This window comes from Motacilla alba, chromosome 2 (genome assembly GCF_015832195.1).
Source record: "Motacilla alba alba isolate MOTALB_02 chromosome 2, Motacilla_alba_V1.0_pri, whole genome shotgun sequence".
NCBI classification, from domain to species: Eukaryota; Metazoa; Chordata; class Aves; order Passeriformes; family Motacillidae; genus Motacilla; species Motacilla alba.
The window spans coordinates 21,212,195-21,464,488 of NC_052017.1; the positions used below are offsets into that span (position 1 = coordinate 21,212,195).

At 38.6% G+C, this 252,294-nt stretch overlaps 5 protein-coding genes across 26 annotated transcripts; 3 read left to right on the forward strand and 2 right to left on the reverse strand.

Annotated features, from left to right (window-relative positions):
* The first annotated feature begins 3,665 nt into the window (after window positions 1–3,665).
* Window positions 3,666–55,154, forward strand: RUNDC3B (RUN domain containing 3B). The gene is made up of 11 exons (XM_038127962.1): window positions 3,666–4,042; window positions 10,695–10,810; window positions 18,847–18,980; window positions 21,021–21,106; window positions 24,178–24,267; window positions 27,382–27,462; window positions 29,110–29,278; window positions 33,129–33,286; window positions 50,187–50,333; window positions 50,704–50,819; window positions 51,855–55,154. Exons 1-11 carry the CDS (start codon window positions 3,939–3,941, stop codon window positions 51,998–52,000), a joined length of 1,347 nt encoding a protein of 448 aa, XP_037983890.1. The 5' UTR covers window positions 3,666–3,938; the 3' UTR covers window positions 52,001–55,154.
* Window positions 55,155–55,299: 145 nt separating this feature from the next.
* On the reverse strand, window positions 55,300–71,213 carry SLC25A40 (solute carrier family 25 member 40). Of its 5 annotated transcripts, XM_038127963.1 has the most exons (12): window positions 71,090–71,213; window positions 70,029–70,147; window positions 69,194–69,253; window positions 67,927–68,033; window positions 66,072–66,139; window positions 64,344–64,468; window positions 62,927–63,100; window positions 59,525–59,634; window positions 59,125–59,206; window positions 57,462–57,542; window positions 55,663–55,889; window positions 55,403–55,542 (listed from the first exon to the last, which is right to left on the reverse strand). In XM_038127963.1, exons 2-11 carry the CDS (start codon window positions 70,120–70,122, stop codon window positions 55,774–55,776), a joined length of 1,017 nt encoding a protein of 338 aa, XP_037983891.1. In that variant the 5' UTR covers window positions 70,123–70,147; window positions 71,090–71,213; the 3' UTR covers window positions 55,403–55,542; window positions 55,663–55,773. The 5 variants fall into 5 exon arrangements, with proteins under 5 accessions (XP_037983896.1, XP_037983893.1, XP_037983894.1 ...); XM_038127968.1 differs by lacking the exon at window positions 55,663–55,889 and having other exon boundaries at window positions 55,300–55,542; XM_038127965.1 differs by lacking the exon at window positions 55,663–55,889 and having other exon boundaries at window positions 55,300–55,542; window positions 68,669–70,147; window positions 71,090–71,117.
* Window positions 71,214–71,310: 97 nt separating this feature from the next.
* On the forward strand, window positions 71,311–85,493 carry DBF4 (DBF4 zinc finger). 3 transcript variants are annotated; one of them, XM_038127959.1, is made up of 12 exons: window positions 71,311–71,449; window positions 72,562–72,740; window positions 74,139–74,333; window positions 75,427–75,477; window positions 76,239–76,308; window positions 76,451–76,527; window positions 77,986–78,016; window positions 78,290–78,335; window positions 79,982–80,110; window positions 82,540–82,654; window positions 82,962–83,089; window positions 84,269–85,493. In XM_038127959.1, exons 1-12 carry the CDS (start codon window positions 71,404–71,406, stop codon window positions 85,332–85,334), a joined length of 2,133 nt encoding a protein of 710 aa, XP_037983887.1. In that variant the 5' UTR covers window positions 71,311–71,403; the 3' UTR covers window positions 85,335–85,493. The 3 variants fall into 3 exon arrangements, with proteins under 3 accessions (XP_037983887.1, XP_037983888.1, XP_037983889.1); XM_038127960.1 differs by having other exon boundaries at window positions 78,293–78,335; XM_038127961.1 differs by having other exon boundaries at window positions 72,565–72,740.
* A 6,901-nt stretch (window positions 85,494–92,394) lies between these two features.
* ADAM22 (ADAM metallopeptidase domain 22) lies at window positions 92,395–220,319 on the forward strand. Of its 16 annotated transcripts, none has more exons than XM_038123214.1 (33): window positions 92,395–92,832; window positions 93,003–93,169; window positions 108,950–109,026; window positions 151,642–151,708; window positions 164,915–164,997; window positions 168,589–168,652; window positions 169,288–169,357; window positions 174,407–174,477; window positions 174,980–175,054; window positions 177,093–177,164; window positions 178,159–178,325; window positions 180,256–180,340; window positions 180,782–180,872; window positions 182,694–182,745; window positions 184,651–184,750; window positions 187,483–187,554; window positions 187,983–188,075; window positions 190,519–190,599; window positions 190,823–190,873; window positions 191,147–191,210; window positions 191,755–191,860; window positions 192,913–193,029; window positions 193,718–193,886; window positions 194,874–194,982; window positions 195,824–195,914; window positions 197,256–197,264; window positions 200,112–200,306; window positions 203,114–203,214; window positions 203,766–203,832; window positions 206,592–206,702; window positions 208,778–208,864; window positions 216,369–216,492; window positions 217,723–220,319. In XM_038123214.1, the coding sequence occupies exons 1-33, from the start codon at window positions 92,775–92,777 to the stop codon at window positions 217,741–217,743; spliced, it is 2,967 nt and encodes a 988-aa protein (XP_037979142.1). In that variant the 5' UTR covers window positions 92,395–92,774; the 3' UTR covers window positions 217,744–220,319. The 16 variants fall into 16 exon arrangements, with proteins under 16 accessions (XP_037979142.1, XP_037979133.1, XP_037979160.1 ...); XM_038123205.1 differs by having other exon boundaries at window positions 92,396–92,832; window positions 197,247–197,264; XM_038123232.1 differs by having other exon boundaries at window positions 92,397–92,832; window positions 200,112–200,219.
* Window positions 220,320–227,128: 6,809 nt separating this feature from the next.
* Window positions 227,129–235,704, reverse strand: SRI (sorcin). Its single transcript, XM_038123340.1, has 8 exons — window positions 235,521–235,704; window positions 234,755–234,838; window positions 231,622–231,691; window positions 230,893–230,936; window positions 229,718–229,865; window positions 229,450–229,563; window positions 228,956–229,014; window positions 227,129–228,253 (listed from the first exon to the last, which is right to left on the reverse strand). Exons 1-8 carry the CDS (start codon window positions 235,566–235,568, stop codon window positions 228,227–228,229), a joined length of 594 nt encoding a protein of 197 aa, XP_037979268.1. The 5' UTR covers window positions 235,569–235,704; the 3' UTR covers window positions 227,129–228,226.
* Window positions 235,705–252,294: the final 16,590 nt, after the last annotated feature.

Sequence of the window (252,294 nt, forward strand, 5' to 3'; positions counted from 1 at the left end):
CATGCCCTCAAACCTTTCTTTTAAAGGCTCCTGTACAGATTTTCTAAGACATAAGGATAAGCAATAATGTCAAAGTGCAAGATCTACAAATAACCCGAAAAATTGACTCATTCTGAGAATTCTCATAGGATAGAGCAATTTGGAAAAGTGCAACTACAACTTCAAATTATACCTATCACGTTTCGGTACAAAGATGTTGGTAAATCAAATATTTGTAGATACCCAGATATGCTGTCAACAACAACAACAAAAAAAAAGCCCAGCAAAGCTCAAAAAATAAGCCCAAACAATTTCAAGCCATTAAATTAAAAAGAGCAAGTGTGTATGCCTCCTACATATACAGAATCACAGAATTGGTAGGGTTCGAAAGGGCCTCTGGACATCATTTTTTCCAGACCCCTGCCAAGACAGGGTCACCTGGAGCAAGAGACCCAGGAACACGTCCTGGTGAGTTTTGAGTATTTCTGGAGAGGGACACTCCTTGACCTCCCTAGGCAACCTGTGGCAGTGCTCTCCTGCCCTCAGCTTAGAGAAGGCTCTTCCTTTATGTTGAGGTGAAATGTCTTGTGGTTTTGTTATGGTTCATGTACAAAGCCAGGCAGCTGACTGGAACCCATGAGATGTGTTCTGTACTACCAGTATACTCAAAATTACCCTCAAGTGCAGTAGTAAAATATATCACATCTCACAGCAATTTGTGTTTTGCTCCTAACTGAGAGAGTCTTATGTGATAGCTTGAGATCATTTTCTCCTACTATAAATGACAATACAGTGCCAGCTTGTGGACTAATCCTGGTCAGCAGCTAAGGCCCACACAGCCACATATGCACTTCTGCTCAGTGGGATGGGAGAGACAGAATTGCACTGGAAAAGGAGCAAAACTTGTGGGCTGAGTTAAAGACAGTTCAGTAAGTGAAGCAAAGCAGTATATGCAAGCAAAGCAAAATAAGGAATACATTTACTGCTTCCCATCCACAGGTAAATCTTTAGCCATTTCCAGGAAAGCAGGGAAAAGCTACTTGGGAAGACAAATGGTAACTCAAACTACTTCTTTCTCTCCCTGAATTTTTACCACTGGACACAATGACATATGGTATGGTTCCTTTTATCAGTTGTCCTGGATGTGCCCCCTAACAGCTTCTTGCACATCCACAGTGCTGAAACATCTTTGCATCAGGTATTTTTCCTAATATCTGTCTTTTGTTGCAGCTTTTGGCAATTGCCCCTTGTGCGTTTGCCCTGCACTCCTCAGAAAACCTCTTCCTCTATCCTTCCGTTGGTTAATTGAAGGCTGTAACATTTTCCCTTAGTCTATTTTTTCTTACAGAGAGGCTTTAAAAATTCAAGACTTACCACAGTATATTTCCTGATAAATTTATTGAGCTTTCCAAAGCAGCTGATGATATTCAAATTATTTTTTATTCTTTTGAAGTCTTCTAGAACCTTTTTACATTTTCTACTTTGATAAGACAGTAGTGGAAGATAAATTATACTCGAAAGAAAGCAACAACTTTTAAGGAAGTCCATTTACTTGAGGATTAAAACTTACTAATATTGAAACCTAAGGCTTGGTCCAGCAGATAAGTTTGATTTAATCTTAAATGTCTTTCAAGTATAAAAATAAAAACTTGCAGTTTCTGGGAAAAAGGTAGAGGAGAAGAATGAGAAGATACTTCTGTTTTTGATACATGTAGAAAAGTTCTGGGGTTTTTTTGTTAAATATTAGTAATTATCCAGTATGTTTATCATCATTTCAAGAACAACAAACCTGACAGCTGAAATTGCACATGTGCAGAGACGAAATTTACTTCAGCCTTAGCTTGGATTTAATTGAAAGTTTACTCAATCTGCACAAATCTCTTAACAGAAGCTACAGAAACAATGGGCCTTAAAAGAGCCTCTGAGAAGAGAAAGAAACCAGAAGACAGGCTTTTAATTTCTGAGAGACAACAAGTAACACATGCAGCATTTGCCCTAGATAGTTTGAAAGAAAAAATAAAGCTCGTTTCAATGTTGTACTAGTAAAGCCACCTAAAATTTATTTTAAAAGTATTATTTTTTATTTCAATGTAGAAAGGATATCATCCTTCAGATTTACCTGTGCCTCTACCTCTTTATGATGTTTCTGGAGCACAGAGGAAGAGAGGCAGAAACAAAATTATGAACTACCTTATAGTGAATTTGAATAGTAATATGCTTGGGGAAAAAAACCCCTCAAGCAATGAAGAAGCTTTAGAGAAGGCAGAACAGTTTACTTACCATTTTATATCAAGTTCAATGAAGATAAAGATTAGGTCAAATTTACTCAGGTACATGTTGAGTGAGATGAGAATACAGTATATCAAGTAATATATGATGATCTTGGAAGTTTTGGTAAGTGGTAATACTCGAATCAATTTATGAGATATCTTCTGATAAAAAAAGTTTCTATGCTATTACATTTGAAAAAATAGACATCTATATGGTAATCTACTTTTCAAACTTATGTCAACAAAATTCCTCTTCATGTAACAACTGTGCTGAACACAGTTCTAGTTTGACAGGAACTGTCATAAATATCTTCATATCTACAAGGGACATTCTCCAAAGAAACCAAAATCCAGTGGGGATTTGCATGTCAGTAAACAGAAATTTTTATGTTTCATTTATAGGAATGGGTAGGTTGGAATTTAACAGACACATTTAGGAGTATTATGTATGTAACACAGTAGAAGGAAGAGTTGTGTCAAAATTTATTTCGCCACTCACCCTCATTGCAAACAAATAAAGTTTGTAAATCAAACAAAATTATTTTCTTAGGCTGAAAGGCAACTTCCTCCCATAGAGGAAGCAAATCAAATTAATCCATACAGTTTCACACCTCCCCAAACCACACCTAACCAGGCAAATCTACTCCTTCACAGTCACAAACCACAATCGGTTTACTGCTAGGCTTTCTTCTGCAGTGCTTTGTCTTCCTGTCTTCCAGTGACATGAACGTCACGTAATTGTGCGTCTCGATGCCAAGGCAAAGCCCTGTAGCCAGAGCTCTTTCAAGCACGTCTTAGTTCAGAGCTGGCCCAGCTGTAGTTTGGTGGCAAAGTGTATTCCCACTTCATTCCTGTATTCCCACAAGCATGGCCTGTAAAGCTGATATAGTTCATAAAGCATTGTCCAGCACTGCAACAGCCTGCCCAGCGCGGTGATGGAGTCAGGTCCTGCAGGAGCTCAAGAACGGATGTGGCACTTAGTTGACATGGTGGTGTGCAGTCCAAGGTCGGACTCGACGATCTCAGAGGTTTTTTCCAACCTTGTGATTCTGTGATTTTAATTAACGACTGACAGCATTTCAAACTCTAAAAGCTACAACCAGGGAAGTTCTCACATTCTAGACGCCAACGGGCCAAGAAGGGAGAGAACTGATAACAATTAAAGGAAGACCACAATTTTACAGACGACTGGAGAGCTGCAGGGCTCCCTCGAAGCTCCGACCGAACAACGCCGCCGCCACCGCCCCTGCCGCCGCCCCTGCCGCCGCCGCCGCCGCCCCTGCCGCCACCGCCGCCTCAGGAGCGGCTCCCGGCGGGAGCGGCACGCGCCCCTGTGGAGAGCCCGCCGCCCCCGGGAGCGCCGCCAGGCGGCGCCAGCGCCGCGCCCCCCGCGCGCTGATTGGCTGGCGGCGGCGCGCTCTGCGGCGCTGTGGCCGCGCGGCTGCCGGCAGCGGGGGGGGCGAGCCGCCCCCGCCGGGGGACCCCGCGCATCCCCGCCCGACCCGCCGCTGCCTCGGCGCGCCGGGACCGGCCAGCGGGAGGAGGAGCGGGGAAAGCACGGGGGCCTCCTCATCCGCTTCCTTCTCGTCCGCGTGCGGCGACGCCAAGCGCAGCATCCTGGAGAGCGGGCGGCCGGGAACAAAGGCTCCGCGCCAGTATCGGCGGCTCCACCTGCCCTGCCCAGCGGAGATGGCGTCCCTCGGCTTAGGGGGGCTCAACGTCTCCGCCCGCAGGAAGAGCGTCCCGTCCCGCAACGCCGCGGTGGAGAGGCGGAACTTGATCACGGTGTGCAGGTGAGCTCCGGGCCGGGGCCCTGCCCCGCCCGAGGGGACCGTGCCCCCTCGCTGCCGCCGCAGCCCGCGGGGCCCGTCCCGCCTCCGCTCCGCACAGGTGGGTCGGGGGCAGAGCGGCCCCGCCGCAGCCCTGTCCGGGGCAGGGAGGCCGGTGCCGGCCCCCGGTGGTAGAGCAGCCTGCTCCATGCATCCTGACTCAGCTCCTAGGAGGGTGTCCGGGTGGCGGGCGAGGGGCAGGGGCTCACCGGGCAGTGCCTCTGCTGCGGGGCGTGGAACGGCCCCTTCTGAAGCGGGGGGCTGGCGGGTTTGTTCTCGGCACCGTGCTGGCGTTCTCGGGCAAAGGCGGTGCGGGAGCAAGGCAGGGCAGGATGAGCGCTCGGCAGCGCTGGACTCGTGCGGACACAGCTGCTGTAGCTGCCCTTCAGTTGCCGCGGTCCGGCCGCGGGTCGGGTTCGGAGTCAGTGTGGTGAGGTTTAGAGTTAATGGGATGTGTCCGGGGGGAAGAGGTTCAGGCCGCTCACCGTGTGCTCCTACGAGCGCGCCGGTGCCGCAGGACCATCCCGAAGAGGCTGCGCTCCGGGGTATTTTTATCTACGGAATCTAGATCAGGGAATCTGCAGTACTAGAGCTACTGTATTCAAATCAATTTCTTTCTTTCTTTCTTTCTTTCTGTTTTTAGTATCTTAGTGCTGAGCTTATGCAAGCTTAATAGCAGTTCTGTGACGTTCTATTTCAGCGTTTCCAGTGCTGTCACTGTGGCATTCATGCAGCATTTCCAGGTGTGCGGCAGTGACCTGTAACGTCATGGCAAACTTTTAAATACGTGGATATGCTGGTGGCAATGGCTCCGTTCGGTCGTTTGTTTCAATTGCTGAATTTTGACGTTACAAAAATAATTTGAGTATTATCTGGGAAAGGTTTTCAACAGATTCATGAGCGTTATGATATAATTTTAGTTCTCACAAATCTTACTAAAGTGACAGGACAACTATTAGATAATTTTGTGCCATCATCACTTAATGCTGACGCAGGATTTTTAAAACCCATACAACCTCATGTTTTCCACTCTCTTTTTTTTTAATTTTATTTTTACTTTTATAGTATATTGTTAGCAGGTTTTACAAAGTATGACTGTATCATTCATCTCATGAATTTGCTTCAGTATTCCTTATTCCTTCCAGTCACAGAATCGGTGTTTGAGTAGCATCAGTACTATTCTGTCTTTTCCTGGGCTTGTATGCTTATCTCTACTCCTACCTGTGAAAAAGGTACACAACAAAAAAAATTTAAATAAAGTTTTTTATCAAACCTGCTGAAGCAGCTTAAATAATAGAAATAGAAGTTTTCAGTTTCGCTGTTGTTACAGAGATGCAGATATTGCCAATCCGCGTGCTCAGGAAAACACTGGTTTTATCAAGTAATCACACAATTGTACAGGGTATAAACAGTTCTTTTTAAAGGAATATATTGTATTCTACAGAACTTTTTTTTTCCCTGCCTCCCACTTGAGAAGAACTCTTCTGAACTCTGTGCTGTTACATTGTTTTTTTTTGTTTATATGATGTCCTTGCGCTAAGTTGAAGTGGTGGTGTAATATATTATAAAATGCTTAGAAATAGGAGGAAATTCAATTAAACACATATAAAACAAAGAGCTACTGCAGAAACTGCTTGAGATTGGTGTATTTTTATTATTTTAGTAAAGTGACTTAATTTTGCTTTTCTTCACAAAATCTGAAGTTCTCAGTTTGTGAATACACATTAAAATTTGGAAAGAATGTTGAGGAGGGAGGATTTGCATTCTTATGATGTATGTACATTTATTTATATTTTTATTTTACCAGTGTAAGAGTAAGCATTTAAAATATCTCTGCGCTTTAATGTAGTTATTATACATTTTCTATTATCGAAAAGTGTTACTTGTTTGGAATAGCCAAGTTGGTATTGAAAAGAGTAAAATAATAGTCCTTTCCAATAAGAATTCTATGAAAATAAGAAATTGTTCTGGTAAAAAATAGCTCCAGTCTGTTGATTCAATCAAATTTGGATGGTATGGACTGTTCCCCAGTGAAGGGGAAAGATCACAAGGAAGATACTCTTCTGAGTTACCATCTGTTAACAGTCTCTGGCAATTTAATGAATTCTTTTTGTCAAAGCTTCAATTAAGCATATCTTTACTTAATAGTTATACCAGACTTTAAGGTTTTCGTATTTTCTTATAGTGATGATATCTAACTCCTTCTGAAGATCAGGATAGTTTCTTATATTTACAGTTTTGGAAGGAACAGTTTATTTCCACTGAAATGTTGAGTGTCACTGTAGCCATGGAAAGTGACATAGATACTTAAGTTCCATAAACCAATTGCATGTGACAATGCATGGCTGTGTTTTTGTAACTGCACAGCCATGATTTAAATTGGAATCATCCATTTTTGAGTACGTAATGCATGTTCTAAGCTTTTTCTCTGTCCTTACCTGTTTTCCCTTAAGTTTGACCCCTTTCATGTTCCAGTAAGTGGCACTGAGATTTTTTACTGGTTATAGATTGTTCAACTTGTTTTAATCTAGTCTTTGATAGGATTCATAGATCAAAGATCTATATAGATACAGAACAACTGAGATAGGCCTCGGAAGTGATATTCATAGCTTAAACTCAGAATGTTAACACAGAATTGAACAACTATTAGGAAATATGCTTTTAAAACAGTGATTGTGCTAATGCACATAAGACCTGTTGCAGTGACATTGACCCTTAGCTGAACTGTCTGGTTTCATGATTGCCATGTTTAGCATAAGGCATATTGTTTCATAATCTTAGGGATTATTCTATAGTAATAGTTTGCATTCTTTAAAATAGTATTTTAATGACACTTCCCAAATTGCAAACTAAATAATCATGACAAAATCTGCTGTTTTGGAAATAAGCCTATAGATGTTGGATGTATCCACAAATGTTTGGCTTTGGTTTGGTGTTATTCAAGAAACTTGGGAGACTTCTTGCGCGTCTTGCAAAGATGTCGTGGAACAGCATCTTGCAAAGTTGTAGTGGAAGAATGTACCCTAAAAAGATTGGTTTAAGTCTTTCTTATTCAAGAATGTCTCTATCTTACATAGTTCATAAGGTCTTTTTAAGGGTGGGAGAATGTTACTGTTTCTACATCTTCTTTTTGGCTCAAGCAAGAGTAGATTCGTGAAGAGGAAAATGTGCAATAATCCAAAAACATCGGAGTTCATAAAAGTCATTTAGAAACATTGATATTGGAATCTCTAATTGCAGTTACTGTATTTAAAAAACAAATAATAAAAGGGAGTAACAGTTGTTGCAGTAACACAATGAGAAATGTTGGATAAAATATTTTTTAAAAGTCTTGAAGCAGCAGGTATTATTGCAAAAGAAGCTACATTACTCATCTGCTCTTGCAATCCACTTAGAAGTTAACCTCTGATGTGTAAGCAGACTGCTGCTCTGGAGTGCAGCGCTGCTGTGGCAGCCCAGTGGAAAAAAGATGGAGTGAGGTGGTGCTTGGGCTCTTTTCCCAGGTAGCAAGTGACAGGACGAGAGGAAAAAGCCTCAAGTTGCACAAGGGAGGTTTAGATTGGTTATTCAGAAAAATTTCTTCATGGAAGGGGTGATCAGCCATTGGAACAGAATGCCCAAGGAAGTGGTAGGATCACCATTCCCAGAAGCATTCCAAAAAAGTGTGGATGTGACACCTGGGGACATGGTTTAGCAGTGGACTTGGCGCTGCTAACGGTTGGACTCCGTGATCATAAAGATCTTTTCCAACCTTAGAGATTCTGTGAAGATGGGAGCAATACAGGGAACCAAGGAAACAGCTCTAGCTGTTTGGACCTTTTTTCTTCATAGCTCTTGTGTACTTTAGACCTGACCTTTTGTTTCTTGACTTTCAGTCTCTTTCATGTGGCTCCACATAACTGTGCGAGAGCTTGGAATTTCTGGTCTGGGGCCCCATTCACTGGAAACCACTTAAATGACTGAGGAGAATTGCTTAGTTAGTGCTTACAGTGTAACCTTTTTTCAAAGGCATAACTTCTATATACTCTTAATCCTTTTTCCAATATACATGGTAAACATGGTGAAGTGTGAATATCTAATATGCAAAACGTGCTCCTGACTTTTAACTTGCACTTAAATGTGTGTTTGCCTCTTTGTAGCATTTGGAGAAAAAAAGATAACACACCAGTACTTGCGTAAGAGGTTTTTTTTAAATCTCAAAAAATGTTTCTAGTGAATCAAATTTTGCTTGGTAGTGCTGTTATCTTCTGGTTTACAGAAGTAAGTACATACTTGCACTCCCTTTAAGTTCTCCTAAAAGCCAATCTAACCCAACTTGACTATAAATGTTTAGGTTTTTGGTGAAAGGGTAGAGTAGACGGATGAAAATTAACATTTCTGATGTTATGGGAGTAATATGAGCTCTTAGACTGTTTTTTATAATCAGACCCTAGGTATATAAAAATTTTTTTTTTTTAAATACTAGGTATTTTTTTCTTCAGTTGAGTAGCAGAATGCTTTAAAATGAAAAAAAATAAAGTTTATCTATGATTTTTAAAGTATTTGTGAAATTGCTCTTAAGTGTTTCTTCTTGAGTATATCTCCATTTCTGAATAGGTACTCCATACAATATTAATTAGTGAACTTTCAAGTATGACATTGAATAGAGGAAAAGTAGACATAGCTTTATATTGTACTCTTCTTGACTTTACAGTTTATGGATGATCCTGTCTCTGAGTTTTATGATGATATTCCTGTATACAGGGCAGTACATCACTCTGCTAACTCACTGTCTGTCTTTTGTATGGATCTGGGAGTGATGTGCTGCACTGTATCTTTTTCAGACCTGCATGGTGTGGGAGGACTCATCTTGTTACAGTTGATATTAGCTTAGTCACGGCATTGCTATAGGCATTTGTTTTTCAAAATGAAGGCTTTTTTTTAATCAAAAATTTCTCAGCTCTGATACAGCTTTGAGGAAGCAATAAGTTCTGCCATTAGAAGAGTCAATAGCAGTTAACTGGGGGGCATGCATGTCTCTCACTTACTCAAAATTGCTTAAAAATATGGAGGAGTTCAAAACTGAGTCATAATCTGGCACTGCAGGAGAAGCTTCCTCCTCCACCCTAATTCACTCCTAATTCCTGTTCTGCAAAAAAATACTACAACAATAGAAGCCTGCAGGAAAGGTAAAATAGGGAGTCTTTATTCCGAAGTTTACTGAGTAAAACATAATTGAGTGGAAACTCTTGAGCTGTGTGCTGATTCAGTTTGAGCACATTAGTTTTGTGCATCAGAAGGCTGTGCTGACTTCACTAAGAAACAGTTACTTCTGTAGTGCAGAGCATTTCAAAGTTGTAGCGGTGTAAGGAGCTTCATTCCTGCCCATGCCTATAATGCTGTGCTTCTTCTGCAGCTGTGCCATAGGAGTGCTTGTGTTGAGATACTGTGAAGGATATTTTTTTGAATGTATCCATACTTAAGAGTCACTTATCCCCTCCTTTCCAGTACTGAAAATCTAGACCAGTTCATAGCGAGCACCATAAAGAGTAGAAGTGGCAAAACTGAGGAAGCCAGCACTCACTCAGGTGTAGGATCTGGGAGGAGCAGGCAGAGTGAGCACATCCTGAGTTGGTACTGTTGACGTTTGGGTGTTGTGAAAACTGTCTCCTCAGGCTGCAGAATGGCTCTATTAATACAAATAAAATTGTTGCAAAAAACCATGGTAAATGCTTCAGATTTAATACTTTGAAATTTGTGAAATTTGTCTTGAAACTGAAAACTGGGAGAACAAGCTGAAGAAAGGAAAATAAAAATGAATAATGGTAAAAATTATGAAGGCAAAAAAAATCATTTTTGCCACATTAGTTGAAGTTTAAACTATCCTCTGAATAAGAATAAAAGTTTGTATAAATGTAGGAGTAACTAAACACAGCAGGCTGGCCAGTTGACTAATTACATCTTGTCTGCATTTTACAATGACTTGATTCAGCCTTTCCAATTTTAGGTGTTGGATCATTGAAATGGAAAGCTTTTCTAGCATAATAATGAAGTAATATAGTGCTGAATAAGGATTACCCCCATTCACAGTGAAATCAGCCTAAGTGAATGCAGATTTAACTGCATAAAAATTAATTGTTTTATAATATGTCTAGATTATTTTTGCATTAGGATAAAATTATAGTGTTCTCATAATAGGATGAAATTTGTATTTCTGAATATTGGGCATGGATTTTTGAGAATAAAAGGAGCATTGACAAAATGTCAAGCAAAAAATGTTTATGTTTAGGATTACAAACAGAAACTGATGTTAGATGCTTTTGAGTGCTTGTTTTTCTCCAACTGCATTAAAATAGTTTGGGGAAGAGAAAAATAATTAACTCATGTCTGTGTGGAAATGGTGGGGATTTTTGTTTTCTTTCTGTTTTTAAGGCTTTATGCCTAAGACCAACAATGCCAATTGCACTTCCATGCTATATCTGAACATTTTGTGTGTTCCTGTTGCTGTGACTGAACTCGATACCATCAAGGTGGGCTCTGATTCCTTGTTCTTTTGGTTTATACAAACTACTGCCCTGTTATAGAGGACCACTAATTATTTGTATAATTTATGACTGTCCCATATTTTTTGCTCTAGGTTTTCAGTCAAGACTCTGATTGACCGTTCCTGTTTTGAAACTATTGATGATACTTCTCCTGAATTTAATAATTTTGCAGCCATTCTGGAACAGATTCTAAGTCACAGACTGAAAGGTATGCTAATTAACTTCCTTATTGGTGATGATTTTGCCATGAGAATTTGTTTATACAAAATGAATGTGCATCTGTACAAATTCCTTGATGCTGAATGAAGGCATTGGATTTTTGTGTGTCTGTCCTATTGCTGTTACCTTCCTGATTTTCTGTATTACTATGGAAAAGTGAAAGCAACTATTTCTGTGAAACATGTTTCCAATAATCTTGTTGGAAGCCTTCTGGGCTGGTAATTAAGCAAGTGAATGTTGCCATGGTACTGAGCTCTGTCTGCTTTTCTGCTTTATGATAAGGCTGTGTCCTAAGAGTCTAAAAGACAAATATATTATCTGCTTCAGTAGGAACTACAGAGTGTATCTGGTGCTGCTCCCATTTCTTCCTCCCTTCCTTGCTTTTGTTGCCTTTGTTTCCTGATACTGTTTTTAGGTCCTTTCATTCTATTGCCCTACCCCTTTAGTGAAGCTGTTTTTTCTGCTGGAGTGTCCTGAAAGAGATTGCTTTTTTAGAAAGGTCAGTTGTTGATTTTCTTCTTGTATCAAGCCTGATGTTCTAGTTCCAGATAATGTCTGTTTGCATTTTCCAGTTGTTCTAGAGGAAGCTGCTTTGCTCAGAGAACAGTGTGTTCTTTAGTAGTAGCAATCACTAGAAAAGGACCTTGGATGAGTCTTCTCTTTCCTCAGTTCTGTGTACAGTTTCTGTAATGATTTGAGGATTATGAAGAGCATCATAATCACCTAAATATAGATGTGTAATATGACAATCTACTCATTTTCATACTTTTTAATATTCATAACCAAGCTTTGTGAACAATACTGTGTGTAGGCTGACATTTGAATAGCACAATTACTACCTGCTGTGGTTCTGTCAGAGGAGGAAAAAAATGGTGCACAGTGTGGTAGAAACATGGGGTTTGTCACATCGTGACAAAGATTTTTGGAGTGGTTATGGGTACTTAGCAGCTTGACTCTGCAGGGAAATTGCTCTCTTTTTTCCTTCTCCTCCTCCAGCTTCAGCAATATTTGTGCAAAAGTAATTGTAATTTTTTTTTCCTTCAACATTCCTTTGCTTCACAGTCTTTTATTCAGGACAGGCAGTACAGAGAAGAAGCCTTTACAAGTTGGCAAATGGAATTTGCAAGTAAAAAATCATTTCAAGTAAGAAATAGAGTAATTCAAATAGCTAAATTTTTGTTTCAGTCTTCCCCTTGTAATTGCTAGTATAGTTTTCTATGTTTGCAGAGTTAAAATTACAGAAAAAGGTGGGAACTTGTGGATTGTGTTGCAAACGGAGAACGTTTTGGTAATAAGCTAGTTGACTGCTTGTAATTTTAAAAGATTTTAAAATAATAAGACAGAAATTGGGATAAGATATGTACTATGACACTTCAAATTTCAAGAGGGTATGTATTTTACAACTCGGGGCTTGAAAGAAATTGTATTTTATTGATGGAATTGACTAATATATTCTGAATGCATATTTTGTGTCAGTAGGAAGAGACTAAATGCAAACTGGTGATTGCAGTGAGTTATATAAAGGGTTTTGAAACTGGCAGAACATACTTGATCTGTTTGTCTATAGTAAGATAAATAGCTTCATTGTATCTAAGTTGTCAGGATAATCTCATGGCAGTGTAGTTAAATGGATGATCCAGATTTGAGAGTTTAAGTATATTACTTTAAGCCATGGCAAACAACAGTTCTTAATATTTAGCTTCCTTTGGAAGTACTGGGTGAGGAAGGAAAAATAAAAAACAAACAAACAACCACTTTTTGTTATAAAGTATGAAGTTTGCTTTATAAGAAAACTTTTACTGGTAACTCTTCTGTAGTTAAATTTAATGTATTTTTAAGGAGAAAAGTGTAGTCTTGATGGAATATAGTGACAGTTTCTGTTTATTGGTCTCATGCTTAATTAGGATCCAGACAAAAAAATCCAAACCCAAAATGGCAGGAAGAAGGATGGTTATTTTAAAGAGAAAAGAGTTCAGCTACAGGGATTAGAATTTTACACTTTTTCTAAAGCCATTGCATTTAAAAATTCTGTAATAGTAGTTGTCTGAGCCTTATCTTCCTAGGTGTTCTGGGAAAAATGGTTGTTGTAGAAACACAAGGACCATGTAAAATGGATTTTTGATAGGTACCTGATCTGATGCTCCTGGTAGCAAAAGGGTCATGAAATAGCATTGAATTCAAAAAGGGTCATGAATAGCAAAACCATGAGTGGTTTTGTTGATTTGTTTTTTTATATTCACTCTCATTGAATAATTAAGTTTTGGAAGGTTTTTAGAATGTCATCCAGTCCAACCTCTTGCTCCAAGTAGGGCTGTCACAGATTACTCATGACATTGTCCAGTTGTAGTGAAAATGTCCATAACATCTCTTAAACTCAGTGCAGTTTGCTACAGATTTTTATTTCCCCCCTTACTGCCCAACTTTGACTTTGCACTCGCCTTTCCTGGCTGTGGTCTTCACAGGGTCCTGTAGTGAGCCAGACCAAGAAGTTGCACAGGCAGAAAACTGATGACTTTCCCCATGAATGCACTTTTTTAGCCCAGTTGCTCATATTCTTAAGAATGTTTTGCATATGGGTATTTGCTTAATAGTAAAATGAGGTTGGCAGAAGCAAACCAGCTCACACAGCAGAGGTCGGTAAATGCTGCTTGAATAGATGTATCTGTTCATGTGATACAGAAGACTTGGCACATATGGCACCAGAATATTTTCAAAAAAGGTAACATAATAAGCTATGGCACTACCTTACAGCTACATGTACTGCCAATAAGTATCAGTTTGGAATATGCCAGTGTTGACAGTAAAAGCAGTCTGAACTGCCCTAAGGATGAGAGTTTGAGCAAGCTGTATTAACTGGTTTTTAAGAGACTGCCTTAAGCTCCAGAAAGTGGAGAGCTATTTCCCACACATGTGCAGTGTATCTGGTACTTCCTACAAGTGCTGGATGTATTGAGGACTTGGAGTCGACCAGAGATTGTAGTGAGGAGGTTATAAGGCATGTGCGCTTCTTGTCGTTGAAGTAAACTGTGCAGCATCCCTCCTGGCAAGATGTGATACTACTGGACAGGGCAGCTGAAAATCTTGAAAAGGGAGGAGAGAAGAAATAACAGAAAAAAAGATGAGTGACTTATTACTCTTTTATTTCTTTATAGGAATAAGCTTTTGCATGGTTTTACAATACAGCAGAGATTAAGTATTACCCTGGGGGCGATACAGGGACAATGTATTTGAAGGTCCAAGTAAGATCTGTAGTCTTGAAAGGGGTTTTACGAATTTGTGTACGAATGCACATGTGTTTGATAGCCTTTAAAGTATAGGTATGTTTCCTGTACAGGTATATTTCCTGTAAGTGTCTTTTTTATCAGATCAGCTAAGTATATACAGGTAGTGCAGAAATGGTAGGACATCAGAAGTGTTCAGCAACATTCCTTGGGATTTGATCTCAGATATATCCAAGCTAATTTAAAACCTGAAGTAATTTCAAAATGATGTGTATTTTGTCTTTACTATATAACTAGGATGTATTATTTTCTGCCTTTTCTTATCACTTTAAGTTAGTATTAAGTGAGTTACTACTGAAAAACATGAAAAACTATAGTAGATTTCCATGTCCATAATCTCAAACATATCTCATAAAACTACTCTCCTGGATGTATTTGCTGCCTTACTATGTTTTCAGTAATATCCTTTGTGCAGCAAAAATGTTTGATATCCAAACTGCTAGGCAGTATGTGTGTTTAGAAGTAGTGTCATGTGGCAGTGTGTAAATGTGTCTAGTGCATCCCGCTTGCGACTTGTGTAATTTTTGCATATCATGGTTACTGTTAGCACACTTGTCATCTGTATGCTTACCTACATTTACCATGGGGACACAAAAAATATGCTGGACTGTGCTATTGTGATGCTTTCACAACTGTGTGTGCCTATTTTCCTGTATATTTAGGAGGCAGTATAGACATGTCAAAAGCTTCTGCTAGGATTGTCCATGGAAGCTGACTTTATCTATCCAATCTTTGTAACTCCTAAATTTCAGTTCTTTGAGTCAGTAAAATGCAGCTTGTAATGCTCTTTGTTCTGAGAGAAACAAGTCTGCTGGATTAAATAATTAAGGTAATGGTGATATAATGGCAGTGAAAAAGGTAGGCTAAGGATATAAGAACTAAAGGCACTACTATCATGAAAAAGACAAAAGAAACATACAGCTGTGGTAGCCCTTTATTTGGTGCAATAATGTTGTTAACAGAATAGCTTTTATTACTAGATTTAGTATCTATACACACATACTGAGTTATTCTTTTTGACTAAGAAGAAACAGGAGAGCTCTTGTGTAATTTGTGGTTTAGTTCATTCTTCTTGTACGGAGAAAAATTGTAAATGAATTCATAATTGTATTGGAGGACTGAGTTTATTAACTGCTCTAAGTGTTTAATGAACAATTCTGTAGACTCAAAATAAGGGTAGGTATCTCAGAAATTCCTCAAAGATCACACCAGTTTGTTAGCAAGAAGTTGTACTAAAACTTATTTTTTATTGGATAGAAAAAATTGCTGTAAACTAAATAACGTAGGGAAATCTGGAGAAAACTTGTCTGTATGTTGGAACATCCTAGTCATTACTTCTTTGCAACTGTGGAACTTTGTAAATTAAATTGGACTGTAATTGAATGGGGATCAGACTGTTTAATCTTATTTGTAAAGAATCTATTGGGCATGAAAAGGATCTGTGATAGCTGTAGATATTTGTATCTAGTTGTCAGAACAGAAATGGGTTGATACAAGCAGGTGTACAGCAGTTTGCAAAAATGTGATGAAAGCAAAAAAAATTAAATCACAATTTGTTTCTATTTGCTTTGCAGTTCTGTAGACAGGAATGGAATTTATTTGAACAATATTTAATATTACACATGTTTAATATTTCACATGCAGTTTTCATGTTTACCTAAGAATTTTGTTTGGCTGACAAAACTAATATCATTTCTATTGGAATAGCTGTCAGCTTCTACATCTTCAGGTGACATATGAACTTCACAGCAAAGACCACATGCTCATTGTCCTGTGCACCTGCTGAGAAACTTCCTCTTTCCTTATGACGTACTTTAACAGAATACAAGTTCTGTACTAAAACTAGCTTTCAATTTTATTACAATATTTAAAAATTCAGATATTATTTTGAAATCACAGAACAACCCAAGTTTGGAAGGATTCTTGAAGAATCATCTGGCCCAATCACTTGGGGATGGGAGTGTAGATGAGAATATCTGGCACCCTGTCCAATCATATCTTGAAGAGGCCTAGTGATGAAAACTCTACCACATCACTGGGGATGTTGCTGCAGTGAATTTTTGTTCCTGTTGTAAAAGAAAGTCTTTCTTGGGGTGCAACCTCTCCCAGGTTGTATTTGTATGTGTATGTTGCAAATTGTATGTGTTGCCTTTTGTCTTCTGTGTGACTCCTTGTGTCGAGGGAGCCTTCACTCTCTTTAAGTACTGGAAAACTGTGATGAGTTCCCCCACTGAGCCTTCTCTTCCCTAGAGAGAGAAAACCTAATGCTTTCAGTATTTCCTCATGGGACAGGTTTAACAGCCCTTTGAACATCTTTGTGACCTTTGTTTGGACCTTCTCCAATCTGATCCTGCCCTTGAATGGTAGAGACCAGAACTGGACACAGTTCTGCAGGCAAAGCCTGACAGGTGCTCAGTAGTGGGAGCTATTTAATTTCTCATTCTTGAGACTTCTTGTGGATGTGTGCATTGAGTGCTTTAAGGGCTAAATAAAATTCACTTGCTAATAGCTTTTAAAATTTTAGTAAATCTATAGTTTAAAATCTTATTTGGTATTTCTTCAAATCCATTCTCACTAATCTCAGTGAGTCTTTTCCAGCATTCTTCTGTGTATAGATAGATTGAGAAAGTTTTTTCAGATTATAATTATTATGAGAATGTGGGCAAGATTTAAAGTTGTAGGAACAGAATAGTGAATATAGGAGACCTTGGTTCACAAAAGGTGCTGAGCTGGCTGTGAGTTTCAAGTGAAGAAAATTCCTGCTGAAGTCATTGCATCCTCTCACAGAGCTGGAATGAGATGAGAGCCCACTGTAATGTCAGAGTGTGTTTAATTATGGCCAGCTGGCTTTCTTGATCAGTGTAAGCCAAGTAAGTGCTGTGTGCTGGTATGGACTTCTGTTGTAAAGTTATTTCTTGTTTCAAATAACCATGTCTTTTTCAGGTATTCAATTGTAAAAGGAATGGCCATGAATTAGGAGCTTCAGAAAACTGGAGTGAAACTGTTTTTTGCTAAAAACATTCTGCCCTTAAGATAGTTTGGATAGTAACACAAAAGTTAATATATCATATGCTTGCCTTTATTAGTTAGAACTGGAACTGATGATATGAAGTCATCTTTACCCCATAGCTGCATTTGATTTTGCAGGTACAATTCCTAGGGCAGAAATGTTTTTGATTTGATGAAGAATGTGAAAAATATCTGTAGCTTTTTGTGTTGTTAAAATGCTGTTGAATTTTTGTTGCTGTCCACTAAACTTGGCATTTCAACAAAAATAGTAAGTTTGTAAAAGCACTTACCTTGTGGAATTTCTTTTATTTTAGTCCTTAGAGCTGAGCAGATCTAAAACTACAGTAACTATGGCAGCTTGGAATTCTATTTTTTGTTTGTCATATTGGATATTATATACGAATTCTTCCTGCTTGTGCCTTTTTTTTGTGTTTGTTAAAGTCTTTTATCATGCTTTGAATTTAATAAATATATCTTTGGTGAATGAAGCAGATGGACCACCAAGTCAAGTGACATGCACCCTCTAGGGGAAGAAGAACCTGCCACTTGAATTTCTTCAGCTCATAGGGGACAGACCCTTGACACTACTTTGGCTATGCTTGGAGCTAAATCTAGTCATATCAGATAAAAATGCATATTTTGAATTTTATTTTCAGTATGTATGATTTGCAGTATCACTGTAATGTACTCTTTCTTGAAATCTGAGCTTTTTACAGAAAAAGAGTAAGAAGTCTTCCTCATACATTAGTAAAGCTTCATAAGTGCAATTCCATACTTGAAATAAGATAAAATCAGCTTAAAAAGAACTCATTTTAGATGGAGACAAGGTTTTGCACAGACCATTGCTGGAAGTCACCAGAGGACAATATTAACCTTACTTGTTCCATACCTGTTTGCAGGTGTGTTCAAAGTGAGAACAGTGTGCTGTTCGCTCTGAAAAACAGGGTTGAGCTGTTGTGCTGCTGATGAAATTTATGTGGAGATGTTGCGAGTGCTATGTAGTTTTGCCTTTCATTTTCTAAGTGCAATACATTGCAAATTGGAAAAAAATGTGAAGGATTTTGGTTGTAGCTCCAGAAGGGGTAATGATCTGCTCAATTATTTTCTCTCAGCTTCTGAGGGAATGTTCTGTGAATACTCAAAAAGAAATTGTGATTGCAAAACTTTTTTGCTTATGCATCAGCTTCTCTTCAAATAAAAGTACCTTTTGAAAAAATAGAATCTGTTCCTAAACTAAAGACAACACTACCACAGCAAAGTGGTGTAATATATTTTTATTTATTTAATTTTAAGAACAAAAATCTCTCCACTTGACTGTATTAATGATATGTATATGCTGCCTATAGAAATAGCATAAATGCTTCTTGCCTCATATCTTTAAGTCATAAGATTGTGTTCTGTTGTGATTGAAGAGGATTGTGAAGGACTCTAGAGTATTATTTTAGCATAGTTAACAAGAAAAAGCCCAAGAAAAAGGCTTTCTTTTTTATACACATACATACACAATGCCTGCCCTAAACTTCTCTTTGTGCATCACTTTCAAACCAGGATGAACTGCACAATGACACCTTTTTTACATCTGTGGGTCAGTTTTCAGTAGGAATTCATTTTTACATTGTTTGTATAAAATCCTTTCAGTAAAGGCATCATATCGGGGAGAATTTAATTACATTTATCTCCAATAAGCAGAGAGGGAGTTCCATACATCTTTCTGTATCTTGTATTTTGATTTAAGGTCAGATCACCTGGTTCGGCTATGAAAGCCCTCGTAGTTTCTGGGACTACATTCGCGTCGCTTGCCGGAAAGTCTCTCACAATTGCATCTGCAGCATTGAGAACATGGAGAACGTCGGTTCGTCTAGAGCTAAGGTAGGCAAGAGAAAGGCTAAAGTGACTCTTATTACATTGCTATGACATTTCTGTACCTGTGGAAAAAAACATAGTACTTAGCTTGCTCTACACATTTTTTCATTGTTTGATTTTTTTTTAATGTGCCTAGTAAATACTTGCTTTTAAAAAGCCCCACTTTTAAATCTGAATGTGTTTCCTTTAAGATTTCTTATTCGGTAGAAAAAATTCTCTATTCAGTGATTGTATTATATTATAAAAGGATTGTCCTCAGATTTTTTACTTTACATAATTTTTTGAAAACACAGTTTTTAGAGGGAAATTAAGTTCTTGTGGACTTGCCTAAGAAATATAAAATTGTAGAAATTGGGTGATTTTTTCTTTTCCCTTCTAGTCATTTTACTTCATGTAGAATTTATGCACTGATAGAATAGGTGTGATCAGATCTTAAGATTTATTTTATAGGTCTTTCTGAATTCTGAGATTTTGATAGATAGGAATATATAAATTCAGTCGATAATAAGATGCAAGGCTATTTTCTGAAATATTCTTATAAATAAATAAAAGTTTTCTATTACTCTGTGGAATACTTCATGCCAAACAGTAGAGAGAGAACCTAATTTGTGCAGTGAGTGTGGAGAATGGTGTTCAGTTTTTTAGAGGAGTATTTTGAATGCCTGGATATGAAAAGACAGTGAGCATGTTGAGACAAATACCCATCATGTGCATCATTTTGACTGGTGGTCCAAATAAGTGTCCTCCTCAGCCTGGAAGCTGTCAGCAAGGGTTTGCCAGTGCTAGTTGGCTCTGCTTTCAGTGGAAGTGCATAGGCTTTAGTCCTTAGCTGAGCAGCATCATCAGTTTCATGCTTTCAGTCACGTTCTAAATAAAGGCAGCTATCCAGGTAAATATCCTTCTAATTTCAGTGGGATTTAATTTAGTTTCTATGTTAATTTTTTTTGCTGTGCTGTTGGTATTTGTGAAAGCAATTTTATTTAGCATTTTATAGAATCTTGGAATGATTTGGGTTGGAAGGGATCTTGAAGACCACCTAGTTCCAGTCCCCCTGCTGTGGACAGAGTCTTCTTCCTACTCTCTTTTAGCTTGAAGCTACTCCCCCTTGTCCTGTCACTACGTGCTCTTGTAAAAAGTCTCTCTCTCATCTTTCTTGCAGGCTCTCTAGAAGGCCACAGTTAGGTCACCCTGAAGTAGGATTGTAATTTACTGCTGGTTCTGGTAGAATGTCTGTAGTGATATTCAGCTAGATGCCAGTAAGCACCAAATATATTAAGCATAAAGACATCTTACTACTTACATAAGTGTTTGTAAATTTATATGGTTTACAAGAAAAGTTCCTAGTGTTCTCAGAAACACGGTGATAACTGTGGCAGCCATTGAAATGTCTTCCTCTTGTAAGCCACAATGCTGTGCACTAGACATACAAACACAGCACAATGTGCTTTCCTAAAGTTATTTTTTAAAGGTATTGCAGTTGTTTATGGAACTGTTTGAGTGATGGTTTGCTTTGGGACTCTAAAAGATTTAGGCCTCTTGGGTTTTATTTCATGTCTGTATTTTATGTGCACATTCTATAATAAGGTTGCTACTGAGGGAAAAATATTGCACAATGCATTTTTTAATGTAAATCCCTCAAATATTTGAATGTACACAGAGAATCACTTTGAGGACAAGTTACTGCCACTTTATTGTGGAAACAGCTGGATGCTTCCAATACCATTGATTTTAAAATGTAAAGCTTTCTGCCCTTATCTGCTGCCTCTCACATACATGAGCTTTTCAAAAGGCTGGAGCATATAATTAAAGAAAAAACCCTCCACCCTCTCCTTAAAATTTTGGATAACTGTATTTCACTATAAACTGTGTCCTTGTAAGAATGCATTTTTAATTTTTGTTACTGCTGTAATGAAGTACATCCTATCAACTGTTTCTGTTTAATGCTAGTTTTGTTAATCAGTCATTTACTCAGGTAAACCAATGGCAGTTTCTAAAACTGTTTCTTTCTGTAGTGCTTAAATATTTGATACCTGTTTTGTCTTGCAGGGTCGAGCATGGATAAGAGTAGCACTTATGGAAAAACATTTGTCTGAATACATTTCCACAGCTCTGAGAGACTTCAAAACAACCAGGTCTACAAGAACTTTATTTTTGCAATATTTTAGTAAATGTTGTTTTAAGTGAGGGACTTACATTTGGAAGTGAATGGTGCACTTGGTTTGTATAGTAAAGGATGTCATTAATGAGAGACCTGTAACCTAGTGAAATGTATCTAGAGCTGGTATGGGTTTGGTTTTAGCATGGATAAAACTGCAAAATTGAAAATCTTTTAATGATTAAAAAAATTTGGAAATAAGTCTGGAATTCCTTGAAAGTCAGAAGCAAAGAAAACCTCTCTGAAGGAGGAACAAAAGCTGAAATTGTGGTGTAGTAAGGATAGATGTGGTATTCCTTTCAAAATTGATAGAAAGCCTAAGGACTCAGTGAAAAATAATTTTTATAGAACTTCTTCTAAAGAAAAAAAGGAAGAGAATTCCAGGAACCTCTTGAGAACTGTAGAGCAGCAGAATTAGTGATTAGGCATAGATAGGATTCTTGATATAATGAGAAAAATGTGTAATAGATTTTTTTTAACTTCTAATTATAAAATCAGGGATAAGAATATGCTTTGTGATAGAGACTACTCTGGCAGTTTTGGACTGGTTTTAGATAATGTGATTATTAGATGGTATTTTATCTCATAACGAGTATGTCTTACAGATTTTTGATGAAGTCATCTGAATACAAGTGGATCTGTAACATGTACTTTGTGTTGAACTCTAAAAGTTTAGACATAACGAATGGGCTATTAAAACAAGAAGAATTTTCTCTGTAAGGACTTCCGTTCATTTGGTGTATTATTTCTTTTAATACTATTTGTCCACATAGTTTGCCAGTATTAAGCTGACTTCAAAACACAACTAGGTAAACATCCCATTTCATTGCAGTTTCAAAACCTGTTGTCTTATTTTACCCAGATTTGCTTGCATTTACAGTAGACAAGAAGCAAATAAAACAAAGAAAATCTGGAAAAGATTTACTAATGCTGCTTCAAACTGAAAAGTTACATGGGTTTCTGAGGAGGAGATGAGGAAGAGCAGGGTCACAAATTATGTAGTTAAGTAGTATATTCTTTGTTCCTGTTTCGGTAGTGTAGTTTGTTAGTGGATAGCAATGGTCTTATTTGATTAGCAGTTTCAAATTCATTAATTTGAACATGTTAATGTTTAATATATTTGAATGTTCTTTCAGTGGTATATCTTTTCAAAACAACTTCTCTTGTATTCCAAACATAGTAAATGAAAAGTTTCTTTCGAAGTAATGTTTTAAAATGCATCTAATGGAAATAAAAATTACATTTTCAGGTTTCAGTTGTATGGATTTCAAAGCCAGTAGCAACAATGGACATATTTTCTTTTCCCATGTGGGATTTCAGATACCTAATAACTGACCTGGTTTTTTGGGTGATGCTTTGCATCATTTATTTAGCATTTTAAATCATGTATTTTACTATATGCATATTTAATAATTATTTGTATAAACTATAAATTTCTTGTGTTACATGTGTATGTAGAATACAAGATTATCTGTCATGCTGATAGCTCTTTTTAAGCCTCTCTGTTGTGTTTAGGTGCCTAGAGGTAGTACTTGAATGAAGCAGCACATTCTTAGTGCTGGATGTGCATATTACACTTGGAAGAGGGGTTGGATTAAGCATGGGCACAGAATTATTTTTCTAACTAATTGGTCTGCTCTTAAATTGTAGCAGACTGTTGTGTTGTGAGGTGTATAGCACTGAATGAAGCTTTGTGGGTTTTCCAAGGGGACTGTTGGTTTGGCTGGATTGCTGGAGCTGTCTTTAACTCTGGCACTGCCAGGCTAACTTCTGCATCTCACCATTGAAGGTGTGCCTTGTCCTTTTTGTGGGATTTCTTCCTAGGCACTATTTTTCAATAACTCAGTGCAGATTGGTTCCTGGCAGTGGTTTTACAAATGCCAGTGGAATGGCTGGTAATCTGCATGTACTGGGGGCACTGCTCTTTGTTCACAAATAAGAGTCAGTGTGCTGAATCAGACTGCAGTCCCTCTAGCTCAGTGTTCTGGCTCAGCCAGCTTAGCCTCCTAGTGCCCTTCCTGAAGTCAGAGTGTACAGAGCTGAGTTTGTACTTCCTAGCCTCACTATCAGGACTATAACCTCTGTCTTCTGAGAGGAAGTCTTACAGATTATTCCTTCTACTGAGAACATCTGAGATCGTCTGACAACTCATCTCTGTATAGTGAATGGATGTTTGTTACAAAGCTGCAAAAGTGGGACTTCTCACAGCATGCATTATAACAGTTCAGTTTCTGGAGCTGTATCTCAGAATGTGTTTTCTGGATGTTCACCATGCAGCCAACTGGAGCTCCCTCTGAACTATCCAGAAGCTTTCATGCAATTCTTAAAACAGATGGAGTTTTGGTCAGGCAGTGTTGCTGGTATTTTTCTGGTATTTGTTTGGTTGTGGTCAATAATCTGGCACCTTCCTGCACTCATCCCCTGCTAGAACATAAAGGTGAACTGTGCATCTCAGTTCTTACTAAGTGACATTTCAGCCTTGGCTCTGGTACTGAGCACCTCTTGGTTTCCCTCCTACCACATGTAATTCTCAGGTGACTTCTGATGACCTTCCAGCATATATCTTCCCAGCATGCAATATTTTAAGAAAAGGTAAACTACCTGAAAAATAGCTGATTTGTGAAAATATTTTTTTAAAAACGATCAGCCCCTAGGAATGAAAATTGAATGTTGAACTTTAAAAGAACGCACAAGTACAATTGTGAGAGAACATCTTTTCATGTGATAGAATCATTATTTCTTAATGTACATGACTCAGATTCTTCCTTTTAGAGGTAAAGTGTAACATACCTTCATAATTTTTTTGCATTTTATCCGTCCTGTTCTACTAGTTCATAGAACTAATATGGAAAATTCTTTTTGCTTATGTCTAAATTCTTCTGTGTTTTAGGATTGTGGTGTTTTGTGCTATGTAGTCTATTAGTTTGCTTTATTTGAAATGAAATATGAATGCCTCTGGGGTTCATGAATTGTTTTAATTTAAACTGGATTTCTTCAGTTTTCTGCTAAATATGAAAAATAGCTGAATTTATTTCTTTTTTGTTGAAGGAGGTTTTATGAAGATGGAGCAATTGTTCTTGGTGAAGAAGCAAATATGCTTGCTGGTATGCTGTTGGGACTCAACGCAATTGATTTCAGGTACTGTATTAGTGTGCTTCATAACAAAATGCTCAGGAAAAGTACTTACAAATCAATGTATTATGGAAGACATTCTTAAATTCCCGTGGTAGTTTGAGGACAAAACTTAGGTTGAAGCAAAGAAGAGGGCAAGAGAGAGATCTGAATGGCTCTTCTAGATAAGAACCAAATTATGCTTTTATGTAACTGAATGATTATGGAGTAGTTTTTTCAGGTATCAAAATCCTAAAAGGAAAGAAGTATAATTGCAGAAGATATTTCAAACCTATTAAATGAAGCTTATAGACATGACATCTTTTGAAGTTATTTTTAAACTGTAAGGAAAACTGTGTGATTTAGTACTTGGTTATGTGCTGGTACTCAAGGATAGCACTGTTACTACTTATGTAGAAGGTAATCTTTAACTTTATCACTTCTAAATTTGAAAAATGTAACATACAAATGACCATTTAATATGAATTTATGTTAAAATTACCTGCAGCTGAACTGCTTACATTAACTGACCTTTGCAATTTCTAGCCAGGCTTTTGTGGGCTTTCCTATATGATTAATTCTGTGGTTTTGAGGTAACAAAGGTGCAAGCACACCCATAATAAACAAACCAACACGGCATGTCTATATATGTACATATATTAAAAAAACCATCAGCAATAAAGATTACAGTGCCTGTAAAAAGATAGAACCTGGCTGGTGCAAGACCTTGTTAATATGCCTGGTTGGGCCAATTTAGCCTCGGGCAGAGCCACTGGCAGAGAGTTTCATAATCCAGCACAAGGAAAAGGAGACTGATAATGCTGTTCTTCATTCTTCTGTCAGTTCACTGTTAGTAGTTACCTTGCAGTAGCATTAATGTTTGTCACAAACCAATATAGGAGGCAAACTGCCAGAAAACAGAATGGATGCTTTGAGTGATTGGTCATTGCCAAAAGGCCCTTCAGATATTTACTACTGTTTATGTACCTCTGTGCCAGGCTTGTTGGACCCTTCTATGAGCCAGCTAAATTGTTGAAGAATGAAAAACATCCCCAGTAAGAGGACTGGGTAGTTCTTTTTTTGTTGGCTAGTTTGGTTCACAGAAGCTTCTTAGTGGCAGAGATTATGGGAGAATAATGCTTAGAGAAGAAAAGGAACAAATAAGGAATGAGCAGTCTTTTTCCTCTTTGGTGGTAAAGAGCATTTAGTTCAGCTGGCTATGGAACTGCAGCTGGGTGAGGAAAGGAAAAAAAAAAGGAAACAACCTGAAAATGCAGGTCTTGATGGCTGCTGAACCATCCTGGAGTTAGATAAGTGCCAATAGAAGTGTAAGGAGGGGAATGTTATGTTTGCATTTAAAAAAAAAAATTGAAAAAAATAGGGAGGGAGAAGTTGAAAACACAGAATAGCTTCTTTTTCCAGCATTGTGTCATTAGATTGGCTTAACTACATCCTCAACATATGTTCTGGAAGAACAGAAGTGTGCTGCAGGATGATAAGAGTGCTAGCTGTGTACAGCAAAATTCAAATCTTACCAGATTTTATTAGTTTAAGCTTTACATAATCTGAAATTAAACTGCTTCTGTATTAGCCCTGTACTTGGAAGGACTACAGCTATACATGAATAAGCATTGCAAGATTAGGTCTGCATTATGTAAATCCTCTCATAAATAATCATCAGCTGACAGTGTTTGTCTCTCAAAAGCCTTGGTGGTACATGCTAGTGTATGAGAGCTTAGTTGTATGACTACTTGTTCTTTCTTTTTCCTCTGATTTCTAATATAAAGGAACCTGTTAATGTTATTCTGACTGCTGATTGGCTCTTGAAGTCATCTGCATTTTGTCAATGCAGCTTTTAAGAGTCTACGAATTTTCTGTGCAAAACGGGAGCTTAGTACTACAGGAGTGTTTTTATTGTGCCACATATCACAGAATGTTTCAGGTTGGGAGGGATCACAGTCTGATCCAACCTCTCTGCTCAGGCAAGGTTATCCTAGAGCACATGGCACAGGATTGTGTCCAGATGGCTCTTGAATATCTCTAGAGAGGGACTGCACGACCTCTCTGGACAATCTGTTCCAATGTGTGGTCAGCTGCACAGTAAAAATGTTCTTCCTCTTATTCAGGTGTAATTTTCTGTGCATCAGTTTCTGCCCCTTGACTCTTGTCCTCTTGCATCGAACCACTGAGTGGAGCCTTCAGTATTGTGATTAGAATGGCTGAGAAGCTGTATCCATTCTTTGCATGTTATATATGAGATTTTTTTTCAGTTCAGTGTCTCTTATAAATGTTGACTAGTTTATCTATTTGGAACTGTAAATATGAGTGTGAGCTGGAGATAAGCAAGCTTGTATGAGAACATAATCTGATTTTTTTGTTCTCCCCTCACAGCAATATGGAATTAGGTAATTGTGCTCTTGGAGGGCTGCTTTTTCACTTTCTTTGTTTTTCTTTTTATTTTGGTGAAAAAACCCAACAACCCTTTAGATGTACTTCCCAAATAGCACTTCAATTACTGCATTGTCAGAAATGGCATTTTGCAATTCAGTTAGCAAAAGCTGTGACTTACTAGAATCTGTTTATCAATAACAGAGATAGGAATGAGGAATATGAGCCTTGTGGAAGCATGATAATTTTGTCACTTCTGTGATAATTAAACATAGTTGAAATGCAAAAATTTATTTCCAGTAAAAAAAAAAAAAGTACAATGTAAATGAAAGCTTTATAGAGCTGCAGCCATTTAAGAACATTTTCCAAAAGTTAGGTTCATTTATGTTCCTCTTCTTTGTGCACCTCAGCACCTGTAAGTGTCTGAAAGGAGAAAGACCCTGAAATATTTTTGAGAAAATTGCTTTTTACTTAGTAGAATGGTTATATAAGCATTCGGCAAACCATTTAAATTATGTTAAATGTGGAAAATTCCAAGCTTGTCCATAATTCTTCTGTTTCTGCTACTTCAGTTAGCTTTCTGGTTATTCTCTTGCCATCTCTCTGTATTATTAATAATAAAAGTGAATGTTTAAAAGTTAGGGTTTATAGCACCAGAAAATTACAAAAAATGAAGTTTCAGGTTGGTAATATTCAACTGTCACTATAATGTAATTTTCCTGTAATAAACTTGTTGTTGCTCTGTTTTGTCAGTTTTTGTCTGAAGGGTGAGGGATTGGATGGAAGCTATCCAGCTGTCATAGATTATACACCGTACTTGAAGTTCACCCAAAGGTACTTCTTAGCTTTACTCTGCTTTTTAAAATTTTATTTCATTGGCAAGATTTTACTTTTTATTTGGCCTCTTATTTTTCATTTCATATGCAAAATGATATTTATCTCTCAGTACAAACCTGTACACTCAGCTACCTGGCTCTTTCAGACTGTTGGAATTGTTGCATGATTCATGAAATGTGAGTCATGTTAATTGTGTTTCCTTGATTCAGAATAACAGTTCAGTGGAAAATGAATGCTGCATCTCCTTTGATGATCACCATACCAAGCTGTCCTTTCTCTTAGGCCTTTTCTGTGTAGCCATAAAACTAAATAGTCATTTTGTAAATAAAAATAATATATATCCTGATAAATATAAGATATGACGTAGGCAATATAAGCCATTAGCACATCACAGGAAGTCGTGACCAGGCTATGTAAACTGACTTTTTTAGCTACATTTTGCTCCTCTGATCAGCCTTATGATTAATAATCAAAAGAATTCTCAGTATCTAATAACAAGTAGCAATTTGACATCACCAAAAAGCGTGGAAATTAATGATATGTTTTCTGTTATTAGGTTTACCAAAAAGAGAGAAGCAGTTAGGAATAGTCTTGAAGATGTACAACTGAACATGAAACATCCTAGTTACTCTCTTGAAGTTCTTATTGGCTTACATGTTAGTTGACAAATTGTGATTCAGTTTGTATCATGGGAGGATCACGGGGTTATGGAAATGACTACTTAAAAAACCTGGCAAATTCTGTTAGTGTAGGGGGAACTATAGTTGTAAGGGAAGATTTCCAAATGGGTACTGGGATAAATCGGAATCACAGAATTGTTTCTGTTGGAAGGCACCTTTGAAAATGACCCAGTCCAAGCCCCTACCAAGACAGGGTCACCTGTAGTGGGTGACACCTGGAGCAGAGAGGGACACTCCACAACTTCCCTGGGCGGTCTGTGCCAGTGCTCTGCCACCCTCCATATAGAGAAGTTCTGCTTCATGTTGAGCTGGAACTTCTTGTGTTTTAGTTTATTGCCATTGCTCTTCTTCCTGTCACTGGGCACCACTGAAAAGAGCTTGGCAGCATCCTCTTGACACCTTCATTTGAGGTATTTATATGCATTGATGACATCCCCTCTGTCTTCTCTAGACTAAAATAAATTCTTGTCTTTGAGACAGATGTCTGCATTCTCTAGCATGCATTGATTCTGGAAGATACGAGGATATTTAAACAATGAGTCTACTTACTATGTAGGGAGATACATTCTGTGAAGTAACAGGCACAGGATCTTTGCTATAAACATAGATATACATTCTGATTTAAGTTTATCTTGCTTTAATGTAATGACAACCACTTTTTTGGGTCTCTGCTTTTTTTTAAGAAACTATATTGTAATGCATTTACCCTTTGTACTAAGGAAAGTAGCCCACATACAGTTGTCTGACTTGGCAAAGATCACAAGCAAATTTTTGTCCACTTTTTAGGTGGCTATAGAAACAAAAGCTTGAGATACAAGTTGTGTTTAGTAATCCATCATATCCCAACGTTTCCATTTTTTTTTGTTTGCAGAGCTTTTTAAGAAATACAATGTTTCGGTTTCAACCAGAATTTGGATTTTTATAAGTGCAGCTTTTGAGTTGGCTAATAAATATGATTCTTCAGTTCTGACAGTATCAGCAGTGATGAAGAAGAGCTAAGAACGCTGGGCAGTAGTGGCAGTGAAGGCAGTACTCCAGAGAACATTGGTCCTCCTTTCATCACAGATGAAAACAGTTGGTACAACAAATGCAAAAGAGTAGAGCAGAAGTACCGGCTTGCCTTGGAACAGAAGGTAAAAGATTCGTTTTGTGTGGGGGCTCTGGAACCAAAGCTCATCACCAACTGGTGACATATCCATCTAAGTAAAGGCAGGAAAATATATTATTAGATGTTGTTTAGCTTCATATAAGTGGTCCTAAATTTTATTATCTTTATGGTATCCAAGTATCTTTGCTCACTGATTTGAGGGAAAAGAGGCTTGATAAGCTGGGGAAGAGAATAGCAATAATTCCGAGATCAGATTTCACAATCTAGTCTTGAAGCTTTGGCTTCTTTATCCAATCTTGGTGTTACAGATGCTGTATCTCTAATGCTGTTAGATTGAGCTTGAAGTTCACATGAGTTTTCTCTTCCTTAGAAGTCACAGATTTTTACTGTAGGTAGACTGACAGTTGAAGGTTTTTATGATGATAGTGATGTTAAACTTTAACACTTAGTCTTAAACTAAACAAAAAGGATCAGCAAAGTAATCCATTTAGATGGAAGGTAAAACTATCTTCTCAGTGATACTGGGATGGGTTTTTAGAAAATAGGTAGTTTTACAACTTGATTGGAGCAGAATGGGAAAGGAAAATGTGAAAGGATGTGTTTGTGTTAGATTTTAATTTAGGTGGCATATTGAATGTAATTACAGAAACCAAAGGTGGGTTTTCCATCTACCACCCAACAGACCTTAAGTTGAAGGTGAAGTGAAATATATGTCCAAACCTGTTAGTAATTTAGCATTTTCAAAGCAAAGTACTTGTCAGTTTTTCATAACAGCATTATTACATCCACAGTAATTACAATGCATATTAGCTAGTAGAGAGAGAAGAGGACAGACTCTTCATACACACCAAAGAAGTAGTGCACAAAGAAAAAAAAAGAGAGGTCAGGAAAAATTACAGGAAAAAAATTAAATACACCTGGTTAAATTTTAAAAAATCACTTCTATTAGTATTTTTATTGTTCTGTTTTCCTAGTGTAAGAATTGGATTTTTGTGAAACTCTGAACAGAGTCAACCATATGAAGGGCTGGAACCACACAAGGGTGCTTGGAGGAGTAATTATTTCCCTGAATATGGAATAAGTAGAATCAAAATTTTAATGCACTTGAAAGAACATAGCTCGAGTTTTTCTAAGTGACAGTGAAAGAGTCAGATTTCCTCTGGGATAATAGGTATTCAATTTTTTTTTAAATTATGCATACAATTATTGCTTTTGTGTTTTGTGTCTCTTAGACTTCATTTTTTAAATATGACCTGAACCGTTGCATCCAGGTTTCTGGTCCAGTCTTCTGAGCTGGTGTGGTATCACTTTCCATATGGAAAGAACTGGTGTTCCTGGGGTCCTCTCTGGTAACAGAGGGCCTTTTCCCTGCTTATGTAAAGCAAAGCATACTGTTCAAAAGGAATCTCTTCAAATATATAAATGAAAACCTTCTCTTGAACCTCCAGAAGGAATTCTCATCCTTGCCAGACAAAAACATAGGATCAGTTTGAGTGTACACTTTTCCCCACCATGGGGAGAGTGTTGTCAGTCTGGAGAAGCATTGAAGAGAACAATAGGTGGATGTTTATTTTTCTTGATATATCCAGGTTGCTCATTTCCAAGATACTCCATCAAAGTTGTGACATGCATGTGTAGAAACATGTAACCCACATCCACGGTCAGAATCTTTAGGAACCTTTGTCTGCATAAGCACAAAGGTTGTCAGTGGCTGTAACAAGAAATGGTGATTTTGGTTTATTCATGAGTTCAATATCTAGAACCATTCCCATTCCATGGAAGTTATTTCTGGTAACATTCTCTTAATGAATTGCTAACTTCTATAGGTAACTAATATAGGGGTGAATTTAATGCAGTTGTAGAATAAATCTTTGGAAATTTTGGTGCATTTAAACAATTTTTAAAATGGTAGCTCCTCTGACAGCTGTTGACACTTTCCTAGTTGTCCTCCTTTGGAATGCCTACTTGCAATTGCAGCAGCAAAATAACTTATTTTTCCTACAGTCAGAAAATTTTCTGTTCTCTAATTTTCATTTGGGATGTGCCTGCCAAGTTTTTATATGATTCACTTCAACTATACTGCATCTGTTCTATTACAGCTTGAACAAATGACCATTGAGATGGACTGTGTAATAGAGCTCCTTTCCCAAGTGTTTCTCTCCCTTCCCTTTTTTCCCTTTTTTGCAATAAGTTGCACCAATGACTGAGTTGCCCTCAGTGCAGTAGGTACCAGTTAATCAGAAACTTTTTATTTGAACAAAAGGGCTTTCTGACATGCTGTGTGTTGGAAAACTGGGTGTTTGCAACAAGACCAAGTTGAAAATAATGTCTTTAGTAGCTGATACAGTAGGTCTGATGAATACTTCTTTTGCTCTATTGTCATTCATTTTGCCCAAACAGTTATAAATTCCTTTTGTGCCTCCCAAGTAAGTATGTGTGCTGCAGCCATTAATAGCACCAGGTCACAGTGTGACATGCAATTGGATTGCAGCTAAGATAAAGGTCTCTCTTCTGAGCCATTTGAGTGGTAGGATATGGTCAGGTGTTACTTTAGCAAGCTAAGTCCTAGCATTGCTTTATTGGATCAGCTACACTCTGCTGGTTTAGACCAAGACTCCTTGGTTGTGCTACTGTCTCATCTTGTGTACTTGACCAAAGCAGATGTGGAGGGAAGAATAAACACAAAGCGCATTGTGTTTGTGCCCCACTTTTCTTCTAATGCACTCTTAGCCAGCGTATGTCAGCTGAGTGGCTGCCTGAAGCTAAAAGGTTTGTCTGTATAGTAACCTGTGGTAGATGTCTCTGCCAAATACTTGTCAAATATCCCCTTAAATCCATGTAAAATTTCATCATCCAAACTTTTTTTTTTTTTTGGCAAAGCATTCTGTGAATCTACCATCTGTTATGTGAAAAACTACCACCTATTCTGTCTTTTGAATCTGGCTCCTCAGTGCTTGATTTCATGGTGCCTAGCTCTTGCTTTTTAAAAAGTTAGGAACTGTCTCTTCCTTTCTGCCCTGCCCAGGGCACTCTGGGAATATGACAACCTTGTCTTTTCCAAGTTGTCTTCTGTCCGGATCAATGAGTCATACTTTACACATTTGTTATTTATGTGGAAGTTATCCCTTCCCTGTTCTGGAATGGTTTCAGCTGTTCACTTTTGAATAGTAAACTCCTGAATTATTTGTGTTCTGTTTATACTGGAAGTTTATATGCTTGTATTGGTGGGATGTGCATTTCCATATTCATTATAGATAGAGGTATTTACTGTACATAGGATTATGTTTCTGCTACTGGTGCTTCTGGTCTAAAATGTTTCTGTAAAATGGTTCGATTTTTAAAAAATTTTGTTTTGGGTTTTTTTATGTTTTTGAGAGGCAGGAAATGTGTTATGTTGTAATGCATCGTTTAGTACTTTTGAAGTGCTAACTTAAAACTCCAGGGAATATCTTAGGAGTAAAGATAACAGTAATATTTGATGAGGCAGAACTAGGCATACTGAAAAGCTCTCAAGATTACTTGGAACTTGTACTGAGACTAAAAAGTCCCTGTCAAATATAAATATACCCGATGGATAGAACTATACTTAACTATAGGATCACAGAATAGTTGTGGTCAGTTGTGGTTTTTTCATCTATTTTTCTACTCCTCTGCAAGAATATAAATAAAGATATGATTTTCCTGTTACCTATTAGGAAATCTCAAAATAATCTGAAGTCAATTTACTAGTCTGTTTAAAAATAAATAATTAAGAAACCTACAACAAACCCAAAATAAAATTGTATACATCATAAACCAACAAATATGATCATGCATAATTGAAAGTGGTTTTGATATTGTGCTCTTCAAAGTTTTCTAATAACTTACATTTTCAGGGTTATCTTGAAGAATTGGTACGACTCAGAGAAAACCAGCTGTCTGAATCTGTCTCACAGAATAAGCTGCTGTTACAAAGAATTGAAGATATGGATCTAGCCCATAAAATGGAGAAGGAGCAGCTGGAATATATCATTGTGGAACTGCAAGACCAGTTGTAAGTTAGCATAATGGAGAAGCATTGCTACAGCAGCATTACTTAAATTATTTAAGTTATATAACTATACAATATGTAGAGTTTCTAATCCTGTGGAAATGAGTCAACTTCTTAAAGAAATTTATGTATTTTAGCTTTTTTTTTTTTTTTTTTTTTTTTTTTTTTTGATCTGACTAGTCTTAGATTTGGGAATGGTTCCCTGGAAACTGTAGTAGTGTGAGACAGAATAATTCTGAGATTAAATATTTAAATTTTTTAAAATCTGAAATAGCTTACTGTAACTTGCCTAAATTTTTTACACGTTTTTATAAAATGTTCTTTATATTTTATTACTTCCAGTTTTAAGGCAACCCCTAAAAGTATTGAAACCAGCTACCTTTTGAAGACCATTTTTTAAAAAGTCAAGCAAGAGGGGTAAAAAATATTTATTTTCTTTGGGTTGATTTTAATTTATTTGTGATGGCTCAGACATGGTAGAAGTTCATCTGGTGGTCCTGAAACTATTCAAACTGGCAAACCAGTTCACTATCACCCTTTCTACAATGCAAGGCAAAATGCTAAAACAGTAGAAAGCTTATTTTTTATTGACAGCACATGTGATTTCTAGTATGAAACATATTGGAGTATCTTATGATCATTATACAGTTTGTCCTCTCAGCCCTGTCTGTTGGGTGGGGAGGTACTCTCCTTTTGCAGAGCCATTGCCACATTGGGTGGGTCTCTGAGCAGCCTGGAGTAGTGGAAAGTGTCCCTGCCCATGGCAGGGTGTTGCAGCAAGATGATCTATAAGGTCCCTCCCAACCCAAGCCATTCTGTAATTCTGTGTTTGAAGACTCAGGCAGAATGAAAACTCAGTGATAGGTTGCCATGGAACTGCCATTCAACTGCAGCAGCTGAATATTCTGTTCATAACAAATATAAAACAAGTTATTTTGCCTTAAATCTGAATTAATTTGTTAATGTCTGAGCCCAGGAGTAACATGGCAGCCATCTGAGATCTTTGAAACAATCCATGATAAAGAGATTATATGAAGACACCATCCAAAAGGGTCTTTACTACAAAGTAAAGTATTTCAAGCTTGTAAACAAAGCTTTGGGGTTTTTTTCTGCTGCTCTCTCTCTCATGATAGAGCATTTTATTGCCAGTGCTTGAAATGGATTTTAGGAAAATGTTCAGGAGTATGGAATTCGTGTTTTATTTAGGCCAAATGCAGAGTTGATTAAGAAAAAGGGTGTTTTTCCAAGTTTCTTTTTTTTCCCTCTGATTGACTGTAAGGTTTTGAGACATACCTGTTCTTGAATTCTTCTCCGAACTTGCTGATATGCCTAATGATTCATGTTATACCGCTTTGGCATCCCTGGTTATTTGGGGGATGCGGGGGAAGGTGTAAACTTATTTAAACCTACACCGATACTAGAAATCTTGAATGTTCATACCTGCTGTTAAATTTTAGCTGAGATGTATGCAGTCAGACTGTTTTTTCTGGCTTGATTTTGTTTTATGGCTTTATTGTGTAAAGGCTCAAATTGTGGAATAACCTCTGTTGTATCTTGACAGTGTTCTTGTATAACTGTATGTGAGACACTGCAGTCAGGAGTCTGAACTACTCTAGATATTTGGGGTATAATTTTACATTTTTATTGCTGTGAGTGTAGCATGCCTGTCAAGTGAGGGAGGGGAAGAAATATTCCTAGCAGGTTTCTAATGGTCAACATCAGTCATAATTAACTTATTTTAATCATATTTGATATTTTTGTTGGGTTTTTTATTCCAACCAAAGGTAACCTGGCAGCAGAATGTGTTTTATCAGTAATATACCTGTAATGAGGGATGAATTTTAGCCAATTGCTTTTTATGGTCCAGCCATCTTAGAATGATGTTAAAGTGATACCAGAACTTAGTGTTTTGCTCCCCTACCATTACTGGCATTTTGAAGCAGTGAATGTATGCTGTAATCTGAATTCCTCATCAGCAGATAAGAGCAAGTCTGGGACTGTAATTCTGCCCAAGGCATACTGCATTGCTGTTTGTAAAACACTTTGAGATCTGGTTCAGGATTGTTTGCTGTGTAATTGAAACCATTATAAATAAACATTCTATACTTTCTTTTTGATGATGCTCTTCTATTCTACTGGCTGCTGTTCTTAAGGTAGCAAGGTCTATGACTTCAGAATTTTGTTGAGTAAGGTTTTGTTGAGGTTTCCAAAATGGTATTTCACAGGCATGCAAAGCAAAATGTTTTATGTATCTTGTCAGTGGACTCGACAGAATCTGAGTCTATATCTATTTCTGCCTACCCCCACCAAAAAAAAAAAAAAAAAGGTGAGGAATAGAGGTCTGACTTTGTTGACAGGATAGGCTGGTTAACCTAGGATCAACAGATCAACAAGACCTTCAGGTTAAACATTAGATGTCCTAAAGAGAAGCTTTTCTGTATGCACGTTTACTAAGGGAGTTTGCTGCAAAGCATGAAATAAATATGGGGATAGAATGTCAGAAAAATTTGGAAGGAATTTTTCTTTTACAGCTGCTATGCTTCATGTTCTACAAAGTATACAATTTCAGTATTCTTAACTTTGTCTCACACACTTGAATATTCAACTACAATGAACAACATAGTTTCCAATGTAGTTAAAAGCCGTTTTAAAATCTCATTAATACCAGAATCTGGAAAATGGTGAAGCTGAAAATTTATCAATTAGTTGTTCACAAAAGAGTAACTTTTTTGTGTCTCTCAGCTTAATTGCATTTCTTACCAATATGCCTACCCATCTGGGGATTGGACCTCTTGCTTTGTTGGCAGGTGTCTGATAGCAAATCAAGTTGGAAAAGTGAATCTGCAGTAGACAACCTGATTATCAGTTCAGCACACTTTAGCTAATACACAGCTCATCGGGAAGAAGGTTCAGACTGGACATTGCCAAACATCTCTTTACCCAGAGGGAGGTCAAACACTGCAGTAGGCTTCCTGGAGGGATGATCAATGCCCACAGCCTGTCGGTGTTCAGGAGGCATTTCAACTGTGTGAATTGTAATAATGATGAGCCACTCGGGGCCTTCATTTTTTATTTCGGATGTCATCACTGTGATGTGTTTTTTTTCCTAGGACTTGAATTGAACACTACAGAGCAGTGCTTTTGGCTCCACTCTTCTCTAAGAATAGTGTATTTTTACAGCGAGGGTGAGGCAGTTCTAAAGGCCTTAAAGTATGTAAAATTAACAGCTCTGACGTGCTTGAAAATAACAGCTCATAGAAGGACAGCCAGGAGAAGCCTGTGATCCATGGCACCTTCTAGATGAAGAAAATAGTTCAAATTCTGTAACATTCAAATTACAGAATTGTCATTTGAAGGGATAGGGATCCCAAAGCATCAAGGAGCTGTATCCTGGAGTATTCTAAATGTACAGAGGCAGACATTCCTGCCTCCTCTGTGTTTCTGGAAAGAAATGTAGAATGTCTCTTGAAGCACAGAGACATTAGATTGCACACCCCATCAGTAAAATAATTCTAAGAATGCCCACAATATAGGTATAATTATTTATAAATTATAGAAATATTGCGACATTAACAAATATTTCTAAATATAGAAATATAATTAGCACTATTGTGCTAATATATTATTTGCATTCTTATACATAGAAAAATAGAAATTGAAGAGTGTAAGATAAAGATGAAATAAACAAAATGCTGCATTTAAAAAAATTTATTAGCAGTACAAGAAGGGTTTTTTCCAGTACCTCAAAGGATTATCTTCTGCATCCTGCTTTGAGACCACTGCCTTGCAGGATGAGCTAGCTCAGTCAAAGATGTGGCTGGGCAAAATTTGGAACCATTGGCCCACAATAACCTTGCATTTATACTCTTTAGCTCAGCTTAAACAGGCTTTTTTTCCCCTTAGGGTGATTCTTAGTCTGTCTTTTGGCTAGCACACTACCTGTGTTACGACAAACTCTGCTTTTGTTACTCTCAAGTTCAGATTCTGCATCTGAAATTGATATTTATATATGTTAAATATTGATGTATGATTACGAGAGAGATTCCGTCAATTTCCTGATTGGCTCATTTCCTGCATATTGACTCACTGATGTTATAAAAATTGATCTCACTGATGTTATAAAAGTTGATCACTTTAACATAGAACATCTTTTAAAACAAAGTGAAAGGAAAAAGGAAAGCACTGTATGCAAAGCAGAAAAATACTCAAAATACTTGAGAATTTTTTTCTTCAGCTTTGATTTTTGCTGAGATGAAAACAGTGATTTGTGTAATGTTTACCACCACAGGTTTCCTCCTAAAGAATTTTTTCAGGTTTTCAGGTTTGTGTGCCTGATGTAAGATGTTACGGCCCCTTTGTCCCCACTGGTGTAATTTTTTAAGCAATTTATCACATTTATGGGAAATTTATTTTTTACATTCAGTGACTATGCTATATTTTATAGTACTCTGGTTTTTATCTCCCTCTGCTGTTTCTTCCTATATCCCCATCTTGTTAATAGTGTTCTGTGAAGGGAAGAAAAGCTAGGGGGGAAAACGTCAGTCTTCCATGTTTGGAATCCTGTTACTGGTTAAAGCATAGATAAAGCATCAATAAAATTAAATTGAAGGGATACTTACATCTTACACTGAATTAAGCTTGACTGTATACTTAAGAATTTTTTTTCATGTGTTGTCAAATCTTAAAGATAGATTTCTTTCCCTGGCTGTTCCTTCAGAATTAGCCTTTTCAAGGTCCAAACTGAGCTTTTCCTCCATTCTTAATGCCTTAATATAGTTTAACATTTTATTTTATTAATAACACTTAATATTTTAATATCAAGCTATACTACATTTTCTATCTGAATAATACAGCTGTATTTGTAAAGAGAAGAAATTTGGACGTGATTAATTCCAGGCAAAATTAGCTCCTCTGTTTCAAACACACCATGACCTACCATGGACTATGTAAAGGAAGATGTACTATATTCTCTGTTAGCAAAGATGATTTCTTTTCACTGAAAGGTCATGCCCCATTTGGTTAAAAAACTTGCTTATGAAAATAGTATCTCTGCTTGTCCTCACTTTGTCAAGGTGCTGTTTGTAAACGCTCTGGAGTCTGCAGCGTGCTGCCACAAAAACAGGCAGGGCAGGGTCAGAGAGGGAGGCACGGGGCTGTAGAGGATGCAGGCTGTAGCTGGGCTGTGAAGCACAGGGCTGTGGATGCAGGCTGTAGCTGGGCTGTGGATGCAGGCTGTAGCTGGGCTGTGGATGCAGGCTGTAGCTGGGCTGTCAGGCACAGGGCTGTAGATGCAGGCTGTGGCTGGGCTGTGAAGCACAGGGCTGTGGATGCAGGCTGTAGCTGGGCTGTCAGGCACAGGGCTGTAGATGCAGGCTGTGGCTGGGCTGTCAGGGACAAAGCAGAGAAAATCTTCTCTGAGGAAATGGAAGCAGGAGGGTCTCAACAAAGGCTTTGAAATTTAGCTGTGTTTTGTGTCTCCTTCTGAGTAAAACTTTAATGTGGGTTGCCTGGCTTTGTAATCCTAGCTCAAAACCTAAATCATCTGGAGAAATAGGGAAGCTGGATCAATTTTTTTTTAGCCCTCTTGCCTTCATTTCAGATAGTCCCTCTTTTAAGACTTTTTTTCAAAGAAACTGAATTCTTCAACTGCTTAAGTACAGTAAATCCAATTTGTTGCAGCTGCTTTCTTTCCTCACTGAAAGGAAGTTGAAGATTAAAATTTAATCTTTGATCTTGGTAAGTTTCTTTCCTAGAACGTGAAAACTGAGAATGCTAATCCTTCCCTTTTAAAGCTTTAATGGATCCTGCTATCAAATCCTAATTCACATTAGCCATGCTTTTATTTGTAATGCTTCCTGTCTGTCCTTTGCTTCTCCCTCAAGTTTGAGCAGCAGTTTGAAATCCTTAGTATTGCAGTTTGGTTGATTTTCAAGTCTTTCTTTTTTCAACTTGTCCGTGTGTGGGTTTTGTTTTGTTTTGTTTTGTTTTACATCATAAAAAAAAATTACATATTCTTAGAGATGGTAAAACTTCTGTTTAGGCAGTGGTTTGAATTTTTTTTGGTGTAGTTTTTTTCTTTTCACGTTTGCTGCAATATTGTAATCCCATTCTGTTTTACAAGGGTATGAGTTGACAGCAAGAAGGGAAGTTCTGGTTTTAGTGAGGTTGAAACCCAAGAAGACATGGGTGTTTCCTTTTTTGCAAATATAAATAACTAGGAAAAGTTCAGCTGGGCATAGGACATAGAGACTCCTGCAATTCAGAGAGGAACATACAGGGCAAGGTACAGAACTATGCACAATTAAACAATTTGCAGTCAAGCCTCCAACATGATTATTCTGTTCTTAGAATCCACGTGGGTTTATTGTGCAAGTGGAAGTCAAAAGTTTCTGGGCTGATAGCAGCCTGAAGGAAAGGCCTTACTCTACAAGTTGCAGTAGATAGGGGAGGCATTTATTTTTAATATCTCATTCTGAACTATTAAAAAGGGGGGGTAAAAGGCTTATTTTAAAATAAACCTTAACATTCTAAAAAAAGTTTAAAGCTTTTGAAGCTATTGGTGTCTTCAAGCATGTGTTGGAATATTTACAGGAAAATGTTTTCTTACTCCAGAATGAAAAATACTTTTGTAAGGAGTCTGCCTTCTGCTCTCTTTTGCTCTTCACTCCCCTTGGTGGGTTAGAGACCCACAGGGACTTTTCTTCCCCCATTTTGCATGCTTAATGACATTAGCATGGCAGTGTGTCCCCTTCTAGGAGTGTAATGTGTAATAATAAAATCTGTTCTTACAGTGGCATCTTTTCTCACTTCTCCCATAGCTTCACTTCTATGGATGAAGGCATTGCATAGAAGTACCAAGTAAGAAAGCTTTAAATAGGTTACTTGGACCCTATGCATTCCAAATTCCAGAATATTTGTCCAGTGTAGAATTAAAAGATTGGTAATAGGGAAAAGTAAGGCCTTTCAGAATAATAATAATAATGACAAGCATTGAAGGCCTCAGTACAATGAGTTGTTGCAAATGATGTGCATTCGTGGTAGGAAAGCAGATTGTGTGGATTATGAGTTTTTCCTCTGTCAATATACCTGAACTGTGGCAGAGAAGAATACTTGCTTTGGCGTGGCAATACAGCAAACATCAGTGTCTTCCTCTTCTAATTCAACAAGAGAATTATCTCCTGTCTGGAACCTCAGGTGAACTTGAGGCTTTGTTGTCATAAAAGAGTTTGAATAACTTAATGTTACAAATGGAGGAATTAGAAAGAAATAGATAAAAATTATGGTAAGTTAATCATGGTGCATAATCGTTAACTGCTGGATTGCAGTCACAGAGCCTGAGTTTGATTTCTTTGTGCCTTATCTGTTTAAATAAATAACCTTGCATTACCATTTGCTTCTAAGAGTCACAGGGTTTTGTGCTTCATTTCTTAATCTTCATATTCATCTACTGTACATTTCCTTCTGCATTCCAGAAAATACTGATGGGGAAAACAAGTATTTCATATTGCTTATACATAAATGAGAGAAGTTGCGCAGAACTTAATTTTTTCTCATATTTTCAATGCAAGTTACATGAAGTTCAATATCAAACTGAATGAGGTTTAAATGACAAATAGTGAAAAAATCATCATTTTTTAAGGGTGGAAGAACAGTACCAGGTTAGAATGGGGAGGAGAGGCTAGTTCTGTATTTGCAGACATTACTTTATTGTTGATATACTGAAGGAGTATCTCTGCAATTTGTCAGACAAAAGAAATTGATATTTAAATTATCCTAACTTCAGATTTATTTTATTAGATTTATTGGTTTAAATAAATCAGATCAGAAATTAAGTTTCATCCAGTAGGAAAAGATTAGAAAATTCTTTTTTATACTTTCACAACAAAATTACAAGTTTTTCTAAACTACAAATAGTTTGTTCAAAAGAAAGGTGAGTTACAGGTCAGTGTGCATACATATGATTGCAAAAATGTTGGAGGTTTTTTAAATTATGGATGGTATTTGTAAATTTAGGTTACAACTTGTTTTTCCAGTTTTAACTTTGTGTCTTGTGTTTCTTCAATATTTTGTTAAAATAAAGCACAGCCTAAATGAGTTCTGGAAAGGCTTTAAATAGATACAGGGAAATGCCTGAAGTTATATCCAAGAAAATACAATCAGTGTGCTCCCTGATTCCTAAGCAAGAAGTTTAGATTAGCTGCTGTCCTGTTTTGGCTAGCAAGTGGTTGAGATACAGACAGGTGTTTTTTCTGTTGGCCATTGAGATGTTCTTATCCAAATTACAACTCAAATTACAACTGAAATTACATTGGCAAAGATTCTGTTTCTAGTGTTAATATCTGATTGTGGATTTTTGCTTGGGGTTTTTTTCACCTCTTTGCCCTTGGATCAGACTTTGCTCTCCTCGTTTTTTATTCTGCAATTTCTGAGATTTTGAAGTTCTGCCTTACTGTTTGCCTAGCTTGGCAACTCTATTAATTCACATTCAACTGCGAAGAAGGAATTACTCAAGGCTTGCTGCTAATAATTTAATTTTTTGTTTGTAATTAAAACCTTTGCAATTTGAAAGAGCTTATATATGCTAGTTTTGCACACATATATATATATATATATATATATATATATATATGCACTTGCCTATATATTGCCGCAAGGCAAATACTTGCCTATGTATGTAGATTAACCTTCCGATTACCCTGTTGGATATCTCTCATGAAACTCTTGCTTGCTTAATATGATAGTGGAATTTTAAAGAAAAAGTAGTCATTCAGTCAACCCAAACTTACTTAACCATTTTGCAGTTGTTTCTCCTGTTTTTACTGAATTCAAAGGAATCAAATTAAAATGATAAACAAGTTATTGAGAATACCAGTTTTCCTGATGTGTTAAGAAGAAAGGTCTTGATTCATTTTTTTTCCCACACCCTTTGCTGAAATGTTTTTTTAAAAGGAACTCAGCTATGAACAGATATCTTGTATTTATATCACTGACATAAGGGAAAAAGAATCCTTAAATGACAAACTGGGCTTGAGAGGATATTTACAGACAGCAAATTAGACAACCTGTCCAAAAAAAGCTTGTTTGCTAAGAGTCCTTCATTTCCCAGCAGAGATGAGAATCTGCTCTTTACTTTTTCGGTAGTTTGGTTGCTGATCAAGTTCATCATTCTTGTCTTCTGTCAAGACCTACTATTTGGGAAAACTGCTTGTGTTGTGCCCGTTATCCTCCTCCAGAGAATCAGGCCTGGTTTTGTCCATGGACATGAAGATTGTCAGTCACATGCTGCTTTGCTATTTTAGTGAGCGTATGCGAAGTTAACATATTATGGTAGGTTTTGATCCATTCTGGATGTTTGTGTTCAGAAACAAAGTTTCCACTGCGGTTAGACTAGAACTCAGGAGTCCAGCTGCTGGTACTTCTGACAGTATAAACTTCCTCGAGTCATCCAAAGGTCAAGAAAATCGAAGACTGTATAAAATTGATAACTAATTTTGTTAGGATATAGTTCAAGATCTCTCTAAGAGACAATAAGGGAGGATTAAAAAAATGCTGAAGAAGTTTCAAGGGTGTTTGTTCCATGGCCCAAGTAGTACCATGACTGTGACACCATGAAGATCTCTCTTAGTCAGAAGAAAATGTGTTGCAGTAGGACACTCCTGCTTTTCTTTTCACTTCAGCAACTGCCCTTAGAAAGTCTGCTGGCATCTAACTGCTCTGGCATCTGGTTTGGGGAATAGTGTGTCAGTGTACAGGGCACAAATCTGAGAGAGATGCTATATTGCAGCATCAAAATCTACTGGTAAGTAACTCGTTTTCATACCTGCTGATCTAATTTCTCAAAGTCCAATGACATACCAGTCCAGACAGCTCACTGCTGTGCTAGAGTACTGACAGCCTGGGAGTTCCCTTTTTATTTTGGAGTTGCTTTTGCAGATTTTAGTTATATTCATGTATGCTATCAATTTGAGTTTGCATTCCATATTACCTGTCCTAAATAAAGGTTTTTAAAGCTTGTTCTTATGCAAATGTTTTTATTTTTTTAAGCTTTTATTTTCACTTTTACTTTTCACTACTCAGGTAGTTCTTGAACTGGAACACTCATCTGATGTAATTCCCTTTCTTAGGGAATTAGTCTGTTTGGTTTATTTCCTGTCTTCATCTGCTGGTAGGAGGGCAAATTGCCAACTGGACTGGCATTTTCTGGATTTGGAGAAATTAAACTTGCAGGTAAGAAATTACTGGTTTTTTATAGGTATAATTGGAAACAGAACTGACTTTTGTTTTGTTGAACAAAAAAACCCCTATGTAAATGGCACTTTTGGAATAGGCTTCCAATGAATCTGCACTTGATGCAAGGGAAATTGGAAATCTAGTACAGCTGAAATAACCCCAGAAATTCTATGTGGTTATGCAGGAAAGGCTTTTCTATATTAGCTTGGGCTAAACTTGGGTTGAATTTTATTTAGTTATTTAAAGTTCCCAGAGGTAATAGAGTTACAGTACAGTAAATGACCAGCTATAATCACTTATATAATTTCTGTTGTGCATGCAGGAACCCAACATGCAGGTTGTCTTTTGTCCCTCTGTCTCACTATTAAGTCAGGTCACACTTTCAAGATGCAGACGTCTTAGATGTGTTGATTCAAAGCCGTAATTTCTCAATCTCTTGAAAGGCAGCTGAGTTGCCAAAAGCAATGCTAGTGCAAACAGGAGTGTTTGTGGGTTTATCTTAAGAATTAAATTTTAAAAACATGAACACAAACAAACAAAACAGGAAAAAAAACAAAAAACCTTAGTCAAAAAATTTAAAATAGCTATTTTTGATGCTTCATTTACCCAGCAGCACCTAATATGATTGTGCCAGAACTAAAAGGCAGCATGGATGGAAATGGGCAGTAATTTGTCAATTGCAATTTATTTTTTTTGTGTGTACTGCACAAAAATATATCCTGCATGTGCTTAATACTCTCAAAATGTTAAATCATTAAATAAACATCTCAAAATAATAGAAGTTGAGGAAATCTGCAAGTAAATATTCTGGAGAGTACCTGACAAACACAGGGCGAGTGGACAGTAGAGGAGAAGGATGTTTATTGGAAGACTTCACTACTTCTTAAATATACAATTAAAGAACTGAAAGTCAAGAGCATGCAGAGATATTTCTGGGAATAGCTGTGTAAACCTGATGAATGCTTTGGCTGCTTCTGTTATTCTTGAATAAATGTAAGTAAATTTACAGGCCTGGAGGGAGCATATGTATCTGCAGACACTTATTTCCACCCTGGGAGTATGTTAGTATTGATTAGTCTCATCAGTGATCTTTTGTAATAGGCAGGAATTCTTTAGCAAGTTTTTTTTACTGAACGTGTTTTTTTGTTTTTGAACAGGAGCCTAATTTTAATAGTAGTTCTTAGAGAACAAAAATACAAATGTAAGGTGAATATTTGTAAGTTTTTAATCATGTACTTTAGTCCTAAGACGTTCTCATCTCTTATGCTGATTGTTTTGCCAAGGAAATTATTACTTGCAGTAGTATTTTCAATTTGTGTAGAGTTTTTTCTTTTTTTCAGTTATAAAAAAACATCCCACCACAATTCAAGTGGCCTAAAGGTTATCCTGGGACAACATGGCCAGACTTTGTATATTATACTTCCTTTATATATATGCATTATCGAAAAAATATGCTGTGAAGTAGTACGAAGGCTATTTGGTCATTTTAAAGAATTGCCCTGGTTTCAGCTGGAATAGAGTTAATTTTCTTCCTAGTAGCTGATACAGTGCTGTTTTTTAGATTCAGTTCGAGATTATTGTTGGTAATAGGCTGATGTTTTGGTTGTTGTTGACTGTTCTTTCTCACCTATCTCTTCACTATTTCTTTATTTTATGACGTTTGCAGAATTTGAAACTCTGTATGAAGTTATCTTACACAAGTGTTGTTTGGAGTAAGGATTGCTAAGGGTACAACTGTTAACTTTCTGCAGATTATGGAACAGCTACGGCTACTTTTTTGCCAACATGATTGAAAAGAGGTGGAAATAATGGTAGACACAGAGGATACCAGTTAGTTGGACGAGAGAGGGGAAATTCACAGGCTCTCAGGCAATCAAGAATTTTTTCATGCCTAGATAAGAGAATGTACCATAAATGGGTTTAACCCTCCCTGCTCTTATAACAAGTTCTTACATAATCGTTCTACACAGCACAAAACCTCTGCACTCTGCAGTCCCACTGTGTTAGTCCCGGATACCTGTTCAGCCATCTCACACACCACACAGCCATACAATCTCTCACTCAGATCCATTGTATTCTCCATGTACCAACTGCCTTCCTGAGATTGCTGCTTTTAGCCACTGTTTTTATGTTCTTTTCCAGACTGAAGAAAAGGAGTTAACAGCTTGGTGTATATGCTTGTTTTGACATAGGTTTAATTGTATTTCCTTGTTTTTTCACTTCCTCCTTTAGTAAATCCTATTGTCTCTCTTACTTAACCTCTTTTCATTTTGAAGTGTCCTTGCTTTTACTCCTGTATTAAATGGCTTAACATACTGTCTACAAACCTTATCTTGCATCATCCTTAAATCCTCACAGCTACAAAACCAATAGAACCATATTTTATTGAACTTCATTGAAAAATAGAACTGCATACTCATTGCGGTCCTGGTGCAAGGAAAAGTCCTGCCTGAAACCCTGCAGCACCTCTGCACAGATCTGGCCAGCCTGGTTACAGTGTTTGCATTCTGGGGAACAAGACCACTACTGTAGAAATACAATATGCCTTGGACAGAAAATAAGTTGTTGTCCTTGGAGAGCTCTTAACCTCTAGAAAGTGTTTTTCTTGTCTGAACAAGAGCAGGACAGCACTAGATAATCTTGCACAGCTTCTTTTCACACAGAGTTTTGAAATTTGTATTTGCTTTTTTTCATTAAAACTTGATCATATTTTCTTACTTTTTAACTTTTTCTGTAGTAAATGCTTATGTATCCACCTCTTTTCCTGTTTCTGAATACTTGCAGCAAGATCATCTTTCCTCATGGTGATTAGGAGTGTGAGGATTCTGTATGCTGTGTTGACATGGAGCTTAGGGACGTGGTTTAGTGGTGGTCTTGGCAGTGATGGTGTAATGGTTGGACTCAATGATCTTAAAGGTCCTTTCCAACCTAAATGGTTCTATGTTTCTGTGCAGTTTAATACTTTGACTTTCAAATAAGTTTGGTTAAACAAAAGCAGTGCCAGTTTTTGCATATTAAGAGCATTGCTGTCGGCAAGCAATGCCTCTATAATGGCTATCTGCTGCAGTGGAAACTTATAATACTTGAAAAATGTCTGCAAAAGAGCTAGGAGCTAAATAATCTACCAAGCTGATAAAATAGATAGTAACTAATAGCATCTGGTGTGAATATTTTGGCTAACTTTTATTGTTTATGCTACTATTTTATATATATTTGATACTGTGCTTGGACTGATTTTATAATTTCAAATCTATTTTTACATATTTTTAAAGATTCAGAATAAAAGCTTTAAGAGGACAATATTTAGTTCTCAAATATTTAAGACAAGAATATTTAGTTCTCTTCAAGTTTATCCAACTTGATGCCTGTTTTTTTTCCTGAGCATGGTGGAGTGGTTTAAGAAGTGATTAACTGAAACTATCTTTAAATGTTATGTTAAAATTCCTGGAGAATTTTGGTGAGTCTTTGCTTCAGAATTTCTTTGTTCACACAGTAGGATGTAAAAATTTGTGGAATATAGAAATATTAGATATATTCAATATAGAAACCTATGTCAAATGCAAAATTTCCACTATTAGGAACTAGTCTGTAGGTGTGTGTCTGTGATAATGTGTCTGTGATAGCTTACAGGGGTTGTCCAAATGGAAATTTGCGTGTACATGTTACATGCGTGGATTTGTATTTAGGCACTGTGGGCATAATTGCTCATATAAACTGTGTCCTGTTTTGAAACTTCTGTGAAAACATTCCAGATGTCCTTCTGAATAAGGAGGTGATGTGATGTACCTGGCAAACCTCATAAAAACTTGCTATCTCCGTGTTTCAGTTTCCTCAAATCAACAAACTTGTGACAGCTCTGTGTCATGCTCGATGTTCCCCAGGGGATTAGGATTATTACATGGGGAGGTGAATACCATGCAAGATACTGGAAATTACTGAGAGCTTTGGGTTAGCAAAATGAATATTCCTGTAGACCTCTTAGGAGGCTGAGGGTGTGGATCCCTGGGTAGAAAGGTTGATTGTTTACCTGTATGAATGCTGAGGGAATTAGTCATCTTGAGAGAAGTTTCTTGAAACTAGTTTTAATCACGGTTGTGCTTCATCCGCTTTTGTGCAATAAAACTCTGAATCTGTCTCCTCTGTGAAATTCGGCTGCTAAAAGTTCCTTACTGAGCTTACTACTGTTTTACTTTGTTTTGTGGGAAATTTTGGCTCTTTGGGCACAGTTTTTTGCCCTTACAGAACTTCCTCTCTAAACTGTTCAAATACTACCAGAATAAAAACTGTATTGTAAAAATAGACCTGTTGACAATGTTATTGGAAAATTCAAGTAACTGTATGTGTGCCATGAATAGTTATTTAATTTGCTGTGTAGTTTGGCATTTTGGATAGCAACATGGCATTTGGCTTTGAACTTCTGAGTACATTTGGTATGGAGATGAGTGAATTAGCTTTTTGCTTCAGGCCAAAGATAGTCGAACTCCTTGTAGAGCAACATTTTACTTGCCTAGTATTTTGTGGATTGGAGGACTTAGAAAATCCAATTACAAAATGCTCTTGCTTTTAGTTCTAGTTATTCTACAGCAGTATAAGAGCAGATCAAAGGTTGCCTTGTGCTATTGGAAAAAGGCTGGTCTTGTCTTGGAGCCTGAAAAACTATGTACTTTCCTTATTTCAGTATGACTTTTGGCAGGTGATTTCCAATAGTGGCATATTAGCTTCTTCATTTCTAGAATTTTAGAAAACTGATTTGCTTCTTTGGGAATATGAGGCAAAACTAATTTGAGCATTTAAAGTATTCAGTTTACGCTTCCTAATATCAGTTATAGACATAGTTACTAGAAATTTTAAGGTGATAGAAAACAGAATAACTATGTATTATATTTTGCCTAAAGCATACAGTGGAATTAACATGTCTGGTTTTTAGTTCATTCTGGAAAAGTATTGAAGGGGGGATGCAAGGGTGTTCAAACTGCAAAAAAAAATTGGCATCAAGGGAAGCACATCACATTCCCATAGTGGGCTTGCAAAATAGCTGGCCTGGTAATTACCATTATGCTGGCAGAAAGAACCTTTTAAATGCAGTTGCCTTTCTTTATTGCTTTTGTAGAAGGATTCAAATGCCAACTTTGTTTTTTTGGTTCCTAACTATGTCTCAGTATGTTTTTAAGTTGTTTCCCTTAGGAAAAGCGAACCATTTAAGATGCTTTGTGAAAATTGCAGTCTGTTGTTCACTTGAAATAGAACATCTGGATGGTCACTAGTGGTGTTCCCCTAGGCTCAGGTTTGGGGTCAGCCCTGTTTAACATCTTTATTGATAATCTGGATGTGGAAATTGAGATCACTCTCAGTAAATATAGTAAGAGCAAGGTGACCCCTGATGTGCGGGAGAAATTATGTATCTGACTCCATGATATCAGAAGGCTAATTAATTACTTGATTATACTATATTATTCTATATTACACTACGTCTAAACTGAAACTGCACGAGCACTCAACTCCACTGAACAGAATCTTGTGACTGTCTGCTGACCAACAGTCTGCACACGCACTTGGCCCTGCTAGGCCAAGGAAACAACACCCCATCACTTTGGGTAAACAATCTTCATATTGCATTCTACTTTTGCACAAACACAGGCGCAGCAAATGAGATAAGAATTGTTTTCTCTTTCTCTGAGGCTCCTTGCTGTGATTCCCAGAAAATATCCTTGGGAAGTTGTGCCTTGCTTTTCTCTGTGAAGAGCAATGCGGCCACAAGTAAATTTGCAGATGACACTAGGCTGGGTGGGAGTGTTGATCTGCTGGAGGGTAGGAAGGCTCTGCAGAGAGATATGGACAGACTTGATCAATGGGCTGAAGACAACTGCATGAGGTTCAAGAAGGTGAAGTGCCAGGCTCTGCCCTTAGGTGACAACAACCCCCTGCAGTGCTACAGGCTGGGGAAGGAGAGGCTTGAGGGCTGTTTGGCAGAAAGTGGCTTGGGGGTGCTGGTTGGCAGGTGGCTAAACGTGAGCCAGCCCAGGTGGCCAGTGGCATCTTGGCCTGTATCAAGAATAGTGCTGACTGCCCTGTACTCGGTGCTGGTGAAGCTGCACCTCAAGTGCTGCATTCAGTTTTGGGCCCCTCGCTCCAAAAAGGACATTGAAATGCTGGAATGCGTCCAGAGAAGGGCAGCAAGGCTTGTGAAGGGTCTAGAAACAAAATCCTGTGAGCAACATCTGGAGGAGCTGTGGGTGTTTAGTCTGGTGGAAGCTCAGCAGGGACCTCATCACTCTCTACAGGTTCCTGAAAGGAGTTTGTAGTGAGTGGGGGTCGGTCTCTTCTGCTGTGGCTACAGTAGCAGGACCCAAAGGAATGGCTTTAAGATGAGACTTAAGAGGGGAGATTCAGATTAAATATTAGAATTTTTTTTTTTGCTGTTCAGGTGGTCACGCTGAAATAGGTTGCTCAGGGAGATGGTGGAGTCACCATTCCTGGAGGTCTTAAAGAGACATCTGGGTCTGGCACTGGGTGATGTGGTTTAGGAGCTACAGGGCAGTGCTGGGTGGTGGTTGGACTGGATGATCTTGAAGGTCTCTTCCAACCATGATTCTATGATCATCTATGTCCTGTTTTTCCTTTATCTTAAGGAATTGCATTTAATAGACTCTCTCTTTTTTTTTTATATTCACAGAACTGTGCTAAAGAATAATGACTTGAGATCAAGACAAGAATTAACTACTCACCTCACCAATCAGTGGCCTTCCCCAGGAGCTCTGGATGTCAATGCTGTTGCCTTGGACACTCTACTCTATAGAAAGCACAATCAACAATGGGATGAGTAGGTTTTATATTTATTTTTTATTCCCCCTTAGAGGAACAGGGAAAGTGAAAATTAAGTATTTCCCTCAGCATACTTTGGAACATGTGCTATTGGGGTCACTTGTTACAATGTACAAAGATCACTGGTAACTAAAATTGTTTCTCTTGCTTTCCATAAAAATTTTCTTCCTTTGGATTAATTTTTTTAAAAAGGCAGAAAAATAAATCATTGCTTTAGGAAAGAACTGGCTTTGGAAATAAATAAGAATAGTATTTAAGAGAAGAAAGATTAACTGCATAGGGTTATTTTAGAAAACTTTTTAAGGAGAGTTGAAGATACCTAGTTAGATCTTTAAATGTGTTGCTATCAAATATTACTTGCTTTGCAGGAAAAGTTTTCAAAGTCTGGACCAACTTTCAGCAGAAGTTAGTCTTTCTCAATCCTCTCTGGATCCAGGTCACTCACAGGATGGGAAGCAAGATGGAATTAACTTGTTAAATGAAGGTACAGAGCCAGTCTAATGTCCTCCTTTAATTTTGTTCTTCATAGCTCTGAACTTCAGTCCCTGTGGGACAAATTTTCAGTTTGAAAGAAAATACACATTGAAAAACATATTTTTAATTGTTATGCACAGTGATTCAGTTTCCCTAAGAACTCTGCTTCAAACAAGTTGGGGTTTATGAAGATACACACTCCACTCCTCTGTATTTAAAGCTAAGCTTCAAATGTCTTGCACATCTCTTCCTTTTCCATCTCCGAACCAGTCAGCTTCACTATGAGGAGGATCTGCTGACATCTTTCTGCTATAACAAACTTCTGTTTCCTTTTTTTGGTTTTAAAAGAATGATTAAATGCACTGGATTTGCAACTACCACTGTCATTCTTACATCTTGTACTTAACATTTATCTGGAGATGCAGCCTGACAGTGTTTCCATTAAAACAGAGAGAGGAACATGATATGAACTGTCTATATAAATGTAATATATACACACACCCCTTTCAAACCTGGACGCTTACCAAAGCTTAGCTGCTCCATCTTGTGGGCAGTTCTGAAAAAGCAGGAAAATGTTGGAAGAATTGTGAAATAGTAGTATTTTGGGTATAGAATATAAATTGATATAAAATAATCCTTTTTGTATCTCATCAATTCTCAGCTTTAAATAGATTTGCCAATACAAAACCTTAGTGTTACATAACCGCTAAACTTTATTTTTTTTAATAAATATCAAGGATTAAAAAAATTGAATTTTTTTGTTCTTTTAAATTGTAAGCAGTACTAAAATCTAATTTAATTCAAGACTGATTTCAGCCCAGCCCTGTAAGGCATGGGTAGGGATCTCTGTACCACCTGGATAGGGAAGGTGTGGTGTAAGTTGTCTTCCCAATCGTGTTTATGAAACATGCCTGTGCTGAAGCATACTACAGAATTCACAGTAGTGTAGATTAAACAGATTTTTCTGTTCTCTCTTTTTTTTTTTTGTGGTCAAATAATCTTATGCTGCAGAAGTTATTAGCCTAATTCTTACTTTTCTTCACAGGAAAGGAAGACACTCCATCATTGCTTGGTCTTTGTGGCTCTCTTACATCAGTAGCAAGCTACAAGTCTCTCACAAGTCTGAAGTCAAGTGAATACCTTGCAAGTCCCACAACAGAAATGACAAGTCCAGGCTTAACACCATCTTGAGATGCACACAAGAAGGAATAACTTTCTGTTGTATGCATTTGGTTTATGTTCCATAAGATGACTTGCCGTGAAGAACTGCTAGTTCTGAGTTAAAAAATAAGCTGCTTTATTTTTTTCTTTCATGGATACCTTTATAATTCACAAATTGGGTCAGTTTTCATTTATTTTTTCTTTCCCCCAGAGGACTTTTCAGATATTCTATTTTAGTCTGGAATTATTTCAATCTCTTGGTCAGGTACAGAATGTATAATATGATATTTATGACTGGTTTTTAAAATGAAACAGTTGGAAATCAGACCCATACTTAAATGCCATCAGCTTTGTTTCTCCTTGCACTAGCCTGGACCGGCTCTAGCCACTGTGCTCTGCAGTGCTTTAAATATTTATCAACTCCTGCAGAAGAGACAGGGAGTCCTGAACATCAATCTTTGTAGGCAAATAAATACCTAAAAATCCAGCTTTTCATCTGTGTATGTTGCGTAGGCCCTCAAATAGCATATTTAACCTATCAACAGCTTCTCTCAAGTTGACTCAGTGTTAGGTTTTGCATTCCTGTTAATATCATGGCACTTAGGAGATGTCCCAGTCACACTGAAACACAAACACTTGAAATTGCATGTGAATAACAAATGTAACTTGATCATGTAAATCAAGCGAACATAGAGATTTGTAAATGGTGAGCAAACTCACTAAATGCTTTTAAGTGGCCTGGGTTACAGATAAACTAACATTATACAAAAAGTTTGTTGCTGAAAAGATGGGGCCTGTTGATGATGGGGGTAAGCATCTGGCAAAGTCTGGATTATGTGTTTATTGTAAGATATATGTAAGATCCCAAGGAGAGTGAAAAAGGGGAAAGAATGTAATGACTGTATTTGTGTGTTAAAAGACTTTTCTCATCCCTGTAGTAGTGCAGTAGGTATTTTTCTTGCTTAGGTAATACAGCAGAAATTCTCTTAGGTCAGTTTTCTCAAATTATTTGCCATTGATTCAAATTACTGGTAGGAGAAAAAAAAAGGGAGACTTTTTTTAAAATATAACTAACTTTCCAGATTACCCTACAGTTTCACAGTTTGCAAAATAATTTTTGAATTGCAAACTGTATTCTTAATTCTTTGTAAGATACAATGGATCCTTTATCTAGGAATTTTGCTAATCAAGGTAATGCTTATCAGTATGATTAGTAACTTTTTAAACAAAAGTGAAATGCATGTAAGTATGTTGTATTTATAAGTGCTAGGGAAAATGCTTTTTTGTGCCAAAGAAATTTCATAAATTGTTTACATGAGTAGCTGCAATACAAGACAGATTTTTAATTATTGCTTACTCCTAGGTGTTTACAGTATGTCACTACACTCTGTACAGGTTTAGTTGATTTGCCTCTTGTGATGATACCTTGGCACTACTACTTCAAACTGATCATCATAGGGTGGGCTTGAAAGAAAGAAGAGTCATTCTTAGTTTAACTGAAATATTTAATCTTTTTAAGTAGGAGGCTATGCATTTCTGGAACTCATGGCAGTATTTGATTTAGCTAGAGGATAAGAATCCATCTCCTCAACCCTCTAGTCCACGCTGCTGGAGGACACTACATCCATGGCTGGGTACACAACCACTGATGCTATTTTAATGTAGAATTTTAAAGCAGTTTAACAAAACCACCAGGTCTTTCAAGCCCTTGTGTACCCACACAGGTAATTTCTCTGTAATAAACTCTGACCATTAAATCCTTTCATACACCTTCAGAATGCCATTACTTCATGGAACTTTTTTTGTTATTACATTAAGCACCTGTTTCTTGAGTAACATTATTAAATATAAATTTGTAAATTAGAGATACATTTTTACTACAAATAAAAGGAGGGAATCCAGATTCCACAAGTTAACATTCTGCATCAATGTACAGTGATTTAATTGGTCTTGTTTGCTGTTAAACACTTCTCATGCCACATCAGTGTTTTGGAGGGGGCAGTAATCATGATCTTCAGTCATGTTCACCGATGGCTCTTTTCTTAGAGCTAAATGTGTTGTTTAGCTGAAGTCTTTTATGTAGTCTTGACATGTGTTTCTGGGTGTCATTTTGTGCATGGGCAATCAGTTATGTGCATCTTTCTCAGTTCTAAACATTAACCATTTTTTAAAAAATAATTTTAAACCGCCAAAACTGTGTTTTGTTGCCTTGATGTTCCATGAATGTTGCATGTAAATTAAAAATTTTGTATCATCACTAGTTACAAGTTGTTGTCTCTGTTTTAATCACACAGGATAAAGTAAAACCATTCTGTAAATTACAGCATTTCTGAGTCCATAGCAAATACTTTTCTTGCACCAGTGGGAGACTGGTTTTCTTGCTCTCTGTCATTCAGTGTCATCCAATACCTGTTGCTACTATGTTCTCTTAGGCCTTATTTTGTAAATTTACATTCAAAAGCCACAGTGGAAGAACAGCGTTAAGCATCTCCTCTGGCAGCACTTCTTGCCTAATGAGGTACCTAATGTCTTTACAAGTAGAGCATTTTTCAGTGTGTGAGGAATTTTCACCATGGATTGAACTCCATTTCTTGGGTAAACCAAGCTCAACTGTCATTGTCTTAATGATCTGACTACTGAGGTACTGAGTATCAGCTCGTCCCTCATTAAAATACACCAAAAAATAGAATTCAACAACTGCATTGGAAATGCATGAAAAGAGGGAGGTAGTGAGGGTAGTTCAAAAATTACTTAAATCAAACAGAGGCAGCTCTGAATAGTAATTGGAGTGCCTACAGGCAAGTGCAGTGCTGCCGCTGTTCCTCCCAGGAGTGCAGCACACTGGGGCAGAGGGTGGCTGTGCCTATGGCAGCAACCTGAACATGCTCTTCCCTTCAGAGGGGTACAGGGCTGAGTCAAGCTGGCACCAAATCATCTCTCCTTATGCCAGCAACCTTGGCCTCCCAAGACAGGTGACCCCACACAAAGCGTGCATGGCCCAGTCCTGCCTTGGAGTAGTGTGACAGTGACAACTGGCACCTCCCAGAAACATGTTCAGGAGTGTTCCTGCAGAGCACCTGTCCAGGCCTTTGGCTTCAGTGCACGGGTGGGCTTTCATTTCATCGAGTATTACCTTAAATGAAAAGCCCCTGCTGCCCCTTCAGTGTATGCAGCAAGCTCCCTCAGTGTCTAATGAACATAAGTATTTTTCCAGTTTTACAGAATTTTTCATTTAAAATAAACCTGACAAGCTTTTATAACATGCACTTACACAAAACACAGAGCTGCAAATAACAAACATATACAGAATGAAACACATAACAAGCAGCAAGAATAAATAAGTATTTATTGAATTCACTCTGTACCAACCTCCTTACTGAGAAATAAATATATATTACAATTAGAAACCCAAAACATTTTTAAACATAATTTAAAAACCCAACTAAAATGTTTAATCATGACTGAAAATTTAACACAGTGGAAGTCATTATTCTCCATTGCTATGTCCAGCCTCAATTTTTCTTCTCTTCCTCCTTTCTTTTGTTCTTCCTTACTTTCTTTTTTCTCTCCAGCTGCAAGAGAAATCATAAAATCTTCAATGATAGTTTAAGGGTGATGTGCATTTTCTTATTCTTAATTATAAGAGTGAATTAATCCTTTGTGAAAGTTAAAATGAAGTTTTATTTATTTACCAAATGTAACAGTAGAAATTCACTGGGAATTCTAAAAAACATCTTCACAGATTTCAATTTGGCACAACTTCCATCATATACTTTGCCTTCATACATTTGGATGAAGAAGAATTATGGATGTTGATTCTTTTTTTCATTTAAATGAGAAAAGAAAGATTTTCCATATTCATACGTGCTGATCATTATGGCACAAGCAGGAGCAACTTTAAACAGCCGTGGAGTAATACCTGCCCAGAAGAGAAAGGGAAGTACTCACTATTATTTGTTTTCAGACCCAAGTGCTGCAGTACAATGTGCTGATCACAATGTATAGATACCATAGTATATCAGTCTGGAGCTGGGATTCTACCTGCTCACATGCCTCAAAATACTGACTCTACTGGCTGTAGGTATTACCAGTGTAATAACCTTATGCCCTCATCTCTGCCATCTTGTGTGGTCTGCCTGCCTCAAGTCCATTGTGTCTCTGCCCCTTCTGACTCCACACAACTGGAGCACCTGGACCTGCAGGGCTCCTGTGCTCCAGCACACAAGAGGTGGCCTCTACCAAAATGAAGAACCCTGGTCACATGAATAAATGATGGAATTCAAGTGTTAAATGTCTCCTATTATAGTCAACTGTGATCTTGCCCCAGCGGAGGTTAGAAAGTGATTCAGTTTAGAGGAAGGGAAATAAGGCTGAATCCCCTTGTCCACACAGAGCCAGTCCTCTGCTTCCACTTGAAATGCAAAGACATCTGCTGAGAGCCAGAGCAGATGACACACGACCTGTGGAGAACTTGTGTGACTTTGGAACAGCAGCAAGGAGCCAGGCAGGCTAACCCCAGTCATCTCAGCTATGTGTGGCCAACTGAACCGAACTGATGGCTGATCAAGAGTATCTCTAAACTCTGCTACCCATGTGTCAAGACTGAAATGTAAGTGTTTTAATCTATTAACTGAATTCAATATAAATATTATTGATACTTTGTGGTGTCTTGCATTCTGTTAGCATCCAGTGCTCTGAAAAATGCAAATCCTTTTACCCAGCTATGCCATCACTGTACACTGAGTAAAGCAGTTTAATTTCTTTTAGCAAACACAAGTCTTGCAAGGCTTAACCACCTGTGCAGCCATTCATACAAGGGCACCCAATGAGCTAGTGCAGTGTGGTGAAGTCTAGTAAGTATCCTGGATTTGGAATGTCTCTTGCTGATGGTCATTTCAGTATGAACTACAATAGGATTTTATCTCAATATTATTTCAATCTCAGTATCTTGCCATTTCTGCCTCAGGCTGCTGGAATCATGCAGCAGAGGGCCAATGTTTTCCCTCGTCTTCCTCTGGTCACCAACATACCTACAGAAGCTTTTCTTGTTGCCCTTGACATCCCTGGCCAGATTAATTTCCTAACCCAATCTCTGCCTACTTGGACCATTTCTCTGTGACAGGTTACCTGTCCTGGCTTCCTTATTGTGTCTGAGCTTGTCCAGGAGCTCCTTCTTCCTCCATACAGGCTGCCTGGAGATTTCACCTGACTTTTTCTTTGCTGGGATACATTGTTCCTGAGCCTGGAGGAGGTAATTCTTGAATATTAACCAGCTTTCTTGGGCCTGTCTTCCCTCCAGGACTGTATCCCATGGTATTCTACCAAGAAGACCTCAGGAGAGGCCAATGTCTGCATGTCTGTTGCTTTATATATGCAAACTATTGCATAACTGACAGTGTTCACAGAAATGGAAATATATAATTTATGCATGTTAACATCTATAATTAAGAACTCTCTAGCCTGAATTTTTTAGAGATAGGAAAAAATTTACCTGCAAATAATCCAGTAATCCCATTTCTAGCAGCAATTTTCCTCATAACTGCCCAGGTTGATTTACTGTCCCTCTGCGGAACTCAATATAGTACAAGACAACAGTGAATTAGGCAAGCAATGCAATGCCACGGAATGATTATTTTTAGAAATCAGAGACAGTCACAGATGTAATTGTTAGGTTTAACTCTTTTTTTTGTTAATTTTATCCATCTTATTTATACAGTATATTAAATAAATACAGTATGCAAATACACAAGTTGAAACAGCAAGACATGGAAAAGTCCTGTAGTAAAACCTAGAGTAAGATATATGAAGAGCTACTACAGTCTTTACTGGATTGCTGATACAGGTGAAAAAAGCCAAAGCAGTTTCACAGAACACATTCATCAGGAATATCCCACAGCCTTGGGAACCAAAAAACATTTTTGCAGTCACAGAGCCAAAATGTAGATGCATAGTCAGTGTCCAACTCTAACAGTAACTGGATTTGGGATTTGGAAAGAATTAAACTGGCACAAATTGAAGATTACCATAACAATTTTTAAAATATAAATTAATCTTATTAATATTAACCTAATAAATATATGGCAGACACATGTTTCAAAGTGGTGTTAGGGAGGAATTCTTACATTCATCAGCACAGGAAAATAATTAAAACCAGTAACTATGTATATTTAAAACTTTTTAAATACTTGTTCTGCAGTCAAATGATAATAATTTTCTTCAAGAATTACTCTAGGAAAAAAAAAAATTACCTGAGAGAATGAAACCTCATGCCAAAAAGTGAGCACTTATTTCCTAAGCAAAAACTATTTGGATACTCAGCCTTTTTAATGGTCTGTAATCTTAAAGGCATTATATAATGTTTATTTAAGTTAATCTAAGTCCTTCACTGGTTCACATCCCAAGCAATGGAAAAAAAAAGGTATAATATATGACTTCAACTTTTATAAAACAGAGCAGGGCTCTACTGACAAGAGCAAAACAGAAACTTCGTCTTTCATCCTTTAAAGATGTTGGGACATTCGTTAATATGCCCTCAAAAAAAATTTCTTGAAATCTCATGAAAAGAAGGCAAAAAATACACAACCTGAGAACAATACTTTCTACGCTCATACTTATCACAAGAATATTGCCATGTAGGAGAAAGTGGTAGAGAATGTTATTTTGAAGACTTCTTCAATAGATCACTGTTCACCTGAATGTTTGCTATGAAGTTAATTTTTTGCCTATTTAAATATAACTTACTTCAATCACAGAATACTTTGGGTTTAAAAGAACCAAAGAACCTTTACTGGTCATCTAGTCCAACATCCCTGCAATCAGCAGGGACATCTCAAATTTGCAATTGGTCTGCCTACATGACATAGCTTTGGATTCCTTCGTTTCAATTTTATTCCATCTTATTAAGCTAAATTTTACTGAACTCACACCTTTCCCCTCTTCTATGCCATTAATGAAATATGGCATTCTCCTAGGAGATAAAATGTATCTTATCTAGATACTACAATTTGGGAAAGAAAAAATGCCTGAGTGATAAAATGTTTACATATACTTTACAAGCGGCAAATATTTAAAATTCCTTCCACAAGCCATAACCAAACACTATGTTTTATTTTTTGAAACACTATAGGGTTTCTTTATTCTTACCAGCAACTTACTTTTTAAGGTCTCATTCTCCCAAAGTTGAGTCTGCCTATGTGTTTTCACTACATCAAATGGCTGAGTTACAACTGCTGCAATCTATCAGGAAATCAGTTTTAATGTTAGTGCACAAAAAATTAAAATTTAACCCTAATTTTTTTAAATTAAAGTGCACACACAATTTAAAACTAGATTTGATATTCCAAGTACATGATATTTTGAAGTCTTGTATGTCAGAACACTGTAGTTTATTCAGATTTATTTAGTCAGGTTGAATGCCACACCACATGTGTTTAAAGTACAAGTATCCAAAATATACAACATTTCTGAGAGAATAATCTAAAATCATGCATTTTTAAAATAGTTTATTATTGCTAATAATAAAGAATAGTACTAGAAATGAAATGACATACTTACAGAGCCAGATGCTGCTCCTGAAGTGAAAGAAACAAAAAATGTGGGCTCATTTGCACCAACTTCCTTGCACATCATCTTCTTGAAACGTTCATAATTATACCAATACATTGCTATAATTACAAAAAAAATAAATTGCATTACAACAGATTTGTATCTCAAGCACAAAAATTCTTATGTCAAGTCCAGATGTAAGAATTCTACTGTGGCAATAGAAGCAAACAGAAACAAGAGCTGAAAGCATAATAAGTGTCCTATGTGATAACCCATGGACAGATTGCTGTGTTCCCCTTGTTCTCCATATCCCAAATTTCTTCATAGGATACAAGTTAGCCTAATCATTTTGTCATTCCCTTAGGTAACACCTACCTTCACACAATCTAATCCAAGCACTATCACACTCAATTTAACATAAATTAAAATGTAGGCTTCTAATTGCTCGTTATGTTTTCAGGCATATTTAATGTTTCATACATTTCAGGAATTCTATAAAAACACATTTCATACAAAATGAAATGTTGCTCAGGACTGCGTCATACTTTGTTGAGGCACAGTATAAAATATAATAATTAATTATTAATCTAATAATTCAAAATATTATTTTGCTCCCTGGAATTTCTAATAGGGAAATGCCTCTGTGAGGAATATCAAAGGAAAGTCCAGCAAATGATTTTCAGGAATAACATCTGTTTCTGTGACCATCTGCTGAACTAAACTGCACTTTTTCTGCTTGTTAACTAAAACTTCAAATGATATACTACTGGGCTGAGTTAGAGAGTAATTCCTCATGGCAGTTGGTTGACTAAATACTGCAAATACTAAATGCAGCTCCATATCCTGAAAGGTAACAATGCCTCCCTCGTTCAGCACCGAGTTCTGGAGGTTGTGACAGCAGAAAAATTTCACAGCATCTTTTTGCCATGAAGACTACCAGCACATGTGCCTGGCCCCCAATATTTTACAAAAGTAAAAGTAGGCAGTATCTCCAAAGCCATTCTGGGGATTTGAGGATTTGTACTACTGAAATATACAAAACCCTAATTAATATAAAGTATCCAAATCTAGCATTTTCTTAAGCATCTAGAGGACGAATTTCCCTGAACACCATTTACATTTATATTGTCTGTGACACTGCTTAAAGAAAGACTCAAATATTATTATTAAACCAGTTTTTGTGTTTATAAGCATTCATAACTTAGGTTTTGTTCATCCTAGCTAGCATCCCAAGGAACATGCTTGAAACATGTAGTAAATGCTTAGGCTAGGAATAGAACAGAATTGTAATTATCCTGTGCTTCTAGAGTCATGCTGTGCTGTTTGACTGTTTTCAGTTGGACCTGCTTTCTCAACTCCGTGTCACAGTGATTTTAACTCTTGAGATAGCTGACCTGAACTCCCTGCAGCAAAGGTGCAAACTGAGAACACCAGAGATTCAGCTGCTGTTGGGACATCATTCAAACTGAAGAGCTTGGACTGAAGGTACAAAGGAAGGACACCACAGCAGATAGAGAGCAGTTATAAGGAAAAAAATTATCAGGATATGCAGCTGGAAAAGGCATTAAGCAGTATTAAACACCCTTATCTTTAAATAAGAAGAATTTTGTGGCATTTGGGTTTTTTTAAATACATTTTCCTTTACTCATGCTTCTACTTGCCTGCTGACTATTGGTTGAGTAGTTTGAACATGCAGCTACTGCCTTACTGCATGATGGTAGTGGTTAACTTGTGCCACTACCATCATGCCCACAAAGTACTGGGCACAGATGAGTGAGTGGCCACTGGCTGTCCAGGGAATGCCAGAGCAGTGTGGAAACTGACTAAAAAAAATCAACATCCCTGGCTTGGAGCAGTGGAGAAACAGCAGGCGTGGACACAAGAATCTAAAAAGGGCTGAGAAGAATGCACATCACCTTAGAGCACTCTTCCTTGTGCACTCCCTCTGATCTTCCCACTCTGTTAAAAGCAGCAGGGGGAAGGAAGCTCACTAGCTCCAGCCACAAGGCTACAGACAAAAATCAAGAAAAGAATAAGAGTTTCTACTTGAAGTCAGACAGCAGGAATCAGATGAAGAACTTGAGAAATCCCTTACAAATGTTAGAGAACAGCCTAAGAGAAAATTGCACTTGGCAGAGAAGAAAAAATAAGTAAATGAAAAATAAAAATTGAAGAGGAAACACTTCAGACAAAAGATTCAGATGAATTCTGGCAGTTGTCTTTAGCCTTAGTGAAACCATGTTTCCATAGGTTCAGAAGTCTTCCCTATCACAGAAGACTAAATTAAGTCCCATTGAGGAACTGGATCTTTAGGCAGGAAACACATTCCAATCACAATTTTCAAACACCTTCCAGTAGCTCAGCAGAAGAGAACAGAGCATTATAAATTCTGAAAAGCAGACAGCTGAAATAACTGGGTTCAGTTTACTCACTTAACTACCAACTGCAATTTTAAAGTCAATATCCTCATCACACTCCACTTACGTCTCAGTTTGGTTCATGGCCAGTTGAAAATTTACTCTGGGTACACATACCCTGTAAGAGCCCAAACCAATGACTGGCCCACCACGTTGATTGGAAACACAAATCAAATTAGATATCAGATCATTTAAAGAGTGAAGTAAGACAACAAAGACAGCAGGTCAAATACTTCAAAGGTTCTCTGACTCCAAAACCAGGTTTGAATAAGAATCTTTCCCAAAATAGGTTTGAAGAATTTTTCTGGGCCAACATAAAGTGTTTAAAGATGTTATTCCTGGTACTACCCCAATGACAGAAACTGCTTCAATGACAATTCATGTCTGATGATCCAAAAGTATTCCAACAAAAACAGGCCTTAAAGGGACAAGGGCTTTCTGGAGCTTTACCAGTCTCCCCTGTAACATCTGTCCCAATTACCTTAAGGAATAGCCCTAGGACTAGTTATGCTTTGAATCAGACTTTTCTTCTTCTAGGCTTTCAGCTTTTGAGTCTTGCTAAAGAGTTTTTTGGATCAGTTATACAAAGGAATTCATCTTCATTAAAGAAAAAAATCTTGAAGACACTACTGTGTCACTCTCTGTTTCCAAAATTATGTAACAGAACTTAGATACAGCATGTTTATCCAAAAATAGCCACTATTTCTATCACAGAGAAAATTTCCAGCTGAAACTCTTCAAAAGCAGTCATTGTGTAAGCTAAAGACGAGAAGAAAGAGTCTAAGTACAGAGAAAGGGAATGTAACAAAAAATCCTATCTGGAATCCACAAACAAAATGGGAGGAAAAAAATCACATCTTCAGAGAATTTATAAATAAAAACACTCAAAAGAGAAAAAGTAAATCTCAGTCATTCCTAAAGCCAACTACTTAAAAGCAGAGAAAAAAATAATATAAAAACATAAACAAAAACCAGCATGAAAAATAAACCTTACCTGAGAAAGGTACATCTCTCAGAATAGTTGAAGCCCAGCCCTGCCACAGGGAGAACCACCCATCTACAGCCACTTTGGTGCTGATACGCAGGTACAGCTGCTTGTAGGACGACCTGCGATACTGCATCTGAGTTCTGATCAGCTCCAGGGGACTCACCACAGTGGCAGAACCAACTGCAAAGGAAACATGGCTGTTTTAGAAAAATCAGTATTTAATAGTACAATTTCCTGAACATTCAAGTCATGTCTTACCTTACTTTATATATTTGATTCTTTTCAACTCTCCCATTTTCCTTGAACTAATTCCAAAATAAGTTTCCTTTCCAGATAAGAAAAATATGCCTATTTACAGTACCCACGTTTCCAGTTTAGGGTTTTGTTTTTTTTTTTTCAATGCTTGCATGTTGTAAACGATGTATCATGTTGAGAATCCTCATTTTTCAGATTTAACACATATATAGGCTGAAAATTTTGAGTACTTACACTCAATTACTTTCATTAGTTGCCATTTTAAACTGTAACTTGAAGAAAGCGATCTTGATGTTCAAGGCTTCTCTTTGTGTTAAGGACAGAATTGTGGTTACAGATTTAAGCTTTTATTGATTTCTAAGCATCTTTGCCACTCTTATTTTAAACTATCAAGAACAATTAGCAGGCAATCTGTATCTGATAAAGTAACTCCTGCATCTTGCACAATGGTCAGTGAGTCATCATTCAGTAACAAGCTACCATCACACATCTAACAGACATTAAAAATTTTACTAGATCCAAGAATTTTTCTTCTGTTGCTGAAATAAGATTTTACACATGAATTTAAAATCTGGAACAGCCTGATATGAAAAATGTGCTACACTACCACAAAATAGCAATTATTTTTCCACTAGTCTGCCAGTGTCCCCATGGTTGTCACAGGTACAACATGGAACTGCATCATCACACCCTTCTAAGAAAGCCCTGAAATATATTATCTGAGTTTCATAATTCTACAAAAATAGATGAGGAAAAGAAGAAACAAAAGTGAGAAAATATGTAAGTTCCATCCACATCATACAGCAGTAAAACCAGTAAAAGTCCAATTTTCATCTTTGCTATAATTACCTATGTACCTTCCATTATAGCAAATAATGATGTTTATTATTAGATTGATGGCAGAACAGACTTAAATTAAACTGTCCTTGGTAGAAATCTAGAAATATAAAATTTTGAACTAATTACAAATGTAGTGAAAGTGTTTCAGCAAAACCAAAACTCATTATTCCAGGATAGAGGGTTTTGTTGCCCAAGAAATACTGGGTAATGACAGTATTCCTTCCTATCCCTCATTTAAACCCACAGCATATTTACTTTAAATAAAAGTCATGAAAACAGCATAGAGGTATTATGTTCCAGTTTTCTCTTTAAACAGAAGACAACTTACATCTGCTTAAGGAACCTGCAATAACTGGAATGTGCTCATCATGCTTTCCTGGTCTATTTTTCAAAGCTTCACACAGCTGATCATAGCAGGTAAAATAGATTGCTGTGGTAGGAACTGCCATTATTCTAAAATATAAGAGAAGAAATTTAAATTAATACCAGGAAAGCAGGAGAATAAAATAAATTGTCTTGTATTGATATTTTACTTACATTTTTAAAAAAGTTAAATCTCCAGCTGTGTGTAATGGATTAATAAAAAAAATCAACATTAATCCCACAGCTTTGATTCACTGCTTCTAGTTCAGAGTTTCAAACCCACATATTTCCGTGGTTTTCATTTCATTAGGGAAACCATAAGTAAAATGATAGTAGATTATATCAGTCAAAATCTATTCCATACTAGCTACAGAACTATTTTGATAAAGAATGGGAAGTGAAAGATCTGAAAATGAAGAACCCAAACAAAATATTACACAAGTACTACTAACCTTAACTTTTATTTATGTAACAATTGGATATTATGCTCTTGATCAACAGCCACAATACTCACCACCTGAGAGACAATGTAGTATGCACAAATATAAGCTTTTTCCACACCAGCATAGTACAGACTGTAGTAGCAACAGGCAGACTCAATAATCATTCAGTGTAGGGGAAAAGCACCACATCTTACTATAATCTGGCAATTACACTTCTATGTTACATCTGTGCCAATACAGCATGTACCATCATTACCAAAAGCCATCATGCTTGGAAAACCAACATGGCTTAGTTTCTATCTTCTCTTCTACTTGTGTGACTCTCTCTAGTAAAGAAGTTAGTTCTCTGCTGGAGAACAGAACATGTGCTTTGTAAAAAAACTGTAGTGACTGGAGTAGTTCAGTCAGGTCCTAAGGTTTATATTTTGAAATTGCCACATACTGGAGGGTAAACAAGGCTGCACTCCACCATGCTTTGCTTTTTTTGTGCCTATACACTGAGCACTGTCTGCAAATCAAAATTGTACCAGTGCTTCCCACTGGGCACTTCACACTTTGTGCCTTACAAGATACAAGTTTAATACACATCTTAGATTCAAAAACTTTTTTGGAGAACATAATCATAGAGGTCTTAATTTCTATCTGTACTAGGTTAATATGAATAAAAAGATAAAACAGTTTGGGGCTGTTAAACCTAAAGAGAAGATCAGGAGGAGATCTGATTGCAGTGTTTAAATATGTAAATTGCTCTTGTAGAGAGATGAATTATCTGTTTATCCAGATAGAATAAAAGCCCAAAGTTCTTTGAAATAAAAGATGAATACAAAAATTAAGTGGGGGTAATGAGGTGGAATACCAGAGTGTCTGGAAACAGCTGTGCTGCTGATAGCAAGTCATTAAGTCACAAGATACAACAAGTATGTGTTGAAGACTGACCCTCTCAAGTGACCAGGTCTCATCCTGTGATTCAATTATGCTATCAAAGGAATGGTTAAAGTAGGAAAAAAAAAAGCAGAATGAGAAATCTATTGATCTGCTTAACTACAGGTAATGTATCAGGAAATTCTAAAATCTGGCAAAAATTATACTGTCCATAGACATTTCTGATTGAACTGATTAGTCTGACACTTCAGAACTGACCAAATTTTTAAAATAACTTAGAAATAAGCATAATAATTTTCAAAAATAATTAAGTAATTTTTTTAACAATAACTTACAGCATGTTACCAAAAAAAACCCATTCAACTTACAGTGTTGGGGGAAGCCCACTCCACAGCGACTTAATTCCCTCTATTCGAATAATTTTCACAAATGCATCCTAAAAATATAACCAGGCAAAGAGCAATAATTAGCTACAAACTTTTGTAGTTAGTAAAACATTTTAGCTGGCAGAACACAAAACTAATGTCTTTAGAAGTATGTTTCTAAAATGGCTTATCACTGTAAGATCCCAATTTTATAACTGCTTACACAAGCGATCACACTTAACCATGCAGGCAGCTCCACTAAGCTGAACAGAACAATTTATGTGACTGAAATTAAGAATTTCTTTCCATCTTTAAAAAGCCAAAGTACTAAGTGTTTATCAGTGACCGACAGCCCTGTGAATAACTATTTTCAGTACTAATATGGTATTGCAGCGATTTGTGAAAACTTCCCCCAAAAACCCACTAATTTTTTTTTTTTCAATATGTAGCAGAGTTTCTAGGCATGAAATAGCAACTAATTCTCAAAGATTCTTCAATACTTCCTCTGGCAGCGTGACCCCATACATGCAATGTGCGTACACTATACCATACACAAGCTGTCATTTACTATTACAGCTGTCCTGTATATTCCCAGGAGACTGACAGCAGAAGAACACTGAACCTTGAAGATCATTCAGCTGAAATCACAAGCAAAACTACAAACTTTGTAATGTCAGGATACCAATTTTCTTAAAACATCTGGGGAAAGAAGTTGGGATTCAATGGATTAGAATATGCCTAAAACCAGACATTATTACAGAGCCCCAAAAGATAAAGAGTCTGGCAGACCACAGAAAGGACTATAAAGAAGAAAAAAGCAAATAGCTTTAGAGGAGACAGCCTTGATGGACTAATCCTGTGAGGTAAAATTTGAATGGAAAAAACAAAGAAATTATTTATTACAACAAACCTGATTAGCTTTGAAAGGATGCCCAGAATCCCTAGAGATCCTAACACGGTTTAACAAAAAAGACACTTTTATACTAGCTGGTTAATATGTTTATAACACAGCTCTGACAAGTTTACAAAGCAGGAAGGTATAGATAAAAGATAAGATTCTTTTTTTTAAAAAAAAAGAAGATGAAGTTATATGATAGTCATTCTTCTTTAAGAATCACCTTTTTATGGCAAAACCAGGCATAAATTCATGTCTAATAGAAAATGAAGTAACTTTCTAAAATTACATAGTAAAGGTAATTGAAAAAAATCATACTTGTAAAGTTATTAATTAAAAAAAAACTTTTTAGACTACTGAAGACACCTTTTGCATTAACATCTCATTCTCAAGATTTTAATTCTGAAAAATCCTTGATCATAGGTTTAATTTCATGGCAGAGCCAAAAGAAAAATTGACTTAATGAATCAGCATGACAGCATCTGCCAGCAAGTCTTATTCAAGTGTTTAGGAAAATGCTAGTCCTGCAAGTCTAGATACTTGTCAGGATAGAGACTTTTCTGGATAGAGAACTTGACACGTGAACTTAACTTTAAACACTATCTGCACCATTAGTTCAGCTCAGAAGCATATTGTGAGATGTGTGGGCACAAGGGATGTAAGCAGGAAAGAGAAAATTATTACCTGCAGTCAGCAACTACTGCCAATATAGCTGAAGTGGGGAAAATGAAATCATAAAGCCAGTAATCTGTGAGGAGAGCTGTGCAGCTGCCTCCTTGTTCCTCTTAGGGAAGGAATATGTATTTTTTTGCAGACAGTAGAAGGTATCATCAATCAGCAGTGTAACCACATGAAGGCCCTCTCAAATGATAACAGATTCCACTAGAAGCCGAAAAAAACCCTGAAAACTCTAGAGTATGCTACTTAAAAATGCAGTTCTATATACATGTAAAATGTTCTTACCAATGTCCCTTTAAAATGCCCAGGTTTTTTATACCAGGCTTTGCTGTCCCCATTTTCACAAACATACACATGATCCATATGGCCATTGGAGTATACAAAACACTTTCCTAAAAAATGGTATATAAGAGTATAGTTAATGCTTGTAAGATTGCTTTTTATGCTGCAGCAATTTCAAACTGGATATAATGACAACACAGATTTATATCTCTGGTTAAACACAGAAGGGCAAAATAATTTTGGTAAGTTGGTAATGTAAAATTAGGTGAAAGGAAAGAGGGTACAAATGTACTACTCAGACTGCCCAACTAAATGGAACTGCCTTCACAAGGCTTCAAGAGACATGTTTAGGTTATATTAACATCTGCTGAAAGGTAAAACTAACACAAGACCTGAATGTCACTATTGTATGTAACTGTGAACATCTTTCAGACTTTTAAATCTTTTATTAAGTAGCCCCAGCATCCACTTCAAGTGGATGGTATTGTATCTTATCTCTACTATTATTATTATTATCTCTTATCTTGGTCTGTATTTATACTAGATCATCCCCTCCATTTGTTTTTCATTTCTCCTACATTATGTACTTTCAACCTGTTTGATAAAATATTATTGCCATTACAAAAACATACTTCAAGCTTCACATTTGCAGATTTCTGAAGGCTTTAGAACTTACTCAAAAACAGGATAGAAGGCACAAGTATTTTTCCTAATTTAATTTGCAAGTGTGACTGCAAATACTCACCTCCACATTCAACATGAAAAACCAGTCATCTTCTTTCCTTTTAAATCTCATATACTAAGTACAAGTAAACAGTAGGAACCATTAGCACATCTTTGAGAGCACAATATCTTCATCTATTTAGAACCCAAGTGGCAAGTGATGTGTTAAGACTTCTCCATTAAAAAAATCTCTGGATTCTGGAGGAGATGAACTTTGATCTAACATCCTGACCACATAAGCCCTCTGATGAAATATTTATTCATTTAGTAACAGCTTTTTATTGTTCGACTCAACTCAGTATTAGCTGTATGTTCTGCCATTATGAAAATACTAAGATAGGGGGGAAAAGCATGTTTAAAATTGTATTATTTCTTCTACTGTGTCTGTTTAGTACATACTGGTGTGTTGCTTTTCCCCCCCCCCACACACTGGAGAAACAAATTCAAACATTCTGCACCTCAGCACAGCATTATGACAACTATCAGCTAAACACAAGAGCAAAAAGCCAACTGTCTTCCCCATTACACTACACATTTGTTTGTTTACCGTCATGGAATGGATTTCTTTGGGCTTGCAGTCGAGTTTTGATAACATCAAGAGGAGTTACTAAAATGAAACAGAAGTAATTTAGAAACACCCTGGATGCCCTGAAAATGTAAAAGTTTACAGATGCCTTATAATGAACTTCTAGAACCCATTTTTGTTGTTTGTTTCCAAAGGTGGGGGGAACCCCCTAACAGATTTTACAATGTTATCAAGCTGAGAGAAAAGGGATGTTGCAAACAGAGACAATGCTATCAGAGACAAAGAAGAGCTACATACCCTATATGGTTTGCAAGATATCAAATCTATCTTTTCTAATTTACTAACAGTTGCATAGGCATGAAATATTAAAAATACCCAAAACACATAAAAAACCCACTGTATCATGTTGTCTGAAATTGCTTTTATAAATAGCATACCGCAAGGCATGCAAAATCAAATTTTGGCCTCCAACATATAAAATAGCACAGCATTCTTCATGTGTTTGTTCTTTTCCAATTAATTGACCATAACAAAACTTAAAAAACAAAGTTAAATTTGTTATGTACTTTTTTGCTGCATGTAGCCAACATGTAAAACATTGGGGTTCTTGAAAAGTAAGTGAAGATTTAGTGAACATTTCACTGCTTCCACTGCAGCCCTTACAACTATCACAGGCTGAGACATGCTGAGTGCTGCAGTGGCTGGGCAGCTGGACCATCTTCCTCTGATGTATTAGCTGAGGGCTCGATTCCACACATTAGTGGAAACATACATAAGCACACATCACGCTGAGTCAAAGTGAAGAGCAATCACTTTGTGAGATTCTCTCTGTGGCCAGCTTCATAGTTTGCCTTACCAAATAATGATGTAATTATAGCTCCACAACAAGAGGCTATTGCTTGCTGAACAATGGTTAGTTTTTGTACAGTGATATCACTCATTTCAGCCATGGCTTTATCCCCAGAGAAGAAAAATCTGTTAAGGAACAGAAAAACATATTGTAAGACTACCCTCAAAATTTGCAGAAAAAAAGTTAAGGGATAAATATTTTAAATTTTCATTACTAAGTTATGTAGAACCAGCAATATTAATTTTCTACTTACACAGAAGCATCTCAGCAATTTTTGAGATTATTTGAGCCATGTTTTGCAAGTAAGTTTTCTAAAGACAATAAATCTTCAAAATCCTTCCTTAATGAATTACAACATTTACATGTTCTTGCAAACCACATGAAATGTTTAACATTTCATTTTATTGCCTTTAACTGCAACAAAGTGTTTACAAATAATCCTCCATGCAAATAATCTGTATAAAGATAAACTCCCAGCCTGTGGCCCATAAACTGAAGCACTGCAGAATAATTGACCCAGCCCTTCTCTTGCTCCCATCTCTCCTGAGAGAAGCCAGAAAGGTCTCTCGGCTGACCCAACAGCCACAGCCTGCTGGGGATGACTGTGTGCCCTAGCATTCGCCTCGTGTAATAGGCAGGGGCTAACTATCAATAATGCTACCATCAAATGTTAATTCCTTGAACGAATCCTGCTCTGTGGCTCCATAGGCATGGTCATAGCAATTTAGGAATGCCTTCACAATATCTGCAACCAGCCAGGACAGGAGAAGATAATAAAAATACTTCAGAAAATAAAATTCCCAAATAGAGACGTGTCTTTAAAAATGCACCACTACGCTTAAGTGCAACCCTAACTTTGTTAGAAACATTGGTCTAAGCTTTTCATTGACTTTACAAGAATGTTTTGTTATTTTCACTACTCTTCAAGTTAGATTAAAAAGATTAAGTTGCACAAACCAACTCTGGCCTCTCAGGTGCTAACGACTGCAACGGTGGGTGGGGACATTGTTTATTTTTCACGTATCTTTAACTCCGAAGGGGACCGCTGCCCAGAACTGCGTACATACCCGTTTATCGGCGGTGCCCGCCGGGGGCAAAGGTCTCCGCGACTCAAGGACAGTCCAGGCAGCGGCGAGGAAAGCAGAGAAGAACGCTGCCACTCCCACCCCCCTCCGGAGCCGAGGCAGCCGAGCTCCGTCCCCACAGCCGCCTTCCCCTCCTTCCCTCGCCTTCCGCCCGCCCTCGGCGGGAGGGGCCGGGCCCGCGCGGGCGGTTGGTGAGGGCGCAGCGGCCGCTGTGGCGGAGGCGGGAAGGCGGCGTGGAGCCGCTCTGCCGATCGGGGGTGCCGGCGGAGCAGAGCACGATGTGACTCCGCGGGAAAATGAAGCCGAGCGCTGCCGAGGCCGCCGACAGAGGAGCGCGTCCCCGTAAGCGGCGGGGGGCTGTGGGCAGCGCGGGGGAGCTGCCGCCCTTCGGGCCTTTCTTAGCCGGTGCCGCCATCCCGGCCGGGGCTGTGAGGCGCCGCCGCCCGCCTCGTGCCGGGCTTGGGCCCCAGCCGCCCTCGGGCTGGCGCTGCCGGCGGGGCAGCTGGAGGGGCCCTGCGTGCCGCCGGGAGTTACAGCAAAAGCGTGACCCGGGTGTGTGGGAAATGGCCGCGCTGGGCGAGTTGCTCCCCCCGGGCTTCGCTGGTACTTGGATGGAGGGCTCCTTAGGCCCCGGGTGAGAGAACGCACCCCCTTAGCAAGAGAGACTCTTCATTGCTATTGCAGTCCTGGTAATGCGCTCCAAACTTTTGATTATCCCTGAGAGGTTTAATCTGGGTGCTCCAGTAGTAATTCCAGTGTTTAGAGTGTTAATTTTTAAACGGTCCTGGCTTGTGTGTGGTGAGTATAACACTGTATTTGATCCATGATCACCTACAGAATTTTCCTTGCACACTTGCTTATCATCCACCTTTTATGTTTAGATTCTGGATCAGTTACATCAACCTATGCCTCCTAGTTTTCTTATTTCTCTAGGTGTTTTTTTTCTTCCAGATCTCACAAAACTGACTGTTGTTCCTGTGTTATTTAGTGTGCTCCTAAGCCTTAGAGGATTTTGCAGCAGGAGTAGTGGTTCTGCTCCCTTTCCTATCTAGGACTGCTTCAGGGAGGGAAGGAATCTTTAACGGAGGGACTGTTTTGCATTGTTGCCTTTTTGTCTCCAGAAGAGGCCTCCTCACTTCCTGTAGTAGCTCTCATTGTATTGAGCTTCTCCAGAAGAGAATCAATTGGGAGTAAGTCAGTGAGGAAGAAAAACCGATGTGAAAACAATATGTGGAATTGTCCTTTGAGCAACGTGGTCTAGTGAAAGGTGTCCCTGTTTATGGCAGGGAGGTTGAAATTAGATGATCTCTAAGGTGCTTTCCAGCCCAAGCCTTTTTATGGAAGCTTGGTCTATCCATTTCCATAATTTAGGATTTTTCCCTTTCAAAAATAAAACCGAAGTCCAGTTCTGTTTAAATTGCCTGGGTGGTTTTTTTTTTTCCTTCTTTCCTCAGAAGATGGAGTACAAGGAAAACCAGAAAAGATAAAATCTTCCCTGAAGAATGTGAAGAAAGACACAGGAAAACCAGAGAAACTCAAATTTAAGCCTCTCACTGGGAAGGTGTTTTACCTCGATATCCCATCAAATGTGATCTCTGAAAAGTTAGGAAAGGACCTCAAAGAGCTGGGAGGGGTAAGTTAGTAATAAAGATTTATATGAACCTAGAAGGAAATGTGCACACGTGGAATGCCTTTTTTGTGTTCTTTGTAACTGCATTTTAATGTTATTTGTAGTTACCTGAGATGGTGTCTTATTTTTCTGTGTTCGTCTTAAGCTCATTATTTGGATTGAAGTTTATCAACAAATTATTCTGTTTCAAGAATGTTTCAAGAGAAGCTGTTTTCCTGATTGGAACAAAAGTTCTTATTAGGAAGTTTTGTTTTCAGTTGATTATTCACCTGGCTTAAAATTTTATCCAAATTCATTAGGTTTCACTGTTCGAGGTGATTTTTCTTCTGCTGCTTCCGACTATATTGACATGTTTACATTTTACAACTAACAGTGTTCAGCTGAACCTGAGAGAGACTAAAGGAAGAGTTTTGTATCTGTTTTCTGTAAGTCAGCAACTTCACTAACAATGTTTTGCACAGGGTACTGAGTGTCTTTGAATACTCTAACAGTAAGTTTTATAAGCATCTTACTAATTTTTTTACTAGTTCTCCTTTCGATATGGAAGGAGCTCTTTGATACAAGCAAGGATACTTGTGTGGAGAGGAGTTAGAAGTGCCTCTCTGTATCTCCTGTTTCTGTAAAAGATTCATAGAGCAGAATTGAAAGGCACAGTTTCAAACTGTGTGATTTGTGCTTTCCACACTGATTAGTGGAAAAGAGGAAAATACCTCAAACTATACAATCTGACATGAAATAACAAGTCAGATAGTTGTTGATCACACTGTAGTTGGCAATGAAAGAGACTGAAGGAGCAAAATGGAGGAGTCAACTCAGAATGACACTTTTATATTGCTGAATATGAGAATATGAACCTACTTAAGACTTTTTGGAGAAATGTTATGAAAACTGTAGGTGTGAAACATGGTAGCTATCCTGAAATTTTAGTTTTTCTGCTGGTTCTAAACTCAGTAAATTTATAGCTTCTTGCAGACTGTAAATCACATTTGCAAACACCTGTCTTTAAGTTTAGCTGAACATTTCTGTGTAACTTCTGTTACTTAAAATTAGAGAGAGTTGTTTTCCTCAAATTAATGTTATTCCTTAATGCACTGTTTGCATTCTTGTAATTGGAAAGTATTACAGGTAGGTAGTAAAAAATTGTAATAATCATAACAAACAAAGCTCTTTTAATAATTATTACAAAATTAATAAACTTAGATTTTGTGACTGGTAAGATGCTAGTACAACTTAATTGTCATTGTTATCCAGATATTTAGAAAATATTTTCTTGTTAACTGAGTGTTTTTGAACTTAATTGTTTTAGAAGTTTTATCACTTTCCTTCCAAATATTCAATGTAAAATTGAGTTACTGATCTATTGTCCTAAAATAATTACTTGTTTTATGTATTTATATTTAGAGAGTGGAGAGTTTTCTTAGTAAAGATATCAACTATCTGGTGACTAATAAAAAGGAGGCAAAATTTGCACCAACTCTTGGCCAGATTTCTCCCGTTCCTAGTCCAGAATCTGCACCTAATGGAGGAAATGGTTCCCCTCATCCTAGCAACCGAAAGGATCGACATGATGGCAGCTCATTTAAGATAGCAGATACAGTAAGTTTCTTAGTAATAGTAATGCAAATCAGGTGCAATCCATAGGATATACATGGGATAGTTGTTCTCCTGTTTTGTTTCCTAAAGGTGGCAGCAGTTCCTTGGGTGAATAAGGATTTTTCTTTCAAACATTCTTTTAAATTTATTCAGGCTAACTTGTTAAACTTAACTAACTCAAACTAATTCAGCAAATTTTTTGAAACTTATTTGAAAAAGATCCTTTTTTTGCAAATAAGAAGACTATACTAAAATATGTTTAATTTACTATGTCTGACTTACAACACTGATGTCGTGTTTGACAGCTGGATCAGGCACATGATGACATCCAGTGATTCCTGTCTCTTTAGCAACACAGCCTATTAAGATCTGGCTGATTTGATGTTGTTAATGCTGATATCTGCAGAATCACTCTCAGATAGTAGTAGGAATGAAATTGAGCATTATGAATATTAAGTTTTTCTGACCTCTTTCTTAGAGGACCACATTAATTGTAACAGTTTGTATCTGAATTTATGTAGGTTTATGTGAAGTTTTATACATGGCCAAGTCTTGTGTCCTTTCAAAATACAGTTGAAAATCATTAGCTGTACTATATATATGGTGCTTATTTGAAACATGACCAGGCTGCAGGTCTTTGTATTGCGTGGGTGAGGTCACCTCATTTTGCAAACAGCCTGGACAGGTAAAGGCAGCTCACTATGAATAAACAGCAAAAAGTAGAAAAAGGAAATGCAGTGGTGATGGAAAAGCAGGGCATAAGACAGAGGCTGTGATTATATTCGTTACTATAATTTTCACAAGCCTAGCTTTTGGTGTCTGTGTCACTGGCTGCTTATTCCCACCATCTGACTTGTTCCAGCACTAACATTGCAGTGGCCTTCTTTGGCTGAAAATTATTACTTGTTGAGGTTTTTTTTGGTTTTGGGGTTTTTTTCCCTTTTACTGTATCAACCGTAACCCTGTGAGAAAGATGCATGTTACTGAAAAATTTGCAGTGAATGAACAAAAGGAGACCCTTGTAGCTAATTTGTATTTGTTAAGAGCAATGTGAATTATCTCTCCTCACTACAAATGTGTTTCTGTTTTAATGTAGGTACGTATGAGCAGAGGAAAGTCCTTGGTTGAAAAAGCAATCAAAGAACAGGTAAGCCAAATAATCAACAAACTTGTGGTTCAGAATTTAGTGGTTTGTTTTTCTAGAAAACAAGCAGTAACATAAGTGGTCTTAGTGGTTCTAGAGAGAAATCAGTCATGGAATATGCAGACAGAAGTTGAGGGATTGTCTTAAGTGAAGTGTCAGGTATGTTTTCTGGGTACTTCTGAAGAATTGAAAGTCTGTGGAGTCTTAGGAGCAGTAGTAACATTTGTTAGGATTGCTAATATAACTGGCATTTGAGAGGTGCTCATGAAGTTAGTGTTTATATTCACAGTCTTTAGATCTTACTGTAAAATGTGATCAGAAAGAACAGCTTTGGTTTTCTGAAGGTTAAGTGTATTCTTTTGATGGTGAGGTGCTGTAATACAGAGAGAGACAGGAGAGGAGTCTGGGAGAGGGGTATTCTTTTGGCTAGAATAGATATAAGGAAAAAATTGAATATAAGAAAACATTTTTCACCGAAAGAATAATAAAATACTGGAATTGTCTTCCCAGAGAAGTGGTAGAATCACCATCTCTGGATGTGTTTAAAAAAAGACTGGACATGGCACTTGGTGCTATAGTCTAGTTGAGGTGTTAGGACGTAGGTTGGACTTGGTGATCTTAGAGGTCTCTTCCAACCTCATTATTCTGTGATTCTGTGAAAGCATCTGCATTTTAATCTCAACTTTCAGATTACATGTTATATTTTTAATTATTTTAAGTAATTACTATATATTGTTTAAGATTATTAATGTAATTTATTGCAGGACTTAATCCCCTCTGGTAGTATACTATCCAATGCTTTGAGTTGGGGAGTGAAGATACTTCATATTGATGGTAAGTATTTTTGTTAGATGAAGCCTGACTTCAACATGTAACATTCATTTAACGGCTCTTTTGTTGAATTTGAAATACTTTAAGTTATGTCACACATACAAAAATTGAGTCAACTGAGTATAATTCTCCCACTTTTTTCCAGATGTTAAGAATTGCATTGAACAAAAGAAAAGGGAGCTCTATCTAATCAAAAGAGCAGGCAGTTCTTCTAAAGATGTGGTAAGTGCCTCTCTGCCATTTATAAAAATGCCATTTGTTTCATTAGCTAAGAAAACACCAAGTACTAAAGTACTGAGGACTGCCTACTGTGAAGCTTGTAGATTTTATTTTAATGAAGGTATTGCTCATTTTCAGTTTTTCACAGACTAGTATGTCTTGTGAATTGATTTAAAAACCATCTTTGGTAATACAAAGCATTTGCTGTATATTTCAACATTATTTAAAAACAACTGTAATAGTAGCATTGATTCCATAGTGTGTAGAGTTATGCTCTTGCAAAGGATATCTAAGAGTCAGAAGTGCTGAACTGAAATTTCCATTCTGCCTGCCTCAAAAGTAATTAATAAAATGTATTGTTGTTTTAGTATGATGTAGATGGCGGCTATGTTGCCTTGTATAGTTTTCCCTGTAACACAGTGATTAGAAATTCTTTCATTTTGATGGGCCATTTTGAAAAATCATAGTTAGGTTTCCTGGAAAAGCTATCTCTATAAGGAATCTGCAACTCTTCCTTCATAGAGAACAAGCATAAAGCATTTTGAAGCCATTTCTCCAAGTATGTGGACTTGGTGTGTGAAAATCCCCTTTTCTCAGGTTTTTAGTCTATGATGTACTGAGACATGAAAGCTTGTAGCTCTTGTGTGCTCCACCTGCAGTTGCTCTGTAATTTGCACAATTGTCTAGTTTAGCCACTGGGCCTGAGAAATAAAAGGAACCAAACTACCCAGCGTGTTATGTTGTTTTGGAATGTAATATTGGCTAGTTCTTGAGGCCTCATAAAATCCTCTGCCAAATCATCACTGTGTTTGCGGATAACGGGTGAGGTTTTATTGCAAATAGTATAAAATGAGTTTGTACTTTTACCAGAATCAATTACATTTAACAGCTGATGCTTGAACGTAGACTTCACTTTTTTTCTGAAGACAAAATATTCTTCTAAATTTTAATCTTCATTGCTAAAAATAGTGAATGACGCAGCCTGTGTAAATCCATTCAAATGAAAAGAGTTGATTTAATTGGAAATACTTGCTGTTATACAGGTTTTGGTGGCATTTTGCAGCTTGCAGTTAATTAGGATTTACAAAGTGTTGTAAAAATGTTATGTGTATTAAAGACTGAACTTTCAGCCATGGCAAGGTATTTTCAGGGTGGAAGGAGTAAGTGTATAAATTTACCTTTCTGTGTTTCTTTGTCTTGATTTGCTTTTAGAAAAAATAAATTGAGGCATCTGAAGGAGAGCACTTCTTTTTTTCAGTGTAGCAAAAAATATTTCTTTGGGAAACATGTTGTCTTGTTTCAAAGTACTAATGAGATTAGTTTCCTTAAAAATTCATCATGAGTGTATGAAGACATGATTAACACAGTGAGACTCTCGTAACTTAAATTATCTACAGCTAAATCTTCAAGTACAGTGCAGAATAATACAGGGATTTTATACCATCTCTCTTTTTTCAACAGGGAAAACAGATTCCTGCTCAGAAGTCAAAAAGTAAGTACTTCAATAATTGTAGAGGTTTCTGGCTTGATTTATTTTCTGAATGCTTAGAAATGTGCTGCAGCTCTTCTGTGGTCAAATGTGATGCTGTACTCCAGTTTGTATGTCCAAGAGAAGCATATAGAGAAACTTTGTGGAAATCAAGAGCTTGTCAAAACCGACACATAATGTTCTAAAATAAAGTCTGATTATTTATTAAGTTACTGGAGCAACTTGATAAATGATGAGAAGTATTTCTCTGTTGATTTCCTTTTCTCCCCCTTTGAGCAGGTAGACTGAAAAGTCCATTTATCAGGGTGGAAGATAGGAGTCGGTAAGTGTTCTCTTCATGCATCTAGTAATGTGGTTCTCAAACTGAGTAATTCAGAATTGCTTGAGGAAGTGTGTCCTTAAATGTCAATTCCTTTCAACTTCCTGACTTCAGATGTCAAGTGTACTGCCCTCTTAAAATGACATACAAATGTCTTTAGCCACCAAATGAGATTGAGCAAGTAGTAGTATAGTCGGGAATATTTGCAGTAGGTGAGGGAAGTGGCAAGTCAACAGGTAACTCCAGTTTGTAGATCATGAGAGTGGGTTCTTTGGGTTACTTCCTGCCAAGGAATGAAAGGGAATCTTGAACCTTTATATCTTTCCTTAGATCCAAGTCCTGCAGCCCAGAATTTTGCATACTGAATTCCACTTCTGTAGTTCCAACTCAATTACATTTGTCTCCTGCTGAGACTCTTTAGATGTAAGGAAAGTGATGTTGATAGTTAAAATAATTAATTGAAACTAGGTTTAATTTCCTGTTCAGTAATTTCTTTTTAAAAGGAAAAATTACAAGCTATTAATCTGATTTCAATATCCACTGTAGCATGAGGTCTGATACTTTCAGCCTTGAAAAATTTCACATCTTTCTGGTCCTGCAATCAGTCAGTCTTTGTTGTGTACGAAAATGCCACTTAGCCAGAAGTTGAGAGAACAATGAATTGTAAAAAAAGTTTGGTTCTGCACAGCATAATTTGCACCTTTAAATTCCTAAGTAACTTCTGAGTTGTGGTGTTGTTTATAAGCACTAAATTCTTTGACCGGATTTCTCTGACACTCCCTGAATTGAAAAAAGACATCTAAACCTGGTTGTACACTGTGAGTTGGTGCAGTAGGTATGAGGGATATGGGGATAGTGGGGAGAACTGGACCAAAGAGTTGTGAGGATAAGAAATTAATACAAAAATATATGTGAATTTCACAATGTAGTAAAAACACTTGGAACACTTTTAAGTATTTGTGTAACCTCATGTTTTTTAATGTTTGTGCAACATAAGTTGCAGTTCAGAAGCAGAAGGTGATGCTTCACTGCTGTATTACGTTTTCCAGACTTGTTCTTGTAGTTTTGCCCGGGTAGCTTATAATAGTAATGTGGGGAAAAAAATCAGACTGAACTCTGCTATCAGCATTTCAGTCAACTGATTATTCAGTATGTGACATGCCCTTTTTGGAGGTTCTTGATCTGTTCAGAGCACTGGTATGGTTGCTTGTTCTGGTATCTCTGAAAGTACAGTGGTGTACAGGAATATTGTTTTTCTGAAAAATGAAAAAGTTTTTATATTTTGAATGATATTTTTTAAAGAAAATTATAAAATAAATTTTAAAAAAGCATTAGATGTTGGGAACTCAGAAGCACAAATGCACTGTTGTCCAAATTGTTCTTGGGCTTATTGGTTACCCAACTCACAACAACTGGTAGGCACACAAGTAATATCCCAAGGAATGTGTAAGACAGCTATGGAAACTGAAGTAAAATATCAAGGAAGAAATTAATTACTTATTCTAAGATATTTATCTGTTTAGCATTCTGTGTATGTCATATGTAAAAGAGAAACACTTGTTCAAGATTTTGGACCTGGAGTAATGTATGCAATGAAGCCCTTTTTCCATTTTTGATGGTTCTCATGCACTTGTTTTGTGTTAATACAGCCAGTACCGACCGTTTTATCTGCAGTTACTGAGTTTTCCATTTCTGAACTATTGTGTTCCAAAGCCGTATAGTCCATTTGAGGTGGATAAGAAGTATCCTGGTCAAAAGCAAACTCAGTCTAAGGAAAGGTTTGTTGAAAATTTTATTTTATTTTATTGAGGTATGGGTAGAGGAGAGAGTTGTTCTCTCCATGAATTATTCCTTGACTAATTGTGTTTTAAAATAATTTCTCAACTTCCTAATTTTCTGTGCTATTTAATACTATTAGACTATTAGTCATGTCTCATCAATGTATCTACTGCGCTGTTGGTATCTTTCTATCTGTACCCTCTTTATCCTGTCTTTAGTCCTTTTTTTGGGCATACAGATGCATACATCCAAAAATGTGGCCTTCTCCTTTCACTGTGGGTCAGCATAAGATATTTCTTTCCTTTCTCCCACTGGTTTCTTCTTTGTCCTCGTCTTGGATGCTGTTCAGTAAGTATTTCACAGGAAGTGGGTTTCTTAAGACTTCCTTTGTATTTGTCCTGAAATAAGTTTTGAAATAAGTAGTTGAATTTTTTAAAGCAGTGATATTCAATCACGGTGCCTACCCATTGTTGATAAAGAGTGTATATTGATAATTTATAGAAATTAGATAGACTGCTAATACTGCTTCAGCTCTTCAAAGATGAAAAGTGGATGCCAGCTGCCCAGTGGAATTGCAGCTGGCTTTGCAGCAGCTGTTTATGTAATACAGTTTGACATTCAGGCTCGATTTGAGCAGTACAGATGCAGTTAGAACTTCAGCAAATCAATTTTATGATTTGAAACTATTTAAGAGTCTTAATTAACTGTTTTTGTTAATCAGTGCGGTTTTAAAATTTTTTTCTACCTGCTTTTTTCATTGACTTCTAAAATTGATTCATGTGAGAGACTAACTATATTTAGGTGGAGGGTAGCTTTGCTATATGTATAACTTACTGTATGTAGTAAGTTCCGTAGTAAGCTTTTCTGTCCTTGGGGCTGCAGACTTCCTTAGCTGTGATACCTGTTTTCTTTATGAAGTGGCTTCTCCACAGTTCTGTCCAGTTTTGACCATAATACAGTGCTGGAGGTTTCAGCTGACATTGCTGTGATGCTTTTTTAAATTTTTTTTTAAATGCAAGGAAGGCAGCAGTATAAAAAGATAGAAAACATATATTGCAGAGGTTTCTGCTGTATATTAATAAGGCAGTTTCTGATTGTGTCTCTTCAGAGGATGTTGGAAAGGCCCATTCTTTTTAAAGCATTAAAAAACCAAAAAGGCAGTTTTTGTTTAGATGGACTAAGGAATATGATATATTAAAAATTTCAGGATTTATATTTGAATAAATAATCCTAATTAATATTTCACGTGGGCACATACCAAAGAGATGTTTAGGTGGTAGAAAGTTTCATACTCAGCAGGTGAATGTGACCAATGTCAGTTTTGGGAGAAAGAGAGAGGGGGGAATGTCTACTTGTTTTGTCTTTACCTGGGAGAAAAACTTGTTGAAACAAAGTTGTTAGTTCTACTTGCTTCTGCATTGGGCAAGACCTGCCAACTTACTCAGTCTTCAGGTAATCCACTTTATTGCTTCTGTCCTGCTTTACTGGTTCTCTGTGAGGTTTACTGTTTTCCAGAGGGAAGGTGTGAAGGCTGCTGTAACAGTTAAAGTGTACATTAGAGTTCCCTGGCCTGGGGAACCCAAGAAATGCTGGGGCAGGGTGTTAATGTTAAGCATTTGCTATGCTTTGTAAGCTATTTCTCAAGACAGATTTTTAGTTGTAAAGTCCTGAGCGTACTTCTATGCAGATACTTGGTAAAATCCACCAGTGATTTTTGGCTAAACAGGGAGATGGAACTATTCCTTCAAAGTCAAGAGGAAGTAGAGTTTGATGACGCTGCTTTACTGCTGGCATATCAACCGTAGGTGGTATAAAAGTGGATTGCAGCAAGCAGTAGCTCTTCCCAGATGAGGATTTGGAAGATCATGGAGCAGCTGTTGAAAATCTCTTGATATTTTAATGTCGAAAAACTTAAGGTTCATTTTTTTTTTTTTGCATTCCCACTTAGCCTTTACCTAGAAATACAGGACAAAATGGTATTTGGTCAGCATATTCAAAATTATGTACAACCAACAGTGGGCATTAAAATCTTTTTTTTTGCTGTTTCTAGTCTGAGTTTTATTGGCTGTGCACAGAGACTTCTAAAGGTCCTTTGATTTTTATTTGTTTAGCAATTTTGTATTATTCCTTCTGAGTCAATGATAGTGGTATGTCTATACTAACCTGGATGTTCTGTGCTTGCATATAATTCCACTGGGTCTGCCTCTCTTCGTGCAGTAAATGTTTCTGGGTTTTGTTTGTTTGATTTTAAATCTAACTAAAACTCTTCGAGTTTTCTAAGTGTTGACTAAAATACTGTAAATAGTTTAAGGGGAAATAAAGATTTGGCTTGGGAGGGTTTTTTTAAGTGAGTAAGAATGAACACACTGTGAGGAGCATGTTGAGCACTCAGTTCCATGTTTAAGACTCATTAATATTCTCTTAACAGAAACAAAATAAACAGTGACAAGGATTGTGGAATGCCTGCTCAGTTTCCTCAGAAGGACAAAAAAAAGAGAGGATATTGTGAATGTTGTGGGAAGAAATACGAAGATCTGCAAACAGTATGTGAAATGTCAATTATATGCTTTGATGCCATCATATCTCTTTAATGTGGTATCACCAGAGGTTTCTCTGTAATTTTTTATTTAAAATATTTTTCTGAATAACCAGCAAATTAATATTTTTTCCTTTGTTAGAAGCAGCGATTAAGAATTAAGACCTATCTCTGATAGCTGCAGGCACTAATAATTCATGTCTTAGAGATGCTGGTAGTAAACTAATGATATTTACTTGCTCCTTGTTGTGCTGTTGACTTGTTTATTGATATCTGTAATATTAGATTTATTTCATGTTTTTTCTTTATTGCAGCATCTTGAAAGTGAGCGGCACCGAAATTTTGCACAAAGCACACAGTATAAAGTTGTTGATGATATAATCTCAAAGTTAGTTTATGAGTTTGTTGCATACAAGGATGATGAGAAAGGAAAAATAAAAAGGTGAGTTACATATTGTAAATTCTGAAGACCTCTGTGAGTCAGGACATTGAACATAATGATAGTTTTGAAGTTCTTGATCTGAATAGAAGAGGATAAATTCATGTTTTCAAGGCTGACATAAATCATGGAACTTTTCGGTGAGGTTGTATGTTGCAAATCAATTCTGTAAAGCAGAACTTAATGAAAAAAAATCAAAGTGCAGATGACATCAGAGAAAGTTGAGACTGAAAGTTACCGGAAGTTGTTGTACTTATCTTCAGCTCCTGTAACACAAAATCTACTGTACTGAAATATTGCTAACAGAAAGACAGCAGTGTCTGGACATCTTGTTCTGAATGATTTGTCATACTTAGTAGTCTAAGGACAGCAGGTTAGTCAATCTGGTCTCCTTACCTGTGGAAAAACTTCCTACCTAACTTCCTTCCTAAAACTTCCTACTCTAAACCTCTTTGCTTCTGTGCGGCCTGTGCAGGACAGAGGAAGCAAATGTTCCTTTCTTTGTGCTCAAGAGCTTGAAAGGGCAAGAAAAACTTGTTTGGTGTCTTGGGCTGTAGGCACCAGGGTCTTTGTTATGTGATGCAGTAACACTATTCAAGGTTGCCCTGATTTTTTGGAAATGAGTCAGGAGATAAGGAATAACTTTCTTCTTTACTTATTAAAAAAAAGCAAGTAATGAAGAAATAAATATATTCTTAGTGAAATCAAAGGAAATGCAAATAGAATCAAACAACTGATAGACTAATGAAAGCAAGCCTTGATTTCTTTTGTGATTTCAAAATACTCAGACTTGTTAGACTTGAAATCCTGTCAAGAAAATCATGTTAATTTTGTGTGTAAATATCATAGAATATTTGTAAGTATTTATAGTCATTGCATTATATTAACTTATTTTGTTCTTAATGCTACTGTAAATTGAGATTTTTTTGAAATACTAGACTACATTGTATGCTTTTAAAACAATGTCATGAGCTGTAGAAATCAGTAAGAAAGCATCAAAACTATAAGGCACTCTGCTCCTGTAGAAATAGTCTGTTGCTACCATAAATATATCTTTCCTTGAGGAGTGAAAACAAAAGCTCCTTTGTCAGTTCAGTTACTTTTCTAGACTCAGTTGCATATGGAGTTATGTTGCATGGGGCTTTTTATGTTTGTTAACATTTTTAAACCATTTCATTATAGGACAAAATGTAGCACAGGATATTTTTCTCCTATTATTGGAAAGATAACCAGACCAGATGAGCTGAAAGAGCAACTGAAAAAGCAACGCATTGCTTTGAAAACTTACTCCTGGAAGGATACTGCAATGCAGGCTCTCAAATTGGATCGCCAGCCTACAGAAGTACAACCAAATTCTGTGCCAATACCTACCCCTGTTTCTGCATCTGTCTGTTCAGTTCTTTATTGTTATCCATCACAACCTTCAGAACTAAAAAGTAAATTCAGAATTAATAATGAAAATATTAAGACTGATTGCTTCTGTGCTGTGAAGTTACAAGAGACTGTTGTATCATCAAATTCCATACAACCACCCCTTCAAAAAACTGATGAAGTGTACACAGAGAACTTGTCTCGAGCTCCTGAGCTGTTCAGCAAGGAAATACTGGAACCAGTTGATAGTAAAAAGAATGTACTGTGTTTTCAGGAAGGAATGGATGCATTATATTCTCATACCCAAGTTACAGATTTTAGTGAAAAAGGCAAAAACTTACTGCAGCAAAAACGAAAATTAAATAATTCAGTAGTTCTACCAGCAAAGTGTTTGAAAAAAGCAGATGCCAATCCTACATTTGTCAAAAAACATAGCGATTCATGTGATAATCATCAACAAATGCAGCACAATGTCGTTCTGGAGGCTGAGGTATCTGATACTGCTGTGAACAAAGAACTTAAAGCATCAGCTGCCAGCACTGCCCACAGTTCACCGTCTGGAAAGCTGCATAGAAAAGTGAAGCTTAATTTGAGAAAGAATAAAAGAGAAACCCGGAAACAGAGTATGGAGTTATGTGTAAAGAATTCAGATGGACTGTCTGTTCCTGAAGAGAAGAGAAGCACTTGTACCTCATCACTGCAAACCCTATTGGAGTTATTTCAGACAAGTGAAAGAAACTCAGAATTTGGAGGTTTTTCAAATTACACTGAGAACAAATGTTCAATGAGCATAAATGATACATGCGAAGGGCAGAATGCAGATGTTTTGTGGTCATTATTTTCCTCTTCATCCTCATCCCCATTTTTTGGATTTTAATACTGGTTTATTTAATGTAATGATTTTTAAATTGACTTGAAAATTTAATATTCTATTCATGAAGACTTAAATTGCTGTATTATATGTACAGATTATTTGGTTTTCAAGTTTTTTAATGCAAAAGCTTCTGTATGTGTAAATAAGAAAAATAAAACTAAGTTTGGCTTTGGTTGTGTGTTTTGGGGTTTTTTTAAAGGTACTGCTTTATTGTGTCTGGTAAAAGGCTCTGACCCCACATTTGGATTAAATGAGTTGCTAGGCAAAGCATGATGCTGCTGCATTTAGAGTAATTTCCCAAAATCATTGACTATGACACATTCCAAGTAACCACATTAAAAATAACTGGATGTTCCACTGTAAGTAGTCTGTTACTCACAGATTACTGATCTTTTGCCAGTGTTTTGTTGCTTCCCTTTTCTGTTTTTTCTGCTGCTTCCATAGAGAACACATTAACAAAGATGTATTATATTCTTTGACTCTGATAGTTTTAATTTAATAATAATACATCTGTATTGTGTGTTTCAGCTAATAAGAAGGCAATTAGATGTATATATTTTTATTGGGAGAAAACAAACAAGAAACCAGCAGGACAGGTAGGTTTCTCATCAACTTGGGTTATTTGTTTGATTTTTCTTTCAGAGTAACCAGCCTGTCAGATTGGCTTTACTCAGAAGCTTAGTGAAAGACACAAGTGAGAGTTGGGAAGACTTTTTTAATAATGCAGATCTTTACCAGAGCTGATTTCATTCAGAATTTCCATATCTGTAAATCATGAGAGGGCACAAGTATGAAATTACAAGAGGCAAAGCTTTATTAATAAATGTAGAGTGCCTTAAGGTCATATAAGAGGTCTCAACCATAGAAATTACTTTCATTAATTTTTGTATAAATTACTTGTTTGCATTTTCATCTCTTGCCCATTTAATATTCTCAGATTTAGTGCTTTTACAGTTAAAGTGCTTTAATGTTGCAGGCTATTGTATGTCCTTTATAGGCTGTTTTCTGTGAGGGGTAGGTAAAGCTGCTTGGAGTGCAGAAATAGGTGAGGAAAATTCTATAAAATTATATTTCCTTTACAGGGGGTATGAATTGGAAGCTTAATGATGGAAGTAGCTGCTTAGGGTGTTACTGTCACCTTAAAAGGTGACATTCCTTATTCCTCTGTTAATGTAATTGCATATATAGTCTGGTGAGGATTGCTTTTGGCTTCTCCATCTTACTGGTCACTTCTGGCTTGATTTATAGTTAATTCTGATCCGGGTTCACATCCAGACAATATAGAAAACCATTACAGAAATGAGCAAAATTAACATTTTAAAGAGGAGTTGATCTTTAATGTGCATATCTGTATTTAGTTTTTGCCTGCAAATTACCAGTATATAGTACTCTAGGACCGGGACTTTAAAGTAGAATACTGAAGCAATTACTTTGCTCTTTATTTTGAATGACACTTTAGTGATTGCTTTCTGGTTCAGCGAGTTCAATATATTTTAGAAACAAGTGTTTTGACTATTTTTCTTCTATTGAGATAATTTTGTTTGGTTGGATGGTTGGAGGTTTTTTTGTTGGTTTTTTTTTTTGTGATGGGGGGGTTGGCTTTTTTTTTTTTTTGGTTAGGTTGGAGTTTCTCTGGGTGTGGGTTTTTTCTAGCTTTTGGTTCAGTCTTAAAAGTAAGAAAAATTCGCATTTCCCCCTAAAACATTGCAGCAATCTGCCAGTAAGTATCTCTTGCTTCTACCTCTGCTTCCATCCCTGGGGAACACATTCCTTAGCTGCCCTGGTGGCCTCCACCTGGGCATGGCTATTGATACACATAAGGATTGCTGCAATGATAAGGGTGAAAGGTGGAAGAAGTCACCCATTAGTAGATCTGCTCATCAGATAAACAGTGTGTATGTTTTATGAGTAAATGCAGTCCTAGAACATGTTAGCTCAACAGGCACTGCTAAGACAAGTTTTAAGCACATTAGAATAAGGTTTTAGAATCTAGAAGAAAAAAAAAAAATCAGGTTTATCATTAAAATATGAAGACTATTCATTGTAACCCAGAACGAGATTAGGAGAGTTGCTGCAACTGGTTGCAAAAAGCAGTTCTAGTCATAATGCAGGTTTTGTTTACTGGTCACTTCAGTGTGTGTTAGAGTCCCCTTTGTCGTATGCGCAGTTGGTATCACAAGCCACATTAAGCCTATTAACTATTTCCAAAACAGATTTGTTCAGCATATCTAATTATTTTAATGTATTTATTATCTTTTAAGCTTGTTTGAAAAAGGCCCCCACAGTTTTTACTGATGTTTGAATGCATTTATGTTACAATTTGAAAAAATAAATGCGGAAGGGTAGTTACTAGAACATCTGTCTCTCTCTGATTTCCTCATGGAGAAGAGAATTGAGTATTTTCAAAATACGTGGCAGTGATGGTGAGAAATGTCAAACATTTCAGACAAAGACTACCTCTTTGGTCATTAAAACTGCACTTCTAATGGCAAACCTTGATTCATCTGCATGTATTTGTGATAATTAGATATTATATAATTACAGTTTGAACTTTCTTCATAAGGATTTCTTATAATGCACCTAATTTTTGAATTGTCTTGCTTTCTGTGACTTTGAGCAGAAATGTGGTGTCCATTCAGGTAAGTTATAGTGTGGCTGAGAGGAAACAGTTCCCAATCCTTACGTGTGTGCACAGGGGGTGTGCATACCGATGCTTCTGTGGTGATTAGCAATGCCAATGCCACTCACACGTGGGGAGGTTCTGCAGGAGCTTCTGAGATGGATGCACTCAGGTAAGCCTCTGCTCTGCAGCAGCATCCCTGTGGGCAGCTATTGCCCAACCCCCAGCTGCAGAACACTTGACACAGCAGGAGGTGACTGTAGGGCTGGCTTTCCCGTTAGAGTTGCAGGGAAGTTAGTTACAACCTGTGGTTTTGGCTCCTTAGATGTACCTGTGAGGGTGTGTGCACCTTCATCCCACATCTGAAGAGCCTCAGCTCTGACCCACCCATCTAATGTAGCTGGTGATGGTGTCTGTGAAGTTCCTGTGGCAGCCTCTTGAGTGAATGAATGTTGAAAAAATGGTAGCTGCTCTTAACTCATGTAATTACAGTGGGGCATGTAGACACAGGACAAAAATATGAATCTCTCCATGTTCTCCAGCTGGAGAATCTTTGTCTATGTGGCCTCTGGACCATTGGCTGTTAATAAGCACCAGAGGCTGATAAAGACTGATCACACTGGGCTTTTTGATCATGTTGACAGTTGATACCACAGAAGCATCAAATAGCAGTCTACCTTGGTCTTGCACTGAGTACTCAAAGGTGGAAAGCACTTCCTTGCCCTAGTTTCATTCTCTAGATGCTTAGAATCTGGGAACTTTAAGACATGCAATTAGATTGTGTAAAGAATTATGGGAAATTCCTGAAATAGTGAAGTGTAAGATAAAACTACAATTAAATGCGATCAAGCATTCATATCCTTCTTGCATGACTGGTTTGGATGTTACTTGCATCACAGCAGGAAATGGTCTCCCCTTTATCCCTCTCATTTTTTCCATTATGCTGCATCTCATGTACATATTCTTCTGGAAAATAAGCTATTTTCTTTCAAGTGCTTGCTGCCACTCAGATTTAGCTGTAACCTCTATATGCATCTAATCACCACTCTTGAAGACAAATGAGGGGAAATTTTAGCAACCAATTGATCCAGAGCAATTTTACAACTTACTTACACAATATATGTAGGTGGACTAGAAAATGAATACCAAAATTTATTTCTTAGCATAGCTAGTCCTCTGGACCCTGTAAAGAGATTATTTATGCTTGCTCTTAATAGCAAAAACAAAAGTAAATCCTGTTGGTAATACCACGGAATCACCACTGATAATCTGAAGCAGGTGAATACAAATGTGAGTAAAGTCCATTAACCAGTTTACCATCTCTAAAGGTGACATGAGATGAATAATTTGGGATTTTTACCATGAATTGTGCAAATGTTGCTTTTTAGTCTAGCTTTAGATAGTGCAGTTATCAAAAATAAATGCAGAGCACCCCAGATATAGCACTATAAAAATATTTGGGATGGAAAGCAGGTGATTGGGTGTAGTCCAATTTGATTTGGTATAAAGAAGTTGTATATTCAGGTGGCTGTCTATAATATTTTTGTTTGTTTGGGGTTTGTTTTGGTTTTGGTGGGGGTTTTTGTTTGGTGGGTTTTTTGTGTTGTTTTTTTCATTGTTGTTTTGGGTTTATTTTTTTTTTGTTGAGTGGAGATCTCCCTTCAAGATTGAGCATTAAATATTTGTTGAGTATGTGCATGCCACAAACCCCAGACTTTCCCTGTGACCTCCAGTACTACAGGCAGTGGAGGGGGCTGGTCTCCTCTCTCTGGGAACTAGAGATAGGACACAAGGAAATGGGAGGAATCTGCAACTGGTAATGTTCAGACTGGACATCAGGACACGGTTCTTCACTGAGAGGGTGATCGGTCACCAGAATATGCTCCTCAGGGAAGCAGTCCCCAAGACAAGAGTTAAAGGATTGGATGACACCATTATATGGTGTATTTTTAGGTAGTTCCATGAAGAGAAGGGAGTTGGACTTTGAGTCTTATAGATCTCTCTTCCAATATGAGATATTCCATGAGTTGCTAGAAGAAGAAAAAATCTGTCCCCTGATGTGAAAGAGCTTGTTGCTCAGAGGTGGGTGGTCTGCCACAGTCCTCAGCAATGTAGAGGAACTCCCAGGAAAGTAAAACTAGGAGGTGAATCTCGATGTTCGCTGCCTGATTTCCCAAATGAGTGTGAAATCACCATCAATGAAATTGAAATATTTCTCTGAAGAATTAAGCCTGTCAAATCATTCATTTCTAATCAGTGTGTACAATTAGAAGGGACTTCAGACATACAGATCAGGATTTACTTCCTTGTGATTTAGATCCTTCAGCATAATTCAGAAATTTTCTGCAATTTATTTAAGTTTTCTCTTTAGAATTAGTCTTTAGTGTTTACCACAGAAGTGATAAAAAAATAAGCCAAAGAGTAGAAGATATAAATGAGAGAGGTTTGCAAGGAGAGGAATGTAAAACTTTTTTCAGCTGTGTTTTGGCAAATTGCTTCTAGCACACACACTTTTAAAATGTCTTTATCTTGGTATTAGTTGGCTGTATTAAAAAAAAAAAAAGACAGTTATAAATATTATTTAAATATTATTCTTAAGATTAGTGAAGGGTTTGACCAATACAGAGTTGGCACACTAAAAAAAAGGACTGCATTTATGAAACATATGTCTCATACCTCACCATATCCACTGAGGATACAGACTGGATAAAACTCTGCATTCACAGTTAGCTTAAAGCAGCCAAGCTTTGGCTGCTGCTGGGTTGGTGAACCTTGCATGTGTAACACCTACACTAAATCTGAACACTGGTGAGCAAGAGAAAAAAGAATTCTGTGATGTACTGATCTAGGAAATTAGTGTATAACTGTTCTGTGGATCTGCTGCTGAATGGTGTAATGTATATCCAATGTCATGAATTCTCACAGAAATACTGACAGAAGCAGCTGTGCAATAGTGTGCCAGTGGGGAAAGTTTGGTCTAACTGAAATAACTGAAGGGATTGGCTGCAGCCTGAAATGTAAGGATTTATGACTTTTGTAAGACGATTGAAGCATCATATTATAATATTGATTGGTTTTCTTTGCTATAAATAGCACTTTCTCATTTTCTGTACCCAACTCACCCATGGTCTTCTTGACACACCACCAAGAGTTTTTTAAGCTAATTTTGCACTGTTTCAGCAGCTGCTTGAGGGCTTAATGGATACTTTGAGGTAGTATTGCATCTTTCCTGTAGTACCTGACAGGAGTATCAGCAGGACAGTACAAAACTTACTCGCCACGTTCTCTTCAAAGTTACTATATATTTCTGCATGCAATACTCTTCTGTTATCTTCACCTTGTTGGACTGTCATTTTGGCTGTTTTCATATCACAGAAACAAACTCTGAGAAACTGAATTTCCTCCATCTGTCCTCTAATTGGTTCCTTTAATAAGATTATATATGTAAGTAAGATAAGCCCTACAGAGAAATCGGGCCAGGAGCGCCGGCATTCCCTGTCGGGTGGCTCCGGGGAGCCAAGCAGCCGCTGCAGAGCCGCTGCGCCCGGAGCACGGTCCTTCCCGCGGGGAGCCGTGGAAGGCAGAAGGCAGCCCGGCGGGTGGAAACGCTCCTAGCAGCAGAAATGGGGGTGCCAGGTGTCCTGGCTGTTGTCGGTGCAAGCAGTGCAATTAAAATTGATCTGCATCATGATTTGAAGACATTTTGTTTGTTTGTTTGCTCTTTTAATCTTTGAGACTACAGTGAACAGCAGCTTTCAGTGGCATTATCTGTGATGCCGCCTCCTCCTTTATTATGTGTTTACAACTGGTACAAGCCTTGTAGTGGGTTGTTAGACTTGGTATTCTCTTGCCTGGATCGGTAGCGAGCTGCATCTGCCGCTGCCCTGACCTCCCTCCTCCTCTCTCCGCTCACCTCAGCTGCGTGCCATGGCCGTCCGTGCTACCGGCCCTTCCGAAAGCGGCGGGCAAAGAGGTGCCTCAGGCGACCGCCACTTTCGTCCCTTTTTCATAAAGAAATGTAGTTAAGGGAGGTGAGATACACCGTGCTGAGAGGCAGCACTGCTGCTCTCGGCTTCCCGGTAGGTGGAAGTGTAGAATTGGGTTGCAGACGCAGCCAATCCCTCCGCTGAGGGAGAATTATTCTCGCGTTTCAGGGAACGGACATCGTGGGGACTCCTTGACACCTCGGCCTCTTCCTTAGTCCAGGAGAACATGTTGTAACGTGAAAGGAAAGATTCTGCGTTGTAATCCTCTCGTTGTTAAAAGAGCGAGGATAGAGTAGAAATTTAAGAAGGGAGCAAAAAATGTCGTAGAGAAGGAAATTAAGGTTTGCTCAGAAAATGAGCACGTAAAGGAGGGAGAGAGAGGCTGACGGCCGTATGGGCAGGGAGGGAGGGAAACCGCCCCGGCTGCCTCCCCGGAGAGCCCCCGCCCTCACCCGCAGCTGTCAGTGGAGGCAAGTTTTCGGCGGGGCTTCTCTCAGCCCCGGTGCGGTGCGGTACCGGGGCGGCCCTACGGGGCGGGGGCGACTGCGGAATCCCTGCGGCGCCGCCCGGGCTCCGGGGCTTCCCCTCCGGTCTCGCCCCGCTCCCTCACGCCTTGGCAAACGACTACATTTCCCAGCACTTCCCTCTTCCGAGCGGGCTCTGCGGGGAGCCTCGCCGGCTCTCGCCATCTCCTCCGCTGGCAGGGGGCTCGGCGCGGCGGCGGGGCGGAGCTCGGCAGCCCCGGCCCCGCGGCAGCCGCGGCCCCGCAGCCCCCCCCCGCCCGTGCAGGCGCGGAGCCGGCGGCGCTCGGCGGCGAGCGGGGCGGCGGGCAGCGCCATGCGGGCTGCCGCCTGCCTCCTCTGCCTGGCGCTCGGCGCCCTGACAGCGGCCCCAGGTGAGTCGCGGTGGCGGGGCAGCGCCGCCGCGCTTGGGGCGGGGGCGGCGGGGAGGGGGGGGACGCTGCGCCGAGGCTGCTGCGGAGCCCCATGGAAACGGAGCCCCCGCTCCAGCCTGCGCGCCGGGGGCGAGGGCGCAGCCGGGTGACAGTGCCTCTCCCCTGCGCAGGAGGCGCCGGGCCGGCCACGGCGGCAGCGGGGCGGCAGCGGGGCGAGAGCCCCTTCGCGGAGCGAGAGAGCATCAGGCCCCTGCGGCTGGTCTCCGGCGAGGGCGGCGGCGGGGCGCGGTGGCCGGCGCTGAGCACGCGGGTGCGGAGCGAGGCGGCGCGGGCACAGGTAAGGACAGGGGGGGACAGGGGCCCGGCGGTGCGGAGCCTCCCCGCGCCCTCCGCCGAGGGTGGGTGCTTGCCCCGCCGGAGGACAAGGCTCGGTGCAAAGCGATGCTCGGCCCGACGCGCGGCTCGGTTTCCCGCAGGAGCGCGGGGAATGCCAGTGCTGGGCAAGGGCGCTCGAATTAGTTAAGATGGTCCCCGTGCGTGTTAATGCCCTCCCCCGGGGGGCACAGCCCGCTGCCTGCGGCGGCCGGGGCACCCAAAATGAAAGTTGCGGTGCCTTTGCGACAGCGGGGCTTGGAACGCTGCGGCTTCATTTCGGCTTGTGGCTGAAGCGTGGGCAGGGTGGGTTTGTGTTCTGTGGACTCGGATGTGTTTTTAAAAATAGAAATTGTACATCGGAAGGGAATTGCTTTAAATGTAACATGTGAGCTAAGCACAGGATTTAACGTACATATTGCCTGCTATCCAACCCGGGGTATATTTTCAAATTCCACAGAATCATAGAATCACTGAGCTTGGGAGAGACCTCTAAGATGATCAAGTCCAACCATTAATCTGCCTCTATTTGTGTTAAAAAACATATTTTGATTATATGAAGCCAAATCCCTATAACTTTTAAAAACTTCATTTTGTATTAAAATACTGTGATTTTCATCTTGACCCCTTTTGTTTGAGGTGGTACATGGCTGTTACATCTGAAGGAAAGAAACATTTAGTCCATATTGTTATAGATGTAGAACATAAAATCTGAGCATTTGAAGTAACTGCTGACATACAAGATGAGTTGCAGGCCTCTGCTTCCTCCTTTTCTAATTGACTACCATGTGTTTAAGAAACAAAATAGGTGAAAAATTGTCTCATATTTCTTTTTTTATAATCCATGAAGTTTAAGAACTGACAACTTGCATTCTCTTTGTTTTGTTAAGTAATAAACAAGCTCTTCATAGCATACATATTTGCCTCTGAATGTAACTTACTCTATGTAAAGGTTTTTCAGATATGATCACCATATTTATGGTACAATAAAATACTATTCTCAAAGTTCATAATGCTTTGTTCAAAGAAGAAAAAAAAACCACCTCCTATAGGCATTTCAGGATTCTCTGAAGACCCCCAAAAATTCACGAGTTCAAACACTTTGTGACATGTCTGTTTTAAACTTAGTAATGGTTGCATTTAGCTTTAATGTTAGGCTTAAAATACTGGTCTTACAGAACAAACTGCTAATTAATGGGTTTTATTTTTCTGAATGTCTCAGCTTTCATTCACCAAATCTTATGCTCATAAAATTTTCAACTCATCCTGATCTAGTTAAGTTGTTAGTATGAATATTAGTCTAAGCAGAAAAAAAAGTAGTAACACGGATGGTTTGAAAAGGGTTAAATACATTTATTTCACAACAACTTCCACATGAAACTAATGTTAATGTGTAAAAGCTCTGATGTAAATGTGAAAGCTACTACAACTTTTCTTCCAGATCAAGAAGTTTCTCCGCCACTGCTTAAAATATTCCCGGCCTCTTCCATGGTATCTGATGGTTGTTACTCATGGAAGGATACAGTAGCTGACAGTGCTTAGGACAAAAAAAAATTGCCAAGCAGGCCTAACTGAGTGAAGCAGTACAGACTTTCTGTGATTCTGGCACAGAGCATGGTTACATCCTAATTGCAGGATATTGCATCCCCTGTCCAGGGATCTGAGTCAGCTCGCCGGTAATGGACCAGCAGCGTGGCTGACTTTGCTTAGCTGAAGTTGTGTAGGAGCTGCATTCAGGAAGGTGCTTATCAAAGTTACGGACTAACTTCACAGAGTGAACTTTTATGGTGCTTTTGGGTGTCTGGTGAATGTCACATGAAGTGTAAAGGTGCTGGATTCTTCTTGTGAATGAAGAGACACCCCATGCATGCCCTGAAGACTTAACAGTCAGTGGCATATAAAGAGTAGGGGAACAGAGGTGTCCTGTACATCAGTAACATTTCCATATGTATTTGATTGTTTTGTGGTTAATACACTCTTACTGTCTCCATGTTCTATCCACTGCTAATAGTCTTTGAATAGCTGTATTGGAGAGTTTAAAAAGCTGGTCTTGAATAGAGATTTCAAACCAAAGCTAACGGCCTTCTGGGTTAGTTAAGGGAGCATGCTTCTTTGGGGAGGTAAAAGCATTCAAGAAGAATCCCTGGTGAGTGGAGGACTAGCAACCATGTCTAGAAAAACAAAGATACCTGAATGGGAATGTGCATTCAAAGGACTAGCCAGCAAGGCTGTAGTTGAATTAATGTAAAACAATGTAGTTGTGTTTTGAATCGGATAAAGATAAAAGGGGTGGGGACATTGGGGGGGAGAGAGAGATAAGCTGGAGAGAAGGAAGTCGCATTAAATCGGATTGGATTCCTTTAATTCCTGGGTGAAAGCTTTAGCTGCAGAAAGGGCACAAGTTGAACAAGAAGGATGCAAGCCTGAGTTCAGAGCTGCACAAAGGCAAATGAAGATGATCATGCAGAGGAATGCAGAAGAAAAGCGTGGCCTTTGCAGATCAGGAGTTTTAGAACAGGATCATGATGGAGTTGAGCCAGTGGATAATATTAGAAAAGGGGGTGAGAGAAGATAATTAAAAGCAGAAGTGACTGGGATATGATGGACAGCAGATTTCTAAAAATTAATGGTTTGTTTTCAGTATTTATTGAGGTTTTTCTCTAGCAACTTCCTCTGTTTTGTTTGTTTTGGGGTTTTTGGGCCACTGTCATCAGAGTTGAGTGACTTCTCTACCTGCATGCTTTAGTATTAAATAGTGAAGGAAATAGTCTATATACTCATCTTAGAAACTCAGAATGTAATTGCTTAAAAAACATAATTAATGTGCTCACAATTGTAGTTGTCCAAGACTGCTGAACCTGAGAACACAGCACAAGGCAAATGTTGTAGGCTACTACATCTTCATGTCATTAATGTTTTAATGTACAATATATAGTGGACATCGGAGAATTCACGTGACTTTGGATTTTTGCTTTTAATTCCATTGCAGAATGCAGTCATTACTGGTATCTGTGACACTCCTGTATTTCAATTTCTCTATTGCTCAAAGGGCTCCTGTTAACAGCTGCACAGCACTCAGTGTATAGAATAATCAAGATATAGCTAAAAATACACTAATATTATCATTAATGAAATCCAGGATCTTAGCAATGGACACCTAATTTACTGTTGCACAAATAAGTGTATTAGAAGATGAGAGTCCTCTATTAGTCTTCAGTGAAAGCTAATCTAATATTTTTTGTGTTTAAAAGAATAAAAGTTCCCACCTTGGACATTTTTAAGGAACCTTTTAACTCCGTGCCTTAAGCCATATTTTGGTATTGTAAGAAGCACATGAGAAACCACAAATTTCATAATATTTTCCTTTAGTCTGTGCGGGCATGTTCTTTGTTAAAATGTGGGAATGTGTAAGCATGCCTCCCCACTGCCTGTATTATCATTGTCCATTTTTGATATGTCTAAGTGTCACATGGAAGTTTGTGAGATTGGCCAAGATTTTCAGTGGGAACAAGGTTCTGACCTGCTATGGACAGAGATTCACCCATCTCTGCTGGTTGTGCAGGACATCCATGGTCCACAATCTCTGTTTCTCAAGCTGTTTTTCACTTGCTCATTGCCCGTTGTCATTAAGATACATTGGATTCCTTCAAAGAGAGTAAAAGGGATGACCTGGTTGTAGGGAAAGCCTGAAGGGGCTCCAGGACTGAGCTGCATCTGGAGACAGAAGTGCACATTGTTTGTAGTCCAGGGTGAGTCAGTGGTTTTCAGTGAAGAACTTACTTGTCTTCCACAGCCTGCACTGTTTGTGACCAAATGATACAATTGCACACACCTATTTGGAATCATGGCTTGCAGATTTCTTAAATGATTTTTTCTTATTTCTAATAATGAGTTTCAGAGAAGCTTTGCTCTGTCATGCTGAGTTTGCATAGCTCTGCTTGCTCTTGGATTTGAGATCTTCATTAGTTATTCGAGTGCTGCCTAGTCTTTGCTATTGGATTCTCTGATTTATTGTCATCTCAGTCTAGTCTTCGAACAGGATATCCCACTTTGAAGGTTTTTCTGAAATTGCTGCCTCTTGCTTTCTGTTCTGATGCTGTCAATTTCTGTTGGTATTGTAAGTTACTGTGTTGGGTAGCTCCAACGAATAGTAATTTTTTTTCTTTAAAAAAAGAGCTCTGACTGTTGAGTGGCTTATAAAATATCTCTAGAGTTTGGGACTGATGGATGGTGACTGTTGGAAAAGAGAAGTGTCATGAGAAATTGCTTGATTTAAAAAATTCTTTTCTGCCCACTTAATCAAATGGCTTCTGTCTCTTGAAAAAACTTAGGCATAATTTTTGATCATCCTAACAGAAAACCAAAGAGAAGGAGGCTAAACTGGGAAAGGAGGTATAGTGAGTAATAACATGCATTTGATTTATTGCTGAGTTTGGTTTTCTTCCTGCCTTGTTGCCTTTTAAGGTTTGTAAGGCATTAGGCAAAATGTGTGTGATACTTCACTGTATGTTCAGTGTATGCAGTTCTGCAATAAGATACTTCACCAACATGGCAATATTTTATGAATATGTGAATGATGGTTAAAATATTCATACTCTTGATGCAGGTCTTGCCTTCCTGAAGAGGAAAAAACTGCTGAAAGCTAAACTTTGCTATAGATTGTGTGTTGAATGATGTAAGGGCATTGATGGAGTCGTTTGATTTCTAAGGTACACCTTTTGATAAAGTATTCAAAGTGTGTTTTGGTATTTTATAGGCAAAGAATATTTCAAATTCCTAATTTATCCTTCTTTTCAAGCTCATATCAGGAAAGGTCTTTCCCTGCTTGATAATGAGATTTGTTATGACAGTAAATGTATAAGTCAAAAATATAATCCAGCAAAAATTCTCTGGTAGCTGCTACTTCAGAGTTCATGTTGTTTTGTGTCATCTTCTCATGCTTGTGCCATAGCAGACTGGAAAAGAGAGATATTCCTAAAGCTATGGCTTAGCCTCATAAAACAGGCTTATATACAGCCAAAAAGGATCATAAAGGCTCATATGTAACAATTTGTATAGAAGGCATTTTCCCAACATTTCCTCGTTGCCATGATTAGTGTAGTGACTGCAAAGTCTGACAGAGGAGTGCTTTCCAGCTCTGGTGATGAATGTATCTGTATTCGCTCCTGGTCTGTGTTGGTGCCCCTAAATGCAGGATCACACTGAGTATTCTTTCTGCCACAGTTTCACTGTGGACCTGTTTTGGGACTCCTACAGGGGCTAATCAGTTGTATCAGCTGTAACATATGCATGGTGTAGAAGTGTGTTGTGTCCTGAGCAGTGTCTTGATAAACTTTGACGAGATTTCTCCATATTCTGGAGGAACTACCTGTGAAGCTAATATTCACTCTGAAATGTTTGCCACAAGAGCATTATGGACTTATATGTTAAAAGGTCATGGTAGATATATTATCCTTCTGGTAGTCCAGGTCCCTTTTGTAGTTTTCCCAATAATTGTACCATTCTTTAAGTGACTTAAAATGAACAACTTTTTTAGGGCTCTGCTTGTGAAAACATTATCACAGTTATCCTGTCAAACACTGCTTAAAGGTCAATCAAACTTTATAAAATCTTCAAAAGCCTGATAAGGTTCAGGTCTGTAAATTGTGGGTCCTTCTAGCTAGCACTGGCTCAGTGCTTTTCCCTTTCCAATTAGCTCTGCTGAGGTTTGTGGTCCTTCCACTTACTGCTGCCTTCCGCTGGGTTTCTCCACTGGAGAGGATGGAAGATGAGGATCCTTGTCTTCCACTCCCATGGCTTTGAGCCAAGGCTGCCTCTCCCAGGCAGACTGTTCTGCTTCATGGGAAGTAGCTTACATGTCAGATTATTTAGTTGGCAGCCCAGGCCCATGTGTATTCTCTCAGTCTGGATAACTGTGGATGTAGAGGGTGAAATCCAATACTGTCAGAGGATCAAGACTGGACACAGGATTTTGGTGTCTTCCTATGCAATGTATCTTTCTCCTTATCTACTGATATGGTTCAGTGTTTTCATCACTAGATAATATTTTTTCAGTATTGTTTTTTCTAGAAATAGTGTAATTGTTTCATGCATGTTAACCAAAACCGCTGTGTTCAGTGTCTCCAAAAATTATCGTGACTCCCATCCTGTCTTCCTTTTCTCTAGTTTTGACTTATGTAATTGATTTTAAACAATGCCAAATTTGTTATAATTTTCTGTGGAAAACTTTCAGACAAGGGAGCCTTCAATGCCCCTCTAGTTCCCTTCTTTCCTTTGGCTTGCCAGTGGTCTCCTAGATAGTGTATGGATACACTGTTCTGTGGACATGTCTTTTGGAGCACATACAGGATCGCAGAGATCTGTCGCATGAAATTTAGCTCTTCATAGGTGCAGATGCTCCCTCAGAGCACTCTTCTGGAGCCACTGCAATAGTTGCATTAATCTGCAGAGGAGAAATCATTGCTGCAGGGGTGAACTGTGCAGTGGCAGCTGCCCTGAGCCACAGCCAAGCGTGGATGTGGAACAACATCACTCTCCTCAGATGGAAGCATGTTCAGTGCAGATGAGAGCTTTGGACACTGAAGATTACATCTGTGCAAGCTTTTAATACTTTAGTGGGAGGACTGTGTGAAGGAAGACTTATGATTTTTTCCCAGAACCGTTATTGTTAAGCTGAACAGAAAGGTGACTAAAGTGCACGTACACATGGTCAGGCTGTGTTCTGCCAGGCTGTGGCATGCTCTGCCATGATGGGGCTTGGCCAGTTGGGTAAGTCCGAGTGGAAGAAGTGGAAAGTCAGAGTCAGCTGAAATTGAAGACCTATGAAGAAATCACAGAAAGTGGCAAATGGCATAGAACTGTTTTAACTGTTGAGTCACTAGGAGTCCAGCTTGAAAATTTGATTCAATTAAAGTAAGTTAAAAGCATGGCATGGCATTGTTGCTGTGCATTTGTCCCCAGACAATGAAATTTGGTGATTCATCTGGTAATTTGACCAGCTCAGGTTTGTCTACCTAGGCTAAATTCACTCTTAAGTCTCTCTTTCTTTCTTGTTTTTAAGTGAAATGGGTGTTACCAGACCAGAGAACTGTAGCAAGGGACATGCTTTCGAAAAAGCATACTCCAGAATATGGTATTAATACAAAGTTTAGAAAAATTTGTGCGGGTAAATGCCTTCTAATGAAAGTGTGATGTGGAGGAATGTGGAGGCTAGAGCCTTGACTTACAGCTCAAAAATTGCCCAGAAGAATAGAAGTATGTAGGAATACACTATGTTCCAGAAATGTCTCCTTAGAGTATTTCAACTCCCGCAATTCTGTGGGAATGAAAAAAATCCATCCATCAGTTGTTTCAGAAAATATATACAGTAAGAATGTTGTTTCATTTTGGTCTCCTTGACTGTATCAAGGGGAAAAGCAGTTTTGAAATTTGCTTTTCTTGCACTTTTCAACTTGAAGCAGGACTTTGATACTTGAATGTAGAGGGTGAGTCATATTTAAAAAGTATTATCTGTGGAATTGATTGAGCAATGTATTGGCATGCCTAAGAGTCTGCAAGTTTTGTCAGGCTTTTTGTTAGCCTCTAATACTGACAGGATATTGGTAAACTTTCTGTTGGTGCCCAGAGTCCATTCCTGGGAAAAATAAACCATATTGGTAGGCTTTAGGTGTCAAAGACTGCTTGTTACTTCCAGTGGGCAGAGCTAATCTTTTGGTGGTAAGCTTTCATTTGTATGTAAGCTAAATGGAAAACCAATTGAAAATTTTTGGAATATGTCACTGTGTAGCTGAAAAAAGGTTTGGTCACTGATACTGGTATAAAGGAGCAAAGTTAGTGTGGACTCCTTTTACTACATTTGAATGCTTTATTTGTAATGTAAAGGCAGCTTCATGTAGATTGTAGCTTACTTGTAGATTTCTCTCATAGTGGAACTCTATTTCTTCATTTCTGAAGACTACAAGAGATGCTGAAAAGGGGGCCTTTAAAATGTTATTGATTCCTTTCAGAGCTTGGAAAACATCTAGCTAAAAATGACCTCAAGGCACCATCTGCTTCAGCAAAGGAAATGCCTTCACTCCTCCTGACTGTTGGATCCGTTGAGTTTTCCTTCTTGCCTAAATGGTGTTCTTGGACAATAGTCCTTTCTCCAGAGAGATGACACAGAGATGCAGATGGGTTCATGCTCAAGGGCTGCCCACAGCACGTGTGCTGCTGCCCTTGTTTTGTCCTGTCCCCTGCAGATGGGTGATGTGCTGGTTGTTTGCCTCTCGCGCTGCAGCTGTGAACGAGCAGCGTCTCCTCGTTTGGGTACTACCCACTTGAAACTGCCAGGGAGAGGGGTATTTTACTGAGGATAGATTGTCCTTGTTGGAGTCCTTTCCCTCTGGTCTCATGTTTCTTCACAAAGTAGTTTCCCCCTCTGATTGCAGCCAGGTCCTGGGCTGCTGAGTGATACAGATGGAACACGTTGCACTACTGCTGCTGTAGTATTTTTTCTGACTCCTTGGCATGCTTACATTGCTTTTCCCGTTAGATGTGACTTTCTGAAAACTACAGCCACTGTGGGGAGCAATGGAAACTGGTGTTTCTGGGTCACAGGGTGAGTCTTTGTTTGCTCTGCTTGCTGGCTCATTTTAAGGAGTGTGATTTTCAATGGTCATCAAAGTTTTGTATGAATTATGGCAGGAAAAATTCTGAATTGTTCAAATTTTCATTCATGACTTTTCTTTGTTTTCTGTATGCAACTTTGTACTTGATTTATCACACTTATAACAACCTATTTGATCATATTTCCCCATGCCATTTGATCAAGAACCTTTCTGAGTGTGTTTTAAAAACATGAGATTGAGCAGTAACCAGTTTTCTGGTTTTGCACTCTGGCACTCTAGTTGGATGTAACCTTTTATACATGAATTCTTGCTGCTTTCCTTTCAGAAAAAGGGGAAAAAATTGACTTCCTGAAAGTTCTTGCAGTTCTTCCTTTCACAGTGATTTGAAGACTTGCAGTAATTAGTCTCATAGGAAATCAAAACTTATAAACAAAATTTCAGAATCAAATTAACATCATCCTCTACTCTTAAAAGCACAACGAGTGTGAGATCTGGTGCCACAGGGCTTTATTGGTGCTGGAAACAGGTGTTAGATTGCTTCTTGGGAAGTAGCATCTTGCCCATTCTGTTCCTCAGATTTGTCCTATTAGATGTGTGAGATCAAATGGTAGCTCGTGCTAAATTTGCTGGCAGTGACAGCCCAATAGTTTTCCTCTCTTCATTGTTCCACTTAACATTTAACCTTGGGTAAATTTTCGAGAAAGATGAAGTGGAGGTAAGGAAGGAGAGCAGGAAGGGAAGCTTTCAGAAGGATCCATGCTGCTACCCAGGCACTGACTCTGCAGCAGTGACACCTGTGTAACATCCTGCATCAGTTTGTGCTTGGGGCTTTTTTCCCTTGTGCTTTCCCCCGTGTATATTGAGTAAATTCAAACAGTGTCTGTGTTCAAACACACAAACAAAATAGGGGAGTTTGTTGTGACTTTTTTTCCTGCTGGGAAGACTAATTACTGGCATTTTAGAGGTACAAGTGGTTCTTGCTTCTGAGTTTGAGTTCATTGATACCATGATGTTTGTATGGAGAAAAGCTATTTTGGGTCATGTTTACGACCACAAGGAACTGGGCCTTGGCACTAGACTCTGGCTGATGGCGTTTAGCTCTCGCTGTGCTCCACCCTCACTTGGCATGGAGAACAGATGTGTGATCCAGGACTTAAAAATGAACATGCATCTATTAAAATAGATTCTTATTTCTAGCTTTTCTTCAGAATAAATAACTGATTTACTGAATGTGCCCCAAAGAGGTAGTTGTAAAAATGTTTTTATCAAACCATGATCCTATTCTGCAGTTTCTTCATTAAATAAACTCTGCCCCGCCAAATGCCCCAAAGATATTTAATTTATGCATTGGATAAAAAGAGAGAGCTTGCATGAAGAATGTCAAATATTGACAATTAATGCAGTAAATGAGTGCCTATAAATATTATGAGAATGCTAGCAAAAATAAAAAAAAGAGATTTTGCAGTTGTTTAATATGCTATGATATGTGGATCCAGTACAGTGATCCTGAAATTTTGAATAAAGTAAAATATTTTCAAATGGCAGTAGAGAAGACCTGAGAAAATAATGTTGCAGTTATATTTTATTGTGTATTTTTGAAAGAAGATTCTTTGGCTTGGAATACATATTTTTAATATTAGACCTAAGCTTATTTCTGAAATTTGTCTCTTAGCAAAATTTTAATTTTTTTTTCTTCCCAGTACATGTGAAAAAGTAATTTTTAAAAGAGATTTCTTATTTTACATAAAGCAACAATATACTGCATAGCTCTGGATTCATTACAACAAAACTGAGGCTAAATATTTTTTTTTTAGAGTGTGTACATTTTGTGTGTCCTATTATAGAGTGCTAATTGGTGCTGTATTTCTCTACTCTAGCATAAATTTATTTGTAATGATTATTTTCAAAACAGCAAATTTAGGTAAATCTACATAAGATTTTTAGTGTATTTTTCATTTCATTTCATGAATATATTTATTTTGATTTCCCATTGGCTTATCTGTGTCCTTACTGAACTTAAGATAACTTACGTTACTTCATACACACTTAAGGGACTGTCAAAGAGCTGAGGTTTCTATTCTACGATGTGGGGGAGGGGAAATTAAATTAATATCTAAGGAATCTATTATTTTGTAAATGGGACTGACTCATGAAATGTCTGCTATAAAATCTCATTGTTCTTACAAGCTCTGAAGCACAGTTTTAAAGTTTTTTCTTCCTGTAACACCCTGTATTATTTTATCTCTTGATTCTCTTGATGCTTTTCTTTCAAGTCAACAAAATTAATCAGAATCTTTTAATTAGAAACTACAATGCTATATATAGTAGTAAATAGAATTTTTTTACATCAAAGGGCAAACATATAAATAGGATTTTCTCCTCAATTTTTTTATGATACTTTGTTCATTTTTGACAGAAATTTTTGTAATTTCTTCTAGCAAAACTTATTTAAAGGCATCTAAGTGCTTTATTAAGGATACTTCTCAAGGAAGAAACATGTTATGCGGAATTGCACATTGCATCACAACAAGTTTTTAATTATTTTTCCTTATTTTTTGAGGAAAAATATTAGTCATCATGTTACTGTGCTGCTTTCAATAATACTCAGCTAATTATACACAATGTGAGGAAAACATCTACATTTTTCCCTTTAAAATTCTTGTGAGTCTGATTATTCCAGAAAGTGCATATCTTGTAAATGTTTCACTGGTGGTTGATGTTTGCCCTATTTGAAATGAAAATCTTTGAAATACATTTGAGGTTACCTCCAGAGCAGTGCACTGATGTTGATCTGCAGTGATGTGTGTTGGTTGTAGTTGATGTATGTTTGTTCCCTTTGCAGATGCTCATTCTTTGGGGCCAGTTTCTGGAGAAATCTGATCCCCAGCAGGAGTACCGAAGGGACATCATTATTCTGTTTTTTCTTTGTAGTAATAAATAGTGATATTTGGTACTGATTATCCATCTCCTCCACTACTGCAGTGATCCCTGAGGCATGGAGCAGGTGATTTAAAATAATTGGAATCACATTGCTCTTGGCTTGGCAGGAAGGTTTGCATACCACTTTTGTTTTTGTAGAATTCAAGCTTTTAATCTTAGCTTTAGATAAAATATCTTTGTGCTTAGTGATTTGAAATAATCTTTTCCACTCCATTTACTCTTGATTCCTTTCAGACATTCACTGACATGCTTAAACTTCACAGTCTTTATCAGAAGATAGCTCTGCATAGTTGCACAAGGCGCATGAGGTGTTCAGTATTTTCTGTAGTGGGCCTTGCAGGTCAGTGCAATTTGTGCACCACTAAGTACTGCACCTGAAGCAGCTGATTTCAGAGCTGTTATTGGTATTTTTCTTCTTCAGTTGCATAACATAAAAATTTCAGAACCTTTTGATTGTGTCGGAGGCATTGCATTGCGCTCTTCCATTAAGTTGTTCAATTGTTCTTTCCTGGCTCTTGTTCATGTCCTGCACTGAGTGCATCTTCTGGTCTCCAGGAACTCCCCTTTCATGACTCAGTTGTCAGCCGCTGATGTGTCAGTCACTGATGGTTGTTGCCTCACATTTTCTGAGGGAGTTCCTGGGTTTCAGAATGGAATGACGTAGTTTATTGTCTTGCTTCAGTGGTTTAGAGAAGTCTTTGCGGGTGTTTTTCTTGTTACTTCTGCTTGACTGAGGTGGTGTAGAGGGAAAAGTACTTGTTTCCTCTCTTTGGGTTCTTTTATTGATGTATGTCCAAGAATGTAAGCTCCTTGCAGCTGGCCATTTTACCTATTCACTGAGCAGGCAGGTAGATGAGCTTAAAGATAATGTAGACCCAAGACTTTTTAAAATCCATTTCTTTATTTTGTGGTTCCTAACCAGATATTTAGAAGAACTGTTAACCTAAAAAATTATTGTCTGGAATTCTTAAAGTGCAGTTTTTTGTTATGGTAGATGAGATTTTTAGCTGAAAGGGATAATCTGTCTTCCTCTTCATTCTCTCTTGGGTGTCCCCTTGCATCTCCCTTGTGGTTTATTTAGATCAGTTTATTTTTCTGACAAAAACCAGACAAATATCCAAGTGGTGATTAATTTTCTGCTGCTGATCTGACTTGCTGGCTAGCCACATAAGCTGACAAGGGAGAGTTGGTGGGAGCACATTGCCAGGATGGGGCAGAACTGTTTGTTTTTGCCAGCAGGCCACAGTGTGCAGTGTGACGGTGCTTTACAAACACATATCAGGAAGGGATGCAGTTTCTGGAAAGGGATGAGTTTGTCAGGCTATCCAGAATGTCTTGGTATTGTGGTAGGCTTGAAATACCCTTGAGATATGCTTGATGGCACTTGAGCTTAAACTTAATGGTAAGTTTCTGGGTTGGCATCATGTATCTCGGGGAGTGGTTACATCTGTGTAATGTTTTTCATATTAATTTAGTCATACGAATTTTCTCACTTAAATCCACATTAACAGTTTCTGTCAGGGAACAACTGTGGTCCAGGGTCACCTTAGAATACATTAGCTTGTAGTTATTTATCTTAGAGATGTGTTCAAGAGAGGAAATCTCCCAGACCAAATCGATATGGTGCAATATATCCAGCATTTAAAAGCCAAACCAAACCGAAACAATAGAGTAATTTTTGCTCTGATGGGCTCTGAAGTGGATATATTTTTATGACGAATGTTACATTTAATATATGTGCATTTAGAAATCCAAGCTAGACTTTTTATATTCTTTCTTTCTCACTAATTCTCTTCTGGTACCAACATATGGTCATATAGAAGACTTGGTTATACTCTGTGTAGAAATCTAAATGATGGCATATGTAGCTATGTTGTTAACAACCAGGAATACTAAAATGCTGTACAATATTCTTTGCATTTAATAATGTAATGATGAGAATCAAAAGACTGGACTGTCCTTACTCCTTTGATCAGAAAACAGTTGCTGCAGTGCAGGTGGATGAATGAAGGTTAGCTAAGGTCAGCAAATGGGCTGCAGTGGAACGAGGGAATGACAGAACTGCCATTGGTCCCTTGCACCTTACTTGATTCTTGGCCTGTCACATCCTGTTTGTGAACAGCAGCCTGAAAATTCACATCTAGCCAGAGAAGATGAAATTTTAAAATCATTCAAAGCAGACTCTGCTGCCTGAGAGGTGGAAAAGAAACAACGATGGTAATGTGATAATTTGTTGATGGTTGTTTTTGCTGTATTTATGGTTGCACTAGCTGCTGCAGGCCAGAAGAAGCTAAGTGATGGTCCTGCATGTGGGTACCATATGTGCCGTGGGTGTCTGTACATTCTGTGGGTGTCATTGCAGATGTCAGCTGGATGTGTATTTTTTTGTTTGTTTATTTGCTTTTTAATTTCTTTTTTTTTTTTTGATAGAAAGTAGGCTTTTAATATTGATGGTAGTTAACCACCTATTATTTACCCACATAAGGTAAACTATATGTAATATATATATATTCATTTGGTCAAAAATGATAAATTTGTTCAAAAAAGAGGATAAATTATCCAGAAATTACAAGAACCACTTAGCAAAGAACTGATGGCCTGTGTTATAAAGAAGGTTAGATGTAGTGGGGATAGACAAAAGGATATCTGACACTGAGTTATATCTATTGAGGTACCTTCTAAGGAGCTTTCCAGTTTTACTGCATCCTTCTGAAGTGTTATGTAAATGTGTAGAGTTTCTTGTCATGCAATTTTGCGTTCATCTCCACAGTAGTGACACAGCCAGGCATTTCTATAGAGCGCCCTCAGCCTGAGCATCCTCTAATAAGAGAAACTGTCCTGACTTCTGGGTTTTTTAAAGGATTCATCTATTTGTGTGTATGTATTCATGGTTGTTGTCTTTTTTGTTTATTAATATTTGTGCTTATATATGTAGACAAGAAGATTTTGCTGTAGGGCAACTAAAAGATGTAATAAACAAAAATGTCATGATTCCCTCAACTTTCCTTTGTGTTGCTGCTGTTCTTTTCCAAGGAACATGGTATTCTCAGCTCTTCTGGATTTAATGCCTATTGAAAACCTGCCAGTAGTTTTAGAAAGAGTTAATTTGATGATTCACGTTGTCCCATCCTGTCCTATGTTTCCCAGAATTTTCAATAGATAATTTGTTACAGTTGTACTATTCTGTATTATTTTATTTGGAGAAGTGTAGTTTAGAGTCCTAAGTGGCTCTTCAGCGTTTCCTCTTAGGTCCTGCATCTACATGCTTCAAATCTTAATGTGCACATTTCAATGGAAACAAAATAGGAACAAAGTTGATACTGTTCCAAAATGTCTCTGAGTAGCTTTTCTAATTAATTAGTTAAATAACATGGCTGTTCCCTTTCTTGGGTGTTTTCAGGTCTAGAAACAAGTGTTGCATTTCTATTGGAGAGCTGAGTATTTTCTTCCACTACTACTAGAAAAAAACCTCTTGTTTTTGGCAGTAGGGAGTTATAAAGATTTCCCATGTTTGCCTGCTATAGGAATTAAAGGAACTAGTTTGGGGAGAATATATGGTAAAGAAAAGAAGAAAAGCAAGCAAGCAAGCGAGCTGTTTCTCTATCACCCATATTTCTTTGGTTTTAGTAGCTGCTCAAGGGTTTGAAGTTTTGGGAACCTTTTAGAGGGTTGTGAGTCAGAGCTTTACAGAAAATGCAGCTAATTATATTTTAGCCCATTGCTATCTCCTCACTGTATGAGAGTCTGTGTGAATGAACAGTTTCTTTCAGGCAGTGTTGGTGAGATTTGTGAGTACAGTTGTCTGACCAAGCTGGTAATGTCTCAGCTGTTCTCTCTGGTCTGTGTCCAGAGTCACTGTAAGGAACATGTGAGCCAGGGGAGGTCTCACTTCCCTTTGCTGGGTTTTGCCCAGGATGGGAATTTGAAGAGCCGTTTCCTACAGTGTAGATGGGTTAAGATGGGGGGCTGCTCTGAGCCACAGATTGTGTTGTTGGGAATTCTTGAATAAGTCTCATGGATTCAGAAAAGTGATCTTTTATTCATTATCATAGACTGCTTTGTCTGTTTCAATGCAATTTTATTTGGTTAATGGCATAATTTTTACTTACTGTATATATTTTGTTTTTGCTTTCTCAAACCAGTACAAAAGCTTTTTCCATGACTTAATAATAATTCCAGTCTTTTCCATATTGCAGTCTACCCACATTGCTCGAGCCAGCTTCCAGGTTGATGCTTTTGGATCATCTTTCATCTTAGATGTGACACTAAACCAGTAAGTAATGACTGTATCTTACACTGCATTTGTCCAAGACCTGGTGCCTGTGAAATGGAATTTTCAGGTGGAGTTTTTAGAGACTGTGTTATAGCGAGAATATGATTTCAGGTATTGAGTTAATTTCTAGTGGTATATTTTAGGCTCTTCTGTTACTTTCTTGAGTAGCATTGTAGGCTTTGATATTCCCATTGTTACTACCTGGTACCTATTCCAGTATAACTATCATTTTAGTAGCATAATTTCGCTTCACAGAATCAAAGAATGGTTCAGGTTGGAAGGGTTATCCTAGAGTGCATGGCACAGGATTGTGTCCAGATGGTTCTTGAATACCTCCAGTGAGAGACTCCAAAATCTCTCTGGACAATCTGTTGACCAGTGCTGCAATCTGTTGGTCAGCTGCACACTAAAGAAGTTCTTCCTCATATTCAGGTGGAACTTCCTGTGTATCAGTTTCTGCATGTTGCCTCTTGTCCTATTGCTTGGCAGCAACAAGAAGAGCCTGGTCCATCCTCTGGGCACTCTCCCTTCAGATACTTGAAGACACTGGTGAGGTCCCCTCTCAGTTGTCTCTTCTCAAGTCTGAACTGGCCCAGCTCTCTCAGCCTTTTCTCCTAAGAGAAATGCCCCTGTCCTTTAATCATCTTTGTTGCCTTCTGCTGGACTTGCATCAGGAGCTCTGTGTCTCTCTTGTTCTCAGGAGCCCAGAACTGGACACAGCCCTCCAGGTATGGTCTTGCTTCTGCCAGTTTACCATAAATTACAAACTTCACACGGAGCATCCCAGGATATTAAAAGGGGGATTTCCCAATAACTGGTAGCTCTGAGCATTTTAATAACCAAGCATAAAGTACGGAAGATACATCAATTGTACAACAGCTAATCCTCAAAAAACAATGAATACTTGGAAATTAAGTTTCTCCAGATGTGTTTACAGCCTTTTGGAACAGAGAAGCATTGTAAGGCAGTAGCACTGTGAACTTCAGTCCACGAAGAAAGATTGAATAATAGTAAACTTACAGTGAAATCTGGTGTGTGGCTTTCACTAATGAGTTTTTGAAGTAGTCTTTTAGCACAGCTGTTTTAACATAGGAGTTGCTTTGCTTTTCGGTCCTGAAGTGAAAAGAGAATAAATAATAGAGTAAATAGAAGTGTTTTGTTAAGTAATTCAGCTCCTAGTAATTGAACATAATGTTTTGTGGTTTGGTGTAAGAGTTTGCATGCAATTGCTGCAAGTTTTTCTGCTGTAAAGATGAACTGTTCAGGTTGCAATGACACCCACTCAAATTTCAGGTTCGTTTTTTCACTTGTAAATAAACTTGAAAGAGTGGCAATTTCTTTACATGCATTGACATTAGTTAAAAAGCACATGTGGATCCCTGCTGGTTACAGACAGTGGAGACTACTGCTGGAGAAGGCAGAGGCTGCTTTAGGAGTATGATTTTACAACAACTATATTTTAAAACAGTTATAGGGGAAGAATTTCCAAATCCTTGACACTGAAATGTTTCTTGGAAGTAGAAATTTTGTATACATGTTTATATCTTACTGAAGGTAGGCTGCACAAACCTGCTGTTTTAATTTGGCAGGTTAATGGTGTGGTCACAGATAGTTTCTAAAACGTCAGTATTGTCCTTACAGTATAAACTTCAGGTCATCTTAAAAAAGGTAAACACATTTACTAATGGTCTCTGAAGTTTAGGCTTTGATTTTATGAGCTGCAGCTTTGTATGTGTAAGGAAACTTGTAGGTAGAATTTTTGTTTATGCACATAGACACACAAACATATGTTTAACATTTCATCTGTTTTGAGCTGAGTGCCATTTTTATGTGATTCCTTTATTGTCTTGGATGATATTGCACAAGTATGTGTATGGTGAGACTGTCCAAATGCTTTCTTATTGTTCTTGAGAGTGCTGGAATCCAACTCAATGTTAACTTTTCTTGAAGAGCTTCACTTTTTATAATATGAAAGATGTTATATCAAAAATTGTGCAAAATGAAAGGAAGAAGGCTGCAAGGAAATCAAGATGTTTGGCTGCTATTATGATATCTAAATCAACTTTAAAACTACCTCTGCAATATCATTTGCAGGTCATCAAATAAAAAGAGGGCCAGGTATACTGCAGCAACATTTAAAATGTAATTTTAATTGTCATTCCTGTGAAAAAATCTTTCATTCAGAAGGTTGTAAATATTTTTTTTACTTTTGTGGTTCTTACTCTCCATATTATATTCTGTGTGTATATTTAGACCATAGTAGCTCTATAGTTGAAAAGTAGTTAAATTCTTGTAAATTCTTGTAAGCAGCAAGGTTCAACATTTTAGTTATCCTCTGGAAAAAGTATCAGTTTAGTATTCATAACTGAACCTCTGCTAATATCTAAAGCATGCTGAAACAGGCCCCTGAGGTAAAATTAGCTCTTATGTGTAATATACATTTGAGAAATGTTAAAGGAGGTATGGGAGACACAGGGGGAGAAATAATTAAAAATACTTAAGTTATCACAAACGAAGGCCACTCCTTGCCTTTGTCAGTCTCCTTTCTTGCAGTCTTCATGTTGTTTACAGCTTAGTGTACCTGAATACACCTGAGCATCATCTGTAGTTACAATATCAGTGGTGGTCAATCACAATGAAAGTGTTCATTCTCCTATATGGTTCCCCAATTTATGGAGGAAAAAAAGGTCAAAATTAAAATGAGAGTAGCAAACAGGGAGCTTAAAAAAAAAATCAGAAATCAGAAATTAAAATATGCTCCTGACTCCAGATGTTTTTTTGCAAGTATTTTTTCTTCTTTTGCTGCTTTCCATGTGGGTGTTATTTTCTCTTTCTTTTCAAATCCATATTTTTATCTGTCAGATTTTCTGTTCCCTCTGCTGCATTTGCCTGTGCTGTTTTATACATACTCCTGTTGTGTATTATTTATTTAATAAATTTATTTTAAATTCTGTTGTGTTTGTGTATTTTCCATCTCTGTTCTTATTCAGTTCTATAGAGTCACACATTTCTTTGTCATCTTTTTCCATCAGGAATAGCTGTCCACTTAGCCACCGCCATAGGTACTGCACACATTTCTTACATTTCTTTAGCTGTTTCCTTGTCAACTTTCTGTACACTCGCAGTTGAGGCTGGCAGAAAGGTTCACCGTGTCCTACTTTATCTCTTCCCCCATCGCCTGATTTTACCTCTTCCCTTCCCTTGCTGCTATTGATTTGGGGTGTTAGTTGAAGCAGCTTTCCCTTCTTCTGCCACCTCCCAGAGCAGTGGCCTGCAACCAAAGGCTCACTGATTTCTGCAGTGAAACAAGCAGCAAAGGTACAGGAGCTGGGCAGGAAAATAAAGAAGTGGGCCTTACTTCAACATTTCACACATCAGGAAAAACTGAGGCCCAGGACATGAGCATTCTGCAAGTCCTGGATGCAAGTGAGAGGAAGGAAATGAAAAAAATTCCAACTGGCATTAAAGTGTGGCAATTTTACACAGAAATCTTTTGTGTTCTTGCTTATTTTGAATCAACCAGTTGTGAAAGCACATTTGTTCACATTAAATGCAGATGTAAAATATCCTGAAGTATAACCTGTAATGATAATAGAAAGTAATAATAAACTGTTAAAATTACAGTGTAGTTTCCCTTTTTTAGTTTTCCTTAGTGATGGTGGTATTTTCTCCATATGCATCACCATTCTTTCTCCCTCCTTTTTTCCTGAGTTGCCATAGTGTTTCTACAATGAGCTTTTTTTCTAAGATACAGTGTTTCTTTTTAACTTTCCTTGCCTGTTCAACTGGCTGTAGCATTTACAAAGGAGCTTTCAGATCAAATCAGCTGTATTTTTAAGAGGTTCAATCCCTTAGGCAGAGGTTAGGGATGCATTAGTGGCTTCGGTGTGTTTATGAGTCCGTTGCCTCGGTATCCGTATGCGTTCAGGGCTGCATCTAATGGAGCTGTTTTCTCTGGCTATCCTGATTAGTGCTGCCTCCAGCAATGGCAGAGCCAGGGCTGGCCAGCAGCACAGCCAGGTGCTGCTCCAACCTTCCCACCCTCCACAGGTGTCCAGCTCCAGCCACTGACCCAGACCTGTGCAGGAGTCCCACAGCAATGAACTGTTCTTCCTCATTTCCTTATTTTAATTCCTTCCTCTGGGAGTTTTTAATGCTGTGGTGGCATCTGTGGCTCAGCAAATGGCTGTTTCTTTTTTCATGCAGAATATTTCTTCTTAAATGTAGTCACACAACCATTTACGCTCTCCTCTTGTGTTGGAACTACGTGATTAAGCAGCAGAGCTCATCAGGACATGGGATGTGTTTCTGAAAACCTCTTTGAATCCCTTTTGCTCATGTGTATCTGTCTTAGAGCACCTGAGCCAGGCCATGTTTGTTCATGGGTGAAGCAGCTGAGACCTGATGTCATGATGGCCCAAAGCAAGCTGTGGTCATGGGCTGGGTTTGGAAGGAGCATGCTGCTGGTTGGGTAGTCGGAAAAACTAGTTTTTGTGCCTGTCTGGAGGCTGGATGGGCTCTGACATGGGGGGACCACCCCAGGTTCACTTAGGGGAAACCACGATGGGCAGGAAAGACGATGCTGCAGCATCACCCTTCATATGAAGGCTGTGGTGTCTCCATCATGGAGACAAGCAGAGAGTGTTTCTTGAGTGTGAGTTTGAAATGTGGCCACTTCTGAGGTGCAGTGTGGACACTGAGGAGTTTCTTGGCCTTCAGAAAGCTCCCTGAAGCATCTGACCACCTGTGTGTGACTTGGCTTCTCATGTTATAACAAGAAGAGCCCTCCCTGATCGTGTCCTTTTCTTTGTGAGAGTGAACACATTGGTAGCCTGGGATCTTCAGGTTTGTGATGATGGGGAAGTGCTCTGAAGGGTCACAAGCATAAATGAGGATTTCAACGTTATATTCAATGCTTCTGGACTGTGCTGTCCTTCCTGGTGATAGTCACTAGGATGGAGCAAAACCACCAGCTGCTTTCTCTTCCTGCAACAGAAATTTAATTCCTTTGGTCCATGTTTTAGTGGAAGTTTAATCTAGTCAGAAGTAGTAGGCTGGGTGAGACATGATCAGGAACTCTGCCACTTCAGGAAGCACACACGTCATCTGTTCCAACTGGACACCTGCCCATGTCCTGAAGGAGGACCGGCACACTGTATGAATTGATGGTTGTCATGATCAACTATTCTCAGAAGGGTGAAAGATTACATATGAGGCAATTTTAAAAAACTATTCAATAATTATATTCTCTACGTGGAAAATAAATATACTTTTCTCTTAGTTTATTAAAAGGTAGGCAAAACAAAAAAAGCTTATTCAGAAAATATTGATAGATTTTTTGTCAATCTTAATTTAAATTACTTCTCATTAATGATACTGCAATATTCCTGGCACCCCAGAAATTGAATTGTTTTTCTTTCCCACTGAATGTGTTTTGCAGCTACTGCTGAGAAGGATACAGACATTCCTCCTGCCTTGTGGGAAATGTTTATTAGGAATGTCTTTTAAGTAGAGTTTTGCAAACCTTACAGGATCAGATTGTAAACTTCATCAAAGAATTCTGAAAAGAGAAGCAAAATAAAAGGCATCTTGACAGACAAGTGTCAGCTTTTTCATGAGACAAACTGCTGAAACTTTGCCTGTAATTTCTCTTGGCAAATGGTCTCCAACACTAATATCAATGTGTCATGTAAGCTGTAAATGAAAAACATATTCCTAAATTTGCTCTAAATTGTAAACATTTGGCTCTGTGGAATTCAAATGAATTAATTTCTCCAAGTGGTTTAAAAAATGCAGTTGCACTGTTTGTAACTACTGTGTTTTTGGTGGCTCGTTCTTCTGTGCTGCCCCTGTGAGTCTCACGCTTCTCCTGGTCACCCACAGGAGGAGAGTGAGAGAACCCACCTGCCTCTGCTCCTCTAAAAGTGCTCTGTGCTTTCTGGTCTCTGTCACTGTTGTAGTGATGCCTGGTAACTGTTTGGATAACTGTGTGTGGTGAGTGATGGTCAGATCAAACCTGAGGAGGAAGCTCAGGAGCTCTTGCTCTGAACCCTTTTGAGCTCCCTATGATCCAACTCAATCCTTTATTAGTTACTTTAGTGAATGTCTTGGCTGTACACAGTCTCAATTTTTCTCAGTAGTGGCTGCAGTTTACTGGGGTCAAAGGAATTCAAGCTATGTTCACTTTTCTTGTTCATGCTGTGTTCAGGCTATGGAACCCCACTTGGATATGATCACATTTTAGTAATTGACTCTTACTTAAAATAATGGCCTTTTCGCCATATGAGAGTGCTTTGAAACTTTAATTGTATTATTTGTTATCAACATATGTGTAGCACAATATAGACTGGGCTCAGGTCTTCTGAATGAGGTACTGAATTGTATTCTGCACTATCTTTGAATTACTTGTTAAGTAATGTTTATCATGTGCTCTGTGATCAGGACCCCAGCTGACCCAACAGGACTGTTCTTTCTCAGCCCTCTTTTGAAGTCATCCCCCATCCCACTCTGTGTTGGAAAAGCTACTGGGGTCATAAGTGCAAAGTTATGCAGACTTGAGAAACACTTTCTCACTGATACTGTTGCTTAATTTCAAATGTTGGTTTTGTTGTCTGGGAGGCAATTATTCTGTTTGTTGCTAACACATTTTCTACAAACTGTTTTGAATGACTTACGGGTTTTTTGTGCTTAATGAAAAATGTTGATTCTGCAGAGATTTCTGACAACTGATTCTGTTTGGGCTGAAAGACAAAGAAGGGTAAGGAAAAAAATTCAGAGTTTTAGTGATGTATCACTAAACATCCGGAGATTGGGGAAGTTGCTTGGGGTTATGCAGTTAGACCTGTTTGTAGCCTCATCACTTAAGGCTCCTGCCTTTTGTGTTTGTTTGCTTGTTTGTTTGTTTGTTTGTTTTTCATTTTTGTGTTTAAGAAGTGTGAGACTTAAGAATTTGTCAAACTATAAGTTGTTTTGATTGCTAATTAACCTAATTGATAAACATTTGATAAACCATAGTTTCAGTCTGAAAAAGTTCTGTAGCATGGCGTTCTCCTCCCACCTTGGTATATAGAGCAGATCAGTTCCTTTTGTTATATTCAAAGCTTGACCTCCTGGATCTCTAACAAAATGGCACCTTTTAAGACCTTGAATAATTTCTTTGCCTTTTTGATGACCTCCTCAGTGTGTCAGTATCCTTTGCTGAATTGTACATTCACTACTGCCTTTTGTCTGTGTCATGTATGAAGGTAGTTTAGCTTTCGCATTTCTTATTGAAATCCTTCTTTCCATTGTTCCCAAAATTTGCCCAGGACTTAAATGCTTTATTTTTTTAAACATCTTTTTTCTCACCGTAGAGTTGATTATTTAGTAAATATGAACAATGTTATTTAGTCTTATTGTATAATCACTATAACTTTCGAATTTGTACGTGAAAAAAAAAATCCCTGGCTATGTTGGACAAGAAGAATTTTCAATAAACCTATGTCAATTATCTGTAAGTTTATTACCCTCCTTCAGTTTGTTTTGTACACAGTTCTATTATGCTTAAAACATCTCTTGAAAGGGTAAATTGCTTTCAATAACTCAATTATATTTCTTATAGTTTAGCTTTAGGTTAAAAAATGTCTGTTACCCATTATTTCTGTATTATTGACAATAGATTTGTTGATTTGGTACAAAATGCTGGTAAACACCGTTGAAATCAGCACAGGTTTGCTGCTGACTTCAACTGAATATGAAAAGTTAAAGTGATGTCTGTGAAATTCTAGTGAGTGCTTTATTGGCATCCTGGTTAAAGTGAGAACAAAAGGTAATTTGTTTAAATTACCTATTATTTCCAAGTGTGTCACTGTGCATCCCCTCATAAGATACTTCCCTGACCCATTAACTAACATTTTTTCTGAAAGGCCATTTCTTTGTTTTCCCCTCAGTGGCTGTGATAAAGACTATTTTACTGTGTTTAGACAATTGCATTTACTGGAAGCAACGTTTGTTGGTTTAGAATGATTAAAACATATGGAATTATCAGCACTAAGTAAATTGCCTTTCCACAGTCTGAATTTTCCTGACACAAAAATAATTGTAGAGAATGTGTTAGTGTATATTTGTGAGTGTGTGTTTGTGTAGGGAGAAAAGAGATTAATTATCCTGAAGAGATATTATCATTCTATTAGCATAATGTTTTTCTTTCTTGATGATATACCTTAGATTACCAGGTCATTTAGGAGAAATATATTTTCACACACACATATACAGAGATACCTCAAACCTACAGATCAGTCATATATCAGTGCATCATTTAGCATGTTTTAAGTAAAATGGCTCAAACTAGGGAAAGAATCAAATAATGTTTCAGCACCTATGAATTTATCTTCTAAGTGTCAAGTATCTCCAAGTGATTGTAACTTCAACAGTCAAATAACCTTTAGCCATTTTGAAAGATTTTACAAGAAAAATTGTATTTTTGATTTAGCCTGTAAAAGGGGCTATGATAGTTAAAGTGTAATTTCTGGATTTACAGTTCCTCTGAAGTGGAATTATGTCTTTATATGCTAATATCAGTTTAAGCACCAGAGTTTTTACTTGAATGTTTGATTTGTATTTAGATTACTGCCAAATTCATAAATAATACAAATCAAACCCTTGACCTTTCCAACTAATTCTTTATTTGGTTATGATTTAACAGCCAGGATACAATTTATGTTTACAAAAGCAAGTGGCAGCCATAGCCAAGTTGGTCTAATAGGAGCAATTATTTCTTACTTGCTTCCTACCACTTAGATTCTCAGACCGCCATGGCTACGCCACTACTATGGCCCTGTGAATTGGTGCTCACAAATAGTAGGTAGAGTAGAACACAGGAGGAGGGTAGTAAGGAGGAAAATGCATGAAGTGGAATGTGAATAGCAGGTATTTTCTCTGCTATCATTTATAGGACATCTCTTCCCTGAGTCAGCAGCCTTCCTGCTGATAGAGTTTCCTTCATATGCCTCTTCTGGTGTTGTCCAGCCACTCTGCCCTGTTTTTTACTTTCTCCTTGAGAACTCCTTTGGCATCATGACCTTCTGTAAAAATAACACTTACAGAAGCAGAGGAAGTGCTGAAGGACCTTTAGCTCGGGGCTTAAATACTTTCCTCAGCTAAGCAGTGAAATAAATTGAAATTTACTTTTCTAGACAAGGAGTCAAGGGATGCACGGAACTAGGAATGAAGATATGAAGAATGAAAATAGTCAAAATGATTACACTTTCTGCTGGGAAATTGGAGGACCTAATGGATGTCTGGAAAAGTCATCAGCATACAAACTCTTGGTCTTTAATTCTGTAAGATTATATGAGGAATAGGTTATTCAGCCATTTTCTATTCAGGATAGTGGTTCTTCTTAAATGTGTTTTTAATCCAGAAACTGAATCAACAGGTGATATTAAAACAATGTGTTGTTAACATATGGAACATCTTAGCTAGCAAATAATAGTGCTCAGCTTGCACACACAAACTCTGCTGTACCTCAGCATTGGACTTGTTTGCTTTCTCTGCAATATCTGTCACAGATGAAAGGTGCCCACAGCTTTGAAGTTCTTTGAAGCCCACAGCTATTTCTTTCTCTGGTTGTGTGAAATTTATGTAGCATTTTTTAGTGTGTTTTGCTAGTAAGATGTGAGATGGGTGTGCCCATATTTCCTCTCTCAGTGGCTGGAACAGGCTTCTTCGTCTTCGTTTTGTGTGGTGTGGTCTTTAATGTAATTGTTTGCATTTGGCTGGGACCTGCTAGTGGGTAAAACTGCATTTGCAGACAATTGTGTCACCTTAGTGCAGAAAGAGTTTCCTTGAAGAAAACCACAAACAAATCAAATTCTGCACTTTGGTTTGAAAGGCTTCGCACACAGCGCTGCAATTTTCTCCCTGGCTGTATTAGCATGAGAAGCAGCAGTGTAATAACCCCAGCGTAATAACCCCTCTACATGGGTAGAGTTCTTTCCTCGTCCAAAACATGCACAAAAATCAGGTTTTCAAACCCCAATGCACCAATTATCAAATGCAAATCTGGCAGGAAATACTGATCCTGCTCATTGCCCTGTTTCCCAGGGGTGCTGGGGCCAAGGAAGCCAGAAGCTCCCCTCACCCACTGGGGCTGTGTCCTGTCCCACTGGTACTGCTGCTCCCAGCAGCTCGCTGGGCTGAGTCAGGGCCATGGCCTTTTGTCACAGCGTTTTCACCCTGGAGGATGCTTTGGAATTGTAGACTGGCTTGTGGTAGACAAATATTCTACTGGTAAATTTCTTAATTCTTCAGTATGACCCAAAGCTGCTCTGTTTATGGACTGTAGGTGAGGGTTTGCTTGATCACCTGATACTCTCACAATTCAAACCCCTGGAGTCCTGATACTTTGCAGGCCTCTCAACAGTTTGTGATTCATTGTTATTGTGATTCTTCCGTAAGGGCCCATCTATTTCTCTGTTTTTTCAATTATATTAAACTCAAATTTTCCTTTTAAATAATTTTCTGATTTGAACAGAATTCACTATGTCTCTAAAATTCTTCAAATATCTAATTTCTTCCTATTTGATTTTAGATCTTTATTGCCCAAGTTGTGTGATGAAATAGTAGTAGATGAATAAAGCAGTGAGAGATACCTTACTTGTACACCTTATCAAAAGAACTGCGTTTTAGCTTTTCTCTTCCTTTTCAAGTGTTTTAATGAAGGATTATGGAATCTGCTCATATTACTACGAAATAAAAATGAATTAATGTAAGCTGAAAACAATGCTTTTATCAATTGACTGAAGTACTGGTTATATAATAACAGCTCTATTTCTTAAAAAAATAAATGACAAAACAATGTTAAAAGAGTATTTATCTTTTGTCCTTTTTTTGTTCCATTTACTTTATTTCTAGCATCCCAAAGGAAATAAAATGCTGTCATCTAGTGTGATATACAGTGAGATGATGAAGAAGAATCATCTTGTATTTTTATTAAAGATGACCTACAAAGACATATTTCTTCTAAATTGGGCTTCTGCCCTTTTTTGAGATGGAAAAGGTCATTTGAAAAGAAAAATCCTTTTTTTCTCTTGATCTTCTTCACTTCTTTCTCCAGAGAAACAGGCCCACATAAAATCTAGCTTTTATAACAGCTGAATTTATTTTTACCCAGTGTTGTTTACCTCATATCAAATCTACTTGTTCTTTGTGAAGAATATGTTGGGGAGGGTATAAACATACAGGAAGAATTGCAAACATGTGGGCTGTGCCCATCTCCCAAAGTAAAACCCCTCCTGATGACATACTGAAGGTTGGCCTAAATATCAAAGATATTAAATTTGCTTCAAAAGAACGACATTAAAGCATTCATGTCCAAAGGGCATGACAGATTTTTGGCTCTTGGTTGCGTGTTATCAGATATACCGTAGTGAGAATTCTGAGACTAAATCATGGTAGAGAGAACTAAATAAAGTAGAGAGAATTAAAAATCTCATCCTAAAGATTTTCTCTCTACAAAGCAGTTCAGTTACAGCAAAACTGTGTTTTTTCTGACTGTAAATGTGGTAATTCTGTGTGGCAGCCATTCAGCCTTCCTTTCACAGGGACAGCCTTGGTGGCGACAGTAAAATTACACTTGCCTCACTGCTTATTATTGCTCTTGTAATGAATCACACTTTCCATTTGGCCTGTCTAATTTAGATAGTATTCAATGAAGTTTTGATGAGGGAAAGGAGAAAAAATGAGCTTGATGTAAGATTTCTATAATAGAATGATGCTTGTTTTCAGAGCAAAGAAGTAAGGAAATTCTGATGTAGCTCTGCTTCCTAAAGGGACAGCTATTTCTACATATCATTGAAGGGACAAAAAGCTTTTTGTTTTGTAGCCATATGTTTTAGCATCACCTCTGTTTTTGCTTAATTATAAAAGCGAGGGAATTCTGCAATGACTTGAGAGATGATAATCCATCCAAAGGCAACAGATTATCAATGCATTTCTGCCTATGTCAGGTGGCCAATTTGATTACAGAGGAAACTTCCTAGAAATTAACCAAGGAATAAATTTAGTATATTGTACTTCACTCCAGAAAGCTGCTCATCAGTAAGTGGCAATAACGAAATGTGAAGCTGTAGAGAAACAGTGAGATCAAGCTGAATATGATACTGTAACGAAGCTGCCAAGTCCAGCTAAAGAGATTAATATAAATGCATTTCCAGTGTTAATGAAAAATGATGGCTGGAACTTTTAATTTATATCTGCGCAGCCTTTGCTTTGGTACAGAGTTAGATGGTTTCTTTTGTCTTTTTCTTTTTTGGAAGAGTAGTTAAATCTTGCATTACAATGTATTTTCTGAGCTTGCTTGCTGATCTTTAGCCTCTACTTATCCATAATCATTCTTTGATCTTCATTTCTTTTTTGCTATAAGAGGATGTATTTCTCTTTGGTGATTTGCCAGAACATCGCTGCTAATGGATTTCTGGTGTGCTAGAATTTTTGCAATAGCCAGATAGAATTATATTCCAATGGCCTGTAAATATGTAATGCACTGCCACTTGAATTAGGCAGCTATGCTGTAATCATAATTTGCTTTCCCCTTTGCCTGTCTCTTAGCTAGACTATGAGAATTCAAGAGATGCAATTCATCACTTCTGGAATGTGTTTGTTTTCCACATTTTCTGGTATGAGTGATACAATTTTGCAGCTAGGAATGTCAAAGACTAGGAGCTGATACTTCTGAATTTCTGCCTTTCCCTTGGGGGCCGGGTTCTTGCATGTGCTTTTAGGGCTTTTTTGCTGTGAAGGTCATCTGAGTTCACCTCAGTCCTCATCCTGCTCTGTCTGGACAGCAGAAATGCAGCATTTTCCAAGCATACAGGTTTCCTGTCCAGTGCTGCTTCTGCCCTTTAATGCAGATTTCACTGACATCCTGTTGCATTTCTTCCCAAATGGCCTGTTAAATTTAAATTTTTTTTTTGGCAAACTTACTCTTATTCCTGGATGAACTCATTGTTGAAATATAGTAATAAGTGTTTGACAGTAAAATGTTTGAGAAGTTTATTTTCTTTTCCTCCTTCTGTAAAATCTCATATAAATATTCACTTAAACATGGTTTTCATGTAAGTACTAACAAGGGAGAAAACTTCACTGAATGTCGCCTTAAGCTGCTGTCTAAGTTAAATTTCAGGGATACAGAGCACTTGTTGCTTCTGTTGACTTCTTGGACTTTGTACAGAAAATTATTTTCAATCAAAGAGAAAAAAGCAAAATTTAAATAGTTTATATATATATATATATATATAAAAATAAATACACTATATATATATCTTGGAATTGTTGTGATAGCCTTCATGTTGGTACATGGTGTAATGCCCACGGATTGCGCCTGTACAGTTCCACTATTAGCTAATGGTATAATTCAGTTGGAATGGGTAGAAGCTGTCAGAAAGTCCAAAGAAGCATCTATTATTTGACAGTTCTTCACAAAGAGCACAGTGAATTGTATCACCACCTGTAGGAACTTCCTCTGTGCTTTTTTTTTAATAAATCTGCGTGCACACACACACATACACATATACAAGTACATATACACACGGATAAACACAGAGGGGTATTTCTGCCCTCCCTCCCCGCAGGTAGGAATGCATTTAAGACTTTAAGTAATTCATGCATGGCTCCTGTTCCTAATAGCAGCATAGAAAGGCTGATACTTACAATAGAATTGTCTAGACATTTTCTGAGTGTGCAGACAGTAGAGCAAGGTAGGTAATGCAAATTCTGGACTTGACTTCTCATATGGGAGATGAACACCTACCTCCTAGTGGGATTCTTTCAAATCTTCTGCTTTCCATTTCTGTCCCACTCCCCACCAGATTGAACAAGAGGTACTTTGGCACTTCAGGAGTAAGATCTTTACAAATTTTATTGCTTCTGCAAATGAATTCTAAGGGGAATTAAAAAAATTAAATAGTCTGCTTTTATTTTGGTTTCAGTTTTTGCACCTTGATAATCATGCAGACAATTCTTGAGAGCAACTCTCCTTTTTCACTAAATGAACATGAGAAAAACAAGGCTGATATTGCTTGGTCCTTACAAAACCTGTCACAAGAAAGGGTTTGCCCTTGCCTTTAAGTATGATAGTTTAGCACAATATGATTGAAAATTATTTTTAATTCTTTCTGCACCTCTTTCCATTATGGAGAAATTAAAGCAGCAACATGCTGACATCTTCCTGTTACGTCAAGAATAAGAAAAGTGTTCAAGCTGAAATTCAACAAGGCAAACATGTGGACATTTTCAATATTTTTCTTATATGGAAAGCAGCTTTAAACTGCTTTCAGAATTGTTTGCAGGTCAAAGTAAATCACTGAGGACATAATCCCTTCACCCCATGTTGCTGATAGCATAAACTCCTTCCTACACACACTGGGAGAAGGAAGACCATCATGGTGCTGTCTAATTGACAGTGTAGGTCTTAGGGGAATGGCTGGGGGATGAACCATGAGTTGTTCTCTGTACTGTTGGCCCGCTACTCCTTCTATATTTCTAATCTGTGTGTTATTCAAATAAAAATACACCCAAAGATGTTTTAATACTCTTGTTTCAGCTGTGTCATCCAGCAGAAAAAGAGAATGCCAGTGGAATTGCACAAGGGCTTTGGCAAACTGTCATGCTCCTGCACTCGAACAACTGCTGCATTTCAGTTTTGCTTTATCCAAATCTAGTTGCTGGTTTTCAGTTATGCATTTCATATTGTCTCTATTCAGAGTTGTGTGTAACATAAAAGAATATTATATGTCAAATTCTGCCCTTGGGTGAGCATTAATAGTTCTGGTTGACTTCAGCAGGAGCTGCAAGCAAACATCCTAATAAAAGAACTTTGCTTTAGACCTAAATCATCTTTTGATGCATTGCATATTCCAGGAATGTGCATCTCCCTGCTTTCAAAGTACAGAAGTTACAGGAATTATTAAAAAGTCTCTTTCACTTGACCTTGGAAAGCCAAACAGAAGGAGCTAGATACTGTATGGTAAGAGGTCAATGTTTGACCACCTTTGAGATCCCAGGCCCTGATATCCACTGCCACCTTACCAAAGCACTTAGGATTTTGTAAGTCTATGTGGACAATTAACACCCTAATTAGAGCACAGTGGTCTTAAACACCAGCTGTCTGTAGAAACTGCTATAGATATGCTTACAGGGACACTGTAAGTGCTTGAATAGTTTTTAAGCTGTATTTTTATTGTTATTGTATTGTAAGTGTGCAGTCAAGATTTCCCTGGTGTATCTGAACGTAGCTGACAACCTCTGCTGTGGCTTATTGTTGTTACTTAAGAGAAGAGGCAGAAGACCAATCTGTGGGAGGCACCTCACCACTGTCAGCAGTGAAGCTGGCAGAGGAGCCTTTTAGAAATCAAGAATCCTTTACCCTCCACTTAGACCATATGGCAACCATAATCTTCCAGTTCATTACAAAGGAGCCATAAGATAAAGGAACTTAAATTGCCTGCAAAAGACTGAGCCAGAGCTAGGAATAATCAATATACAGAGAAACCACCTGGAGAAGTTAAAAGGCTGAAGCTGTGTTAGGTATTTTGCAGCAGATTCTGATGGTATTTTTATGCAGTTTTAAATGGGTAAAGGGGGATTGCCTGCTTGCTTGTAAACTGAGGACACAGCTGTCAGTAAACTGAAGCTGGAGTAGGAAAAGTTTCTATGTTTCTACAAATTTCTTCATTAATGGGAAAGAGAATTCCCAGTGCTTGATGTGGAACTTGGACCAAGTTTGCCACCCTGACTGGGGGGCTGTTGGCTGCAGAATTTGCCTTTTGGGCACCATGGCTGTTGAGCATGTATAGAAATCAAAACCTTTTCAATTACCCAGTCTTTAGAGTGTCTACTTGGGATGTGAGAAACCAGATTTGAGTTTTTTTTCAGCAAATCAGCCCAAGTAGGGATTTTTAAAATAGGTCTGCTAGCTGTCTTGTTTCCTTAGGTGTCTGTTACTTTGTGAGAATTGACATTGGAGAGATGCTGACCTGAGATAGAGAAATGCTACAGGAATCTTTGGTAGCTGTTTAATGATTAGGCTGATGTTAGCATCAGTCTGAAGAACAACAAGAATTTGCTGACTAACAGAGGGTGTGAACAGATAAACTCCTGTTTATGTTTTTTCTTGCTTTGCTTTTCCTTACTGATACAACACCTATGCCTTGAAATAATTGTTTTTATTCAAAACGTGACCCTGTTTAGTAACATGCAAATAAATGGTCATATTCCCAGTTTGTGTAATAAATGAGTAATGAGATTATGTTAATATAATTCCAGGGCTGGCTTTAGTGGTGTGCATGAAGTTTAAGATTGAGTAGTCCTGTCTAGTTCCCTTTGTATAAAGGTAATTTTCTACCTTAGAACAAACGTAATGTCTTTGGGGTTATTGGAGTTTTTAACTGCAATGCATTTTAGAATTTTTTTTTTTACAATTAATTATTTTTTTAATTAAAAAGAAAGATTTTAAACATAAAATACATTAAAATAATACCAACACCCCCAAAGTCTCAAGCTGAATATCTGATAAGAAATTGGGAGAGGTGTAACAACTTTTGGAAAATGTCATCATGTGCCAAATATCAGTTTTTAATCTCTTTCAGCATCAGTGCACCTGTGCTAAGAGAAGGCAGCTGGTGCTGCCTTGTTGATACTGTCATCTGCCTTCTCACTCTGGTATTGCTAGATCTCAAAAAATTTAGAAAATGTTTGTCATGGTTTGACCCTGGCCCAATGCCAGTGCCCCCATGAAAACCTATTCTTCCCTGGTGTCTGCTGTGAGATGCGATCAGAGACAGAGCAAAGCAGGCCTCCACTTGTAAACAAGAAAAAACTTTATTATCATATAACTACAATAAAATTAACACACAGAGCAGAATGGAAAACCTTTTAAACATTTCTCCTCCCCCCACTCAATTTCCACAGAATGACACAAAACCTTAGATCTCTTCCCAGTCCATCACCCTTCAGATAATCAACACAGTCCATCTCCACCCTTCCGACAATCACCTCTCATTTCATCGAGGAGAGAAGAGCCCCTCTTGTGCTACCACAGGCAAATCCCCGTCACTCAGCAGCTACACGTCGTGACTTCTTCCTTCCACGTTCAGTGCTCTCACCACTGCACATGGACCAAAGCTGCTTTTAGGGTTTCCCCTTTCAAGGATGCCTTGCCCAGTTCCAGAAGAGAACGACAGTCTCTCACCTCTTTTCAGGACACCAGTCCCCCCCAATATTTCACCCCCTGGGGCCGAGGGGTCTCACCATCACTTCATCACCTGTCGTCTCTGCTCACATCACTCCTTTGGCATCGCCTCCCCCTAAAATGCAGTCTCTGTATTACAGGAAAGGTTCTGTCCATGGCTATACAAGAAAAGTCCAGCCAAAAGCCACTCCATCATCTCCTCCACCTAGGATTTTCTCAACATCTCTCAGTCCTTCTTCACTTGCACAGCTCTCATTACACTTGCACATTTCCTCTTATCCGTCTCTCTCCTCCTTCGACTCCCGGAGGATCAGCATTTGCCAGGTTTCCACCGTCCCACAGAAGGGTTAAAATCACAGTCTCTGCTCATTTCGAACTCCCACACCGCTCCGCACTCTTCCCTTGTCGGCCCCCCCTTCTCTTCCTCGGCCAGGCCGGTGCTTATCAAGTTTCAAGATAGCACTGGCACCTCTCTCCTTCTCTCTCTCTCCTGAGAAAGGGGGGCTGCCCTCCGCCTCTCTGAGTTCTTCCACCCTTCTGATTGCTTTTTCTGTCCTTGTTGTAATTTGGTGCAAGCATTAACTTGTCAGCATTATTGCATTTTCCATTGCATCCTTTCTATACCTGTGTTGCTCCCATTGATTGAACTCGTCATTTGGTATGATTTTATTTATTTTTTTTAGAGAGAGACAATGCATACATATTGCTGTCCTGGTATCACACTGAGTCTGGCTGTTTTTTGTTAACCCAGACACTGTTTTCTGCTTGTCAACAGTCAACACTTGGCGACACTTTGAACTGTACAGCTGGAAAAGCATTAATTTTCAGTGTCACTCTGGTGCATTCTTTGTGATAAATTTTTCTTCTACTCCATGATGCTGAATGTGAAGGGTCTGTGGAGTTGGACACTTTACAAGTGTCATGAGAATACTTGAAGCAGGAAAGTATACCCTTTATCAAGTGCCCCTTTGAACTCTTCCAGGGTGAGTGTTGCAGTTACTTGGCTTGACATCAAGAGCAGAATGACATTGCTCTTGTAGTCCCACAAGTGACTTTTTACAGCCGTCCCTCTCCTCCTCCTTCCCTTGGGACTTTGCCTGACTCTCTTCTCAGCTTGCATGCTGGATTGTCTCTTCTCACATATGGTTATTTTCTTCTAAGGACATTGGGTCCAGGACATTTTTGTCCCTTAACTTTATTCCACATTAATTTCAAATTGTGTTTGTACTTGGAAAGCATGAACTGTCTCCATACTGGAGACATAAGGATCTAGGTAATCAAAGGAGTTTTTCATCTTGTCCTCAATGCTTGCTTAAAGTTTTAATGTGATTCTCTTAATTTTTAAATTTTCAGGTACTGTGTGGAATCTGCTGAACTATGGGGCTACTGCGCTCTGTATGGATCTTAGTCCTGTACCAATTCTGCCAAAATACTGTAGAGCATATTTCTAGGTTCAAAAAGGAGATTTCAAGGTGACAATGCAGGCATATTTATACACAGACATTGTTTTTTCTGTTCTGTTTTGTCCTTAGCTACTGTTATGTTTAGAAGCCTCATGGTGTTTTCAGTGCATGCTCAGTACTTCTTCTATCCCTCATAATTTGGGGAGTTGCCTCCATAACAAGGGTTGACTTATGAAATAAATCACCTGTTGCTTCAAGGCAACAGTCTCCATGCTTGCAAATTTGTGTAAGGAAAGGACTCTCTAAGACTCTCCTCAGTGCATAAATATCAAGTCAGCAGCAGCCCCAGTGCTTTAATCCTCTCTGGATTCCTCCCAGTGCTTCCGCCTCTCTGGAATTGTCCCAAGATATGTGTCAGGAGCTTGGTGGTTATGATGGGGTTTTTTCCCTCAGAAGTCTTGGGTTCATTTGGGGTTATTTTTATATGGTTTTAAACTGTTAGAACACTCTTGTTATCCATGGGCTTTTTTATACAGTGATAGCTTTGTTTTCTTGTGCCTTTGTTGTGTAAGTCATTGCCCATACAGGTTTCCAGCTAATACTTAACAGAAGAAATATATATCACATGATGAAATTTGAGATATGTGGACAACCTGCTATGTTTAAACAAGGTAGTCCATCCTGCCTGCCCCCCTCCCTCTCCTTTTCTCCTTTTTGTCCTTTCTTTGGGAGTAAACGTTCACAAACACCATTTAATGTGGTGTATAAGATCAGTATGCAGCTAAACTCCAGAGAAATATTTTGGACTGAAATCAACATGTGTGTGTTTGTCTTGCAGTGTGGAACAGTCTTCTAGTTCTGACGTGTACATAGTTTTTATGAGGATTGCTCTTTTCCTGTTGTGGAGCTCAGTGCTGCTACTTTTATAAATAGAAGACTATTAAGTACTTCCAGGCCTGTATTATTCTGGAAGTGAAATAGAGAGTCAGGATCATTGTTGATTTTAGATTGGTCTCAGATACTTCTAATTGCTTCCTGATGCCCCAGAATGTTAATATTGTGGTCCCACTTACGTTTTTTGTCTTGGGTGTCTGAGGAAGGATTGGTGCTTGCCCCAGGTAGCAGTTTGCATTGTGTACAAGTGTGTGCAAGAACTTCTGTGTTTGAGCTGCCTTGGTAGCCCACCCATCCTGTGTGTCTAGTGCTTGTGTGCAGTTGCAGGGAGAGCAAGGGTGATCCAGTAGCCAGAAACACCCCTGGGGTGGGCAGTCCCCAGATCTACCATTGCTTCACCCACAGTTTTGGGAAATCACTTCATTCCACTGTAACTCATTCCATATCTGTCCAGCAGGGTAGCAGACAATCTGTAACTTGAGAGGGTGTTGTGGCATTAACATGTTAAAGAGTGTAAGCTGCTCACCTAACAGGTGGACTCAAAACATGGGGGTTGAATACACAACTTCCAAACACAAAGGCTTTAAGTGAAATTATCTATCATCTATCTATCTATCTATCTATCTATCTATCTATCTATCTATCTATCTATCTATCTATCAATCTATCTTTCTATATTTTCTATCTATCTCCATCCCAGCACCTAGTGTGGTAGTAATTTGCTGTCTGAGTGGTGCACAGAGACTTGTAATATGCCCCCTCAGGAATGAGCTATCCTCTGATACTTAGATGGTGAAAATGGGTGGGCATATGTCAAAGACAGCTACTAAATTGAAATGAAAATGGGAGAAAGCTGTGATGTCTTGCGTGCTGAAACAATCGGCGAGAGAAACACTGTGGCTTTCAGCTCACTGCTTTTCCCATTTTCCCTTGGCGGGTTAGAGCTATTTTTAAACTCTGTGTCTTTTAAATAATGCATAAGTTAACAATAGAGACTTATAGTACTGGAAAAAACCACACGAGCGAGCTTAAAAAACCCCAGAAAATCCTACCCAGACTGCTTCCAGAAGGGTCTCTGGGAGGAACAGAGCACACTTGTCTCTTCAATTTCCAGACGTCTCTTGCAAAATTCCTTTTTTAGAGCAAATCTCCTGTCTTTGAACTGAGATTTTTCATTTGCAAAGTGCCTTCCCAGTCAAAACAACTGAATAAACCCTCTGCTGAGAGAGGTAAATCACTTTGTGGGCCTTATATTTTGGCATAGCACAGCCCAATCTGACTATGAAAGTACCTTGGCATCTTGGTATGTCAGGGGGAATGCAGCAAAAACCTTTTCCTCTAGGAATAGTATGCTTGGATGGTTCAGCTGAGCTGTGCAACTGCAGCTACTCTTGTTTTTCCAAGTAGTACCAGATCTGTGGTCCATGTGCTCCATGGCTATCCCATGCAGAGGCAGCCAAACCAGCACAGCTGGTAGATCCATGAACCTGAGGCACTAAATGGCTGCCTGTGGAAAAGGAAAGCCTAGGAAAGGTGGCCAGCAGGGGTGGTTACGTCCACATGGCTTTTGCAGCCTGTTTCCAGTGGTCACACTTTGGTTTCTGTAGCTGGCACGCATCCACGGAGAAGGATCAAGGGAAAGTGGTGGCTGGGAACATTGTCACCATTAGACCAATTTATCTGGCCCTGACGGCTCTGAGAAAAAAGGGGTCGCGGGGCCTGAGCCGCTGGGCAGATGAATTATCCTGGCGGCTCGGAGATTTGTGACCTCTGCGGAAGCCGCGGAGGCTGCGCGAGCCCTGCCAGCAGCACAGACTGCACGCCTGCTTCTGGTCCCTCCTGCCCGCCACCCCCAAGAGTTGCTGGGGCTGAGCTGGGGGGTTGCAGCTGCTCTGCTCTGCCCAGCAGGGGCTCAGGCAGTGAAGTTAGAGATGGAGCAGGACTGTGAAATTAAGAGCATTCCCAGGGGATCTGGGTCTGCTGCATTTTTCATGTCATCCAGATCTAGTTTTGCTAATGAGACCTCTAACTGAGGGAAAGGGATAATGTCAGTTTCCAGTAATCCTTGTTTGCCTTTTTTTCCTAAAAAGTGAACTCTAATGATCTTAAGGGGAAAAGAGGGAGAAGTAGAGTATTTAGGGATCCAGTATCAATCGTGTAATTTTATTCCCTTTCACTTTTGTCAAATGCTTTTATATTATCTTGTAGACAGTAATAAATATTCATGTGGGTGGAAAGATAGCACTTCTTTTTTTTTTTTCCCAAGTACATTTGGAAATAATTTGCACTCTGGTTGTCTGAAAAATTACAGTTCTGTGCTGGTTTTCAAATACATTATTTTAATGCTTTGTGAGATATTTTGGGTGAAATGGTTAGTGATTTGGAACTCTTTCACTGTAAGAATTCTTTTTCATCTCCTTCCTTAATTTTTAAGAATCTGTATATAGAAGATTTTACCATTGATTGTGCTTGGTAAAGAAGGCTTACTAATAAATGTCTGGTTTTAAGACACTAACGAATTAATATTAAAGAAACAAAAGTAGTACCAGTATGTTAGTTATAGTTCAGTAATTGATGTAAAAGGTAAAAATAATCATCAACCTTATACCAGCACAGCAAATTCTTTTAAGAATATTTGTAATTCCTTTTTGTGTCACTGACAGGGGTGACAATTTGTGGTATCATTTAATTTAGAAAAATTACATGTACTACACCCACCAGCATAAAGTGGTGGGTGTAGTACATGTTTCAGGTTATTGCTCATGGTTTAGTGTCAAGAGGAGAACTTTTAAGTGTTTCAGGATGACTCTCGGTGGAGAGTTGGAGAGCATATTCTTTGATTTACGTAGTAACAGTGAGGAATGAAGGCTCTAGTTAAAAAACCATGTATCAAAATAGTGTTTTTGTAGCTTTGCATGTATGAATCCCTCTGAGTATTTACCCAGATGTACAACTGGGTGCTTCAAACAGCTGGCATAGCTGGGTTTTGCCTTTTGCAGTCTCACAGGCTGCATGTGTTCCTTGTCCTTCCTCACACTGAAGGCCTAGGACACAAAAGCTGGTGAGTGTTCCCCACTGTGCCTCTCATCCAGCTTTCGCTGTATTTTAGGATGCCCAGCTGGTCTGCAGCTGTTCCCAGAACCTCTACTTTTCCTCCCCCTTTTCCTGCCCCTTTTTGTCTCACGCTGGATTGTTTCAGAGAGTTGCCCTGTTGTTTTCCTCTCTCTTCAAGCTTGTTGCTGCAGGTGAAGTGACACACAGCAATCTTGTTTCATCTGCCCTGTGGCCTGTATAAAGAATTGACACTCCTCTTCAGCTTTTCTAGGTTGTCTGGTTTGAAGTGGAGCACTAAAAATTGTTCAGGTGAATTGTGTCTCCAGATTTTATGTTGTTTGTAGTATTTTAATAATTTTCAGACTGAGAAAGATGCTTTAGACCAAAGTCCAAGTTTACATTTAGGAGAAATCCTTTTCCTCAGTCTCTCATCCCAGGACTGTGCACAAAAGCTGAACATGAATGTTTGTCACTGAAGATGTTCCCAAGAAAAAAAGCTATCTACAGCATCCTTGGGAAGGCTATCTTCACTCTGTTCTCACTTCCTAGGCTTAAAATATTGCAGCCTCATGGCAGCAGAGTCTGTTTTCGGGAAGCTTCTCTCTCAGGGTATGATGCATGGAGCACCACCACAGGCCACGCGGTGGATGATCCTATGCCTGTGCCCCAGCTCTAGTTATTCTCCTAGGAGAGGCTTTGTGTGGCACCTCACACTCTGTGCTTCTGGCATCTTCAGTGCCACTGCCCTGCAATGACTGGGAGCTGGGGGGATTTCTCTCACACACTCTTTCTATATAAACATAGATGGTCACACATCACCATCTCTTTTTTATGACAGATGGATTGAAAAGTTCATTATTATTGTTTAGACTAAAATTAAACCCACTGCTATTATCTTTATTTTTTTTAAATGGAAAGCCTTCTGGTCCTTGAAGATCTGAGACGTACAAACCCACCTCCCAGTTCTGGCAATCTCTGAACTTGTCATGGTAGAAATCTTCCATCTGTAAGACAAATGTTTAAAAGTCTCAGCAATTTCAATTGAAATTCTGTCCAATCAGTTTTTGGAGTTGTGAGAACTCTGTTGTGAAATTCTACAGTAGACTTGCCAGTGTTAACCTGTTTTCTTATCTTAAATAAATAAAACTTAAATAAATAATTGCTGTAAAGAGAAGATGATTTTCTATTAGAAAATCAATGTACATGTTTGCCAAAATACCAAGCAATTTATCAGTTTTTCCAACAAAACCAACAACAATAATGGAACTTGGGCTTTTTTTGGGCAATAGTTTCTTTTTCTTCTTGATGGGTGAGCAACAGTGAGAGGAAAGGCAAACAAAAACATTCTTTAAAAATATTGCAAAAGCTTTTCAAGCCTTGACTTACATAAAAATACAATATTTTAGCACTTTCACAACTTTGACTTAACAAACTAGTTTACTATTGTGCTTATTATACTTTTGGTTGTATTCTATTTCTGTAAGCTTTCTGTTTTTTTCTTCCTGGAAGAAATACTGCATTCTGTGTTTCATTCACTGACTAGTATGTTGTTGTTACCCAGTCATTGACTTCTCTTTGGTTGTAGTGTTGGGTTCTGTGCTGTACAACTCTGAAAAACTTGAGTTTAAGACAAGAGTGTTATTGTGCTTTTGGAAATGATATTGGGCAAGTCTGGGATAGTAACTCATGATTTTTTTCCATGTCCTTTTATAAACCCATATCAATGGTACTGATAAAATATGTATTTGTATCCTGAATAAATTACTGGGGCTCAAGTGGCCAAGTAGCAAAGAATAATTGCTTATTTTGAATTGTTTTCCAATTCATTACAACAAGTTGCTCATTTAGAAAAGATGAATAAGATTCTATTTTGGTGTTTTTCTCTTATTTAAGTATCTTTGAAGATTGAAATAGGAATTGCTTGGGGGGGGAACTGATTTGGAAGAAAATGTTCATATGCTCTTTCTCATTATACAAAGGAGTCTGCTATTTGTGTGTTGAATTACCACTAGAGAACGGAAACTCCTGATTAAACTGATAAAAGTGTAAAGCTTGTGTGCCATTTATGGTCCATTTAGGACATGGCAAAGATGGTAACAAAGTGGAACTTTCTGAACTTTTACTGTATGGTACTTTCTGTCTTTTAAGATACACTGGGAAATGAAAGGAAAGGATTTTGGATACGAAATTATGATACTGCACAGAACTATATCAATATACTGTGGGCAAAGGCCTTTAAATACTTGGGCTGGGTTTATATAGTGAGGAGGGAGAATGCTGGTCAGATAGCTTAGGGGGCTTCCTTAAGCTTCAGGAATGTAGGGGCTTTGTTCTCTTGGGGGTCTTCCTTAGGCTTCAGGAAGTGGGACACTGAAGGGGTTTGTTCTCTGCTCCTGTCTTCTGCATTTTAGTTTATTTGCAGTTCTACGTGTCTCGTCACCTTTCTGAGGTGATGGTGTGTTAGTATAAATAATACTACTTTATTATAGTACAACTGGAGTATTAATAATATAATAATGAATATATAAACATGAATTAATATAGAGAATAGCTGTACCGTGTAAATAATCATTCTTTCACTGTCATTTCTGTTGAGTGTGAGGCTGGGGTTCTGCCCTGCTGGAAGCAGCAATTCCCGTGCTCTACTGCACACCAGTGCTTTTGAGGAGCAAGTCTAATTCTACATTTTCTAAGTAAGTGTCACCTTCTATTTCATTTTCTGTGAATGAAGCTAAAGCACATACATGGATTCAGGCAGGCATGCCCAAGCATGCCTGGCGTAGAGCCAATCACTGTGATCTGAAGTTAAGATGGCATGAGTGTTGCCTCATTTCAGAGGGCTTAGGTCTTTCAGGGCCTGAGTGTCCTTGACTCCCACTCATTTAAGTGGGAATTGGGCAGCTTCACCTTTTGCATGCTCAGATTAAATGGACTGGAATATGAACTTAATGTCTCAGAACAATATCATCATCCTGTGTATCAGAAAATTTCTCAAACAGCTTACAATACCTCGAATAGCACTACTTCATTTCCTGCTTCTCAGTTACCTCATTCCAAGATGAAAATGTTTTCTCTCTTCCCCTTGTCCTTAATGTGTGCTTCCTGCTGATATTATATATTAATTCTGCAAATGCATTATTGAACTTCAAGGAGCATTTTAAGCTGCAAACTGTTAAAAAATGAAATTGATGTTTAAAGGAGAACACATCTACTTTACTTTTAATTTGTTTAAATAGTGTTAATTTTGTACCATTTGTACATATGGCTTAAGACTTAGTAGATAATTGCATTTCAGGAGTTTGCTCATGTTAATTTGAGTTTTATTTGAGGAGATTTTAAACTCAAATTCAATACAGAAAACAAGCACATATATATTTGGATAGATTCTGTGTTATTTTTCATGTCTTCCACAATGAAAAATAGTAGGGTTTAATGTACCAAAATGAAATAAGCTGTGGAAACGGTGGAATTCTCCATGAGAAATTTGTCTATGCCCCAGTGACTGTGAGCCTCAATGAAGAGAAAGCCTGTTGTTTTTAGAAAAGAGTTCTACTCTAAGATTTGTCTCCCTTAAAAATATTACATAAGAAAGTGTAATGTCAGTAGAATTCAGTGATGACAGGCACTTCTTGTAATGCAGAAGGTGTAGCAGGTCTTTGCACTCTAACCAAAATACAAACTGTTGTGTAAAGTCTGAACTCAGTAAGGTGATGATACAGATGTTGGAAGAGCTGGAATCTGCCTGTTCTGCAGTGCATCGCCCATCTGCCACTGGTGAACTATGTTTTCCCACAAAATAACTTTCATTTAAACTTTGGTGTATCTTTAGGGTTCCCCTACACAACCATATTCTCATTTTGAGTGTTTTAACACTGACATATTCTTGGCCAGAAATATCAATCTGAAATGCATAATGCTTGTTCTGGATAATGAACTGATTTTCAAAAGTGCTGTGTTTTCAAAAGTACTTTGTTAGTGGATATAATGAATGCTTAGCAGCTCAAAATATCTCATGTGTAAGTTCTTGAGAGAAAATGTCAATTTGGGAACAAAGAGGGAAGAGAACTGACAGTAAGTCCAGGAGACTTAAAGCAAAGCCTGTTGTATCTCAGACATGCCAGCATTTTCCAGTTAGTCTTGTTTTTGCTTCCTTTGGTCCAATGAATCACTTGCATGGCACAGAGTAGAAATGATAGAGTTGATTACAATCCAAGTGATCCAAGTGTAGTCTGAAAAGCAATGATTAGGTTACACATCTTTTTAGAGATACTCCAGTTATACTCCTTGATCTGAATCAAGCAAATCAGGGCTTTGAACGTGAGTGTACAGAGTTGGTTCTTTGGCCGGAGGTACTTTCTGGGGGAAAAAAATTGTTTTAACTGTTACATTTTGGATTAACTATTCGCACTGAAGAAGTTGGAGGAACTTTTCTAGTGTAAAACCATTTGTTGGAAATTCCTGGCCAGCACTTTTTAAAAGATAAGTTTTCACAGCATCTGAGGTGTCTCAGACATTTTGCTATCTGTCCTTACACTCTAATTCTCTACCTGCTATACAGCATAGTTGATTCCACCTTAACACATTGCTGGTCTGTAAGGAAAATGAATGTAAAGGGAAAATGCATTTATTCCTCTGAAAGGTTTGCTTAAACTTAGTCACTTTACTTCTGAATTCTCTTTTCTGTAAGTTTCTGATTATGGTAATCAGTGTTTGAGATTACATCATCCCTCCCCAAACACTGATAGCTATATTCAGAGTCAATAAGTTTGGAAGAAATATTCATCCATGTCTAAGTCTTTGTGTTTTAAGAAACAGCTATATTTATTTTTGTGAATTGCCTTTTAATTCTGATCTCCAAATATTAAGATAGAGTGCTCAGATTTCAGTTGTACTAGCAGTGTTTCAGTACCAGATGTACTGAAAATATTCCCATGAAAAAGCATACAGAAATTATTAATTGGAAGTAGAATTGTAGATATATCTGGCTCTGGCTTTTTTTTTTGAGGGAGGAAAAAAGAAGTCTGGTTGTATAAAAATATGTATAACCCTGTATGTTTTCTAACTTAAAAACCATTAGAATTTGTGGAGGTTGGTTAGGGGTAATTTATATTTTAGCTCAGAATTAAATTCTACAGTATTATGTGGAGCTTTTGGAAGGTTTTTTTCTTGTTCTGCAAGCCACATTAGTGTCCTTGATGATTGCTTAATAAATTCATTGCACTCTAGAACTTGAGTCTTAAATCTAGCTTTTATTATAAGCAATACGTGACATGTTAGGAGAATTATTTTTAGAAACATAAATAATTTAAAGTACTGAGCAAGATTCTATAAATATGTAGTAAGGATGATAATAAGGATATCCTTATACATTTTTGTACTGAAAAGGAGAATACAGTCTTGAATGTGTGCTTGTCAGTGTGAGCTGTAGGTATAACTTGTGGTGCCCTTTATCTAAATTATTGTTGTCAAAACCACACATGATGTTCCCTAAGAACTGATGAGCACTGTTGTGAGAGGCTCTTGAACTCTCTGCTGAGGTGCTGGATTGTATTCCTAGAGTATTCCCCCTCCTGATTTTCAGAGGTGCCTAAATTAGGAAGCAAATCTCCCAGGATATTTGTAGCCAGCAGGGAGAGCATGGGCTCCTGCAGAGGGTGGTCAGGGCAGGAGGTTGATGCGAGGGTAATGTCTTGCCTTTGTGAACAACTTCTCTCTCTCTCTGTCTCTGCTGATTGTGGAGTAGGGCATCCCAGAGGGACCAGCCTCCCAGCTGGTTTCCCCATGGCTCAGCTGAGTGAAGAAAGGGGAGGATGACTTCCTTGTCTTTTTAGAAAAGTCCTTCTATATCTTTGTTCTGCTGCAGAGGTTCCTTTAGGACACTGGCTTACCTCAGGATGAGGACAAATGAGGAGCTGGAGCAGTTCTTTTGTTAGAACAGTGTGAGCACATCACTGAGATTGCCAAGCAAAGATGACAGGAGATTTGAAAGTAGGTTTATTGTAAAAATGCTTGGTCAAATTCAGACTCGTCATTCACTGAATTAAAATTTTAATTGGAGGCAGCTCTATGTTCAGAGGCAGATGACAGCTAGAGCCATCTGCACGTGACCATCCCCTTGCTGAGGGGATGGCTCTGCAGATGCCAGGTGTGCTCCCAGCCAGACCCCATTACCCAGCTGTGTTTCACGTCCCACATCTGGATTTGCGAGTGGACCCTTGGATGAAGAAAAGGACAGGACTGCAAAGAGGAATGGTGTCTTTCAGAAGTGACACTGAGGTCTCTATCCTCTGTCTCTTTGCTGAGGAGGCTGTTAGAGGCCTTGTGATGAGGTGCTGCATGGAAGGAGTCATTCAGGATTAGAGTCAAGGGATCTGAGGGGGAATAAATTCTTCTGTGTCTTTCAGGGCAGTTCTGTATTCTTCCAAGGCTTTCTAACACACTCCTATGTAGCATTTAAAAGGGTCTGCAGCTGTTCTGCACCTTTAGATTTTTTTTTTTTTTTTTTTTTTTTTACTGGACAAGCTGGCTATGCAGTTGCTTTGTGAAAATTAATTCTATCTAAACAGACTTAAGTTTTCATCTTGATTTTATTCAGCTGTTTGGAAAGACATTAACTTGGAGCCCTTTGAAGGAAAAAAAGACATATGCCAGAACCTTCTCGCTTCTGTATCTGCTGGAATTGATTGCACACTTCATCTGCTCCTGTAGGATGCACTTTAGCTCACTGTAGTTCACTGTAGTTCTTTGCTGTGCCACCTTCAAAATGTAACTGTTTGATGCCAGATAGTTGCCAGATTGCAAAGAATGCCCAGGTCTGAAAAGTCAGATGCACAGCCTGAACCACAGAAAAAAATTTCAAACCTGGAACAGAAAAAGGAATACATAAGTAACCTCTAAATGAAGAGGTTATTTCTTTGAAAAGTAGTGATTGGAATTGGCACACTCAAGTATGAAGATCCCTTTTCATCCTGAAGAGAATACTTCATGATAAAAATAGATAAGATTAATAGATAATAATAAATAAGTTATTTCTTAGAAATCTATTCTCATTATAAATGGGCATGTCATGTTTCTGTCTATAGTCATACCATAGCTGGAACATGAGAGGGTACAGGAAGAGACAAAATAGACATAAGGATTTGCGTGATCACAAAAAAGAAAATTGTGAGTCTCTGCTGGAATCATAAGCCTGCTTCATTGTGGCAAGTATTCTGGAGATGTAAGGAGGTGGTGATTCAGATTTAAAACTCAGTGGGAAGTATTCAATATACTTGGATCTGCTCTGACCTGCCAGTGTTTCTATCCTGGGATATGTATTCTGAAATTTAAACCATGGCTTAGGTGTCAGCATGAGAAGTCAGAGGTGGTTTATTTTTGAGCATGACTGAATAAATCATGTCAAATGCTGAAAATGTCTGTTAGCACATTAGGTGGTAGCTATGCAGGATAAACCAATTTGGTTTGTGTTTGAGTCAGGAAGGAGAACATGTGGTTCACTGTTTTCTAATAATTAGAATTTTGAGCTAGAATTCTCCCAACAGACAGTTCTGCAGGACTATGGACTGGTGCTGATTTAAGAGAAGATGACATGAAAGATGAGAATGAAGGGATAGGAAAAAGGTGTGGTGAAGGAGCAAGAGAAAACTAATAAGCAGATTGGATGTTTCATGCATAGTGCATTGTTGACAGATGCCTCCTAGGGATGTAAAATCTATCCTATATAAATTTATATGGATATATAGCATATAGACAACCTCTGTGTACGTATATGTACATATATATATATATATATCCAAATGCATGTGTGTGTAGAAGAAGTTGATGGTAGCAGCAGAGCATCAGTCAAATGAGAACTTGTACAAACGCTGTGTGACTGAACCAGCTACAAACTCTAGAATTTTATTTTTAACTTCTTTTACCAATCAATGCACCAATTTAGGTGGATATATGATCACCACTAGTAATACCAAGGTTTTAATCCTGTTCCCTTACTGCTTAGAAACCAGCCAAGTTATGCTACCTACTAGCATAAATGGTCTTTATACAGAGTTTTGTTGTCTTGAGGGGTGTGAATATGGGGAGTTTTGTATATAGAGGAATAAAGCTTGTCTTAGGGTATGAAGGATGTGAGACCTATGATAAGAAAAGGGAGAGATATTTGAACCTGCAGGAGTTTAGCTGTAGGATTGTCAGTATGAATTGAACCGTAGTCCCATCCATGAAGCAGCAGATGGAGAACTGTCATTGCTGCATTTACAGAAATGGATCTCCAGTTACAGATGTGGAGCAGTCTCTGCAATGGATGCAGCCAGCAGGGTGATGCTGGCCACTGTTGCTCTGTACACCTGTTGTAGGTTACATGATGTGCATATGAACCTTGCATTTAAAAGCAATCTTGTGCTAATAGGTGGAAAAATAATTTGCATTCTGTAAGCACAAATGTATTTTCTCTCAGTTTCATAAAATGAATTTGGATAGAAAAGTAAATTTAAAATACCAAATTACTGTGTTTATTTCACCCTAAGAAACAGTGACAGTGATTAAACACAAAAGGAATAAAACTGCATCATACCAATGGTCCATCTGTCCTGGCAGTGGAAATAGGAAATGCTGTAAAAGAGCACGTGCTGGGCCACATTCAGGTTCCATTCCACTCACCCCCATAACATCCATGACTGTTTGATTGGAGATGCCAGAAGGCACATCCCTGTGTGTGCCTTTTATAAAGCACCTGTTTATGGACTCGTTGTCATGATTTCAGTCCCTTTCAGAGATACCTTCTGACACTGTCAGCCTGTGCAGCCTCTGGTGGCAATGTGGTGCAGAGATTCACGACTTGTTGTGTGACATAGTGCTTTCTTTGATCTGTTTTAAATTGGTCTTCTAATTTCTTCAAGTGCTTCTCTATTTTACTAATGTGGAATTAGGAGAATAACAGCTTTGCATTAATTTATGGCTCACATGATATTGTAAACCTCTATCATATTCCCCCCCATCCTCACCCCATCCTCTCTTCAAATTGAAGAGCCTTTTGGGTTTAGAGAGGATGATTTACTGGTAGGTAACACACAGGGAGGCAAAGTAACCTGCTGGGTCATCAGCAATGCCAGAGCCATCTGGCAAGCCAGACAAATTTGACTTGGAACAGCATTAGGATATGGATTTTTTTGCTTCTCTGAAGCTAGCTGTACTCTTGTAGTTGTGTATCCTAAATGAAGATTGATGATTGTAAGTTTGAGGGAGCTGTGATAATTTCTTGGACTGGAGTTAAGTGATTGGTGTTGTCTTAGAATCTGGCTCCTGAGGATTCAGTGGTTAAGGGACTCTTGTCTTCCCACTCTTCATTCATTTTTAAATGTGCCATGAATTTTATTTCTCAAGCTTTTGTGTCATTTGTCATGTGTGAATATTTTGAGATATTTTCGCAGTAATGCAGCCTGCTTCTTCAAGAGACTTCTTTCCTTGTCTCTCTTAACTGTGCGATTGGATTTTTTTGCTTAGTTTCAGGCTAAAATCCTGGTTCACCCACAACTGAAGTGGGACACCTTTGACTTCTGATCCACACAATGACCCATGCTATTAAAACTGACCTTCTTTATCAAAACAGTGACATTATAGTGCTACAGGAGGTAGTTTCAGCTTCTTGCTCTTTAAATTGCCTGTCACTGAAGATGTTCTTCATGTCATGACTCATTTTTTCTTAGCCCCTCTACCAAGAAGAGGCTTTTTCAATATCATAGAATTTCAAGCCCATTTCTGTCTTTTTGAAATCCTATCATATTTTCTTCTTCAGAACAGTTTCTGGAAACTAATCTAGTTCCAAGATTTAAGGTTTGTAATGTTTTAAATTGAAACTATTTTTAGGAGTACCCTTTTCTATAGTTAACATCTTTTGTGAGCGAACATAAAAGTAGTGGTAACCTTTATTTCTGGTCTTTTTTCACTGAAACATCTCAGGTACTTCAACAGTTGATATGATCAACTAGATTAACAAAAACTCGAAACTTCTCTATAATTTTTCAATCCATTTATGTGAATACTCCATATATAAAAAACACACTGTTTAAAAGAAATTATTCTTGGTGAGTACTGCATAAAAGATTATTGGGGCATGCAACCTTTCAAATATTCAGGACAAAATGCAAAGTTCAAGCAGCAGGTAACCATGAGTGTTAGGGGGTGATCATCCTAAGTGCTTATAAAAGAAATGACGGCACAGTGGGGGAAAGCTTTGCTGTCATTAAGGGTGCACATTTTAAGATGGGTATGTTTAATGTTAGTGCCAAACTGTATCTCTCTTGAAGAGATACTGACTCCTTTTCTGGTCTTTCTTGGCATCATGCAGATATAGGAAGCGGTGGCATGGATGGGCTGGGGAGTAAAGGAGGTGTAGGAATGTGACCAGGTAGAGGGAGGTAGGTATGGTGAGGGGGAGTTTGGAAGAAGGTGATGAAAGGCAGAAGCTGAGGCAGAGCATAACTTGGCCCCTTTGTATTCCTATTTTCTGCATCTTAGTTTTTTAGATTTTATTACTGTAATCATGTTTGTTGTCAATGTAAGGAAGTCTGGGAGTGAAGCAAGGCTGTGCTGGCAATGAGGCAGTTTGCTGGACAGCCCCGGTCTGCCTGGTACTGGGTTGGAAAGTGGTGATGCCTGGTCACTTTGGCAGGAGTTTTCTGCGTGGCTCTGGACAGACATCCCCCAGACTGAAGCCTTCACCCTTTGCTGTCGTGACAGTTCCTTGTTCTTCACGTACCATGGGGAGGACACTTGGGATCAGCTCCGAAGAGCTTCAAGAGCTCCAGCATTGTCCAGACTGCAACACAGCAGTGTTGAGCAGTCTGAGCAGGACAGCTGAAATGTTTTAGGATGAAAAAGACACTGTATTTTTGCAATGTATGTGCTGTCAAGTTTCAGACTGGGCACCCTAACCGATCAGATGCTTTACAGCATTTTAGTAGTGAGGGAAGTGCTAACTCTCCTGAGGAGCAGTATGTGGAGGACTCAGTATGTGAGAATACTTTGAGAGAGCATAATGGAAATGGTCATGAGTGCAGGAATAATTTGTAAATTTGCTCCAGAGCAAGACCATGTATACAGTAACTGGAATGTGAGGGCAAATCTTGAAGTAAGCTACCAAATAAAAATATTTAATAAAGTAATTTCACTAAATCATAACAGGTGTCCTGTAGAAATGTGTACACTTGTTTTTAATAGCATGAAGTCATGCTGGGGACATGTATAATACTTACACATTCAATTTTTCAGTTTTTCTCTTTCAAGATAGCATTTATGGACAATACACAGAGAGATGGATTGAAATGTGGTTGAAATCACAAGTGAGTTTACTTGGGAAATTATATTCCATGTAGTATAAAACAGCTTGACTATATAAGAGACATATTAAAAACCAGGATTAGACCTCAGTAGTACCTTGGTGCAGGGAAATGTACAGCCTGTGCTTCTCATGTGCATTCCTCTTCCCTTTCTCAATGATTTACCATCCTCTCAAATACTAAAATTAACTGGTTTTATCCTGACTTTTAAGTAACAAGTGTATGGAGCAGAAAGGCATTGAGGAAACTGCTTTGTAGGAAGGGTGAACATGGTCTAAAAATACCTGCTCATTTTAATAGGATTTCTGAAATTTTTGTAAGAAAAAAAAGAATTAATTGCTTGAAGAAATACTGGTGTAAATTATTCATCAACAAAAAAAGAGTGAGGTTTTATTGACACTTGCATTGCCATCATTACTGTCAGGAAAGCTCCTGGATGAGTAGCAAGGTTAACCTTGCCCAGATAGCTTTCAACTCTGCCTGTGAAAACAGAAGTTTAGAGCTAGAAAAATTCCATTTCACCTTTCTGCCTGACAAGAATCTTGCAAGCACCAGCTGTCTGTTCTTTCTGCTGTTAAAGTCTCTTGTTTAGTGCTAGGGTATCTTGAGTAGCAGTGTCTTCCCATGCATGCTGGGAAGGCTCTGTGTGTGTGTGTGTGTGCGTGTGTGTGTGTGTGTGTTAGTACACTCCATTAAATCTCTCTGTTGTTTGAAAGAGAAGACTGTAATCACCATCCCTCCATCACCAGCAGCATGAGTTAATTGCCATGTTGAATTTGTGCCCTTTGCAGTGCTTGTGCCACATAATATTTTATGCCTTACTTAAAAAAACCCCTATTTTTTATATATCATATCAGATACTACTTGCCAATTTCTATATTCTAATATTAATGCAAGAAATAGAATTAAAATATTGTTAATTTAATTTCCATAAAAAACAGAACCTGAAATTATGATTTCAGAGCTACTGTAGTTATGTTTTGCCCTTAGTGTGGTGTAGTAGGGAGCTTTATTCAGATTTCCTTAAAACATAGTGGTAAGAAACTTGTGGTGATATGAGTAAATAGTTCGTTTGTAAGTATGTCTCTTCCTAGCTGCAGAAATTAAACACAAGCTTTTAAATCTTTTCCCCTGGAAAATGCAAGCAGTATGTGTTCATCATTACACTCTCACAAAATTGCCCATACAGTCATTTAGACAGAGGAGTTCAAACTGAATTGTGAACATTGTAAAGGACAGGCCAAAAAGTCCATGGTGTGGTAACTACAGATGGAGAATGGCACCATAGAATGGCGCTGGGTGTATTTCAGGCACAGTTCACGTGCACAAGGCATGTCCAGCAGGACACGCTCATACCAGCCTGAGCCTTCCAGCCACCGCTGTTGCTCACAGGTTTTCTTTGCAGCTATTGTTGTGTACTCTCTCCTTTTTTAGTGGTAGTAATGGGAGCCATATGTGCAATAGAAATCTGGTGAAACTAAGGAAGAATGTCTTCAACCCGCTTAAACCTTTTCCCATCAAGAAATGAAGCCAGTTCAGAAATGAAACAGATGCTGTGTGTAAGCCAGAACTGTGAGACTTCTTCTCTAAAGCCAGAGGTGGAGGCCCTGCTCAGGGCTGCAGAGCTGCTCTGCAGTTTGCTGTCTGTGCTAGGCTGCAGGGCAGTTACTGTCCTGTCCTGCAGGCAGAGTAGCTATTGAGGGAAAAAGAACTAAAGGCATTCTCAAGTCAGATGGCATTAGGGATCTAAGTGAGAAGCCCTGGAGAGGAAAAAAAATGAGTGAATGTTAGTATTTGGAAGAAATATCATCAGAGATTCAAGTTGTGTAATTTTGTGAAATTAAGCTCTAGGAAAGGACTTGGAGTGGGTACTATTCAGCATTTGTGTATAATCCTTTGAGAACTTCACCCGTTCTTAAGTCCCTAATTTCTTTTTGAAGAAAGCCTTTAATAGTTAAGTAGAAGTAGAAAAATGAAGACATTTCTTAGTCCGTTCTCCCTTTCATACTAGCTGCAACAAGGACAGAAAATTATGGTAAGAATACTTTAAAAAGGGGTGAAACTTCAATTTGTGTAGACAAGAAGTGGCTGTTTTTCTCAGTTGTTTTTTCCTTCCTCTGAGTAGACACTCTGAAAATTGCTGCCATATCTACGAGAGGCTATCTAATTCTAATTGATTAGTCCATTTGGCTAACTTAACAGATACAGTCATTAATTAAATTAACCGTCCACATAAATAGAAATTCAGCAATTCTTTTGATGGGAAGGAGGAGATGAAAGTTTCAGAGTTGTGGCTATTAAAGCAGATTGGTTCATAGAGTATGGAGATAGCTAATCCCCCTGAAGTGAAAAGATCATGTATGAGCAGAGAGGAGGTTTCTGGGTAGGCATGAGGATAAAGGAGAATTAAAGTGTCCCATGTAGTGAGATACAGAAATCTGCCAGCTAAGTGGCTCTTGTGAGTTTATCTTGCTGTATGTTTTAGTTAGCTCATGGCTGGTTCTGAAAATGTTCCAGGACTAGAGTGTATTGCAAGATAATACAAATTGTCCTTTGTGTCCTTACTGACTGGCAGATAGAAACATCCATTCTGTTCCCTCTCATCCAGTTTTCCACTTTCTTGCTCTTTGTTTTATGGCAATCAACCTGCCTTATCTTTCTTGGTGTGCAAGATTGGCTGTACTAAAAATGTCCTCTGATAGTCACTCCTTCCTTAGCTAATATTTCTGTTAATACTTGTTAGAAGATGTACACCACTGAGGGAAAACATTTCATTTTATGGGAAGCTTCCTCATCTTCATGTGCCTGGTACCCTTTCAGTGCCCATTCCTCTTACTGCAGCCCTCTCAAGCATGATGTTGTAGGAGGCTTCCTTCTCACAGCTGGCTCTGCCCCAGGGGCTAGCATTAATTGTGCAGTTGATATGGCATCTATCTCTTATCAGTGTCTCCATAATTTCCTTGAACCTGTTCTTTTCTCTTGAAGGTCTCCATATGTCTGTTGATAATTTCCTGCTGGCATTCGACCCACCCAGACTTTTCTGCTGATTTCAATGAAAACCTTGTCTTCCTTTTCAGTGATGCATCTTCCCTCAGATCTCTCACTTGATGTTCTTGTCTGGCATCATATTTAATCTGAAATTTCAGGTGTACATAATGAAGAGTTGTGGAGACAAGTGAGGGTGAATAAATGATAAAGAATTTCTACAGTGTTCAAGGAGACACAGCAATGATATCAGATAATCATGAAGCCAGTAATTTCTTTTATTTGTAACACTGATGCTGACAAAGATACATTATAGTACTATGTTTATGAACTCCCTTTATTTCTACCTTTCTTAACTTTTTAATTCTTCCTATGGCCTCTGAAGAGAACCCTATAATTTCTGCTTTTTTTCTTCTGTAACTGTTAGGCTTTTCAGTCTCTTAAATCTGGAGAGTTAATTTTTATTCAGAAGCTGGTGATAGGCATTTTCCTTCTCTATTTGAAAGTTTATATTAAATTTACAGGGATAACTCCCAGTTTTTTCTCCATTTAATATTCAAATGCAAACCTCTTCCTTTTAAAAAGATCTTTAATCACCTTTTTTATTCTTCTTTTGACTTGAAATACTTTGTAATCTCTTTTTTTCTTTCTGTTTCTTTAAACACTTGACCTGTTCTGTCCTCTTTTGTCTGGCCACCATGTTTTTTTAACTTTTTTTCTTCCTGGAGCAGCCTCTTTCTGCTGGGGAGCCCATCTATATCCAAAGCTGATCTGTTTTCATGGGTTTCCAATCCCAGCTTTGTTTTGGTAAACTGTTGACTCAAGGTAGAATTTAAGTGCATGTATTTGCATCATCTTGGATGAGGATAATTTCCTTAGTTGAGGGCCTATTCTGTAATTAAATTCACCCAGCCTATATCTCTTGTGTACTGTTGTGACTGGGAAGGTTGGAAGAGCAAAGAGGAGCTTGCTCCCTTTTTTTGTTCTGAGTTGGTGTGGGATAGGCTCATATGGACTTTAGATAATGCTTCAAAAATGCTGCTGCTGTTAACAAAATAACACTACTTAATTTGTGTACACTGAAACAACAAACCTCTGACAACAGAATTGCCATTATTAGTGTAGCAGTGTTTTTCCGTGTAAAAGCAACAGATCACATGTGCTTTTTTCTCTGTGAAATGTTTTATTTTTAGGTGTTAACATATGCCGTTTTTTCCCATGCCTTTTCAAAAATTTTGTACCAATGCCTCAGCAAATATTTCTGAAAATCTCATTCTGCAGTATTGTCAATTATAGTGTTGGTGTTTTTTCTTTTTAATTTTTTCATGCCTTGTGTTTCTAAGATTTTTTTCACAATCTGGGGCTTTTTTAAACATGCTAGTTGTATTTATAATTAATACTAAAACTACCACTTAAGCTGACAAAGATGGTTTCTAGGATAGATCGGCAGCCAAGCTAAATTATAGCATAGGAAAGTGTGTATTTATTTATGTTGAAATGCATATTATTTTAATGCTTATTGTCTTATCTTGCTTAAATAATTTTAATCATGTTTCACAAGTTTTTTAGTCTAGATTTTTTGTTTGTTGTAAAGGAAGGCCTTCTATCAAAATGATGCAGTTCTGGGCCTGTACTGTTACTGCAGACGAAACATGACTCCACCTAGGAGGTGATACCTTCTGGCCTGAGTTTTTAAGATTGTGTATAATGGTTAGTTTGTAGCTTAGTTTTTAATAGCTTTTTTTGCATTATTGGATCTGCAAGAGTGTTGTGGTTTTTATGATATTTTCAGTGCTGTGAATCATAATAATAAAAAAGCATATAATGACTTCATTTATAGGTTTTTCTACTGATAAAATATTCTCAGACATATCCTGACATGTTACTGAGGACAGGCTTTAAAAATGTCCCTGCATTTCAGATCTGTGGTCTCTTTGCAAGCTGTGGACTCAGTCCCCAGGGACTGTGCAGGCAGGTGACCTTGTGGTGTTTCCCTTCCAGACAGGCTCATTTTGGGAATCAAGGCACTTGTGACAGTCCTTGAGAGGGGTGGGAATGCCAGCAGCTCCCCAACTGTTTCCAGCCCGTTTGTCCTCCAAGTAAGGACTGAACAGGAGGAAAAAATGGATGGGCCTGTTAAGAAATTGATCTTTTGGCCTACTTTGGAAGTAAATACAACTTGAACAGCCTGGGTATGTCCATCACTGGGGTGGTGAGTGGGAGAAGAGCAGCTGACTGACCATCAGCAACCCTGGAGCTGGATGCCATGGGACGCTGTTACCCTGAGGAGAAGCAGGACCCTTCCAAGGTGCAGGCAGAGCAGCCCAGGCCAGGTCAGAGGGATGCTTGGCCAACTGCCTAGTCCCAGTATCCCAGGGCCAATGGTGAGGGAAAAGTGGAAGAGCTGAGCAAGCGTGTATGAGGCTTCTCTAGAGCTCTTTTCCAGGACTCCAACACTTTGAGTCAGGTACAGTGTCTGTGTGTTTGGCAGCTCCCAGTTATGTCCACTAGCTTGTACATTCCCAGCTTGAACCAGTACAAACCTCTAGCATTCATGCTTTCCTGCACTCTGTTGAACATTGTAATCAGCAGCTGTGCCAGAAAAGGTTCTTTTTGATTAGTTTTGAGCTCACTGACCTCTTTTGTTACCTTCTAATTCTTGTGTTGTACGAGGCAGAGAATGATCAATGCCCTTATTTTCTTATGCCAGACATAATTTCCAGATTTTTGAGAACATAACAGATGATCTTCCAGAACATTAAAACATTAACAGCAGTGTCTTTTAAAAAGCAGTAATTTTGTTAGACCCACATGAGAAGAACCTGTGTTTCTCCTTGTTATTCCCCCAAAAACAACTCTGACGTCAGAGTTAAGCCATTCTGTTTGATCTCAGTCTTTGTACTAAATACTTACTTTACTATATTGCATTTTATAATCTCTTGCATCTTTCTTGGCATGAAAACCTTTGTGTCCATCCGATAGGGAGGATGACATCGGTTTATGATGAGTCCCCCTGAAATAACAAAGAGTAAAGGTTGAGCCCTAAGCTATAAAGGAATCTTTATTAAAGTTATAGAAGCATAAACTTCTGCTGAAAGAGTGTAGTCAATGCTGGGAAGCTATATATCTAACTTCATCAAGCTAAACTGAATACATTCTAAGAGAACATCTGTCTAAATTACTAAATCTGGAAAATGCATACGAGACCTTATAGAAGTCTTTGAGCTTCCCTCAGGGCATGAGTATCCTAAATATTTAATATTTGCTTCTAAGAGGAATCAGCGTATTGTAATCAGTAACTCAACAGCATCTCTTTTAGGCGCTCCTCAGTAATGGGTCATCTGCAGGCAGCTGTGCCAGGCATCAATATAAATATTGGGGCTGGTTCTGCAGTGGCCAAGGGAGTCACTCACTCTTTCACCCTTATTGAGAGCTGCTCATTCCTTCCTTTCCATCAGCTCTAAGGCTGATTGTACCTCTTGTCAAGGGATTTCAGTTACCTAATGCAGCAAAACCATGGTTTTGTTGACCCCTCCCGAGTGTACCTTGATGAGTGCCAGTGCTGACACCAAGAGTATTTTGATGAGTGTTAGCTCTGGCACCGTGAGCGTTTTGATGAGTGTTTGTGCTGACACAAGGTTGGTTCAGTGCTTGCTCCTGGGGGTGCATTGAGACTTCCTCCTTTCAGCCGTGACCAGCTGTGAACTCACTGAGTCAGAGGAAAGCCCACCTCCATAGACAATTGTCCCATGGATGCTTGCATTCAGAAATTTGTTAGCATCCCTCATTTTGTTGACTCTGTCCCTTACACTAGATACACAGTATTTTTTTTAAACATCCAATTTCCATTGGCCCCTTGACAGACCTCATGCCTTTGAGATTCTGCCAGTATCTTCTATAGCCCAATTAGTTGCTCCTGTATTGTGGTGTGTAAATTGAGGTCCGTTCACATTCCTTCCCTCACAACTCCATTTTTTGCTAGACTTCAGGAGCCCCTCTGTGTTTCCAGGTAATGGAACTTTGTAAGCAAAGCTGTCCAGTACCTGCCTGCAGTATTTGAAAAGAGGTCTCCTTTGGGCAGTGATATTAATCATACCTCAGTTTGACTGGAAATACATCTTCTTTGATGTATTCTGGGATGACAGTTGTGTTTTCCAGGAAGACATTCTATTGATCTGCCGAATCATTTTGCCAGAAACAAGTGTAGTCATGTCTCTCTTCCTTATAAACCAGGCCTTCCAAAAAATGTAATAGAAATTCCCTCCAGCCCTTAAGTGCATAAATTTGCTGTTTGTACAATTGAATTTGATCCTATTTCTAATAACCAGTCCTGAAGATCATCCAGGTCTTTCCTATGGGAGTTTTTTCAACCTTTTTTATTTTCCATGCTTTCCAATTTGATGTTATCAGCATATTTCATTGGAATGCTCCTGGGTTTTGTGCCTAGGTAATTAATGCAAATATCAAGTTGGCAGTTTTTAGGGATGATATTGGAGGATCCATACTTCCAACTTGGTCCTGCTTGAGGCTCATTTAGAGCAGTCACTAATGTCTCTGTGAGCAAAAGTGTCCATGGTCCTGCTGCCTGTTTGGCCAGGAGGAAGGTCTGGAAAGCTGAGCAGCCGCTGCCCTGGGGCTGCTCTGCTGCTCCTGCCCTCCCTTATGAGGTCAGTTCATGCTCAGGTGTTTTGCTATTTGAAGGAGAAATACTAAATTTTTGCCTCTTCTGCTGAGCAGGTTTATGCTCACTGCCTCCTGCCCCAGTGGCCAACCAGCCAATTCTTTACCAATTAGTCATCTCTTCCAGCTTAATTGTCACTGATGTGGAGCAATAGCAAGACTTTATACTGATTTAATCTCAGTAAAATTTTGTAGTCTTTGAACCTGCTTAGTGAAATTTATGATGCAGATAATGTGGTCTCTTACAATCTTACCAATTCTGTGATTCTGTGGTTTGCCTGACTAGAAAATAACTATGAGGAACGTAATTTGACTGGTTTAGCATTTGAATGGTTTAGTAAATACAGCCTGCATTTAATTTATATATGATTGCCTCAAGTCTGATTGTTTTTTCTCCTTAGTGTTTGTTCCAAGTCCTTGTGTACTTGGAGGCTGGGATTGCTATTGCCCAGAGCCTTTTCCTCTGGCATTGCTAAAGCTGCAGGGCTCCCAGGGAGTGTGTACATCTGTGAGCCTGCCCAGGCTGCAGCTCCTGGGGCCCATGGCTTTGCCTGCCCGTGCAGCGTGAACCTGAGCCCACCATGTTGGTCTTAGAAGGTGATGTCATTGTTGTGCCATTGTGTCCTTTGAAACCTGCCAACACAGCTGCTGCTTTCCCTGAGATTCCAACTGGTGTCCTATCCTTCTATTTTTTTGCTTTTTTTGAAGTTCACATAACTTCTGTGCTGTTTGCTTTTAGCAACAAATAGAAGAGTCTCTTGAATTACAATCAGTGCCAGTGGTTGGTTTTGGACCTTCCATGAAGAAACTCCCCTCAGTTTTCCTTGTCCCACCTTCTGCTGTTAAAATCAGTATATCCCATGCACTGTGTAACTCCATTGGACAGGGTTGTTTCAATGATTTTTATGAACATTTTAGGAAAAGTATCCTGCGAGTTCTGCCCTTTTCAAATATAAATGCTTAATCAGTGCTTGCTGAGAAGGAGTACAAGAACACATGCACAAGGCTTACGGTTCTGTTTTTTGTCTTCTTGCAGTGACCTGCTGTCTTCTGAATATCTTGAGAGGCATATCGAGCAAGGTGGGAAGACAGTGGAAGTTAAAGTAAGAATTTCCTTTTTATGTTTCTATTTTTTAATTTCTTGGCTTTTGATGTTCATGAAAACTCACAATTTTTTGTGAAAGGAGAGATAACTAATTTTTCAAGTGATTTGTTTTACTATTCTGAGTCAAGCATGCTTCTTGTTTTCTAACTTTCAGCTTTAAACAAGGCAAATATACTCCATTGTCAAATTTAGTACATTAATGTTTATATCAAAATGGTAACCATGAAAAATATATTCATAGAAGTTCTTTTTCCTAATAAGTATACTTCACTTTTGATACTTATTGAAGAAAATATTTTTGTTTTGGTAGATAGCATTTTCTTGTTGTACCAAACCTCAAGTTTGGTATGTTATGAGCTTCTTTGTAAATTTGAGAATAGCAATATTTATTGTATAATATTTCCAAATATCTAGTCACAAGCTGTGTGTTTCTTTCTCTATGTGTTTTTTGGCATAGTAACTACAAGATGCTATTTGTTGCTGTTGTCTTGTATGAAATGTCTCACAGCCTTTGCAGAAGTGTTTTGTTCTTTGCATGCAACATGGTAGATTTTTCTTGAGGACCCTTTATTTGTAGGACTTATTTTGGAAATGTCAGCTATAATTTTTGCATCAATTACTGTAGATTACATAAAGTGTTCAGAAATGTATTATATATGGTACAAAATGGAAACTCTAAATTTGCCTATCAGGTAAATATTAGCTAAAATTTTGTTCAAAGTTTACATTTTATTAAAAGAAATCCCCCAAAATGTTTTACTAAATCTGAGATAATCTGAATACTTTGAAACTAATGCGTTAATCTCTGCAAGGTGAAAGTGGAAATGGAAATGGGCAAAGCACTCCTTTATCCACTGGACAGCTGAAGATGCAAGTTTCCTTTGGTTTATTCCCTCTGTCATTTGCAAATAGGAAGTCTGCTCTCCCACTATTATCAAGATAATAGTCTGCATACATTATCAGACTGAGGCAAACACATACTTGTTCCATTAAATTGTAAAGACTAATTTCTCAGTCAGCTCTGCTCTGCAGTCAAGAAGTCTTGTTTGACTGAGGTTCAGAATATGAGTCAAAGCAGAAATAAAGATAATAGCTGATATTAATAAGAGAAAAACAACCCATTTGTCTGCATTAAAATATGTATGCAAGTTAGTTAAGGTAATCCATCCTGTCACTGAATTGTTCCTGATGAGCAAGCCTTAATCAAGCAAGGAAATGTTTGAAATCAGCAGCTCTTCATATTTAATTACTGTTTAATTGAAGGGAAAGTGATAGGAGGATCAAGCCTTTCAGAGGAAGGGTCAGAAAATGTTCTGGGTAAAACAACTGTGAGCCTCAGGGGTCCCAGGGATTATTTCCCCTTAATTTAGATGCTGAGCCAGGGTCAGGGTATACCTTCAGCATGGCTATCACTGCCTTGCTCAGTATTCTCAAATCTGCCTGAAGTAGAGAACTATCATTGCTGCATTGAGCTTGATACTTGAGGTGAGCTGAATTGGGGGTTAAAGGGGCTGCAAAGACTGTACTGCAAAGGAGAGGGCTTGCTGCTCGAGCAGTGTTTCCCTCTCCATGCTGCCCTGTACCATGGACAGGGGTGCGGGGGTGGCTGGGCTGTACAGGTGGGCTCCTCTGCCCCTTCTATTCCACTGCTCCAGGAGTTCTGCAGGCAGCAGTCCTATGGAAGCATGCTAAGAAAGGGGATGTAAGGTTTTTGCTTGTTTTGTTGCATCTGAGTGTGTGGGATTGGCAGAGAGGGAAGCAGCTGCTGTGACAAAATGTCAGAAGAGCCTGGTGGCCACAGTCATGGGAACATTTTCATAAAAGTTCAGATACCAAAAGATTTTTGGAAAAGGGCATGCTACCGAGTACACTTTAATACCAGACACTGGAAGAGGCTGATTTCAGTACTCAATAGCTGTTTAAAAATAAATCTGGTTCCCTCTGACCAGTCAGTATTTTTCCAAGCACCTGTAAGTTCATTTTAGAGCTTTGTCTGTTGAACAATTTCTGAAAAGACTGGCAGTATTTGTTTGCTTTGGTTTTACATCAAATGTTTTGAAAATCTTCACAACTATAAGAAATTTCCATGATGGTGATTTATTACCTTTGATTACTGTGGGAATTGTTTACCATAACTAGTAACATAATTATTATACTGGATTTTAGGGATTGTGCAGATTGCTTAGAAAGTTATTTAAAAATGGCTAGTAAAAGGGTGCAACTTATGGATAAATAAAAAAATATGCACTCCACTATGCAGCATATTCCAAAGCAGAAGCTGAAGAGGTATTTCAGAAAGGAGACAGGTTTCAATAAGTTGCTTCAACATGCTGCTCTTCACCCATCTCAGTGCAGTTTATCTTGGGCTGTAGGCAGAGACAGAGGCGGCCTGGCAACGTCTCTCTTGCTGCTTTGGTGGGAGAAATGGTGACAGAAAGAAAAAGTCCATCTGCCATCCGCTGCCAGCTGCAGGCTTTGAGCAGGCCTGCTTGTACTGAGAAATGGCCTCCTTTGTTCTTGGCCTTCTTACCAGCGAGGTGTATTTTGAAATCCATAGATATTCCCCCTTGCATTTCTCTGTGCAAGAAGACTGCCCAGACACACAAATCATCAGTGCTGCTGTTGTGCCATCAGCAGTATGGGAGGCTTTGAGGAGCCTTGAGGAGCTTTGAGGCACGGTGTGAAGGCAGCTGTACGTACATGCAGCAGTTTGGGAATGTGTCTGGAAAGCGGATTCTGCCTTGGCTCATATGCAATGTGGAGTTGATAACTACTTTTGCCACTCCTCCCCCTCTCCTTCCCTCTCAGTAAAACTTCCTGTGCTGTAAAATACTTATGGATCTTCTGCCATTACTGAGGATGCTTCAAAGAGGAGAGGGGGGCAGGGGAAAGGAGGAATGTTTATACCATAAAAAAATACCACTTTTTAATAGCAAAGGGATTTTTACTGTGAGAAGAGTCCTCAGTTTAGGATACCTTTTTATCATAAGAAGACATTACATTACATTTGATTTCTGCATAATTATTAATACATTAGACCATTGTGAAGGTGAAAGATATTACAAATGTTTTTGCAGGGTGCCAGCATTTAGCTGCTGCAGAGGAGAGGCTTCTTGTTAATTTGGCACAGTTAGGCAGCAGCTAAGACATTCTTATTAAACCAGTAGCAGTGTGCAATGCCTAAGAAAAAACAGAAGGAGCTAGATGTTAGAATTATTTCAGTGTTTCCCCCCACACCCTCCTTTACTGTACATCACGTCTCTACTAGGAAAGCAGGAGTGTTGGCCTAAATTTCTCCCTGGTAGCAAAGAGAATAATCAATTAATAAGAAAGAGAAAAACCCTTCTTGGCATTGCCTTTTCCTGATTGTGTCATTCCAGACCATCCTATGCTCGTAGCACATCAATACTCAACCTGCGTATACCTAATGTTGTTACAATATATCTGTGTGTTCTTTTATCTCTCTTTCTCCCTCTTTTTTGGTTGTCATTCTGTCACTGATGCTGTCAGTAGGATGAAAGGCAAAAAACAGCTATAGTGCTGAGTAATTCACATTGCTGGATTTTTCACCCTCAGAACAAACGACTGATATCTATTCAGTGATATTTTCTCAATAAAATGTTTCAGTTTTCCTCTTCCGAGTGTGTAGAAATAAATGTTTCTGCTTGTATTCCCCCAAAACAATGGACACTTCTACAAGTTCTTAGGAAATTGCTTTCTGTAAAAGATTAGGCCGTGAAAATAATGCAGTCAGTAAACTTGCACAGGTAGAGATGTGGTAGATAAATACCAGAAAATTTTGATGGCATGTTTAAATATGACTGTAGAAGGAACTATGTTTCATAGGTAGTCCCTCAAGTCTGAAATTCTTTAGCGTGGTGGTGTAAACACAGCATGTGCATTATGGGCACAAAATTACAGTGAGAGTGCTTACAGCATAAACTGCTACTTTTTTGCTTCAGCCTCGCAGCATGTTCATATGATAGCATTGAGCAACATGAATGGAGACATAAATGCTAGGTACTGCTTTTCTCTGTTGTAGCATTAACAGAGGAGCTTTGGCCAGGCTTGTCCTTTGTGTTAGGACTGCCATGTGGCTGTGTGTCCCAAGCTGTGCTGAGCCCTTCTGCTGGGCCCTGCCGAGCTCAGACCGTGCCCACTGGGCTTTCTTCAAAGCACCCACAGCTGGTCTGTCCAGCTGGGGGGCCCCAGCACGGCCTCCTGCTCTGTGGGGGTCCCAGCAGAGGGGCCACCATTGTAGTTTGGCCAATGGAGGGTTTGGGGCAAATGCATTTTAAAGCTGCACAGCAAAGCAGAGCTGTTAGCTTGCAAAATAGTCATTATGTTGTGTGCATTGTTTGACTAGTAGCATGTGCAAGGTGACTGTTATTGTAGCTTACAGCAATTTTAATGCTTCTGCACAAGGGGGAAAGTTACTGTTCTTCATTGTCTCGCTGTGCTTAAAGCCTTGGCTAGTGTGTGCCATGATGTGTATTTGAAGGGCTCTTTAAATACCCTTTTTAAGGAAAAATGATGCATAAGGGAGAAAAATATTAAAATCTTGAAAGACCAGAGGAGTCTGGGTACCCTTGATATGGTGGACTTTGCTTTTTCTGTTAAACTTTCTCCTTCAAGTCTGGTCTGCTCGAGCAGTTGTCAAGGTACAGTCCCTTGACTGAGGGCAGTGTATGTCTGTGCACACCTGTGCCTGTGTTTGATGAGACCTTATCCAAGTAGCATTCCAACATTTCATTGTAATCTCCACAGGTACAAACTGATCATAAATCTACAATAATTTGTGGTGCAGCCAGAGGAAACACTTTACCAGTGAGCAGGTCATTTTAATAATTGACTGCCATGTTTCCAGTCTTATAGCAAGGTGCTTCTAACCATCATCTTCCAGTTAGGGCACTCACTGTCTGAAAAGAATTTCTTGTTATTCTTCAGGTTTTGGTAACTCACTATTTTGTAACCAAAGAGGAAGGTGTTTCAGTTGCCAGGGAAGCCTGTATGCTAAACAGGCTTTCCTGTAAGGGATTACATTTTCTCCTGATAGTGGAGTGCCAGCTGGGCTGGCAGGATGGGAATGGGAAGGGATTGGAAGGGAGTGCAGGAAGACTCAGCCCTGGGGGACTGGAGCCTGGGGCTGGTGGGGAGCTCTGCGTGCATCTACCTGAAACAACCTGCTGATGAAAACTGAAAAGGAGCAAATCATAAATAATGCAGGAATTATATATGCCTGTTTCTGGCAGAGCTTCTTTGGCTGTGTCCAGAGACTAGAGAAGCTGTTATTATCAGAAAAATCACTCTTAATCTTGTTTGAGTGAAGACTTTGAATAAGAGTTCCTGTAATGTTGTGAGATCTCCTCTCTCTTGCGCCCTCAACAGAGCTCTCTTGGCTTCATGGCAAATTACTAACAAATCTAGGCCATAATCTACTTTTTAGTGATAGCAGTAAACTAACTGAAGAAGAGCTGACGGGGAGTCTGTGAGTCTGACACAGTTTAGCAGGGGGTTCCTGCAAGGTTGATCTTCTGAGTGCTCTCATCAAATATTTTCATTAATGACTTACGTAAAATATGTATATGTATAATAATGAAATTTGCCGGCAGTGCAAAACTGAGAAGCATTACAGTGCAGAGAAGGATTAGCTGGAAAACTGACTATCTTTTGACCAATGGAGTAAATAAAAAAACAAATAGAACAAATGGCAACTTCTTACACTCAGAGACTAATTCTAGGTGTTTGTACTGTACAATAAAAGTTCATAAATTGAAAGTTCTACAAGAAGGGGAAGATTAGAGTGTAGTAATGGAATGGAATGGCAGGATGGAAGCAAACTGATCCCAGAGTATACTGGTCAAATTGCTTCCTCCAGGTTTTGACTGGAATTAATGTCTCTTGATGGAGAGTTGACAAAAGTTTTTAATTTCTATGTGTTTTCAGTTACTCTGGACATCTTTTTTTTTATCCAGTAGTGTCATGCTGTCTCACTAAGTCAATAGGCATTGAGAAATATCTCACTTTCCTGTTGTAGCATTGTTTGAATTCTGGAAGCAACCCTTTGAGGTTTAGAAAACGTAGTGTCCTCTATAGGATACCAGGGCAAGACAATCAGCCCTCATACATAGTGCATTTGCCTGACCTAGTGATCCTGCAGGCTGGCACTTTTAATGTACATTTGCAGTAGATTTTTTAAATATCTGATTATCTCCCTGTTATTACTAGCTTACTTTTTACATACATTCTGCTACCAAGGAGAAGAAAATTAAAAGTAACAGCTTTCCACATTAGGAGTCATTCCCAGGACATGCTTTTCAATATACTACACTAGAATGAATCCCAGATCATGATTCATGTAGGATTTTGCAGGTTTAATTATCTTGTCTCCCTTTTCTTTGTGACGTAAAAAAAAATAAATCCTGTGGGTTTAACTAGTCCTGCAGGGGAAAAAATGTCAGAAAGTGGAAGTCTTCCAGAGCTTAAAAAGTCCATTTCACTGCGGATGTGGACCTCAGTGATGGTGGGTCGTTCTGCTGAAGTGACAAGTCAAGTGACTGTGTGACCATCAGGAATCACCTCTCAAGTACTCTGCTGTAGTTTTGTCTTATCCCAGAAGGAGGACAGCTTGGACTTGCAGAAAAATCTTGTCAGACTTTGTGCACCTCATGAGTTATTTTCCGTGAGCTGCAACAACATACGGCGTACATAGCCAGAGAGTGGGAGCAACCAAGGGCTCTGTAATCTCAGACTGTACGAGGGCTGAGTATGGCTAAGAGAAATTAATTACTGCTATAACATTAAAGAACATCAAATCACTTTGTAGATGCCCTTATTAAAAAATAAAAGTATGTTTTTGGATTTAACTTAATCCCTTTGAGGGGGAATTAAGCCAAGCAAACAGAAGCTGCTGTACTTCTGGAGGAGTGCTTCCATGCAGCGTGCTTTAGCTTGACATCTTTACTTTCTTCATCTTGACTTCTGTAAGTAGCTTTACCTAGACATGTCTGTTGTTCCCTATGGATACCTAATTTGCACTGTATTATAAACAGTAGGTTATTGTTTCTAGACACAGCCTCAAGCTTTGTGAATTTTCACTTAGAAAGTTCTGTCATTCAGAAATAATGAGCCAATAAGGATATCAGAGTTGTATTGTTTGCTATTTTCCTCAGAACTTTGTCCTGTTGACTGATTGGTATCCATGCAGGTGTTGTGTTGTGTTTATAGTAATCTTGTAAATCACATTCTTACACCTTGGCTTCAGACTTGGGGTAGGAGCATGAGCTGATGTGGCAGATTAGAATGCGTAGATTACAAGGAATTTTCATACTGTCCCTTAAAATGTTTGCTTCCATTTCCCTGGAACAGGAATGCAGGAGTGGGGCAGAATGACTATCATTTAAATGACTTGTATGCCACGACTGAGAGACACTAGCCGCTGCTACAAGAGCTGTCTTAAAGACAGCAACAGAGTAGGCAGGAAGAGGTAACCTTTCCTCCACTGCCTCATCTTTACCTGACAGCTGATAATAGAAAATAATTTCCCCTAACACCAAGGTAAGTCAAGGCAAGGCGAGTCTGTTTTCCAAGCAGATGCCAAGGCAGCTTCCAGAGCAGATGGTGTTGTGTTGGCATGAGCTCTCTGTCCACACCCTGCAGTGTTTTGTGGGGCATCTTCTCTCATAGCTACTGGGCAGTAAACACAACCCTCATTTGGCCTCTGAACTGGGAAGCTGGGCTGCTATCTTGTGCCATCTGCTGAAGGCTCCTGCTGTGAGTCACTGATGGCAGTTGGAGCGAGTCGCCTGCGTGCAGGATCCTGTCACATACACGTGTGTCTCTGTTTTTTAAGAGTGCTGCCAACAGTCTTTAAACATGGGCATTTTGTGGAGAAGGCTTAGAAGCGGCTGTGCCTTATCCTAATTTTGGAATCCATATCTCTGATTTCAGAAACTGAAACAGCGTTATAATGTAATGTCACCACAGCGTGTCGGCTCGGAGCTATATGAGCATATGTGATAGCCATCCTCCTACAAAGGGAGGGCACCCTTCACAATTTCAGAACATTTGGCTTTAAGGAGACTGCAGTCCAGAAACTACTCTGCAAAGAGGTGGTGCCAGGTCCCTGGCGTTGTTACTGAGCTGAGTAAGAGCTGAACTCAGGGCTCAGCACAGCAGGGCCCCTGCCAATTGCTGAAGTACATGTCAATTAAAAGATATTTTCTCCCATTGCAGTTACACAGGTCAAAGTGCCATTTTGACTCTTCTATTTACTAATAGAAACCCATTCATAACAAGCTGTTTTCTGCCATGGAAGTCAGCGAGCAAGGGTGCATTTTCTTTTCCTTTTTGCTGTTGATTGTGCAGCCTTAGTTATGTATTTTTGTAACTGGTGGCCCCACAATGTGTAGCCCTTTGAACAGCTTATCATTATCTGGCAGCTCATCATTATCTAGCATTCACAGAATGGTGGCTTGAGCCTTAGCTGGCCTTTTGGGAACTTTCTGCTGCAAGGAAAGAGGGAGATATGTTACAAGGATTTGAATTAAACCAGCAATCTCCTTTCCTGTGGATTAAAGAGTGTTAACATAGGACTATGTAGGAGAAGGAAGGTATTAATTTTAAGGTCAGTGCCTGACTGTTGCATGCGTTTTACTGGCCAGCACCTCTCTTAATTGCAGAAAATGGTTTACTTAGATATCCAGTGTAGAAAGCAGATGAATGTGCATCCTTATTTTCCTCCCCTGGGAAGGTCACAGTGTCTCTGAGGCGAATAACAAACCCTGCCAGTGTATTCTGCGCTGCTCTGTCTGCACTGTGACTGCAGAGAAGAGTGAACTGCTGCCATTAATGACTGTCGGGGCTGTTCTTTCGCTTTACTTATTTCACTCTTTATTAGGAATATTAGTTAATGTGTTTTTCATCTCTTTTGTGTCTGCTTAGCAGCTGATGCCTCTCAAAGCAGGGATAAACTATCTTAAAGGATAAAAATGGGAACAGATTTTATTTGCATTGCTGACATCTGTGTCTTAACATTTTTTAGTGTCTTTGCCACACTACGTACCCAACAGGTGGCAAGAATACTTGTACTGACATGGGCAAAAGGGTTGCATCTGATTAGAGATAAACTGTAGCAGTTCACAGGGTAAATAGCCCTAATTCAGGATTTTGCTAGAATTATCCAACTTAAGCATCAAGATGAAGGCTATCTTATGAATTGACAACTATCATAGTGATTAACATGTTTTAATTATCCTGGGGTCATTCGGTTTTTATTTTTTTATTTTTTTGTAGGATGTTATTACATTTTTATCTCTCCAAATTAATAAACTTCTTGTTAAAAATCTCTATTTTCTGTACTACCCTTGGACATCACCAGTAGGTTGTCCCTCAGGTCAAGAAGGTTCATGCGGGAAGGATAACTTACTGATCCAAGGAAATGGACAACAGAGTGCTATGGGCACTGGCAGAAAATTTGCCTTGCAGGCAAATGTGTGTTGCAGGTTTGTGTCAGCTGTTGTCACCAGGCTGACCTTGTCTCATAGGAGATGACATTTAGCCTAATTTTTTCCCAGACTCTAGAGTGACCAGGTTCAATTTTAGAGCAGAAGTTGGTAAATGTGCTACTCAGACTTATGGCTGGCATATGTTGAAGAGCAGTCTGATTTCCTCTCATCTTACACTGAACCATTCCTCAGTAGCTGGCAAAAGGCAGTGTGGAGGTTTGATTTGCTGAGATGGGCAATTGTTGCTTTTGAGAGAACAGAGAGAGGCTCTGTTAGCTACAGGAAGCCAATAGCTCTTCACAAAAGACCCTTGATGTTCTGGATTGAGCTGTAGTTGGTGCTAATTTCAACTCTTAAGAGAAGTCTTAATTATCATATGGGACCAGAATGTTTTTAGGAAAAAAAATGAAGATTTTTTTTTCCCAGCTTTTGTCTCTTTGCTGAAGATACCAGTAGATAAGAGAGACAACCCCAGTCCTTCAGGGAATATTTCCAAGAGCAGAGTAAAAGAAGATAGATATGGTGATGGTATTTAGTGTTTGGTGGTCTTAGGTAAATCACATTCTGTGATTCATCCTCTAATACAGTGCATTTTATGGCACCACCTGCTATAAAACAGCTTTAGTACATGTCAAACCCAGCACAATTTCAGCCTCAGCACTATAGTGAAGCAACGACAGTAAACTTCTTGCCCAAAATTACACATGCTTGAAAAAACCTGCCCTGTAGAGTGCCTTTGTGTGTCCTGACTCTTAGTACAGAACCACAGAATCATAGACTCATTAAGGTTGGAAATTACTTCCAAGTTCTTTAAGTCCAATCTTTGACCAAACACCACCATGCCAACCAACCCATGGCACTGAGTACCTCATCCAGTGGTTTCCTGAACACTTCAATTCTCAGAATTTGTAGCTTTGGGTGCCCACACAGGGGTCAAACCCAGAACCTTGGTGTTATTAGCACCATACTCTAACCACCTCAGATAATCTCAAGTACTTGGAAAAAAACCCATCTTCATTTAAAGAAGTGAAAATAATTTTTTAGCTTAATTTTATTAACTGGTTTGCAGTGACTTATGTTATAATGATAGGAACATAAGTACATAAATAAAGAATATCCCCTGGATGTTAGCATATAGAAAGGAATGTTTTGTAGTGATAAGAAATGGTCCCTGAGACTGAGATCAGAATTGTGTTTCTATCTCCACCAGAATTACCATGAACTCTAGTAGATCATCGAGTTGAATTGATTTGACTAAATAGAGTAGAATTTGTGTATCTCTACTGTATTTTTCCCAGACAAGAATTTAGAGCTGTTTTTGCTATTCTTTTCTTTTCTAGATCTGTATGCATAATTTTTTCCCATGGATTTATTACAGAATAAATTAATTTGGAGGTATTGTCATGGGACATTTATTTGATTCTCATCTGAAAGATCAAAACACACTTTTGAGCCACAGACTGGATTCTTAGTATGAAAAAATGTTCCTCCTGGTTGAAAAGACATGGTTTTGCAAACTAATGGAGCCTGAGATTCTATTTCTGGTACATATTAACTACATTTTCTGAGAACAAACCAATTTGTGTAATTACTCCAAATTCCTTCCACAGCTAGAAGCCTGTACAGCTCCCTACTGATATCTTTTCAGTATTATTTCCATATCCATGCACTTATTCCAGTTATATCTTTTACAGGAATACTACTTCAAGAATTCTCTTTAGAGAGTATTTTATTGCTCATAAGGTTTTAGATCATCCATATAGTTTGATTTTTAGCTTTGTTATTTGCTAACTGGTGTCTCTCTTTGTTTCCTTCTTATTCATATATTCCAAAAAGACCTGAAAGCCTTAAGCAGTTCCATGACCCTGCAGTAGGGGATACCCTACTGACTGAAAGAAAGAAAATCTCAAGTCAAAAGAGCTTAAAGTAGCTAAGATATAGGAAGTAAATATGTGTAGAAAAAGAGGATAAAATGGAGAAAATGAGCCAAGATTTCAGGAAAAACAAAGAAGGATATAGTCTCTCTGAAATCAAATTAACTTAGGAAATTGGTGGCTAAAATGTACATGAGTGCAAAGCAGAAATTAAAACAATCTCCTTTTCACTGATACTTGATCTGGGTCCCAAGTTCTGGATAGTCATAAGAAATGCTGGCCCAGGGGAGATGGGTCATACACCTGCTGTCAGACACACCTTGGTGTAATCTGGGATGAGTCAGCCCCAGAGCTTCTTACAAACGTGAGACAAAGAGTCAAACAGTACCTGTGTGGCACCAGTTTCCCTTCAGAATCTGAGCAGAGGGGTGCCCATGGTGGGCAGCAGGGTGGTTGCTCTGCAGGTCAGTGTGGTGAAGGACTTCCTTTGACCAGGCTGAGATCAAGGCTGTTTCCCTGTGGGCAGCTGTGCTCTAACAAACAGGCTCCTGTACTCTCTTAAGGAGTGCACCTTAAACCAGAGGCACCCATGCATTGTAGCTGCTTTCAACAATAGTTTCCACATCTTCTAGAAAACAGAACAGGGTTTCCTGATCAAAACACAAAACTACTAACATAGCCTACATATTTTCTTACCTTTAGTCTGATCTTGATTTTTTTTTTTTTTTCATATTTGAAAAATAAAGTCCTAAAGCATTTAATGTCAGATGTCTAAAATGACTGTGCTATGCATCATGCAAGTGACTGCTGGCTTCTGAAACAGCTGTAATTGTAATGCCTTTCTCTCCCTCTGGTAAATGGACATAAATATTCACAGGGCTGGGTACATTAGGCTAGGTAGATTATTCATTCATTTGCTGGAAGCAGAATTTGCAAATAAATGCCATTAAAAAAGAAAAGGGCTGAAAATCTCCTTCATAGTCCTTTAACCAATGTTAGTGTGTTACAGCATAGCTGAATTTGGTGAGACACTTACAGGTGAGCTATTCTGAAGAGTACATGTCAGTGAGAATTTAAGGGATGTTTGAATTGTTTTTCTAATTTTGCATACAAATATTGATATTGTGCAATACTGAATAAATTTATTGCATGTGCAGTAGGGCTTACATCCCTATCAGTGAAACAAGGGGGGATTTTTTTGAGTAGAGTCAGCTGGATTTTATTAGAAAGGTATACATTTTATATGCAGAAGAGAATGGGCAAACATTCATTTTCATTGTATTCCTTTACTCCTTAGTTATTCTTAGAGTTTCCATTAGCTTTGGAGTTCTAGACACTACTTCTGCTTTGGTCTTTATTTTTTTTTTTTCAATCAAGCATTTTTATTATTTTGTTAGCATACCTTTCTACTTAGAAGAAGGAAATTGCCTTACCCTCAGAGCAGAGTTCATCCTGTCTGATGTAGTCATGTGCAGAGCAGATGTTGAGTCTAAGCCCCCTATTTCCAACTCTTTTTCTAGTCAGTGAAGAAAGATGAGCACTTCTGGAGTAATTTGTCTCTGAAATCCATCTCAGGATGTCAAGGATTTCACACTGAAATTGTGAAATACACCATTTGGTGTACAGTGTCAAGATGATGGTGTTTGTGTAAGTACCAAATCAAGGCTCAAAGAAGATGGGATGAACACCCACATGAGTGTTAGTCAGTTCTTGGTGCCATGTCAATGGCTTGGGAAAGTGGTTATGAAAAAGCAGTCTTTGACAGGATGAAGTGTGGTGCTGTGGAATGTCCCATGGATTTACAGTCTCAATTTCCAATTTCAGGGAGGAGAACATTGCTATTATCAGGGAAAAATTCGAGGAAATTCTGTATCATTTGTTGCCTTGTCAACATGCCATGGATTACAGTAAGTCTGCTGTTTTGTTTTTACTTTGTTTATCACTCTTTTAAGCAAAATCAAGTTGTTTATAGTAAAATAGTACATGTATATAGTAAAATAAGTGCTGTTTATTTTCCTAATACTTTGTCACCAATATTAAGTAATCAAAAAATCTTCAGAATTAACTTTTTTTTCTAAACTCAGGACTAATGGCAGTGGCCAGTTATTGTTTTAAGATAACTTATTATAGAGATGTAGAGTAGAGGTAGCTAAAAACATCCTATTCTACAAAAATAAAAACAATGCAAATAAATTATTTGGAAATTGTGTTCTTTTCTTGTTGCTATAATGATGTATACTTTATTTCTTTTCTAGTATCTTTACAAAAAAAATGTCACTTGAGAATTTATCTTCCATTATCCATTTTTGTTAACAGAATTTCTGGCCTTAAGCTGTGTGTAGGGGGGTAATACCTTGCATATAGTAAAATCTTGAAAAATCTAGAAGAAAAGGTATGAGGGTGCAATAATTTTTATTTGAAGTACATAATTTTACTCATAATTAAAGCCTCTCTCAAGTGAAGGTTACGTAAAGCTGTGTATGGGTTGTACAGCTTTTGGACCTGTCTACTTTTGGTACTATTGAATGATGCTAGTCAGGTTTTCAGATCAACCAAGTGCCTGTCACATCTGGGAATTACAGGATCTCAGCACTGCTAATACTGACATCAACTTGAAAAGTCATGACACCAAGTGAGCCTGTGTGGAGTTCACGTGAGCTTTACCTTTTTCTGTGGAAGCTGGGTTTAGCTGATGGAAATCTTCTTCAGCCTATTGTCTATCTGCAATTATTCTGTAGTTCTGGTATCAGTCATATAAGTACTTTTATTTGAGTAGTGTCTTTCTTTTACAGTTGTATATTCTTTGTTATGAAGGGGAGAATGCATGCAGAAGACTTGCCATCCTTGCACTTGTCTGATTTACAGCTGTGCAGCTCAAGAAACTTGAGCCCAGTTTAAGCATGGACAGTGAGCCTAAAAATAGTAGCTTCCTAATGCATCCTGAGGCACTGCATGGCTTCCATTAGCAGTGATCCATTAGGTCTTGGCCCCTGCTAAGTCCTAAGAGAAAAAGCAGGAACAAAGGAGAGCCTGCATATGTCTTTCCCTGCCCTCTTTCTGTGAGTTTATGCTTAAAACTGACTGTTCTGCTGCCCTGTATTCTTCAATGGCCTGATATCCAAATTGGTCCCTTCTAAGTTACATGACAGATGATGCATTTTTTTCACTGTATAACAGCTCTCTCTTGAAAGATATCTCCCTGTCTCTTCTCCCCACCCTCCCTCAATTTTTTCCCCTGACATAGTAAAGTTTCAGCTGGGTTCTTTGACACAAGTTTACTCTTATCATGCTGCTATTTCAAACATCCAGTATGAGAAAGCAATGTTTCCTGAGCTGTATTAAACTCACATTCTCTGCCACTGCATTTCCATCATTGCAATTAGCTCCTACACAGCTGATTCTAAATGATAAGTAATTACTAGAAACTCACACTGGCAATCAGAACTCCTTAGCTTCCACCACACTTTGGAGTATCTTGCTGGAATAAGGGTAGCTGGGCAGAGTTGTCTTCTGTAAGGTCTGTGGGGCAGGAGCTTTGCTTTCATGAATTTTAGGAAGTACACAAGACAGAACAGATGCCTTTAAGAGACTAATGAGCTTCATATTTCTAAAGGTCGTTCCAGTCTCCTCTTTTGTATGTTAGTACCTCTAGATCTTAGCCAGTAACACCAGAATTATTCATACATGTGAAAAAATGTTGGGGTTTTTTAATCATAAGTTACGAGTTCTTCTTTTAGTAATGTCTGCTTTGCATCCTTCCTTTTATTAGTTAAATTGATCATGTCTGGCTGACAGAATACCTGAAATTATGGATGTCTTCTTAATGACTTGGCTAATGACAAATGTATCTCTGCCACCTTAACTTTGAGCAAGCCATTTTGCTTGGATTTTTGTTTTGTTTGTTTTCTGGGGATATGCAGTAACCACGGTTTCCTAAGAGTTAACCCAAGAAAGACAGAATGCCAAGGCCAGCGCTTGCTGGGATGTAATTGAGCAGCAGTGAGACAGGACTGGCAGCCCGGGCTGGGAGGCGAGGGCACAGGCAGCGGGCACGGCTGGGATCTTGCTGCCAGCTGGTGGTGAACACTAAAACTGCCGTGGTGCTGTGAATGTGATTGTCTGAAGAATACTCATCATCAAAATGCAGGCTTTTGAAATGTTTTGCTTTCTCTTTAACACACCCATGGGCGTGTGGTTTATTCAGAGCACACTAGGTGTGTGGTAGCAGGTGGGAAAAGAGCCATGAATGCTTTGAGTGGGCAGGTCAGGTCTCTGGGTTAGCTGTGACTATTATTCTTGTCACTGTTGAGTGACTTGATCAGAGGTCAGTGCTGCTGGGAGCAGCAGTCTCATGAGAAGCTCTTTGCTGACAGTGCTTCAACTTGCAGACCCTGCTCAACTAAAGTTGCAATTAGAGGGAAGGAAATTTTGACTGATAAAGAGCTACAGGATCTTCACCAATCTCATCTTATTTCCAAGCAAAGAAGCTCCAGCAGACGCTAGAATATTTTGCTTAAACTGTATAGAAAGTATTTATTTCTAAAGAATAGGCATGTGTAATTTGAAAGGTGAAGCAGCTTTATGTTGTGGTTATGCTCATATTTGATATATGTTTTACAGTAAGTAACCCAAGTTACTTCTGTGAATGTCAATTTTGCTGATAAAAAATGCTGCATAAGAAAAAAGAAAAGGATCTGCTATTGTTGCTTGTAATTCCTGTTTGCTTTGGGTGTTTTTAACAGTATTGTAAACAAATAATCTTACTTTCATGCTGTTGTTGTTGTGTGCTATGTGCCAAATTTGAATTTACAGCTCATATTTAGGGCCAAGCTTAAACACCTTAGTAGTGGCCCTTTGAAAGGGACATGCTGATACAGCCTAATCCCAACCATGTGTGTATGCCGCTGCAGTAAAGGAAAAGTTACTAAATAATATTCTGGTTTGGTTGAAGATCAGAATGTATTGATATAAGAAACGACATTTGTTTTTCTGCTCTTACAGAGTAATATTTGTATCAACACATTCTTAAATGAAATGCTAAGGAAAGAGTTAGTAAAAAACCCATTAAAACCTACGGATAATTCAATTCAATTAAATATATTTTTTTATTTGGGGAAAGCTATGAATATGTTCCAAAAACGTGTTCCTAAAGACAGGTCCCTTATTTATCTGTTGCAAGTAGATATCTCCTGCATGGGAATGGGGGCTTTGAACTGGATTTTCAGTTGGTTAAATTAGTCCATTTTGTGTTTATATGTGTTGTAGAGAAGGTTTGAGGGAGAAAGAAGAATCTGCTTCACCACAGGAGGAAATTTTTCTTTCTGAAGTGAAGAAACAAAAAGATTGATCTAGAATTGCATTCAGTTCCTGAAACCATTTTAAACTCTTCCTTTCCCAAATATTAAAATTTTTAAAGTATATTAACTTTTAGAAGTTACTTCCATGTAGCACTAGTGTTTGTTTATTAAATCTGTATTTACATTTCCTGCTCTTGACAGTGGGATGTTCTATGATGGAAATCATACTTACCTTATTGAACCAGATGAAAACTACACTTCAGATGTAAGTAGAACTTACAGCAGTCCTGCTGTGTTTTTTTGAGTACAGTCATCCATGGGTACAGGGTAGGCATAAGGCCGTGGGACCAAAGAGTCATCCCCTCATTCCTAACTCATCCTACCTTGAATGTGAGACTCCATCTTCACAGACAAAAGCAGACCTGCAAAAATTAGACAGTGATGTGTCTATATGTGTGTGCTCTGTAGCTCTTGGCTGTAGAGCACTGCAGCGCTAGAGGAGGGTCCCTTGGAGCCTGTGAGTGCCCAGTCCCCTTCCCTGGCACTTCCTGCTCTGGGTTTATTATATCACTCTCCTCCTGGTTAATCCTTGACTCCAGTTCAGCAGCTCCTGGGATTTTCATTGACTCTCCCTGAGCAGCTCTGGGAGTCTAATTTAGGCCTAGCTCTGTGTGCTCAGCCACTGTGTTTGAGGCACTCAGATATAAAAGGTGGTTAAATGTGGCATTAGCCATCACATTGCAGTTGGGAAAAGAAGAATGGAGAGTAATGGTGCCTTGCAACTCACATGTTCTCTGGGGTATGTGCTGGGTAACAATAATCTTTGGAATGGTCTGTTTAATGCTCATGAGATGGATTAATTTTTCCTGATGTAATATGGGCAATTATTTACTATTTCAGGATGACTTCCATTTCCACTCTGTTTACAAATCCAAGTTGTTTGAATTTCCTTCAGTCGACCTGGCATCTGGTATGATTTTTTAGTATTCATGACTTATTGAGTGTTTTATTCTAAGGCCAAATTTTTTGATTATATTAGATAGATCGTATTCTGAGAGTATATTGTTTTGTTATATATACCTGCTTTTACCCAAATAAATTAAAAAAAAACCCCAAAAAACCAAAAAAACCCCATTTTGAAACAGTGAAAGCATGGAAAAACAATCTGAACTGATGAAAAAATCCTGAATCTAATGAATGAAATCTCTCCTAGATCTCCTAGACCTTCACGTTGTGATACATGTTTCTCTTAACAGGTCATGTGGTCTGTGGGCTGGATTATGTGCTGGTAGCTGTAGAGAGGAAAGGACTGAGGTAGCCTAGAGGTGATGAAAATAAACACCACCTTGATGGTGGTTGATAACTCTTCATGGGTTTTTCTGGTTTTGAGATACAGGGTGAGTACCATGGAGTGAGCATAAGCCTGGGAGACAAGAAATTGCCCAATGTCATTTCTGTTCAGTGACTCTGATCTCCAGTCCAATCAGCATCTTTCACAGTACTGGCTATGATGAGGGCCATGCGTTTCAGTGCAGATGAATTTGGAGGCAGAAGTGGTTTCAAGTGCTTGTAGTGAAGAATGCCCATATTGTGTGTGGAGGGAGAAAGGTTTTTTTTAAAAAAATGGGTTTGAAAAATCAGTTGAAAACTGAGAGGTTGACTTGTTAATTGAAGCTAAAATTGCAGTATTTGTGACACATCCCCATTCTGTCAAGGATTTGTCACAGATGTGTTTTCCTGCCCTGCAACGCATATCCTAGATAAACCTAACTGTCCTTCGTAGACACTGACACTTTGGTAGGAACCACCTCCAGTCTGATTTCTTCAGGAGAGTTACACATATTTGGTTATCTTGTTACAAACTATTTGTCCTATGATAGCATTTGGATCTGAGATCTTAAGGTGCTGGGTACTGCATGCAGATGGATCCATCCCTGGAGCGCAGTTTGTGCAGGTTTGCCAGTTGTTAAGCAAAGTAGAATCATTCAGGGAGCTAATGAGAAAAGAAGGGGAAAAAAAGGGGAAATTGCTACAGTCTGGTTGCCTTAATTTCAGTTCTGAAGAAGGAATCTGAATCCAAACAAAACCAGTGTCCCAGCTTGGTGCCTCCCATCCTGGGATGATGATTGCCCAGGCAGGGTAGAGGCAATGTTGGGATGGAGGGACATGAGCACAAAAGGCTCATGGCTTCTGTGCAAGCCGTTTGTGTCTTCTGTGTCACAAAACTTCCTGCGTACCTGCACCTTACACACATACCATGCTTGCTACTTGTGCTTGCAGAGATGATCGTGGAATGACAGCAATTTATTGAACATAAGGCCAATTAATAGAATGCATCATTTATCACATTTTCTTGAGGACATATAACTAAAAAGATAGGAAATAATGTAACCAATGCTGAGTTTAAAATAAATCTTGTATCTCAGGTTGTTAAACTAAGACACTGCTAGTGTTGGTACTTACTATCTGTAAGCTGTTTTATAAGATTTCCTAATAGTGAACTTTATGTTTTCAAGATTATGGAATAAAATTATTTTCTGCTTTTAAAATTATGAAGAGGGATTAATTGCAAGTAAATGCCCCAGTTTCACCTCCACGAAAGCTTCTTGATTTTCAAAAAACTGTCAAACTAGGGCTTCACGGTCTCGTTTTGTTTATTTGTTTTCCCACAAAAATCCAGACATGCTTGTACAGTTTTGATTTTACTACAGATAACAAATAAATAGTTGCTGGCTTTGCTGTACAAAGCCCAGCACATGACATAATGGAACATGTTGCCATCTAGATTGAATTAGAATCACAGGATTGTAGAAAATGCTAAAAAGGAAATTCAGTTGCAGAGTGCTAGTCTCAGTTATGCAAGTATTTGTAATGTGGATGAGAGATACAGGGTGCTAATCTTCCATCTCTTTATATTTAGGGCCCCATGTATGGAGAAATAGACTAATTCATAGTCTGCTCTCCCACATGCTCATACTTGTTTTTGTAAAATTGTTTGAAAAGGTGTTTCTGATGTTTGTAGTGAAAATTACAGTGCATGTATAATATTATATCCTCATTAAGAAACCCACCATTTTTCTTTGTCTGTGATTATTCAATTTATCTCTGCCTGTAAGTCATCCTCCATGCACAGTCACAGCTCCAGAGGATGAGAGCTCCACCAGTATCTCTGCTTCTTCCCTGCCAGTCTGGAGAGGTCAGACTGCTGTCTTGACTTGACTTTTTTTTCTTTCATTAACATTTGCAGTTAATTGCTAATAGTATTGCTGTGACTGATTTCTTAAAAGTACTACAATAGCAGTAGCAAGCACTGTGCTGGCATATATCATCATAGTTACTCTCATAATTTATCAATTTGACTGGCCTAAGGAGATTTTTACTGAAGTCAAGTTTTCTCTTATCTTTAGAAGAGTGTGTAAGGTAAGATTTCCACTCAGCATTTCCACTGCATTAGGAATGAACTGGATAGATCACCAGCCTCAATACTGGTGTTAGAAAGGGAAAAAATTCAAGTGGTAGGGATAACTCAGTATCAGCAATAGTAAAAGCACACACTATTCTATCACAGTTAAATAGCAATGTACTTTATACATTCTTTTGCTCCCTGGGTATTAAATAAAAAGCCCAAAAGCTGTTGCAGAAAATAATTTATTGTACTGTATTTTGCAATGGTCTGAAAAATAATTAGGATTTTAAATAAGGAAGCTTGGGCAGATGACTTGGCATGCTTAGAACATTTGATCTTGTATTTACTAGACTGTTTTTTGGGTTTTTTTTTCACAATCTCTGTTGAGATCTACAGTGCCCTGGCATGGTTTTAGATAATAATATGTTATCAAAGGTGCTGTTTTTCAAATAATACATAACAGATGTCCTTTTCTTTTGGGATCACATGAAAAATATGTTGATACAGCACTTAGGAACATGATTTAGTGGGACTTGGCAGTATTAGAATTATGGTTGGACTCAATTTTAGCAATCTTTTTCCAATCAAGATGATTCTATGATTTTGTGAATCTTCATTACATTTGTTTTTTTTTTTTTTTGTTTTTTTTTTTTTGAGGTAATATATTCCCATCAAAATATCTGCTAGGCTCTCTCAACTATTGACATTGCCTGTGATTTTGCTGGTCATGTTCTTTTGCCTGAGGGTTCTTGGCTGGAAATGCAACCTGTGTGCATTTATCCATCTTGTGAGTTATAAGGCAGTGTTAATGTGGTAATGGTAATGTCTGCATCAATTCCCTTAGAGATGATTGACTTCTGATTGTGAGTAAAATTATCACATTTGCTGGTAAAGTTATCTGAGACCCTGTATACATACTGTAAATTATTATTTGATTGATTGAAAAGTGTTAGTTTTACTAGTTTCATTAAGCATGTTATAAAATCAAAAATGATAGGTTGAGATCAAGTTGAGTATCTAAACTAGTCTGCAGGTCTTTAACTAATAAATAAGGAGCTTGTGTGTGATTTAATTTATCCTTGGTCTTTTTTCTGAAGAAAGTCCTGAAGTCCATTGGTGTAACCATGAAAACATTTTTAAGCAGAGAGCCTGTGATTGTCTATGTTGCTCCGTGAAAAGATATCTGCAAACCTCACATACCAAAATGACACCATAGTCCCTAATTTACCCAAGACAATACCAGTTAGTCATGCTTTGTTTTCCTGGTTTGCCTTATTAGTAATCTGCCACTCCTGATTAAGATTATCACTTAGGCCTGGCAATATCTTGTCAGATGGGCAACTCAGCTATGTGTTTTAAGATTTTGCTGATATAGCAGCCTTATCAAATTCCTATTAGCATGGTTTTTAATCCAATTTTTGAACCTTGTGCAGAAATGGTACAATTAATGTACAGGAGGAAGTGAAGCAGTGAGAAACTTTGCTGGTGTCTCACCAGCAAAACTGAACTGCTCAGGAATTTGTAAAACAAGCAGAAGTGGTGTACAAAGATATGTGAACTGGAAGTCCCTTAATTTACACAGTTCCATCAATCCTATAGCACTTTAGGGGTATCCTATAAACACTATAGGACTATTTACTTCTCTGCAGGAGTGGTAAAATCACTGAAACACTGAAAGAAGTTTTCAATTCCTTGAAACTCAAAGGACATCCAAAGCTGCAGAAAGCACAAAAGAGGCAAAGCAGTGAAAGGAGAAAGACATTATTACAAACTAAGAAACTGCAAACATTTAATTTTCATGAATCAAAAAGATCTTCTTGGGGTTATGCGAATAGCAAACACATTTATACAAGATAAGGAAAGAGCTTTGTTTTGCATAGGGAAAAGAGAGGCAGGGACTATGAATCTAAAATTAAAGATGGAAAATTACTTCTTGGACATTTAAAAGGGCAAGAGCAAGTGTTATCTTCTGCTTGTGTCCTTTTCCATGAAGGGCTAGTAATAGATTTGGTGAAAAGGATTTGGCAAAAGAATAAACTACTTGATGCTTATGATTAGAAATTTAAGAAGTTAAAGACACAGAGGGATTAGCAGGGAGGAATATTGTGTTGGTAGTGAGGATTGCCAAAATCTTGTAAGGTTTCTCCCAACTCTGACATATTTTGCTTTGTGAATATAATCGTCTTAAAGCATTAATTCTGCCTTCCATGCTCTTGTTATTAATTTAGGTAGCTATTGCAAGAGCTCTGTGAATGTCTGCTGAATTCCTGAAAATGTGATTCACTCCATGGAAGCACTATGCTAATAATATTTCATGCCCAGTATTGGGGAAGTTTTGGCATAGAACATCTGCTGTGCTTTCTGAAGTGTGACACCCACAGATCATCTGTTTCAACAGACCCAGATTATCACTAGTAGAGTTTTTAATATGAGCCCTGTTACTGGGAAGCATCTGTAGTCTTGCCTCCCTTCTAGCTGGAAACTTGAAAAAATGAGTTGCTGCATCTGAAGTGCTGAAGAATGCCATACTACTGTCATGTTGCATCAGGGTCACTAATTGCTGGGCTATATTTTTGTAAATATTCCATGTATTTGTCTGTGTTTTATGCTTAGAATTCTGGCAGATGAATACTACATCACAGGATTTTGTTGTAAGGCCAAGACACAAAAGAAGAAAAAGGCAGGTATGTGCCAATATGCTTGTTTATAAGGAATGTGCCATCAAGTTTGTTTCATGTCTGCTGAGTTAATTTGTCCAGATGGAGTCCTGCTGCTCCTGCTGGTTTGGCATGAGATCTCTATATCAATACAGCTAATACAAAAAGAGGTATCTAATGTAAGCTAAACATTGATGGGTTCTCTTGGACATTGCCTACTTGAAGAATTAGGAAACTTTTAAATACTGCTATATGGCAAATAAAAAGCTAGGCAAAATAATTTTGCTCATTTTGAGTATAGTTTTATCAGAAACTCCCATAATAAAACCTATATATTTTTTAACATGTTGCAATAGTGACAGGTAGCTAGTTTATCTTGCTTTATTTTGTTTCAAAAAAAAAAAAAATTCTAAACAGAGACTTCATTCCCTGTTCAATAAAGTAGGGAAGCCACTAAGTGCAGATGTTTGTTACCAGTTACACTCTCTCTGTATTGTTAGACTCTCTTAGAGTTACATTCTCTCCACAGGTTCGTCAGATTCCACGTAAAGTTGAAGAGGAAACAAAATACATTGAGTTGATGATTGTAAATGATCATCTAATGGTAAGACTGACACATTTCAACATCTTACAATTAACATCAAATTGTCTTAATTTATCCAGAGAGCATAACAATAAAGAACACTATAAGGCTGGAATAAATTCAGTATGTCCTTAATAGACAAGATTATGGTCTCATTAACCATTGATGAAGTTGGTTTTGAATTTTGGCAAGTTAATTTCACCAAGAATGTAACTAGACCTGAGGATCAGAAAGAAGGGTCAGAAATTAACAAATGTCAGTGTGACTTAAGCTGGTAATTTTCTTTGTGGCTTTCCTGAGCATTTTTCTTAGTTACAGGCACTCAGCAATCCATAGTGCAGTTATTTCAATTGTGCAGCAGCTGGTGAAAATAGGGAGATTAACAGAGACTAGATTTTTTTGATGCATCCCAATCAATGTAGAGAAAATGATTTTTTAAAACTTTCATACTTTCTCTGGGAGAATGCGATGGGTTTTTTAACATAGTGGAAAAACACATAATAACAGTGTATTGAAGAAAAGCCAGACTCAAGTGGGAGAAAGCACAGATTTATGTCAGTGAAGATGATTTATTAATCATTTAATGAAGGAAATATCAAAGGAAATGGCAAATTCTTCATCACTTGCAGTTTTCAAAAGTAGCTTCAAACACAAACAAAGGATTTCCTCTTGAAGTAACTGGATAAAGTTCAGCCTGGTAGTGCCCATACATCTGGTGACATTAGCTGTTTTTATGGTCCCTTATGGCTTTAAAATCAAAATATTTCTATAAATCTTGTCTACTTCTGTAATATGCAGCAATTCCCTCATGCAATACCTGAATTAGCAAAAACAGATGTGAGAGCGTACAAGTGTACCAAAAGTGTGCCTCTGTCCTTAGACAGTGTACTCCTCCACCAGCTCAGTTTGGGGAACACAGGAATAAATTCTTGGATTAAAATAAATATTTTTGGATGAAAATTCCTTAAATCAGTGTAACTGTGTTTGATCCTGAAGACCTGAAGCCACAAAATTTCCCTTGGGATCCTCCTATTTGTTCAGGCAGATTTTCTTCAAGGACAAGGTTTCCTAATTTTTTCTAATCATAGCTACTGCAAGAGTCAGTTCAGTTAGGAGTTTATTCTCTGAGGTGAGTGCCAGTGATCAAAGAAGCCAAATAATTTCCTTCTGTGAGAAGGAAATGTGGGCTTAACTTCCTTGGTTTTTGTGGTTTTCCCCTCATTTCTGCTTGAAAGGATGCTTGTCCTATGTCCTAGCTGTGGAAAACTTCTTGCCCACTAAAAGATCTAGCTTCCAGAAAATATGGACAATTTTCATTCAAAAATCAAGCATCATGGAGCACAAGATGGCAAAACATTTCTGAAAATCTTGTACACTTTGTCTTAAATTCTTCTGAGATACCTGTGACTTTCATGCCCATGGTGCTCATTCATAACTGTTTTTTTTTCCTGAAAATAGGAGTACCCGGAGAGCTGTTTCTAGTGCCATTTTTATAACACTGCGTTACAAATTTCAGTAAAGTTGCCATTGGAGTTTGATTGCTGAAGTGGTTTGAACCAGTTACTGTGGCTGTATAGAGTGTGCAACTATACAAGAAGAAAACCAGAAAACAGCTTAAGAGAGAAAATTGAAAAAAAAAGGGAATCTGATAGATTAAAACATGGATGCAGGGATAACGCATCTTAAGGAGTCTCAGTTACAGACATTTTTGTTGCTAACTTCTGCATTGGCATTTGTGATTAACTTTAAAATTGGCAACAATAATGATAATGAAGACAGTAACAGAATGTTACTGTTCTTATATCATTTTCTAGTAAAGATTCTAGGGTACTTTCTAAAGAAGAATTCATCCTCACAACAGCTGTTGTAAAGTGTATCAGTAATGTGCATTTCTGAGCAATTTTCTACTATTGGTTATAAACATTACACTCAACACAAGAGACAAAACCTTGTGCAGGGCCTTAATTGTTGATATAATTGCTTTTTACTTCATGATGTTTTGGAAATGGATTTGTTTTTCTGAATCTGTACCTGTTACTGGTCTGTGCTTTTTTCACAGTGTAAAAAGCACCGCTTGTCAGTCGGCCATACCAACAGCTATGCTAAATCAGTTGTGAACATGGCTGATTTGGTAAGTATCACTCAACTATATGTTCTGTGTGAGATGAGCCATAAGATTCTCCTGACGATAGATGCAGGAGTTGTCAGTTCATGGTGTAACAATAGTAATGTATGTGAAGATTGCAAATTTTCATCTACTACCACAATCATTCACCTCTAGAGGCTTTGTCTAATATAAAGCATCAGAGGGGTTTTATTTTGTGGCTTTAAACGTTTAAGTATCCTGCTGGATTGATCCCTTGAGTCTGAGTTTTAAAGAACACTTTAGATATGACAATTTCTAGCACGGGATCCCTGTTTTGACAACTTTAAACCCAAAAGACAATCTGAAATTCTAATGCATTAAAATTTCTCCAGAAAAAGTGCACTTGAATAAATGAGTTACAATAGGGAAATTCAGGTGAACTATGTGGATTGTATTTATATGATAAATCAGATGAGCTGCTGGCTCTTGCACCTCACCACAGCAAAGTACTAGAAAAAGAAAAGTATTCCTAGAAGAAGAAAGTGCTTGAAAGTATTTGATGTGGAGTGTTAATGCAGCATTGAAAGGATGTCCCTTTTTTTTGTGATTCAGACAGCAGGAGTTGAAATACTCCTGTAGACAGGTAACAGTGAAAAATTATGGTTTTATAGATCATTATTCCTCATAAGAAGGCCCTTGTGTGTCATTGGGTGATCTGGCTGTTATAAAAGACCCATTAAATTCAAATCTTTGAACTATTTGGAATGTAGTAATTTTTCAAAAATCACATTTTTCTTCTATGTACCTCTGCCTGTTTAGGCTAAGAGAACTGAGTGAAAAATTAGGCCTAAAATTTTGGTTTTACCTGGTTTTTATGTTTGTTGGTTTTAAGGGAGATAAAATCACCTACAAGAATGCAAAGTGTGCTAGAATAAACTAAATATTTAGTTATGTAAAAATGCAACCTATGAAAAAAGGGGTAAGCCTCATCTTTGTTCTATTTGACATAATATATTTGTTCATTCTGTTAATGTACTAGATATATAAAGAACAACTTAACACCAGGATAGTATTGGTTGCCATGGAAACCTGGGCTACTGATAACAAGTTCACCATATCTGAAAACCCCTTGGTGACTCTACGTGAGTTTATGAAATATAGGAGGGATTTTATCAGAGAGAAAAGTGACGCAGTTCACCTTTTTTCGTACGTAACCTTGTGTGATGTTATATTACTGGGGTTTCTTCTTTCCTTGGGGGTTGCTTCTCACAAGTGGCTGATGCATCTCCTTTCTGTTGAGTGTGTTATCCACAATAATTCAGAAAATAAAGTTTGGGATGGGGAGGTGGGAAAAAAATTAATGCACAAACTGCCTGCCAGTGCAACTAGAGGTTTGACTCTTATTTTAGTTTTAACACACTAAGCCTGAGCTGCATGCGCTGTAATCCTTTGTTATTCTGTGCAACCACCTACTCCACAAGTGCAGCTATCTGAAGAGTCATGCATGGTTCCACCTCAGAGGTTGACTTCTTCAGCAGTAGAGCATGGATTATTTAAAAGCAGAACACTGGTTTTGAAACCAGTGAGGTTTTCTGCTGAAGTGCACTATGGCCTGCTTTACTTTGTTGAATGACCTGCATGCTGCAGGATTACTGAAGTGTTTCAGATCCTCAAAACAGTTTGTTCTCCCAAGACATTTGAGCTATAAGAATACTAAACTGAAAGGAATGTTTTTTTTTTTTCTCTAAGTATCTTAATTGTTTTGAAAATAAGATTGATATAATAAAATATATTTACAAAAATACTGGAGACATATGTGGCTGAGATTTTTGATCCACACACAACATGCCAGATGAATATCTCTGTTGGAGTCCTTTTTTCTCTCTGCTGACTGTTTTAGGAGCCTGTAAGAATAAACTTAACCTAAACACCTTGCTTCACATGACTTCAGTAGGGTTCCAGGATACCCAAGCCTGGTATCCACCCTCAGAATTTTTGCATGTACCTAATTACTGCCACTGATTTCTGCCTTGAAGAAAGCTAGTAAGATCTGCAAAGTGGTGCTTGCAGATTTTGGTTTCTCTGTGTCTCAGATCTTCATCTCTTAAATGGGAATCAGGTTTTCTCATATCCTTTTTGTATCTTCTCTGGTGACATTGTAAAGTCTTTGAGGGGGAAGTCTGGTTCTTGTGAATGTGTATGTATTGACTAGGACAAAAGAAAGCTGGATTTGGCCTGTGGTTGGGACTCTGGATACTACTGTAATGCTAATTCCAGTGCTGTCCATAGCCCCACCACCAATGGTTATTGTGGTATTGCCTTCATAGATTGTTTAGAAGCAGCAGTTTCTGAAATTGTGTCTGTGAGTGAGACACAGCTAGGTTGGGAGGTGGGGGTAGCTGCTGTCATGGTACAGTGGTTACAAATGAGCTTCCACCTTTACCACAGTTAGCCCACTGTGATCCTTCTTGATGGTTTTCTCCTCTCATGTGAGAAAAATAATTCGCTGGATGGATCACTACTCTCAGGTGGAGCAGAGAATATTTTGTCTCCAATAACTGGCAGTCATTTATGATGATGTGGTCAGCACCAAAGAGGTGATTAGATTTAGGCTCAGAGTGCATCTGTTCCTTGGATGAGATTGGCTGTAGTTCCGGGGAGTTTTCACCTACCTCTGCATCTTCTGCTAATGCCTCTCCCCTTGAGGTTTACCACATCAGCACTGCCCAATTAGACACATGTCATTTTACTAGTCCCATGCATTGGGAGCATGGTGGCCTCTCCTGAACTCTGCCTGGAGCATGTGCCAGCAGCAAGTACTCACTGCAGTAGAATGTCAAGAAACAAGAGGCTGGGCAGATCCAGATAGTTTGGCAAAATTCTTCTCATATAAGGTAGTCTGAAAAGGAGGAGGGAAGGGAAGATAGTATAAGTTTTCTGGAGATAACCTGTCATGTGAGGTTTGTGAGTGGTTATCTGTTTTTCCCATTTGTTTTTGCATAATTTGCAGTGTAGTGGTGGCATCCAGCATTTGCAAATGCCATTTGGAAATCAGAAGGGAGATACTGGAATAGGCAGGTGCAAAACTTGTGGATTGAGCAGAATAAACTTCTTTTTCTTTTCATTTTTGTCAAAGGGGGAGTCGATTTCAGAGCAGTCGAAGTGGTGTAGCCCACACTGGTGGAATCTGCTCCTTGCTGAAAGGCGGAGGTGTGAATGAGGTAGGTGGGGATACTGGTATGAACAAAAAGTGATGGCAATTTATCTGCAGGGAATTTATTAGTGCAGACATGTTCCTGAAAATATTTTGCTTTTTTTTTTTGCTGATGTAGACTCTTACTACAGCTCTATAGAAGGGACACTTCAATGAAGAGTAACGAGTGAATAAAGTCAATACACTTCAAATATGCTTTAAAACATATTCTGCAATACACTGCCATTCATATTTCTAGCCACAATGCCAAGAGAGAAGCAGAATTTCTCTTACTTAGCTTGTCTATAAGCCAGTGTTTAGTTTTCATCTAGCTACCCTGCAGTAAGAATTCTAACACTGTGTTATCTGATTTTGCATTTTTTTGCCTTGATATGAAAAAAAGCTTCACTTGAATATGAGATACCTGTGTGTTACTAATTATTTTTCCCACCTTACTTGTTTCTTTCAGTTTGGAAAGCCAGACTTAATGGCAGTTACCCTGGCACAGACCTTGGCCCAAAATATTGGCATTTTCTCAGACAGAAGAAAACTTCTAAGTGGTAATTTATTTGCTTTTTCATTCTCTCTCAGGAGAAAAATCTTAAAAAGTGGAGGATCTTTTCAGTGTCTTATTAGTGTCTTTCTGATATATACTTTTTCCTTCTGTTTCTCACAATATTGAAATATTTTTATTTCTTGCAGTAACATGAGAAGGGTCTGACATACCAATTTTCCTCTACTTGAATGCTCTAGTGTCCCCCTGCTTGTAATTCCTGATAGCACTGGTGTCACCATTTTATCCAAAATAGACCATAAAGGTGCCTGCCACTTCCATTCAATTCAAGGAGACTGGTGTCCCACCTACAGACCAAATGGCTGCCATCTTATGACACAAGGGTGGGAATATGCATTAATAGATCAGGGTATAATGAGGAGCTTTCTCAGTACTGTTATATAGAACAGTTCAAACAATACATCTTTTTATATGCTTTCCTTGATTGATTTCCTCTTATAGATTACCCAAATCCCCTGATTCTCCTGTAGATTACCCAAATATCCAGTATTTGCTACCCTACAGCTACCATCTCTCTGCTGTAACCTTGGTATTCAGCTCCTTAGTTATTCCTGCTTACCTGCAATGCTTTAATCCCCACCATTGTGCCCACAACAAGCACCTTGCCTTCCTGCTTCCATGTTATATGAAGTCCCAGCTTGATGTGATTAAAATAAAAATACAATTTTGAAACAATTTAGGTAATGAAGAGGAGTGCGGACTTGCTGGATTGGGTGTGCTTATGTGGCCTACGTTTAAAAAGATAAATTACTCTATTGATTAGTGGATTTTTTTTCAGGCATTGTAAAGACAATATATAATGCAAAGACACAGCTGCATTTAAAGGGTTTTTTATTTTTAAAAATACTGAGAAATGTCGGACTGATGGTCTATCCTACAGGCATGTTCAGTAATCATTTTCCAGCCACATAGTTTTTGAGTGGATGTAGGGGCAGGGTAAAAGTGAAAATTATAATAGTGGTGACTCCCTTTCTTTATGGCTGAGAAAAGACACTGTAAGGAGAGAGGAGAACACAGTTGGTAGATAGAGCTTTGTTTCCCTTCTAATTGTACTTCTAAAATGGAAGCAATAAACTGATGTTCGTGTCTACAGTAAAAGAAATTATGGAACATGCAAGTGGAAAGCATTTCTACTGAGATTAAAGCAAGACACAGCTTTGAAAGAGGAGGATTGAGACCAGAGCAAAGTGATCCTAGCTGGCAGGGCAAAAGGGAGTGACATGGGGAAAGGAGGCAGGCAGGGGAGGGAAGAAGGGAGGGAGGGAGAGCAGAGGAAGAAGCTGATAGATCCTGCTGTACTTCCTTGTGTTTATTGATCATTCCATGCTCTTTTTTTTTGGTCTGAATTATTGTTTGGGGCTTTCCAAGGGAAGATTTTCAAAATCATGTTACCATTGTCAAAGAAGAGAACTAAAAAAAAAAAAAGTAAAATGATTTTTTCTTATTAATTCTGAAAATTTGGGAAATGACTATCATCACACAGGAGATGAGAAAGCTGACTCATGATTTGCAAGTGCAGAAGGCTAACACTGAAGTTTCCTTTAAGAGAAGGAAAGAAAAACAGGACATATTTTCAAAGCTCAGGATTGCACAGAATCATGTAGAGTTTTTAAAAATTTTGGCAAGGTGCACTGATACACTTAAACTAAGGTGTGCAATAAACCAGCAAATTATTCTTTCCAATTTGTCTGGAAATATGAAATGAAATTGAGTACAATGTGCTTTTTATGATAAGAATTGTATTATTTTGGACTCACAAGACTCAAGATGTAACTTTTTATTTAATCTTTTTTTTTTTTTCTGTCAGGTGAATGTAAGTGTGAGGACATGTGGTCTGGATGCATAATGGGAGATATGGGGTAAGACATTTCACTAGAGAAAAGTCATGTTTTTCATACAGGAAGTTTTCATAAAGGAAAGGTGTGAAAACTTTTCTCTTTTGTGGTTCAGCAGAATATTTTTGATTACTCAGTTTTCAGAAAGTAAAGTATTAGGTATGTACCACACAGAGATGCCTTCAAAGAAATGTGAGAATATGTGAGTTCATGTGAGGATTTTTGGTGAATGCTGATTTAACCTGGAAAGCACAAGGCTCAACAGTCAAGTCAGGTCATTCCAGGGAAGCAAAAGCAGGCATAGCTTATTTTCTCATGCAAGATTGCTATTGAGTTGTAGAAACAATTACACACCCTAATTCTTGAAATCCTATAATCAAATTTCTGAGGCATGTCTCATTTTCAGTGTTTTCTGGAATTTTTCATCCATCTCTATAATTTTTTATTGCACAGTTTGTGTGATATTGTTAGAAAAACTGCCCCCATTGGTGGCTGAGTATGTTCAGTCCCATGTGTAGTGTCACTGGGAAGATTTTAACATAATGACTGGTGAATCAGTGAATTTTTGCTGGTGGATGAAATTTGATGCTTTCTGAAGTATATTCAGACCCTAACTCTTTTTATTACAGGCTTGTCTTTTATCATGCATATGAATTACACTGTAGTCTAGTTTTAGATATGAATTACATTGTATTCTAGTTTTAGATATAGACAGGGCTCAGTTTTTAATTAATTTTGGATGGATCCACAAATTTTCACAATAGCTTTGTGGTTAGAAAAATTTTGAGCAAAGAAGTATGTCTCATTCAAGCCTCTTTGAAAGTGTGAATGTGTGCCCTTTTCATCTTAGAATACCTGAAAACATACCTGGTAGGATTTTTCTGATTTTTGGTAAGTTAAAAAGCCAGTCTGAGAGGCATTTTTGATTTTTAAAAAAATTATAAATTCCCATGTTAGGGCCTTTAAATTCTTTATCTGAAGTTCAGACCTTTCACATAATTTGGTACATGAAAAAGCCTTGTATTTACCTAGCTTATTGCTGAACTTCGGTGAAATCCACAGCCTCTGTAGTGTTTAGACCAAATTCATGAGCATTACAGATGGAAAAGGCCAATTATGTTTTGGAAGCTATCTCTCCCAGCAGTGCAGGGTACCACTTTGGCTAATATTTTTATATCCAGTGGTGTGCTGATAGAGGAAAGCCCTTGAGACTCCAAAATCTCCTTGAAGCATAAGTACTTTCATGACTATGGACCTGAACATAAAGATCACTGCAGTTGCCTTGGGAAAAGTTATTTCCATGTGAAAAGGATCCATGCAAAGATTCTCTGCATCACATTGTTTTTAGGTGGGGCACAGTGCTTCAGGGGCACTCTGTACTCAATTGAAATTTACTGAGTGGGACACATGACACAGAGGGAAGCTGAAATGTTAGGTGGTGTTTGCTAGAAGCATATTTAAAATGGCATAACTCTATTATATAAAAATTCTGTGGGTCAGGGGAACCATTTTCTCTAAGAGAGAAACAAACTATAAGCTGTCTTTTTCTCCTGCCGTTTGTACGGGAGGAAATAAATGTATTTCTGAGATCAGGTCTGTTAGTGGAACAAGTCACGCTTATGCGAACTACACGCTGTAATCAGATTTGCACTTTTTGGCAGATAAAAACTTAGTGAAATATTCTAGACTTCTCACATTCCATGAGCTTCGTGTCATTGTTGAATCTTTCTTGTTATTTACTGGAAGGATTTTCAAATAGAAAGAAATAGAATACCCAGATAGACTTAAAAACAGATAGTCACTCTGATTCTGAACAGCGTGTTATCATCCTTTTTCTGAGGTATAACGTTGTATTTCTTCTGTTTGGAAAAAAGAAAATACAGGGTAAAAAGCACCAGAGAAAGTAATCCTTCTACCTGATTCCTTTAGGTACTATCTTCCAAGCAAGTTCTCCGAGTGTGATATTGAAGAGTATCATGAATTTTTAAACAATGGAGGTGGAGCCTGCCTTTTCAATAAACCAACCAAAGTAAGCATTACATTGATGTTTAATGTTATTTCTATTCTATTGCTAGTTTTGATGAAACCAAGAAAAATGAAAATTATAATGGTGGAAAAATGCCTGTAGTTTTGATAGTTCTGGTTCTCTCTAAGTTCTAACTATTCTGGTAACATATGGGTGTAAGTAGATAATTTTAGTTCATGGTAGTTAAGAAATTACTTTAAAATAAATTTCTAATAAAGTGGTTTCATGTCCAGTAGAGTATCCATAGCCTCTGATCGAGAATCATCCCTCACACAATTTGTTCTGAATATTGTGAATACAGTACAATTCTGTATTTACAACAGGTCTGCAATGCAGGATTTGCAGCAGTGTTCTGGTATATTCCTGCTCCATTTACTGAAGCATGTGTTAAAATGTAAAGCAAGCAGGATAATGATCTTGACTCTTTTCTATATATAATTAATGTTAACCTGTATTTAATGGCTGTCTTTCAACAAGCAAAGGAAAAGAGGTTAAGGCAGAAAGACAGTCCAGTGTGAAAAAAAGACTTATCTGGTAACTGAAGTGGTCACAGGTGTAGAAGAGAAGAAGGTCAATTCAGGAGTGATGTATGTTCCTTCTGGTGAATGTGAGAAAAAAGTGCATCTTCTGACAACCACAGAATTTCAATAAAACTTAAAGAAGGAAAGAAAAAAATCAAATCTGGACAAGCTGAGCATGCTTATCTCTTAAAGGTCTCTTTTGATGAAAGAGTATATTATTAAAAGTGGAGAGAAAGCACTGTAATTCATTAATAAGATATAAAATTTCTTATTTAAAATGTACCTGAGTTTTAGAAGCTTGCTTTTTTCCATCCCATTAAAGGAGGAGAAATACTGGTGGATGTATTTACTTGCTGAGTGTATATTTTATATAGTGTAATGTGTCTTACTTGGTTTTATTTTACTGATTGTGTTCATTTACACATCTGTCAGTTGGAAGGACCCCCAATTACTCTCCTTTCAATTTAGTTTGGCAGCACTTTAGGTTTTTTTTTGTTTTGTTTTTTTTTTGGATGGCATGCAGAAACGTGAGTTAGATGTGGAGGCCAGGGGGATTTAGTCTCTTTTATGTATTGTGGTTTGGGTTGGTTTAAAGGTTTTGTCAATGGATGTCTGCCTAATTAACAATGCTGTCAAAGATGTGTTTCCTAGCAAGGGTGGTGAGACACAAACTTGTTTTTGTTTTTCAAGCATTATGAGATAAAGGAAAGCTGATGTGACAAGGTGCAGTGTTTGGCAGTGCTACAATCCCAAAAATTACATCAATGACTGCTGGAGCAGATTGAACATATGCTCTTTTCAAATGAATGGATGGATGATATGACTTTGGGGAAAGGTTATCCAATTTGCTTTTAACGTTTGGGTTTTTTGCTTCAATTTCGTTTTTAGCTGTCCCTATGTACTGCAGCAAATTGGCCCAATATATCAAGGCAGAATTCTCTGTTACTGCCACCTCTTTGTCTCTGTTGAACAACACATTGAGACACATTGAAGAAGTTAAGCTGTCTGGAAAAATACATAGCAAACAAGCAGTTTTAACAACTCTTCAATAATTCTAAAGGCTTGCATACATTTTATGTTAATTCTACATATGCATTGCATGCTGCAGTCAAATTTCCATTTCAATAGGGGATGTAATAATAACACATCAGCCTGTGCCAGGCTGTGGTTTGTGGCACAGTGAAGTACGTGGGGCGATGCTCCATCCTGTGGGCTCCTGACGGAAAGGCAGCAGCCGGTGATAAATGCTCTACACCATGTACGATGTGCTTGTGCAGATGGCTCAGGAGCAGAGTGATTTTTGGAATGGTCCTAGTTTAATTGGAGAACTCGAAGGCTGAGCTGCAAAATTTTAGTCTGGTGACACACTTAAATGCCTTCTCATTTATGTAATAAAAGCTACTATTATGTTTTCTTATGTCCAAAGGGAAAAAATATTTTCTTTTAGAAGAACTACCTTTAAAAGTTTTAGGAAGACAGAAAAAAATTAAACTGGAAAGAATGGAATGTCAGTGTCCCTTAGAAGAGGTTATGGCACACAAATACAAAGATTTGGATCTTTTAAGTTACAGGCCACTGGGAAGGCTGAAAGGGAGGAAGCCTCATCAGGAATACTCCCTGTGCACATCTGCCTGTGTGTAATACATACTTACAGAAAACTGGGAAAAGTTCCCAAATGTGGTAGAGAAAAATGGAAAGAAAAATCCAACTGCTACAAAAACTGACAAAGAAAATTAGCATCTCTCTTTCCCAAGCATTTCTGAGCCACAGAAAAGGACTACTTTTTATGGCTAATACTTCTGAACTTAGAGAGCAGGTTTTAACCTTTCAGCCCTTGTCACTTGAAGTCCAGAACAACAGCTATTGCAACTGCTATGAAGACAATGAAATTGTAATATCCTTAATTTTTTCCCCATTTATTGTCATTCCTTTTGTTTTTCATTGTAACTTCTGCTCAAACTGAATTTACTGTAAAGCTGACACCTATGCACAGAAGATACCATGTGACTTGGCAGCATTGCTGTATTAATTTTCCGGAGTGTTCATTCTCTGTATGCTTCACTTGTGTTGTGTCACTCTGTGTCTCCCTGATTTGTGGGAACTATTTTTCAGTTAATGCATTTGGAGTACTAGCTTAAAAACCATGTTGCACAGAGCGAATATGACAATGATTCCTTTAAAAGAGATTTCTTTTATTTCTGAATTTCCATGCAGCTTCTGGATCCTCCAGAATGTGGCAATGGCTTTGTGGAAGATGGAGAGGAATGTGACTGTGGGACAATAGCGGTAAGTGCAATGTACTTTAAATTAGCAACTAGATTTGTCCGAGAGTTGGTACTGCACATTGCTGCTGTTGATGATAAGTGGAGGAAGACAAGTAGGGTGAAGGTCATGTACCCAGGGATTCATAGTATTAGCTGCCTGTGCAGAATTAGACCTTCAAAGACATGAAAGAAAGCATTTTCCTAGATGGAAACACACATCAGTGCTAAGATGCTAGTATTTAATGGCAATATGAAGTTAGAAAAATTATTTTCCATCTTGCGTAGGAAGCAGCAGTTTCATGCTCCACAAGCACATGCCTTTTTCTGCCTCTAGGTACCTAAAAGAATGAATAAAAATCTACTGAGGTAGCATGCTAAGATGAGAAGTAATAGCTTGGGGTTCATGTCCTTTCCCATGTATTGTGTCCTCTGTGTCTGTGTGTTCCTCAGGAGTGTGCCAGTGAAGGAGGAGAGTGCTGCAATACCTGCACCCTGACCGCGGGCTCGCAGTGCAGCAACGGGCTCTGCTGTCGGAAGTGCCGGGTAAGGGCAGTGACCTTCACTGTAGCAGCCTGGTGGGAATGCAGGCACTACAGTGCATTTATTTTCCCTTGCAGACCTTGTGATTACTCTTCTAAAAGCTTGCCTTTTAAAACTGGCTGAAATCTGATTTTTCTGAGGCTGTACTCTTGTCTTTTAGGCTTGGCTTTTTGGGGCAGGGACTGTCATCAAATGCAGAGATAAATTGAATCCTTCCAGTTTCAGACAAGTTTGAATCAGGTTGAAGTTCTATGAGATCTCATTAGACATACTTGCTTAAAGGATAAATTAACCATAAAGGTCTTGTTAAATGTTCTTTTTTTTTTCACTGTGAGGATGGTGAGGCACTGGAACAAGTTGCCTAGAGAAGGCGTGGATGCCCCATCCCTGGGAGTGATCAAGGCCAGGTTGGATGTGTCTTTGAGCAAGCGGAAGGTGTTCCTGCCCATGGCAGTGGTTCTGGAGCTAGATGATCTTTAAGGTCTCTCCCAACCCCAGCCATTCTGTCATTCTGTGAACATGCACATCCTTATTCAGGTGCCACTCTCAATGCCATGTGTGTTGCTCTGGATTTGCCCCATGAGACTGAATGGGAAAATCATACCACAGAGTGTCTGAGGGAAGGATAGAGTAAAAAACACAAAAATGCAGCCAGCAGAATTACTCAGAAGGACTGACTTCAGTTTCAGTTTGGTCTGGCTCTGTCTCCTTATGTTTGGACTGACTGAAATCCCATTGAGTAGAGGGAATCAAGCCCTATGTAAACTGCAAGTTATTCTTCTTGATACATCAGTAAATAGTAAAAGGAGGATTAACCAGATTGTGGCTGTAAGGGAGCCCTGTTAAATATTACGTCAAATAGTTGTTTGTACTCATTTAGTAATAAAGATAATTAGTATTAATGTAGTAAACTGTGGTGTACTATGTGTGATATTTTTATCTTTGTCTGTGCACATTTGAGGGTTCCATCTCCTTAGGAGGATAATTAATAATAACTGTGGATCACATTCTTGACTTTGTGCTCATCCTAATGTTAAAAAAAGAAAAAGCACAGATTATGCTGGAACAGGTCACGTTTCTCTAAGCACATTCCCTTTTTAAATGTAATAATAATAAAAAAATCAGCAGGTTGCCACTGTGGGTGAATTTTGCTCAAGAATCCAAGTTGCACAGGCACCATATTAAAGACTATCAGAACAAAACAAAGCTTTTGTATACCTACCCTATATTTTTGCAAATGAGAGAAGAGTTTATCTCCTTTCAGAGTGGCAAGGGTGAGTGAATGAACAGAAAAGTAGAATTTTACTACTGCGTTTATCAGGACAACTCAAAAGACTGTACATAATAGCTCCCAAACTTGGGGTTACCTTCCCCTGTAATATCCTGCTTTAAAGCAGGAGTGAAGGAGGGGTTGCAAGCAACTCATGGTGATTATACATTCCAGAATCCTGTAGTGTTTCTGACAATATTTGTGTTGTTCACACCGCTTGGAGTTAGCAGCTGTCCCCTGAAAAATCTATGCGCATGCAGATCCAAAAAAACCAAAAAAAACCAAACAAACAAAAAAACCACCACAGGCCTGCAAAATGAACTGGGTATCAAAGTCTTAAGAAAACTTGGAGGAAAAGTAAGGAGTCTGTAATATGTCCATACCAGAAACACTAACAATTGCCTAAATGAGATATCTTCCTTCTTTTCCAGGTCTTGAGACGTAGCACATAGTTCTTTAGCCCAAATGTCTATATTAGGTCACTGGTACACTTTTCATTGTTAAATATCCAGTCCCTTAGAAAAGAGTGTCAAACTGTACAGAATTCAGTACATTTATTAATAGTTCCTGTTCTGCAACAACAATGAGGGATTAAAATAACCAAAGTGTTTTTATGTACAGCTCTGAGGTGTTCTTCATCCCTAGAGAGAAGATCAGGATGACTTCTTCTGTTCTGTAAAGAAGAGTAAAATAGTCACAAAAGGCACAGTGACCTGGGAGGACAATTGTCCTGGTTTAGGGCAAATCTGGGAGAGAACCTCTGAAGGGGTTCCTCTAGAAAGCAGATTCAATCGGCCCCTCCCGCAACCAGTTCTGGAAAAATACTTCCTTGGAGAAAAGTGGAAAAATGAGTGATGCCACCAGCCACTGCAGTATTGGTTTGGACACCCCCAGGGGTCCTGGACCCCAGGGGTCCTGTCCCAGGAGAGACTTCTCTTGCTTAGCCCCACAATCTGTGCCCTTGGGACAGGGTACCTCAGAGAGTGGCACCACTTGCACCGGTAAATGGCTTGAGTGGCACAGCACACACACCAGGGAAAGGAGAGTCTTCCCACTTCAGTCAGCACGTGAATATTTCCCATTTTTTATTTTAGATAAAACTGTTAGGAAGCATTGCATTTAAGGCAAGATATGGAGAAACCAAGATGCTAATTTTCTGTGTTTTTTTTTTCCCAGTTTGAACCTAAAGGAGTTTTGTGTCGAGAAGCAGTGAATGATTGTGATATTGCAGAGAACTGCACAGGAAATTCCAGCCAGGTGATTTTTGTGCCTTCTATTCATGAACCAAAAAAGCCCCACCTGTAATCTCAAAATCACTATGAATATTTTGTATAGTATGGTGTATAAAAATTTGGTTTAATCCGTTGATACTGAAAAAACCAGAATTATACTGAAATGATTTTTCATATGACTTTTGTTGTATACTTTGCTTTCATGCTTGTCTGATCTATGATCTATTACTTATTTTCTCTTTCTATAGTGTTCTCCTAATATCCATAAAATGGATGGATATTCATGTGATAATAGACAGGTAATTAGGACTTCAGTTTGTTTTACATTCTTTCTGCTGTTGTAGATTGCTTTTTATGGGTTTTGTTTTAGGATCTTTGGAAGTCACCTGGGAAAGTTCTGTTAACATTCATGACTTTTGGATGCTAGTTATATTTTTAATGAAAAGAAGATAGAATCACATATTCTTTGCCTCAATATAAAGTGTGTGACTAGTCTTTGTATTTTAGAATTACATATTTTGGAAAATCAAGTAATTTGAAATATTTTCTGTATTTTTTTTCTTTCTTTCTAGGGTATTTGCTTTGGAGGAAGATGTAAAACCAGGGACCGGCAATGTAAATATATCTGGGGGGAAAGTAAGTGAATGTTTCTCTTTCTAAGTTGGTTGTAATATATGTGACTTGAAAGACTGTCTTAGCTAAGAAAAATTATGGAAGAGACATTCTGAGAACCATTGAAAACATCTAGAACAGTATGTCTCTCCCTTTCTTTCCCCTGTCCTTTTGTCTTTCCATCCTTGTTTCCAGCTCTTTCTCTAGTGTTGGTTAACTTACTGGTGTTCCGAAACCTGAAACTTAAGTTCTCATTAATAACCATCTAGGAAGCCTGTACTCAGGTTCATTAGTTTATTTCAGTGGGGAGATTTTTTACCTATAAACTCTCATCAATCTGAGCAAATTTTAACAAAAGTCCTGTGGTCTGTGGTCTTTTTAACAAAAGTCCTGTGATCATAAAGCTTTTAATCGAGAAGAGCACTGTGGAGAGTTTCATGGGCCACCAGATCATGGTGTGTCAGATCACAAACTGGGAGGCTCTGCTTGCTTTGATTGTGTATCCCCATTTCTCATTACATGGTTTTTCAAAGTCATCATCTCAGAAGAGACTTGTTTCTGTTTTTAGAAGTGACGGCTGCTGACAGGTACTGCTATGAGAAGCTGAATATTGAGGGGACTGAGAAAGGAAACTGTGGAAGAGACAAGGACTCTTGGATACAGTGCAATAAACAGTAAGTTGATCCATTTAGAAAGCTACTAGAATGAGGTTCTTACCCTTGATCCAGTTGTTTAGCTGGCATGAAGAGACTCAAAAAGCCTCTCTATGGATCAGATTTCTGGCCTTCTTCTGCAGACCTTTGTGCAAGAAGTCCTGGAGGGAGTAGGGTGCCAAGAAGAGATGATCCGTGACAAGAGAGGACCATCTGAGCTTGGGACAGCTTGGACCAAAAGTGGTCCTAGTACTCAGTAAGGGTTAGCACTGCAGAGGAGAGCAGCCTTTGGTTTCACATCTTGGAGCGATGTTCACTTTTTATGCTGTGTTTTGTTCACTTTTCATGGTATTGTAACTTTCCAAGTATACTCCTGCAAGTCACTGCCTAAAGCATTATTTCACATTCTGCATATATGCAGTTGATTATTTCTGCCAATTTCTGAACCTTTCACCTGTCCTTATCAAACTGTTTTTTTCAAATTTCTCCATTCTGTCCATGGCATTTGATTTCTAGTTCTGCCTACAAGTGAACTATTGTTCTTTCCCACATTTTAAACTCAGATTTGGTAACCTTACTTCTGTTCCACTACAAATTCATAAGTAAAAAATAGTCAGTAACATTGGAAATGTCAGACCCTTCTATTTTGCCAGTGCAAAAGTCTCCACACCTGAGTAGTGAACTCCCTTCAGCAGTTGAATTAAACTTGGTGTCTACAGTTCCTTTACGTATGTGTCCTATGAGAGTGTATTTAGAACCATTATCTACTGTTGCTCCTCTATGGACCAGTTACTGTATCTTAATAGATCATTAAATCAATTTGATGTGGTTTGTTCTTGACAGCTCTCTGCTTGTTATTACTCAGGGCATTTTCGATAATGTGGTATAAAAACCAGAGTTTTTCTTCCAAGGGAAGAATTTTCTTGGGAAACACCCTAATTTATGGGAGTTATTGTCAGTGGGAGAAAAGCAAGGAATAACACATAGGTTACCAAGCAAGTGGTCATATTTTTGATTGTCCATTTTCATTGAATTTTATTTTTTGTGAGTATCTGTTTATTCTTTCAATGCAGGGATGTGCTTTGTGGATACCTTCTGTGCTCCAATATATCCAGTGTGCCCAGACTTGGAGAACTTGATGGTGAAATCACAACATCAATCTTGCACTATGGAAAAGTCTACAATTGCAGGTAATTGGAAATCCTGAAAACAGAACGAACAATATCCATCTTGCACAGAAAAGCAGCTTTCTCATTCCTAAGTGAAGAAAAACTGTTTCCATTAGTTTGGTTTTTTTTTCCTATTAACATGTAACCATTATTTCAGTTCAACCTTTGTTAAGCTTCAGAAAATTAACTGCCTGTGGGGCAGTTTCGCAGTCACCTCAGTAGTTAATTTTGCCTGTAGAGATGTAATGCTCTTCTCAGGCCCTGTGATTTTACATTCTTTAATATTTGCCAAGTATTTAATGTACCCAGAATACTTAGACATATGCTTGCAATGCCATAAGTTAACTGGTAGCCTAATTCATTGCTATATTGTAGCTGAATTCTAATTATAGATGTGGTACGTTTGATAGTTTCACCCAACTGTGAGACGAAATGACGTCCTAAACAAGTAAACTGAGTTTTGTCTAACTCCAGCTGTTTCACAGGAAAACTGGTCCTTGTGTTCATGATTTCATTTGTTTAATGTAGATACACTGTTTAGGTTTGTTTCCTGTTAGGCCCAGTGAGGTCACTCAGCCAATATTTACTCTTACCTGGTGCTGGGCATTGCGTAGCGCAGAAATACAGGCAGCAGCCCTGAGCCCAGCTTCTCCACCAGTCCCATCTAACCACAGCACAACTCTCCAAGGTCCTCTTGATTGTCTTGCAGTGGTGGCCACGTGAAGCTCGATGAGGACACGGACCTGGGCTACGTGGAGAACGGGACGCCGTGTGGACCAGACATGGTGTGCCTGGACCATCGCTGCCTCCCCACCGAGGCCTTCAACTTCAGCACCTGCCCAGGCACTACCGACAGCCAGATTTGTTCAGGACACGGGGTGTGTTCCTGCACTCTTTAATGCTTTCTGCTGGTTTTGCTGAGTACCTGGCCTTGTGTAGTCTACTAGCTGGACCTTTCAGGAAGCCAGCAGTGTGACTCCAGACATCATAGAACTGGAGAAGTTTTTGAAAAGAAAAAGGGAAGGAGGGACATAACTAAATATAATGCATTCCAATCCAGGCATCTTAAACAATGAGTCATAGTTAGTATGTATTAGTTTTCCAGAGTTTTTTCAATCAATGTTTTTGCTCACTTTTGCTAACTTGATTGATACTTCCTCAGGCAATGTGCTGGAGAATAAATACAAAGGTTTTATGAAGTGACAAACTTGGGTCTCTTCTTCCAGAGACCCGTTCTTTTAAATTCCCTCTTTATTACATAAATAGCCAAGAAGATTCATAAAGTTGTTGATGATGTTGTATTTTATGGGCTGAGAGTTCCTTTACTCTGGAAAAGAGGGCAGAGAGCTCTTGGCTCTTGGCTAATTTCTCTGCTCGGTGTGCAGTCTGTGGCTTTGCCGTGGCCCTGGAGAGCCCCCTTGTCCCTCACACAGTTTGACACAATGTCTAGGGCTCTGTGACTGAGCTGAGATGAAGGAAGTTGTTGTCTCATAATGTCTTTTGTCTTGTACACTGCATTAAAACTTCCTTATTTATCTGAAATCACGCACTTAATCATATTTTGGAAAAAAGTCATTAAGTTCAGTCTCCCAAAGCAATGATAAATGCTTCTATTAAATATAGATTATGTTAAAGTATGTACTGAATAAATATATATTTTAAATATATTTATATAAAATATAATAGCACATTTAATGCATTTAAATGTAACATATACATTTAAAATTGCTATATATTAAAAATTATTTTGTAAAATTTTGTGAGCAGTAAAATCATGGCTTTATCACTGTACCTATACTTGAGGTATTAATTATGGGAATGGATGAATAATCTGATTTTTTTCTGTGCTACACTTTTGACTGCAGGTTTGCAGCAATGAAATAAAGTGTGTCTGTGACCGATTCTGGGGGGGAGATGACTGCAGTTCTCACATCAAAGATGATCTATTTTTTGATAAAGATGCCATCAATAAAGGTATGTTGTAATTTTTACCAACAACTGAAAAGGCTTGGATTTGAGGAAAGTTCATTAAGAAAAAGTAGGTCTCCTGCTCTTTCAGTTAGTACACAACAGGCTGTTGCTGCAGGAGCCTCATTCCCCTCTCTCCTCCCACAGCAGAAGCACTCAGTGTCCGTAAATGAAGCCTCAGCCTGTGCATCTTTGGGAACTGGTATCAGTGGGTCCAGTTCTACCATGCTTGTCCCAATCATCTGAGTGGCTGTATTAAGCATATTGATAAATTAGGACAAGCAAAAGGTTACTGGGATATTCCATATCTAGATGGAAAGCTAATGCCTGACTTTTATATTTTTGGAGTGGAAGTTTTTATTCAGCTTTAGTCTTGCATACAAAAGAAAGATATATTGTGGAAAACTGAGATTGTAAATGTTGGCCATCAGAAATACTTGTGGGGTCACATCTTCCAGAATCCTTCATTGGTTAATTTATTCAGCTATGGAAAGGATCTGAGCAAAACCAAACAAGTAGTCACTTTCATTCCATGGATTTGTTAGGGCGGGTTGTAAGGATGTAATCTACAACAGTTTAATATTGATAATACTGTTTTGGCATACCTGGCACAGGTTTCCTTTGTAACAAGCATTCAGTCAATGGAAACAGATACAGAAGTCAAAGCTTGATTTACAAGTGTTTTTTTTCATGCCCATGCTATGCTTCAGGAGTGTATCACAGGTTACAATTAATCAGCCTAGTGAAAGTTGTTCAAGCTGATTTTTGAAAGATGGTGTGCATTTACTGGTTTTGTGTGTTTTTCTCCTAAAAACATGTACATTTTTTGTCTTTTTTGTGTTTCCAGGTGTGGTTAGCACAAATATAATAATAGGGGCTATTGCTGGCACCATTTTAGTGTTGGCTCTTGTTTTAGGAATAACTGGTTGGGGTTACAAGTAAGTACATTTTGTTCTTCTTTATAGAGTTTCAAAATATGTGTATTTCATGTGATAGCTGATTATGTTATGGAAAGAACAATTAAAAAAATCTAAAAAATCCAAATTCATCAATATTTATATAGCAACATTTTTATCATATTAACATTTTTCAAGCAATGCTTACATTTGTATGTGGTTTTAGAGAGCTTGATCCAAATTTGCAATTTATTTCTCATTTAGTAATTTCTTTTCTTTTTTTTAGATGATCAGATTATGATTTTACTGTATGTGACAAAGGAAACACAAGAATATGATCTGATTAAATTATAAATTTTTCCTCATGATGAGGTAAATATAGCAAGATTAGCTCTCAGTCAGTCAGCAAAGCATTTAACCATAGCCTTCATTAAATAGATGATTATATTTAGTCAGCTTAACCTGAAATTAATTCAAGCTCATTTTTTGGTAGGAAAGATCTGCAATTTGCAAATAAGGCTTAAGTTCTCTCTTGGTGTAGAGATGTCAGTGCTCGCTGAGAGGCAAAATGGATTATCTTAGCCTGATTGGTCTTTTTCAGTTTTAACTCTATTATGAATTTCTTATAAAACCAGAGGGATTTATGTTTTTTGCTTGTCGTAGAAAACATTCAAGGTACTGACTTTATCATCTGTGTTTGCATGAGACTGTCTCTTGAAGTCATTTGTCCCTAGGTCTTTGTTGTCCTTGGAGGGCAGGGCAGGGTCAGCTGCAGGCAGTGCTGTGGCTGGGGCACAGCCCCAGTGGTTTGCCATAACAAAGTGGCACAGCCCCTGCTGGTTTTCCAGACTGAGGTAGGCTGAGGGCAGCTCAGAAATACGTAAGGAAAGAATCATTTGGAATAAAAACCATGAAGATGAGGATAGTAGAAAAGTAGGTTATATTGTCTTGATATATCACCCTCAGCTTCTGGCAGTGCCTGGAAATCTGGACTTTTATTTAGAGTAAAACTGTAAAAGTTAAGGGCTCATTTTGACATCATGTCTAACCAGTGGGATTAATTTTTGGAGGTTCAGGACAAGAGTGCACCTCTCATTAGCAGCTTCACAATGAACAAGCTTAAACCCAGCATGAACTGCACCTTACACTCAGCGCTGACGAGCCATCAGCATGAATATATTTTTCTTGTTCATTCTGATGTAGTATATTTGTAAATGTGCTTATTTCAAAAGTGATTTTGTAGAAATATTTTGAGCAAAAATGTCCTTCTGAATACAATGCTTTTCTTTTTACATTTTTTTGGTCTTACTGACCATGTGTACCTGCATACTAAAAACTCATTCTTCTTCCTTTCTCTTCTGTTTATATGGAAAGAAACTACAGAAGACAGAGGTATGTGATAAAAGTAGTGGAATGTACCTTAGAAGTCTCTGAAAATAGCTTTTCTTCTCTTTCGCTCATTTACGTGCTACAAAGAAAATATTGAGATGGGTTATCATATTTTAAATAATATATGAAATCAGTATTCTGTAATGCATCGCTTGAAATCCTGATTTCACTGGACTCAGTAGCAAAACCAATGTTTTTTATACTTCTGCAATAGACTGTTTTATTAAGGAAAACAGGAGAATATTTCCAATAAGAGACACTGAAAATCAGCTATTAGAGATGAAAGTGTTCTTGGGAGGCTAAGAACCAAATAATTAATATTAACATGATGTTCAGGAGCCTTTTGAGACAAATTAATTCCTGGAGCTTCTTTGCTGTTAAAAATACAATGCAATTAAATTGCTGTGTGGACAAAGAGCCCATTCTTTCCTGTCACCCTGTTCAATTGATTCATAGTTAAAGCACAGTACTGGCTTCAGCACAGGGCTGAGCTTTCAGCATTTCAAGCTTGTGGCCAAAAATAAACCGTTTTCCTAGTGACTTATGTTTGGCTCCTGGAAGACCACCTCCCTTTGATCAGGCATCTGCCTGGCAGATGGGTCTTGTGGGAAGGAGTTGGCTCCTTCCTCTCCCAGCCCCCAACAGATAAGAAGATTTCTCAAATTCCCCTGTTTTCTGCCTCTATCGTTGCCTTCTGGTCCACGCTGCTGCTTTGTTTGTTGCTGCTACCCGTTGTGCTTGTTCTCCATTTCCCTTTGTGTAGTGCTTTCTCTGCCAGGCTCAAAATATTTGTAAAAAAAGTGGACAAGCACTGTCAAGTGCTGGCTGTGTGCTCCAGGGTCAGATAGGCCACAGGTACAGTAACAAGTACAAGGCAACGCTATTGAAGTCAGGCCTTATGCAGAGGCTGGTGGGTAGGGAATGCCACCCAGGTCAAGGAAGGTGAAATTTAAGGGTTTGGTGCTGCTTAGTGGAAGCTGAGGTATCTATAAATGGAGACTAACATGGCCATCAAGTCATTCTACTGTGGATGTTTCAGTATTGGCTGAGGACAGAGCAGAAAAAACCTTGAAACAGAGACAGAGTCCACCCCATGTATATTTGCATTGGAATATTAGAGAATGTAACTTCTTCAGATATCTTCATCTCCAGAAATTACTTTATGGCCAGAGAGCTGTGAGTGTGCAGCCAGTCTGCAGCTGTGTGTGAGAGCACAGGCAGAGGTGGAACCAACATAAGCTGAGGCTTCTGAAGGTAATGGAGGACTCCATAATTTTAAAGATGTGGAAGATATTTAGTAACTAAATCTCCTTCGTGCATAAAATGGAGTTCTGTAGGCTGACTTCCAAATAGAATATTTTTGGATAAGTACAAGGAGTGCTCCATAAATGAAAAAACATTCCCACCAGATTGTCCAGACAGTCCCTTAAAAAAAAAAAAGAAAAAAGAAAAAAAAGATTACCTCTTACATAACAATGAAAACAAGCCATTATAATATTTTTTGAACATGACATAAGGATTGTACTTGGTACTAATAAGCAAGTGAAACAAGTAAACTGAAAGTGGTAAGTAGAGTCAATTAGCAAGGATTCTGCCAGCTGGAATAGTGTGGCTTAAAAGGGCACAGTTACATGGGTGAAGTTATAGCTGATGGAGTAGCAAGAGAGCAGTTTGCTAGAGGAACCCTGGGGAGAGAGCTACCCACACTGAGCCAACTCTGAACACACCCGTGCGCCAGCTGAGAAATGGGACAAGAACTGAAGAGGTGTTAGAAGATGGAGAGTGGAAGTACTGCATTGCACCAATGATTTATGTGCCATATAGTTGTATACTTTACATACTTCAGAAGCATTAGAAATCCAGATATGGAATGGAGAGGTCCCAGTTTAGGTCTGTAGTTGGACACAATCTGAATATGAATCAAATGGATAAGTGTGCATCTTCATAGGAGCAGACTGTAGCAAAAATGTCTTGGAAAGTGTGAGGTTGAATAAATGCTGATGCTGATATTATGAAATAGTCAACTGTCAAAGTAACTACTTGTACTTGGGAGGATTTTTAAGCCTGGTGGAACTATAACTGGAATAATTGCACGGCAGGTATTCTCTGCTGGTGATTAATTCACCATCTGCAAAAACTTTGTGTAACTTGATTAGAACTTTCTAATGCACTGACAGTTTTGTATTTTTTTTTACCATAACTGAGCTTCTAGTTCTGGAAAAGGATAAACTATTACATTACTGTCATGTGTCTTGGCAGATTGAGTCTACTACTGTGGTAATCAGGAGTAGCTGAGAATCTCTGTCACTGGTGTTAGTTCCCTTACACAAGAATTCAGTTACAAAACTGGAGGTTTTTATCCTCCTGAGATTTCAACAGGTTGCTACTCTTGAATTCTATAATGATCACAAAAGTTGAATGCATCTTCCTCAGAAGGAAAAAACCATTCACTATTCCTGAGCTCATCTTTGATACAGGCATGTATTCAGCTTAGGCTCAGTATGGTGCTTTTTGCAACCATGATGAGCTATTTGAAATGTCTGGACTGGTTATCCAGTGTCTCAAGAATCCCTGACTGTTCACTTTGAAAATTGTGATCAGGGTTAACATTTTCCCTTGTTATCTCTTTCCAAAACCACATAATCCACTCTTCTGCATATAACAGAAGCGTGTGGGAGTTTTCTCTCAGATGGTTGAATTATTTATTAATGGCTTTATTGTGTGTGGTTAACAGGTTTTCTCAAGGATTGCTATCCTTGCCTCTTTCTTTTAAACTAATGTTCATGCATGTTTGTGTGCATTCTAGTTCCTGTCATGTTTTCTGACTCTACAATGTTTATTACACTTCAGACAAATACCCCAGGGAGATTATGTAAAAAAGCCGGGAGAGGCCGACTCTTTTTATAGCGACATGCCTCCTGGAGTCAGCACAAACTCTGCATCTAGTTCTAAGAAGAGGTCTGCTTTTCTGTCGCATTTTCAGATTTCTACCTGTTCCATCACCCATTATTCCATTAGTCAGAACATTTCATTGTTTTGCAGCAGGTTTGACTCTTTCTTCTTTCTTTGTGGAATGTTTGAAATAGCATCCTTTTTGCTTTGATTACTGATTTTTCTCCTGTGTCCTAGTTGCTAATTGGTATGATTAGGCCAGAAAAAGAAAAAATTTTGCATTGTAAAACAATTTTTGTTTAATAAAATTTTCATAATATCCCTGCTTGAGAATTGATTTCAAGTAGACTATAATCATAATTGCTGGCTGAAAAAAAATTAAATAAAACACCAACAACTTTTTTGATCAGTGTCATGTAATCAAAGAAAAGGAACATTGTCTTTCTTCAATAATAGTTATAAAACATAAAATGTTAAATATAAATGTTATTTTTTATATCTTTATTTGTCAGTGTCATTAATCCAGTGTGTTGACTTAGACTTCTGCTGTCTCATATTAAAGATGAGAGTGATTACATTTTATTTGCTTGCTAGAGTAGTATACTAAATGGTCACCAAATGTTATCCCAGAAAATAATTCTACAAAGACTTTCTGCAGTTTTCTGCTTGCTGTCATTAGATTAGAGAGTTAGATTTTGCTCTTGATCAGATTTCACTAGTTCCTTTATTGTTCCAGTTGCCTAAAAAATTCAACATTTTAAAAAGGAAGATTCATTTAAAAGCATTGAGAACCATTTGTAATTGCTAAGATCATGATGCTCACTGTTCCTCTGCAGTTAAAGATTCTTTATATGAAAATCTCTAGCTAGCACTGTAAAAGAAGTTATGAGAAGCACTGTGTCCTAGAGGAACTGATGGTCATGAACTGCTGCACAGAAAAACTGCAGTTCTCAATTCTTGTCCCACTAAGCAGCCTACAACTGGCAGCTGATGAAGCCGTTTTCTTTGCTATTATTTCAATGAAAATTAAGAAAATGTATGGAAGGGACACAAATGTAGTGACATTTGCTATTTTGGTATAGCAGCTTGGTTTTATATACAACTTCATTCAGTTTGTTCTAATGATTATGTTATTAGGGAAACTCTAGTACTGATTATTTCTTAATTATCTCTAATTTTTAAATTCAGCTTTTTAGATGTGTGGGTTGCTTTTTTTTCAGGAAGCAAGCATTAATTTTAAATGATACACTGTTTGTGTTAGAGAATTTTTATTAATTTGTTTAAAATTTTGAAACAAAGTCTTGGGAAAGCAAGTTTTCATAGCTTTGTCTATCAGGTTTAAATACCAGTTTAAAAAAAATTTATTTTTAAGGACTGTAATTTAATGTGTTTCTTCTTTCATGCAGTATCTGTGTTTCTTTTCATACTTCATTTATTTCATGTGTCTCTCTTTATTATTTGTTCCAAAAAGCTAATGGTTTCTAAGGTCTGTCTGTACTAGAGAGTTTTGTTGTTCCCACCACCAATTCAGGTATGTTGTGCCACTGTCAAGTCTGGAAAAGTAAGTCTGACAAATATTCCATTAACATTGTGATACAGCTGACATAGTCCTTCCATTTGAATTCCCAGAGTGCTACCTCCTACCTTCCAAGCTGGTTTTGGTTTGCTCTGTGTGCTGGTATGGATGGCATCTCTTGGGAGATGTTAGAGTGGCTGGGCCATCAGCTGCCTGGGCTTCTCCATGCTGGAAAGCACTATGGAATATTACCTGGTATTCAGAGGATGTTCAAGGATTAAGACATAACTTTATGATAACTCTGGCTATTGTGAAATAGCAAACACCAAAACCATTATACAGCAAGACATTCCTGAACCTGAAAGAGACCTTGAGGAGGAGGAGGAAGTGTTTGAAAATCTGTCAGTGGATCTGTAGTTTCTCAGACCTTTCATGATGTGATTAAGTTTGAATTAATGAAACCCTGGGCTCGCTTCAGTGGCTGTGATTAGCCTGAGCTTCTGAGAAACGAAGAGCATCTCTCAGATGCCCCCAAGGAAAGCAGAGGCTGAAAAATGCATCAGACTTAAAAACTACAAAAATAGTTCCTTTAAGCAAGACTTTGTAATACGTAAGCCATTTATTGTAGATTTTTCAACTTCCTCTTCTCTTTTGGAAATAATTGTAGATCTCATGGCAAACAGCTGAGCAGCAGCTCTAGTTCAACAAGAGGCAGCCTGTTGCAAAACCCCACGTGCTGGACATCACCATATACATCTCTGGCTCTTAAAAGGAATGCAAGAGGAAAGAAAAAACAGTTTGCACCAAGCACCTAGATAAAAAGACTATTTTTAGCTTTGAGTTTAGCATTAGAAGTGTATACTGCAGCAATTGGCTGATAAAATATAAACGTTCAAAATTAGCAAAAATGAGGCAGAGTTACCTCTCCCCTGGCACTACCAGCTCTGGGTGGGAGGATGCTCGTCACAAACTCCTGAGCCCCTGAGACTGGTAGCAGTGGGTTGAGGGAAGCTGTCCTGGCTTTCCTGCAGCAACGTAAGGAGGGAGTGGGCAGCCTGCGGGCGGGATGTGCTTGACTGTGAGATGAAAAAGCCTTGAAATGAGCACAGTAGTAAGGGCATCTTCTATCTAGGAACGGAACTGAGGCAGAGCTGCAAATCCAAAGGAAATCTGGTGTGCGCCGGTGTTTGTGCATTCCACAGCAGACGAGTGAGAAAGCAGTGCTGGTGCCTGGCTCTTGAATGTGGGCACACGGAACCACTGCAGGGACAGCTGCAAGGTGTAACTGCAGAATTTAATCAGAAATCCTGGATGCTCTGCTAGTGCAGACAGACCTTAGGCTGTGTTTTGTCACTGGCCTCGGGAATGTGACCAAACCACTGAGCTAACATTGATGTGAGCCAATACCCTTAACAATAACCGCATCTGAGCCCTCCTATTCCAGGTCAAATGGATTATCTCATTCCTGGAGTGAAAGGATCCCAGACACAAAACATATTTCAGACATTTGTGAAAATGGGAGGCCTAGGAGTAATTCTTGGCAAGGTAAGTGCGAATCACTGTGCTGGCCACAGTGGAAACCAGCCTCTGGACCACTGCTGCTCTGCTGAAAGTTTAGCTGATCTTAGGACTCCATAAAATTGTGCTAATTGTTATTAACTTGGAATTAGGATTTAGCAGCACCCTACATAAGTACCTTTTTTGCACAGTGCTTTGTCACAAAGAAATTACACTTAATTTCTCCCTCCAGTGTGAGCTAACATGAAAAAGAGAAAAAAATCTATTCACTATTGCCAGCTTCTGTGATTTTATCAGGCAGTGTTAAGTGTTCTTGAAGTGTAGTGATTTTGCCAAATAACAGCTGAAATAAAGGAGTTTTTTTGCTCTGTACAGTTGCAGCAAAAAGTAGAGAAAGGTGTCTGAGGTAATTCAAGAGGAACAGACCTGTGAGATTTAAATGATTAAAGTTAAAGGTTAATGGTTTAAAGTTAAAGGTAGCAAGCCTTTTGCTATGGATGCAGAAAGAATATGCAGTTTGGCATGGGGCAGGTGAGTTTCAAGTTGTTTTACTGTCTTTGTCCTTTGATTTCTTTCAGGTAATATAGGAGGAAACAGAAAGAAAGTCAGAGGCAAAAGATTTAGGCCACGGTCTAATTCAACTGAGTAAGTCTGAATTTAAAAAAAGCAAAGCCAAAAAGTAGAGTTTTCATATTTATGTTTTGTAGATGGAAATTAAGAGTACTGAAAAGTAGACAGCTGCATTTTTGCTCTGTGGCCCATTCTGATTGCTGAGTGATAATCTGCTAAATGGTTTGGCTAATGTATTTCAAACTCTTTTCGTGTATTCTTTAAAAATTAACTATTAATTTTCTTTTTTTATGTAGGCTTCCTCACAGTCGTTCCCATAGCAATTCCCAAAGATGGTGGCAGCCTGCACCATCACTGCAGGCTTTTGTCTACAGTAAACTGCCATTGCTGAGTGTATCCTGGTTCAATACTGAGTTTCTGATAACCTGACTGTTTCCTACCCTTGTCTTCACCTTGGGTTGGGCCATTGCAGAGTCAGAGATTTGTATCTCTGCATACCTTCCTGGAGGTTTTAGGAGAGGTATCTGTCTGCTTTGAGAGTACCTTGAAGTTTGACATTGCAAGCCTGAAACAGCCAGTCTTGACTAAGCCCTGTGATGAATGGGTAATTAAAGTCTCTACCAAGTGACTGATCCCCAGACTTTTCCACTACAGCTGAGAGTTGCTGGCTTATTGATTTATTGTCTACATTTCCTAAAGAGCCCATGTGTGCAGTGGTCCCTGCACAGGAAGGGCCTTTCTTATGTACTTAAGCCTGTTGGTTCAGGCCTCTCTTGTGAATGAGTGGTGAATGGCTGGAAACCTCTGGGCTTGTCAAAAGCACTGGCCTGCTCTCACAGCACTTCCACCCTACATGAATGGCCCCTTCTTTGGCCATGATGGCAGTGACAGTGTCCTTCCCCATAACATGACTACTAACTTTGCACCTTGATGGGCAAATGGGCTTGTTACCAACCCTGCTGTAAGCTAATAATGCTAACTGCTCTCTAGGCCCCATTTTCTTTGGTTTGGGGATTTTGAGTTGTTCTAAAACTTTTCATTTACCTACAGTGCACTGTCTTGAGGTGAGTAGGCTCAGAAAGGGTTCCTAGAGAAAATCCTATGTTACAAATTACAGAAACAATACTTTGATGCACATTGCAATTATAACATTGCATGATCAAAATGGCATCATGGAATCAGAAATTTTAGCCCTCAGAGGAGTTTATCTCAAGAGTCTTTGTGCTCTTTGTGCTGATAAACTCTGATATACTATTTTGCTCATTTTCTTTTCTCCTTGCATGAGATAGTTTGATAAAATCAAAATTAGTCTGGCCAAACTGCCAAAAATACAAATGAGATTTGCTCTGAGAACTTTGGAGCATTAAATAAGCAGGCAAACAGAGATATTGTGAGTTGGAAATATTTTTCCCTGTATATTTGTTTGTCTTTTAAAAGCGCCCCTGAATTTCCACCTAATTCTCTGCTTTCCTTCTTGCTGCTTGTTACGGTGATGTCTCAACCCAGCAGCAGCCCTGATGCTACAGAGAGGAGGCTTGTACTTCCCAAGGGCCATGCAGCAACCTTTCAGGGATGAAGCACAGTGTGTGTGTTCCTGGGAGAGGCCTGCCAGGCAGGAAAATACCCTTTGTCCTGGTCAGGTCTGTCTTGGACTGCGCAGGCCTGAATGGCTTGTCCGAGTCTCCTTGGCAGTCCTGTCACCAGCTGGAGAGAGAGCTCCCACGGAATGATCCACATGCTGTGTCAGTTCAGTGGGGAATGGAGAGAACTGCCAGGGCTATTAGAGGGCAATTATCTCTCTGGTTAGAGGGACAGCTTGTTTTGGAAGGAGAGAAGTTGGTCTGAGAACGAACAAACTGTGACCAGCATTTAGTTATTTAGGGGAAAAAAAAGCAACACCAGCTGTTTTGAGGACACTGCAGAATACATGAAGGCTTTTCCCAGACCATTTTACCTTTCTGCCTGGTCTAGGAAATACAGAATAATATTGAAATCTGTTTTGAAGCAGTATTTAGAAAGTCAGCTTGTGTGGCCCTTAGGAGTCCAATAAAGCATACTTGTTGATATGGAAGAAAAAGGAAAAGAGTGTTGGTCTCCTGTAATTAGCAGACTGTATTTAACCATTATAAAATTGTGTTTATGAATGCCATACCTTGTGCAGAATTCAATTTTTTTAAGCAGGAGCACACTGGTGTGGTTGCCTTCAAAGATACTTGTATGCATGGGTCGGCAGTGCTTTTTGTATACAGCCAAGAATCAAATAGAATTGTGCCATTAATCATTTAAACAAAATTTCTTAAGGACTGAGCAAGATATGAAGTCTGCAGCCCTCACGATCAGCACTGACAGTGAGTTGCAAACACTTTGGGCAGCTCCTGAAAAATGTCCTGCTCACACATTTGTGTGACCCTTGGCGTACATGAACAAGACTTATGCTAAGCACAGGAGGAGACTGCTAAAGATATTTTGAGACATTTTTAATTGTTTTTGGATGTTTGATAACAAAATAATTATTCTTTACTAAAGGCAGATGGTTCATTACATGTGGAAGGAATGCCAACAGGCCAAATGCTTTTTCAGAAACTGGCTGATGAAATGGTCTGATAAATAGTTCCCTATTAAAATCAATTAGAATTATCCAGGAATGATGAGGGTTTTCTGAATAAATTGACAGTTTAATTGGGAGCTTGTGTTAAAACAGTCCCAGAACAGATAGCAATTCAGACCTTTGTTAATTTGCACTGCTTTTCCTATAAGCATTTGTCTTCCTCATTGTTATAACTGATAAGAACGTCTTTGGTTTAGACTTTCTATTATATATTGTCTTTTTGCAGCCGGGTAACCCATGCATCTGAGCCTGGGCTTTCTCTCGCCCACCAAATCCCTGCCCAAGGCATAAGCCCAGGGGGTTCCGACCACCCCCAAACAGGGAGTCGGGATCACAGGTCAGTCTCACCTGCCCCTGCATTCTGGGCTGCCATTTTGTCCCGTGAAAAGTTCCTTCCCTAGTATCCGATAGTTTCACTGTGGCAAAACACCGTGACTGCTTGGAGGTGCTCCTGCTGATGCAGCGCTAGCTACCCTTCCTCCTCACCAGCCTGAGGAGTACGAGTACTCTTGAGCCCAGGTCTTTTGCCTTGTTGCATGTTGCGCTACGAGCCGAATCGAGCTGTTGGTCTAGCTCTAGGCTTATGCGTAAGGACACCTTGTTTCAAAGCAGAATTTCTCACCCAAAGGAAATGCGGATTCTGGTCATTACTAATGGACTTGTGGCCAGAAAGATCAGCCTGAGGGCTTTCCAATGGTACCATGTAGTGGTCTGCAGTAACTTGAGTTTAACCTTTTTGTAACCTGGATGGATTGAGGTGGTGAATGATATACCCAGACCCAGGAAACCCTGCAACATGGTTGTGCAACAATTGCATGCTTGAAAGCACCTTACACTGTTTTCTAATACAGGAAGCCAGATTGGGAGTGTTTCATGGTTACCAAAAGACCCTTTCAACTGAAAAAGCACAAGTTTAAAGTATTGCAGCAAGTACAAGAAAATGTACAATTAAAGCTAAAGCAGAAGTTTATTAGTTCCTGGTGACGCTGGCATCAGCCTGTTGCTTCACTTGTGGTTCATCTGTTTTGCTGCACTACCGCTTTTGATGTTTTCTTTCTCTAAGACCCCAAGCTGGAAAGCATAAAGCACTCCCGATTCCTGATAGATAAGCGAGCTGAGGAAGCTACTTAGAAGCACTTGTGGCTGAGGGCGAGTACTTTCTGAGAGCTGTGGCTGTGCTTGCGCGGGGCGGGGAGGAGACGTTCCAGAGCAAAAAAGGAGCAAAAGAAGTTGAAAAAGTGCTGCTGCTTTTGTTGTCATCATTATTTGAAATATGGAGGGGGTTGAATGACATGATTTGGCCCAACTTCTATTCACCTGAGCAATAACTTGCAAGGCCTGTTCCCATGTGTGAGGTCATTGGAGTCACTCCCATAAATAAGGGTGGCAAGAACTGGACCAGAAGTATCAAAAATAACTTAAAGAGGAATTTTCTTTCCCATTTTCCTTGATTAAAATTTGTTTCCTATTTCATTGTGCTAGTTTCTGTTGTATAAAGATGGTGATCACAAATAATCATTTGATTGTTGCCATTCATATGTGACAAGAACAAACTTTAAATTGGTCCAGGCAGACTCCTATTTTCTGCATCTCCCTTTTTTGTTGACATGACAGAGGGGGAGGAATTTGCTTATCTTGTGATTGGGAAAAATTTGTTACAGAAAAGTTTTCTTCTTCCTTGGTAATTTGTTGTCAGATAATTAAACATCATCTTTATTTCATAATTTTTCATGTAAATAATATGAGTATGCAACTCAGGCTTTTTTTTCCAAAAAATGTGGTTTTGGTGTCAATATTGCTTCTGTAAAATGTGAGATAACTCTGCAGCCTACCTCCATTAAAGCCAAACTAAATGAACGTTGAAAAATCAGAGGGTTGTTTGCCTGTAAGTGTAAAAATTTTCACTATATTGGCAAAAAATTCAAACCTTTTAACACGATGAGGCTGAAATTCATTCCTGTAAAAAGGGTCAAGCCCAAGATTCTGTGGTCTTTTAGCCATTATCTTGCAATTTGTCTAGATGGGTGCAAAAGTGTGTCTTTGGCAAGCAAATGTCTGAAATGACTGAAGCCAAAATGCCCCTTCATCCTTATTTTGAGATCATGAGGGAGTTCAAACCATGAGCTTAATGCTGGCCCTCTGCATAGGAGTGAATTTTACCCTTAAGGCATTAAATGAACGATGTATCCCAAAGAGTTTCCAGATTATTTGAACATGAGCCTTGTTGTAGGTCAGATTTTCTCATGCAGTTGTACACATTGCCTAGTCCTCACCCAAATCCATACTGATTTATTTGCCATATTCACTTGCATTTTGGGGATGTAGACATCCTTGCTAAGCTTGTGCTGTGTGTTCTCAGATTTTCTATTCTTGTTCTTCTGCTTTCTCTGTTCCTTCCATTGCTTTCTGCAGGTATTTAAACCCATGGTTCAAAAGAGAATATAATGTAGCTAAGTGGGTAGAAGATGTGAATAAAAACACAGAAGGACCATACTTTAGGTATTTTGTAAATTAATTCTATAATTCTCATTTTTTAGAGCTGTTCCAGCATATACAAATATCTTGGGACTCCTACCTTGTATAAATCAATACAAGTTACTTAGGTGCAAAGGGCCCCTCTTCTTTTGCTGCATTTTGATGTCTGTTTTTGGCTTCATGTGCAATTTACAATTCTTTTTCTGAATGTTTTAATGAAGCCATTGAAAAGGGTGTGTGTAGTGCATGCGTTCCCACCATCATCTATAGCTTGTAGTAGCTTTCTCATCATTTTATGCCAAATAGTGTTTTATGGGCATGAGACATATTTATCACTAATGAAATAGTATTAACTTAAATAGAATGTTAATTTGCTGAAGCAAGTGGTTTCATAACACATTGACTCTATCTATTGTCTTATATAGTGCATTCTAAAATTTAAATTAAAAAGACTAAAAACTAGTGGTATTTTACCCTCAGCCTGAAATGAGATAATTTATATATAGTAATTGGAAAACTAAATTTATGAGAATATACTCTGTGCTCTAATTGTCAAACTGCTAATTAATCTGTTATAAGTGAGGTAAGATTCAACCAATAATATAATTTGTTTTTGAAAGGGAAGAGTGTGCATTATCTGATGCATTCCAAGTTACAGAGAAAAAGCATGGATGAGGCTGGGCCCCTGTTGGACACGAATCAAGAGACTCAGAATGTTGCAGTATATTCCCAAAAGACACAGTCCCACAGCTGAGACAGATCTCTGCATCAGCTGAAAAAATGAGCCAGCATAGGAGAGAATGGAAGACAATTTATAACAAATAACATAAAGCATGTACAAAATCCATGAAGCTGTAAGCTGACATATCAAAAATGAAGATAGTTACAGAAACACAAAACAAAAGAATAATAAGCAAAATCTTCAGACAAAACAGTAAGGATGGTAAGAACAAGTAAATAGAATCTTAATAATTTTGCTACACAAGTAGACCATTATAATAATAGTGCAACAGGACAGAAACATACACTAAATGTGTACAGTGTGCATTTGGAAAAAAAATATGATGGGAGTTGTATCACAGGGTACTAATGAAACACTTTTATTCCAGTAGTAACACTGGCAGAGATTAAATGGCAGGGTAGGAATTTAATAATTTTTAGAACTAAAAATGTCCTGACGTCTTAAAACACCATAACCATAAAATGGTTAGTTTTTAAAGCCATTTCTGTTTGTTTTCAACACCTCATGGATCACAGACAGAGTAAGCTGCAGGAAAGGTTTTCAATGAACAAACAGGAAAAATGAGTAAACTTTGGCCTGTCAGCCCTGATCTCAGTCCTGAAAATTGATAAGAGATCCCCAATGCAAGAATCCAGGGCTTACAGGAGGTTGTTTTGATAGTGCCAGTCAGTATCAGACAAGTCTCTTGGTACCTGGGCATTCTGGCAGGGGGTATTGTAAGTTTGGTTGTTTCAGCGCTGGGATACAGGGTCCAGGTCTGGTGTCTGCAGTTCAGCAAGCACGTTCTAGAACTGGGGAGATCTAAGCCCAGAAAAACCAGAGAAAGGACTGGAGAGCCTCAGGCTGTTCAGTTTAAGGGAGCAGCTGAACACTTACCTGATCATGGAGTCCACATCACTGCATATGGAGCAACATCTCTGTGTGTGGGAGGACCTTTAGATTTGCAAAATAAGACTGAAAATGACCAAAGGTCACTGGAAGCTGAAATGAGGCAAACTCACATAGGAGGTGAGGTGCGTTTTATTACCAAAACCTTTTCTAAAAATAGCCTCTTGACTTTTATTGTCCAGGCAAGGTCAAGAGCTGCCCATCATAACATAACCCCATAGCCATCTTTCAGGGTTTATTGTATCAGAAGCCCTGTGGTAGCCATAAACAAACACATTGATGGAATATGAAGACAGCACTATTTTAATACAGGTTACTTTAAATGGTTTAGTTAAACAGGGTTAAAAATCTCTTTGCATACTCATAATTTCGTTTTAATTTTTTAGTATCAGTGTATTTCTATTTAGTAATTAGATTAAATTGATGGGAATGAGCTCTGCCTCTGAGGGTATTCAGCTGCTACACCGAATGAGTCACATTTTTAATTGTATTTGAGATAAACCAAGCATTTTTGGCATGTAGATGAGGATTGAGCTGACCCATGTGAGTTTTAAAGGTTATATATCAGCAGAGATGTAACATAAATCAAATTTTTTGCACCACAGAAGCTTACTAATCACTGCCTGCAGCAGTTACCCTCAGAAATCAGAGAGCAACTAGAATAAATTTAGAAATACGAATTGTCCTAATTAAATGAGGTAATCATGGGGAAGTGTTCTGCAGACAATTATGGAAGGCAAAAGATCAGATCTCCTGAGATGAGTTGCTGTGGGTTTACAAGAGATTGAACTAACAGTTTCTCCACAAAAATCAGATGCAATTTTGCTTAATGATACCATGGACAGGAAAAGACTGTTCTTAAGAATGGTGTGTCAGAAAATCTTATGTCTGGGTTTTGAGCCTGGGCCTGTGAAGTGATTCACAAACAGAATGAAACAGATCCTACTTGATAAACTAGAACATCAGGCTGAAGTCAGACTGTCCAGCTGGTACTATATTTTATGAGTCAGAGTCCCAGGATAAAACATTCACACCAGATATTTAGCTGAGTAATATTCATGTCGCTAATCATCTTTGATTTCTCTGTTCTTTTAAATGTGTCCTGAAAGTAATACTGCTGTGGTGCTTGTTTCCTTGTAGTTTTAGAAACAATACGTTGATGACTGGTGTTGTTGTAGGAAGAGTTGAAATAAAATAAGGAAAAATGATAAAAACACTTTCTAGGAAAGTTGCAGATTTTCAGAAAATAGAGATATTAGTCATCACCAAGATTTTCTCCATCTACTTGAAATACCCTCTATAAATCATAATTTGTCTCTCTAACACCTGATTTTCTAGTATTTTTTTTTTCTAGTCTACAAGTATGATGGGTATTTCTATATAATTAATTTTTATAATGATAGTAATAATAGTAGCTGGTGTCTCTGGCACCAGAAAACTCCCTAGTGTTGGATTCCCATCTGTAAGAAAATAAGATCTGTGAAGAAAACTCTCATTGTCTTGCTCAAAATCTAGTCTAGATTTTAATTTTGTGTGCCAGGCTACAACAACATAACCTCAGCAATAAGATCAGGCAGGAAGCCTCTCCCTGATTTTAGCTTTGCTGTAAGGGACATTATTTTATGAATGTGCTACTACTGCTTATTTTTTTTTACTGCCAATTACAATGTCCACTGCACAGGCTGACCTTCTGAAATATGGTTAAGGATTACTCAGAATTGTCACTAAATCTAAAAGACTTCATGGAGCCGTGATGGAATCAGAAAACAAACTGCCAGAAACCCCAAATATGGCATTTCTGTAGATAATTTTAAACAAAAAAGACTAGAAGGCACTTTCTAAAGTGTTGAGCCGCCTACATTTGATTTAATGCAAGTATTTACAATAAGTTATATTTTACGTGTTATTTAAACACAAAAGTGGTTTCCAAACAAAGGGTTTTTAGATGGAGACCCGGAGCACATAACCAGAAGCAAAATGGCTGTCCTAAATCAGAAGGGCATCAAGAAGGAGCATGGAAGGAGGAGACAGTAGGCTGTAATTTCCCTCCTATTGCTAATGCTCTTTCGTGTCTTTGATTTTTTCTCAGTTCCTCTTCAGCTGACCATCTCCATTACCTTCTTTTGTGAGCATCCAGCTGAGGCCAGAGCCATGACCAGCCTTGGCAAGCTGCTCTTGCTGAGACAGCTCTAGACTGTGCTTAAAGTAAAAAACAAACTGACAAGCCTTTTCCCTATTACAACCAAAGCAAAATACTGTTTTTGTTGGTGGGTAATGAAAAAATGCCTACTGATGTCAGTAGGATCAGGATTTTGTTTCAAGAGTTAGGGAGAAGGGTTCATTGAAGCATGTGAGTGCCTGCTTCTGAGGCACAGTTCACTGCTCCAAGTGACAGCTCAAGCCATAACTATTGTCTCTTCTGCAGCCCCTCCATGAGCCTCCTGTGCCCTCTGCTGCTGCTCTTTCTGAGGATATGTGTGCACATCTGTGGCTTTAAAAAGGAACTTACCTTAAAATGTTAAGCCACACCAGTGTTTTTAGAAGATCCTAACTTCCTAAGGTAGGATCTAGGCTGATGATGTCATCCAAGAGCTGAATCCACAGCAGCAAAGGTCAGATGAGGCTGATAGGGTCTATATTTGGGCTTGCAATGCTTTCACCAGGTTGAATGTTAGTTTAATTTCATTACATTATTTCAGTCTGCAAAAGAGAATCACTCACAGTTCATGAAAAGTTCAGATCTGTCAGGGCCACCTGCCTTGAGTTCAGCTAAAATGACACTCAAAATTGCAAGGTGTTTAGTTGTGAGACCAGGTGACACATTTTGCATGGTTTCTTGTTGGCCAATCTTCACTGTTTAGGGATAAGAGGGGAGCAGGTATGCCCAAGGCTGCAGGCACTGCTTCCAGATGTCTTCTTGTTGCCACAGTGTTTGTTGTGAATCACAGAATGGTCTCCACCCACTCTTAGTTTTAGCTTTCAGGACAGAAAGACATAAAGTGGCTCTTCTATCTTGCTTTCTGGTCAAAATTTAGAATTTTTACAGTGAGGTGCATGGCTTCATTTGGGGTTGGCAGTAAAAGTCTAAATCTCTGTCATGGTGTGTACTGGTTTCTTGTGTAAGTTTCAGCTATAAGCAACATTTGGCATGGAAGCTAATGGATTTGATTGCAGGAGAATTGAAACCCTAGTGAAAGCTGAGTGGATCCCACCCTTGACCAAAACTGCCAAATTTTCCTACCTTTAACCCCAGCATAACCTGCAAGTGTCCCTGAATGCTGTCTCTCCATCCTGTAAATGAGAAAGAGCCAGACGTGACCTTTCTCATTTAAAGTATATGTAAATCTGGGATACACAGCACATACACAATTGCAGGGCACAACCTGAAAGGTGGTCAAAACCACCTCAAACAATGTTGTTTATCACAGAAGATGCACTGTAAGATCTGTGAGCATATGCTGTGTCATGTATGCTCACAGTCTCAGTAGCTGGCACTAAAGATGACAAAAAACAGAACATAACTCTATAACAAAAATAAGTGGTGAGGCCCTGTGAGGGGAGGGCAAGGTCATTTCTGTAAGTGTGCAACTGCATTCTTGATGTGTTGGCTGTAGTGATGCAGCTGGGCAGCAAAGTTCACATCAGTTAGATGTGCAAACTGCAGGTGAGCAGGCAGTGCAAAGGGGGTTTGGGAGGAAGGATATGTAGGCAGCTACACTGAAGCCTTGGCAGCATTGTGTTTGAGTGTTTGAGTTATGGTGCAAAGCTTCCTGGCTGAAAGGCTCAGTTAGGGATCCTGGTGGATGCTGGTTAGAGGACCCACTTGTGCAGGGAAAATATTCAAGATGCCCTATCCTTCAGGGGATTGTTACTCCTTCCAGGATCACCTGCTCAGATGGATGGAGAGGAAGATTGGCCATGGCTTTTCCTCTCACTGTGGCCTTCTCTTAGAGTATTTAAAATGTGAAGAGCCTGTGGTGTGTTGGGAAGTGTCGTGCCTGGCGTGGTGAAAGAGATGGGAGATGCCTTCATTCTGTGCCACCCGCCCGGCTGTGCTGCCTTATAAGCGGCTTTCTGATAGGGCTTGCCAAGTCAGATTCTACTAGCCCAGGTCTTTGTTTCTGATCTCCAAGTGCGTGTTGCAAATTTTAAAATGAAAGTTTAAAATTCTGCTGCAGCAATGGGGTAAAATTTGTAAATAATTGGATTACTAATAATATGTGAAATCTGCTCTCCTTATTTTCCCCCCTCCCTTTTCTCCTTATATTCTTCATTCTAGATCCACAAATAGTTTATTAGTGATAGTCCAAGTGGGGGCAGAGATGAGAGGACTTGTATGGATAGTGAACTGCAGGGCGCTGTTGACAACCTTTCCCTGGAATTTTTTTTTTTTAAATTAACCTGTTTTCTAGTATGCACAGTTTGGTGCCCAGATCCATGATGTCGGACATACAGAAACCTTGTTTTATACTGCAGTAGCTGTTTCAGGGTTTTTCTTCCTGAAAACATTGGTGTATGTCCAGTTCATCTTAATGGGTGATCAATGTGCAGGTACTGAAGATGTATGCTTCCATGTTTGGATAATTGTACCAATGCAAATCTCTTAAGTGCTGTTGAACTTAGAGGCTACCACATGAGGCATTAGAGGATCATGAGCCAGAGTGGAGAGCTCTCATCATATAATTTCCCTTGACACCTTGTTGCTTGTGGCTACCATCAGTCATTGTTTGTATGGGAGGCAAGAGAATCTGCTATTGTAGGGAGCTACAGACACAACAAAATGATACAATAGTCCAAAATAAAAGAATAATTATTTAAGGGTAAATAAATTTCACTTATTATTATGGAAACTTTCCATCTTCAGGGACACATTAACTCAGAAGATACTGGATAGCAGTGCTCAGGGAGGGCTGAGTGATGTGCCTGCAGTATTAAGAGGCCTCCTGTGGTGAATGCCCTTGGTCTGCACAAGAGAACAAGGGGGCCAGGACAGCTCAATTTTTCTACTTTAAGGCCTTTTTTTCATTTTACTCTGCCCAGATTTAGAGCCTAATAGGAACCTCTCAAGTGGGAAAAGTGCAGAATCTCAAAACAGAAGCATAAGAGTTTTTCTTGGGTATAAAATTTCAGTCAATAATGTGCTCTTGCCTTATTGACATGAAAAGAATGCCTTTCATGTGATACAAACATTTACTTGCTCCTGCTTACTCTACTCACCTTGTACAGAAATGCTGATTGCCATTGACTAATCAGTCCATTTTTGTATATTCTCATCAGACTCTTTCTTTGGCTGGAACAATATGCACTGTATGATGCTTGCATGTATAACAATTTGTTATTAGCACTTTGTATATGCCTTTGTTACTCCACAACTAACAGTTTGGCCTCCAAATGCATGCATTTGTGTAAATTAATGTTACAAAAATAATATTTGCTATGTTTGTATCAATTTCGGAGATGTGTAAGATACGCATAAAGACACAAAATTGCCATTTAGTCACTGGGAGAAGACATTTGTTCAGCTTATATTTATACAGTTACTGTTTCTATTTAGGCTTTGTAGTTTTAGTTCTGTATTTATTCACTTGCAGATTTGGTTTTTAATAATTTTATAATGATTAATTACAGTACCATATAAAACAGTTTAAGAAATAATTTTTGTTATACAATTCTATTAAGAAGTAGCAAATTTTTTTCTTCCAGTGTTCCTGAAATCTCTAAATACCTTTATTCATGTAATGAAATTATAAGACTATCAAGCAATTTTATCGCCCTGATACTGAGCTAATAATAAGCTATATAATTGTCTCTGAACCAAGCTTCAGAGTAATGGCAGTTGCTGTTGCAATGCTAGAATGCAAAGACATCACATTTATTTTATGTGTTTCAACATCTCAGGACACTGTCTCCTGCAAAGTCTCCGTCTTCATCCACTGGATCTATTGCTTCCAGCAGAAAATACCCTTACCCGATGCCACCACTTCCTGATGAAGAGAAAAAAGTCAACAGGCAAAGTGCCAGGGTATGTGTCCCTCTTCTCTCTGCATTTCACGAGTGACCTGATTTACTGATAGTTTTTCAAAAGGAATCTGTGGCAGATTAACACCTTTGACCAACAAGGAGAGCTGGAATGGCATTTCCTTTGCACCCTGAAGTTCTGGAGCTGCTGAGCCTCTGGCTGCGATGAAGGCCTCAACAGCTGTGTTTAGAGGCAGCTTTTCAGGTTGCTCTTAAAGCTGTCCTGAAGCCCAGATTTCACTACTTTTCTTATTTCAAGCTGAAAATATGCCCTGGATAGCCTTTGGGCTGCAGAGTACAGACAGCCCTGGAGTAAGTGGTGTGTTGGCTCTCCTTTCTTACCCCTTCTCCCAGCAGCTCTCATTCAGGCTGTGGGGATAGCTGCTTTCCAGCTTTATGGAAATGTAAAAATTTCTAGTTATGCAGCATGTGGAGTGCTTGCAGGCCTGGAGGGACTTCTCTGCTGTGTAACCTGTGCCCACCCTGGATCCCGTAGAATGACCAGGAGCTTCTGGAATGTGTGGTGGATAGTAACGCCTCATACGGAGAGATTTCCAGCTGCTCCAAAAGGCTTTTATTTCCTTTGTGTCAATTCAGACACAGAAGGTATTTGAATAAGCAAAAAAGTCTGAAATTTGCTTTAGGAGCTTTACTTGCAACACCCTTGGTTCATGTTGCTGATGCTGATGAGATTCTCATCACTGTTCCCTGTCCTTTTTTTTTAAAGAAAAAAGGAATGGAGTGCTGCTGAGGGAACCTGCAAGTGCTCCCCTAGTGCTGCTTGGGGCAGAAGATTGTGTGAGGTGCAGCACAGGGTTTCCCAAGGCAGCTTGGAGCCTGGGCTGTACTGATGTGTCTCAGCCCTGGAGCTGCTTTGGCAGCAGCTCAAACCCACAGCAGGAAGTCATGTTGCTCTGAGCAGAGTTAGGCAGATGAAAATGAGAAATTATCTCTACACTAATAGTAGCATAACTCTAAGGTAAAAGCTGTCTAGTACAAGTTTGATGCTACACTGACATTTCTCTTTCAAAAAGAGAAATGCTGACTGTAAGTTGTGCTGAAATGCTTAAGACTGTCTGCTCCCTTGGTGAACAGATACCCACCAGAGGCTGGGAGGAGATTTGGTGACCCAAGTGATGCAGATGCAGTTCCCTAAATAAGCTCCTTGCATTGGCGACAGCCAGTTTTATCTTGGTGTTTAATGTGTGTTTGTGTTCATTTTCCCCCTCTCCAGCTATGGGAGACATCCATCTAGCTGCAGTGTTTTCCTGGGGTCACATCAGAACTGTTTACTTTGGATTTTGTAGAAACTCAGCATCACTGAGTCACTGCACATTAATCTGCTCTTCAGACAATTCGAAAGATCAACAGAGATGCCCGTGATATCGCAGTGATAACCTCCTGTCATGTGGAAAGGAAAAAACCAGTCTTTTTGTTTCTTTCTTTTTTGTTGACTTGTATTTTATGGATTTTATGAACAACCAAAATCATAACATTTGACAGAGAATAATTAGCCCAGATGTGACAAGGCTGTTTCACATGGTGACCTAGAATCCCAGCCAGCTGCAGTCCACTTGCCAGTCCTGTGTAAGAGAGGTTTTTTCTCTGGTTTTCTGCAGTCCTGAGTCAGACCAGAGTGGAACTGGGAATGTGCCTCACGGAGAGCCCAGCTGATGTAAACTTGTACGCTATATGCATGAACCTTGTGTTCTTTACTTTCCACATGTAAGGGAAAAACAACATACTGTAGTAGAGATTAGCATGCAGGAGTAAGAACTATAGGATTTTTTTTTTTGACAGGATCTCAAGCTTTGAAAGGCAACTATTTGACACAAATGGCAAACAAAGATTATATCATTTTTTTACCTTACATGTTTATAATCTCAGTATACAGATTGTATATATGTAAACATTTAATAATGTCAAAAATAGCTGTTATACGTATGTGTATTTTGCCAAATGCCTAAAGAAACAGTCATGACTAACATCATCACACTTCAGATTTTCTAATATTATGAGCAGACATCCTTGGAAATACAGAAAGTACAGTACTGTAAAACTGTGTCTCTCAGAAACTGGTGTTTGACCAAAATCTATACGACTTTTTCAGCATCTTATACTGTCTTGACAATCTCAATTGTACAGCAGACTGCAGAAACCAGTACAGCAGCACTTTGTCTTAAATCATCATAAAAGGAACCAGCCAAAATCCCTTGTTTAGTAAGATAACCACCGTATCCTCTCACAGGTGTAGTCAAGAATGATTTGGCAGACAACAGAGTCTTTAAGTCATGTGCAGCCAAAACTTACTGGACATTTGGGAATACTTCTAAGTAGTCAATTCAGGATGTGGTGATGTGAAGTCTGTCTGTGAGAGTTGCTGTGTATTTTTGATAGAGCATTTCAGACACTGTTTTAGATGGCAAGGCATAGGCTTATGAGAAGCATAACGATTTCACTGCACTAGATAATAAGAGAGCTGGGCAAGTGGCCAGTTTCATTGCTGTCTTTCAATTCTTAGTCGTTACTGGAATTGCATTTACCATGCGCTTGAATGCTATGCTTGCTGCCCCTGAAGCCCCCTTGACAATTTTTTGGGGCATTAAACTGAGCACAAATGAATTTAGCTTAAAAAGAAGAGGGGGGGGGGGGCGGGGGGGAGGGGAACAACTCTTTACCATGTTAATCTTGTCTGTAAGATGGTTATATTTCTAACACCTGAGACTTCTAAAGATTGTTGTAAAGCAAATGCTTTCTGGTTGGGAATTTTCAGTCAGTGAGAAACTGGACCATATTAAATCAGTTTATAATTCTCTGGTTTGCTAAAACTGACTACTTCTTAGCTTCAGATAGTACCATTGCAGAATAAAACACCTGACTCTGTGGTGCAGTTGAATACTTTACCCAATAGCTGTATGATTAATTAGATATTATTGTAATGGGAACATCTATGGTGTTTCTGAATCTTCTACCTCTTTCATGTATTTCCTTTAGTAAGTGGACCCAGCACTTGCAGCCTTTTAATGTATTTTTTTAACTTTTACGTCTCTCAATAAAGTCAGATATATGTAAGATAAAATTAATAAATGTTTAAAGATGTCGGCAGCTGTAAAATATGTAAGATTTTTAGAAGCGCTATATTTTATGATTAGGCTGTATGTTGGATTATGACAAAATATTGGCCTTGGCATTCAAATGATTTTCTCACAGTCAACAGGTCTGGTAAGTATTTGGAAAAAGACAAATATAAGTGAGCACAAGTGGGTGCAGACTGACCATATGGAAAGAGACAGTCACTTGTAACTGCTTTAGGGAAAGATTCTGCATTTTTGTGAAAGGTAAATATATCAATCAGCACTGAAGATTATTTTTTGCAAAGATTATTTTGAGTGTAGCTATCTGGATTAAAGATAGTTGATAGCATGTTGCTTATGAAATTAGGGTCTGAGCCATGACTTGAAATCAATATGTCTTTTGTTGATTTCACTGATTTTGAGCAGGACCCTCAAGAGGTTCACCCACATTAGGACATTATGATAACCTGATAATTGCTCTATTACTCTGTCACCTGGAAGCTTGTTTTCCCTCCCATATTCATATCTTGTCTTTAGTAACTGGACTGTTCATCATGTGCCTTTTATGGTATTTTTTTGGATACAAACTGACATGTAGTTTTGAATGATCCTGTTAGATTTCTGTGCATATCTTATGTTTATCACTGTTTACTCTTCCCTTTCCATTTTGCCTTACCAAGAAGCAGCAAGATTTGGCAGACAGAACTGGAGATAACATGCAGGGTCTTTCTGCTATGTTCATAGCTTCTTGTTTTGCTATAATTGGAAAGACTGTATTTTCCTGACTGTATTTTCAATGTAGTATGTACTTTCAGCTTCTTTTGTTTTGGTATAATTCATTTGTAGCATATGATGATACGCTTACATGTGTAGTGTACCTTCAACAGTCACCCTCACATTTGGAGATATGTAGTGACTGGAAGTCTAGCTCTGAGCACTAAGTTTAAGTTAAATAAATTCACTTTCACTTTGGTGGTCTAGCGTGAGAATATCACAGGACTTGTGTTCTTGCAAAATTCTTTTGCAGAGAACTTTGCATCAGGTTGGTAACTTGGGAAACCTGAACTGGCAGGGCTGTGTGAGCCTCCCAAACCAGTGGAGGTTGGACAGAGAAGTTGTTTGCTTACTAAGCTGTTATTTCCTACTTTTAAAATGTAGTATGTTGGAAAGCTGCCAGATTAATAACCTTGAAGATTGCAAATATTTTTATCCACTGTAGTTAGTTATGCTGGCAATAGCAATATAAACTACTGCATAATACCTCATCCAGACTAAAATAGAGTACTTGTCACTAATATAGCTCAGTCATTCTGACTAATTGAGACTCATGCTTTTATTTTGGTTTTATTTTGATAAATGAACTAGATGTTGCCAACTATGCTGTAGATGCCTGTTGAAGTGAGGAAGCCATTAATTCTCAACTAGAAGTAATTGTTTATATGAGCATAGGAACAGCAGGATGAGATATTCTTAAGTTACCTTTATGTATTTCAATGTGGGAGAAGAATCTTGTGTAATTTATAATAAAATTATTGTGACTCACTGATGGAGACTGGAAAATTGAGATTGTGTCTAAAAATAATGCTGCACAATGATGCCACAGTTTAACAAGTAAAGATTTACCTACTAATTCTGGGTTTGTTGACTTAAGAACTTTAGTAATCTCAGGCTCTATACCAGATGTAGTTGTGACTGATAATTTACATATAGTTCTGTTATATTTAAGTAAGTAGATTCAAGAAGATTATTAATTTTATAGAGCCTATCTTTGCTTAAATTGTGACTAAAGTCACAACTTGCCAGTCACCTGAAGTGTGACTTGACTTTGAAGAGGACTACTTCCAAATGATTTAAAGAGTTCCTGATATATGAGATGTTGAACCTGCTGAGCTCATGTGCTCATGAAATAATTTTGATTGTGCTATTGAACAAGTGAACCTTTGAGGCATAGCCTGAATTGAAATCAGAAAGAAATTGTGTCAATAGTTAGTGTACTGAAATCCTCTTCTCAAACCCCTGTTGCTGGTTTGGACTGGTTGGTCTTGTCAATGCTAATGCGACAACTTTTTTCAAAACCAGAGGTAAGAATGGGTACATACACTATTATAGACATGCATGTACTAAAAATTCTGACCAAATTTGCTGTAACTTTATTAATGAATTTATGGTTAGAATATAATGTGAAAGAAGGATGAGACTCCATGGATGGAGTCGAGTCTCTCCAGGATGAGACTCCATAATCCTAAAGGATATGCTCTTCAGTTAGCCCTTAGGACTTGCTCTGTCATCAAATCCCGTAGCTGGTGGTAAGCAAAGTTATCACACTCCAGTGTAAAACTCAGTGAGCTCCTGTTCTCTTCCATCCCCTTTTCACTCCTACTGAAAAGAATTTTCATTAAACATTCATCCACTGACAGCCTCTGTGAGTTGGCTGACATCAGAAAGCTGCTATGTTGGTCACCTTTCCACACTATGGATAGGGTCTTTCCAATGCTATTAATAATAGTTGGCTAAATTAGGTATTAGGAAGAAATTCTTTACTGTGAGGGTGGTGGGACACTGGCACAGGTTGCCCAGAGAAGTTGTGGACACCCCATCCCTGGAAGTGTTCAAGGCCAGGTTGGATATAGTTCTGAACAACCTGGTTTAGTAGAAAGTCCTGCCCATGGCAGGGGGGTTGGAATGAGATGAACTTTACGGTCCCTTCCAACCCAGACCATTTAATGATTCTCTGATCTTTTGCTTGTGCTATAATCAGGTGATGATGCCTCATGTCTCATGGATTTTGCACTGGTTTTGCTTGGGGATCAGTTAATTTTCTTCATAGTAGCTGGTATGAGGTTGTGGTTTGGATTTGTGCTGAAAAAACTGTTGATAATGCAGGGAATTTTTTAGTTATTGCTGAGCAGTGCTTGCAATGAGCCAAGGCCTTTTCTGCTCTTCACATGCCCCAACAGCAATTGGGCTTGGGGTGCACAAGGAGTTGGGAGGGGACACAGCCAGGACAGCAGACCCAAGGGATATCCTAAACTATATGATGCCATGCTCAGCAGCAATCCTGGGAGAAGGTTGGCAGTGAGGAACTGCAGCTCAGGGACTGGCTGAGCAATGGTCTGTTGATGGTAAGCAATTGTTTTCATTTTCATCACTTGTAGTTTTTGTGTTTTATTTCTCTCTCTGTTTCCCTTTTCATTATTTTTATTATTACTACAGTTATTTAATTTTTATCATTTAACTGTTATGTCAACCCATGAGTTTTCTCACTTTTATCTTGCCAATTCTCTTGCCATCCTACTGTGGGTGAGGACTGAGCAAGCAGCTGTTTTGGGGCTTAATTACTTCGTGGTTAAACCAGAATACTACTGGTAAAACCACTTGGTGACTCAGCCATCCTTCTCATCCTCTCTCACCTTCTATCATTTTTGAAGGCTAAGCCTCTTAAATCACCAAGTCTGTGAACCTAACAGTTCAGCTGTTTCCCGTTTCTCTTGTTCCAAGTCTGAAAATCATGTGTTTCTTTCTCTAAATTGAGTTTCAGTGTCATGGGGTAACAGTGGACTGTATGGACCACTGTTTTTAACCACAATATGATGTTATTTGCCTAATTTTTAAAGAGCTTGAGCATGTCAGTCTCTGCTGAATACCAAGAATGGATGAGCAGATGGCCCACTATTTGCATGGCTTCCAAATCTTATGTATCAGCAATATGGGATTTGACTTGGATCACATTTGACGTGCTCAGTTGGTCAGAGCTTGGTGTTAATAACGCCAGGGTTCAATCCCCCTATGGGCCATTCACTTAACAGTTGGACTTGATTATCCTTGTGGGTCCCTTCCCCAGAATGTTCTGTGATTCCTGAAGACATATTTTAATAAACTGCAAAAATATGTGCAGGTTGTGATCCCATGACTGGACAGTGGAGTGAGGTTCCTGTGTATACATAGCTATTATCCTTATAAGGCAAGAAAAAAATGAAACAGTGAAACTAATTGTGTAAACATAGCTGCAATACAGACAGGACTCTCTTAAGTGTGATTTTTGTCAGAAACAGGAAAGGAAGTAATAGTTTCTGTCATCTATGCTAAAAATCTCCTCTGATGTGAGTAGTTTCTAAGTCAGCTTATGAAAACCATTTCTGGTGTCTCAAGAATGGATGCTGATGTAAACTGCAGCTTTGGAAACAGCATCTTGTGCACATGGTATCTTGTCATTCCACAACAGTTTTCTGCAAGTATTTAGAGAAAAGCACTGCAACAGTCAACATTCCTATGTTATCTCATCCAAGTAAGAAAAACAAGCAGTAAAAATAAGTTCAGAACACAGATATTGCTCACACTTGTGATAATGTACCTGGCTTCAAAATTGGCTCACCTAGCCAGGTCTGGCAGTTCTAGCTCTTTAAAATCCAGTCTATACCAGGTTCAAAATCACTTCAGAAAAACCAGCTTTGAACTGTTTAAAAACTTCTGCCTACTTAAGATGGGCCATAATTGCCATATAACTCAGAATGAGATGAGGAAAATTTGGGAAAATAAGCACAGAGCAGTTAAAAAGAAACATGTTATCTAGGGGAGGAGTAAAGGAGTCAACTCACTTTTTAATTGCTAGAGCATAAAATGTCAAAGCAACAATCTTTTATTTTTATCTTTTATTTTTCTGTTTCTGTGTTCCTCTGAATAAAAAACTAAACCTTTTGTTTAAAAAAAATCAACATGAGGCCTTAAGACCTTACATATTCTAACTTTAGCATGGAGAGTCTATTTTTACAACCATGTTAGAAATTCTGTATATAGGCCTGACTGACCTTGTAAGTGGAGTGGTGCAAGCAGCTAATCATGCAATATTGTAAGGCTCTGTAGAACAGCAAATGCTGATTTTGTTTGATTATTGGTACAAGAACTCCTGCTCACTGCCTGTGTAGACTCTGCATACTTTACGCTTGGAAATACAGTCCAGAACATATTCAAACTGTGAATATATAACCTGATTTTTTTTTCTTAAGGATAAAAAAATATATACAATAGGTAATATTTTATATAGAATACAGTACTTATTTTTATTGTTGCATAAATGCAAAATATTTTTTTCAGAATAGCAAAGCATTACAGAATTTTTAATCTGCTGGAGAAAACACTATTTACTGTATGACCAGTTCTTTCAGCAAAGCTTTTGGGGTGGTATATACCAACTGGCTCTGCCAGCTTCATTTTGGGCTGATGTTTAACTTGGGCATTGCTGTAAAAAAAAAAAGCTATTTTTTTCACTCATACTAGCCATTACTGAAAGAGGCAAGGAGAATCATGTTTCATCACTGTGGCTGGGCTAGTGTTGGCAAAAACAATGATTTGCATCATATCATTGTCTTTGCTAGTTAAAATTCTTTAAAAATCGTGAACCTGATGTAATAAAAATGCAAGATTTTGACAAACATCAAAATGAAGCACTGCAGTTTACAACTTTCTAGCTTTGAGTGTGATATTTTTGTCATAAACACTACAGGCATTGGGCTGTTGAATGAATCTGGCTTTCATGTAGCTTAACAAAATGTTGCTTTTTATAAAATCAAATCGTTGCAATTTGGGGTTCTAAATTCCTGCTCACTTTTAATAACAGCGTCATGGTATCCACTTCTACAAGAGTATTTAATACAAATGCCTGTGGTTTTCAATGTTACTAACATATTGTAACATCAGTAAAGTGACTTTCAATGACAAAAACTGTTGCGTGTATTTTGTTCTTCTGATTCGCTGTATTTAGCACTTTCTGTTTTATAGATCTCTATAAAATAAAGATGTTGCATGCAAGGGGAAAGGCTGATAGAAAAATATAGATGTTATTCTTCAAATTCCAAGGTTGAAAATGATCTAGTGATCTTCTCAAATCTTTGTGTTAGGGGCCTACTGTTCTCAAAGCAAATCCAAAATTACTCTTCCTTAGTTTGCCTGTTTGAGGGCAACCTAGGAAAAATACCTATTTGAAACTATGCCCAGTGTTTGGCTCAAAGGTCAAGAGCCATCACCCCACCTGGTGTCACGTGTGTATATCCTTCCCAGTATGCCTTGCGGGAAAGAGAAACCATCAATTCTGAGAATAACTGTTTCTCTAAAGCAGGTAACTTGCGTATTCCATCCATCCACTGAATCTACTCTTAATGGGGAAGCAATTTTTGCAAAGGTTTCAGGTGTTTGGTTTTTTTTAGCTATGACAGCAAACTCTGTACTAACTCCTTAGCATCTGTATGTATTAGCTTAGTTTCTCTCTAAAGATCAGTCCTTGTGAATACACTGGATTTTTGAAATGCTGATGTAAAACAAAAAGCTACTTTTTCTTGAGAAAGCCAGAACTTTCTCCTGGTTTTGGAACTTTTTTTTCCCCAGTTTTCTCTGGTTTATGTTTACAAGACTACTGAAGAAAACCCTATTGGTTCCTATTTTTTTTCTTGCAGCATTTCACCGCCCAGTAACTGGCTGGTGCCAAAATACCGATTCAGCCTGGGGAAATAAACTGAGCAAGACTTCAGTTTTGGGTCCTCGGGTCTTGAGTGCTTTGGTCCACTTGAGTCAGCTGTCCTCATTGAATTCCTACCCAGCCTCTTGCCCACACTCAGCCTACTCACTGTGATTGCAGAGTGAGAAACTGAGAAGACCAAGACATTGTGCAAGCACTGCCCAGCAACAGCTGAAACATTGCTTTGTTACTGCTGCTGATTAGTTACAAATCTGAAACTTTGGGCTGCTATAAAGAAAATTAATTCTATCCCAGCAAAGCCACTACAAGACCAGAAACACAACTAAGCAGAAGTAAAGATGTGTGAGAAATTAACATTTTGGTAAAGATCTCTTACTATTCTTAGGGTAAAATTCAGTGTAAGGACAAGCACTATATATATACAAATTACTCAAATCCCTACAGGAAGTACAGTCTTTTTTCACACTCTTACTAACCTTGTCAGCTGTCAAAGGTGTGAACTGCAGCAGAACTGATGTTGGCTGCTACACTCAGACAAACCTTTGTGGATTTTGGTCTTTCCATTAGATATACTTCCCGTAGTATTCCATGTTTCCCAACTATGTGCAACAGGACAATGTACTGTCAGAATGTGAATAATGCTGTCTTTGCCTTTGAAATTCATTATGAGGGTAGAAAGAGAACTAGCTTCTGTAATGAAACTACAAGCAATACCCAAAGGATTCTAAATTGAAGCAGTAAGTACAAGTTGCTGCTTTAGGGAAGATGACCTGCTTTGAATTTACACCCAGAAACTAAAGTGCCAGATTTAATAGACTCCTCCACAAAGCAGGGTACAATACAGTATGTCTGAGTGAGATTCCTACTCTGAGGAGCTTGTTTGTCCAATTATGTATATTTATATGTGTCTATATATATGCACATATGTGTAGTTTTGCTTTCATTCCTAATGCAAAGGTTCTTCCCCAAAACTGCCCTAAACTATTTATTTAAGAAATATACTTCTTTTAACATTCTTCTGGCATTGTGTTCACAAGCAGCAAAACAACATATATCACTCCTCTGTGATAGGCAGAAGTGACCAAAATTAACAAAAGTTTCATTAACTTATTTTATTGGAAAAAAGTTTGTACTATCTCTGTACAGTTGTGCCGTTCCCTTTCCATACAACGTCCATCTTCCCCATTTCTTAAAAATCCCTACAACAAAAGCAACAATAAAACATCCATCAAACAAAAATCCCATTTCCCCCCCCTGAAGAGCCTCAGGCAAGTAAGCCTTGCCTGTATCTGCTTTCATTGGTAACTACTGCTGTGATCTGAAAGAGTAACATGGCAAGAATCTTTTTCCTAGTGGGTTTTGGCCCTTGTGTGTTAGCTGGCATATTGAGGCATGAAGGCCACTTGCTAGGGGTTAAAGTGGAGGAGATAGAAACATTTATTTACACGTAACTGAAGCCTGTCTGTCTGCCTGTGAAGGAAGAGTTGATGCACAAACTGACACAGCACAGCTTTTTTATGTTTAAAAGTGTTTTATGTAGTGACACAAACAAAGCAAGAATCTTACAAGAACAAAGCCCCTGGTACCAGGGCACAAGGCTAGAAGAATTTTCTGCTATGTTTTGTTGCATCCCTGCTTAGAAGAAGTTCTAGCAGGTAGTCTTACACTCAGTGCATGGTGTCACAGGCTTCATCTTCAAAAGAGCTGACAAAGTAAGTAGCCAAAACTTACTGATGTTTTAACATGCCAGTGCAAAATGACCATTCCAAAATCCCTTTTAGTTTGTACATCTGTCCTATGTTGTCAAAGACAAGAAAATATGTACCCTCTTAAGTCATATACATGTTACTGCTTAAGTCAGAAAATGGTAAGTTGCATTCCAGAAACTGACTTTAGTGAATCATGGGAAAAAAGTAGACACATACTGAAAATCTTACCATTTGCGTGATCTGAGTTATACATGGTGAATTGCAAGTTTATGAAAATAAAAGCAGCTTTCATAATCACAGATTGGAAGTTAAACAGTACATGAGTAGTTCATATTCATTATCAAGACTAAAAATGTGTAAAAAGGGATGCCTTCATAAAATATGCAATTTCCAGTATTGAGATACACAATCATTGGAGAACTTGGCAAAGCAAAACACATACTGGAATGTTAAATCATGATCATCCACAGCTTGCTTCCTTTTGATTTAGATGCTCATAACACACTGTATGAACTGAAAAGAGAATAACCACTCCTTAGATGTATGACAGAGAATGAGTTTTTACTTTTTCTCCTACAATACTCATTGTCACTACACTTTTCTGTAAAGAATTCAGCCCACGAATAGTAAAGCTTTAAAATACACGTGAAAATAAGCAAATAGTTAATTAAAGCAAAGCATCTCCTTAATGATACCAACAACAACAAAAATAAAAACTACCACACATGGTCCTCGCCCCCTGCTCCAAAAAAACCCCCAAACCCTAGAACACCCAAATCTAGGATGACTCAAATCTAGTGTTCTCCTTTTGCTGCACAATGTGGCTAGGAAGCCAAGACCCAGAAGCCTGACTGAGTGTGATTTGTCCACCAGACCTCCACCAACCCTTCCCAGGAAAAATGCCTACCAAGCTTTAAAACGGAAAATGGAAAAGAAAAAAAAAGTCACAGACAGTGACGCTAGCAAGTGATGTAGCTTCTTTGATCTTCTTGAAGCACACTGGTTAGAAGTTCAGAGAAAGGTACACAACATTTTATAGAACTCAGTAAAATGCACGAAAGCTTTTTGAGACAATACTCAACATGCCCGAGAACTTCTGAGTTCTCACTGTATGTGTAGGGAAGGCAAAAACTCAAATCATTACTCAAATAATTGTCTGAACTTTCTCTCTTGTTTTACCCTGGAATTTTAATAGATGCCTTAAAATTTACTTACATCATCATAGTGGAAGTTCACAAAACCCTGCTGAGTTGTATCCCTTCTTCTAAAGCATTCTGCAAAAATTTATTAAGAAAACAGAAACCAGATAAGAATTATTACATACAAACATATTTTTAAAGTGTATAGTACTTTCCTAAAATTTCCCAAGGCACATGAAGGAGAACATGATGAAGAATACTGCAATTCAATCCAATACTTAATTTCCCATTCTAAATTTTTGTGTTTATCATATGCAACCCTTTATGTTCTGTTAATAAACAAAGTTTCCCAATTTTGGTAACAGTACTCTTCCAGTCTCTGGAGTAAACCCTGCATTAGTATAAAGTCCTTTTTTTCAAGGGAATTTAAAAAATCCTAGTCTGTAGATTATTGATAGAAACCTCTTTTGTAGTATGCCGAAGTTGAAATTGAGAGAAGTGAACAAACTGGTTTTATTAAATAAAAACATATTATGGGGATGACAGCAACAAGGCTACAATCCAGCATACCAGTGAGAGCGCGGAGTTTCACACAGCAGGCAATGTAATCATCAAACGCAATCTTTCCTTGAGTGCTGTATCGCTTTGTGATTGCAGTCACAGCCTGTGGGCTCAGTCTAAATCCTATTTGAAAACAAAAAGTCTTATTTTGAAAAGCCAGGTAAGTTAATAGAATCCATCACATTTTCACTGGAAATATCATGTGTTAGTTACTGCAGGATGATAACTGGGAAATGGTGTGAGTCAGTGTCAGAAGCAAGAACATTTCACAGCTTACCCATAGTCATCAAGGCTTTCTCAAGTTCCTGACGATCCACTGTGCCACTTCCATCGCTGTCGAAACTTACAAAGTGTTGCTTCCAGCCATTGACCACAGCCCATAGTTCTTTAAACTCATTAAATCCCAGTGTACCAGACATATCCCTCTGATTTCAAAGCTAAGAAAAACATTTCTTAACTAAAAAAAACCACCAACAAAATGTGACAAAAAACCAAAACAGGCATCTCTCTGTAGTTAAAAACTCTTACTTGAAGGCAAGTATTAATACAATTTTAATAATATTAACTTCCCTTGTGGAACACCAACTAAAGCATCCCCCAGCACAGATGAAGGTAATACTACCTAAAACCTAAGGTCAGAGAACCTGCTCTCCCCACTTCTTCCTAGTGAAACCTGCTAAAGCAATTTTCTCCTTGTCAATTCCACTTTTGTTTACACACTTCTCTTTAACCTGCATAATTGTAACCAATTAAGTACATAGCTGAAATAAAAATAGATGCCAAAGAATAAATTATTATGGTATTAGTTCTCTCGTATTCTAAGTGGCTTGTTCAAGATGAGCTAAGAGCCCTTCCAGTTTAATTTCTGCTTTTTTTTCTTTTTAAGCAGCAAAACTTTCAATTTAAGTTTTGGCTAACAAACCTCCAAAGATTCCAACCTTACACAGTATATCTAAGTCTTCCACAGCTCCTACTGCTGAATGCCATACACCATTCCATTAGATACTCAAAGCTGATTAATTCATGGAACAGGATTTAGGAAGACTTAGATTGTATTCAGGCTGTGTACTACAAACGCTTAAAATTCATTAGGAATGATAAGAAATTGGAAAGGTGTCTAATTTGAAAAGCACAATAAATGATTTGCACAATACATTATTCTGGACCACAAGACCTGACTGCTCATATATTTAATGGAGAAACAGTTCCCCAGGCTTAGAGGGATACCACTTGCTGTAAAATGATTGGCCACTGAGAGCCTCATTTATTTACTATTTCTTCATTTGTTAAAATTAGTGAGAATGGAGTTTTTTATCTTCCCAATCACAATGATCACAAGACTTATCAAGTAAAAGCTGAATGGAAACTACAAAGCATTTCCCAAATGTTTGGGCGCTCTCTCATCTTTGTTTACATAATGCAAAAATGTTTACATTTCATACTAAAGGATACATCCAGCATTGAGATCATAAGTCTGCAAGTCTCTAAGTTGAAAGCTGTTAAAATTAGAAAAAGGAAAAATAAATTATGTTAAGAGCATATTCTTCAGTTTTATCTAAACATAAATTTTCAGATTTATTATAAATTTAAATTATATAAACTATTATGTAATTGGCTCCCCTGTATACAGCCATACCATATTTTTCATCCAAGTAAGAGCCATTACTTGTTAGAAAAAACGACAGCAGACAATTTGGAGGCAATTCAACTTATATTTAAAATTACCTTGCTCTTATCTTAATCCACAACAGTTTGGGGTTTCAAAGTGGTCATTTATATCCCCCCCCAAGAGACACCACTTTAGCAAGCCAGTTTCACTCACAGAAGCTGTAAACTGAACAGAAGGTATCCCAGCAGAGGAGTCCTGCCACAGATTTTGGTCAATATCAAAGCTCAGTTCAAACCAAAGCAAGGCATCTTTTTAAAAGCTGTCTGTCCATTACAAAACAAACCATTTCAACTCCACAGCCCAGCAGAGCGGGGAACTAAGGAGGCTGATAAGGAAATCCTTGGCACAAAGAACTGAATACAGAGAAATTGCATGTCCAAGATATGGAAAGGAAACCAATTTGCCATGCAAAGAAAAAAAACCAGCTCTGCAGAAGGCACAACTACACGTTTTCTAGGGAAGAAGAATTAGTGTGCTTTAGATTTGCTTGTTTATTCAAATAATTAACTTACGTTTATACGCTCCTGCAATCCCTGACTGGGTGAGACATCTCTGTAGCTCATCAGCATCTATTTGTCCATCCTTTCGATAACAGAAGATGTATCAGCTATTAATACCCTCTCCCAGGCTGCTTATTCCCAGTACCCACTCCCTTTTCAGTGGCATTCAATTAGTTATGCTTCTCAAGACATCCTCGTAACTCACAAATATAAAAATTCCTGTTTTTTTTTAAATATTAAGTTGCTAATAGAACAAGCAAATGTAGAAAGCAAAGAACTTTGGAAGAAAAACAAAACAAACTCAGAAATTATACCTATCCACATGGCTTAGAAAAAGCCTCACTTCCAACAAATCCTGCTCAGGGCCAAATAAAGAAAACTGCCAATTCATGGAAAGCAATGAGCTGCCAGAAGTGGAGGTGGAATTCTAAGTTTTATTCCTCACATCCCCAACATGAAGTTTGGTTCACACAGAGTTTAATTTAATATTCCATTCCTGAATCAGGTTATGTCTGTAGACATAAAAAATGATGACACTTCTGCAATGCATTAGAAGATGAAAAGCCAAGTCAAGGGAGGTTTAAGTTGGCTATCAGGAAAAGGTTTTTTGCCCAGAGAGTGGCTGAGCACTGGAATGGGCTTCCCAGTGAAGTGAGCACAGCACCAAGCCTGACAGAGTTGAAGTATTTGGGCAACACACTCGGGCACTTGGTTTGATTCTTGGGGTGTCTTTAGCAGGGCCAGGAATTGCACTCAGTGATCCTTGTGGGTCCCTTCCAACTCAGCATATTCTGATTCTGTTTGCTACAGCATTTTCCTTATGTTTTTAAACCCACTTCTGAAAACCTCTTTGTTCAAGCATATAGACATACTACTGAATGATATGGTGGGAAGAGCACAGCCTGATAACTTTCAGAAATTAAGTATCATTGTTTAGAAGACAAACAGTAGTTCTATGTAAAATGATATTTGATAAGGTCTGAAAAAAAGGCAACAATGTTTTGATTCTATGTAAGGTTAATGGCAGCTAAACCCAAATTTGCTTCCTATCTACTCCATCAGTCTAATTACACAGACGTATTTAATACTTTAAATTCACGGGGCAGGGGAAGGGAAGAGAGTTGAAATAGCTATTAATATTAAGAAACTAATCTCTTCAAAGGCTTTGTATCTTCTGAAATAAAGATAGGAACTGCATAACATTAAAATTGAGGAAGACAGAAAAGCTGACTGCAATCAAGATTACCATTACCAAAAATATGCTTGTCTTTTTTTTTTTTTTTTTTTAGTATAACATAAGCAGGTTAAACTAGACAATGCATATGGGCTTTGCAAACAGGCTAAAAATAAATTATTACTTCCTACAAAGACAGACTCAATTGAATAAAGATTTGAAACAATACTTTTGACTTTCTTCTGTGAACAAAGGAAACTAATTCATCAAGTCAAAGACAAGATCCCTGTTGTAAACTACTTCAAAGAAAGCTCAGAGAAAACATTAAATATTATAGGGCATAAAAACAACACAGCAGCCAACCATAACCAAAACATACTAATTCTATGGTAAGTACAGATGGATAACTGAGATGTGGCTTTTTACAGAGTTGTATGGATGGCCATAAAAGCAACTGATAATTTATCTGTTACATTTCACTGTCTCCTTACAGGGTTTTTACTTCTGCACAGCCACTGGTACACAGACACCTCAGATTCCAAGGATAACTTCAAAAGCTACCGAGTTCATTTCAGTAAGGAATGATTTCTACAAATAGAAAGCATTTCAGAGTATTAACTTAAGTATTCTTAAGTGCTAACTTGATCATACCTATCAACACACTGGCTCCCCAGCTTCCAGTATCCATGCCTCACTTGAGAAAGCTGGGCATGGTCTATGTTTTGCTGAGATCCAGCTCCTGCCACCTTTCTCTTTACAATAGGAGCTTATTCATTTGTCCAGCACCAGTTACTGGCTCCGCTGCGGATTCCTGGCACACATCCAGGAGGCACCTGCGCACAGACACATCTCAGCTGGCAGAGAAATTCAGCAGAACTCAGCTCTGGGCTCCACCTTCTTAGAAAGGCCTCACCACACAGAGGCCATTCCAGTGTTCTCCTTTACTAAAAAACACACGGTCTGAATATTTTCATAAGCAGTTAGAAGAAGTAAGATACAGACTGCGAGATGCATTATTAATTCAAAAGAGTAACACAGAGAACAAAACTAATCCAAGTTATGGTGGGAATCTGAACATCAGCTAATGTTGCTGAATTTAAATTTTCATGTTGTGGCTGCATCCACCTGAGGATCGCAGATCCAAGAGCAGTTTTAGATTTGCACACACCCTACAGGTGCGCAATAAATGGCTATAATATGGCAAACAAACACGGAACTTCAGCTCAAAACAACCTAACTTAATTGCTCCTAAACTCTGTAATACAGTTCAAAGAGCACTTATTTCTAACAACATACACGATCATACAAAAACAATATATGCTGCAAAATTACAGGAAAGAAATTAAAAATGCAGTGCAGAATGACAGGGAAGGAGAAAAAAAAAGCTGTGAAAGCCTTTCCCCTAGAAGAATAATCACTCTATGTTACCAGTAAACCCAGATGTTGGCACAACCCATGACTGCTTTTCCATTTGTGAGTCTATTAAGATCATGTAATGACCTCTTTCCTGTTAGCATTTCCTGCTCTTAGCCAGGCCATCTCCACAGCCCACGCTTTCCACTGTTTCTCTTTTCTTTCTCCTAAACCTGGCAGCATTCACCAACCCAGAGCTGAGTCACAATTCAGTTAGAAAACTTCACGCATCTATATATTCCCTGCATACACCTATATAGGAAATAGAGGCATACACACCTATGTTTGTGAATATATGTATGTATTTATACATACAATATAGAAACCAACAGCATTATTCAAATTGTATAGTTCCTGTCTGTATACAGCTATAACACAGACCAATACAGCTATGTGTAGCAAATAGGCTAAGTTAAACAATTATGGATTTGGGTTTTTTTAACTAGAAACATCAGTTTTTCTCACTGCAAATACTAGGCATTTCTCCTTCCAAAGGTAGAGAGTATTTCCCAGGAAGAAAAAAAAATCCAAGAAGTAAATAACATTTTATAAGTTTACCTGCCCTCCTACTGCAGCAAAATAACCATACAAAGGATCCTGAGCTTGTCCAGGGAATGCTGGTCCTCCTGGAGCTCCTCCATACTTTGGAATTAAAAAAGAAAATAAATTTTAAATCAATGATTCTGTTAAGAATCTGTACATATCAACTTACGTTTTTATATACACATCATGCCAAAAAAAAAAAAAAAAAAAAAAAAAAAAACCAAAAAAAAAAAAACCAAACCAAACTAAACTCCTCATGAAAAAATCCCCCAAACGAACTCAATTTCAGTGAAACACTAATGTATTGTAATATAAACAGATCAGTGTAAAACCTTGCACAGGAGCAATCGACTGATCTAGGTCCAGCCTTCTCTATCTCACCAAGGTTTCATTTCATTCTACCCCAAGCAGAAAACGGCAGGCTGAAGAAATACTAAGGCACTGCAATTTTTTTTATCCACTTTAGAAAAGTTGAGCAAAACAGATGTCTAGGGCAAATACATGGAAGAATATGCAGTAAGTGTGAAAACCCTTACATAAAACTGATTCTAAAGTGAAAATCATGGAATGACACCCTCAGCACTGACTTTCTCCCCCCGGCAGCAGCTGCGGGGGAGGCGCGTCCTCCCTCCCTTCTCCCTCCGGCGCAGCCCCGAGCTGGCGCCTGCGGCCCCTCCCGGCGGGAGCGGCGGCCGGAGACCGGGCAGACCCCGCCGGACCCGGCTCCCGCCGCTCCCCCCGGGCCGCCGGCCGCATCCCCCCGGGCCCCGGCCCCGCTCACCCCGCCCTGGTAGAACCCGCCGGGCGCCGGCTGTCCGGGATACGCCATCTTCGCCTGGCACCGGCTCCGGCGGTCCGGCCGCGCCCGGGAGCAACCACCCGGATACGGAGGGAGGGCGGGCGCCTTCCAGCCCCGGCCCTTCCCGGAGCCCGCGTCCCACAACCGCCGGGCGGGGCAAGCGGCGACCTTCCGTCACTAGGGCAGCGGGCGGTGCCGGGCGGCGCCGTCGGGAGGTGAGGGACCGCCCGCTCCGATCTCCTCCCCTCCAAGTTCCCCCTCCGGCGCGGTGGTAGCGGCCCGCGGCCCCGCGGCGGCATTTCCCGGCGCACAGGGCGCGGCGCAGCGCTGCCGGGGGCCTGCCCGTGCTGCGGCCGGGACGTGCGTCTGTCAGTGCGGGGAGCGCTGAGGGCGCTGGGCTCGGCGTACGGCTGCCTGCCAAGGGCTGCGGGCTCACATCGCCGGCCGCTCCTGGCCAGGAGGAGGCTGCGCCCCGGAGCCAGCGGCCGCGGGCAGCGGAGGTGGAGCCAGCCCTTGGCACATCCCGGGATTGCCACTCCTGGGAAAACGCTGTTCTGTGGCGGCTGTAATCCACTAAGGGGACAGGAGATCTCCCGACATATTCACCGATGAATCGGTTGAGTTGATACCAGATTATTTCAGAACCACCGACTCGTGGTTTACCAAAAGACCGCAAGGCTCATAGGCTCAGCAGTTCGTGCATCTGTACCGTGTATCCCTAAACGCATCCTTACGTGTTCTCTCTGGGTACCGTTGCTTTTTCTTCAGAATTGGACCACCTGTCCCCGTTCCCAAAGACAGAGAACAGGCTGCATAATTTCTTTGGAGTCTGTAGGTCCAAAATTCTGGAATAGGAGCTGGGGGAATGCCCGTGTCCCACTGAAGCGGGGGAGCCCTTTTGTGTTAGTCGGAGCCGCTCCGTGTTTGGGGATTGTCTGGAAGAGCTGTGATCCAGCAGCCTCCTCCTGGGCCGGCGGCCCTGCCCGGTGCGGCCCTGCCCGGTGCGGCCCTGCCCGGTGCGGCCCTGCCCGGTGCGGCCCTGCCCGGTGCGGCTCTGCCCGGTGCAGCCCTGCCCGGTGCGGCCCGTGGTTTTCTGCCGCTGACCACCCAATACCCCAGGGAGCAGCATCAGCCAGAACGGCCACGGCTTGGTCTGAGCTGGTCTTGCGCCTTTGCAAAGGATAGAACTCCCTCCCTCTCCTAGTGAGGGCTATTTAATTCAGACGCAAGACGATGAGGAATCAGTTGCTTGAGTCTGTATGACTGAAACAAATCTCCTGATAGAGACCTTGCAGGGCAAATGGCCTGTTGTCAGAAATCTGGAAGCATAACATTTTATTTTTCTGTTTATTGACCTAATTTCTGAAGAACGTTATAAATTTGAGTAGGACCTTAATTAATTAAAGTATGCTAATTTATGGTAAACTTTCCATTTAAAGTGAGTCACCCTTCTCAGCTTCTAACTCATCCAGTAAACAGGATGTTCAGACATTATCTATGTGGCATATATTTTATTATTTCAGCACTAATTTCATCTTATAACTGCTAACAATTGCCAATGACATGAAAACAAAACTGGTGTTCTGTGTAATTTAATAACTGAGAGAGTTGCAAAATGAAACAAATAATTATTTAATACTTTCATGCCACAGAATAGCGTATATGAAGCTATGAAAACAGCTGAGAAACAAAGTAGTGACCCTGTACAGTTTCTTGGCTTAAGAAATACCTATCTCACAAGGGTATTTAACTAAGTCTGTTGATATCAAGCTTGTGTCGTGGTCAAATAGTTGTTTTGACCAGACTTAATCATGTGCAGTGCAGGTTATTGCAGGCTCTGTGCTGAACTTTGTTAGAGTACATATATTAATGTCTGGGCAAAAAGCCCTCCTAATTAAAATAGGACCTAGGAACAGTGATAAAAATATTAAAGGCTGAAAAGATTGAAAATAAGTGGTAAAGAATGTAAGTGATAAGATTTGAAGAGTTATACATTGATAAAATGTCAAATGGTATATATGTATTGCCAGTAACTTAATAGTAATGAATTTTTGATTGCCTCAGTGAAAAAAAACCTGATATGATTTATACCACTTGGTAGATAAAGACACTAAACTGTACAGCTGGAGCTGTATAGAAAAGGCAGATGCGTTTCATAATTTGGGGTATGGTTTTTCTGTACTTTAACTCAGTGTAAATATCTGGACATCCCCAATTTTCAGCACTTCTACTGATACTTGTGGCACTCAGCAAATCATAGCGTTTAGGCTGGAAAAGATCTCGTAGAACATTGAGAGCACCTGTTAATCCAGCACTGCCAGGCCCACCACTGAACCAGTGCCACATCTACAGGTCTTTTAATAACCCCAGGGGTGGTGATTCAGCCACTTCCTTGGGCAGCCTGTTCCAAAGCTCAACAATGCTTTAATAAAGTGTCATGGTTTGACCCTGGCCCAATGCCAGTGCCCCCATAAAAACCCATCCTCCCCTGGTGTCTGCTGTGAGATGTGATCAGAGACAGAGCAAAGCAGGCCTCCACTTGCAAACAAAAGGAAAAAAACTTTATTATCACACACTTATACAATGAACACACAGAGCAGAATGGAAACCTGTCAAACATTCCTCCTCCCCCCACTCAATTCTCACAGAATGACACAAAACCTCAGTTCTTTATCCAGTCCATCACACTCTTCAAATAATCAACACAGTCCATCTCCACCCTTCCGACAATCACCTCTCATTTCATTGAGGAGAGAAGAGCCCCCCTTGTGCCACAGGCCAATCCCCGTCACTCAACAACTGCACGTCGTGACTTCTTCCTTCCATGTTCAGTGCTCTCACCACTGCACATGGACCAGAGCTGCTTTTAGGGTTTCCCTTTCAAGAATGCCCAGTTCCAGAAGAGAACGACAGTCTCTCACTGTTTCGGGACACCAGTCCCCCCCCAATATTTCACCCCCTGGGGCCGAGGGGTCTCACCATTACTCATCACCTGTCGTCTCCACTCACATCACTCCTTGGCGCCGCCTCCTCCTGTTCGGGACACCAGTCCCCCCCAATATTTCACCCCCTGGGGCCGAGGGGTCTCACCATCACTCCTTGGCGCCGCCTCCCCCTAAAATGCAGTCTCTGTATTACAGGAAAGATTCTGCTCATGGCTATACAAGAAAGAGTCCAGCCAAAAGCCACTCTATCATCTCCTCCACCTAGGATTTCCTCAGCTTCTCTCCGTCGTTCTTCACTTGCACCACTCACCCTTTTATATTTCCTCTCATCCGTCTCTCTCCTCCTTCGACTCCCGGAGGATCAGCATTTGCCAGGTTTCCACCTTCCGCAGAAGGGTTAAAATCACAGTCTCTGCTCAGCTTGAACTCCCACACTGCTACACACTCTTCATTGGGCACGGTTCCCATTGCCCCCCCCACTTCTCTTCCTCGGCCTGGCCGGTGCTATCAAGTTCAAGATAGCACTGGCACCTCTCTCTCACTCTCTCTCTCCCGAGGAGGGGGGCTGCCCGCTGCTTCTCTGAGTTCCTCCACCCCTCCGTCTCTGTGGGGAACTCACTCTTATCCAAGCCATCGCCTCCCGTCTTCGGCCCATGGCTCCGGCCTACCTCCCCCGGCCGCGTGGCCTTTTCCCCTCCCCCGCCCAGCCCGAAGCTGGGCAGGGGAGGTCTGAACTCTTCCATCCACCGGAACCAAGAGAGAGCGACCCCTGGGAGCTCTCGCTTTTAACCCCTGTGTTCTCAGAGGCGGATCCATATCCTCAATGGTCAAACCAGGTGCCAATATCCACATCTGGGCACCTATTGGTTTGACCACTACCACCTCCCAAAAACTCATTTCCTCTCAAACCACGACATTCCACCCTTCGCCTCTGAGAACACATTAAAATTCTATTAAAACAACATTAAACACACTCTTACTAAAACAATAACTTACACTACACCTCCATTCTTAGATCTCTGTTACCAATCTACTTTAACCTACTACATGCTTTGCTCTTATCTCTCTTTGATCCCATCTCACAGTCTCATCTCATCTCTGGCCCAAAATTCGATTCCCGGTCAGGGAACCAAAAATGTCACATGACATGTAGAATGTAGAACATTGTACATGTCACATGACATGTACAAATGTAGAACATTGAGAGCACCTGTTAATCCAGCACTGCCAGGCCCACCACTGAACCAGTGCCACATCTACAGGTCTTTTAATAACCCCAGGGGTGGTGATTCAGCCACTTCCTTGGGCAGCCTGTTCCAAAGCTCAACAATGCTTTAATAAAGACATTTCTTCAAATATCCAAAAAGCTCCCCTGGCACACTTGTGTCCATTTCCTCTTTTGTTCCTTGCAAGTAGAGACTGACCTCCACCTCTCTACGACCTTTTTTCAGGCAGTTGTAGAGAGTTATACTGTCCCCTTTCAGCCTCCTTTTCTCCAGGCTAATCACCCCTGGTCCCTCAGCTGCTCGTCATCAGACCTGTGTTCCAGACTCTTCATCAACTCTGTTTCCCTTCTCTGATCTTGCCTCACCACCTCAGTGTCCTTCTTGTAGTGAGGGGCCCAAAAGCACTGCACTCAGTAGTTAGCATTTACAAGATTATTGATATTTAAACATACATGAGCAAAAGAGCTAGGAGACACGTGTAACCAAGGGATGTATTTTAAATGGATTGTTGGGTAGGCATTTTGTTTGCACTGGTGCATTTGCTTATTCCTTATCTGAGGAAAACGAAGGCTGCAAAGGAAGGCTGTTTGAGGAGATTAATGAGTACACATCTGCCTTCTGAAGGGCTACTGAGCTGTGGTAACCTTTTAAGTTTCCAAAAGTTCCTCATGTTACAAACACACCAGTAAGAAATCTGTGTGGAATAAATAGTTTCTGATTTTGCAGATGTCAAAGAGTGTGTGATCCCTCTAGTGGGAAAATTGAAGTCAAGCAACACGGGATGCTAGTACTATTGCCTTCTTTTTTTTTTTTTTTTTATAGTGCACTGTATTTTTCTAAGAAAAGACCTAGGTAAAATAATTTTGTTTAGAAAGGGAAAATTATGTGCAGTTTTTTTTATGTACAGTTTTCATTCTATAGCTTTTTCTGGATTCTTTGTAGTAGGGTTTTAAGAAAGAATTCAGAATGGAGCTATAGTAATAGTGTGACTGCCTTAAACTCTTGTCACAAGTCACATTCATTATGTGTGCAATGCTTCCTCACAATGAACCAAGGCTAGCATAAACCTAACACAAGTGACAGACTTTCTCCTTGCCCATCTGCTCTATTTCTGTTCCTTCTGTGTCTGGGTACATTTAACCCTGACATGAGCTCACACATGATGTGGGAATTTGGTCACCCTGAACTGAAAGCCTTGAGCTGGATCGTGCTGCCAGTTACATTCCCATCTGGTGTAGTGGCTGGGAGCTTGGTGCTGGTGTGCTGAGGTGTCATGCTTTCCTGACAACTGCAATAAAGCTAGGGAGGAGAAAGGAAATTGAAGTGTAAAGTTCAATTTTCTTGAGGTGTTTACTTAGCACAGCTGAGGTGATAAAAATTTCAGAATAGGTATACTGCTTAAGGAAGGCCAAGATATAATCTCCTCGCCCTTTTAATTGCTATACTTGACAAGAGGTATAATTGTAAATAGTGGAAAAATACCGGCAGTACAGATCAGATATCTCTAAGATAATGCCTGACTTGGTGCCCAAAGAAATGGTGCTTCTGTGTTCTACTGCTTTTTTTTTGTCTTTGATGTCACCCTTTAATTTTTTATTTATTGTACATTACTTATGCTCAGTTCTGCAGCCAAGTATTTTGTACAGGATTTCCTTTAATAACCAAGTTTTATGCTGGATTCATCATATAATGTACTTGAAAGGACAGAGGGCAAAGGGGAGGCATTTCTGTCACTTTATAGATACAGAGAATATGGAGAACAAACTTTTCTATAGATTTTAGTCATCCAGCTTGAGCTACCTCAGTTTTTCTGCTTTATCTGTCTTCCAGACTTTCCCCTCCCAGCTGTGACTTCTTTAATAGATGGTTCAGAGCTGACCAACTTCTCTACTTCATGCTCATTCCCTTCTTTGTTTCGTCTGTGTTCAGAGTTGTGGAAGTTGTTCATCAGCAAGAGTATCACTGAAGGCCTAAAACAAAATAACCTTAACTGTAGATGGTAGAGCTAGTGAAGTTTTGATACTGAGATTTTTTTGAGGGTAACTCTCAGCTTTTATTCAATGCTGTACAATAACAAAATCTACCACATCCATTTAATTATAAATACAACAGTTTGTGCATTCCCCAGGCATGAGTTCTTTGCAGAACAAAAGCTGAAATGCACTTTTTCAGTAATGACATTAATTTCTTAGATCTGGTATGTTGCAGTCAGATGGATCCCAAGATGGTCTTTAACTAAAGGTATAATTACAATATAAAGATATCTGATGATAACAGTGATATGCACCTGTGACTTGAAAAAGACATTTACAATGCTGCTTACTTTGTATATCACTTTTCAACTGATCTTTATTCCTTTACCATCCACATGCCTTATTTCAAAACCTTCAATACCAAGAGCTTGGATAATTTACAACAGATTGATGATAACCAAAACAAGTCATGGAAGTTCTTTTAATTATTTTGTTGAATAACATGGGGTCAGGATTCAGGTCTCTGTTTTTGCTGGATAGAAGCCAGAATATGAAAATGAACTGTGTTTAAAGGACTGAAGCACAAAACAAGTTCAGCAATAAGGCATCTGATTCTTTCTGTACAACAGTTTTGCAATCCTATGTGTCAGCATATATGATCTCATATAAATCAGGACATTTATTATGCTACTTTACCTTCTGAAAGGCTAGGATTCTGCTGTACCAGCTGGATGGTAAGGAAAGGCTTGTAAAACTCCCAGGTGCAGATGGAAAGGAATTGCTGTGAAGCCTTATTCTTCTGAAGCAGTGCCATGGGTATCCAGCTACGAAAGGGATATTCCTGACGATTTAGGGATTATGCTCTGCAGCACCGCCACTGGTGATAGGCGAGAAATGAGCTCATAGCTGGTTAGCGGTGGTTCAGGGACAGTAACTTCTGGGCACAAAAACTGCATACAGAGCATAGAAATGATGCTTCAGGTGACTGAATTCTATGATTGTCACCCATTAGGGCTCTCATTCTTAGCTCTAAAATTTGTTGAGAATCTAGGCAGATAGGGTTTATTCTGTCCATAGTCTAGTGCTTGAACTGAGTTGACACCAGTGCAGTGCTGCCACAATTCGTTTCCATTTGCTGATCTGTAATTTCCATAATCAGTGAGACTGGCCAAATTACTAGGGAAATGTCTTGGGTCGGTTTGCATGTGACTCATGTAGTAGAAGAGACCTGGAAATAAACAACTCCAGGAAAATAAAGTTTAGGCATTTATTACTTGTTTTTAAGTGCCTCACTACCAACTATGATGCAGTAGAGTTTTTAGCATTTGGGGGAATCCCACATTTCAGCATACTGGAAGTGAAAGGTGTGTCACACTCTGTGGAGGAAAGTCACTTTCCTAATCATGATGTCTCGTCTCGGTGCTTGTTTTGGTTAATGCTTCTGCTGCAGCATGGGATGTGTGCTGAAAATGACTCAAATATTGCAACACATATCCCCAAGTGGCCAACATGAGATGCATTTTCAATTCCTGTCAGTCATACTTGAGTACACTCTGAAAGCAATACCAGTGAACACAAGACTTCATCCTCCACCTCTGGCTTTTGTAAATATTTTTTCCTCACCTGTATAGTCTGTGGCTGTTTTCTTTGTTCCTTGTATTAGCTTCTTTGCTCCTTTTGTTAAATTTCTTGAAACCTATTATCCCAGTTGGTAGAGCATGGTGCTAATAACGCCAGGGTCATGAATTCAATCCCTGTACAGGCCATTCATTTAAGAGCTGGAATTGATGGTCCTTGTGGGTCCCTTTCAACTCAGAATTGTCTGTGATCTGTGAGCTATATGACTTGCTAAAAAGCAGTAAGCCTACTGCTGTCCCAGAAAGAGCCCACTAGATGTCACACTGCTACTTCTAATTCAGGCACATCAGCTCTTGCTTGTTGGCTGTCTAACCTATACCTGTTTTTTTCTATATCCAAATATTAGTTCTACCAAAGACAGAAACCCCTAGACCTAGACAGGCCTCTGGTACCAGCTGTGGAAGCAGCTCCTTGGGCCCAGCGCTCATCTCTAGTAGCAGCCATAGTATTCCAAAGCCTAAAGAAATTATTTGTGCCAAAAATCTCTTTTAAAATGTCTAACAGTGGTTTAGGAGTTTATATATAGGTTTTTCTATTGGAAAAAATTTAACACATACTCATGCATATATATTTGGGAATCATCCTGAAGATTATGGATAATATTTAAATGCTTGAGTATGGTAGTTCTAAATAACTAGATTGGTTGAGAAGTGTAATTTCTAAAGTTAGCCACAAATCTGCTACTGAAAGTATTCCACTTTGCCATATTTTATGTGAAGTGTATCACAGAGAGCATTTCTTCTGCCTTTGTTGAGCATAACAATCTTGTTGTCCACCTAAAAGAGTGAGCATGATGTACAAATGAGGTTATAATTAGTGAAGTCAAGTCAGAAATCATTAGCCAGTTATACATAATAATGTATCAAAACATAATAATATTTGATTTAGAACATGGTACCATGGCTGTTAGGAGAGCTGATGATGTAGTTTGTTCTTCATGTTTGCAGGATGTTTGGTACAGGTTTTTTTGTTGTTGTTGTCATATTGATGCTTCTTTCTTGCTCAGTCCTTTTGCAGCTGGATTCTTTCATACATTGTTAATATGTACATTATAGCTGATTATTCCTTATTCTTTCAGTGAAATGATTAGAATTTTCATGAAGAAAATGAAAGGTTCTGCATCACCTCTAAGTAAGAACATCCACAAATGTTTATAAAATGATGCACAGGACTTATGGAAAAACAAGGGGGTGAATAGGCTAGGCAGGCTTTCAGGTGTTGTACTCTGTGCTCCAAAATGTTTAGGGCTTTCCAGTTGATACTTATTTTTGTATAATTGACCTATTCCTGGAATCTTTGCAGAGGCTAATAGTCACTTGGTGGTTTCCATTTGTGTTATGCATGCTTAACCTATTACAGGCAGGAATGAATTGGCCTTGAATTGTCTAAGAGCACTCCACAAGTTAACAGAAAAACTTTCTGATTTCATTTGAAATTTATTTAAACAAAAGTTGGAACAGTTAGTTGGTGGCAGTAAACATAAAAACAAGGCTCTAAATTTTGGAGTTGCTCTCAAATGTGGCAACCCAGTCGTTTAAGCACAGTCATCTCCACACTCTTCTGGATTAGGGCTTTTATATAACTCTGAGGGTGTTGCCGTCCTCTTCCCTTTCTGCTTTCATCCACAGGTTTTGTGTCTTTGTTCATTTGTAAGGCAGTTTTCATCACCTTTTGTATTGGCTAATATCTAATAACGTCTTTCCAATAGTTTAGCTTAAGCACAATTCTTCTGCATCTAACACTTCAAAGCATTTGCAGGCTTCCACACACGTATTTCAAATATGCACTTTAAAAAATTTGTCAGAACTACTGTTCTCATCATGTTTTGGCATGGAAGCTAACAAAACATTGAAGACTGGGAAAGAAGCCCTAAAAGACATGGTCTGAAAGAGCCACAGATATGCTCAGGGCAGAGCCACAGTTGGTTTGACTTGTAAAATGGTTTTATGATAGCTCATGACCACCATTATATTGGATTTGAGGGGCCCCAGTTATTCACTGGTAGTGGGCACTGTGAATTATACTTGCAGAGTCCTGTTTTGCACAGGAATCAGACTTGTGAAGGTCTCTGCTGAAATCCTAGCTGAGATCAGAGGTCACAGGTATCTATCTTCATGCTTGTTGAAGTGGCCAGGCTTGTTTTATCTCAGCAGTAAATAAGTCTGCTTGCTCTGAAGGTTTGTAGGTGCAAGAAGAGAAGGGTGGAAAATAACTATGGATTAAGTGCTTTATTTTGTTTCTCTCATGGACTCTGTTAATAAAACCAGTCAGAAAAAAAAAAATCTGTAAATACTGCCCTTTCCTCTCTGGAACATAATGTGGAGGCATGTTAAGGCATGTCATTATCCTGGCTGAAAGATCTGGTTTTAAAAGTTGTCCTCATTGTAGATATACATTAGGTATAAGTATTTTGCACCAAAGAGAGGTGCTTGATCTTCTTCTGCTGCAGTAGTTAGAGCTGAGGGTGTCAGGAGTGGTCAAATGCTTCTAGTTCTGCCTGCCTTTGAACAGTACCTCTTTACCTCCTTGTAGACAAGGTTGCTGGGTTTTTTTCCTATGAGTGTTTCCATTTATTTAATTTGTGAAATCTTTAGGTAGTACTTCTATAATTTAACTAGTTACAGCATGAATATTCAGCAGAAGTAATCTTATTTAAGCCTTTATTAAGTCCAAGGTTGGGATTTATGGCACATTCCCAGAGTACATTAGCACTGCACCTAGTTCTAGCACTGTGATCCTTTCTTAGCTTGTTCCTTCTGTGGTGTGTAACAGATGGAATAGAATGAGTCTATTTTATTACTACATGTTTTCTAAAAACTTAACAACCCTACTTAGGGTTGCTATTGTATTTTCTGCTAAATTTATTTTTACTGTTTTTCCTGGCACGTCTCTGACAAAACAATGGTTGGGCTGATCACTGAAATTTCTCTCCAGATAGCTAAGGGGAAAATCCATGGCTCTTTATTTACACATACTCTGTGCTTGTGCTAGAGTGACCTACTCAAGAAAGTCTTCACTTACTTTTTTCTCTTATAACTGTGTGGAGAAAGAAAGAGAAGATGAAACATGATTGGTTTTTCAATTGTCTCTTCTTAGAAAATCTCAGAAAAATAAACAAGAGGTATGTAGGTGGTAGCATTCACACACTCCTTCCCCTGTTTAGAAGAATAAACAATGATTTTGCAATGCAGTATATATAACCTCCTGCATTACATAGGCAATTAGCATTTAATCTAATGCTGGTGGCCCTGTGCTAAACTCAGGGATTTAAGCTTGACTAAAGCATCTGTGATTGACCTGGTGTTTGCAAGAATGAATCCACCCATAGTAAAAAATAGTCACCTGGCCAATAAGGATTTTTTTTTTCACTGGTTTTGCCTTTGAGGCGCATCCAGAAGGTTTTTAATCTCATTTGTACAGTTTTAACTCTAAGCTTTTTTGTTGTCTCCCTCTTGTGTTGGGTTAATGATATTTGATATTGGTGTTGTCTCACAAATGGTTCTAATACTTCTCCTAACCCAAGCATTTACAGCTTATTAGTCTTTATGTTCTTTTCTTTAGAAAGAGAAGTTGTAATTGAGCCATATATTTCCTTATGTGTGTTCTTTGAAAATAAGTGCAACAATGCCAGATGTCAAATACCTAAACTTGGAAAGAAATGAACAAGTTTTTTCAGTCTCAGCCTCTATGTAGAGTGATTTAAGTAGAATTTCACCTTTAAACCTAGCAAAGCTGCCTTAGTACACTTGTGGTTTTATCTAAAGCTTATGTGATACTCTCTGTATGCTTCTCTCACACCTGGTGCTCTGTTAAACAATCCCAGAGTTGCATATATTTGTATAGATTATGATTTCTTTCTCCTGTCTCAAAGAAGAGACAAACTGCTTTTTCTCACTTTTCCAGTTACTGGATTATGATTTTTCAATAGAATAGTGACCTGAGTACTTTTTATTGCATTCAACTCTAACTTTTTTTTAAATGACTAAATTTAATTACTGTAATCTGTGGATGTTAGACATTTTTCTGCATTCTTACAACATTCTTACTCCAACATTTTTGGTGTTAATGGAGATCGTTCCATCCAGAGACTTCATTGTCCCTTTCACAGTGTGAAGCAGTATGCAGCTACTGCTCTCTGCAGCAGTGTTCTCTTCTCTGTACATCTGAAAATGACAAAACCATGAGAGATCTTTCTGCTGCCCTCTTTTTCCTATCCCCTTAGCATTTTTGAACAAGGTTCATAACCCTTTCTAGTAGGCCCTCTGTGAATGGATGGTTTTCAGCTGGTGCTTTCCAGGCTGCATCTCCTTGGGCTGGAAGTGTGACAAGTCTTACAATCACCTTCTGGAGAGCTGGGTTCAGTGGGGTTGTGGCTGAAAATGCACCATCCATTGAATCACTTCCATCTGTTTCTGTCCTCTTTGGGGATTTCCAGGGTACTATAGTGTGCACATTTCTTCAGCAGTGATTTTATGTCTGTTGAGACTTGTTATGTGTAATGGTGGATCTGTGACTAATTCCTGAGACACTGCCTAGGAGCCTGCTTATGTGGTAGTTGTTCTATGTGTGAATTTAACAGAGTAGACTACAAAAACTGTAAACCTGCAGGTAATATCTTTGCTGTTTTCACACTATTACTAACAAATATTTATTAGGATCTGAGGGTTTTTTTTTGTGTGAAATTAAGTTTGAGATTATCCACTTTGACAGTTAATATTTTAATTTTTTACTTTACTAGGTTTAAAAAAATTGATTGGAAATTCATTGAATCTTTCACTTTCATCACCATGAAGTTTCAGTGTGTGTTTGAATTTCCACATATACAGTAGGAGCACTAGAATTTATATTTCTCCATATATATATATATATATATATATATATATATATGTATGTAGATATCAAACTTTTCTTCTTATATCTGGGCTTCTTCTCTGGAGTAATATATGTAGTCTATATATAGCCACCATTTTGGACACTACAGATAAATCTCAGAAATCATAAATTATGTTTACTGAATACTACAGTTAAAAAAAAAAATCCAGGCTATGTATTGAAGTGAGGGTAATCAGCTGTCAAAATAATTTTCCAGAAGTTGTGGTGAGCTCTCTAATGTTTAAATCAAGTTCAGCAGTTCCTTCAGAATATCTTTAATGCAGCCTGTTTTAATGGATTACCTGCCAGCAATAACAAATGGTGGCTAGGATAAAACTACATGTTGTCAGGATGCTTAAACTTTACAGCAATCTGTATTACTGTTGGAAAATTTGTAGCGGGTCTGTGAACCAAAAAATATGACAACTCCTGATAATTCAGAAAGGAATTAATTTAGGCAGTGTCTACAGCGTGTGTGCTGCAGGAAGAGAGAATAGCTAATCACAAGGTTGCCTTCTGGCTTTCTAATCTGTAAAGCTCCTCGTAATTAGAGAACTATCCTTAGCTTCAGGAAATCCAATTCCTCGCCTTGCCTCTGACTTCCTGCGTGATGTTGTGTGAGTCACTGACACAGGGATCATTAAAGAAACTTGGGATGTGTCTGTGAAGACAGTAAGTGTAAATCTGTGTCAGCTTCTTTGTAAAAGACAGGGAAGACAGCTTTGCCAGGAAACATGGGTGTTTGAAGAAGAGATACTAGAAGTTATTCAGTAGTATTCAGTGATACATGGGTATTTGGTATTGTTCCAAGTTAGGCCCTTTATCCTTCCCAGTCTTCTGTAACTGGACAGAAGGCATCCCTCAGGCAAGATTGGGCATCCTAAGTTCTTGGGTTTATTTATCTCAATAACGCCTGGCAGGCTTGCCAGTGAGAACAGACTGGAGTTTCTGAGGTGTGACTTGAGGTTTAACCTTTAGACCAGTCCAATTAAAGATGGGATTTGGTTTCCAGTTTTTACTTATGGGATTGGAAAACAGAAGCTACTAGAAAAACAAACAAACTATAATCCTGTGTGCATTTAACATAATTCCCTGCAATTACTTCTGCACCCATCGCCTCTCATTGCCTGGGCTGGTTCTACATGACAGCAACACTACATCTGGCCTGTTCCATTGCTCCCAGAACTCTGGTTCATCACTAGACAAGTGGGCAGGGGAGAGGACTGCCCTTCCAGTCACCTCTTCAGGTTCTGCTCACCCTGCTCAGCTCTCACTTGTCTTCTTCACCAAGTACTGTAGGATTTATTTTAGTTCCAGTTTTCATGCCTTATGAATGATTTACTCTTTCTTGTGAATGATTTTGCTTCTTTAACTATAAAATGAAGATGGCGGTGTCTTGCATTGAAACAGAGCAGTCCATTAAGCAATCTGTCCTCAGCCTGTACAGTTGGGCTATGGCATCTTTTCTGGTTTTTTTACCCCAAGGAAAAAGTTCTTCCAACTATATTTGATATGAAGACATGCACGCCCTGTGCTTGATGCATAGCTGGGTTTGCTACTGCTGCTGCTCAGCCACGAGTGGTGTGGTGTGGAGTGGCACCTTTCGAATGGTGGTTGTAAAGGATGAGAAAAGATGCATATTTGTACCTATTTGCACTGGGGAGAGAAGGCTGTGGTGGGATCCTAAAGGGTAATTTGAACTCCAGGGCAGCAAAGATCCAATTCTTTGTTTAATTATTTACAAAGTACTGAAAGAGTTGCTAATTTGATTAGTAATTGCAATCAAAAATGTGTGATGTTTTCTGCCATGAAGCCAGTAGAAAGAAGAAAACCAGCTTTTTCTTCCTCCTCCTCCTTTCCTTCTCTCTCTCTCATTCAAATAGCTTTCTAATTTTGTTGCATATACTTTTCTCCAGTATGTTTCTTTAAAAATACCTCCCCGCTTTGATGCCAACACGCTGTCATAGATAATATGCCCTAAACATATTTTTTTTTGGATGTTCTAGTTTGGTCTAGTAGTGTTCAACCACTTGCGTCCTGTAATGGTTAGCATATTACAATAACTTACTTTTTTTTTTTTCAAGATTCATTTATCTATTTTCTGAAGGCTCTAAAAGAGAGGTTTATAAAGGCTACATTTTCCCATCTTCTATAAAACTGGAGCAAAAATTTAATGGATAGCTAGGAAACTAGAAAAGGCCTCTGCACTGTTACTGCTACTGTTGCTACTATGTTGAGTCTACTGACTGCAGTTAAGCTATTCCTTGTTTCAATCTGAGCACATGTGAAGAGAAGCACAGTGAAGGGATTGTATCTCAAATAATAAGGAAATCTGGATGTGGAAGCAAAAAGAGAGACAGGAATATAGGATGTTTATGAAGACATATGAAGAAAATTTATCACTTCTGGCTTGCAGCATTTGGAGATAAGCTAGCTAAGTTAGCTAAGTTTCATGCAGTTCTCTGGAGGTCTGTGCGTGTCCTGTAAAGATTCTGTAGTGTATTTTTCTTGTAGCACAGAGGTAGCTTATAAGAAAGGAATATGTAGGGGTCTAGTCTTGTCAGAGCTAGTATTTATGTCAGTTCTGGGTACTCAGAGTCAAGAATGTTAAGGCAATGTGCAAGAATAATAGATGTGTAGTTTTCCATGGTGATAGGTAAAAATTATATCTTGAGGAATGTCAGCTTCCTCAAGGGAGGAAATCATTCACGTTACTCAGGAATTAGTGATACAAATGGAGATCCACAACAAAATCTGTATAATTCAGATGAAAAAAAGTAGTCTCTGTAGGAGAGAAAAGCTTCCAAATTGTGTGGGAGAGAGACCATATTTAGGCTATTATTGGTACGCTGAAAGTTTTAAAATATTCTGATCATAATAAGGACGAACAGGCAAACATGGGTTACATAGCTACTGTGAGTGTTCACAATATTCACTAATTCTTGATTTGGGCCAGTGAATGCCAATATGCTCAGCAGCATTTGAAACAGAAGATGCTCGTGCAAAATCTTGTGTCTGGTAGGAGTTAACAAGGCTGAAGCTGCAAAAGCCTGACATACAAGAATAAAGGGGCTTTTTTAGAGTGGGTCACAAAGTGTCATGTCTTGGAGTGAAAGGTGACTGTTAGACAAAGAAGAGAAGCCTGACAGAAGGCTGTGCTGGAGAGCAAAAATAAGTAGATCATCTCAGGACTTCAGGGCACAGTGTGGTGGAACTGAAGGGAATTGCTCAGATCTCCATGGTTCAGGATCCAGCAGTATCTGTGGTGTCAGCTGTGTCCTCTGGGGCCAGTGTGTGTCTGAAATCCCATTCTGTTTCAAGGAACTCTAATTAATTAAAATACTTTATTTTCACTACTAAGTATATTTTTTGATTAAAATAGATATTCCCCAGGTATAAAAAAAAGGCAAAGAGTTAAATTAACCCTCTCATGAAGGATGTAGAGGTCTACCCACGCTATGCTGTCTATCCCACTATGCTGTAATGCATCAGAATAAAACTTTCTTATATAATGAATCCCAAACTTACTTGTTACTGTGACAATATCCATGTGACCATTTATTTAAAATGCTGTCATTTGTATTTTCTAAGTGTTGACTCTGATTTAATAATCAATGCTTTATTCCTGCAGTAGTTCTTCAAATGGCATTATGTACACATGCACATAAAACTTTTTTTTGGTTTCTGGGAACCATATGGAAAACACCCTTTCCAAAATTCCTTGCATGATCCTTCTGATCTCCTTTTTCACCAGGCTTTGTCAGTACATAAAAGGAAAAAAAAAATAGAATCAGCCATGAGTAATGCATTCAAGCTACCAGCAAGTTTCCTGGCACTGGCTATTGTTTTCAAAACACCACCACTGAATACTTTCACTACCAGTATGATTACTGATTTTGTTTTCTCTACCATGTTCAGGAAGTAAATTTGTAAATATGTAAATCAAATCCTCCTCAGCTGCCCAAGTACAAGAGGATATGAAGAGAACATGAAATCCCTCACTCAGATGTGAGTGATGAAGATCTGACCTATTACCTACTGAAGTCAACAAAGCACCTGCTGCTGAGTTCAGATGCAAAGGCTCTGGATCTGCTCCTGAGAG

Bases quoted from the DNA above. Each gene is read 5' to 3' on its own strand.
- SRI (XM_038123340.1), bottom strand. From the start codon at position 235,568: ATGGCGTATCCCGGACAGCCGGCGCCCGGCGGGTTCTACCAGGGCGGG. The intron at 229,866-230,892 runs GTATCCTTTAGT...CTTTGAAATCAG, and splicing joins TTATGATCTCAATGCTGGAT to AGGGATATGTCTGGTACACT. The intron at 228,254-228,955 runs GTAAGTAAATTT...TTCTCTTTTCAG, and splicing joins TGAACTTCCACTATGATGAT to TTCATACAGTGTGTTATGAG.
- RUNDC3B (XM_038127962.1), top strand. From the start codon at position 3,939: ATGGCGTCCCTCGGCTTAGGGGGGCTCAACGTCTCCGCCCGCAGGAAG. The intron at 10,811-18,846 runs GTATGCTAATTA...TTTTGATTTAAG, and splicing joins TCTAAGTCACAGACTGAAAG to GTCAGATCACCTGGTTCGGC. The intron at 18,981-21,020 runs GTAGGCAAGAGA...TTTGTCTTGCAG, and splicing joins TCGGTTCGTCTAGAGCTAAG to GGTCGAGCATGGATAAGAGT.
- ADAM22 (XM_038123205.1), top strand. From the start codon at position 92,775: ATGCGGGCTGCCGCCTGCCTCCTCTGCCTGGCGCTCGGCGCCCTGACA. The intron at 182,746-184,650 runs GTAAGACATTTC...TGATTCCTTTAG, and splicing joins TGCATAATGGGAGATATGGG to GTACTATCTTCCAAGCAAGT. The intron at 193,887-194,873 runs GTGTGTTCCTGC...TTTTGACTGCAG, and splicing joins AGATTTGTTCAGGACACGGG to GTTTGCAGCAATGAAATAAA.
- DBF4 (XM_038127959.1), top strand. From the start codon at position 71,404: ATGAAGCCGAGCGCTGCCGAGGCCGCCGACAGAGGAGCGCGTCCCC. The intron at 72,741-74,138 runs GTAAGTTAGTAA...ATTTATATTTAG, and splicing joins ACCTCAAAGAGCTGGGAGGG to AGAGTGGAGAGTTTTCTTAG. The intron at 83,090-84,268 runs GTGAGTTACATA...ATTTCATTATAG, and splicing joins GAGAAAGGAAAAATAAAAAG to GACAAAATGTAGCACAGGAT.
- SLC25A40 (XM_038127968.1), bottom strand. From the start codon at position 70,122: ATGGCTGAAATGAGTGATATCACTGTACAAAAACTAACCATTGTTCAG. The intron at 68,034-69,193 runs GTAAACAAACAA...ACCATTTTTTAG, and splicing joins AAGAAATCCATTCCATGACG to GAAAGTGTTTTGTATACTCC. The intron at 59,207-59,524 runs GTAAGTATGTCA...ATTTCCTGATAG, and splicing joins CAGGAGCAGCATCTGGCTCT to ATTGCAGCAGTTGTAACTCA.